This window comes from Microcebus murinus, chromosome 22 (genome assembly GCF_040939455.1).
Source record: "Microcebus murinus isolate Inina chromosome 22, M.murinus_Inina_mat1.0, whole genome shotgun sequence".
NCBI classification, from domain to species: domain Eukaryota; kingdom Metazoa; phylum Chordata; class Mammalia; order Primates; family Cheirogaleidae; genus Microcebus; species Microcebus murinus.
The window spans coordinates 7765994-8053509 of NC_134125.1; the positions used below are offsets into that span (position 1 = coordinate 7765994).

General features: G+C 44.4%; 6 protein-coding genes, 3 long non-coding RNA genes and 1 pseudogene across 17 annotated transcripts in view; 5 read left to right on the top strand and 5 right to left on the bottom strand.

The window, feature by feature from the left end:
• Window positions 1-1221: 1221 nt before the first annotated feature.
• Window positions 1222-30420, top strand: SH2B3 (SH2B adaptor protein 3). Its single transcript, XM_012778384.3, has 7 exons — window positions 1222-4802; window positions 25936-26037; window positions 26126-26217; window positions 26303-26397; window positions 26489-26703; window positions 26796-26967; window positions 27106-30420. The coding sequence occupies exons 1-7, from the start codon at window positions 3957-3959 to the stop codon at window positions 27399-27401; spliced, it is 1818 nt and encodes a 605-aa protein (XP_012633838.1). The 5' UTR covers window positions 1222-3956; the 3' UTR covers window positions 27402-30420.
• A 567-nt stretch (window positions 30421-30987) lies between these two features.
• ATXN2 (ataxin 2) lies at window positions 30988-127470 on the bottom strand. Of its 6 annotated transcripts, none has more exons than XM_075996559.1 (25): window positions 126969-127470; window positions 106852-106888; window positions 105408-105467; window positions 104137-104208; window positions 103206-103356; window positions 81834-81958; window positions 79253-79344; window positions 78224-78421; window positions 76629-76807; window positions 74268-74477; window positions 70780-70962; window positions 68152-68349; window positions 67654-67761; window positions 67313-67383; window positions 59041-59345; window positions 57932-57995; window positions 56147-56299; window positions 55710-55770; window positions 47014-47198; window positions 46574-46706; window positions 42502-42555; window positions 36323-36468; window positions 34789-35016; window positions 32455-32623; window positions 30988-31616 (listed from the first exon to the last, which is right to left on the bottom strand). In XM_075996559.1, the coding sequence occupies exons 1-25, from the start codon at window positions 127181-127183 to the stop codon at window positions 31588-31590; spliced, it is 3426 nt and encodes a 1141-aa protein (XP_075852674.1). In that variant the 5' UTR covers window positions 127184-127470; the 3' UTR covers window positions 30988-31587. The 6 variants fall into 6 exon arrangements, with proteins under 6 accessions (XP_075852674.1, XP_075852673.1, XP_012633834.2 ...); XM_075996558.1 differs by having other exon boundaries at window positions 55704-55770; XM_012778380.3 differs by lacking the exon at window positions 42502-42555 and having other exon boundaries at window positions 126969-127322.
• LOC142863463 (uncharacterized) lies at window positions 127061-129761 on the top strand. Its single transcript, XR_012914243.1, has 2 exons — window positions 127061-127184; window positions 127987-129761. It is a non-coding gene; the product is annotated as an uncharacterized LOC142863463 (long non-coding RNA).
• Window positions 129762-149172: 19411 nt separating this feature from the next.
• Window positions 149173-179431, bottom strand: BRAP (BRCA1 associated protein). Of its 2 annotated transcripts, XM_075996563.1 has the most exons (12): window positions 179154-179431; window positions 177223-177384; window positions 175537-175735; window positions 173583-173772; window positions 168629-168742; window positions 165732-165880; window positions 161821-161896; window positions 161083-161221; window positions 160578-160687; window positions 159071-159160; window positions 154358-154461; window positions 149173-151584 (listed from the first exon to the last, which is right to left on the bottom strand). In XM_075996563.1, exons 1-12 carry the CDS (start codon window positions 179233-179235, stop codon window positions 151221-151223), a joined length of 1779 nt encoding a protein of 592 aa, XP_075852678.1. In that variant the 5' UTR covers window positions 179236-179431; the 3' UTR covers window positions 149173-151220. The 2 variants fall into 2 exon arrangements, with proteins under 2 accessions (XP_075852678.1, XP_075852679.1); XM_075996564.1 differs by lacking the exon at window positions 159071-159160 and having other exon boundaries at window positions 151109-151584.
• Window positions 179432-179459: 28 nt separating this feature from the next.
• On the top strand, window positions 179460-227004 carry ACAD10 (acyl-CoA dehydrogenase family member 10). Of its 3 annotated transcripts, XM_012778372.3 has the most exons (21): window positions 179460-179588; window positions 183366-183564; window positions 185479-185627; window positions 188525-188719; window positions 191960-192118; window positions 193340-193499; window positions 195445-195586; window positions 199222-199290; window positions 201542-201723; window positions 204764-204914; window positions 208025-208170; window positions 209435-209608; window positions 214754-215154; window positions 217995-218135; window positions 218929-219066; window positions 219148-219238; window positions 220051-220209; window positions 220896-221068; window positions 223572-223715; window positions 225303-225380; window positions 226266-227004. In XM_012778372.3, the coding sequence occupies exons 2-21, from the start codon at window positions 183378-183380 to the stop codon at window positions 226404-226406; spliced, it is 3180 nt and encodes a 1059-aa protein (XP_012633826.2). In that variant the 5' UTR covers window positions 179460-179588; window positions 183366-183377; the 3' UTR covers window positions 226407-227004. The 3 variants fall into 3 exon arrangements, with proteins under 3 accessions (XP_012633826.2, XP_020138516.2, XP_020138517.2); XM_020282927.2 differs by lacking the exon at window positions 188525-188719; XM_020282928.2 differs by lacking the exon at window positions 183366-183564.
• LOC105878697 (large ribosomal subunit protein eL42-like) lies at window positions 202010-202526 on the top strand (the record flags this gene model as incomplete). The annotated part of the gene is made up of 1 exon (XM_012778388.2): window positions 202010-202526. A coding segment is annotated over one exon (366 nt), but the record flags the coding sequence as incomplete, so codon positions are not given.
• Window positions 227005-234554: 7550 nt separating the features above from the next.
• LOC105878687 (bax inhibitor 1 pseudogene) lies at window positions 234555-235676 on the bottom strand (annotated as a pseudogene).
• A 4579-nt stretch (window positions 235677-240255) lies between these two features.
• ALDH2 (aldehyde dehydrogenase 2 family member) lies at window positions 240256-270195 on the top strand. Its single transcript, XM_012778371.3, has 13 exons — window positions 240256-240448; window positions 252609-252713; window positions 254600-254740; window positions 255814-255893; window positions 258108-258219; window positions 258710-258838; window positions 259263-259376; window positions 261024-261126; window positions 261539-261723; window positions 263156-263320; window positions 265302-265459; window positions 267413-267527; window positions 269760-270195. Exons 1-13 carry the CDS (start codon window positions 240335-240337, stop codon window positions 269790-269792), a joined length of 1554 nt encoding a protein of 517 aa, XP_012633825.1. The 5' UTR covers window positions 240256-240334; the 3' UTR covers window positions 269793-270195.
• On the bottom strand, window positions 253499-261024 carry LOC142863465 (uncharacterized). Its single transcript, XR_012914245.1, has 2 exons — window positions 259902-261024; window positions 253499-255948 (listed from the first exon to the last, which is right to left on the bottom strand). It is a non-coding gene; the product is annotated as an uncharacterized LOC142863465 (long non-coding RNA).
• The window catches only part of LOC142863464 (uncharacterized), a 28242-nt gene continuing 4045 nt past the window's right edge, over window positions 263320-287516 (bottom strand). Inside the window, exons 2-3 of the long non-coding RNA XR_012914244.1 lie at window positions 277495-277666; window positions 263320-264831 (exon numbers count right to left, since the gene is read on the bottom strand). This is a non-coding gene — a long non-coding RNA (uncharacterized LOC142863464). The remainder of the gene's footprint in view (window positions 264832-277494; window positions 277667-287516) is intronic.

A 287516-nucleotide genomic window follows, 5' to 3' on the forward strand; every position in this document is an offset into this window, starting at 1 on the left:
AGCGGGCTCGGAGCGCGCGTGCTCCAGCGATCATGGTCATGAGATAGCGGCGCCACTCCTTTATGAAGCCCTGTGGCAAGCACCGACGGACAGCAGTCCTTAGCGTGTTCCCAGTGAACGCCAAGAAGAGGACTTCAGCCCATTTGACAGATGGTGACACTGAGGTGTCACACACGAGCAAGGGACGTGACCCCAGGTTTGCTCAGGAGCTCCAGGGGTCTCTGGATGGGGTCTCGGAGCCTTTTCTCCCACCTTTGCTGGCAGCCAGGGTGGTGGGAGCAGGACTCAATGCCACCCAGTGGTGCCTTGGTTCCCACAACTGACGATTTCTGGAGCCTGAGTCGGCAGGAATGAGAAGCCTCTCGGCCCTGGGGGGGCGCGCCCCGGGTGGGGGCGGTGGAAGGGGGTGAGCAGTGTTGCCCATGTTCAGCCAGCTCTGCCCCTCAGCCGCCGTGTGACTCTGGACAGCCTCCCGCAGGCCTCGGTTTTCCTCTCTGTGACATAGACACAGTGGTAGGTCCCCTCCCTGGGGGACTGAAAGAGTGACCTGTGCAGTGTCTAGCACGGAGCAGGGCACAGAGAGGCTGAAATGGTAACAGTGTCATTTACTGTTCTCATCGCTTTTTCGTATTTTCACCTTACGACTGTCTTGCTGACCACTGGTGGGTTAGTGACGTGGACAGAGATGCCGGTGACTCCCGCCTGGCGGGGGAGCTGGGTGTCTTTATGTCTCCTCTCACTCATTCAGTGAACGTCACTGGGCAGGGAGCCCTTTTGTGCAGCCTGTGGCCGGGCGCTGAGCAGGCATTCGGCAGTGCCCTCTGTCACCAGCCGTGGGACCTCTCTGTCTCAGTTTCTCCCCCTGTACAATGGGAGCAGTAATTGGCCCTCCTTTCTAGGGCTGTTGTGAAGCTTGGGAGAGCTCATGTTTGGCAGAAATGGCAAGAGAAAGGCCTGACATGTAGTGACTGCTCGGGAAATGTCATCGTTCCTACGGGGGGATCGGAGGATGCGGGGACAGAGAGGGAGCCTGGCGTGGGCACAGCTGTTCTGAGGAGACTCCTGCCAGCGTTTGGCCCTGCAGTTGGCCTTCAAGACTGTGCCATACGGGTTGGACAGGGACAGGTGTTCCGGGCAGAAGGACAGAGACCCAGGGCGCCCAGGAGGTAGACTAGCCCAGGCGGGGGGGGGGGGGGGGGGGGAGGGGCTGGTTGGTGCATCTGCCAGAAGAGCCACAGGTTGCAAATCCAATGGTACCTTGCATTCGTACCTTCATTCATTGAGCTCCTGCTGTATGCTAGGAACTGGACATGGAGCACAGACCAACCCCTGGCACCATGGAACTCACGGCCTGGCGGGGAGATAGTAGAGCCATAGAGTGTGGCCCATGTGCGGAAGGACAAGTTCGGCCTCCTCGCGGTTGGGAGCTGGGAAGGCTTCCCGCATGCGCAGCCGGGGGCAGACAGCGGGAAGGGCAGCGGGAGCGGCTCAGGCCAGCGCCCAGAGACAGCAGCGTGTCTGGGGGCGGATCCCGTGGGTCGTGCAGATGGAGCAGGAACCCGGGTCTGGAATCAGAGCTCTCTGGGCCCCCCCCATGCAGAGTCTGGGTGGGGGGACTTCGGGACTGACCCAGGACAGGGGTCCACGTGGGGGTAAGGCCTGCCCCCTTCAGCCACCGGCAGAGCATGGTGGCCAAGGGCAGATGTGGCCTTTCTCCTGTCCCTTCTGCCTGGCAGCTTATACTGACTACCTGCTATGTGCAAACTGCCTACTGTGTGCGGGTTCCACGCATGCCGTGACGTGCGAAGATGTCGACTGTGTGCCGAGCACCTGCCCAGCGGGGGCAGAGGCACCTGCTGTGTCTAGGTAGTCTGCCACCGTCAGCCGCAGGTCTCCACCGTGGCCCGGAGGTGGCAGGGGCAGCCTCTCGCTGCTGCGGTCCTGCAGCTGTGCCCAGCGTGCCGGGCTACATGAAGGGCAGGGGCCCGTGGAGTGGCGTGAGGCAGGAGAAACCCCGATCCTGGGTTCAGATCTCCACCCACCTTGAGCCCCCTTTCGAGGAATCCTTAACAGACAGCTTGCGGGGTGGACACGACACTGTCACCGCTTGACAGTTGAGGAAATGGAGGTTCAGAGGGCCCTAATCAGGTGACAGGCCGATATGTGGCGCGCTTTGTAATGTGAGCCCCAGGAGAGCAGGGTTCTGTCTCATTCACCCTCGTACCCCAGGCCTGGCGCACAGTAGGCCCTCGGTGGTGTTTGCGGCGAGGGGCACATGTGGGAGTAGATGGAGGTGGCATTCGTCCCCAGGCTCATGTGGCTCTGCAACCTGTGCTCCTGAGCCGCTGGCGTCTGCCCAGGGCGTGCTCAGGGGACTCTGGGTGCCCGGCTTCGCACGGAGGAGCCGGGAGAGCGCTGCTCCTTCTCGGTCACCCATACGTCATCCCCAGCAGGGGCCCCGGCCCAGCCAGGCTTAGGAGGACAGAAGGACAGTCCTGATGGTGACTGCAGAGGTCTGAGCTATTTAGCACTGCAGATGCAAAGAGGTGGCACTCGGTGCCATTTTGATTGTCCTGTGCCTGAGGAAGGGCCCTCCAGCCAGGGGAGGAGGAGGAGGCCCCCGTCGAGAGGGGTCTGCCTGTCCTGAGAGTACCCCATCCGAGCAGGAGACACCTCTGCACCCCATGAGCCTTGTAAATTTATTCCTCTTTGTCGTTTTATATTTATTTTTGCAGACGCCAGTGGTACGCTCGTACTGTAGCAGCGAGATAGCAGAGACAGCAGCCGCCCTGCTGATGCTCTTCCTGGCTTTTAAGGCCTTCATGTTTATTAGCTCAGTTCATCCGCATAACACTCCTAGAGAGTAGGCAGGATCATGTCACCGTTTTACAGATGGGGAAACTGAGGCAGATGGAAATCAAGTAACTCACTTAAGGTCACACAACTAGTAAGTGGTGGTGCCGGGATTTGAACCCAGGCTCCAAAATCTGTGTTCTTTTCTTTTTTGAGACAGACTCTCTGTTGCCCAGGCTAGAGTGCCGTGGCATCAGCATAGCTCACAGCAGCCTCAAACTCCTGGGCTCAAGTGATCCTCCTGCCTCAGCCTCCCGAGTAGCTGGGACGGACTACAGGCATGAGCCACCACACCTGGCTAATTTTTTCTAAATATTTTTAGGTGGTCAATTAATTTCTTTATATTTTTAGTAGAAATGGGATCTTGCTCAGGCCGGTTTTGAACTCCTGACCTTGAGCCATCCTCCCGCCTCAGCCTCCCAGAGTGCCAAAATCTATGTTCTTAACCCTGTTTTCTAGAGATAAGTAGTAACAGTCTTCCTCGGGTACTTGGCCCCTGCCTCCCCTCCCCCCACCCCCATCCGGTTCCTCTGCAGAGGTCACCCCTGCTTCAGGATGGGTTTGCCTCCGCATTTTAATTTTTATGCATAAAAATTAGTTCAGTTTTATGTGTGTTTATGTGGATAGGATTATACAGTTCGTGGTGTTCTGTAGTTTGTTTTTTTGCTTCATGGGGTGCCTTAGGGCTCTCCCGGAGGCGGTGGAACAGCTCTGCCTCATCCTTCCCAACTGCTGCAGCGCATTTCAGCCTGTGGATGTAGCAGTGTAGGTCACTAGTCTTCCGCTGCCAGGCATTTGGGTTGTGACTGATTTTTCCCTATTACAAACATTGAGGCAGGAAGCGTCTATCAGGGAAGTGTTCGGTACGCACCTTTCTGCATATGAGCAAGTGTTTCTCTTGAATATTTAGAAGAGCGATTACTGGGTCTAAATCTCATTCTGCCAAATTGTACTCCAAAAAGGCTGCACTCCTCCGGAGACCCAGTAACACTGTGGGGGTAGTGCCCATTTTACCACATCTTCACCAGCACTGGGTATTATGGTCATTTTTTATTTTCGCTGTTGTGCTGGCTCTTGGGGCTGGTTTGGAGTCGTCATATGCCATGTGCTGCCTGTCTGCTCACTCCTTTGTCACTCGCTCCCCACGTGTCTTTCAGCCTGGCCGCCCCACCTCGGTCTCCGCCATGAACGGGCCCACCCTGCAGCCGTCCTCGGCCTCCCCGGCCTCCCTTGCTGCGACAGCGGCGTCCCCGTCTCCGCGGGGCTGGAGCGAGTTCTGCGAGCTGCACGCGGTGGCTACGGCGCGGGAGCTGGCCCGCCAGTACTGGCTCTTCGCCCGCGAGCACCCGCACCACGCGCCCCTGCGCGCCGAGCTCGTGTCGCTGCAGTTCACCGACCTGTTCCAGCGCTACTTCTGCCGCGAGGTGCGCGAGGGCTGGGCGCCCGGGCCGCCGGGACCCCGCCACGCGCCGGCGCGCGACTACCGGGAGACCGGCCGCGGGCCCGCCGCCAAGGCCGAGGCGCCCCAGGCCGAGCCGGGCCCGGGCCCCGCCGCGCCCGCCCTGCCCAAGGCCCGCAGCTCCGAGGAGCTGGCCCTGCCGCGGCCCACCGGCCCCTGCTCCTTCCAGCACTTTCGCCGCAGCCTCCGCCACATCTTCCGCCGCCGCTCTGCCGGGGAGCTGCCCGCGGCCCCCGCCGCTGGTGCCCCCGGGGAGGCGGGCGAGGCCCCGGCCAGGCCTAGCCTGGCCAAGAAGCTCCTGCCCTGGAGTCTGGCCCGGGAGCCACCGCCCGAGGCCCTCAAGGAGGGGGTGCTGCGGTACAGCCTGGCCGACGAGGCCTCCATGGACAGCGGGGCGCGCTGGCAGCGCGGGAGGCTGGCGCTGCGCAGGGCCCCGGGCCCGGACGGCGGCGGCCCCGAACGCGTGCTGGAGCTCTTCGACCCGCCCAAGGTAAGCCCCCTGCGCAGGTTGCGCACCGCGCCAGCCGCCTGTCATCCTCCGTGTTGGGAGCACGGCCGTGGGGAGGGGTGACGGTTTTCCAGCTGGTGGCTGCAAAGTGCCCAGGGGGAAGTATGCCCTTTTACAAATGAACCTTCAACTTTAGAATCAGCGTAGATTTACAGTAAAGTTGCGAAGATAGAAGCGTTCGTTTTCACACTGCACCCAGCTTTACCCGATGTGATCGTCTTACTCTGCTGTGTGTGTTTGTCACGACTAAGGAACCAGCATTAGTGCCTTACTGTTAACTGCGCTCCACGGTTTCTCTGGGTTTTGCTGGTTTTTCCTTAATGTGGCTTTTCTGTTCCAGCATGCCACCTGGAATACTGCATGAGATTTAGTTGTCTGCTTTAGGCGCCTCTCGGCTGTGACAGTTGCTAAGTCCCTGGTTCTGATGGCCTGGACGGTTTTGAACAGTACAAGTCAAGGATTGTGTAGAATGTCTAGGGACGTCTCTTTTGATTCTTATTTGAGTGTCACTGGGCTGGTGGTGGCAGGTTGGTCCAAGGCCTTTGAAAACCCTGACTGTGACAAATAGATGTTTTATTTCTAGAAGGTTCAAAACTGTCCTAGAATTCCTTTGTACCTCCCGTATGTTGTTGATGTTTTGTTTTTGTTCAAGTTTAAAAAACTGCGCCCTTTTCCTTCACAACCGGCTAAATTCCCACCGTGCAGCTGGGCCTGGTGTCGCCACATTCTGCAGCTGCGACTTTGAGTCGGGTGTACAGAGTTGACAGGACCGTGCGGCTTTTTTTTGTTGTTTTTTTGGGTTTTCTTGAGATAGTCTCACTCTGTTGCCCGGGCTAGAATGCCGTGGCGTCAGCCTAGCTCACAGCAACCTCAAACTCCTGGGCTCAAGCGATCCTCCTGCCTCAGCCTCCCGAGTAGCTGGGACTACAGGCATGCGCCACCATGCCTGGCTAATTTTTCTATATATTTCTAGTTGGCCAATTAATTTCTTTCCATTTTTAGTAGAGATAGGGTCTCACTCTTGCTCAGGCTGGTGTCGAACTCCTGACCCTGAGCAATCCGCCCGCCTCGGCCTCCCAGAGTGCTAGGATTACAGGCGTGAGCCACCGAGCCCGGCCAACCGTGCGGCTTTAATTCCTTTCTCGCCGGGGTCCTGTGGTGTGCCAGGGCCTTGCTCGGCAGCGGGGCCTCGGCCTGGGGTTGGCAGCCAGCAGGGGTGGCCCAGGCCCGGGGTCGTGTGCATTTGTCGCTAGATGCCTGCCGAGCGTCTGCTCTGTGCCACACGTGCTTCGTCCTGGGAAGCTCAAGTTCCAGTTCTCGCTCTTGCTCAGGCTGGCCCGCAGGTGTGATTTCTGTCCCTGAATGTCACGGGAACGGGAGCACACAGTAGGTCGCCGTTATTTCTGGCTGCCTTCGCCCAGGTAGTGTTGCAGCGATTCGTCGTGCTCTTAAACACGTGTCAGTAACACGTTTCCTCTGATCGCTGGGTAGTCTGCTCCTATATTGACGTCCCAGAGTCACACACTTGATTTGTACCATCCTCCGTTGAATATTTGTGTCGTTTCTATCTGGGGACCTTTATGAATAGTGCCATGTTATGAAATTTGCATTTAGGTCTTTGTGTGGACATACGCTTTCATTTCTCTTGGGTAGATTCCTAGAAATGGCATTGCTAGGTCCCATAGTAAGTGCACATGTACCTTTATAAGAAATTGGCTGGGGCCGGGCGAGGTGGCTCACGCCTATAATCCTAGCACTCTGCCAGGCTGAGGCGGGCGGATAGTTCAAGGTCAGGAGTTCGAGACCAGCCTGAGCAAGAGTGAGACCCGGTCTCTACTAAAAATAGAAAGAAATTAATTGGCCAACTAAAAATATATAGAAAAAAAAAATTAGCCGGGCATAGTGGTACATGCCTATAGTCCTAGCTACTTGGGAGGCTGAGGCAGCAGGATCGCTGGAGCCCAGGGCTGTGAGGTTGCAGTGAGGTAGGCTGACGCCATGGCACTGTAGCTTGGGTGACAGAGTGAGCCCCTGTAGCTTAAAAAAGAAGAATTGCCAAACTTTTCCCAGAGAGGCTGCACCGTTGTGGGTCCCGCCAGCAGCGTGCGAGTTCTGGCTTCGCGTTCCGCGTCCTTCCCAGCACTTGGTGCTCAGTGTCATCGGTGGGTGTGTGCTGGTGTCTCAATGTGGCTTTAATTTGCATTTCCCTGATGACTCACCAAGGTCAAGCACCTTTTCATATGTGTACCGGCCATTGGAATGCGCTGGTTTGTGGAGTGCCTGGTGTTTGCATGAGTTTCTGTCCGCATGGATTAGTAGGAGCGTTTCCGTAATCTGGACGCTGTCTTTGCCGTGAACTGCATTTCCTGCCCCGTGGGCCGCCTGTTCGGGAACTGCAGTTGCTAATGCTAATGAAGTCCGGTTTATCAGTCGCTTTCTTTTATGTGTCCTGTCTTTGCTTTTTGTGTCCTGCTTAAGAAATCTTTGCCTACCCAGCATCATGAAGATATTTTCTTTGTTCTTAGAAGCTTTGTTGTCGGGGCTGCCTCGTTTTGGACTGTGAGCCCCTTTGCACTTAGTTTTTGTGTCTCATGGGAGGTGGTGGCCATGGCTCTTCTGCATATGAATGCCTGGTTCTCCCTGCACCATCTGCTGAGCGATCATCTGTCCCTGTCCTGCAGGGCCACCTGCATCCCGCAGCCAGTGTACCTCCACGTTGGGCTGTGCTTCTGCACTCCGTTCTGTCCCATTGGCCCATATGTCTGTCCTCACGCCAGCACCACACTGTCTTTATTACTCAAGTTTCATAGTCTCAAGGAGGTGACTTTTGGACAGAGTTTAATTGTGAGTCAGAGTTGCTGGGCAGTCCAGGCAGAGGGAACAGCATGTGCAAAGGCCCTGAGGTGGGGAAGTGATCAGCACGTTTAGAAGAAAGAACAACAGGCCAGCGTGGTGGGAACACAGAGGGAGATGGCAAGTGGGGAAGGACATGAGGCCTGAAGACCCACGTGAGGACTTAGCATTTTATTCCAAATACAACTGGAAGGCGTCAGAAAAATGCAAGCACAGATAAAAACTCTTTTCTTGTCATTTATAAAAAATCTCGAGGCTGTGACATCTTGAAAGCCCAAATTCATGGTGTTATCTGTGTGACATTGTGGGGTTTACTGTGAAACTTAACTTTAGGCCGGACACGGTGACTCACGCCTGTGATCCTAGCACACTGGGAAGCCGAGGCAGGCGGATCATTGGAGCTCAGGAGTTCGAGACCAGCCTGAGCAAAAGTGAGACCCCATTCTCTACTAAAAAATAGAAAAAATTAGCTGGGCATGGTGGCACACACCTGTAGTCCCAGCTGCTCTGGAGGCTGAGGCAGAAGGATCAAAGAGCCCAGGAGTTTGAGATTGCTGTGAGCTACAATGACACTACTGTACTCCAGCCTGGGTGACAGAGTGAGACCCTATCTCACTCAAAAATAAATAAATAAATAAATAAAGCAAGGAGCTTCCACTGCTTAAAATAACCCATCTTAGAAAACCATGCGTCAGGCTGGTTCTGAGGACTGAGTCAGCTGTTCTCCCTGCCCCGGGTCTCAGGCAAGTGACATCGCCTGCCTGAGACTCAGGCTGCCTCTGGACAGCGGGGCTGCGGGGAGCCCCACCGGAGGGCGCAGTCTGAGCCCCTGGCACTGAGAGGGTGAGTGTGTGTTATGTTGTCGCGTGCTGTCATGGTGTGCTGGGGTGATGACGTGGGGCCGGGCGCACAGGCTCATTTCCAGAGTCTCCAGGGCCCTGATAGTGGCAGTCGGATCCCTCAGGGCTCTGCCCTCGGGAGAAGCCGGGGCACCGGGGACTCGGCAGGAGTGGTGGGGGCCTGGGTTGTCGCCACCAGCTGGCAGCCCTGTGGGGCCCCTCCCGGCCCCTGGCAGCAGGTCCAGCCAGGCTCTGGCTTCACTTCCCTCGGCTTCCGGCTGTTCTTGGCTGTTTCCCACAGCGACACAGAGTGTCCGCTCAGCCCACAGTCTCCAGGGCGCCTGCCAGGTTGTCAGCCTTGACCTCTGACCTCTGACCCTGGCGCTGGCTGTGACAGCAGCCTCACACAATAGGAGCAGAAGATCTGCAGCCATCGGGTGGGGGTGACGGGCTCTGTCATGCAGAGGGCGCCCAGAGGGACCAGGGAACAGAGGCCATCTGCCCAGAGCAGAAAGAGACTTTGAGGACAAGACGGAGGACAGCTGCCCACGATGTCACTTGAGCCTCAGCCAGCAAATGCTTCCCAGAAGTCAGAGGACAGGTGGCCAGAGGCTCGTGCATCAGCCTCAACTGGAGTTGGGTCCCAGTTCCACCTGTGACCTGCTGTGTGACGCTCAGCCTGTCCCCTCCTCGCTCAGAGACTCAGTTGGCTCATCTGGAAAGGACGGGTGATGGCAGCCACCTCAAGGGTCACTTAGGGCTGCGGGGAGGGGGTGTGCAAGAGGAGCCACAGCCTGCCGTGGGGGGTTGGTTGCAGGAGACGTCTGTCTCCCCAGGTCAGGAGGTGGGTACAGAAGTTACAGCTTTCTCTGGTTTCCGTGTTGTCCCTGCAGGTGGCCACCGATTGCTGGTGCTTGAGAGGACGGGAGGGGGTTGCCTCTGCTGGGAGGCGGAGGTTGCCTCTGCCAAGGGGCAGGCGGTGCTGGCTCTAGAAGGCCTGGGTGAAGGAGTCCTAGGCTGAGGAAATGGCTGGTGCAAAGGCCCTGGGGTAGGCGTGAATCAGGCAGGTTTGAGGAATAACCGAGCAGCAGGGCTGGGTGTGGGGGAGCAAGGAGGGATGAGGCTGGAAAGGTGAGGGAGCGGCTTAGGTGAGGCCATGTCGGCTACATGGAGGACTTTAGGTTTTATGTTGAGAGTAATGGGAACAATGGCAGGATTTAGGCCCAGAGGGCCTGAGTCACTGGCCATCTACTTGGTGGTGGGAGTGGGGTGGAGGAACCCCTGGAGCTACCGGTGGTCTCCATGCAGGCTGGCCATGGGAGAGTTCTTCTAAAAAGACCTTGGGGTCTCCATGGCCACCAGTCCTGCAGCTCCTCCCTCCCCTGGGGCAGGGCCAGGGTGGGGAGCAGTGTATATATGCGGGAGAAAGGTGTGACCCTTGTCCCCACCCACATGAGGGGCAGGCCAAGCCTGTAGCAAAAGATTAACAAGAGAAAAGCAGGCCCTCCTGGTGGCTCACGCCTGTAATCCTAGCACTCTGGGAGGCCCAGGCTGGCGGATTGTTTGAGCTCAGGAGTTCGAGACCAGCCTGAGCAAGAGCCAGATCCCATCGCTACTAAAAATAGAAAGAAATTAACTGGACAACCAAAAATACATATAGGAAAAATTAGCTGGGCATGAGTGAGACCCCCGTCTCTACTAAAAATAGAAAGAAATTAACTGGACAACCAGAAATACATATAGGAAAAATTAGCCGGGCATGAGTGAGACCCCCATCTCTACTAAAAATAGAAAGAAATTAACTGGACAACCAAAAATATATATAGAAAAAATTAGCCGGGCATGGTGGCGCATGCCTGTAGTCCCAGCTACTTGGGAGGCTGAGGCAGGAGGATCATTTGAGCCCAGGAGCTTGAGGTTGCTGAGAGCTAGGCTGACGCCACGGCACTCTAGCCCAGGCAACAGAGTGAGACTCTGTCTTAAAAAAACAGAGCAAGCCCCAAGAGAAAAGCACAACAGAGTTACTGAGTTTGAGTTTTACATGATGAGGGAGTTCAGACTCCATGAAGAAGGACAGACGTGTCTGATCGAGGGGTGACAGGCCTGTCCTCAGATGCTTACTGGCCCCTGCACCGACCATCCCTCTTCCGGGTGCAGAGCAGCTGCCCGGCCAGATGGGGTGGGTGACAGAATTTCTTTGTGGCCAGAGCTGACACAGGAGGGGAGGTTGGAGAAATATTTCTAGGCTTTTATGGCTGGCTGTGGGGAAGAAGGTTCTAGTTTCTGTGACCCACCACGGAGAAGAATATTCTGGTTCTGTGTCTTGTTTCCAGGGAGAACGAGGGACCAGAGGCTGGGAGGGCAGTGGGAGCTTCGCTCCGGAGCAGACGGCGGCCTCCCAGCGCCCTCCGGGTCGGGGACGCGCGTGCCGGGCTCCGTGCTTGGCGTCCCGTGTTCTGAGCCCGGCGCTGAGCACGTGCAGTGGCAGCCTCCTGCTCCTGGCGCTGCCGTAAACCCTTGGACTCCGTGAGTGCAGGCCACTGGCCCGTTGGGCAGCTGAGGAACCGGACGCTGGGGGAGGCAGAGACGCACCCAGGCTCCTGACCCCCAAGCCCCAGGCCATCTGTGGAGCTGGCTCAAACCAGAGGGTGTGGAATGCCAGCCCAGGCCAGGCCTCAGGGGCACCGTCTCGCCTGGCAGTTACAGGACAAATGAGGACATTGGATTGGTTGCCAATATTTAAAAACATAAAATGGAGAGATCTCACATAAGAATCAGACTTCAAGGCAGGCGTGGTGGTGCGCGCCCAGAAGCCCAGCACTTTGGAAGGCTGTGGAGGTGGGTGGCTTGAGCCCAGGAGTTTGAGACCAACCTGGACAACATAGTGAGACCCTGTCTCATAAAAAGAAATAAAAATAAGACCCAGACTACTGGTTTCTCTTATAAAATCAGAGGATCGGGCGGTGCCAAGCTGGCACTCTGGGAGTGGGCCCCAGCCTGTGCCAGCTGCCGCAGTGGGCCAGCCTGACAGAGGCAGTGGGGGTCGGGCCCTGGGGGAGGGGGCAGATGCTAGAAACAGCCATGGGGCCAGGCGTGGCTGACCTTGGGCACAAGGCCTTCCCTGAGAGCCGGGTGTCCCATTTCAAATGGAGCATAACCAATCTTCTGGGCCTCAGTTTCCTTATATACCTTGGCCTAGGTTGGCCAAGATGGTCTTAAGCCCTGGCGGTTCTGGGGGCCGAGCTTCAGTTTCCCTTATCTGTATAGCAGGGCCGATGCGGGAGTTCTGACAACTGTTGGAAAATGCCAGCATGTACTGGCTGTCATTATGTGTCAGGCTGTACTGACCTGGCTTCATTCAAGCCTCAGAGCGGCCCCATGCACGTAGGTGCTGTAATTATGCCCATTTCACAGATGGGGAAACCAAGGCCAAGAGAGTTAAGGTGGCTTGCCCAAGGTCACACAGCTTGTGAAGGGACAAGAGGGGCTTAGAACCCAGGCAGTTGGACTGGACTGGGCCTGGTGAGCCCTCAGAAGGACTTCCTGTTGTTCCTGTGGGTGGAGCTGTTTAACCAGGGGCCCTGCCCGGTGGGGACACCTGTTTCTGGCTCTCCAACCCTTTTGTCCAGTGCCACAATTTTACAGATGGGGACACTGAGGTGCAGAGGCTGGCCTGTGCCCCCCTCAGCTGGCACTAGGACCTGGTGGGCCCAGCGCACCCAGTGATGCAAGCCTGGAGAGGGGGTGGGGGATGCCCTGGGGGGACTCAGCGCACAGCCCTTGAGCCCCCACCTGCACCCCGGCCTCAGGTCCTGGGGAGGAAGTGGTGTGGCCGGGCCTGGCCTTGTGGGGGTGGGGCGTTGGGGCAAGTGTGGTTCAGAGCTGTCCCCGTTCTGCTCCCCCTGAGCCAGGTGTCCTTGGGCGAGTGGCCTGGCCTTGCTGGCCTCGGGATTCTCACCTGTGCCGTGGGTGGGCACGGGCCTGCCTGGGGCCGCGGCTGCAGGAGGGCTCGGGTGCACGGGGCCTTCACCGCCCACTGGGTGCCCCTGGAGCTCTTCCCGGCAGGCGCCGTCGTCCCACCTGCTGTGCAGAGGAGGAAACTGAGGCTGGGAGCGGCCACAGGAGCCTGGCTGTGGGCCCAGGGCCTGGGCGGGGGACGCAGGGAGCCACCCCCAGCGCCCGCCTCGGTGTGTGGGAAAGAGGAAGCAGAGAGAAAGGGACGTCCGCCGGGGCCTGGCGGTTTCCTCTCAGGCAGGAGTGTGGGGGGAGGGGGTGGCAGGAGGGGCTGGGTTCTGCTTCTGCCCCTTGGGAGCCGTGTGACCTCGGGAAAGGCACTCTGCCCTCCTTGTGCCTCAGTTTCCTCAAGTGAAAAGAGCTAATAATGGCCCCCGCCGCAGGATCAGCTGACCTGCTGTCTGTGGAGCGCCATCGTTATTGTCCTGTCATCTGTCAGTTTCAGCGTGACAGGCACTGCATTTGATACATCCCGCGGAAGCCTCACCACAAACCCTGTGAGGTGGGGATAGTAATTCCTCAAAGGAGGCACAGAGAGGGAGAGAGACTTGCCCAGGGCCACACAGCTGAGAGACAGAAGAGCCAGGAATGGCGTCCCGAGTGGGCTCGCCAAGGCCGGGGCGTTTGTGTTTAGGTCCCCAAACAGGCGAGAAGGCGCCTGCCCTCCACCGAAGCCCAGTGGATCTTCGTGGCTCGGAGCCCAGATGTCCCCCTGGGCAGACAGGGGCTTAAGAGGCCGGTGGCTGCCCGGTCCCACCTCTCCCTGGTAGGCCCGGGGCAGGTGGCTGCCCGCTCGCTCTGCCGTGGGACCTGGGCAGGTCCCAGCGCTCCCTGAGCTGTGCGGTGGGCACCCAGAGGGCTGGGGCTGGGCCTTCCGCGCTGTGCGGGAGGGGCATGGGGTGGGCCGGGCCCCAGCCGTGCAGCCCCCATCTGTCCTCTTACTGGGGTTCCGTGTAAAGTCATTTTTGAAAAAGTGCTTTGCTGCTTAGCAGAAACCCCCGACTGCGCTGAGACCGCGGGCAGATGGTATCTGTGTGTTTCCTTTCGGCACAAATTCTGTGAATCCACAGGCTAGAAAGTGCCCCGAATCCAGCGAGGGGAGGGGGCTAACGACATGAGTTACTGTCACCTGTCCTGGCACCGCTGGGGCCACGTCCAGCCTCCCCCACCCCCACCCCCCTGTCCTGCTCCTGGGCCATGTGCTCGCTAGCGTCTTGGGCGCTGGTCTTGTATCCTGTCTGTCTGTGGGGCTGGGTTTTGGGAAGAGACCAGAGACCACCGTGGAGTCATTCGGGGCTGTGGGCTCGGCAGCTATGGGCTCAGGGTCTGGGGGCCAAAAGTTAGGTACTGGAGAAAGGCCGATGGACGGGTTTGGGTTCAGATCTTGCCACTTGTGCCCTTGCTCTGTGGCTCTGGGCCAAAAACTTGGCCTCCCGGAGCCTCTGTTGCTCACTTGGAAAATGGGATGCCCGTGCTCGCCTTGCTGGCTTGCTTTGAGCCCAGTACAGGCTCAGGGAGAACTTGGCACAACGTGTTCCCACCCTGAGGGGCAGAAGAAGGGGAGAGAAGCCACCGGATCCCAGGGTGGGCCCCCAGGCGCCCTCCCAGGGTGGGCAGCAGGCTGGGGCCCCTCCGCGCTGCTGGAAATCCCCCACCATCCTTTGTGAATGGAAAAGGAAACCGAATGCTCTAGAAAAGGTCTCTGCACTCTGAGTGCTGGCCCTGGGGGTGGGGGGGCTTCCTCCCCTAGCGCAGGGGGGGCCTCCTTAACTTCCTTTTTGGGGCACCACACCCCTTTTTCCTACCTACCCTCTGCATTGGGGAGGCGGCCACAGACCCCGCTGACTGTTCCGCCTCTGGGACCCGTGGGTGACGGCCACAGGGGAGGCTGGGGCCACCAGGCCTCTGCCCCTCGCGGTGGGGGCCGCCGGGATCCCCCGCCCCACCCGACCACAGCCCTGCGCGCCCCCTCCCAGCACGGGCGGGTAGAGAGAGAAGCCTCTGGGGAACCCTCTGGAACTGGGGGCCCTCCTTTGTCTCATCTAAAAACCTCACGTAATCTAGGAAACGGCTCTGGCTTGCCGAGGGCCTCCCTCTCTGAGTTCTTCATGATTTTCTTTTGATTTTGTTTTTTCAATTAGTAAAAGCTCACGGCAGAAATTATAAAAAAACAAAAAACCTTGAAAAACCATACACAATCCCAGAATCCAGAGAGCACTAGCATTTCTAGTTCAGTAGATGCCATTATAACAGTCTGTTTCTTGTCTTTTTGGTCTTTTTAAATCTAACTTTGCCTCCACCGGCACGCTGCGACTGTCTGCGCCGTCCTCCTTCCTCCCGCAGTCCCCGGAGCCCAGACCTGGCTGGACACCCAGGCAGGAGCTTCGGCACAAACACCCGGCCTCTGGGCCTGACAGTCTTCATGCTATTTTGCTACTGCTTTTTTCACTTTCACACGTCTTGGACATTTTTCTGTATTCTTAAATATTTTTCAAGAATGTTTTCTTTTTTTATGTAACTGGCTGCAGAGTAGTCCACTGGCACAGGCCGTGGCAGATGTGTCCAGTCCCCTTTCTTTTTTTTTTTTTGAGACAGAGTCTCACTTTGTTGCCCAGGCTAGAGTGAGTGCCGTGGCGTCAGCCTAGCTCACAGCAACCTCAATCTCCTGGGCTCAAGCGATCCTGCTGCCTCAGCCTCCCGAGTAGCTGGGACTACAGGCATGCGCCACCATGCCTGGCTAATATTTTATATATATATTTTTTAGTTGGTCAGTTAATTTCTTTCTATTTTTAGTAGAGATGGGGTCTTGCTCAGGCTGGTTTCGAACTCCTGACCTCGAGCAATCCGCCCGCCTCGGCCTCCCAGAGTGCTAGGATTACAGGCGTGAGCCACCGCGCCCGGCCCAGTCCCCTTTCTTACCTAGACCCGTTCCTATCATTTCTGACTTTCTTGCTAGTGTAGATAACGCGGCGATGACCATCTTGGTACCCGTCTCTGATTATCTCCTTTGGCGAAATTGCTAGAAGGGGAGAACTGGCTCTCGCTTTATCGGCACTTGTCATACACCCTGGCTTGCTTTCTCTCTCACAAAGCTTGAGATACAATTCATTGGTTTTTAATATATTTACAGAGTTGTGCAACCCTCGCCATAAGCTAATTTTAGACTATTTTCATCATCTCAAAAGGAAACTCTTGTACCCACGAACAGCCGCTCCCACCGCCCCCCCCCAGCCCCCGGGAAGCGCTCGCCCACTCCGCGTCCGGGGGTCGCCCACGCTGGACACCGCGTGTGAACGGAACGTACGGTCTTCGCGCCTGTCTTCTTGCACGCAGCCTCACGTTTTTAAGGTCATCCGGGTTGTGGCACATGTCAGTATTTTGTTTCTTCATAGCTGAATAACATTCCGTTGTGTGGATTCGCCACATTTTGTCCATTCCACTGCTGGGCGTCACGTTGTTCCCACTATCGGCTGTTATGAATGATGCTGCTGTAACACTCCCGTATAAGTTTGTGTGTGGATATATATTTTTCTTGGGTACATGTGAACATATCTAGGACTGGGATGGCTGGGTTATCTGGGAGTTCTGAGTTTACCATTTTGAGGAACTGCCAAACTGGTTTCCAGTGCAGCTCTACAACTTGTCATTCCCACCAGCAACCCACTGGGACTCGTTTCTCCACGTCCTCGCCATTCTAGTGAGTTAAGCAGTATCTTAACTGGGTTTGTATTTCTCTGGTGGCTCATGATATTGAACACCTTTTCATCTGCTTAGTAGCCATTAGCCATATTTTTAAGAGATGAGGTCTTGCTCTGTCACCCTGGCTGGAGTGTAGTGACATTAATGACATTATTATAGCTCACTGCAGCCTCAAACACTTGGACTCAAGCAACCCTCCCCCGTCAGCCTCTTGAGTAGCTGAGTCTATAGGTGTACACCACCACACCTGGCTAATTAAAAAAAAAAACAAAACTTATTTTTTTTAGAGATGGGGTCTTGCTATGTTGCCCAGAATGATCTCAAACTCCTGTCCTCAAGTGATCCTCCCACCTTGGCTTCCCAAAGAACTGGGATTACAGGTGTGAGGTACCGCACCCGGCCGTATTAGCCATTTCTAATACTTTTGATATATCCTTTTCAAATAGCCTTCCAGAAAGGTTATACCTATTTATCATCTCATCATCCTTGATGCCAGCACTGGGTATTACTTTAAAAGCCTTTGCCAACATCTGGGTGAAAAGTGGTTATCTAGTCTTTTCTGATTATGGGTGTGATTGGCCATTTCTCATTTTTTAAATTGGGATATAATTCACATACCATAAAATTTACTTAAAGTGTATCACTTCATTGGTTTCTAGTACATTTACACAATTGTGCGACCATCACCACTGTCTACTTCTAGAACATCACCCTAGAAAGAAACCCTGGACCTACTAGCAGTCAGTTCCAAATCCCCCCAGCCCCTGGCAACCACTAGTCTACTTTCCATCCCTATAGATTTTGATAGCTTCTCTTATGTTTCATGGTCATATACGTTTTTTGTGACTTGTCACGCATTTCCTTTGCATGCTCTTTTCCTGTACTGCCTGCCTTTTTCTTGATTTGCAAGTGTTCTTAACATAGCATGGATATTAGCTCTGTCACATGTTACAAGTATTTCCCTGGTTTCCCATTTGACTTCAGTTTTGCTCCTGAGTTTCTTGGCTTATGAAGGTTTGTAAATTCCAGGCAGTTAAATCCAGGACTCTCTTCCTTTATGGTTTTATTCTTTGCATTTCTGCTTAGAAAGGCCTTCCTCACCCGGGAATCAGATAAATAATTACTTAGGTTTTATTCCAGTTCTATCTAGGTTTCCTTTTCACTTTTAATTATTTAATCCAGCTGGCTTTTATTCTTTGTGGCTGGTGTCGTTTCCTGTTGTTTTGTGCTATCAGTGAGATGCTGTGTGTCAAGGTCTCACACATAGCAAGTGCTCAGTGAACACAAGCTAAAGATAACAGTATGACAACTCATGCCAGATGAGCGCATAAGGACTCAGGTTCCTGCACCTCCAAGTGGCTGGAGCGGGCGCCTGGCGAGGGGCCGCGGCACTGCGCGGCCGGGGGAGCCCCGCTGGCCCTGAGGGCCTCGCCCTCACCTCTTCTTCTGAATCATCATTCTTCGAAGGCAGGCAGTGGCCGCCGTCCATCCGGGGCTTTGGGGGATCCTCTTGGTGACCAGACCCCTCCCCTTGGGTGCACTCCCCCACCTGAGGCTGGTGACAGAGGTTATTTGCTGTTTCTTAACCACAGTGATTTCCACCCTCGCCCAGCAGATGCCAGTCCCGGGGCTTCCCCTAACTGGTCCTGGCTCTGCGGCTGGGCGGTGGGTGCCCGACCAAGCCCTGGGGGTTGGCCAGCTCTGGCCCCCCAGCCCGCTGTGACACACAGACTCACCCCTCAGGCCCTATGACACGCACTGTGATCACCCACAGACTCGGGGCCCTGGCTGCTGTCCTCGAGGGTGTTCTTCGAGGTGCACAGAGCATACCCTCTGGTGCTGGGCGGGCCGGCTGGCCCTCTCCCCGCCAGGTGGCCTGGACAAGGGGCGTGACCTCCAGGGGTTCTGCTTTCCCTTCTGTCTGGTGGGGCTGAGCACAGCCTGGCACTCAGGTCTGGGGTCCCTGGGGCTGCGTGGCTGGGGGCAGAAGACGCAGCCTGGGGAAGGTGTGGCTGACGGCAGGGCCCGGGCTTGGCCAGGCCGGTGACGGCGGGGAGCAGGATGTGGTTGCTTGGGGCGTGGGCTGATGGCAGCTGGTGTGCAGTGAGTGGCAGGTGGGAGCCAGGCCTGGACTGGGTCTGGTGGCCCCCTCAGGTGCCATGCCGAGTCCTGCCCAGAGATGCCACTTCTATGCTCCAGAGACGCTCAGGTGGGGACAGAGCCTGGAAGGAAGCTGGCGTGAGCGGTGCAGCGCATGCTGGCTTCTCACGGCAGTTCAGCTCCCGGGGCCTGACAGTTGTCTGTCCCTACTTGGCACCTGAGAGCCCAGCAGTTTGGCCAGGCGTGGCCCCTGCGCAGAGGGCCTGGGCAGTGGCAGCAGGAGCCCAGGCTGGTGGAGGTCCGGCTCCTCCCTCAGTCCCTGCCCCGTTGCAAGGCTCCATCCCAGGACATTCCTCCCCGGGGCCTGGGGTTGGCTCTGGACTTCTGTCCTCCTGTGGGAGGCCAGAGCAGCAGGGAAGGTGTCCCTTGATTTCCCTGTTTGTGCGACGAGAGTAGGGGGGTGGGGTTCCCAGGGATGGTCCCTTTTAAGCCACACACCCCAAGCCTTGGCCATGGCCCCCAGGCAGGCCTGAGAGCAGAAGCATGCATTTGTCCTCACAGCTGGCAGCGGGGGACAGCGTGCACCCCACCCCTCCACGCTGGGCCACCAGTGGGAGCCAGGGCGCCTGCGTCTCAGGAGGGGCCCACGTGGTTATTGGGGACCCCAGACTGGCTGTGTGTGCTGGGAGCTGTCTCTCCGGAGGGGGGTCTCTGGGTATGTGTGGGGGAGGCTATTCTAGCATCTGAAAGGGGCTTTGTGTCCCTGCCACTGTGACTGTGCAGTGGGGTGGTCACTGTCTGAGGGGCTCTGTGTCTGTGTCACTGATTCTGTCTCTGACACGTGCGGGATGCTGGCTGTGTGGGGCTGTAGACGAGCCCCGCCCGTCTGTCCTGCCCCGTGCCCTGGTCCTAACAGCTCGGCCGCGATGCCGGCCCCCACACGGTCTCCCTGGGGAAGGGAAAGCCAGGCCAGCATGTGCCCTATTGTCCCCACAGCCCCGTCCCTCAGGCCCGGACCTGGGGTGCCACCTGCCTGGAGCAAGGAGGGGTCTCGCAGGGACTGGGGTGCTGAGCACAGCTGCATCTGGGGGTGTCTCTGCCCGGCTGGCTGGGGAGGTCCCTGTTTCCGGCACGGGCGCCCTTGCCAGGAAGGAGGGCCGACCTGGCCAGCTCTTCCTGCGCCCGTGGGGAGGAGCGTGAGGCAACAGGGCGCAGAGCGAGGGGCAGACGTGCTGTGGCCCACGGGGACCTGGGTGACTCTGGGAGGCCCCTGTGGCCTCAGCTTCACCTGCAGAGCCCTAGAGCAGGTTCCGTCCTGGTCCGAATGTCGTAGATAAGGAAGCGACAGCGGGCGCGGAGATCTGCTCAGGGTCACGCAGAGGGAAAGAGCCGCAGCCACGTTTGAAGGGCCTGCGAGGGTGGCGCTGGGTCCTCGCGGGGACAGAGCAGGGAAGCAACGTGTGGCCGAAGTGCCGACATCTGTCCGGCGTCTGGGACCGGCTAGTTGCCGTCCTGTGCCCCAGAGCCAGGTGCCCGGAGGGCTGAGATCACCCGCCACGCGTCCACGCCTCTGTGCCCCGGACACCCTCGGGCTACAGGTCCCAGCACCCACCAGATACTCGTCTGCCGGCAACTCTCTGGATGCCTCCTCTGGGCCCCCCCCCCCCGCTGGGGGCGAGGGTGCCCCAACCCCAGCGGCCCTCTCCCAGTCAGATGGCGGAGGCGCCAGTTGCACCAGCGGGAAATGACGGCAGCCCGGTAATCACATGCACTGTGACTTGACTTAGTAGTCAGGGAAGGCTCCCTGGAGGAGGCGAGCTTTCCTCTGCTAGGACATGCAGTCTGGAACAGGCAGGGCACCCCACACGCAAGGCCAGGCGGTAGACTCAAGTGACGCTCCCGTGCCAGCCTCCTGCGTGCGTGGGACGATGGGTGTGCGCCGGGGGCAAGTGGGGGAACCTGGGCAGCGTCACGGGGTGGGAGCTAAGTCTACCAATCGTGACATGCCTGGGAGTAGCATGTCAGGACTGCAGCCATTCCATCTCCACGCTGCCCACCTGCAGGAAGTCCAGGCGTCACCCTGTTTTCTGGCCTGACTCCACGCACAGTGGGGGTCCCCTGCAAGCACCCCCTTTACCTCCAGCAGCCACCTGGGACTGGGATCCAGGCTGCTTGGCCCAGGCCCACAACCAGTTCTGTGCCTTCTCCTCCTCTATGTCTCCTGTGGCTCCCTGGTACCTGGGGGGGATGGAATAGAGGCCTCCGTGGCCCGGCCTCCCTGCCAGGCCCTCTCGGCCACCAGCCGCTCAGATGCCGGTGGCTCCGGCGCCAGCCAGGGCCCTGGGGAGTGCGAGCTGGGCTCACGGCCGGGGCCTCCGCGCCGGTGGTCGTGACGGGTTCCCTGTGCCTGGGCCAGTCCCCACGTGCAGATGTCTGAGCCTCAGTCTGCTCACGTACGAAGCGGGGACACGACACCAGCCTCTGCGCCGCCTGGGGGTCTCACGGGGCCAGGCTGGCACGCACCGCTCCTCGCACAGAGGTGGCACACGGCAGGGCGGTGAGGGAGTTCCTCCCCACACCCCTAACTGCTGGAGCAAGTACTGTCCTGTACTCTGGAAGGACGGCCTTCCCACGCGGTCCCGCCGCATCTTCCTTAGCGACGTGATGTGACTTCCTCTCGGAAAACGTGAAACGTGGCTGGCCTGTGGACTCTGGGATCCAGGAGCCACTGGCGGGAGCCCAGGCTCCAGTGCCTGGCACCAGGAGGTGCTCACTAAAGGGTGACAGGAGGGCATCTGTTGGTATCATTTCTAGCCACACCCACCTCCTGCTGTCTTCTTCTGTGCTTTGGGGCCTCTGGGTTTTGGCTCTTGCTGTTCCCTTAGGCTCCAATGCCTTTCCCTCCACCTTCTCCACTTCGGAGACTATTCAGCAACCACTTATAAGCCACTTGCTCTGTGCCTGGCCAAGACCCAAAGATGGAAGAGGAGGAGGGAGGCCTCCCTGAGGCTGGCCCCCCTCCCGATCCTTCCAGACTCCCGGAGCTCCTGTGCGCACTGCGTCGCCATATTCTCGTGGGGGGGGCACTGTTTCCCCTCTTCACCAAAGTGGAGACTGCAATCAGAAGAGGCGAGTTGGGACTCGAGCAGGACCAAGAGTCCCAAACTGCAGAGTGGGGAGGCTGCGGCATGGTGGTTATACGCCCTGAGTGGTTTTCCGGGCAGGATACTGGGTCGCTGTCACCTCCTGGCTCAATCTTGGTGCTGCCCGCCTCAGAGGAGGGCCGAGAGGAAGCACGTTTAGGAAGAGTTTGTAAGACGAGGGCCTTCCTTACCTCAACCCTGTGTGACCGTGGGACGTGGCGTTGTCTGAGAGGCCGCAGTCTGGGGAATACGGGGTCCCTGCGTGTCTCTGCTGTGGGGCTTTTCGGAGCCTTTAAAGGACTGCTGTTTGATATGATCCTCCAGGCACAAATGACTGTCCTGTCTTGGAGAATCCCCCTTTGCACTGCTGCCAGGAAGTTGCCAGGCAAATCTGTGACAAGTAGGACTCTGGTCTGTGTTTAAGCAGTTGTCTCCTTCCCAGGTCTTCCTGGGTATTTCTATAACCAGACTAAAATCTCTTTTTGAGACAAGGCAGGGCATTTTCTTTTTTAAGGTTGGCTTTTTTATACCAGTAAGATTTGATTATTTTCCATAACACGTTTATTCATTTATCCAGGCAACATCCGTTAATTCTGTGCTCTGGGCTGGATTGGGGACTCAGCCGTCCATGACAGGAATCTAGAATTTGCTATGAGCCTTTCAGACCACCGGCATCCTTCCCCTACTCCTAGCTGACTTGCTTTCTCTCTCCATTTTTTTTTCCTTCTTGAGGCAGAGTCTCGCTCTGTTGCCGGGGCTAAAGTGCCGTGGCGTCAGCCTAGCTCACAGCAACCTCAAACTCCTGCGCTCAAGCGATCCTCCTGCCTCAGCCTCCCAGAGTGCTGGGATGACAGGCGTGAGCTGCGGCGGGGCCTTTCTCCACATTAACGAAAGGCAGCTGAGGCTGCAGTGAGCGCCGTGGCCATTGGCGGGGGTGGGGGTGGGGGTCTCAAGGGCTGAGCCAGGGCTGCTGTCACCACCTGCGGGGAGGCTCCAGGCCACCTTCCTGAGGGCACGGTGCTGCAGGTGTGGCTGGAGGGCTGCCTGTGGGCCCAGGCCTCACTTCCAGTCCCACTGCCAAGAGGCTGGTGTGGTCTGGAGGATTCCAAGGGGTGGGCGGCCTCTCCCCAAGGCTGTTGTCACTCATGGCTGGCATCGAGTAAGGGCACTGGGAGGGCCAACGCTAGGCTGTGCCGGGATGCTGTCCTCCCCGCTGTGCCCGCCCTAAAGCATCGTCCCTTCCTGCTGGCTTCCCTGGAGGCGGCGCCAGGTGTGCGGGGTCCTCGCCCGCCTTACGTGAGTCCCAGGTGCTCCTGCAGCCCCGTGCGCCCTCTGGGGCAGACTGTGCCACCTCGCTGCGGGCCTCCCTCCCGGCGTCGTCTTGTGGGAGGCCATGCTGCCCCACCCTGTGCCCACAGATCAGCGGCAGGGCTCCTCGCGAGGGCCTGGCCAGCCCTCGCCTGGCGCACGAGGGTTTGGGTGGGAACACATCCGTGCCGAGGCAGGTGCCAGCCCTGAGCACACAGAAGTGGCAGCAGGTTGCACGATGGGGTTTCCCGGTGACAGCCTGAGGGAAGTGAGTCCTTCCCTCCAGGTGCAGGTGGGCTCATCTGCGGGAAGGGGGGGTTGTGTACCGGCGTCGCTGTGTCCCGCCTATCCAGAGGGACAAGAGATACAAAACCTGAGGCAGAATTCTGCTCTTACGCAGCAGCGCATGGAACTTTCTGCCTTTCCTTGCAGGGCTCACCCTGCCCTTGGCTTCCTCATATTCTCCATCCTTTCCCGGCAAGCCCAGAAGCACCTGCGCAGCCCATGTGCTGTCTGCAGTCGCACGGGGATACGTGTTATCGTAGTGTCGAGGACGTGTTTGCCCTCTATTGCGGTAGGGCAGGGTGAGTGCAGTGGTGACACCGTGCGTGATTTCATCGCAGGGTGGTCGAGAGCAGGGCATGCTACAGAAGGACAGCGGGTCTGTGAGGCTGAGAGTGGCGTCCGCCTGGCACCCAGGCTCTGAGGGGACTCTAGTGCTGTCGTGCGGTTAATGCTGTGGTCGACTCGGGCTCTACTCACTGGCCTGGGAATGCAACGACAGCTGTTTATCAGTCAAGCCTTTCTCTTGCGCTAGTGTACCCAGTCACCGTACCAACCCTGTGAAGAGCAAGTTCGGCCTTACAGATGACAAAACAAAGGCAACAGGGAGGAGTGCTGAGCCCCTGGTCCAGGCTTATACAGGAAGTAGCAGGGTCAGGGCTGAACCCTAAAACCAAGAGGGTAAGAATACTGTAAAGTCTAGGACAAAGTTAGCTGTACAAAGCAAACCCTACTGCTGAGACAGTGTCAAAGCTGGTGTGCATCTTTGAGCTTCCTGGCAGCCCAAGCAAAGAAAGAAATGAATTCTCACTGGAGTTACAGTGGCCATAACAAACAGCTGTTTGAACGCTGGGAGCTGAGATCTGTTCCCCAAAAAGCGGGTGCTGCAGGATGTGGTGGGTGGCATCATACTGCTTATGCCACGGATACTTGAAACAGTTTGGCCATTTGATCACCCAACCCCAGTGGACCTGGGGCGCAGGTGCTTGCCCTTAGAAGCAGGTGGAATAGGGGGCATGTGAGGGGGAACTCAAAGGCCCCAAGTGTTCTGTAGCTGGTGACGCAGCCCCAAGGCCTGGGCTTGCCTCCCCGTAACGTCTCCCAGCACACGGCTCAGCAGGCACCTGCGGCTCCTTCACACACCGGCCAGCACTCGTGAGTCTGCTCTGGGCCCTCCAGGCTGGGTTGCAGCCACAGCTGGCGTTGGCCTCCACCTCATACACACCACCCACCTGGGCAGAGAGGGCCAAGGAGACCCACGCTGTCAGGCAGCACAGTGGCTGGCTCTGAGTCGGCAGGCTGGGGTGGCTCACACAGAGGTGCTGCGGGCAGCCAGGAAGAACCCGACTCTTGCTCAGCCGGCGGGCAGGCCTGGCTGCGGGTGAGGAGGGGGAATCCTCTCGCCACTGCCTGCCTGCTCAGCAGTTCCTCAGCTGCGAGGGGTGGAGCTGGCACGGCGGGCGCCAGTCAGAGCGAAACCGGCGGCGTGGCTGGTTAATCTCAGCGCTCACACTGGGGACTGAGCGGAACCGAAAGGGAGACTAGGCCGGTTCCCCTCCTGGCCCTGGCCTACTTCCTCCCAGTGATCCTCGAGGCCTAGAGCCAGTGCTGGGGGACAGGCAGGCCCGCTGGAAAAGCAGGAGAAGGAAGTGGCTATTTGTGCCTTCCTGTTTTGCAGCCGGGCAACAGGATGGCTGTGGAAAGGGTCAGGAGCACAGAGGCCCCCCCTACTAGCCCCATCTCGGCTTCAGGACCTGTGGGAGCAGGGGCTGGTGCTGGTCACGCAGCCTAGAACCTCCTCCCGCCTGCCAGCAGCGAGGTGCTGCCGCGAGCCACGGTGGCCATCAGCAGTCCCAGAGCTGGTCTCTCCCGACCCGCTGTGTCCAGCTGACAGGGCAGGACTGGGAGCTCCCAAGGAGACCTGCTGGGCAGGGGCCAGGCCGCTGGGCTCTAGCCTTCTATCAGAGCATCGGTACCTGTGCGGTCACAGCAAAGTTAAGCTTATGCTTTGGGGTACCATCTTTTGAAAAGGTAACCCCTGCTCAAGATGTGTCTTTTTGGGCTAGAGGTGGCAGTCTGGATCGCTTGAAGCCGTCAGGAATGGCACATGCCTCAGGTTCCATCCTTGCCTCTCCCTGGCTGTTAGGGACGGTGGTATTTTCCAGGAGCCCCTGGAGGAAGGGCCCCTTTGGGCCATCTCTGTCCATTCCCCACCTATCTCTGGCTCCTTCCCCCTTTCTTATCTTGCCTCTGCTGGAAGGAGCCATCAGTGATCTTGTGACCTGGGAGAAACAATCTTATCAATCTTATCACAAGAGGAAGTAGAGGACAGGAGGGGGATAGCCCCCCTTCTGAGAAAATTCCTGCCCAGCAGCAGCTGGCTCCTGGCTCCCAGGGTGCCTGGAGCAGGAAGCATCTGCAGGCCCCACTCCGGCCAGGACCCAACGAGGCGCTTCTGCTGGCACGGGGTGGGAGGCAACTCTCCCCAGTCTGCAGCCCTGTGTTGCGTGTCTTGGGACATCTGGGCTGAGGTTGCGTGGCTGGCAGCAACTTGGGCCAGCCACACCAGGCTCTGCCCTGTGGGCGACGCGGCCGTCACCGGGCTGGGCGGGGAGCGCCTTCCACCGCCCGTGGGGAGAGAAATGCATGTGGGCAGGCAAGCGCATGTCCGGGGCGCAGGGGGCCGGGAGGGTTGTTGGGATTTCTGTGGGTGCTGCGGAAGAGGTGAAGGGCATTCTGGGGCCACACCACAGGCCCACTGCTCAGCAGCACCGTGAGCACTGAGTCTGCAGGGGGCTGGGGGAGACTGGAGACAAACTCAGAGGCCTGGCCGGGAGAGGGACCAGCCTCGAGTTGAGCGCCCTCTCTGTCTTGCAGAGCTCAAAGGCCAAGCTGCAGGCGGCGTGCTCCAGCATCCAGGAGGTCCGGCGGTGCACGCAGCTGGAGATGCCGGACAACCTCTACACCTTCGTGCTGAAGGTGAGTGGCGGGGCCTGCACAGCCTGGGCTGACACGCACGCACGCACGCCCGAAAACCCTCACGGCTGTGCCCTTCCTTCTCTGCCAGGTGAAGGACCGGACAGACATCATCTTTGAGGTGGGAGACGAGCAGCAGCTGAATTCGTGGATGGCCGAGCTCCGGGAGTGCACAGGCCGAGGGTGGGTGACACCCTCACCCCCGGCAGCGCCTTTCCGGCTACCCCTGACCTGCCCAGATCCCTAACCCCCGCCTCTCGTCCAGCAGGATGGAGAGCACAGACGCAGAGACGCATGTCCCCTCCGCCCTGGACCCTGGCACGTCCAGCTCCCCAAGGGGCAGCACAGATTCCCTGAACCAAGGTGAGCGGCCAGGTCATTGTCCTCTGGGTGGACTGGAACCCGACCTAGGACATAAGGCACCTGTCACCGTCACCTGTCCTCTCTCTACCAGGTGCTTCTCCTGGGGGGTTGCTGGACCCTGCCTGCCAGAAAACGGACCACTTCCTGTCCTGCTACCCCTGGTTCCACGGCCCCATCTCCAGAGTGAAGGCTGCCCAGCTGGTGCAGCTGCAGGGCCCGGACGCTCACGGAGTGTTCCTGGTGCGGCAGAGCGAGACGCGGCGCGGGGAGTACGTGCTCACGTTCAACTTCCAGGGCATAGCCAAGGTAGGGGCAGGGCACGGGGCGGTGCCACCCTCCCTACCCGAGTCCAGGGCCTGCGGGGCACAGTCTGAGCTGACCATCCTCTCCTCCCGCAGCACCTGCGCCTGTCGCTGACGGAGCGGGGCCAGTGCCGCGTGCAGCACCTGCACTTCCCCTCGGTCGTGGACATGCTCCACCACTTCCAGCGCTCGCCCATCCCGCTCGAGTGCGGCGCCGCCTGTGACGTCCGGCTTTCCAGCTACGTGGTAGTTGTCTCCCAGCCACCAGGTGTGACCCTCAGGCCCTTCCCTACAGGGGTGGCTGGCACAGAGGGAGCGGGTGGAGGGTAAAACCTTGCTGCAGACCCAGGGAGTGGGGAGCTTTGTCAAGACTGACAGCATGGTCTCTCTCGGTCACTTGTCCCAGGTTCCTGCAACACTGTCCTGTTCCCTCTCTCCCTCCCTCGCTGGGACTCAGAGCTGGGCCTTCCCCACCTTAGCTCTTCGGGCTGTCCCCGGGGGCTCAGCCCAGAGGGTGTCCCAGGCCGGTCCTCGCCGCCAGAGCAGATCTTCCACCTGGTGCCTTCGCCCGAGGAACTGGCCAACAGCCTGCGGCACCTGGAGCCGGAGCCTGAGCGACGAGCCCGGGACTCAGACTACGAAATGGACTCATCCTCCCGGAGCCACCTGCGGGCCATAGACAATCAGTACACACCTCTCTGACCAGGCGGGAGTCCCAGGCCTCCAGAGACGCCCCGACGAGCACAAGCAGAGACGCGAACTTGTGAATGTAACGATCTTTCCTTCCTTCCAGAGAGAGATTTAAGGGACACTGTAACTGCTCGCTCCAGTTTGGATGTGCCCCTTCTATTAGGCCTGTTAAAGGGCCTTCTGTAAGTTCATCCCGCACTTGGCTTTCTCCTCATTGTTTACAGATGTAGTTCTTGTTAGCCGCTCGCTCCTGCCCCGGGTCCCCGAGACCAGTCCCCCTCACTCTTAGAGGACGGGGTGGGGTGAGGGCCGGACCTGGCAGTGGAAACTTGTTCTCTTCTTCACTGACACTGTCACAGCTGATGATAGATTTTCTATGGGAAGGGGGGGGTCACCAGGAAGCCCGAAACACTAACAAGCCCTGGATTCTCACACAGTGTCCCCATCGTCGCTTCAGTCCACGTGGCAGGGCTGCTGCATCCTTGCCACAGATGACCACACCTAATCCTGCTTCTACTCTCAGCTTTAGGACAAAAGCTCTGTCAGAGGGACAAAAGCTAAAGGTCAAAAATGATTTTAAACATTTACCTCAGATTAATTTTTTTTTAAAGGATTCAGGTTTCAAAACTAAACCATTGCTTATCTCGTTGCACTGTTCCCACTGATACCCGTGCGATTTTTGTAGACAGACAGCTATGCAAACCCTACCGGACTAGTTCATGGTCTGAGCCAAGGAAGTCAGGATGCCTGGCTTCCTTGTCTGTTGTATCCTCGGGGACAGTCACCTGCTGCTGAGTAGCCACTGTCCTTCCTCAGTGTAGAGAAGTAAAGTGTGCCACCCCTTCAGGGACATTCAGGCTACTACTGAAATAGGAGGGTGGCAAGGAACAGTCCTACCCTGGTGCCTTATGAATAAAAACCTGGATTGTGGTTTATAGCAGCTTTACAGTGAGAGTTAACTGGGGGGCGGGGAGGGACAAGCAAAAAGGGAAGAAGGGCTCCTAGGCCCTTTCTAGTAAATCCTTCAGCAACAGTGCTGGCTCAGAGCCCTCCAAGCATCTAATGGCTTATTAAATTATCCCACAAGTGGGTTTTAGGCTCATTTTTGAGCCAAAATGGAAGCCAGGAATCTGGTGCCATAGCTAATGAGAAACTCCTTTAATAGCCCACAATCAGTGTTCTGTTCCAGCTGGTTACTGCTTCATCTGATGGGGAATGTGTGTCCATGCACACACGGCCACACACAATCTCCACCATCCAGGGAGGTCCTGAAGTCAAATCTCCATCTATACTTTCCTTTCACAAGCGATACAATTAATAGGGGGGCTGGCTCCTCCCAGAACCTTCATGAGGAGGCTCAGAAACAAGGGGGCAGTGACAGAGTGGAATCAGCTGCTCCTGGGTGCCAGAAGAGCCATTCAGTACAGCCACCAGGCTCACTGCACTGGCTTCTAGGAAACCTGGAGTTTAGCACAGCTTAATATTTTGGATACATCACAGGCCAAAATGAAACGTGAGCCTAAAGGTCACAGGACTGACTGCCTTATCTGGGGGAGGGTTATTCTCTGTACTTGAAGAGGTCAGACTTTTGCTTCTAGAATTTTCAGGGGGTTTTTCAGGGAGGTGGCAAAGTAGCCACCTCCATACCACTTTCATGAACCATGAAGCAGATGCAACACCGACCCAGATTTGTGGTCCATTTTTAAGGCCCCTCATCTTTATTTTTTTTTAAGGCTGATTTCTCTAGAAAAAGAATGCTAAGTGTGAACCAAAGAAGCAAGCAATATTCTGGACGTCTTTTTTTAATAAGAGAAAGCTCATCACAGAAAATACTGATGAGTCACCAATCCAGATTTTCCTACTGTCTGTACAGGAAAGGGCCTGGGTAGATAATGAACCAATTAAATTCCCTCCCTCCAGCCAGAAGTTCAAACATCTGAGCTATGACCTCTTCAAGCCAGGGGCACTCATTTCTCTCTCTCAGGTAGTGCTAAGACGCACACCAGGTACAGCAAATTTAACAGCTGTAACCCACTGGCTGCAAAGTACAAACTCAGATTCTGAGGCAGATAATTGGAGGCCGCTCACCTCCAGACTACTTCCTTTCTAAACGTGTCCAGGTTACCAGGACAGTATAAATACATTCTGACAAAAAGCTCCCTCATGGCCCTGGGAAGAAGTGACACTAAGCCAATGCCTTTTCTTTGTGCTAGAGCAGATCCAGCCAATGAAGGGGTGGCCACGGTGTGGGGCAGGACCCCTCTGGCTGCAGCTAGCCCACCACAGGCACATTCCACCACTCTTCCCAGTCCCGATGGGGCCATGCCAGCAACTTCCACTGAGAGCCACGCCTCAGTGCCAAACCGGGCAGCGTGCATCACGACCCCTCCAGTTAGTGCTAAGTACAGAGAAGTACAGCTTGACGGCTCCCAGCACCATCACTTCCTTCATCTGACTTTTTAAAACTTTTACAAACTAACAAGTCACCAGCACCAAAGAATTAAGTCAACTAACCTGCCTTGAATTTTAGACCAGCAATCCATATGGCTTTATCTGGTATAAATCTTCTGCCTTTGATCATTTCTGGACCGTGTAGGAAAAAGGAATAGTGATCATTAAAATCTTGGGCCAGAGAACACTATTTTTACATAACAGTTTCTTAACCTAAAATCAAGGCCTTGAACTCTTCCCTGAGGGTTGCCTGAGATTCCTTCATGCTTTTTATTCAGGGCTAAATCTCTTATTGCAAATGTCACGTTAGCTCTAACATCTCCCACAGGCTAGAGGAACTTGGTAGTATCTTATCCACTGCGTCTTAACAAGGACACATCTGACATGCAGTGTTTGGTTGGAATACGCAGCACATTGTGATAACAAAAAGTGGATTCATCTTGTATCATTATAGGCAGAAGGTATTTGGCAAATTTTTATGTATTGTTTATGTACTGTACAAGTAACTTATTCTTAAATAATGCAAATTTTGCTATAATGTACAAATTGCTATATGTGAATTAAAAGTTTTCAGAATCTTGATTTTTGCCACAATATTTAAAGGCTCTATTAAGACTATGGTCTCTACAAAATCTGTACCCTGTTGAAACACTTGCTTTCCCTCTGTCGCCCTCCCACCGTGCGGGAACGGGAGCGAGTGCCTGTGAGTGTGTGAGAGTAAGCTGCTTTGTAATCTCCCTGCAGCCTTTCTGCCCTTTGGATGTATTGCCATTTAAAAAAAAAAAAAAAAGTGTCTCCTGCCCCCTACTGGTAAGACAGATGCCTGAACTGGGATGACTAATGACAAGCATTTTGGTTCAGGAGATATTAAAAAGGAAGCTTACAGATTCGGTGTCAGCCTGAGGACGTGGGATTTCAGTGCTGCCCAACCTTGGCCAGCCTTCCTCCTCCTGAAGCAGACCTCTAATCCACCAAAGAATATCTCAGTCTTGTCTTTTTCTAGAGATACCTTGAACCAGAACTGAAGGCGAAGAAGAAAAATAATTTGACAAATACCTTAGAGGATATTAAAAAAGCACGCCTCCGCCCGCCTGCCGTGATAGTAAGTATCCTAAAATGGAAGTAGCTTATACAAACACACACTAACTTTATCAGTTTTTAAAACTTTTTTTATTTTTTAATTTTTTTTAAGTTTTTATTTTATATTATCTACAAAGTAAAAGTTTTTCCCTTAACTTAAAAGTTGACCACTGTAGACAGTGATCATCTCATCAAACTTGATTTATAAATAATAATCCGTCAGTTTGACGGTAAGAATTTACTGAACCTTTGTCAAGTTTAGTAAAAGGGCGTTCCGAGTCTTGATTTTTTTTTTTTTTTTTTTTTTGCAGTTATAGCAGCAAGAATCACTCTTGTTACTTCTGTTGCTAGCTGATGTGTTCATGACTTTCAAGGGTCATTAAAAAATAAATAACTTCCAGTTTCGGCAAGCAGAGCTGGGGTACTTGCGGGACTTTGAAACAGCGTATGGAATTATGGAATAGCCCACAAGTTCCTAAATGCCTCTACTCGGTCCAAATATCTTCCACTGCAAGTGAACTGTTAACATTCCTATTGGATGTTACAAGAAATCAACATATATTTTTTAAAAACAAAATAAATGAAATTCTAGTTTTCTGTGCTTCCAGTTGGTAGAAGCAGTAGAAGGGAGGAGGGAATTTGGCCTTTCGGTTCCTCCAGCGCAGCCTTACAACTGCTGTTGGTGGTGGGCTTGTACTGTAAAAAAGAAAAGTGAATATTTAAACAGAAAACTGGCAACACCGCCCATGAGCCTAGTGTCTCTGCAGCACACGACTGTAAACTATCCTTGTGCTACCTGAGCAAGACTCACAATTCAGCTCACTTCCCTGTTCCCATCTGCACCAAGAGGGGGCGGGGTGGGACGGTGGGAGGGAAGAAACAAACCAGTCAGACGTAAAACCACTTCAGATAAAACTCCCACAAGACTTGTTGCTCATGGGGTAGGAAAAAGGCCTTAACATACCCCCTCCCCAAATGCTAGCCAAGCACCAGCACTGCTTTCAGAGGAACAGGCCAGACTACTATGAAATACCGCCGTGGCAGCCATCAAGCAGAGCGTGAACCGGGCGCTCTCCCCTGGCGGGGCGTGGGCTGGAGCTGATACTACACTCGAAGCCAATCCGTACACAGCACTTGCTCAGCAGTCGTCTTCTCCACAGCTATACTCACTCTGCCGTGGTCATAACCCCCCACGTGTCAGACTGGTGGGACTCAGGAAGGAAACACTGCCCTGTCCAGCCTATCATAACAAGGAAGGCCAACTGAGTCCTAGGCATGCATCAGCTACACAAAATGCTGCTGCTTCTCATCAAGCCAAATCCTGTATACCATCAGAACACGCACAGACTCGGCTCCTGGAAGCCTCAGGCCCTGACTTGAACTGATCAGCACAGTCCCTCCTGTACAGCACTAGTGGATGGGGCTTGCTAAGTTCTCACATTCGGGGAGTGAAGCGCTGATACTGCCTGCCATTTGACCTGTGCCAGCAGAATGCTTTGGGTGCCCCGGCGGCCCCTGCACACACACGCCTCACCTGAAGGGTGCGTCATATAGGGGAAATGCGCTGTTGTCGAGACTGGAATGGGCTGTAGTGCACTTTGAGCGAGGGCGGCCTGGGGACCGCCGGGTGGCTGTGTCGTCATTAGCATCATTGGCGCATGGGCAGTTGGATGAGAAGGAACCATTCCTGACTGTACATGAGCCTGAAACAGAGAGCTCTTTTACGCATACAGGCAACATCTCCGGCTTAAACAACATGTCAACTGTGTTCCTTTCACTGGGCTGGCACTCTCAAGATGGGGCAAGGGCCTCAGGGCCCCGTTCTCTTCTCTGGGGACATTCTCTAGTAGATCATCAATTGACCTACAGACATGTTTCATCTTTTGGCACATCCTGCAAGGTTAGGGGAGCAGGCACCAAGCGAGCCTGGGTGAAAGTCAGGGCTGCAATGTCCTGGGCATCAACTTTCTGATCATTACATTCTATGTATGGAGCAAGGGCTTCACAAAGGTCAGACCCTGATCCAAGGATAGCTTTCTCAATGACACAAGATGTGATGATGCTTCGGAACCTGGCTTCCATGTGGGACCTGGGGTAGTTTTGCAGATAACATCCCTTTCAAATAGGAAAGCAGATTATTACAATATAAGCAGGGACTGTGAAATTCCATTGTATGGGTTACTTAGACCTCTCCTCATTTGCCCCTCTCCCTTTGCTTCCGGCCTGCTCACCAGGCAGGAAGAAGATACTCTTGACTCTCTAAAAGATACACTGATGGAGCAGGAGGTGGAGATTGCAGTTAATGGCTCCAGTGAGATGGGAAGGAGTAATCAGAAATCACCTGGGCCAGTCCAGTGTCCCTATACCAAGTGATAGGGAGTTCGACTTGGTCTGTCAAGTTGGGAAAGGTGATTTTATAGTCGGTCCAAATAGTTGGATCCCAGCTCTGCAGGGGTTTGGCAGGGACAGGAAGAGCTCTTGTTTCCTGTCTCCCATACTATGCACTCTTCTAGACCATGATAAGCCTTAAATTACATGCTGTTTTTACTCTTACATATTCAAGTGGGCCCATGGCACATCTCAGCTTCCCTGTGTTAACCTTTTTGCTCTTTTAGCACAAAAAAACACAGTGAGGTTTTAGGGACCCCAACTTATATGTAAGTTCACATACCTACTTAGCCACCAGCCTCTGCTAGACATCTACAGGACCCCAGCTCTTATGACTGATTCCACCAAACCACGCTGGCACACAGTGACCACACCAGCTCCCCTCCCCACTATCAGAAGCAAATCAACTGCAGTGCACTACACCACAGAACTTAATCTTTGCAGGGTGAGGACGCCCAGACTTCCCAGAGCTGTGGAACCCTAATTACAAGGTAGCCTTCAGAGAGAGATCCAACTGAGCTGCATCTCTAGCCCACACCTTGCCAGAGCCTCACTGGCGCACGATTTGACAGGAAGTGGAACTCAGTATGGCAGGTCTCATTTAGACCCACCTAAGAGAGTTCTGTTATGCAAGTAGCAGAAAAAGACATCTCCATACAGCCAATTCACCCTTAACAGCCCCAGGGGGGCCTCAAGGACAGCATTAGAGCCCAGCTTCAGTGCTGCTCCTTCTCCTCCTCATTAACACAATCCAACTTGACCCTGGATTGCATTGGACCTGTAGCAGCTGATGCAGACAGCAACCACACCTTTCAACCTTTAGAAGGGTACACTGGAGATGAGCTCCAAAGTGCTTCTAGGGCTGCTCTTTAAGGAAAATGGGAACACCTGGGTGCACCCAGCTTCTAGCTGCACTGCGCCAATGTACAAAAGGCCAAGCCCTCTCGATAAGTACAACATAAGGTCAAAGCAGATGTATGAATAATCAGGGAAAACAATTAGACAGATTTTCTCTGGAACCCATGTGACTAACATTCAAGCTGACAGGCCCAGGGTAGTCACCTCGGAGAGCTAAGAAACTGTGAGGGCCCATCATCCCTGCCAGGCTTCCATGTGTGCGTGTGAGGGGGTGTGTATATATGCACACATATATATAGTAATGAAGCTATATAGACATAGCAAAGCAGACACAGAAAGGAAAGAAGGGCTGGGCTGCATTCCAGAGTCAAAGATATTTTAAGGTCTTAGTTGGGAAACGTTGAAGGACTGACCAATCAGCGACTTCACTGGTCCCATTACAAAACCACACAAACATTCATTTAGGGCCAGATCACGTGTATTTGAGCAGGGAAAGGGAGACAGGCAAATGGCACCACACACAGGGTTTCCTAGCTGGGACGGCATCTGGCTCTTAGCTGCTTATCTGATAACCTTCACATTCTACTCGGTCTTCACAGAGTGTTGGCTAAAGCTGGTTTACCTGAGGTACGTGGGCCATGTGGGGTGGGTTGGTGTATGCCGGCTGGACGTGAGAAGGATGGATCGTGAAGACGGTCTGTTGTGCTGTGGGGAAACTATTCTGTGGCGACTGCGTATTCGAGGCAGGTGTCATGGAAGGCGGGGTTGGCGCGAGCCCTGCGTGGTAGATGGCAGACTGCTGCTGCGGACTGGCCAGATGGAGGGCCTGGGCTGCCTGGTGCTGATGGTGCTGCAAGGAACCGCAGAGACGGAGCAATGGGACAGAATCGAGAGAAAAACATCTTTAGTGAAAAGTGACTAAAGGTGGCACACAGAGCCGAGATTTGCGCACGTGGGCCTAAGATGGGGGGACTGGGGTACAGGAGAATTCGCAGGGAGGTAAGAGCAGGGGTGGATGGGGTACCTCCTATCCAGAGACATTCTCTTCTGGGGTGCAGAAACCCGATTCTCGGCCTGGGAGTTTGAAGCCTCCAACCAAGCAGAGGTCCAACAACACTCCCGCCCCAGGGAACTAACAGATGTCAAAGACATCCTTATCTGCCTCCATTAACAAGTATGACTAAAGAAGCTAATAGGAAAAAAAATTCTCCGCCGGGCACCATGGCTCACGCCTGTAATCCCAGCACTCTGGGAGGCCGAGGCGGGTGGATTGCTCGAGGAGTTCAAAACCAGCCTGAGCAAGAGTGAGACCCCGTCTCTACTATAAATAGAAACAAATTAATTGGCCAACTAATATATAGAGAAAAAAATCAGCCGGGCATGGTGGCGCATGCCTGTAGTCCCAGCTACTTGGGAGGCTGAGACAGAAGGATCTCTTGAGCCCAGGAGTTTGAGGTTGCTGTGAGCTAGGCTGACGCCACGGCACTCACTCTAGCCTGGGCAACAAAGCGAGACTCTGTCTCAAAAAAAAAAAAAAAAAAAATTCGCAAGTAAACAGGAACTTGCTTTATGCTAAACTATGAACTTTGTTAGATTTTTCTTTTTCTTTTTTTTGAGACAGAATCTTGCTTTGTTGTCCAGGCTAGAGTGAGTGCCGTGGCATCAGCCTAGCTCACAACCTCAAACTCCTGGGCTCACGTGATCCTTCTGTCTCAGCCTCCCGAGTAGCTGGGACTACAGGCATGCGTCACCATGCCCGGCTGATTTTTTTCTCTATATATTAGTAGGCCAATTAGTTTCTTTCTATTTTTAGTAGAGACGGGGTCTCGCTCTTGCTCAGGTTGATTTCGAACTCCGGACCTCGAGCAATCCGCCCGCCTCGGCCTCCCACAGTGCTAAGATTACAGGCGTGAGCCACCACACCCGGCCATAGATTTTTCATTAATAAACATTTCCAGAGCTTATCCAATCACATTATCAACATGTACCCTAATGTGATTAAAAAAGAAAAAGCCACCACCCCCCCCCCAGGGGCATAGCCGTATCTGACTACATGAGGTGGACGTGCTATGTGTACCTGGCACCTGAAAGAAGCACTCAGTGGCTAGAACCAGGAAGCGAGGCAACTGTATGTGGATCTGTGAGTTTCTCCTTACCTGAACAGGGCTGGGTGCAGGATGACTTCCACCATGTTGGCTTTGTTGCTGTCCAGTGGGGGTGGCTGAAGGCTGAGGATGTGGAGTATGTGGGTGCAGGGTGGCGTTAGGGTGCGCATACTGCTGAGCAAGGGAGCCCGTGGAAACTACAGTGAAAGAAAAAGGAGCATGTACAACTGCCATGTGTGACCCCTCCATCGCTCTTCTCTCCCTCCTCAAACTGAGCTTTCTTGATGGTTACAATGTCTAACTTATGCTGCTACCAATCTCTACAGTGGACTCCATTTAAGCCATCCATTGTTTTGGAAAAATAAGTGTAAAGTTATTACTTGACAATCAGACTAGCATTTGATTCATAATATAATATAGCTGTAAACACATTTTATTAAAAACTAGTTTGAACGTAGGCTTAAAATAGTCACTAAGTTTTCCTGAAACGGCAACTTAAAAGCATCGGCAGAAACAACTTAATCCCACGCACACTCTCTTTAGCTCAAGGCCAGCATCTGGCTAACCTCACCATGCTACTGCCCTGGAGCAATGTCCTGTGGGCACAGACTGTATTGGGACTGGGGGAGGGGCTGTGTAAGCTACTTGGTGAGGTCAGGGCTCTATCATCAGGGCCAAATGACCATCATTTCAGCCAATCATAAGAGACACTCCACTCAGTTTGTTCCCCAAGGCTGTGCTCAAGGATTTCCACCTTTGCATTATAAAATCCCGTAGATGAAATTACCTAAACTATGATAGAAAAATGAACTCCCTTCAAAGTACTCCAGCACTTTAGGAAGAATCTTACTAGCTAGAGTAATTTCAAAGGAAATCAAAAACAAGTTAAGAATCAGAAGCACAGTAGGATGTGTTCATTGCTTCTAGTGACCATGGATGTGGCAATGAGCTGAGAACAGAGTGTTTTCAAGGCAGCTCTGGCAAGGCATGACTTTCAGCCGTCTCTCAAGAAACAAATCCTGAAATCCCTTAGAAGCTAAGCTTGTACATAGAAACAATCCCAAAATAGCTCCTCAATCTTCATAGAACATGTTAGCAACACAGACACATGGGAGACTGACAGTGGAGAAGCAAGCCCAGCTTTGGGATCAGGAACCCTAACTCCAGCAGCCTGATAGGCACAGCTGCCAGGAGTCACCAGCATCGGTGACTTTGGGCATGTCCATGTACATGGTATGCAGAGGGTTAGGCACATGGAGCGGTTCTAATGCATGACATTTTAGGGCGAAGGGCCACCAGCACTCCAGCCCAAACAGTTATGTTTCAAACTACAAATGTAACTCTTAGAAGAGGAAAAGGTAGGGCAAAGAGCCAGTGCTAGGATCACCTGTGCATCCACTGCCAACACCACAGCTGGCATTAATATTCTTAATACCCACTTTAAACTGAACGAGTTTTATTTATACACTGGAAAAATTTTCTAGGCTGTAAGAATTAATATACACAAGAATATTTTAACCCAAAAAAAAAAATGTGGCAACATATTCACTGAATGTTTTTGAGGGTACTGGATGTTTTCTGGGACCTGCAACAGATGATGTGCTAACTGCCTTAGTGAGCTTCTCAGCCCCACGGGCCTCCGAAAGCTGCCTCTCCCGCACACCTCGCCGGCCCCTTAACAGGCTGCCCTGGCCCTCACATTGCGTTTCCCTCCACTGCCCCAGACTGTGTAGGCACCGACTTGTTTTTAAATTTTTGACAAAAATTTTGAACCTTTCTTGTTCGTGTAAAACTCTGACACTCATTTAAAATAGCCAGTGGCTACTGTATTAACCCAGTTCTGTAGCACATTTCCATCATCACAAAAAGTTCTACTGGACAGTGATGTCTACAGTACTTTTAAACCATTAGCATTAAAATCCCCCTCCCGAACCAGGGCCAGGTGTGGTGGCTTACACCTGTCATCCCAGAACTTTGAGAGGCTGAAGCCAGAGGATGGCTTGAGGCCAGGAGTTTGAGATCAGACTACGCAACGTACCAAGATGCTCATCTCTGTAAAAGTAAGAAAAATTAGCTGGGCGTGGCGACGTGCACCTTTGCCCAGCTTCTTGGGAGGCTGAAGCAGGATGATCTCTTGAGCCCAGGAATTCAAGGTTACAGTGAACTATGATGACTCCACTGCACTCCAGCCTGGATAACAGATCGAGACCCTGTCTCTCTAAACACCTCCTACACCCACCGCCAGCTTCTTAAATATGTCGTTTGTAGCAATGACAAATCTGGGGGAAAGCAATTCCCAAATTCCAAATGCTATCTGTAGAGTTTCATTAAGTACAGAATTTCAGAGTTTTAATTTTTTTAAACTTCATTCAAGAAATTTTGTCCTGAAAAGTTTAAAATTTTACTTTTAATTACCTTCTAAGTATTAATATAAAGATGTAACAATAAAGAATAATTACACATATGAAGTCTAATTGTTATTCATCAACTGGAAAAATGTAAAAAAATCTTTAAATTATTTGAAGAGAAAATTAAAGATGAATTATTTTTACTGTACTTTTTTTTTTAGAGAGGGTCTCACTCTGTTGCCCTCGCTAGAGTGCAGTGGCATCATCAAAGCGCACTTCAACCTCAAACTCCTGGCCTCAAGAGATCCTCCTGCATTAGCCTTCTGAGTAGCTGGGACTATAGGTGCACATCACCATACCTGGCTAATCTATTTATTTACTTATTTATTTTGCTAGTGGCCCTTTTCCTTATGATAATGGCTAATTAAAAAGAATCTCTGTAGGTCTTGCTATATTGCCCAGCCTGGTTTCCAATTCCTGGACTTAAGCGATCCTCCTGCCTCAGCCTTCCAGAGTGCTAGGATTACAGGTGTGAGCTACCACACCTGGCCAATTAAACATTTTTAAAAGGCAACTCTGTGACATAAGTTTACCAGTATTCAAAGGTTATATAATGGGAGTCTCTCCGAACCTGTTCTGGTTTAGGAGGCTGCCCAATCCTCGAAAAAAAAATACATATATATTTTAATTTTTATTTATTTATTTTTTTTAGACAGAGTCTCGCTTTGTTGCCTAGGCTAGAGTGATTGCCGTGGCGTCAGCCTAGCTCACAGCAACCTCACACTCCTGGGCTAAGCAATCCTCCTGCCTCAGCCTCCCCAGTAGCTGGGACTACAGGCATGCGCCACCATGCCCGGCTGATTTTTTCTGTATATATTAGTTGGCCAATTAATTTCTTTCTATTTATAGTAGAGATGGGGTCTCGCTTTTGCTCAGGCTGGTTTCGAACTCCTGATCTCAAGCAATCTGCCCGCCTCGGTCTCCCAGAGAGCTAGGATTACAGCCGTGAGCCACTGTGCCCGGCCACATACATATTTTTAAAAGGCTACAAAATAGTGTTCTCATCTATAGCTAACTTACATGCATTATACAAATACTTTAAGGAACCCATGCTGAGTGAACCTATATAGGCTTTGTTTAAAAAAAAAAACCCATCCTTGCCCTAACTAAACACTATAAGGCGTTATTAAAAAAAGAAAAAAGAAAGATAAAAATCAAGGAGATGTAATATATACATCATAAGCTGCAAATAAAATTTAAGAAGATTGAATTAGAAACATTTTTCCTTCATTCATCTCCTAGCTCAAAAGATCAGAAAGCAAGTACCTTATCCAGAAACACTTTTCCCCTTGAATACAAAAGGGAGTAACTAATTGGGAAAAATGTGCAATTTACCCTGTAATTCAATACTAATGGCAAAAATATAGTTTGTTTCCTTGAAAAGCCAATTAAGAGTGATAGAGGCTGGGTGCAGTGGCTCACGCCTGTAATCCTAGCACTCTGGGAGGCCGAGGTGGCCTCCTGTTTGAGCTCCGGAGTTCGAGACCAGCTTGAGCAAGAGCAAGACCCTGTCTCTACTAAAAATAGAAAGAAATTAGCTGGACAACTAAAAATACATAGAAAAAATTAGCCGGGCATGGTGGCGCATGCTTGTAGTCCCAACTACTGGGGAGGCTGAGGCAGAAGGATTGCTTGAGCCCAGGAGTGTGAGGTTGCTGTGAGCTAGGCTGATGCCACGGCACTCTAGCCTGGGCAACAGAGTAAGACCATCTGTCTCAAAAAAGAAAAAGAAAAAAAAAAGTGATACAAAGTGGAGTAGGAAGAAAATTAAAAAGCCAAGGGGGAAAAATAGGTTGGAAAGGAAGAGAGTGCCAAGAAAAAGGCACCAAGATTGGGTAAACAAGGAAAAATATAGCCGAATCCGGGAAAGGGAGAAGTGGTGTGCGAAGGGCAGGAAGTTCTTAGCTAAGTTTAACTGCTTTGTTACCAATACTCATTTTAAAGACTCTAGAGAGGTTAAAAATAAAGTGAACTTTCTTTAAAATTCTGATTTAGCTATTCATCAGTTTAAACTTCTATTTATAAAACTTTAGTAGTCGTCATGAAATCTTCTGGATTAGGTCAAGATAATCAGAGAAGTATTGCTTCTTTGGGCCAGATCTGGTTCAGAAGCTTCCCATTCAACATGTTCCTTGACATAAATATTTTTAAGATTCTAAATGGGTGACTGGTCAAATCCTTATAACACTAACCACATTCCAAAAATAGTTTCCTAAGCCATGATTGTACTAAAGCAAATTCAGTCCATAGGCTTGGTGTTTAATTTGTAACTAGGTCCTGTCATTTTGACCTTGGATGCACAGTCATGAGAGATCACCAGCACTGCAAAACTTTAAAAATAAAACAAAACAAAATCTTCCAACTTTTAAATCTGATATCAAATTCATAAAAGAGGAAGTGAAGAAATGTTGAAAAACGCTAAATAAGGAATAAAAGGCAACCTGCCAAACCATGACAAAATGGTTTAGAACAGGGAAAAATGAAGCAGCAAATTAAATTGCAAATAGCAGCCCAACTGTTAGTTTCTTTTAAAAAGGTACTGATACACCCTTTAGGGGAAGTTATGCTAAGGCGATTAATGCTTAGGTTTGATGATTAAAAACCTTTTAGCTACTTACCAGGAAAAGGACTCCAAAGCTACTAACAGAGACAGTAAGATGGTGAGGATAACTACATTTGAGACCTCAAACTGAGTAAGTAATAAAATTAATTACTGTTACTATCTTTTTACACACTATAACCACAGACATAGTTTCCCTTTAATAGTATACGCATACAGCAAGACTCCTTTTTAAAGAGCATCTATTAAAGGATTAAATTTGTTAACATTTCCTAGCACCAAATAAATAATATATACACACTTATTTTATTAACTTATTTTTGGATACCAAGTCATGGCACAATTAATGAAAATTTAGAGGCAAAATGCTTTCTAAGTGCTAAATCTGGCATTTAGTAGAGTAAGACTTTGAGTCATTCCAAAAGAACTCAAAATTTAGTTCCCAATGTAACATTTTAATCCTTATCCTCTAGAAAGAAGTATTTCACACAAGGTGACACATATGGCATAAATTTATAAAGTATTTCTACAAATTAGTACCCTTCTTATTCAATATGAAAGTCCACAAACTAGCCTTATATTAACAACTGGCCTACAAAATAGAAAAACACATCTTACAAGCTCATTTCTGAAAGACGGCCCTGCCCAGACTTTCTCCATGGAGTAGCAACTGTTTACCTTTCCACTGAGAGGAAGAGGGGGCCTGTCCTGGTAGGTCATGCTCTCCTGCTTAAGCTCAAGAAATCCTGAGGATCTGCTACCTGAATATTTTAAAACTTTAGTCATTCAAAGGACAGAAAGGTTTCTCCCTTAGTGTTTTACCAACCCTATTCAAGTAAAAATCCTGGTAAGGATATAGTTATTCTTACCAGGATATTAATAAACTAATGTTTTTAAGTTTTATATACCAAACTTGTGGCTTGGTATAAAAAAATTAGCTGTTTAGGAAAAGTTTCTCTGAACAAGAAAAATATTAGGCATTTCCCAAATGGTCACATGTTTGCTTGGTATACAAAAATTAATTTCTGAAACAACTCTATTTTTCATTAACTCCAGCTTTCTTAAGCTGGGTGACAGTTCCTTTTTGAAAGCAGAATTACAGTGACAGTTCCTTTTTGAAATCTGAATTACAGATATACATCCTTTTAATGATTTTGTTTGGCACAAGGAAAATGCTGTTCAACAAGTCTACTCCCTTAACATGTATTCTTTAAAAAGTGTTTTACTGTACAATTAAAATTAGTATAAAAAACCCAACTCACTGGCAAAGTAGAAAGAAGGGCTTGTCTCCTTGTTGTATGGTAATTTGGGACATGCTGAATTTGGGAAATAGAAAGGTAAATTAGCCTTTTGAGGTGTGCATTTTCCCAATTTTCTGGAAAGGTTGACATATTAGCAATTTCTTGTATTCATGCATAATTCATTTTTATTTTATAAGAGATGACAAGCACTTTAAATACTGTTACAGAATTTTAAAAAATAGGAGTAAACCAAAGACACTGTTCTTCTGCACTGAGATGTCAAGTTCTGCATGCTGACTTGCTTAAATGAAAGGAATAAAACCATTATCTAATTTAAAAAAACCCAACTTGGTATTCCATGGAACAAACCTTGATATAAATAATGCTACAAAATAAAACAGTATTTACCAACTTTACTTCAACAGACATACAATTTTGCAAAAGATTATTAACAGAAGAAATGTCATCCTGAAAGATGTTTATGTTTATTAGGCATCTGGGTAGTGGATCCAAAAGTTTAGAAACATAATAATATAACCGTATGTTATCATTTCTTATTAAAATGTGTCTACCTTATAAAGGGGTATATGGAAGTAGACACACCAAAATGTTAATGGGTGGTTGTCAGTGGAAGGATAATGGGTGCTTTTGATTTTTTTTACTTGCTATATTTTCCAATTTATCTGCACAAACTATCAAAAACAAATGAAAAAAAGGATTCTGGATCTAATTCTCTAGTTAGTAGAAAAAATTGTATTATCGCCGTTTCTAAAAGGTAAAAGCACCACCATAAAGCAAAATTAGATGAATTAGAATATTAGATGTGACAGAAATGAAAAATAAAGCAACTTCTTGGAAGGGGCAATGATGAAAGTTAGGTTGAAGTCAAAGATCTGAGGCTTGTGACAAAAATCATTTCTAAGATAACTAGAAAGAATACAAGGTCACCAATTATTTAGAATGTATACAGCTCCTATAACAACAATTTAACTGTTCAGTAATTTGTTAGCATATTTATACTAAACATACCAATTATTATTTTGCCCAGGCTAGAGTGCAGTGGCCCAATCATAGATCACTAGAGGCTCAAATTCCTGAGCTCAAACGATCCTCCTGCCTCGGCCTCCCATGTAGCTAGGAGGACAGGTGCACACCATTGGGCCCAGCCAATTTTTAAATTTGTTGTAGAGATGGGTGGGGTCTTGCTATGTTGCTCAGGCTGGTCTCAAACTCCTGGGCTCAAGCAATCCTCCCACCCTGACCTCCCGAAACACTGATATTACAGGTATGAGCCACTGGGCCTGGCCTAAATATACCAATTTTGTAGTCATTAGTGGTCCATTGAATGTTCAAAGCCTTTTGCTATGGCCATAACAATTAATGAATGACAAAAAAGTGGCACAAAATTATCAGCAACATCTGGGTGCATATTCTTCTATTTGCATACAACGTTTTAAAAATTGAGATGCGATATAGCTTAAAAATAAACAATTCATACTCAAAAGTATTAGGTTCCTTGGAGAATATAAAACAAATTGTTCAGGGGAGATAAGTATAAAATTAGCATTTCTATGAAACAGTTTTGCTGTATTTTAAAACAATGTACTTAAAATTTTGTTTATATTTGGCATAACAAGGCTTTCAAAGATCTAAAATAATTCAAATAAGTTGTTAATGATTGAATAAAGAAGTTGCTTTAGCAGATTAAATTATGGCTTGTGATGGCAAAGGAGAAAACAATTCATTTTCTAGAAACTGTCTTTGTTAGGGTCTGAAGTACCCAAAAGAGAACCTGATTAACCAGCAACAACCACATCAGGTCTACAGAATTGCCACTAGTCCATGCCCATCACCAGAGATCAATTAAATACAGCCTGTGCAAACTGCAGATTAGTTCAGATTTGGTTGACTAACTTTCTCCTGGCATAAAAGCACTGGCTTTGATGACTAACTAGTCAATTCCAGATTTCACTGGACATCAGATCTAGCGTTTTGTTTTGTTTGCAGTATTTACTGTCTACCCACACTTGAATGGGCCTGGGGTCCAAGGCCAACTGCTTTTCAAATAGAAATGTTCTGGGAAGGTAATTAGAAAACCCACTAGTTCTTCAAATACAGTTTTTACCATAAAACAGGCTGTTTCAAACCAATGAACATCCATCCAAAAGATGAAGCCAGACGTTAGCAGTGAGTGAACACATTGGGGAGAAAGATTCTGCTCAACATCACAGTACTACAATGTCTCAAACACATGGGTACACAAATAGCTGTTCTCTAAAACCAATGGAAATCTTAGCTCAAAAGTTTCAGATCTTATTCCAAAGAGAGTATGCCAGAAAATGGAATAAATGTATTGTGTTTTTTTCCATGTGTTAAAATCATGATGTATTCAACAGAAATATACAATCATAATGAACTTTTCACCTAGGCCTTTAACAAACTGGAAAATTGCTGAAATGTATACAAGTTGCATAAAAGCCAGCATGATGAATCAATGGTGCTTCTTCATACATAGCCCTAGTTAAGATAACTTGACAAGCCAAATAACAGGTCATAACCAAAATCATAAATCAGTCTATCAGTATCTTTTCCAATTAAATTACAGATGAACTTACTATGCCATTTTTTATTTGAAACACATAATCTGCAAAAAGCTTAAAGTGATAATATAGAAAATTAAGAGCAGACATATGTATTTTATAAAAATAAATGCCTTTAATTGTGTACATCCTCCTATCATTCGTGAAACTTTGTAACAGGAGCAAGCCTCCATGAAGAAAGCATAAATTACAGGTTACAGGTGATAGGAGGATGCCGGTTGCTGCTTAAGTCCTATTCTTATTAACATGACGTTAAAACTTACTTGTTTTTAAAAGGAGAATACAGAAGACTTGAAAAGCAGTAATATCTCAAACTAGGTTTGCCAGGAATCTGGAAATTATTAAACAACTCAATTTTGCCTAGATTTGTTCATGCAAGGTATCTAAATTAAACAAAAAATGAAAATCTTTACATTCTTAGTCATTCAAAAAGTTTAAATAGATTTAAAAAAATGATATGTCCATGTAGTTGTAATTTCATTTTCATAGTGGTACACTTTCTATTGGATGAATAAATCTAAATTTATCTCCTACTCAAAAAAAAACCTGAAATACCAATGGGAAAGCTAAATGACGATGCAGGAGTTCTGAGAAATATGTGGAACAAATCTAACATCTTAATGAAACTGGTATTTTATCTCTGGGTCATGACACTAAAAGAAAAGAAAAATAAAACTGGTATTCACTAAAGGTGTATTTTAAAAAAAAACATAATGAGGTAATCCATTAACTCTGTAAGATAAGCAAGTGAAAATTTTATTTAAAATTCTATTTTCAAGTTATTTTAAATTACGTGTTATTTTAGTATTTTAAACAGCTAAGTTGATCTACATAAAACTCTGTAATCACCAAGTTAAGATTTTTTTCCTTATTATTCTTATAGATACTGTTTAATTTTATACAAAGACTTTTCATTTTCATTTTACCATTCTGTTTACATTGATTTATAGAGTCTGAATCATGTCTAAAACAGATCCAATATTACACAATTTCAACCACTTAAAATACAGCATTATGTAGAAACACATTATCATTATAACAAATAGCAACAAAAATATGTAATGCCAGTAACCCTCCACGCTAGGAGTGAAGTAGAATATTTTCATGCTGGACAATGCTTTTATGCTTTTACTATGGTAAAATTTTCTTGCCATGTCTTAGGCAGGCTACCCCAAATGATAATACTAATGAGGAAGAGGAGAAAGGTACCTTTCTCCACAAAAGATGCTGTGCCATTATGTACTTCATCACAGTTTAGTTACAGCAGGACAGATGTGAAGACAGAGGAATTCCAGGAACAGAGGTAGAAATTATTTGTCAAGATTTATACAGCATAGCACAGGGAGAGAAATGGGTTCATCTTTTCCTTTAAATCCTTTACTCTCAATGTCATAAAAGGACAGATTATTCTTAGAAGGAATATCTTTTCAGAGCTTTAAAACAAATTAAGCATTGTCACACACACTGAAAAAGACAAATGAAGTGCTTCCTACCATACATTGCATGTGTCTGCTCATGAGCTCCGTACTGAGTTGCTGATGAAGATACTAAACCAGGCTGGGCATGTGCTGGTGGTGCCATCATTCTAGCATTACCCTGTATTACAGGACTATAGACGTGAGGATGCTGTTTTCAAACAAAAAGTAAAGAAAGAAACATTAAAATATCAAACAGAGCCAAGCACATTATAGCTAGATTTTTAACTTCATGGTTTCCAAAAAGAATAGAAAATTTAAAAACTCTTGGCCGCTTCCTTTGAAACTCTTTGTTGATCGGTAAACTTTGAATATATACCTAAAAGGGCCGCCAAGTCCTTAGCCATCTGCCCCATCAAAATACAATGCAAATAATATAAAGGAAAAATCCATTTACTTTACTAAAACTTAAGATTTTTTAAATGGAACAAAATATTAAGAGGCTGTATCAGTCTTACCTGAGACTGGTAATGTGGCACATGCTGAACAAGTGGCTGATTTGGAAACTGCTGAGGACTATAGGCAACGTATTGTGTGGAGTAAGCTGGCGGGGTGGCTACAATCGGTGGGCCTGCTGCTGAGGCCGGGTGCATCATGGTGCTCTGATGATGCTGGTCTTGCCGCTGCTGGGGCATATTTGGTACTATAGAGAAAAAATGATTCATTACTATAAAACAGCATCTCCTTAGCGTAACACACACGCTGACATGGTCTATGAGGCTCTGTGTGATTTGATCCTCCCACCTGCTTCTTCGATGCTATCCTCATACCAACCACTCCCATCACTCGGGGATGTTTTCCTATCACACATGCTAGTCCTCAGCCTCAAACACAGGCCGCAACTCCCAGCTGAGATAATTCTGACTCTTTCTTCAGGTGCCAGCTTGAAAGCAACTTCCTCAGAGAGACCCTCTATGATGACCCTCAAACTTTAAAAAACATATATTTTATCATTTTAATGCTTTAATAATTAGAGTTTACTTCTAAGTACAAATACAGCTCTCCCTACCCCAACACACACACACACACACACACACACACACACACACACGTTCTTTAGCTCAGAGAATGAAGACATCATTTAACCAGGCAAAAGCTAGTATTTATATAAATACCTGTAATTCTTCCCCTATGACCCTCAGACTTGATCAAGTCCTTGACATAAACTCTCATAGCATTACAAAATGACTTTTCCGTCACACCACTTCTGAGATAATCCCTGTTTACTTTTTATCTCCACCCTAAGAAAAGGGGGAAGGGGTTGTGCCTGTTTTATTTACCAAATTATCGCACTTGCTAGAGAAGGGCACTGGGCTCATTTTGAGAAAAACAAAAGCATGGTAAAAAACCAAAACAGATCTAACACTAACCTTACTACCATCTTCCTTAATTTCCAACCACTAAATCCTTATGCAACTTCTCACTGTTTCTCAAACCAGTATCACACAGCTCAATGCAGCATATAGGTTTCTCAATAACAGTTCTTTTAAAACTTACTGTCTTATATTATTCAACACATATTTCTACCTGCAAGATCCTTTCCCTGTTAAAACTCTAGTTAACAACTGAGCAACTGTCATTGCCTATGTGAGATCTCAACTAGTTCACTCAGCAAGAGCAAGCTGCATCCTTTGTGTGCCTTTTCCTTATGTCTATGACAGAATCTACCGTTGTTGCCTGATGTGATGTCAACCAAGCCACTTGAGGGAAGGAACCATGTAATGACTGCTTACAACAAGGTATGAGCCACAATGAATATATAACCTGCTGTGTTTATAAAATCATTGGGGAACTGATTATAAAAGTAATTGCAAACTTCATGGCAGAATTTGGTTTTAATTTTAAATATTTAAAATTCCTAGCTAAACATCTAATGACAGTTGCTTAAATTTAGGAAAGCTGGTAATCTACTATTTAATAATATTTTATTTATTTAGAAAAGAAAACTTGAAAACAAAGAAAGCAATAGTAAAATACTTCTCTGAATTTGATCAGGAAAGCACACACATTGAAAAAGCACCACATGTGACAGAAAAGGCCACCCCAAACTCAAATATCGCTTTCATTAAATGATAGTTACCTAATTAAGCTCACTAATTGAGCTTGACCTGTTTGTTCACTATTACTTTTTTTTTTTTTTTTTAATTGAGATAGTCTTATTCTGTTACCTGGGCTAGAGTGCAGTGGTGTCATCATAGCTCACTGCAACCTCAGATTCCTGGGCTCAAGTGATCCTCCTGCCTCAGCCCCTTGAGAAACTGAGACTACAGGTTGTGTGCCACTTAATCTGGCTAATTTATCTTATTTTTGGTACAGATGGGGTCTTGTGCTCTTGCTCAGGCTGGTCTCAAACTGCTAAGCTCATGCCATCCTCCTGTCTCCACCTCCCATGGTGCTAGGATTATAGGTGTGAGCCATCGTGCCTGGCCTATTACTACTTTTGTTACTTATTACCTTCATGTATATTAAAAACAATCCAAAAGCTAATCAAGTATACTCTTTTCTAAAAATCAAAAAATTCTAATTACTTGGTGCTTTGGTTTAGATACGGTTTATTTGTGCCCAGGAAATCTCACACTGAAATTTGATCCCCAGAGTTGCAGTGTTGGGAGGTGGGGTGGTGTAGGTCATGGGGGTGGATCCCTCAGAAATGGCTTGGTGCCCTTCTGTGATGGTACTGAGCTCTCATTCTTTCCAGACTAGCTTGGTTAGCAGTGGGGGTGGAGACAGCGAGTGGGAGTGGGTTGTTGTAAAGCCAGGCTGCCCCCCATGTTTGCTCCCCTTTGCATGTGCCTGCTTCCCCTCTGACCTTCTCTGCCATGTTTTGACACAACACAAAGCCCTCACCAGAAGGTGAGCAGATACCTGTGCCATGCTTCACATATATAATGCAGAACTATGAGCCAAATAAACCTCTTTTCTTTATAAATTACCCAGCCTCAGGTATTCCTTTGTAGTAACACAAAACAGTCTAAGACACTTGGTTAGGGAAGTGGTTTTTTCCTAAATTTAATATATATATTTTAGATACAGGGTATTGCTTTTTCACCCAAGCTGGAGTACAGTGGTACGATCATAGCTCACAGGCTTAAGTGATCCTCCTTAAGGAGGATCCAAAAACTTGACAAATGGGGTTTCATCAACACAGACTCTGGAACAAAACCAACCTGGTCAAAAAGACACCACAGATTGGGAGAAAACATTCATAATATCTATATCAGATAAAGGACTTATAATCAGAATATAGAAATGTTAAAATTCATTAAAAGAGAAGAAATTTTAAAATTATTTAATATAAAACTTCTTTAAAAACCCACAGGAGAGGCAGGGCGAGGTAGCTCACACCTGTAATCCTAGCACTCTAGGAGGCTGAGGCGGGTGGATCGCTCAGCCTGAGCAAGAGTGAGACCCCGTTTCTACTATAAATGGAAACAAATTAATCGGCCAACTAAAAATATATAGAAAAAAATTAGCCAGGCATGTTGGTGCATGCCTGTAGTCTCAGCTACTCGGGAGGCTGAGGCAGGAGGATCACTTGAGCCCAGGAGTTTGAGGTTGCTATGAGCTAGGCTGACGCCATGGAACTCTAGTCGGGCAACACAGTGAGATTCTGTTAAAAAAAAAAAAAAAAAAAACTTGTGTGTTGCAATATAACTATAAAATGCAAGAAAATCAAGCAAGATAGATTATAAAATGTAAGAAAATATTTATAAATCACATATCTGATAAAAGATTTATATCAGAATATATAAAGAGCCGGGCGTGGTGGCTCACGCCTGTAATCCTAGCACTCTGGGAGGCTGAGGCGGGCGGATTGCTCGAGATCGGGAGTTCGAAACCAGCCTGAGTGAGACCCCGTCTCTACTAAAAATAGAAAGAAATTAATTGACCAACTAAAAGTATATATACAAAACAATTAGCCAGGCATGGTGGTGCGTGCCTGTAGTCCCAGCTACTTGGGAGGCTGAGGCAGGAGGATCGCTTGAGCCCAGGAGACTGAGGTTGCTGTGAGCTAGGCTGACGCCACGGCACTCACTCTAGCCTGGGCAACAAAAGTGAGACTCTGTCTCAAAAAAAAAAAAAAAAAAAAGAATATATAAAGAATGTTTAGGGTTTTTTTTTCTTTTTAATCATCATTCCCAAGGATATAAAGAATTTTTACAACTAAGTAAAAGAAAAATAACTGGACTAAAAACCAGGCCAACCATTTGAATAGACATTTCTCCAAAGAAGATATATAAATGGCCAATAAACACATAAAAAGATGCTCAAGATTAGTCATTAAGGAAATGCAAATCAAAACCACAATGAGATACCACCTCATATCCAAAAGGCAAAGACAATATCAAGTGCTGGTAGGATGTGGAGAAACTGGAACACTTGTACATTACTGGATGGAATGCAAAATGGTGCAGCTGCTTTGGGAAAGTCTGGCAGTTCCAACATAGTAATTACATTTCAAGAGAAATAAAAACCTAAGTCCACAGAAAACTTGCCATGTGAATGTTCATAGCCATAAGATGGAAACAACCCAAATGTTCAACAACTGATGATTGATAAATGTGGTATACTCACACAATGGATTATTCAGCCATAAGAAAGAAGGAAGAACTGACACATGCTACAACACAGATGAACCCTGAGAACATACTAAGTGGAAGAAGCCTACAAAAGGTTAGACATAGTATGATACCAATTAATATGAAACCTCCAGAATAGGCAAATCTATAAAGATAGTAGGTTAGTATGTCTGAGGTATATGGGAGGGGGGAGGAGGAAGGAAGGGGGAGTAACTGCTAAAGGGTACAAAGGTCTTTTGGGGGGTGGTAAAAAATTTTAAAATTGATTGTGGTGATGTATACAACTCTAAGACTACACTAAATCCCATAGAACTGTATACTATATATGGGTGAATTTCATGATATGTGACTTGTGTCTAGATAAAAGTATTTAAAAAAATAAACATGTATATTTGCAAAAATAAACATTGTAAGGATAATTTTTTTTTTTTTTTTTTTGAGACAGAGTCTCATTTTGTTGCCCAGGCTAGAGTGAGTGCCGTGGCATCAGCAAGGCTCACAGCAACCTCAAACTCCTGGGCTCAAGCAATCCTTCTGCCTCAGCCTCCCGAGTAGCTGGGACTACAGGCATGCGCCACCATGCCCAGCTAATTTTTTCTATATATATTAGTTGACCAATTAATATCTTTATAGTAGAGACGGGGTCTTGCTCTTGCTTAGGTTGGTTTCGAACTCCTGAGCTCAAACGATCCGCCCACCTCGGCCTCCCAGAGAGCTAGGATTACAGGCGTGAGCCACCGCGCCCGGCCTGTAAGGATAAATTTTTAATGATCACCTACTGTTACACAAGTGATGATACACCTACTAGGAGGGAAGTGATGAAGTTAAAGATATAGGTAGAAAAGATACGGGGATAGAAGCAAGATTTCTCTGAATGCACTGTTTTATATAATTTTCACTATAAAAGCACAAATATTTTACACATGAAAAATAAAATTAAATAATAAAAATGCTATCCCTCAATATGCAAAACTCAACCAAATTAACTATTCATCAACTATTGACATAACCACTAATGACTACAGAAGATAGTATTTTGCAAGTAAACCAGGGTACCAATTCCTCACCCTGAAAGAAATCTTTTATTCTATAGTTTATCAATTAGACAATTTTGAAAATACTTTATATACTCTGTAGGAATTATGTAAATAACAGGCCTCTAAGCTGCCCCTCAGTGATATGATTCCTGGTTTTCAGTTAACTCCCACATTATACCAGGGTCACACTGTGTGACCAATGGCGTAACAGCAGGACTGATGATATGCAACTTCTAAGATTAGGTTCTAAACCACACTGTAGTTTCCTTTTAGGACTGTTTCTCTCTGAATACTCATTTTGGGAGAAGCCAGCTGCCACGTCATGACCAGGGCTGTGAAGAAGCCTATGTGGCAAGGAACCTAATGATGCTTCCTTGTCAACAGCATTAAATTAACCCTTAAGATAGCTGCAATCCTAGCCAATACTATGTCTGCAATTTCATAAGAGACTGGAGGCAGAATCATTCAGCCAAGCTGCTCCTGACCCTCAGAAACTATGTGAAATAATAAATGTTTGTTGTTTTAGGTAGCTAGGGTTTGTGATAATTTGTTATGCAACATTACTTATTATTTTTAATAACCAAAGTTTCAGTGTAAGAGAATAAGAGATGCAAGCACAAAGAAAGTCAGTAAAAATCCTGCAATGTTAACTTGAATTGGAAATATCAATATGAATTTCTGAATGAGAAAAGTGACACTTCCTAGTTTAGTCCACAGAAAAGGTCCAGAAGCAACAATTTAATAGCAACCGGCACATCCAATGACCAGATAGTGGTTTCCAAATACTATTACCCAGAAAAAGGAATCAGGGTTCTTTGGAGGAATAACTACTCTAGGCAAGAAAGATTTTACCTGAAACATCAGAAAGGAAGGAAGCTAAGATATACAAGTAGTATCAAAAGGACACAGGGCTGGGCATGCTGGCTCACGTCTGTAATCCTAGCACTCTGGGAGGCTAAGGCTGGTGGATCACTCGAGGTCAGGAGTTCGAGACCAGCCTGAGCAAGAGCGAGACCCCCGTCTCTACTATAAATAGAAAGAAATTCATTACCAAACTAATATATATAGAAAAAATTAGCTGGGCATGGTGGCGCATTCCTGTAGTCCCAGCTACTTGGGAGACTGAGGCAGCAGGATCACTTGAGCCCAGGAGTTTGAGGTTGCTGTGAGTTAGGCTGACACCACAGCACTCACTCTAGCCTGGGCAACAAAGCAAGACTCTGCCTCAAAACAAACAAACAAACAAAAACAAAACAAAACAAACAAACAAACAAAAAAAGGACACAGAAGCCAACTTAAAGAGATTCCCATGGATCTAAGATAGGACAATGGGAGCAACAAAAAGAATAAATGACACAATAAATATATAAAAATCCATGCGTTCATAGTATTCTTAAAACCAAGAATAAATAAATGATAGGAATGAGAGAGACAGAGATACACACTCTTTAAAAAAACTAAACTTCACTGGCACTACTAGGAAGGGACAAGGGCACCAACTTCTCACTCTGAAAATTGGAATGAATTGAGAATGTATCCTGCCTCCCAATACAAATGATTTCAGGATAACCAAATGCCCTAGCTGAAAAGAACAATCCTTTACAGAATGACTCTATCTAATAAATGTAGAAGAAAAAACAAATGTTAGGAACTCAGAAATCACCATTTTCAAACTGCTAATTACACAGGTTTTCAAAGTATGGCCTTGGACCAGTAGCATGACTTGGAAACTGGATTTATAAATTACACTAGAAATGCAAATTCTCAAGGTATGCCCCAAATCTACTGAATCAGAAACTCTGGAGATGATGCCAATCAATCTTGTGTTTTTAAGCTATTCGTAAGTAACTCTGATGCACACTAAAATCTGAGAACAGCACTTATTTAAAAAATGATGTTATGCATTAAATTAATAATGAATTAGATAAATGATTAATAGAAAACTTTATAATGGGGAGGTAGAATAAGGAATCGTGGTATCACCACTTGAGCTCTTAACCAATCTTACTGTAACTAGAAGCAGGACATACACTGTGTGCCTCCTGTGTGATACAACACAGAGCACAGAGAACCATTCAGTGTATGTTTACTGCCACCCCACAAAGTTGAACCTGAATATAATCAATGGCATCACAAGAAGAAAACACACAACTCTAGAATGGGGAACATACTTTCTAACAATTGATGTTTTTGTCATAAAGCAATAACATGGGGGGGGGGGGAAGCAGGGGAAATAGAAAGGTGTAATAAATATAATAGTTTATAGATTTGGGTTTTTTTCCCCCCTTCCCCTCCACTGTGCCTAGATTAATCTTTATAACTAGATTGCAAGGATTACTTTACAATATCTATGATAGAGTTCTTTCAACATGTTCAAGCATTCTAAGGCAAAGGAAAGTCGTATTTCTAAAAAAAAAAAAAAACACTAAGAGTTTTAGTTGGCATCCACAAAAATCGCAATTACTTCAAAAAATGAGGGTATCTTCTTAATGAGAAAGTAAAATTTTTATTTCAAATGGATAATTATTGGACACTGAGAAATGTCTTTCCTATATATTCTACTTCCTATTGTTTCTCAATAACATGATAGCAATTAATAGACCTAAATTAACTGGCAAAAAGGGAATACTTTGGCATTTTCTGACATTAAAAGTTTTCTTTTTTTTCTTTTTTTTGAGACATAGTCTCGCTTTGTTGCCCAGGCCAGAGTGAGTGCCATGGCGTCAGCCTCGCTCACAACAACCTCAAACTCCTGGGCTCAAGGAATCCTTCTGCCTCAGTCTCCCGAGTAGCTGGGACTACAGGCATGCGCCACCATGCCTGGCTAATTTTCTTCTATATATATTAGTTGGACAATTAATTTCTTTGTATTTATAGTAGAGACGGGGTCTCACTTTTGCTCAGGCTGGTTTCGAACTCCTGACCTAGAGCAATCCGCCCGCCTTGGCCTCTCAGAGTGCTAGGATTACAGGCGTGAGCCACGGGGTCAGCCAAAAGATGTCAGTTTAAGATAAATGTGTTTTTATCTATGAAATCTCTTTAACCACACAGGTATAATCTAGTTTATACCACTAGATTATACCACTCCCTCATTTTAAAGATGAGGAAATATCCCTCTATAATAGGATTTTGACATTGGTTTCTGAAGTGAGCTGCCCCTTTGTTTCAAAAGGAATTCTGGCACTGGGAAAATAACTGTAGGTTCAAGCAAAGCAAGGTCAACAATCTAGTGAAACTAATTTAGCAAATCTTTTTCTATTTTGTAAAGTTTAACTTCAACTTTAAATTTCAGGTTGAAATCTTCAGAATTCAATTCTTCCTATTTGTTTTTTTATTTTTTCGAGAGACAAGGGTCTCACTATATGTTGCTCAGGCTGGTCTTCAAAATCCTGGCCTTAAGCAATCTTCCCATTTCAGCCTCCCAAAGTGCTGGGATCACACTGCACCTGGCCTATTTATTCATTAAATGGAGCTACTTAATTCATGCAGCATGCTGGCTACTAGCAAACATACAGGCAGGATTATTCTCACCTTTACCTGCTCTATATGTCTTGGCTTGATTCACAGGCATGGGCGTCATGGGTATTGGGTATAAAGGCTGGAGGGAATTAAAAATATACATGTTAACATTAGGCTCTTATGGTAAGTATTCTATCACTGTCTCTTAGTTTGATATTGCTTATATTGCTAGATTGGACGTTTCCTGATTCTCTATGAATCATTAAAAAATAAAATTATACCAACAGCTAAAAGGAGAAACCCAAACTACACAGTAAATCTAAACCATCTTTCTCACCAGAAAATATTCTCAGATTTAGATCCTTATACCAACAATACACAAAAACACTGCATGCCTCCCTCTCTCAAACACTTTCACATACCATCGCACCCTCAAGTCACTGCAAGCAGAAAAGTGTTTGTATCAAGTATAAACGACTGGGGAAGCTAAGTAAACATCAAATTCTATGACTTACTTGCACGCCTGGGCTCACTGGGACTGGATACATCATATTTGGTGCAAAACAAACAGGCTGAGTATAAACTGGAGTTGGCTGTTGATGACCCACCATAGAGGGGCTAGGCTGTGCTTGAGGCCGAGGTGAAGTTGGGGTGGTAGAAGGCTTTGGCTACAAAAACAAAAATAAAACTCAACTATCTCAAGGTAACAACTTAACTATTACTGCAGTTTGAAGACTGATTTTCTTAGTGAGAATCTCATGAAAGTGATGGGAATAAAAGAAAAAGAATAATTAAAATGTATATAATTAAAAAAAAAATGAAGACTGATTTTCCCAGTCTAAGTTTTACTCATTTTTTTTTTTTTTTGAGCCAGAGTCTCACTCTGTTGCCTGCGCTAGAGTGCTGTGGCGTCAGCCTACCTCAAAGTAAGCAACCTCAAACTCCTGGGCTCAAGCAATCTCTTGCCTTAGCCTCCTGAGTAGCTGGGACTACAGGCATGCACCACCATGCCTGGCTAATTTTTTCTCTATAATATTTTAGTTGTCCAGATAATTGCTTTTTATCTTTAGTAGAGATGGGGTCTCGCTCTTGCTCAGGCTGGTTTTGAACTCCTGACCTTGAGTGATCCTCCACCTCTGCCTCCCAGAGTGCTAGGATTACAGGCGTGAGCCACTGCACCCGGCCAGTTTTACTCACTTTTAACTAGTCCCTTTTATTGAAAACAACATAGAAAATGACATTTCATGTTTTGAATAAAAGGAAAAATGCTTTTCTAGAAAGAAAGCAGAATTTACCAATTAAAACATAATATTATTTACAATAGTGGAAGTGATGTTTAAGGGACTGGAGAAAAGTGTTTTTAACCTACATATATTCTCCTGTATACTTTTTTTTAATCATATTATAGGGGTACAAATATTATTAGGGTTACATATATTGCACCTGCCATTCCTCCCCCTCACCCCTCCTCGCTCTCCTATATACTTTTTTAAATCATCTCTAGATTACACATAACACTAACATAATGTAAATGCTATGTAAATAGTTGTTATACTATTATTGTATTATTGTGAAATGATGAGAAGGGAAAAAAGTCAGTACATGTTCAGTACAGACACAATAGTCACAGGCTCATAGGCCTAACTACATTTTCTTTATTTTTTATTTACAGACAGAATCTCACTCTGTCAAGCAGGCTAGAGTGCAGTGGCATCATTATAGCTTACTGTAACCTCCAACTCCTAGGCTCAAGTGATCCTCCTACCTCAGCGTCCCGAGTGGCTGGGACTACAGGTGCACACCACCACGCTCAGCTAATTTCTCTCTTGTTTTTCTAGAGACGGGGTTTTGCTCTTGCTCAAACTGGTCTTGAACTCCTGGACTCCAGCGATCCTCCCACCTCATCTCCTGCCTTGGCCTCCCAAAGTGCTGCGATTACAAGTGTGGGCCACCTCGCCCGTCGCTAACTACATCTTCAGTGTATGGTTGGTTGGTTGAATCCAAGGATGTAAAACCCTCAGATGTGGAGGGCGTATCTATAAACCTCACAGCCTAGCTTGCCAAACGTCTTCACTTTCTGAGTTTAAAAAATTCAAAGATTTCCCCAAGATCAAATCTAATTGATAACAAAAGAAGGATCTTTTTTATGGCTAGAAAATATTCATTAATGACCATACAAGAAAAATAAAAGTTGTTTTTATCATACAACTGAATTTAGAATGACAGGTATGGAAGAGGGAATATTACCAATCATAATACATTTTTTTTTTCCAGGGACTCAAGGAAAGTAATAAACTTACCTGAGAAAAGGAACGTGGGTTGAACTCCTTTGCATTGGGATTCAATGTTGATTTCCTAACTTGCCTAAACCAGAAAAAAATACAATAGCCAGTGAAATCTGCATGGTACTTATATCTCTCTTAAATCTTCCATAGCTGACAATTTTTTTAAAACTGCTGAACATATACTGTATTTAAACTATTTTCACTAGATCATTAATAATCCTCTCTATTAAAACACACACATTTATATTGTCCATTCCTTAATCTCATAAAGAAACTGCCATAAAAGGACAACTTTTTAAAAAAAGTTTGAGTAATACACAATTGCTTCTCTCAAAGGCAATCAGTAAATACTTGAAAAGACAGCAGCACCTTACAAAAAGCCCTTAATAACAAACCTTAATATACCAATTCTCTAGCATGCAGTAATTTTTATGTGACAAGGTATTTTCCACATAACATATATGGGGGAAAAAATCATGGCTCTAATAAAAATGTCTGCCTCAAATTGAGCATACGCAGTCCCCAATTTACCAGTAGGCTGCATTTTAAAAGTCCAGCTATAACTGGGTTGTTTGGTACCCAGAACACATAAATCAATGGAGGTTCAAATCTGAGGTTAGCCCACAAAACCCCATTTAATTGATAACATATTGGATGTGCAGAATTAAGTCTATTTTAAAAATCTAAACATTAACTACAACATTATTTCTGAAGGAAAACACTCTGAATTCCAAGTAAGAGCACCGGATACTTTTCTCTCTTCTTGGCAGTAGCAGTTCTGTGTCCTAGCAGCTAGGATGACTACTGACTGGAGTCTAGGGGAACTAGGTCCCAAATATTGGTAATTTTTCAACTCCAATACATTTACAGAAAAACTTTTCTTAATTTATGCCTAGTTTTCTTGCCCTGGGGTACAAAAATGGAGTAAGGGGAAGAGCAGTGCAGGGTATAATAACCTAATTTACTTACTTAAGATGCCATTTGTTTAGACCAGTTATTTGTAAATTAATGGCTATGTGTAAAGCAATCTAAGAGTCCAGAAAGGTTGAGATTGAAGGACCTGACCACCTTTTATAAAAAAGTTAACTGAGTAATAGGATGTGCTAAGTTCCAGGTTTACTCACTCAGCTGCATCTTTCTTTTCTTCTTTATCATCTTTCTCTTGCTTACATGCTGGACTGGAAGTCTGAACCCCTTGGGATGTGACCTCAGGTCCCCTCTTGTGCTCCGTGTTACTAAGTATTGAAGGGGACACACTGGGGCTATTCGGCTTGCTGCTGCCACTGGTACAGTTGCTGCTGCTATTTTCAATGAAAGAATCCTTAGCACTTGGTTCAATTTTGTCTTTGATCAAATCTCTTGATTTTTCTCCCTCTCTATTTTTGTTTAGTAGTTGATCCATAGATTCAGAAGTAGAACTTGGCTGTAACTAAATAAAGGAAACAATTATACGTATAATTACACTTAAAATATTTTTAAATACTCTAGTAATTTTGCCATGAGCACAAGCAAAGTAATATTATCTGTAGGTTTGAAATGTTTTGAATAAGGCTTCTTTTATAATGTAAGAGCAAGGTTTTTATTATAAGGCAACAATAACAGAGTATCTATGCAACACAACCATAATTATCAAAGCACTCAAATGTCTTGGGCAGGAGTCCTCAAAACTTTTTAAACAGGGGGCCAGTTCACGGTCCCTCAGACCATTGGAGAGTGCGGCACACATTCCACACATGTGCACTGTGGGCCCGGGACGAGTCGGCTGCTAAGCAGGACAGGCAGCGACAGAAAAAACATCCAGCGGGCTGGATAAATGTCCTCGGCGGGCTGTAGTTTGAGGATGCCTGGTCTTGGGCCTCAAAAACTCAGTATTTACTGGGCACCTATCACATGTCAGAAATTGTACCTGCTGGTATAGAAAATATTAAATAGTTCCTATCCTCCCACATCTGATTGCCATCTGAATCAGATCAGATGATTAACAACAAAATGTAGTAAAGCTATGAAACTCTATAGAAAAAGCAACCGATACAAAGGAAGGCTTCTCAATGGGAGTGTCATCTGGTTTAAGCTGTGAAAAAAGTTTAGGAGAGGTGTTTGGAAAGGAAATGAGTCTAAGTAAAAGGAACAGCGTGTTGTAAATTCCAAAGGAAAGGGAGAAGATGGCTACATCACAAAAAAGAAAAACACTAGGGGCTGGAGCAAGGGTGGGGCACACGTGCACGAGTGATTCAAGAAATGACAAACTCACAGAAGAGGAACAAAATGATAAAGGAAGTTACCAGCCATGCTAAGGACTCTGGCTTTTAATTCTTAGGGTTATGGGAAGTCACTGAGGAATTTCAAGCAGGGTAGAGTAGTGAGCAGATTTACAGTTCACGAAGATAAGCACAGAAGCTTTGTGGGGAATGAACTGGAGGGAGGGCAAGTGAGATCGTGCCCTTCTCCATAACGGTCTCCATAATAGTCGTGCCATTATGGAGGCTGGACTAAGCCCTGGACCTCGTGGGTTTGGAAGTGGTGGGTTGGAAGATCAGAAGCAGATGGATTCAGAGGGAAACTGGACTAGACATGTGGGTCAGTTAGATCTATACCTGTAAGTAAAGAAGGAAACTGCAAAACAAGAACCATCAAGATGAGCAGAAGATAAACACATTGGTGGAATAAGTGAAAGGTTTTTATGATTGTAGACCAGAAGAAATCAATGCTACCACTGGCTGAAGGTGACTTAAGATGCCATCCTCCACAAAAGAAAGTTAACAGTAGAAGAAAAAGAGAAGGAAAAGGGCAGGAAGGAGGTCAACAAAAGTGGAAATGAGAACAGACACAAGCAACAGCCCCAGGTTGGGAGAATAAACTAAAGAAAAACCTGCACAGCAGAAGGGGCCACTTCAAGGTTGGAGAGAGACAAGACTGCCTCAGCACCAGCAAACCAATTTCAAAGGTTTCAATTCACTACCTAAGCTTCTGCTGTCATAGCAAACGGCATTGTGCAACTCAGGGGCACCTTGCGCTTCACTGCACCACAGCATAGCTATATGCCCTCAAGTTGCTGAGGGAAAATGTTGAGTGGGGCCCAGTGACAGTTTAAGTTCACACTACAGGAACTTATTGCTTCAACTTGCACTTGTTCACAAATATCTTCTTTTGTTTTTTTTCTGAGACAGGGCCTCATTCTATTGCCTGGGCTAGAGTGCAGTGGCGTGGTCACCACAGCTAACTGCAACCTCAAACTCTGGGCTCGAGCAATCATCCTGCCTTAGCCTCCCAAGTAGCTGGGACTACAGGCGAGCACCACTACATCTGGTTAATTTTTCTATTTTTTGTAGAGATGGGGTCTCACTGTTGCCCAGGCTGCTCTTTAACTCCTGGCCTCAAGCGATCCTCCTGCCTTAGTCTCCCTAAAGTGCTAGAATTACAGGTGTGAGCCACCACACCTGGCCACAAAAGTCTTTAGAGGACACACACATAATAGACCAACTGTATATTGCAGAAGACTTCAGTGTTTATCTATCTTAAAAGTCCTTTAGTAAAGGCAAAAATTAGACTTTTGTTGTTGCTGTTAATCTGATAATGGCAAATATCCATAGTACTTATTATGGGATGGACACTTCTAAACTATTTATAGACTCAGTCTTTACAAAAGCCCTGTTTCATGTAAATACTATTCTTCCCATCTTACAAATGGTAAATCTAAGTGGAAACTAAAATGCAATCCATGCTTTTAAGCCACTCTTGCTGTATTTTCTCTCTGCAGTATCCTACAACTAAAGGAAAACTAAGAGTCAGTCAGTCTTTCTTTTTATTTACAAACAGGGTCTCTTTCTGTCGTTGAGGCTGCAGTGCAGTGGTGCAATCACAGCTCACTGCAGCCTTGAACTCTTGGGCTAAAGCAATCCTCTCACCTCAGCCTCCCTAGAAGCTAGGGACTACAAGTTCGTGCCACCATGCCTGGCTAATTTTTAAGAAATTTTTTGGTAGAAACGGGGTGTTCGTGTTGCCCAGGCCCAGGCTCAGGCTGGTCTCAAACTCCTGGTCTCAAGTGATCCTTCCATGTCGGCTTTCAAAGTGCTAGGATTACAGGCATAAGCCATGGTGTGTTCAGTGGAATACTGAGATTCTTATATGATTCAAAGAACAAGAAAATGTCGATAGCCAGTACAATGTAGGATTATCTATATTTTGGTAATAACAATTAACATGTACTGAACACATACTATGTGCCAGGCACTACAGTAAACACTTTACAGACAGTATCTCATTTAGACCTCACAGAACACTATGAAGCAAGTTCTACAATTCTCCCATTTGGGCTTACGGGAAGTAGAGAACATGTGGCAATGTTATACATGTGGCGTATGGAGGTCAAAATTCAATCTTGGGTCTATTTACCTCTAAAACCCACATTAACCCACATTAACCCATAACAGATCAAATCACTAGCAATTCTTACACAAAGCAAGTTACCAGCACCGTGCACGTAGCATATTGGAGACTGTAGATGCCTTAAGGAAAAAGGTATATGTGTGGGGTGGAGGGGACAAAACCCACGGGGTATTGCTTTTTCAATCTCTTTCCTAAAAGATTAGGTCTTGGCCTCTTTTGCAGTTAAAAAAAAAAAAAAAGACAAGATTTTTCACAAATGCAGTTCAGGGCAATGTGCATGTCATGAGGGTGGCACTGACAATCCATTCACTGAATTACGTACTATCCATTAGTTATTATTCAAAGTATTGGGAGAAGCTTAAACACCACATGCCAGATCTGTCATTTACCAGTCATGTGACCATGGGCAAATTATAATATTCAACTTATTAAATATTTAAATTATAACATTTTACTCTTTTTTTGAAGACAGAGTCTCATTATGTCACACCAACTAGAGTAGAGTGGCGTCATCATAGCTCATGGCAACCTCAAACTCCTGGGCTCAAGTGGTCCTCCTGCCTCAGCCTCCCATGCAGCTGGGACTACAGGCATGCGCCACCACATGTGGCTAATGTTTCTATTTTTTGTAGAGATAGGGTCTTGCTCTTGCTCAGGCTGGTCTCAAACTCCTGAGCTCAAGTGATCCTCCCACCTTGGCCTTCCAGAGTGCGAGAAGTACAGACATGAACCACCTTGCCCGCCCCTAGTTAACTTCTTTTTGCCTCAGTTTCCTAATACATACTGCAGATAAAAACAAAACTTGCTTCAGAGGGATGTTAGGACAATAAAAGATTTAACACAAACATTTTGAACAGTGTCTGGTATGTAGGAAATATGTAATAAACCTAAGTGAATATCAACATTAGTTTATGTAAAGGGAACAATTATAAAGCTCACCCTCAAACATTTTTTAAAAACCATTTCTTTGCTTTCTAGTATTTGCTAATTAACGAGGGAATTATTCATAAGATACTTAATAATACATTTGATTATTTGGGCTCCCAAAAGTAGTAAGACTAAAAGTTCTAAAGACGTAGACTTTTAATGTTGCTCCTATCTGGAATTTAAAAATCAAGTATTGGCCGGGCGCGGTGGCTCACACCTGTATTCCTAGCACTCTGGGAGGCCTTGGTGGGCGGATTGCTCGAGATCGGGAGTTCGAAACCAGCCTGTGCAAGACCCCGTCTCTACTAAAAATAGAAATTAATTGACCAACTAAAAATATATATACAAAAAATTAGCCGGGCATGGTGGTGCATGCCTGTAGTCCCAGCTACTCGGGAGCCTGAGGCAGGAGGACTGCTTGAGCCCAGGAGTTTGAGGTTTCTGTGAGCTAGGCTGACGCCACGGCACTCACTCTAGCCTGGGCAACAAAAGTGAGACTCTGTCTCAAAAAATAAATAAATAAATAAATAAAAGTCAAGTATTAATGAAGGTTTACAAAAGCTATGAATTAATATTATAGCCAAAATGTCTTCTATTAAATCAAAAAGTACAGCCCTTTAAAATATAGTAACTCTAATCAAGACAGTATTATAGGCCAGGCGTGGTGGCGCACGCCTGTAATCCTAGCTCTCTGGGAGGCCGAGGCAGGTGGATTGCTCAAGGTCAGGAGTTGGAAACCAGCCTGAGCAAGAGCGAGACCCCATTTCTACTATAAATAGAAAGAAACTAATTGGCCAACTAATATACATAGAAAAAATTAGCCGGGCATGGTGGCTCATGCCTGTAGTCCCAGCTACTCAGGAGGCTGAGGCAGCAGGATTGCCTGAGCCCAGGAGTTTGAGGTTGCTGTGAGCTAGGCTGATGCCATGGCACTCACTCTAGCCTGGGCAACAAAGCGAGACTCTATCTCAAAAAACAAAAACAAAAACAAAAAACAGTATTATACTGGTGTAAGGATAAGACATATAGATGAATGGAGAAGAATTTAGAGTGCAGCAATAAACTTTCATACTTGCAGTCAACTGACTTTCGACAAACATGTAAAGAAAATTCAGTAGTGGAAAGAATAGTCTTTTTCAACAGATGGCCCTGGGACAACATTATCTACCTACATGCAAAACAATGCATTTGGACCCCATAAATATGTATAATTACATGTCAATTATAAATAAGCACAAGCAACAAAATCAGATAAATTTGCCTGTATCAAAATTAAAAATGTTTGTGCTTCAAGGGACAATACAGTGAAAAGATAAAACCCACAGAATCCTAGCACTTTGGGAGTCCAACACTAGAGGATCACTTGAGGCCAGGAGTTCAAGAACAGCCTAAGCAAGTACAAGACCCTGTTCCTAAAAAAAGAAAAAGAAAAATTAGCTGGGCAGGGTGGTGCATGCCTGTATTCCCAGCTACTTGGGAGGCTGAGCGAGGAAGATCACTTGAGCCCAGGAGTTTGAAGTTACAGTGAGCTATGATGACACCATTGCACTCTAGCCTGGGAGACAGTGCAAGACCCTGTCTCAAAAAACAAACACAAAAACCCCAAACCACAATGAGATTATCACTTCACACCCACAAGGATGACTACAATAAAAAACAACAACAACAACAAAAACAGATAATAACAAGTGTTGACAAGGATGTGGAGAAACAGGGACCCAATACACTGCTGGTAGAAATGTAAAATAGTGCAGCTGCTTTGGCAAACAGCTTGGCAGTTCCTCAGAAAGGTAAACACAAAGTTACCATACAATCCAGAAATTCTACTCCAAGGAAGGTGCACAAGACAAATGAAAACACAAGACCACAGAAATACTGTACATTACTATTCATAGTGGCATTACTCATAATAGTTAAAAGGTGAGAACAAGCCAAACAGCCACCAACTGATGGATAAACAAAATGTGTTATTATCCATATAAATGAATCTCATTCAGCCAAGAGATGAAGTACTGATGTATGCTCCAACATGGATGAACGTTGAAAACATGCTAAGTGAAAGAAGCCAGTCATAAAAGGCCACATATTGTATTAGTCTATCCATATGAAATGTCCAGAATAGGCAAATCCACAGAGACTAATCTGTGGATTAGTGGTTGCTTAGGGCTAGGGGCAGAGGGAAAGGGTTGGAGGCAAATGGAGAATGCATTCTTTTGGGGTGAGGAAAATGTTTTAAAATCGATTGTGGTGATGGCTGCACAATGCTGTGAATATACTAAACCACTGAACTGTACCCTTTAAATGGTAGAATCAGATATGTAAGTTATATCTCAATAAAGCTGTTACAAACTGTGCTAATGCTAACACATACATTTCAAAGTAAAAATATTTATTTCCTTCATTATGTAATAAATTCAAGTCAGTGTATTCTAAGAGGGACTGAATGTTTTAAAGAAAACGAGGAATGTTGAGGGAAAAAACCAAGTGTGCAAGAATACCTACAGCATGACATCATTTACAGCATACTTAAGATTATGCAAAATCTATCTATTGCTTAGGGATCTATTCATATACAGTGTAAGTATAAAGAATTGTACAGGAAAGAAACTCTTCCTTCTGAAAAAGAAGAGGAGGAAGCAGCTGAGGTGGGGTAAGCACACAAGAGGTGGTTAATCATGCTGGAATACTTGACTTACTCAGCAAGGGAATGGGCACATGATCATTCATCATTATGTGTATAATTTATATGCATTAACTACTGCTAAACAAATTAAAATTTAAAGTAACCGTTAACAGCATTGAAGCTGAACAGATATATATGTGCAAAAGTACTAAATGGTATGTAAAATTTTCAGTGTTGCCACAAAGTCATAAATGAAGCTATCAGCAAAGAAATTATTAAATTTTAGAAAGTTAAAACACTGGCTGGGGAAAAGATGCCTTCTGCCCTTTTATTTATTTTTAAAGACAAGGTCTCACTCTGTTACCAAGGCTGGAGGGCAGTAGCACAACCATATCTCACTGTAACCTTGATCCTGGGTTCAAGTGATCCTCCCACCTCACCCTCCTGGTAGTTGGCATTACAGACACATGCCACAACACCTGGCCTGCCTTTTGCCTTTTTTTTTTTTTTTTTGAGCGAAAGTCTCACTGTGTTGCCCGGGCTAGAGTGCCATGGCACCAGCCTAGCTCAGAGCAACCTCAAACTCCCGGGCTCAAGCAATCCTACGGCCTCAGCCTCCTAAATAGCTGGGACTACAGGCATGCGCCACTATGCCCGGCTGATTTTTTCTATATATTTTTAGTTGGCCAATTAATTTATTTCTTTCTATTTTTAGTAGAGACAGGCTCAGGCTGGTTTTGAACTCCTGAACTTGAGTGATCCTCCTGCCTCAGCCTCCCAGAGTGCTAGGATTATAGGTCTGCCTTTTGCCTTCTATTCACTCATCGTTTAATTCATCTACTTTGGAAAAAAAAGCTGATAATCAGATTTTTCACCTGGAAGAAACTAACTTTTAGGAAGATCTGAGTCAGTCTCAAAGTCAACCTTGATATCTATATTATATTGTAGTAAATATAAACAAAAGAATGAAATCGTCATCAAGAAGAGATGTTCAGCACAGCCTATCTTGAGAGACAAATGATGTATTACAGAAAGATATGCACGATATATTTGTGCACAAAGTCTAAATCTGCAACCACCTTAGACCACCAGAGTCTAGTACATCTTCCACTCACCACACCAGATAATTAATGACTTGGTCTTGCTCTACTAAAATCTAGCTTTATTGAACAAAGTAATCAAATGAACATCAAATAATAAACTATATTTTGGTAGCTCCAATTATGAGAATTATATTCTCTTTCATTTGATACCCAACACTGTTGTTATCAAAACTCCTGATTTCAGTTATCCCACTTGAAGGACAGGCAAAGACAACTTTAAGAAAGGTTAGCTTTCTACACACAATTCAATGTTTGAGTGTGTGTATATAGTGCACTTCTGTAAACTGATGATATGAAAATCCTTAGTAATGTTTATTATTTTTTGCATCTTAATTCATTAGTCCATATAATACTTACCCTAAAATCATTCTTAAATTTCTTTAAATCATCAATCTGTTTTCTATGTTCAGAAACAATTGGTGAAATACCTGTAAAATTAAGAACTGTCAGATACAGATGTATTTCTAAACTTAAGATTCTTTTAATAGGGGATATTAGAAATTATAAGATGTACTATCAAAAGAATAACAATTTCAAATACTAATTTTGGATTTTGGCATTTGTCAAACTATGCATTTATATATATACACTATACTAAGAAAAAGTATTGAACAAAAATATTCTGTATTGGACATGAAATTAGCCATATTCCTTCCTATTTCTACAGTTCACACCTAAAAACTCTTTAAAATGCTAACCTTTATTTTCAGCTTTTGAGAAGCTAGGTGATGTTTCACTGGGCTTAATATTTTCTTTATTTCCTGCAGGAGAGTTCTGCCTCTGATCTTGAAGCCTGGAATCTTTAGCTAGAAAAGTTTTTTTTAAAAATTCAGTTAAAGGTTAGAAAAGCAAAATGGACAAACACTGAATAATAATTCTGATTTCCTATGTTTCTAGAAAAGAATATTTTCATTTAAACAGTGGTGTTTTTAGTTGCAGATATCATATGAAACACAAATAATTTTATTTATATAGGTATTTGATACCCAGGAATGTTAATCTTCACAACAGCCGACATAATATATATTAAACTAGTGGTATTACTTAAATAATTAACTCATTTACATAGGATTTTAAATGTGCATTCAAAATACCCACCTATAAATAAAAGCATAAAAAAATTTTAATATAACGTCAACCTCTAATTCTCAACTTCACAAACGACATGATGGATCTAGAAGCCCTTTCTTACATACCCTCAATAGATGGGGTAACAGCTCTGTTAGATGCGGGACTAGCAGGTGTAGGAGATGCAGCTGGAACAGGCATGGCAACAGCTTCAGTTGGAATAATTCCAGCTTGGGGAGAAGCAAGAACTGGTCCACTGGGAGTATTTCCAATACTGTTTTGTCTGGGCGACCTGGGTCTGTGAGTTTTAGGGGATAATCTTGGAACTAGAAAAAAGGGAAAATTTATTTATTACATTCTCAGTTTAACTGTCACTTCCTCAAAGAGGCTTCTCTAAAGATCTAGATAAGGCCGGGCGTGGCGGCTCACACCTATAATCCTAGCACTCTGGGAGGACGAGGCGGGCGGATTGCTCAAAGTCAGGAGTTCGAAACCAGCCTGAGCAAGAGCGAGACCCGTCTCTACTATAAATAGAAAGAAATTAATTGGCCAACTAATATAGAGAGAAAAAATTAGCCAGGCATGGTGGCGCATGCCTGTAGTCCCAGCTACTCCGGAGGCTGAGGCAGAAGGATCGCTTGAGCCCAGGAGTTTGAGGTTGCTGTGAGCTAGGCTGATGCCCCAGCACTCACTTGACCAGGCATAGTGGTTCATGCCTGTAATCCCAGCATGTTGACAGGCTGAGGGGGGAAGATTGCTTGAGCCTAGGAGTTTAAGGTTGCAGTGAGCTGTGATTGTGTCACTGCTCTCCAGCCTTAGCAAAAGACATTCTGTTTCCCAAAAATATCCTCTCCAGCCTTCCTACCCCTTTTATCCATCATCCTGGTTTTTTTTTTTTTTTTTTTTAATTTCTTTCTTTTTTAAAACAAGGTCTCACTCTGTTACCCAGGCTAGAGTGCAATGGCATCATCATAGCCTCACTGCAACCTCCATCTCCTGGGCTCCAGTGGTCCTCCTGCCTCAGCCTCCCCAAAGTGCTGGGATTATAGGTGTGATCCACTGCACTTGGCCCCATCATCCTGTTTTCTTTTCCAAAGTCTTAGGATTAGTGGTAATCAGGAACACAAGTATCTGAAGAACAACAGCAATACATAAGTACAACTGTGGTTTTTTCCTCCTAACTATACATGTTCCTTCTAAAAGATAGAATTTTGAATGAAGCTGGAAAAAGGCTTCCCTAAGGCAGGATAAATGCCACTTTTTAAAATAAACACATTCTGTACTAAAGAGTTGAACTGATTAAAATGATTGTTTCTCTTAAAACACTGGCAGGAGGAGATCCCTAAAAAATAGGCTTACCCCTTCCTCATTCAATTTATACACTAAAACACCTTTTGGTTCCTTGTAGCCCACCCTGTGGGCTCTTTCTTACAACATCAAGATCCCCTGCACTAAGTAATGAAATAGGGATCCAATTTAAGCAAAAGGAGAAAATAACACAAACAGGGGTTGATATTGTAAAATAAGTATCTAAAGGTTTCATATACTATTATAAACCTAACTGCAGAGCTCAAATTTAAAAGTTTAGAGAAAATAGTTCAGTATATTTCATTTTAACATTTTGTGTTTTCATAAGCCACAATGGTCACAAAAGAAAGCTACTATGCAACAGCTGTCATTTTTCCAACTAGTATAAAAAGCAACCTGTGACACTCTTCTGGGTGTATCTCTAACAACTTTATTTTCACTCTTTTGCTTCTAATCATGCTGTTACTCTCAAAAGTCGTATCCAGAACATTTGAGTAATGTCAAAAGATTAATGAAACAGCTAAAGATTTTTTTTTAATTTCTAATTTTTTGTTAGACTTAAAATAATTGAAGACTAAGGAAGAAAATACAAAATGCAAAGGAATTTATAGTACAATTACATGAATGTACATTACATGAAGTTGAGCAGTGTATATCAACTAAAAACAGACATTTAACAGAACTAGGTAATTATTTTGCTTAAGCTTCAAGACCTTGTTTTTTGGTTTTTTTTTAAACAGGTTCTGTGGACCAATAAAAAAAATATTAATTAGATGCTCTAGCTCTCTATTATGGGAGCAAAGTATTAAGTATTGATTGACAAAGTAGCAAAAAAACAGTCTTAGCCTAATCATAAAAGCTTGCAAAAGTATAATTTTCATACTTTTATACCTGCTGACAGCATATTCCTCAGGCTAATCACAGATAAAACTTGGGCCCCTCATTTGTGTTTGATATTCCTTATAAGGGAAATATAGTCAGGAATTAGTACCATATACAGATGTTATAGAAACAAACTACACTGTAAGCCCAAAATAAATATTTATGAAATCAATAAACAAACTTTTAAAAAGAGATAGGAAATATAGTCCCTTTAAATAGTGTTACATACTGTATTTGCCTTAGAGTGGTACTTTAAAACTACAAAGTATATTCATATTTATGAACCTTATAGGAATCTCATCAAAAGCCCATAAGGTAGACTAGGCAAGAATTACTTCACTCATTGAGAAAACTGAAATTCAGAATGACTGCATTGTTTTCTTTAACATATGATGAATAAATGGGAGCCCAGAATAAAAATGTAGGTTTCCCAATTTCTGGTTATTCCGCTATTTTTACTATATGTACACTTACACTTCCTCAAACAGAACTTAAGCTCAGCTTTTTTTTACATCTAGTAATAATTACAAAAATGCACATTGTCATTATGTCCAAGTATCACCTACCCCCACTGACCACTGATGACCATGTTCCCCCCGAGGGACTGGTCCGCGCCACTGGAGGAGCAGCTGCTTCGCTTGGTGGGTTGTGGGATACAAATTCTAGGCCACTGGAAATGGAACCCCTCCCAGCAGAAACTCTGTGATTTCGAGGGTGTCGCTGGGCCTTTGGGGACATTCTTGGAGGTCCTAAGAAAGGAACAGTGCACATCATATAAATGCCACTCTGTCCATCAGTACTACTTTTCTGCTAAATTCACACACACACATTCTCTTTCTCCCACTCACTCTACAGTTTCTCCTTGGTTTTACAGAAGAAAAAGCCATATATACATATACATATTTGGGGGGCCATACTCTTTCAGAATTATACTGTGGAATGCCACAAAGTTTTATACATAAATTTTCTTTCCCTTTATTTTTAAAGAAAAGGAGGGATGAAGCTGGTGGTAAGAAATCAAACAAGATCTCACAGCTCTTGAAAGAATTGTAGCAATCTGTTTCATCTATGTATATTATTTGTAGGTATACAAAAATAAAGAAATATAATGAGTGTTAAGAGAAGTTATACCTACATGATGAAATAATTTTTACTTTACCATTTCTGCCCCAAACTGTCTAGAATATATTACTTATATAATTAGAAAAAATTTAAAAATTTTTTTTTTTTTTTTAGACAGAGGCTCACTCTGTTGCCGGGGCTAGAGTGCCATGGCACCAGCCTAGCTCACAGCAACCTCAAACTCCTGGGCTCAGGTGATCCTTCTGCCTCAGCCTCCCGAGTAGCTGGGACTACTCTATAGGCATGCGCCACCATGCCCAGGTAATTTTCTGTATATATATTGTTAGTTGGTCAATTAATTTCTTGCTATTTTTAGTAGAGAAGAGGTCTCGCTCAGGCTGGTTTCTCCTGACCTTGAGCGATCCTCCCGCCTCGGCTTCCCAGAGTGCTAGGATTACAGGCGTGACCACTGCGCCAGGCTGAAAAAATAAACTTTTACAAAGACTTAATCTCTACACTATACATCCCTGGTATTACTGAAATGTATGTACATATACCTTTCTTAAATGTCTCCAAAATCTTGGTTTATCTACCTCTTCAAAACAGTCCTCAATTGTAAGCAGTTTCTTATATTTAACAGGCTGTGAACTGATAATTGTATTAATGCATGACTTTTAAGATCAACATAACATCTAGGGAAGAAATTTGCACTATGTAAAGTGTCAAAATTCTACATCACTGATTCTGCTACCCTATTAGTGATTTCTCTTTCTAAAGCAGTGTACTGTGCATTAGACCAAACCATCAAGTGAAAACAATGTATAGAATGGTTCTCACCACAAAAGCCTGAGAGTGCTAACACTCAGTAAAAATATTCTCAACAGCAAAGCTAAGACTCATTACCCCTACTCTGCTGTCAAACTCTTTTAAGAACTTCAAATTAATGTGTGTTCACGATGAGAATTTAATCATGGACATAATATTTAAAAGAATGCAAGCATTATAGCTTATAGTTTTCAACTGGAGATAATCCAACATTCCCAAATAACGCAGAGAGCATATTACTATGTCAATAGTCCATGGGCAGTTCTTACATCTTAATATAGTAACGATGTTCAGTATTAATGATCACGGTTTATCTAATACCATTCTCATTATATAAATATCACTTATTCAAATGATAGACTGTAAGAAATATTTCAACAGAACTTAATTTTGCATTTAGTGGCCACTATTAGAGGCATTTTTTTTTTTTTTTGAGACAGAGTCTCGCTTTGTTGACCAGGCTAGAGTTGAGTGCCATAGCGTCAGCCTAGCTCACAGCAACCTCAAACTCCTGGGCTCAAGCAATCCTCCTGCCTCAGCCTCCCGAGTAGCTGGGACTACAGGCACGTGCCACCATGCTGGCTAATTTTTTCTATATATATTAGTAGGCCAATTAATTTATTTCTATTTTTTTATAGTAGAGACGGGGTCTCCCTCAGGCTGGTTTTGAACTCCTGACCTTGAGCAATCCGCCCGCCTCAGCCTCCCAGAATGCTAGGATTACAGGCGTGAACCACCGCGCCCTATTAGAGGCATTTTTGAGTAAAGAAGTCACCTTGAGAATCAGTGAGACTTGCTTGCTATTCAAAGTTAGACACTTTAGTCAAGGTCATGACCTGCCTGCCTAGATGGCAACAATTTATTTAAAAGTAGCCAGGGAAGCACTTTACCCAGAAAGCTTCATTGGTCCTAATTTAAGTTATATCAACTGTGATCTTAATGAACAAATCATGTAAAAATTTTAATGTAAATATTCTAAGCAAATATTAAAAGGATATTATTCAGAAAACATACCTTTAATTTATGCATGGCATTTAAATTAGGATGTTACATTTCTATAACATCTGTGTATTTGATATGTAGTAATGGCAGATTGAGCATCAAATATTAAGAATTACAGAATTTTATTCTTATTTTGGACAATGGAAAATAAATACCTAAATATTGAAATTCATACTGAGTTTTTATCAATAATTTTATCTTAGATCAAGGACTTCTCCCAGATTAAAGCAGTGTTTCACCATGTGATATTGCAAAGCTGACTTTTAAAAATTACTCAATTAAACTTAGAATCCTTTAGGCAAGCTAATAAACAAACTGTATTGAAATCTGAGGGCAGACATGCAAAGGCAGCTACATGGTGCTGTTCTCAAAAAGCCCTTAAAACACCATTCCTGGCCGGGCGCTGTGGCTCACGCCTGTAATCCTAGCTCTCTGGGAGGCCGAGGCGGGCGGATTGCTCGAGGTCAGGAGTTCGAAACCAGCCTGAGCAAGAGCGAGACCCCGTCTCTACTATAAATAGAAAGAAATTAATTGGCCAACTAATATATACAAAAAATTAGCCGGGCATGGTGGCACATGCCTGTAGTCCCAGCTACTTGGGAGGCTGAGGCAGGAGGATCCCTTGAGCCCAGTAGTTTGAGGTTGCTGTGAGCTAGGCTGACGCCACAGCACTCACTCTAGCCTGGGCAACAAAGCGAGACTCTGTCTCAAAAAAAAAAAAAAAACACCATTCCTGCCTGCAGCCAAGAGGATGGTTCACTAGACCTTGGCCAAGGAGTTGTAAAACAATAGGTTCTACAAAAATCCAAGACTGGGTGAGAAGGTCCATTCGTTTACCATTAACCACTGTATACAGTGTGAACCAGGAGGGAGAAGGCTGTGGGGAAGACCTTCCGAAGTTTTCCAGGGCTATAAAGGAGCATCATTACCAGGCAGACATAAACCCCCTTTACTACAATTCAAGATAGTTTATAGCTTCACACAGCATTTATCAATTTTTTCTCTAATGAACAAAAGGTTAATAGAAATAGTTTTAACAAACTAAAGTTAAAACACGGAAATTATAGGTTATTAAATAATGAAGAGGAAACTATTTTGTAATTATAAACTCACATAGGAGTTAAACAAAGACAAACAAAAACATGAACAAATTGTGGTATTGTACCTTCTGAAGACATGCGTTTAGGCATAGTAGAGACAGGAGCTGGAGAACCATGAGCAGAGGGGTGAGACGGGGGTCTGGATGGCCGCGAGGGGGGCCTGGAGGGCGGCCGTGTAGGGGTGGCTGCCCGAGGTGGAAGAGAGTTGGGACCTGACTGGTAGCGAGAAGGTGGGCGAGAGGAAGGAGATGGGCAAGGCGATGGCCAGGGAACACCTGACAGAACAAATGATATGAAGGAAAGTATAAAAACTAAAGAAAAAAATGAGGGAAAAAAGTAAACAGAAAAAAAAAGTAAAATGACAAAAATGATTTCTTGTACATTTTAACCCTTTGAGGACAGTCATTTGATTTGTGATAAGTTTTAGCATAACTTAACTGACATAAATTCACATTTTACTTTAACCTCCTTAAAATTAAGTCCGTTTAAATGAATACACGTTCCCAAAGGGTTAATTAGGATCTACACATACTACTGAAGAAGACAGTTAGGACTTTGCCTATCAATCCTGCTTCTATAAATGTTTCTCAGTAATCAATTGTTAAAAGGAACAACATACACTAAATAATTTCACACAATAAATCATAATAATTCCTACTAAGGAATAAGATTATTTACTATATTAATTTTAGCTTTGAAACATAATCAAAATAAAAGCAGCAGCTATTATATCCAATTAGAAATGCTGATTCCTTACAATCATCTATGATTTTCATCAGGTTTATATTTGAACCTAAGGTTCAGTTGGAAATCTCATTAAGCAAGTCCCATTTAAGTAGAAATAAACATTACTTCTATTATTTTCTAGAGTCACAGGAGTAACAAAGGTTAATATTCCTTGCACTTTCAAAAAACCCAATCTCATTAAATTAGAAAAGGGGGGACCTTCTAAATAATTTATGCAGTCAAATACTTATCTAAAAGACTGCTTAATAAATAATGCAACTACAAAGCAGTCATCACCAAATAAACTGATACTTGCGGATATGAACGGGGCAAAATATAGCTAACATTTAATATTATAAGTCACTTACCTGAATCTTAGCAAACAGTCCAGGTCTCCTCTCCACAGGGTTCCACACACTTGAGTATCATACATTTCCCAGCCCCCTTCAGGATTTTTACTTTGAAAATTCTGTTTATGAACAACTAAAAATCTTTACTCAGTGAGCAAAGAAATTTCACCCCCAATACTAAGTACAGAAAATACTCAAGAGTGTTCATTTGGAGAGGAATTCTGGAGAAGAGACTCAAAGAAAACAAATGAAATTGGAAACTTAAGTGTTCTCTATTTTTATCTAATTTTCCAAACTTAAATACCTAAAGTTGAATTGTCCACTCTTTCCCCTTAGTAACATACTACTGCTATTATTAATTAGCAAATTTTCATACCACCCATAGTACTTCTCTTCAGTATCCCCAACTTATATAAAAAACTCATAACCTATGATTGATAATCTAGATTTAGAAGTAGAGTGTTTTCCTACTAAGATTCATGTTTCTTTTACTTAAGTTGCTTAACTATAACAGCCACTTTTAGACCAAGAGTAGCAGTTGCTGTTTTTGAGACAGGGTATCACTCTGTTACCCAGGCTAGAATGCAGTGGTGTCATCATAGTTCACAGCAACTACAAACTCCTGGGCTCAAGTGATCCTGCCTCAGCCTCCCCAGTAGCTGGGACTACAGGCGTGTGTTAACCACACCTGGAGAATTTTAATTTTCTCTTTGTAGAAATAGGGGTCTCATGGCTGGTCTTGAACTCCAGGCTTCAAGCAATCTTCCCACGTTAGCCTCCCAAAGTGCTAGGACTATGGTCATAAGCCACAGCAACCAGCCATTTTTGTTGTTTCATAAGCACCTTTCTCTTGTCACTTTCTTCACATGACTCTTGGTCATGGCTTGTATTATAAGTTACCTCAAGTCATTTCTTGAAGTAAGCAGAATACATGAACAGTTAATGAAAACAAATCTATACTAACTACTGAGTGTTTCATACGGATTAGAGTTTTCCATATAAATTGTGTGTAATTTTTAAAAAATTACTGCTTTTAAAATTGAGAACCTATCCAAAGTTTCCAATTTCTTTATATGTGGAGTGTTTTTTGGCCAGGTGAATGTCTTAGGCTTAAATTTATCACTTTATCTTAGTACATGAATATTTTGTCATGCTAAATACCACATATGCCCATAACTTATACAATGTTTCCCTAATTTGATATCCACAAAAGCAAATTTTAAGTAATGCTGAAGTGAAAACTACTCCACAAATATCATACGTTCTTATCAATTACGTAAACTGTGTTAAGTATTTAGAAAACTATGTATTTCATCAATGACATTGACAGATTTGGTTTAAAATACTTGCCTCCATTAACTACTCTTTGGTCTGAACCAGAATTCAGGTTGAAATCTGAAGTGTGAGAAGCGGATCTTGATGGCATGGAGCCCGATCCAGGCTGGCCCATACGCGGTGAATTCTGTCTCCCACTTCCCCAGGATATGACTTCTCTATTTCTTTGTCCAGGAGGAATATATTTATTTTCCCTGAAAATGAGAGAGCCTCTAAATCATTTTATCCTTAAATGTACCAGGCCAATGAAACATATCTAAAGTAATTTAGGCAGAAGGGAATGCTTGTTATAAAAAGGATCAACACTAAACCAAACTGCCTCATGCCCGCATGCCCCGTTCCTCCGCCTTTCCCTGTGTTCTAGCCTCTGGCCTTTCCCTTCCCTACTTGACCTTTCTATGGCTGACTCTATCAATCATGGTCTATCTTCTTGAAACTTCTTTGACCTTGCTTTCTGAACCTTATTTTCTCTGCGATTTCTTCTCTTGCTGGCTGTTCTTTGGTTTTTTATGGCTGCAGTATCAGCACTGCTGATGAATCCCACAGTCTTAACGTCTCTCACTGGACATGTCAGTTCTAACCACTGGACTCTAAGCAATAAGTGCCTTCAAGTTAGGATGCATCTCTTATTCTACCAGACATGTAGCAGGTTTTTCTCAACACGTTTATGAATAAATGAAAGACCCTACAAGCCTCTCAAATGCAATAAACTGCACAAACAGAGGCATCAATCCTCCCTGCAAACTTGCTCCGTGTTTCCTATCTCCATTATCAGTACAATTATTAATTAGTTATCAAATAAATCTCATGGTCATTCCTGGTTTTTCTAACCTTTCTATTACCAGGTTTGGTCTAGATTGTTATCAAGCTCCCACAGGCAAACTATTTCAATACCCCAACTGGTCTCTGTGATTCAGCCAGTCTTCAATGTCCCAGCATTTATTCACCCCATCCCCTGCCCACAGGGTACTCTTAAGTGTGACACACACAGTTCTTCAACTACCTCAGCTCCTATCACCAACCACCACCACTGCACCCAACACAGATGCCATGTTTCACACACAGGAAACAACAGCCCTTTCCTGAGCTGGCCAAGTTCTCCCCCACAGCCTTGCTACTACACATGGCTTTTCACCAGGTGAGAAATTCTTCTCCTGGACTCCTCTCAGAGTACCATACAGACCCTACTATGCTATCACAAAATGTCACCTCCTCAGGGAGGCTTTCTCTGACTTCACAGGTTACAGGTTATGCTAGTTCCCTCTAGGTGTTTCCACACTTTGAACACAACTTTAACTGAGCAAATTACATTGTACTGTTATAGTACACATGTCCCCCCACCTGATCACGATTCTTTAATGAGCTCAGCGAGACCTTGGATTGCTCCTTGCTGTATATCCAACACTTGCCTCCAGAGCTGACTCTCAAAAAATATTTTCCAAGATTAGCATAATCTTTTCTCTAATAGAATCTTAAGCCAATTCCATTTGCATTCTCTACCTAAGCTACATTAAAGGAAGAGGAAATGATAATAATAATGACAATACACCTTCTCACACAGACCTTGAGTTGTGTATCCAAAATACTGCATCATGATTTCCTTTAAATACCTAGTGTTTATGCTGTGCCCCTCACGTTCACTGGAATTTCTCTGAACTGCTGTGTATTTTTCTTCCTCGCTCCTATCATCATTTTCCAGGGCCACCCGAGCTTTGTACTGGGCACTTGATTCGATTTCTTCTGCTAACTGGTTTGCCCTTGCTTCCCGTTTTAAAAATTCTTCTGAGTTATCCCTTTCTAAGGGCACCCTGAAACATGAGGAAAAGAAAAGCAAAGTGAGTATTTTAAAGTCATAGTTTATATATCTGTCACAATCAACTATTAAGAAAGTTTAGAATACTGACAAAATTGGAAGAGTTATGGTGATCTGCTAATTTATAAATCAGAATTTGAATTTTTTTTCTGTTACCTTTCCATAGAGGAATTTATCTCAAAAACTGGTTACACTGACTGTCCACTGTAATCTCTACCCTTTCACATTTAGGGGTTTTTTACAACTTAAAAAACAAAATAAAAATAGAATTTACTCAGAGCATAAAAATAGGATATAGGTGTTCCCCTCTGCACTCCCTTTTTGAGACAAGTTCTCACACTGTCACCCAGTCTGGAGAGCAGTGGCACAATCATATCTCACTACAGCCTCGAACACCTAGACTCAAGTGATCCTCTTAAGTAGCTCAGCCTGGCTCAGCCTCCTAAGTAGCTAGGACTAGAGGCACATACCACTATGCATGGCTAATTGTCCTGTTTTTTTGTAAAGACAGGTTCTCACTATGTTGCCCAGGTTGGTCTCAAACTCCTGGGCTCAAGTGATCCACTTGCCTCAGCCTGCCAAAGTGCTGGCATTACAGGCATGAGCCAACTGTGCCTGGCCTATTCCCTCTTTTAATGGGAATTTATCAGCCTCGGTAATAACAAAAAAATTCTTTTACATAATCATTTAACTTAAAATTTAACAGAAATAGCACAGTCATAGCATTGTTAAAGAAAAAAAAAATTAACAGAAAAATTTATTCAGCATCATAATTTAAGTTGATGAAAATCAATAACAAATGCACTAAAATAAATTTTAAACTTACGTATATGAAGATAAACTGCTATCATAGGTAGACACTACACCATAATTTTCTTCATTATATCGAAACATATCATTGGGATCCCATCCATTAGACTAGAAGAAAATGAAGGCCATTTTTAAAAATGACGAAGTATTTGTCTTCTTTAATTTATTTACAATTAATATCTATAATAACAAAACCTAACACAGCACTCTAGCAAAATCTAGCAAATTAGAAAATAGGCAAAAATTTCCTTTAAAAATGTTTTTTTAAGGAAAACCTTTTCTTCTATATCAGCCCCTCATTTTGGTAAATATCTACATAACACAATTATTTGAGAGGTTAAGAAAGTTTATAACATTTTAGAGCTTTATAAAATATAAGCCTTCAGATCAGGGTTCTCTCCTTCTGCTAACCCTTACCAGTCACCTTTCTGTAGGGTAGAGACACCAGTATTTACCTGAAAACTTCCTGAGATCACTGATCATCAGGTCTACGAAGGACAGGAGGTGCTTTTCTTTCTTTCTTTCTTTTCTTTTAGACAGAGGCTCACTCTGTTGCCGGGCTAGAGTGCCATGGCACCAGCCTAGCTCACTCCTGGGCTCAAGTGATCCTCCTGCCTCAGCCTCCCGAGTAGCTGGGACTACAGGCATGTGCCACCATGCCCGGCTAATTTTTTCTATGTATTTTTAGTTGGCCAATTAATTTGTTTCTATTTTTAGTAGAAATGGGGTCTCACTCTTGCTCAGGGTGGTTTTTTTTTTTAAAGCTTTTTTACTTTTCAAATTTTATTCTATTCTTTCTTTTTTACTTCTCCAAGTTAGTCTTTTTGCTGTATCGCTCAGGGTGGTTTTGAACTCCTGAGCTTGAGCGATCCACCCGCCTCGGCTTCCCAGAGTGCTAGAATTACAGGCGTGAACCACCGCGCCCGGCCAAGGCTGCTCTCTTTAACCTACAAGAACCAACCAGTATGGGCAAAAGCTAGAAGAATCCTCCCTGGTGAATATTAATGTCTAGTTAATAACTTATCTCTCTAATGCTTTCAACTCATCTTTTAACGTATTAACTGCCATGTGAATCGTATTTAACTCATACTAGCTTTGAGCCTGGAGCCTCATGAAGCATATGCAACTCACATCTCCTCACCTTGGGAGCCATGTGAACTACTTTTCCGAGTTGCATATATAACTCTCACACAGAAAAAATAACAAAAGAAACAATTTTTTAATTGAATTAGAAAGGATCATTTTGTTTTCCCAAGTTTTTATTCTATTTTCGTAATAAAACGCCGTGGCCCCAAAGAAAAAAGATTTTTTTTTCTAGAGTGGCAGTCAATGTGTTAAAGCCTCACTTGCGAAAAGGAGTGAAATCCAGTACAAAGCCCATCCCAGAAAAGTGGACACAGCATCATCCAAGCAATGATCGTGGAAATCTCAATACGAAGGCTTGCCTCAAAGTTCACTTGTCAATCTTGGGTGCTCCTGTGCTACTCCAGTAGGTTATAATAATGTAATTTTTCCACTAAAACAATTCCTTTGATCTAACACAGCAGCGGGAAATCACATCTGCCTATGGAGGTTTTAAAATTACTTAAGCAATGCTCTACGTAAAATGCTCTATGTAAAAATTTCACATGGTAATAAAAAAAGACATCTAGTAAAAAGTAAACATCTTCCAATCTCAGTGTGCATAAATAACTACTATTAACAGTTCCTTGGGCAGAATTCCAGACACCCTCTATGCATATAAGAATATGATCAGCTCTTAACAAAAAATTCAAACAGGATCTTCTTATTCTGAAACTAGCTTTTTAATAAATCTTAAATATCTTTCCATACTGGAATTTTCTTTTTTAAGAATCTCACTCTACCACCGAGGCTGGAATATAGTGACACAGTCATAGCTCACTGTAACCTCAAACTCCTGGGCTCAAGCAATCCTCCCACCTTCAGCCTGCCGAGTACCTGAGACTACAGGCATGTGCCACTGTGCCCAGTATTTGATGTATACATGGTGTGTCAAGAGAAAAGCTAAAATATATGACAAGAAGTATTTCAGAAATAGTGGGTTTTTTAGGAGAATGATCCCAATTAAGACCAAGAAATTTACATAGATTTGATTCTAATGTAACCTAATTATCTTAATAATGAATACCTTGTCTTCCCCAGACAAGAAGCCTAAAATGTCTGACTTCAACTTCATCTCTGGGTAAAGTCAACAGACAATTAGACACCCCTTTCCTTAAGCTGCCTTATCCCACAGGGCGTTAGAGCAAAACACGCTGGCATTTCCTATAGTTTAAATTTAAATGTATAAGTTGATTATTATAATTTATTTCAATCTCAAAAAAATAACTCATGAGCATCCACAAGAACAGACAGCACTCCTGGTTAACCCTTACGAGGAAAATAACAACAACAAAAAAACACCTTTTTTCTTTATTTATTGCCTCGAAGAAAGTATCCATCTACACAACAAAATTGCTGCTCTACACATATTCATTACAACAAAAACACACTTAAATTAAAACCAAGTGATAGGATGTCACATGCATACCACACTGACCACAGAGTATGAAATAAATCACAAAGATTTTACTTACCACGTCATTTTCCAAGGCCTCCAGTTCCTCACTGGTTGGGAGTTCCCCTGCATCCCAGGGCTCCAGGTCCTTCTCTTTGTGTTCACCATTCACTTTAGCACTGATAGCAGAGTCAGTAAAAGCATCTGCAAAGGATTGCTTTGGTTGAATGTTCATACAACTGGACAACTGGCTACACTAATACACACATGAATTATCAACAAAGATGTATGCTTTACAAAAGTTATGAGAAGTGAATTTACATAATTAACTTAAAATCTAATAAAAACATTTATTCACATCATAATTTAATGAAAATCTAAATTCACTAAAGTGGAAAAAAGAAACGAAAAGTTAAAAATTACATAAATAAAATATTTTAAAAAAAGAAAAGAAAAAGAAAATCAATGACAAATGCACTGAAATAAAAATAAACCTAAAACATACATACATGAAGATAAACTGCTATCTAAACTGATATAGAAAGAACAATATTCATCAGTATAATTTCAAATTTAATTTAGTAAATGGCATCACAGATGATTATGAGTAAAGGCATTTTCTTCTCTTATAATTTTTAAGCCACATGAAACATTTTAATGTACTCATACAATTAAATTGTATTATAGATAATTACTGTGTATTTCAGAAGTGACCCAGAAATTTTCTATCCATCCATCCAAAACAAGATCCTCTTTTGTTTAATGGATCCACTAATAAGATACAGCCATATATATGTATATTTATTTTTAACTTTCCAAACCCTGGTCTATAAGCAGGGGTCAGTATCCTAACATATTCTTGCCATTACTAAGTAAAGCCATGCTAGCTCACCCCTTCAAAGAACCCACTTTTTCCTATAACCACCCTGCTACAAAGTTCAGGCCCTAGAGTATATTACCTGTTCCCAGAAGGTTCAGGTGGCAGGCCCACCTGCAATTTCCATGAACGTATTCCCACCTATTTGTGTCCTCTTCTCTATCTATGTTACTGAACAGCACCAGCTTGTGAGAGCAAACATGGCATCCACACGTTCAGCTGACCACACTGCTGTCTGGCAAAGGAAATTTCCTCTAGTTGGCAGTTAGGACCCAGCTAAATAATAAAGGTCTACTTGGGCAATGACAGCATTAGGAAATGCTTTTTAGATATAGGCTTGCATTTAACACATTAACTGCCATATGAGTTGTATCTAACTCATGTTAGTTTTGAGCCTGGGGCCTTGTGAGGCACGTGTAACTCACACGTCTCTTTACCTTGAGAGCCAAGAGAACTATTTTTCAAGTTGCATATAACACACACACAGAAAACACTCAAAAATAAATTTTTCATTAAATTGGAAAGGATTGTTTTGTTTTTAAAGATTTTATTCTATTTTTGTAATAAAACACCATAGGCCCAAGGACAAATTTTTTTTCCAGTGTGGCAGTGAATGTTTTAAATGGCTGGACCCACAGGTTACCACCTACCACCAGCTACGGAGTAATACTTCTGTCAATCTGGCTCTGCTGTAGAGTAGAGGCTCCCAGCCACTGTGCCCTCACCCTTACTGCAAGTGGCCAACAAGAAGAGAAGGGGAAGAATCAATGGCTAAACATAATTGTCCTTCAAAAGAGATGATTCCACAGAGATTATTGATTTGGCATTACTTCTATAACTGTCACTGTCTTCCTAATGGACAAGGTGATTCCAAAATAAGAAATTTGAGCCAGCAAATTTACAGATAGAACTTCAAGCCTATCTAATTCTAACCTTTTCTTATCCCAAACTAGGGGGTGGGTGGGTACGCATGCACACTAGGAAATAAAAGCATCATTGCTTCTCTGGGCTTAGCTGCCAGAAGCACTGCTCCCGTTGCTAGAAATTCTAAGAGATAAGAGCCTGCCAAGGGAGGTTCCCAGAACAGCAGGCCTTAGTTGGGATGGGAGATGACTGCATTTTGGAAAAGCTCTGTAAGATGTTCTAAGAGACTAAATGCTGTCTTCCCAACACCATACCCCATCTTCAGCTAGAAGCCACTGATGGTCCCCAAAACCCTGGCTTTAACTGACTCTAACCTGAATCAAGTCCTACTCTACATGTTCAACTTAAAGTTATGTGAATTTTTGGTAAAAATTAATTCACTCATGTGTATTTCCAACAATGTAAAATGTTCCAAGAAAACATTAAATAACAACTTACATTAGGATCCTCAAATTCCTCTAATTCTCACAAAACTAGAAACAGAAAACAACACTATAGAAAAATTCCAAACCAGTCATCTTCTGCAAGCAATAGGATTGTTAATTTATATGTAAGATCCTATGAATGTTTTAATCACACCAGTTTTTGAAAAGCACACATTTAAAGTAAACAAAAGCATTTATTTAGACAGAAACCCAGCATTAGAGAAAACAGTCTTTTTATTCAAGAAATTAAAGCTCAAAGCAGCTACAGACTTTTATAGAACCACATAAATGGAATTTTTCTCATTGCAGGGTATGTGTGTGCATGTATATATGTGAAAGTATCTAGAAAAGACTAGAGACTGAGCCAAGCTGTCTTCAAATCAAAAGATCAAAATGCACACAAAAATATAGCCTTAAATATGTTTTTATGATATTATTCTAAACAAAATTTAAAAAGGACCCCCAAAGGGAAGTCAATCTGAAAAAGCATCTAAAACTTCACTGACAATAATTTAGGTTAAGAGGTCATTATTAAGTAATCTATTTTTTTCAATGCAATTTTTTCTTTTTCAGACAGTCTTGTTTTGTTGGCTAGAGTACTGTGGCATCAGCCTAGCTCCCAGCAACCTCAAACTCCTAGGCTCAAGCAATCTTCCTGCCTCAGCTTCCCAAGTAGCTGGGACTACAGGTGCTCGCCACCATGCCTGGTTAATTTTTTGTTTCTATTTTTAGTTGCCTGGCTAATTTTTTCCATTTTTAGCAGAGACAGGGTCTCGCTCTTGGTCGGGCTGGTCTCGAACTCCTACCTCACGCAATCCTCCCGCCCTGGCCTCCCAGAGGCCTGAGCCACCTCACCCAACCAATGCTACATTTTTATCATAAATCTTCTGTTAATAATACCAATCTTATAAAGGAATTAACTATACACGTTACTTAGGAGTATGCTTATCTTCCAAGGCAGAAATAAGGAAAGGGAAAACACAAAAATGTGATTCTATAAAGAATAATGATTTAAAAATTTCCTGAGAAGTGAATCTTTTTAAAGGTAAGTAAATGGTTTATGGAAAGATGTACAAAAGTGGAGACTCAGCACAAAATGAGGCTATAGTGACAGGATGATGGGAAAACTCTGACCATAAGTATTAATACAATATCTCAGACCAATATTACATCATTAGCTAGAAGGCAGATCTGGGTATCCATTCTGCACTGTTGCCAATATCCACTATTATAAATTCTGATTTGTTTTACCATTGTAAAATAAAGTGCTAGAATTTTTTTTTTTTGAAACAGAGTCTTGCTCTGTTGCCCAGGCTAGAGTGGCGTGGCATCAGCCTAGCTCACAGCAACCTGAAACTCCCAGGCTCAAGCAATCCTTTTTGTCTCAGCCTCCCAAGTAGCTGGGACTACAGGCATGTGTCACCATACCCAGCTAATTTTTTCTATATATTTTTAGTTGTCCAGCTAATTTCTTTCTATTTTTAGTAGAGACAGGTCTTGCTCTTGCTCAGGCTGGTCTTGAACTCCTGAACTTGGGCAATCCTTCTGCCTCGGCCTCCCAGAGTGTTAGGATTACTGGCGTGAGCCTGCGCCTGGCCCTAAACTTTTTTTTTAAGGGCCAAATTTGGATTTTTAAAAATCCACTGTTGGTATTAAATAGTACAATGTTGTAAACAGGATTTCTGCAAAGTTTAGAAAAATCAACTGGCTATAATCTACACACAACTGTGGGAATTTACATGCATTTTACCAACGCCAAAAGTCAAAATATATTAATTTTCCATTATCCTCTATGGTAAGAAACAAAAGCATTACAAGAGCAAGATGCAAGAATACAAAGTGACCATTAGAAAAATATTACCTGTTTCTGAAGGAACTATAGGCATAGAAAGAAAAAAGAAAAAAACAATAAAAATCAGATGAGATGATAAAGATTTAGTTCTTCATGTGCTTTAATTTACAAAAGTCTCTAGAATATTGAAAAAAAAAAGTATAAGGTTATCCCCTCCCCCACCCCAACTCTACACTTCTATGTTACCCTCTCAGCAGGCAGGTTTTCTTTTTTTTTTTTCCAAGGCAGGTTTTCAATACCTTCCCTTTTTAATTCCGGGCGGAAACCTATTAATAGTCCCAGTGGTGCCACCTGGTGGTGGTCAAAAAGAAACGTCTGAAGCAGTGTGTCACCTTTCCTAGGTGTCTATCCTAACCTCATTCATTACCAAAGAAATAGGGTATACATTCAGCTCAGCCTTTCCCTGTTTTACATCCTAGTCAATTGTGTCTCTAAAACATGAAACTTGTCTGAGAATTTTTTAAAGGGCCAAATAAGATGCCAGTGTTATAAACTTCAAATTTATAAAAACTATAAAATGAGCAAAAAACTGGGTGAAATAATCACTAACATAAGCCTCAACATCAGAAACCATCAAATGTGCTTACAGAAAAGTCTTCATCAAAATCCTCAGCTACGCATTTAATCTCAATTAAATCTGTTTTCTCACTGACATTCTAGATAAGTAAAAATCTTACTTCAATGTTGTTTTGATCAATTATCACTAATGCGGCCTTTTTTTCAATAACTTTTAAAAATAGTTTCTCATATATCATCAGTTACACGTGGACCAATCTATACACTATAGATTATTATTTATAGTGGCTGCCAACCTGGCAACTAGGACCATTTAATCATTTTTAGTACTTACTAAGTATCTACAATGTGCTGGTCAGGAATCTAGATAAGGTAGGGATTCACATTTGCCAGAGACAATCCCCGCCTTTTGCTGAAGGAGCTCTTGGCTGTGGAAGGGTAGTTACAAACATGAAGCAAATCTTTTAGGATCTAATGCAATGGCTGCTAAAATACAATTAAAAACAAAGTTCTTGTTCTGCTCAACGGCTCTGGCTTTAGAAGTGACAGCTGATGTAGGCCTTCATAAACACAAGCAAAAATTAAGGGGTAGTAAAAGAGTTCCAACATAAAGTAGCATGAAAACTATGTGTAGTTCTAGCGGCTTCCAAAGGACAAGCGCAGAAGAAAAAAAAAAATTTTTTTTTTTTTTTTTTTTGAGACAGAGACTCACTCTGTTACCCGGTGTACAGTGCCATGGCAACAGCCTAGCTCACAACAACCTCAAACTCCTGGGCTCAAGCGATCCTCCTGCCTCAGCCTCCCAAGTAGCTGGGACTACAGGCATGCCCCACCCTGCCCCACTAATTTTTTCTATATATATATATATTTTTTTTTTTTGAGACAGAGTCTCGCTTGTTGCCCAGGCTAGAGTGAGTGCCGTGGCGTCAGCCTAGCTCACAGCAACCTCAAACTCCTGGGCTCAAGCAATCCTACTGCCTCAGCCTCCCGAGTAGCTGGGACTACAGGCATGCGCCACCATGCCCGGCTAATTTTATATATATATATATTAGTTGGCCAATTAATTTCTTTCTATTTTTATAGTAGAGACAGGGTCTCGCTCAGGCTGGTTTTGAACTCCTGACCTTGAGCAATCCGCCTGCCTCGGCCTCCCAGAGTGCTAGGATTACAAGCGTGAGCCACCACGCCCGGCCGAATTTTTTCTATATATTTTTAGTTGTCCAGCTAATTTCTTTTTTCTTTTCCTTTTTTTTTTTTAGTAGAGATGGGGTCTCATTCTTGCTCAGGCTGGTCTAAAACTCCCGAGCTCAAACAATCCGCCTGCCTCAGCCTCCCAGACTACTGGGATTACAGGTGTGAGCCACCGCGTCTAGCTGAAAATTTTTTTTAAAGAAAATATGTGTAGGCCGGGCGCTGTGGCTCACGCCTGTAATCCTAGCTCTTGGGAGGCCGAGGCGGGCGGATTGCTCAAGGTCAGGAGTTCAAAACCAGCCTGAGCAAGAGCGAGACCCCGTCTCTACTATAAATAGAAAGAAATTAATTGGCCAACTGATATATATATAAAAAATTAGCCGGGCATGGTGGTGCATGCCTGTAGTCCCAGCTACTCGGGAGGCTGAGGCAGGAGGATCGCTTGAGCCCAGGAGTTTGAGGTTGCTGTGAGCTAGGCTGACGCCACGGCACTCACTCTAGCCTGGACAACAAAGTGAGACTCTGTCTCAAAAAAAAAAAAAAAAAAAAAAAAAAGAAAATATGTGTAAAATTTCCTTTATTGCATACAAGTCCACATACTTCCCAGGGAAGTAGGATTGAGGGTTGGGGGTGGGGGGTTCTCTTCATTGTATAATCATTTAGTTAAATTATTATATTATGAAGATATACTATAACATCTATTATACAGATAATATTAAAGAATAACAAAAAATCAAGATGGGGGCCTGGCACGGTGGCTTATTCCTATAATCCCAGCACTTTGGGAGGCCAAAGTGGGAGGATCAATTGGGGTCAGGAGTTCGAGGCCATCCTAGGCAACACAGTGAGACCATCTCTATAACAAAAAAAAATTACCTGGGCATGGTAGTGCATGCCTGTCAATCCTAGCTATTCAGAAGACTGAGCCAGGGGGATTACTTAAGCCCAGGAGTTTGAAGTTGTAGGGAGCTATGATGGTGCCACTGTGCTCCAGCCTGGGCGACAGTGAAACATTATCACGACAAAGAAAAAAAAATCAAGTTGGAGATAAGAAACACAGTTAAGAGCCGAGGATATATAGATAGGAACAACAAAACCAAGGGGACAAGTGGAGGCGCTATCCTCCAATGGGGGTGGGATAGGGATATGAAGACAAAAGAGGATTGCAGGAAGATGGGACACAGGGAACTCTAGATTGGGGATTCCTAATCCTTTTCTCTTTAAAAGAGTGATGAACATAAGTAATAATATGAGATATCCATAACACCAAGCGATATGAAATTAACTGAGTTCTATAGATGCTAAGTCATACATACTGCTATTACTAGTTTGTTGCCTACATTTATAATGGAAAGAAATGTTAAATTTCACTCAAAGGTTAGTGAAATTAAAGATGTAAAATTTTTTTCATCTTAATCCTCTCTGCAATCTCTTTTAAAAATCCATGGTTCCAGGTTACGGCCTCTACTTATGTCTTAACAAGGCAGGAGGAAAGCATTTTGCTATGAATAAAGGATATGAGTAAGGGACTGGGAGTGTGGTCATTAAGATTGTAGAAACAGATCTAAAGGGAGGATCAAAAGGTCTGCTGAGCTCTCCTGAAACTCCAGCAAGAGCTAGAACCCTTGCATTCCTAACTAACCAGTACCCCAGTGGGACCTTCTCCAGCCACACCCATGACATTGGCTACAGGAATAGGCAGATAAGAGTTTAAAAATGGAACGCAAAGGGAGGGTCACAGAAATGACCCCATTTTCGCTTTCAAATAAAGGAAGGATGGGGGAAGAACAGAGAGCCCTGTAAGGGGCTGGGAGAAAGAGAGTAGAAGAGTAAAGGTTAAAATGGCTATGATCAGAGCAGTTCTTGGAGAGTATTCTGGAAGAGAAGCAATTAAAAGTGATGACCAGGGCCGGGCGCTGTGGCTCACGCCTGTAATCCTAGCTCTTGGGAGGCCGAGGCGGGCGGATTGCTCAAGGTCAGGAGTTCAAAACCAGCCTGAGCAAGAGCAAGACCCCGTCTCTACTATAAATAGAAAGAAATTAATTGGCCAACTGATATATATATAAAAAATTAGCCGGGCATGGTGGCACATGCCTGTAGTCCCAGCTACTCGGGAGGCTGAGGCAGAAGGATCGCTTGAGCCCAGGAGTTTGAGGTTGCTGTGAGCTAGGCTGACGCCACGGCACTCACTCTAGCCTGGACAACAAAGTGAGACTCTGTCTTAAAAAAAAAAAAAAAAAAAAAAAGTGATGACCAGGTCAAGAAAGCAGACTGCTACAACAAAATTGAGATGAAAGGGACTCAAGTCATGGAACTTAGGAGGCTATGTTTCCACAGGAATAGTGTTCCATTCCAAATCACCAACTTGAAAATAAATTTCTGCAATATCTCCTATGGTCATCCCTCAGCATCCATGGTGTATTGGTCATAGGACCCCCTTGTGCATACCAAAATCTTTGGATGCTCAAGTTCCTTATATAAAATTTGCACATAACCTATGCATATCCTACTATATACTGTAAAGCATCTCTAGATTACTTATAATACTTAATACAAAGAAAATGTCGCATAAATACCTCTTATACTGTATTGTTTAGGGAATAATGACAAGGAAAAAACTGTACATGTTCAGTACAGATGCATTTTTCCCAAAAATATTTCTGATCTACAGTTGGTTGAATCCCGATGCAGAGCTCACAGACATGGAGGGCAAACTGTATTTGGAAACTAACATTTGAGCACATCAGGGTAATAGCCACAATACTATGGGAAACTTGAATACATTCCAAAGGTATACATCACTCTGTTTTAAATACTAAAAAGTTAAAAAGTTACATTACAAAATACACCAGCCAACAGTGTATGCCTATGAAGAAACGCAGCAGTGAATACTGTCCATTTTGAATGACCATGACTATCTTCTCACTAACTCCAGGGCTATCAAGTAGTCCTGGAGTTTTAATATCTAAATTGTCAGAAGTGGTTTATTTGACACACTACAGAGATGACAATTATATAATATAAGCACAAAACCCAAGTATTTGAGGTTAGATACACAAAAGTCAGTCGCAGAGTTTTTCCTTCAACTCAGAACTTTTCAGAAAAGAATGAATCAGGAAGAGCTAAATTATCAAAACAAAACAGGTCATCCTGATTTCACTCATAGTAGGGCTGGAAGAGGAAACCAGGATCTCTCTCTGTAGCCCATGTATCCCCAGAACACCCAAAGGATATTTCCCTCTACTTATTATAACTGTTTTCCCAGCAGCTAAATTTTTAACCAAACATGATTCTTGAAAGGTGATTTGTGTAAATAAAATAAAAGCCCTAATTGAAAGACTGTGACTTTCCAGTAGATGGGAGACATTACAATAAAGAATACACAGGTGAACAAAGTTACGTGACACCTTACACAACATTCTATAGAATAGGACAGATTCCACAACAATATTAAGAAAGAAAAGTGGCCAGGCACCGTGGATCGGGCTTATGATCACTCTGGGAGGCCAAGGCAGGAGGACTGCTTGAGGTCAGGAGTTCGAAACCAGCCTGAGCAAGAGTGAGACCCCCATCTCTACTAAAAAAATAGAAAAAATTAGCTGGGTGTGGTGACATGTGCCTGTAGTCTCAGGTACTTGGAAGGTTGAGCCAGGAGGGTGGCTTGAGCCCAAAAGACTTTGAGGTTGCTGTGAGCTAGGCCACTGCATTCTAGCCTCAGTGATGGAGTGAGACTCTCTCAAAAAAAGAAAGAAAACGCCAACTGCCTAAATGCCCAAACTTAAAACAAAACTTTAAGTAATTAAAAAAAAAAAATTCTTACCTTAATAAAATAGGATGTCATTTTCCCAGCAAACCACCACCTAATCATATCTTTGACTCTAGGGCACTTGAACATGGCAAATGAGTTTTGTGAGCCATGGGTAGAAAAGGGTTGTTTTTACCCTGATTAGCAGAAAAAATAAGTGAATCTCTAAGGTAAGGTATCTTTTAATCCTATGATTTTTAAACCAAAACCTCAGTGAAACTTGTTTGATATTAATACTAACTTCACAAATAGATACCTTAAATGTCTAGATATAAATTCAAATATGTGTGCATGTCTATTTTTAAAGGCCTTAAAATAGCTTCTATACATGTTTGAATAATATTTCATTCTTTTACCTGTACCTCTGACTTTTCTGACTTGCAGAAGAATCATGTGGGTCCTATTGATATTTTCAAAATTAATAACAGAGATTTTGCTTTTGATATTTCAAAAGGGTAAAATGCCTACTACAAGCAATCTTCTGTCAGAAGAATATGCTTTGGATACATCATGCTGTAGGAAAACCATTTTTACACTTGGAAAGGAATAACTGCTTCTTTAGCTTCCCAGAATTCAATGGTAATTATAATTCTAATCATCATCTATGATTATACATCTATGTAAGAAAAAAAACCCCAGTATTTCCCAGGTTTGGGTCTACTGAGTATGAAAATATATAAAATTTTTAAAAATCAATTAATAAATATATTTTGAGTATTTATTACCTATACATCACTCTACTAGACACCATGACTATATCCTTAATTCTATAAACATGTTTTCTTAACTCAAGAATATTGTAATACATTCAGAGATAAAACATACTGATGAAAAGATACCACATACTGATTTGTAAAGCTGACTGAGTGTTCACAATATGAGGTAGACCACTGGTTCTCCAACTGTGTTTCATGAAACTGTATGATTTCTTCAGGGTACCCCAGGAGACAAGGGAAAGCTGAGTAGGCAGGGGTTCTAGGACACCCCCTGCTCTTTCCCACCACCAATGCCTTGTTTTAACTGGGATTCAGCATTGTATTTCATTAGAAAGAAAAATACTGAACTATTCTATGCTAAAAATAAAATATAACAAGTTTAACAACCATTGTCATAGGCAATAAAAATAAACCAGAGTGAGAAGGGAAGGTCAGAGAAGTTTCTAGGAAGGAAATATGATTTGAGTTTGGACTTGAAAAAGCATCTAAAATTCTAGTGAGTAATGTAATTTGTTTTTTTGTTGTTTGTTTGTTTGTTCTTTAAATAGAGATGGAGTCTCACTATGTTACCTATGCTGCATTCCAACTGGGCTCTATGATCCTCCTGCCTCAGCGTAAGTAGCTGAGGTTATAGGCATGTGCCACTGTGCCCACCTAAGGTAGATGTTTTTTGTTTGTCTCAAAAAGACAAAACAAACAAACAGAGTCTTGCTCTGTTGCCCAGGCTAGAGTGCCGTGGCGTCAGCCTAGCTCACAGTAACCTCAAACTCCTAGGCTCAAGCGATCCTACTGCCTCAGCTTCCCAAGCAGCTGGGACTACAGGCATGCACTACCATGTCCGGCGAATTTTTTCTATATATTTTTAGTTGGCAAATTAATTTGTTTCTATTTTTAGTAGAGATGGGGTCTCGCTCTTGCTCTGGCTGGTTTCGAACTCCTGACCTTGAGCAATCCACCCGCCTCGGCCTTCCAGAGTACTAGGATTACAGGCATGAGCCACCGCGCCTGGCCGTAAGGTAAATGTTTTTAAGTAAAGAGTAATCCTGAAGAAGCAAGTTCAAGCCTGGCCATAGGAATACCCAACATGCAGAAAATGCCAGCTTCAGTCAAGAAATGTATTAATATTGAGTAATGATAGATAAGGTTGACAAAGACGTTCCACTAAGAAGGGCCCTGAATGCCAAGGTATGGCATCCCAACTTTATCCTGTAAGTAATAATGGCCACTGAACATTTTGAACAATTGGATGATATAATAAAAGCAATACCTGAGAATTTCTTTATGCCAATTCCAAGACTGACTGGAAGTGAGAAAAAGTTAACTAGGGAGAAAAAGTTAACTAGAGATCACAGCAATGTCTGATACAAACTATCAGAGAGGAAATAAAAAGAAAAAAAATATTATGTGACATTATGAAGTTTATAGGGCAAGGTAAAAAGGAAGAAAACAATAACTTTGTTCCCATACATGAGGCAAAACAAATCCTTCCATCTGTATTACTTCACTTCAAATAAATGAAGAAAAAGAATGGATGAAAAGATGTGACTCCTTTTTTAAAGTGAACTATTATAAGATAGAAAAATAAATCCAGCTATGTCTAGCTGCTATGACTCAACCTATAATAGAAATTTTAGGTATCCAATATTGTAGTAAAATCACCCACCATTCTATTTTATGATTTGCTTCCAAGAAAGGAAAGCGTGTTGCTTTTCTCTCTGAAAAAAGTTTCACAAAATAGTATCACTTTGAAACTGTAAGGAAATACAAAAATGTGCCTCCCAAATATAATAATTACAAAGTTTTTTGGATATTAAAGAAGAACTACAGGCCAGGCATGGTGGCTCAAACCTATAACTCTAGCACTTTGGGAGGCCAAGGCAGGAGGATCACTTAAGCCCAGGACCAGGCTGAACAATAGCAAAAAATTTAAAAATTAGCCACGTACAGTGATACATGCATATAGTCAGCTACTCAGAAGGCTGAGGCAGGAGGATCACTTGAGCCCAAAGGTTTGAGGTTGCAGTGAGCTATGCCAACACCACTGCATTCTAATCTGGGCAACAGAGCAAGATCCTGTCTCAAAAAAAAATCGGGGGGGGGGGGGGGAGGAGAAACACAATGAAAATCTGATCCCCAAACATAATAATTACAAAGTTCTTTTGGATATTAAAGGTGATAGATATGTTAATTAAATTGATTTAATCATTCTACGTTGTATGAATGTAGCAAAAGACCTCATTATATCCCATAAATGTATACTTATGATTTCTCAATTTCAAAAAATAATTTTTAGAAAGGCAAAAAGGAAGGTACAAAGGAACAAGTATAATATCATTTTGTATTTTTTGCTTAAATGCAAACAAATATTTTGTTGTACCCACACAGAATACCTCTGAAAAGAAACCTAATATTTGCTGTAGAAGGAAATAGGGACCAGCCTTTTTATATTCACTGCCATATCTTACTTTTTTAACTTTTTGCCATGTATGCATGTGAAATATTTTCAGTACATTTTTAAACATATATATATATATATTTTAAATATATGTATATATGTAATGAGACACTATTTCATACCCACCCCCTAGGATACCTAGAATCAAAGAGACAGACAATAACAAATGCTGGTGGGGATGTGAAAAAACTGGAACACTCATGCACTGCTGATGGGACTGTAAAATGATACAGCTACTCTGGAAAACAGCCCAGCAGTTCCTCAAAAGGTTAAACAAAGAGTTACCATATGACCCAACAATTCCCCTGTAGGTACATTATATATATACCCATGAGAACTGAAAACGTATGTCCACACAGAAAACCTGTAACATCAACAATCACAGCAGCAGTATTCTTAACAGCCAAAAAGTGGAAACTAAATGTCCATCAGCTGATGAATGCATAGACAAAATGTAGTGCACCCACAAAATGGAATGTTACTTGGCAACAGAAAGGAAAGAAGTGACACATGCTATAACACAGATGAAACATTATACTAAGCAAAACAAGCCTGTCATGAGGTCATATATCATGTGAATCCATTAATATACGATGTCCAGAACAGGCATATCTATAAAGAGAGAAAGAAGATCAGCTTAGAGCAAGTGAGGAATGACTGCTAATGGGTTTGGGTTTCGTTTCAGGGTGATAGAAAATGTTGTAAAATTGATAGTAGTGATGGCTGCACAACTCCATGAATATACTGTTAAAAAAACAGAATTATACTATCTATCATCTATCTATCTATTGATTAGAGACAAGATCTCACTCTGTTGCCCGGCTGGAGTGCAGTTGGGCATGATCAGAATTCACTACAAAGCCCTGAGTTTACAGGTGTCAGCCACCATGCCAGCGTACAATTTAAGTTGATAAATTATAAGGTATGTGAATATATCTCAACGAAGTTGTTTTTAAAATTTCCAGGCTAGGCCAAGCACAGTAGCTCAAGCCTGTAATCCTAGCACTCTGGGAGGACAAGGCAGGAGGATGGCTTGAGGTCAGGAATTCAAGACTAGCCTGAGCAAGAGTGAGATCCCACTTCTACAATAGGATGACCCCATTTCTACAATAGTGAGATCCTATCTCTACAATAAACAGAAAAATTAGCCCGGTGTGGTGGCGCATGCCTATAGTCCCACCTACTTGGAAGGCTGAGGCAGGAGGACTGCCTGTGTCCAGGAGTTAGAGGTTGCAGTGAGCTATGATGCACCCTACCCAGGACAACAGAGTGAAACTCTGTCTCAAAAAGGAGTAAAAAATTCCAGGCTGGGCACAGTGGCTGAGTCAGACCCTTCAGACAGGGTCTTACTCTGTCACTCGGGCTACAGTGCAGTAGTGTCATCATAGCTTAATGTAGCCTCAAACTCCTGGGCTCAAGCGATCCTCCTGCCTTCAGCCTCCCAAGTAGCTGGGACTAAAGGCGCATGCCAGCATGCCCAGCTAATTTTTCCATTTATTGTAGAGATGGAGTCTCATTTTTTTTTTTTTTTTTTTGAGACAGAGTCTCGCTTTCTTGCCTAGGCTAGAGTGAGTGCCGTGGTGTCAGCCTAGCTCACAGCAACCTCAAACTCCTGGGCTCAAGCGATCCTCCTGCCCCAGCCTCCCGAGTAGCTGGGACTACAGGCACGAGCCACCATGCCCGGCTGATTTTTATATTATATATATTAGTTGGTCAATTAATTTCTTTCTATTTTTATGGTAGAGACAGGGTCTCGCTCAGGCTGGTTTTGAACTCCTGACCTTGAGCAATCCGCCCGCCTCAGCCTCCCAGAGTGCTAGGATTACAAGCGTGAGCCACCGCGCCCGGTGAGTCTCACTTTTGCTCAGGCTGGTCCTGAACTTCTAGTCTCAAGTAATCCTCTTGCCTCAGTCCCAAAGCGTTAGGATTACAGGTGTGAGCCACTGCTCCCAGCCTATTCTGTTTTATTTTTAATAAATGAAGAGTATTGCTCTGATCTTGGCATACATACAACACAGCAGAGAATTCCTATATGCCCTAAAAATGTATAAAACATAATTTTAATAAATGGAAAAAAATATTTTAATAAACATGCAATATTTTTATTGTGTACCACAAGCTACTCTGTCACTAGAATGGCTACTCCCGAAGTGCATGGCCCAAGTTAACCCACTCTCCTGCCAAGTGACCTAGACAAGCCCCAGCCCCAAGACTACATGTGTATCCATCACTCCATCTGTCTACCTTCCACGAGGTACCTCAAAGGAGAGGATATCCATCCTGATCACTTGACCAGCTTTAAAGCTGCCTGCCTGTCCAACTTTAGCACTTCTTGCCTATCTATAAAGCATACTGCACTCCCAGCTATCAGAATGTGCCTACTCAGCTACAGGGCTGTGGCTGACCTGCCCGCCTTCGTAGAGCACCACCCATGAATAAATTTGGAACACATTCGGACTCCTCAGAATCCAAGGCTTCCCAGGCCATATCCTGATCTGGGATCTGTCTCCTCCTCAGAAGACTGACATAGCATTCCTAACTTATGCCTTTCAGAAGATACCCCTCTCTGTTACTCATAGGGCCTTGCCCTATCAGACCAAAAGGACAACCACATCACAACACCACAGCGCAATACCAGAATAAAACAATCTATAGGATTTTATTTCTCACTGCTCTCTGTTACACCTTCACACTCTAACTTCCTGCAACTACTACAATGTATACAATTCTCAACATCTCTGACTCCATTTGGAATTCAATGCCATCAAGTTCAACATTCCCTTTCTCTTGAATTCTTTCACATGCTTTGTTATCTTCAACTGTGAAAATGCCTAGAGCAGAGCATCCCTACATGGAACATATAAACTCCCTGAAGAAACTGTGAACATGAAATTAAATGTAAAAGTCTATGTGTTTTTTCTAGAGGGAAGGTACAGTTTCACCAGGCTGAAGTTGGCTGAAACATCCTCTCTACTAAAACCAGAGGAAAAAGAATAATGATAGCGAGAAGACCGTAATATGTAGGTGGGGGAGTGAGCAAATAGTTAATAATGGAGATCTAATTCCATTAACCATTTGTTTTCATTAAATGAATTTTCACTAAATGTGACAAAGGTTCAGGTAATCAAAAATGATTCTTTGAATTAAATCCAATTAGAACAGTCACAAATAAGGAATCCCATGAGATAATACAGAATTAGAATCAAAGCATGAGTTTAGTCACAAGTTTCAGAACAAAGCATGTTCTATGTTATTACTATTTCACTGAAGCATGTATTTTTGACCAGCCCCAATATCCCCAAATGCAACAGGAAAAATGATTTAGGACAAGGAGTTGGTAAACTTTTCTGTAAAGGGCCAGATAGTAAAATTTTTTGGCCTTGCAAGCCATACAGTCTGTTGCAACTACTCAACTCTATTGCTATAGTATGAAAGCAGCCACAGACAACGCATAAATGCACAGGCATAGCTGTTACAATAAAATTATTTACTGATGAGTGGATTTGCTGACCCCTGTTATCTAGGCTGAGACTACTACAAAGGAAGTGAAGCAGTAGGAAGAAGAATGAGAAACAATGGAAGATTGAGCTGTGGTAAATAAATCAATGAGCAAAATATGAATAAAGGAGCAACAGGAAGAGCAGAAAGAGAAAAAGAAAGGCAGGTTGGGACTGGTGGCTCACGCCTGTAAGCCTAGCACTTTGGGAGGCTGAGGCAGGAGGATTGCTCGAGGCAAGGAGCTCAAGACCATCTTGTACACACAGCAAGATCCCATCTCTACAAAAAAATTTAAAAATTAACCAGGTGTGGTGGCAAGAGCCAGTAGTGCCAGCTATTTGAGAGGCTGAGGCAAGAAGATCACTTAAGCCCAGGAGTTCAAAGTTGCAGTGATCATATCACTGTACTCCAGCCTGGGTAACAGAACAAGACCCTGTCTGTAAGAAAAAAAAAAAAATGCAGACAAGACAGGGACACAAGAAATCAAGTGAAAAACAAAAACAAAATAACAAGCAGAGGCTGGGCATGGTGGCTCAAGCTGGTAATCCCAGAGCTTTGGGAGGCTAAGACAGGAGGAAAATGGAAAAAAATAGGTGGGTGTGGTGGCACACACCAGTAGTCCCAACTGAGGTAAGAGGATGGATTCAGTCTAGGAGTTTGAGGCTGCAGTGAGCTATGATGACGCCACCGCACTATAGCCCAGGTGGCAGAGCAAGACTCTATCTCAAAACAACAAGAACAAGAAGCAGAGATTAACAGACCAATTCCAAGGTAAACAGATGCAGAGACAAAGGCAGGTGAATGCCCTAAAAAACAGACTAGCAGGCTGGATGCAGTGGCTCACGCCTGTAATCCTAGCACTCTGGGAGGCCAAGGCAGACGGATTGCTGGAGATCAGGAGTCCAGACCAGCCTGAGTAAGAGCGAGATCCTGTGTCTACTTAAAATAGAAAGAAATTACCTGGCCAACTAAAAATATATAGAAAAAATTAGCTGGGCATGGTGGTACATGCCTGTAGTCCCAGCTACCCAGGAGGCTGAGATAGAAGGATTGTTTAAGCCCAGAGTTTGAGGTTGCTGTGAGTTAGGCTTAGGCCACGGCACTCTAGCCCGGGCAACAGAGTGAGACTCTGTCTCAAAAAACAAACAAACAAAAAAAACTTGAATGCTATAATACTCTACATCTTATATTGCTTCAGAATTTTTTTTTAACTTTTAGCTGTATTTGTGGTGAAAACCTTTAATGTTAATGCAGATTAATTATGAGACAGTTCAGCTAAACAAGAAATCAAACCACCTAATTTATGTCACTATAGTATGATGTTAAGGACTTGAATTAGAGTTGAAGAGCTGAGTTTGTTGTCCTCACTTTATCAAGTTACTTAGATGTATCTCAGTTTCCAAATCTATAACATATGGATAATAATCATACCCACTTCACAAACAAGTTGTGAGGATTAAATGAAAAAAAAAAAAAAAAGCATGTAAAAAACTTAGCACAAGGTCTGACACACAGAGTATGCACTCAAATTTTAATTCCTATTATCAACCTTAATAATGACAGTAATATTACAGAAGGGAATCATAAGACAGAAGATCAGAAAGCAAATAAATTTCCCTCTTCTTTTAGGAAGCTGTAATAAATATTTTCATTCTTATCATTCATTCACTTATATTAATCCTTCAAAAACCCTCAATCCGGCCGGGCGCTGTGGCTCACGCCTGTAATCCTAGCTCTTGGGAGGCCGAGGCGGGCGGATTGCTCAAGGTCAGGAGTTCAAAACCAGCCTGAGCAAGAGCGAGACCCCGTCTCTACTATAAATAGAAAGAAATTAATTGGCCAACTGATATATATATAAAAAATTAGCCGGGCATGGTGGCGCATGCCTGTAGTCCCAGCTACTCGGGAGGCTGAGGCAGGAGGATCGCTTGAGCCCAGGAGTTTGAGGTTGCTGTGAGCTAGGCTGACGCCACGGCACTCACTCTAGCCTGGACAACAAAGTGAGACTCTGTCTCAAAAAAAAAAAAAAAAAACCCTCAATCCATTTATCTGCTTAAGATGTAGAAAGGTAGTATCAGACAAACCAGCATAGACTATTGCAGATAATTTCCAATTCTGAGTAAGAAAGGGCAATGTGAGGCAAGGAAAGCAAGCACAAATCCTCGAGGTTCACAGAACAGGGCCACTCCTAGGATCTCATCATAGGAAACCAACGGCTCACATCTCCTCACATCCCTGCCTGAACCTCAGTTACATTCGCAGACTCACCCAGGCTAATTATAGTTAAATCAGAATCTCTAGAAGTGAGAAATGGACATATAAAAAGACTTCCTGGGTGACTAGGTGGCTCATACCTGTAATCCTAGCACTCTGAGAAGCCGAGGTGGGTGGATCGCTCAAGGTCAGGAGTTTGAGACCAGCCTGAACAAGAGCGAGACCCTGTCTCCATTAAAAAATAGAAAGAAATTGCACTTGACTAGTCTTAAAAAAAAAAAAAAGAAATTAATCAGCCAACTAAAAATATATAGAAAAAATCAGCTGGGCATGACAGCATATGCCTGTAGTCCCAACTACCTGGGAGGCTGAGGCAGGACAATTGCTTGAGCCCAGGAGTTTGAGGTTGCTGTGAGCTAGGCTGACACCCGCCCTAGCCTGGGCAACAGAGCGAGACTGTCTCCAAAAAAAAAAAAAAACACAAAAGAATCACTGATTAAACCCTTTACTTCAGAAGACCAGCAATCTGATTAAATCTCTATCTCTAATACAAATGAATAAAAATATAAAAGCAGTACTAAATGCCCCAATTTCTGTCATTAATAAAAACCATGCCAATTAATAACTCTAAAATGAATTTCTCCATATTAATAGTACCGTGTTTCCTGGAAAATAAGACAGGGTCTTATATTCATTTTTCCTCAAGAAGACACCCTAAGGCTTATTTTCAGGGGATGTGTTATTTTCCCCTTAAAGCCTAAGCTTGCAGCATGCACAGGATGGCCAGGACCCGACAGACGGAGCCAACCTTGTTGGTAGGGCTGCCCGCACCTTTCTGGTCCTCTGGGATAGTAGCTGTCAGGATGGGACAGATGAGAAGGGCTGCTGGTCTTCTTTACTGCTCCACAACAAAATACATGGGTTGTGCAGATACACTGCATAGCCATGCCCATCACAAGGTCTTATTTTCGGGGTATGGCTTATATTGTGCAAGTGCTTAGAAATCCTGCTAGGGCTTATTTTATGGGTAGGTCTTATTTTTGGGGAAACAGGGTGTTTCCAAATTAATACTTCTCTTTTATAGAGGGCAATTTATGCCAGGATAGTGTTAAAAACCTGGCTTAAGAGACCTGAAGTCCTAAACACATGACTTAATGCTATTTTCAGGATAATACTATACTCTGGATATAATCCTATAATTCATTAGACCACTACAATAAACACCTGAAATTACTCCAATACTTTATGTCTTTACTAAGAAAATTAATTTTTTAAGTATATAGCAAAATATACCCATCCCCTTGAGGGCAATGAATATTTTCAAAGCTGTCACTGGACCTGTATTTTCTTGGCTTTCTACAATGAACTGAAATGACCTGAGAAATGGAGACATAATAAAACAAAATAAAAACTTAAAGATATTAATTTTGAAGAGTATCAAAACTGTGCTACCACAAATATCTCAAAGTAATATTTACTCTTCCAAATTTGGGAAAAGCCAATTCACTATGTAAACAAACAAACAAACAAAAAACCCTAAGCATACTATAAAAATGGCTATTAGCTAAATGACCTGGTATCAATAGAGTAGTGGATATTTTTGTTGTTACTGCAGCCAATACTCTTTCGAGAGTGCTATGTATTACATTCAACTAATTAATTTTATTTTCCCTTTTGGCTTATGACCAAAGTCAATTTTTAAATGGAAAACAGTGGAATATTTCAATAGTAACAGTGTGTGTGTGTGTGTGTGTGTGTGTGTGTGTATATATATATATATAAAAACTTTGGTGTTCCCAGACATAAACAAGATCAACTCCAAAGGCAGCTGAAAAAGACTTATTTCCTTGAATGAGCAGCTGAAGGCCTCGTAAGACAAAGAGTTGTGAATCAAAGACATGGACATTTGAGAAGATACAAAAACAGACACTGTGCTTTCATCAGCGTTTCAAAGCAGTTACAGAACATCTAGTACTGTTAACCTCTGAAAAAGCAAGCTAACTAATAGACGAGAACCTTGTTAAGGGAAATGCTTTAACTTCTTCATGTACTATAGTTTCTGAATAACAATGTAGAAGAATCAACCCAACAACAAAAAAGCAGCTTTGGGTATAGACTGAAACATGAAAAATCAAATGGCAATGAATTACAATTCGCACCAGAATTACATACTTGACTACAGAATTTGACATAAAAAATTTTAGAACCAAGTTCGAAATTGCCCAGAAGTGCCTTTCACCATGTTATTGAACACTAAGCACTGTAGAGTATTACAGTGCATTCTCCAAATGAATAACAGAAATTCCCATTTGTTCCTCAATGGATACTTGAAACAGACTAAATTTTATATTATCTTTTAAATTCTCAAAATGAGGTCTCACACTCTGAATGTTTAATATACATGTTCCACTTATTTACTTTTTTCATTTTAATTAGATAATTGTTTTCTATCAACAGCGCTCTTTCTTCTTTAGCGCTATGATTTGACTTCTTTCCAGATTTACAGGCCCCCTTATAAACTAAAGTACTATAAGCCAAAGAGGATAAAAAGTTTTCAGTTGAGTACAATAAGTAGCATTCTTGACCATGAAACTACAGAAAATACTTCACAAATGATATTTTTTAAAAAATAAATATTGTAGAGATGGAGTCTCACTATGTTGACCAGGTTGGTCTTGAACTCTTCGCCTCAAGCTATCTTCTCGCCTCAGTCTCTCAAAGTGCTGGGATTACAGGCATAAACCACTGCACAGCCCAAACCATCCTTTAATAGCACACAAAAACTCTCATTATTTACGCTATAAAAAGTACCAACAAAAATACATTAAAATTCTGATTTTTCTAAAAAACTCTTGTTAATCAGGTTTTCATAGAAAGCACCTATTTCTTTTAAAAAATGTCTGTACAATCACTATGGAGAATCACTGCTTGAATAAATCTAATAAACCATGAGGCATATTTAGGAAATCAAAACTCACCTCTTCTTGCATAACTCGAATCCATATCTTTGAACTGTACGACAACAAAGTCAGAACACTTAAACAAAATACTTTCCATTATTTCTTCACGTTTTGGGCCCGAACTGGATTCTGTACTTTTCTCGTGTGCAGCATCAAGTACCAAATCGCACTAAAATCATAAACAAAATATTTACAAAATAAAATCTGATAGAAATTCTTTAGCTCATCAAGGTGCTATTTCTTATATGCCTTAGGCAAAAACAACCTATCTAAAGAGAACCTGATAATGATATGTCTTTTTTTTCCAGAAATATGATCTACATTATCCACTCCATCATTCAAAAATCCTCACATCTAAAAGTTGGCTTGTGTTGCTATGGTCTGTCTTAAGTACATTAAGATGATAAAAGGCAGGAAAAAATAAACCACCGCATCCCTCTACTAAGTCTACAATGCTTGCAACAAATGGCATGTAAATCAAGAAGTCTTTTTTTGTTTTGAGACAAAGTCTCACTTTGTTGCCCAGGCTAGAGTGAGTGCCATGGCATCAGCCTAGCTCACAGCAACCTCAGACTCCTGGGCTCAAGCGATCCTACTGCCTCAGCCTCCCAAGAAGCTGGGACTCCAGGCATGCGCCACCATGCCCGGCTAATTTTTTCTATATATATTAGTTGGCCAATTAATTGCTTTCTATTTATAGTAGAGACGGGGTCTCGCTCTTGCTCAGGCTGGTTTCGAACTCCTGACCTCCCAGAGTGCTAGGATTACAGGCGTGAGCCACTGCGCCCGGCCAAGAAGTCTTTTTGATTACACAAATCAGTTTATAAAATATCAGCATTTGAAACTAAAGAGTAAAATCATTCAAAGTGCTTTTAAAAATCAGGTAAAACATTGACTATGAAATTGTTCTTTCATTTTATAAGAAAAAGTAAAAGAGTAAAAATTTTACCTTAGGACTGTATGTTTTAAAAACTCCTTCATATATACCTCCGTTTTTCACTTGTACTTCACATTTGGATCCCTAAAAACATACAATTAAATTATCAAAGAAACAGTATGCTACCCAATCATCAGTGTAATTGTTATCATTTTAGTTTATAGTTCACCAGGTCATTCAATATTAGGTATTCACTGACAGAACAAAAAATTTCAAAACATTAACAATACAATAAACTCTCAAAATTCTTCAGGAGGCTCTATTCGGTGTTTGTAGTTCAAATTTAAATACTGAACTTTTTTTTTTTTTGAGACAGACTCTCGCTATGTTTCCCAGGCTAGAGTGCCCAGGCATCAGACTAGCTCATAGCAACCTCAAACTCCTGGGCTCAAGTGATCCTCCTGCCTCAGCCTCCCAAACAGCTGGGACTATAGGTGCTCGCCACCATGCCCGGCTAATATTTTTTCTATTTTTAGTTGGCCAGCCAATTTTTTCTATTTTTAGTAGAGATGGGGTCTCACTCTTGGTCAGGCTGGTCTCAAACTCCTGCCTTCATACAATGCCCCGCCTTGGCCTCCCTGAGTGCTAGGATTATAGACATGAGACACCAAGCCTGGCCTGAAGTTAAACATTCCTAACTCCAGCTATATTAAATGGCAAAATAACACACAAGACAATCAACTACTAACATTGTTTTATACACAGCAGAGTTGACAAGAATAGTCTCCCTCAGTATCTGTAGGGGATTGGTTCCCCTTCTTTATACCAAAAACCACAATGCTCATCCCTTATATAAAATGGCATAGTATCTGCTTCTAACTTGAAAGGAAAATAAATGAAAGTACATAAATAAATAAAATGGCATAGTATTTGCATATAACCTTTTGCATACCCTCTGGAATACTTTAAATCTCTTATAATACCTAACAAAATGCAAATGCCATATAAATAGTTGTTACAGTGTATCATTTAGGGAATAATGACAAGAAAAAATTCTGTACACATCAGTACAGACGCAACCATCCATTTTTTTTCCTGAATATTCTTGACCCAAGGTTGACTGAATCCACAGATGTGGAAACCATGTTTACAGAGAGCTGACTGTTCTTTTACAGTGAGGTTGAATAATAGACTGGATAAAGAAAGCTACTTTTTCTAAATCATCCTGATTAAACATGCCCTAAGAAGTTTTACTTTGAGAATCATTCATTCACATTTTAACGTCATGAAATTACTTTATTCCACTCTTAAGGCACTTTATCTCTAATAATGTGATAACTTACAACAACTGATGTAAGTATATGAACCATCCTCATATTTGCATAGATTCCATCAAAAGAAATCTGTAATATTAAAAAAAAAAAAGAGGCAATGTTAGAAATTAATACAGATTGAATAACCCTTATCTGAAATGCTTGGGACAGAAAGTGTTTCAGATTTCAGATTTTTTCGGATTTTAGGATATTTGCATTGTACTTATCAGGTGAACATCCCTAATTCGAAAATCCAAAATGCTCCAATAGGCATTTCCTTTGAGAATAATGTTAGCACTCAAAAACTTTCAGATTTTGGAGCATTTTGGATTTCAGATTAGGGATGCTCAACCTATATGTACACTTGCATATATATTAACATTAACATTTATTTTGTTACAAAACATTTAGATAGGTTTATAATACCTTACATGTATTAAAGGAAGATTTGATTTACTAAAATCTTTTGCTTCCTTAGAGAATAGGTCAAGTTTTTAAAAATGAAATCGGTCATACCTGCTAACAATATTTTGACTATACGTTATACAAAAAAAGCAAAACTAAACTACCACATATGAAAACAAACAAAACCATACAGACAAAAGACAAATCAACAGTTGAGGAGTGAGAGGAAGAGGGTTCACTACAAAGTGGCATGATGAATTTTGGTGGGTGATGGAACTGTTCTGTTATCTTGACTGTGACAGTGGTTACATCATTGTACACATTTCTTAAAACTCACTCAAAGGGTGAAGTATGCTTTAATAAATAAATGGGGTGGAGGGTAAGGGTACACCACTGTATTACAGAAGAACCCTTGAGTAGGTGCTCCCAGCATATCTGAAACAGTGATAGCGCTTAAATCTGATCACCCATATCACTCTCCATTACATACTATGTAAGTATGCATCCTTATTCTTATAAAAGCAATCTGTCCAATAAAGACAAAGTCTTAAAAATTAGTGACTTCTCTTTTATGTCTTCCATCATATAGAACTTACACTTTTATGCCCTTCATGTCTAGTTTAATTTCACTAATAAAGTTCGAAAAATAAAACCAGAAGGGCCATTCCAAGGTAGAAGAATGAAAGGAGTGATAAAAAAAAAAAAATGCAAATTATTAAATTAATTAAAAATAAAAAATCCAAAGAATTCTATAAACCCCAGTCCTGGTGTTCTACTTATCTTCTGGGGATTAATCATTTAGATTTGCCTTTAGTCATTTATAAAAGAAAAAAATGACTTGTCATTATGCCTAACAAAAATACTATTTAGATAATTTTACATTTTATACACTGGAGTTATAAAAAAGTATAGCTAGTAACATTGTCCTACAGATTACAGTACTGATCTGTAATAGTTACCTGTGATAAAACTCAAGGGAATTTTTTTCTTGCCTTGGCATTTGGTCTGTTGTTAGAAATCATGTTTTAGCCATTAATTTTCCAAAACAAATAACATTGAAGTTACTTACCGTAGACTGAGGCAGTCCTTTGCTACTGTTTCGACCTCTGAAAAGATTAAATATTATTTTTGTTAAATTCAACAGGCTAAAATAAGCTAAAAATATTTTCTAACTTAAAATGTTTTATAATTCCTTTCAAATAAAAGGTTATCTATCTGTTGGGAGAACTCATCTAATAAGTCTAAAGTCTACCTAAGTATGGCTCTATCTGTGCTTTGCTGGCCCAGAGACCCAGAACAGGTAGGGGTCATGGAAGGGAGGAAAGAGGAAACAATGTAAACTCTATCAAAATCAAATAAATGAAGTAAAAATAAAAATAGCCTACTAGAAGAAAAAATTAACACTAAACACAAATTGATAATAATCTTTATTCCAAAAGTAACCAATCACTGTTATAAAGAGTTACTCAGAAGCAAAATATATTCTATTCTTAACCAACATATATGACACCAAATCAACCCCCATTTTTCCCCCAACCTGTAAAAAATCAGGTAATGTGTTAAATCATTCAAAGCACTTTTACTTCTAAATGATATGTGCCTCTGTGAATATCCTTATAACAAGCACCTTTCCCTGCCAACTTCCCCAATCAGAAAAGATACAATATACAAAAATCAGCTGTCAAGTAATTTCCAGTAAAGTGGACTCTATTTTCAAGTGAATATAATTAAAGAACATAATATAATCTAAGGCTCGTTCCTCTGGAAAAAATTAGGCCTCTTAGAATAAAAAAATTAATAAAGTGAAATGTTGTATTTCTCATAAATATTAGTCACTCTGGAACAAGAGTACTGGGATTTCATTTTAATAAAATAATCGCAACACTCAAATTAAGCCAAAATGTCAAACAGTCTAGGAGAAGCCCAATTCGGGTCCAAAAAGTCTAGTAGTATGACTGCTGCCATTCCTGGTAGAGCAGCACTGGTCTCAGCACTCTGAGGCCAGTCCTGGCTGGGTCTCCAACTCTACTACCACCTTCCTCACCTTCTATCCTTGACAAAATAATGACTTGAACCAAAAGACCTGTAAGATTCCTTTCATTTCTACCATTCTGATTCTGTAACTATTTGCCTCTCACACAGCACAGAGAGAAATTTCTAAAGTCTAAGTAATATGACTAATTTATAGAACTTACCATAAACCAGAGACCCCATGGTAAGCACTTCACCATGCATTACCTCTAATCTATCACCCTCTACAGGTGAGGAAACTAACCCCCCCCCCAATCCAACAGGGTCTCCCTCTGTTGCCCAGGCTAGAGTACAGTGGTGTCATCAAAGGTCACTGCAACCTCAAAGTGCTGGCCTCAAGCAATCCTTCCTGCCCAGGTTGCTAGGATCACAGGCATGAACCACCATGCCCAGCCAACAATGACCAAAATCACCTAGTTCATGAGCAGTAGAGCTGTTAATCAGGTGTATGTGATCTATTGTCCAGATTTTTCTTTTTTCTAGGTTATGCTGCCTTTCTGAAATTGCATCACAAGAAATAAAATGCCTTCGCCTAACCAAATTTCTATACTTTTTCAAACATTTGAATTCACTAGTTTTCTTTTCCCTGTTCACTTGTAGCCTATATGAAAAGGCTAAAATGTCTAAATTTTACTTGGAAGGTTATCTTATCCTGGTGGTTGCTGAGCTGCCACACTTACAAAAGTATCCTTGAAAGTATCCTTAAGCCATTAAGTATCCTTGAAAACTCGTATGGCCTCCCCATAAAGCTATTTACTTCTCCTTTATAGAAGTCACATTATACTTTTTAATTGATAATACAGTTACAACTTTGACTAATAAAGAGCAACTATTTTATAATCCAGCTTACTCGGAACAAATCACTTAGCAGGGAAAATTTTTTAAAAAGATTCACGGTGGTACAAAGTATTGAAACCCCTAACTTAAACTGATCTACACCTGGTAGTTGGACATTCAAGATGAATGTTAGCTTATCTAACCAGCATTCTCTGAAACTGATAAAAGCCCATATTCTTTTTCTTTGTTTTTTTTCTTTTTTGAATCTATTCATACTATGCTTCACTTGTAATATTTTTAAATTAGTATTTCTGACCAAATCATTCTACTATTTCATATAATAACAAATACTGAATCTCAAACCAAAGAAAGCCAAGATGATATTCTAGTCCTAAGTATACTTATGATTAGATAATGTGTAACAGAACAATAATATCCCGGACTCTATGCTTTTAATAGTTATTTAGTATGAAATTAAAGTGTGATTCAAAATGCCAAAGATAAAGAAATTCACCAGAGTAATAATACAGAGTTTATACTGGGCTGGGTGTGGTGGCTCACGCCTGTAATCCTAGCACTCTGGGAGGCCAAGGTAGGCGGATTGCTCGAGGTCAGGAGTTCGAAACTAGCCTGAGCAAGAGCGAGACCCCGTCTCTACTATAAGTAGAAAGAAATTAATTGGCCAACTAATATACATATAAAAAATTAGCCGGGCATGGTGGCGCATGCCTGTAGTCCCAGCTACTCGGGAGGCTGAGGCAGGAGGATCACTTGAGCCCAGGAGTCTGAGGTTGCTGTGAGCTAGGTTGATGCCACGGCACTCACTCTAGCCTGGGCAACAAAGTGAGACTCTGTCTCAAAAAAAAAAAAAAGAGTTAAAAGAGTTTATACTGGCTCAAAATAATACAGGAAGAAGGAAATGGACAAGCCTATAAATGAATCAAGACTGGCATGAGTGAATAACTATTAAAGCTGAGTATGCAGGAGTTCATTATACCATTCTGCTTACTTTTATGCAATTTGCCTAAATAAAAAAAAAAAAAAGGGCCGGGCGTGGTGGCTCACGCCTGTAATTCTAGCTCTCTGGGAGGCCGAGGCAGGCGGATTGCTCAAGGTCAGGAGTTCAAAACCAGCCTGAGCAAGAGCGAGACCCCGTCTCTACTATAAACAGAAAGAAATTAATTGGCCAACTAATATATATAGAAGAAATTAGCCGGGCATGGTGGTGCATGCCTGTAGTCCCAGCTACTTGGGAGGCTGAGGCAGCAGAATCGCTTGAGCCCAGGAGTTTGAGGTTGCTGTGAGCTAGGCTGACGCCATGGCACTCACTCTAGCCTGGGTAACAAAGTGAGACTCTGTCTCAAAAAAAAAAAAAAAAAAAAGGTCCTTCTGATTTGATGCCATAGGAGGCTGGATCTAATCAAGCTGATAAATCTACCAGATTATAGGAAACATGAACATAAGGATTAACAGATACATACCATCAGCTTTTTCACTAGTTAAATACAGAATGTGGTAAATTTAACACAAAAATGATAGTTTCCTTAACAAATAAATGGCATGGCATGGAAAAAAAAAAGCATAAAGGGAGAACCATTATAAATTCAGAAAGACACATAAACCAAAAGCAATGTGTAAATCAAAAACAATCAAAATAAGTCAAAAGCAATCAGACAAGACCACAGGAGACAAAATCTTTTAAAAACGCAGTCAAAAGCAGGGCTTTCCAATTTCACACCTTATCATAAAGATACAATATTCAAAACAGTGTGGTACTGGCTTAAACACAAATATAAAAGCCAACGGGACAGGGTGAGGTGGCTCATACCTGTAATCCTAGCATTCTGGGTGAGGCGGGAGGATCGCTCAAGGTCAGGAGTTCAAAATGAGCCTTAGCAAGAGCGAGGCCCTGTCTCTACTAAAAATGGAAAGAAATTAATATATATAGAAAAAATTAGCCGAGCATGGTGGTGCATGCCTGTAGTCCCAGCTACTCAGGAGGCTGAGGCAGGAAGATCGCTTGAGCCCAGGAGTTTTGGCTCAAAGTGGTGGCCTCAAGCAATCCTTCCTGCCCAGGTTGCTAGGATCACAGGCATGAGCCTGTGCATGAGGTTGCTGTGAGCTAGGCTGATGCCACGGCACTCTAGCCCGGACAAAATAGTGAGACTCTGTCTCAAAAAAAAAAAACCCCTCTATAGAACACACTACAGAGATTTCTCAAAGACCTAAACATAGGCCAGGCGCAGTGGCTCACGCCTGTAATCCTAGCACTTGGGAGGCTGAGGCGGGCGAATTGCTCGAGTTCAGGAGTTCAAAACCAGCCTGAGCAAGAGCAAGACCCTGTCTCTACTATAAATAGAAAGAAATTCATTGGCCAACTAATATATATAGGGAAAAAAAACTTAGCCAGCCATGGTTGGCGCATTCCTGTCATCCCAGCTACTCAGGAGGCTGAGGCACAAAGATTGCTTGAGCCCAAGAGTTTGAGGTTGCTGTGAGCTAGGCTGACGCCACGGCACTCACTCTAGACTGGGCAACAAAGTGAGACTGTCTCAAAAAAAAAAAAAAAAAAGACCTAAACATAGAACTACCATTCCACCTAATAATCCCAATACTGGGTATATACCCAAAGGAAAGGAAATGAATATATCAAAAAGATACCTGTGCTCATAAGTTTCTCCCAGATTTATTCAGACTAAAAAGATATGGAATTGACTTAATTATTCATCAACAGATTACTGCACAAAATGCAATATACATACACAATGATATTATTGAGCCATAAAGAATGAAATCATCTTTTATAGCAACATGGATGGAACTGGAGATCATTATCTTAAGTGAAACAAACCAGATGCAGAAAGACAAATATTGCATATCCTCATTCATAAGTGGTTCCTAAAAAATGTGGACGGAATGATAGATAATGGAGACAGAAGGGTGAGGATGACGAGAAGTTAGTTAATGAATACAATGCATGTTATTAGGGTGGTGAATACCCTGAAAGCTTTGACTTAACCACTGTGCAATCTATGCATGCAACAAAATAAATTTATAAATTAAAAAAAAGTCCTATATCATGTTGTGTAATATGGTATCCACTAGGCACACACAGTGGGTGACCACTTGAAAGGTGGCTAATGTGGCTAAGGAACTAAAATTTTAAAATTTTAATTAACTTAATTTTAAAGTTACATAGCCTTATGTGGACAGCAGCCACATTACTAGATAGTACCATTCCAGTACTATTTGAGCTTAACCAGACAGGAAACTATCCACCTTCCAAGGCATTCATCTCCTCTGACTATGCACCAAGAATGCTTCCTTATAGTAAACTCAAGTCTCTCCCAATGGTTTTACCCATTGCTTATAAGTTTATACCTTCCCCAGGGCCTCAAAACAATTTTAATCCCCTTCAAAAGACAACTGATAATGGAGGAGAGGGAAGTACAGATGAAACCGGGTTGGCCATTTATTGATAACTGCTAAATGTGAGTGACAGATACACAGGATTCATTAAACTGTTATATTTTTAAATATGCTGGAATTTCCCCACTTAGAAAAAAAATCTGGCTGGGCGCGGTGGCTCACGTCTGTAATCCTAGCACTCTGGGAGGCCGAGGCAGGTAGATCGCTCAAGGTAAGAAGTTCAAGACCAGCCTAAGCAAGAGCGAGACCCTATCTCTATTAAAAATAGAAAGAAATTATGTGGACAACTAAAAAATATATATAGAGAAAAGATTAGCCAAGCATGGTGGTGCATGCCTGTAGTCCCAGCTACTCGGGAGGCTGAGGCAGGAGGATCGCTTGAGCCCAGGAGTTTGAGGTTGCTGTGAACTAGGCTGATGCTGCAGCACTCTAGCCCGGGCAAGAGAGTGACTCTGTCTAAATAAATAAATATTATAGGGTAGAGTTGGAAAAAAAAAAATTATAAATAAACTTTAGATCTAAACTCATTTATAAATTGAGAACTGCCACGACTAAGGCATGGGTAACTGAAGCCATTTTATGGCTGGCAATAATAATTATTTTCTACACTGATATTTATCAGCTTTTGTTTTGTCACAGCTCTGTATTAGAGGCAATGGAGCACAGTTTTGTTTTGTTTTGTTTTTTTGAGACAGAGTCTCGCTTTGTTGCCCAGGCTACAGTAAGTGCCGTGGCGTCAGCCTAGCTCACAGCAACCTCAAACTCCTGGGCTCAAGCAATCCTACTGCCTCAGCCTCCTGAGTAGCTGGGATTACAGGCATGCACCACCACGCCCGGCTAATTTTTTCTCTATATATTAGTTAGCCAATTAATTTATTTCTATTTATAGTAAAGACGGGGTCTTACTCTTGCTCAGGCTGGTTTTGAACTCCTGACCTTAAGCAATCAGCCAGCCTCAGCCTCCCAGAGAGCTAGGATAACAGGCGTGAGCCACCACGCCTGGCCTGGAGCACAGTTTTTAAAAGCAAAAGCTCTGAAGTCTTACAGGGTTAGAATCTCAGCTCTATCACTTCCTAGCTCTTTGACCTTAGGCAAGGTCCTTAATTTCTCTGAACCACCACTTTCTCCTCTGTAAAATGGATACGGCACTATCAACTTGATGGGCCTGGCTGTTGTAAGAACTGAAGGATATGTAAGTAAAACACACTTGGCACAATTTCTAAAACATAACAGGCACACAATAAATGGTAACTATCATTACATAAATAGAAAGTTCTCGGCCAGGAGAGGTGGCTCACGCCTGTAATCCTAGCACTCTGGGAGGCCGAGGTGGGCGGATTGCTCGAGGTCAGGAGTTCAAAACCAGCCTGAGCAAAAGCGAGACCCCGTCTCTACTGTAAATAGAAAGAAATTAATTGGCCAACTAATATATATAGAAAAAATTAGCCGGGCATGGTGGCGCATGCCTGTAGTCCCAGCTACTAGGGAGGCTGAGGCAGTAGGATTGCTTGAGCCCAGGAGTTTGAGGTTGCTGTGAGCTAGGATGGCGCTACAGCACTCACTCTAGCCTGGGAAAGTGAGACTCTGTATCAAAAAAAAAAAGTTCTCCATAAACTGTTTCCACATCATGTACATTTAAACTTTTTTTCTCCAGAAAATGGCTGCTATTACTACTATTTGGCTCAGATATTTTTTTCTAAAATGTTTTGTATAGGAAAATAAGTTTGGCCAGGAGCTCACATCTATACTCCCAGCACTTTGGGAGGCCATGGTGGGAGGACTGTTTGAGGCCGGGAGTTCAAGACCAGCATGGACAATATATAGATACCCCATCCCTACAGAAATTTTAAAAAATTAGCCAGGTGTGGTGGTACACCTGTAGTCCCAGCTATTTAGGAGTCTGAAGTGGGAGATCACTCGACCCCAGGAGTTCAAAGTTACAGTGAGCTATGATCAGACCACTGCACTCCAGTCTGGGTAATACAATGAGACACTATTATCCTTAAGAAAAACAAAATTTTATAATAAATAGTTTTTTCTGTGTTGTTTTTTTTTGAGACAGTCTCGCTTTGTTGCCCAGGCTAGAGTGAGTGCCGTGGCATCAGCCTCGCTCATAGCAACCTCAAACTCCTGGGCTCAAGCAATCCTCCTGCCTCAGCCTCCTGAGTAGCTGGGACTACAGGCATGCACCATCATGCCTGGCTAATTTTTTATATATATATTTTAGTTGGCCAATTAATTTCTTTCTATTTTTTTTATGGTAAAGACGGGGTCTCGCTCTTGCTCAGGCTGGTTTCGAACTCCTGACCTTGAGCAATCCACCTGCCTCAGCCTCCCAGAGTGCTAGATTACAGGCGTGAGCCACCACGCCTGGCCTATAAATAGTTCTTATTTATTCCCTTTCCCTGACCTTTTAGATTGGGTTAAAAATATGCATACTTCCTATAACATTTACAGACTATGAATAACTAAATTCTCTATGGGTCTCAAATGCAAAGTCCTCATTTTTTTCACCACTTTTTTTATTCTGTTGAAGACGTACATTCCTTCACCCAGACAAAATAGTGACTGAAGTTCCTGGTCAATTAAAACAAGAATTGTTTTAATTCTTGTTTTACTTGAATCACAGCATTCTTTAAAGCCATCACTAGTTTTCTTCTGTTCTCACCTGCATATACCTCTCCAGAGATCCTAAATACAATGATAAGTCATTCACTCCATCTCTGCCACTTCCTGAGTGAATTTGAATAGGTCATTTAATCTCTCTGAGCCATAATTTCCTTATGGGTAAAATGGGGACAGGATAACATATTATCAAATGGGGTTATGTGGTTAACACATTCGATTATGTATGTATGCTGTAACAGAATAAGCTCTTGGTGGTGTCCACTCAATGCTGTTTCCCTCCTTTTCAATTAGGACCCTAATCAGCCTTCACAAGCCTGGACTAGGCGGCTTCTCAAACATACCTATTTCTGTGACTAACCAGTGGCTGTTCCTAAAGCGCTAAGATCCTCAGCAACATACAAGACTGCTCATTAAGAGGGCCTATCTTCCGTTGTAAACAATTTTTTTTCCTCCTCATCTGAAAGAACTCCTTCCAAGACTTTGTAAGATAAAAGTAGTAGCACCTCAAACACCTCACTATTATGAGGTGGCAAGGGCAGTTAGAACTTTCTGCCTGGTTTATATTAATACTAGCATGTAATAAACTCCAGGAAGATGAGACATCATCTGACTTATTCACTATTGTATCCCCAAGCCTGAAAAATAGGAGGTACTCAAACAAACAAACAAAAGGGGTGAGGGTTTAAACATGGTATGCCTATAAATAAATGCCATGTTCCTTTTTAGATGACAGCCTTTGCTTGGTAAGGTCAACTCATCTGCTTAATGATTAAACCAAAGTTTAAGCATACAAAGTTGAACAAAGCACTGGTTCCTGCCCTCAAGATGCTCTAAATCTAGAACGAAGACAGTGCATGACAATCCAAACAAATTATCTCAAATACTATCGTGCATCACATAAGGATGTTTTGGTCAACGGTAGATCACAAATATGATAGCGGTCAGGAGGTTAATTCATTATTAAACGGAAAAATTTTTTTATAAGTTTAGTGTAGCCAAAGTGTGCAGTGTTTATAAAGTCTGCAGTCATGTACAGCAATGTTCTCGGCATTCACATTCAAGCATCACTCACTCACTGACACACCCAGAGCAACTTACAACTTCCAGTCCTGAAAGGTCGATCATGCTAAGTTCCCTATTCAGGTGTATCTTTTTTAAAAAAATCTTTTATACTTTATCTTTACTGTGCCCTTTCTATGTTTAGATATGTTTAGATACACAAATACTACTGTGTTCTAACTGCTGACAGTACTTAGTACAGTAAGATGCTATACAGGTTTGTAGCCTAGAAGCAACAGGCTAGCATTTAGGCTTCTAGCATCTAGGCTTAAATATGCTCTATGATGTTTGCACAATGACAAAATTAACATTTCTCAGAATGCATTCCCATCTCTAGGCAATACATGGCTGTAGTTTCTCATCATCAAAGATGATACATAAATGGCAAATAAGCACATGAAAAGATGCTCAGGCCAGGCGTGGTGGCTCACACCTGAAATCCCAGCACTTTGGGAGGTCAGGATGGGAGGATGGCTTGAAGCCAGGAGTTTAAGACCAGGCTGGGAACATGGCCAGACCCTGTTTCTACAAAAAATTTAAATTAAAAAATTAGTCACATACAGTGGTATGCACCTGTAGTACTGGCTACTCAGGAGGACCCTCCTTGAGCCCAGGATTTCGATCTTACAGTGAAGTATGATCACAGCACTGTACTCCTCATGCCTGGGCAACAGAGTGAAATCCTGTCTCTTAAAGGGGGAAAAAAAATGATGCTCAAAATCATTGGGAATTAGGGAAATGTAAATTAAAACCACAAGGGAAGCAAGGAAGGCCGGGCATGGTGGCTCACGCCTTTAATCCTAGCACTCTGGGAAGCCAAGGCAGGAGGATCAATCGACCTCAGAAGTGAGCGAGACACCTCTCTGTTCCTCCCCAACCCCCATCTCTACTAAACATAGAAAAATTTGCCATGTGCCATCTGCCTGTGGTCCCAGCTTCTCGGGAGGCTGAGGCAAGAGAATCACTTGAGGCCAGGAGCTTGACACTGCAGTGAGCTGACAGAACAAGACCCTATCTCACACACACACACACACAATGAGATATTACTGCACATCCACTACTGTCTGAAATTAAAGACTAACATACCACTTCTAACAGGGAACTGAAAGCAATTAGAAATCTCATACAGGCTGGGCACAGTGGCTCACGCCTGTAACCCTAACACTCTGGGAGGCAGAGGCAGGCGGATTGCTCGAGGTCAGGAGTTTAAAACCAGCCTGAGCAAGAGCGAGACCTCGTCTCTACTATAATTTTTTTTTTTTTTTTTGAGACAGAGTCTCACCTTGTTGCCAGGCTAGAGTGAGTGCCGTGGTGTCAGCCTAGCTCCCAGCAACCTCAGACTCCTGGGCTCAAGCAATCCTCTTGCCTTAGCCTCTGAAGTACCTGGGACTATAGGAATGCGCCATCATGCCCAGCTAATATTTTCTATTTTTAGTTGTTTGGCTAATTTCTTTCTATTTACAGTAGAGACGGGGTCTCACTCTTGTTCAGGCTGGTCTCGAATTCCTGATCTTGAGCAATCCATCTGTCTCAGCCTCCCAGAGTGCTAGGATTACAGGCCTGAGCCACTGCACCTGGCCAATGAAAGATATTTTAAGGTGATTCTTATGGCTGTGTGTACAGTACTTTAGGGTAGGAAATGTCTGTACGTTAAGAGATCAAAAGGAGGCTTGCTAAAAAATATAGTAGAAATAAAAGTATCCCTTTGCATTGACAACTTGGAAAATAAAATAAAATAAATAATAGTAGACTAGATTCTAATGCCACTTATGAAGCCAATGATGGGAGAATTTGGCAAACAACTCCCTAGCCTTAGTTTCTTCACCTGTAAACACAATGAGGACTAAAAAACAAAAAACCAGAGGCCAGGCGCCATGGATGGCTCACACCTGTAATCCTAGCACTGTAGGGGACCGAGGGAGGAGGATCGCTTGAGCTTAGGAGTTTGAGACCAGCCTGAGCAAGAGCAAGACCCTGTCTCTACTAAAAACAGAAAAATTAGCTCATTGTGGTGGCACACACCTGTAGTCCCAGCTACTCAGGAGGCTGAGACAGGAGGATCGCTTGAACCCAGGAGTTTGAGGTTGCAGTCAGCTATGATGAGGCCACTGAACTCTACCACAAAGAGAGAATCTCGCTCTTAAAAAAAAAGCAATATATTCTAATACTTTCTATTGTTTCATTTTTCCAAAAATCCTTATCATGACCCACTAGAGTAATTTCCCAATCTAAGGGGTCATGACCTGCAGTTAGAAAATACTTCTTTGAGAGATATGAAAAACAATTTAACCTTATGAGTCACCATAATGAGCACATTATTTAACTACATTGTGCTATACAACAGTGATGCCCCTAGGGCCTACTAAGGCATACAACTATAAACTTACAGTCAAATTCCCAGGATGTCTTCATTTAGTACAGTGGTAAAGCAAAAAAAGAAAAAGAAGAAAACCCCCAGGATGATATACCTTTTGAGCTCTCGTGTCTGTTTTTTAATAGTTTTAATAGTCTGTTTTTTCTAGTCTCTTAACCTTCTATCACACAATTATTATTTCTCATTGCTGTCAATATATTTGCCTCTAAAAATATTACCTTTCTACTTGCTGGCCATCTGTAAATCATAAAAGAAAACTAAGTAGAATCATGTGTAAAGTAAAAGTAAATAAGCTCTGAAAGAAGCCCTGAAGAACTCCCTTCTATAATCTGCACAAGCTTCAGCACAAAAACCTTTACTCTTCAAATCCTTATTTTGAAGTATTTCAGGAATAAAAAGTTAACTTCACAAAGTTCACAATAGATGTTTATTAGTCCCCAAAGAAAAATGCACTATTTGGTTCAATAACGGTCTTTTTTTCAAACTCAACTATAATCAAGATTAATCTTAACTATTTACAAAAATTATTGCTCAGAATATTTTTAATGTATGATTTATAAAAGCAACATAAAACAAAGTGGCAATCAAAAATGTCTGAGGCAGGGTGCAGTGGCTCACGCCTGTAATATTAGCACTTTGGTAGGCTGAGGCGGGAAAACAGCTAAAGCCCAGGAGTTCAAGACCAGCCTGAGCAACACAGCAAGACCCCATCTCCACAACAAACAGAAAAATTAGCCAAGCACAGTGGTGTGCACCTATAGATTGAGCTACTTAGGAGGCTGAGGCAGGAGAATCACTTGAGCCTAGGAGATCCAGGCTGCAGTCAACTATGATCACAGCACTGTGCTCTAATCTGGGCAAAAGAGTGAGACCCTATCTCAAAAAACAAAAAAACCTGACCGTTGGCAGCACTGTTGGACCAACTCTCTCGTGGTAATACCTTCATGAGGACAACATTCTAAAGTTCTGATATACTTAATAAAAATAAGCCACATTCAATTATAATTATATCATGAACAAGCTACATACCACAACTACTGAGTTTTACAAAGGCTCCATTATAGAATGATATTTTATTCAATTCTCAAAATGTAGTTAGCTATTTATCATGGCATGAAATTGATATTTTATAGCCATCTGACTCAACTTCAAGGCCTAAGTTATAAGCAATCTACACAACAATCTTTAACAATTAAAGAGAATTTCAAATTTTCACATGAATACAACTGCAAATGATTATCAGCAATTAAAAAGTTCAGGTTGGCCGGGTGCGGTGGCTCACGCCTGCAATCCTAGCTCTCTGGGAGGCGGAGGAGGGTGGATCATTTGAGCTCAGGAGTTTGAAACCAACCTGAGCAAGAGCCAGACCCCGTCTCTACTATAAATACAAAGAAATTAATTGGCCAACTAATATATATAGAAAAAACTAGCCGGGCATGGTGGCGCATGCCTGGAGTCCCAGCTACTTGGGAGGCTGAGGCAGCAGGATTGCTTGAGCCCAGGAGATTGAGGTTGCTGTGAGCTAGGCTGACGTCAAGACACTCACTCTAGCCTGGGCAACAAAGCGAGACTCTGTCTCAAAAAAAAAAAAAAAAAAAAAGTTCAGGCTAACAGTTGTGGCAAGTTTTCATAAACAACTCAGATCAATAACAATACTAAACCATTAAAAATAATAAAACCAAGGATTTAACACTTAAGTGGATTTCATACCATAAATGTACAGAATTACATATATTAAAAACAAAGATAAGGAACCAGCCCTCCTATTTTAGCAAGCCAAACTCAAGGTTAAAAAAGAAATCCTGAAGGGCAAGGACTCTCTGTGGCTGTATTCCTTAAATACACAGCACGATCTTGTTTATGTGTATGTCTGGGCTTATATGAAGGGAGGGCTGTAATAAAGTTTTGCAAATGTTGCTTTGGGCAAGTCCCCTAATCTCTAAAGATTTAGGGGTTTTGTCTTCTATTTCATAAGATTTTCTGTTATTTCTTCATGCTCTAAAATTTCACAGTTTTAAGAAAAAATAAATATTTTTAAAGATACGCACTATTGAATTCAAAACCAAACCATCTCATTTTGTTCAACGCATCCGTATGTTTAGAAAGACTCTGAAAACACATGCAGCAAATTTCTAAAAGTTGATTTTCTCAGAAGGTAATTTTAATTTAAATTAAAATTATTGATTTTGGCTGGGCATGGTGGCTCACACCTATAATCCTAGCACTCTGGGAGGCCAAGGTGGGAGGGTTGCTCGCGGTCAGGAGTTTGAAACCAGCCTAAGCAAGAGCAAGACCTCGTCTCTACTAAAAATAGAGAGAAATTAATTGGGCAACTAAAAATATAAAGAAAAAATAAGCTGGGCATGGTGGTACATGCCTGTAATCCCAGCTACTCGGGAGGCTGAGGCAGTAGGATCGCTTGAGCCCAGGAGTTTGAGGTTGCTGTGAGCTAGGCTGACGCCACGGCACTCACTCCAGCCTGGGCAACAGAGTGAGACTCTGTCTCAAAAAAAAAAAAAAAAAAAGAATAAATCTGTTCTGGATACTAGTTCAAGTAGATTTCTCACCTCTGTTATATTACAAGCAGCTTAAGATCAGGGACTATATTCCGCAAGTCTGTATGCCCAAGGCACTAACTTTCATATACACACACCTCAGTATCCACGGGGGATTAGTTCCAGGACCCCCCCATACCAATATTCACCAATGCTCAAATTCCCTTATATAAATGGCATAGTGTGTACATATAACCTATGCATATCCTCTAGATTACTTACAAAACCTAATACAATGCCTACACATATTTTATAGAGATTTAACATAGTACTAGGCATGCAGCAAATTAAAGTTTTCCTTTCCGCTTTTTGAAACTTTGTGGAATTGTTTTCCTGAGTATTTTCAATCCTCAGTTGGTTGAATCCACAAATGCAGAACCCACAGATACAGAAGGCCAACCAAATATTTAGTAACAAATCTCTTCAATTAATTGGTGTTTTAAATAAGGAAAGTAGAAAGATGGGAGGGGGGAGGAGGGGATAGGTATATACATACATAATGAGTGTGATGTGCACCATCTGGGGGATGGACACGCTTGAAGCTCAGACCGGGGAGGAGGGGAGCAAGGCAACATACATAACTTAAACTTTTAAACCCCCATAATATGCCAAAATTTAATAAATAAGAACATCAAAAAACACATTAAGATATAGCTCAGGCCGGGCGTGGTGGCTCACGCCTGTAATCCTAGCTCTCTGGGAGGCCGAGGTGGGAGAATTGCCGAGGAGTTCGAAACCAGCCTGAGCAAGAGCGAGACCCCGTCTCTACTATAAATAGAAAGAAATTAATTGATCAACTAAAAATATACATACAAAAAAAAAAAAAATTAGCCGGGCATGGTGGCACATGCCTGGAGTCCCAGCTACTCGGGAGGCTGAAGCAGTAGGATCGCTTGAGCCCAGGAGATTGAGGTTGCTGTGAGCAAGACTGATGCCACGGCACGCACTCTAGCCTGGGCAACAAAGTGAGACTATGTCTCTAAAAAAATAAAAAATAAAAAGATATAGCTCAATCTATTTCCAATCATAAGTAATGCTAGTAAACCTTATGGATTAAAAAGTGCTAGATTTCAAATTCTAGATTTAAGTGCTGCAATCTATCAAAGGCTTGATACCAGCTTCATATTCACTGATGAATAAATTTTCTGAGAATAATATCTCTACTTTTGAAATCTAACATCTTCAAGGAGGCAAAAAGACCTCAAGAAAAAAATAGGATTCTATTTTTATTTTAGTTAACACTTTTGCTAAATAGACAACTGTAGCAACTTCTTAAAACCTCAGTGGGCACTTCAAGAGGCAGAGGATCACTTGAAGGCAGGAGTTTGAGACCAGCCTAAGTGACACAGTAAAACCTCAACTCTACAAAAAATTTAAAAATCAGCCGGGCATGGTGGCACATGCCTGAGTCCCAGCTACTCTGGAGGCTGAGGGAGAAGGATTGTTTGAGCCCAGGAGTTTGAGGCTGCAGTGAGCTGTGATCAGGCCACTGCACTCTAGCCTGGGCAACAGAGTGACACCGGGCCCCTTAAAAAACAACAACAACAAAACTTAGTAGGGCAACAGTCAGATGACCCAGATATGCTTTAAAACAAAAAGTAGTTTCACTTAAAAAGATACAGTAGTGGGTAAACTTGTCAATAAACTCCCCCTGTACATCTCCAGTGAAGTTGTCACCATCATTTGAAATAGCTACAAAAATAGGGTTTTGTTCACACTTGACTCTTTACACGATATTAAAATACTATATAGTCAAGATATAAAATTACAATTCTAGGAAAAACATCTTCTAAAACCTTCCTTTCAAGGTATTAAAAAAGCAAGCAAAAAAACACTTTGGTCAAAGAAATTTCTAACACAGCTGTAGCTATTTAAGACAAAAAAATCAGATCCTCCTTTAAGTTGAAACATATGGCTATTAAATAGCTATATGAGTGAATATCCCCTGTGCAAAATTATAACTGTCTCTAGTTAGAGAAACATAGAAAGTACAAGTTTACATTTAACAAAAAAGGAACACCATGACTGATCCCATAAATGTTTTCACTATGTTTCAAAATGCAAAATCTTTAAGCAACTACAAGGTTCACTTTTTTCTCCCACACCCAGATAAGCAATTTGATATAGGTTTTTGCCCAATCTTAAAAAGTATATTTTCTGCAGATACTTGGAATGAAAACTAAACTAATTAGGTGAAACAGGCCCAAAACAAAAACATGCCTCTCTTGTTATTAACAGCCATCTCCAGTTTACCTCTAATGACCTAAATGTCAATTAACTTTTTTAGTCTAACTTCAGTTTTGGTTAGTATCAATATCCCCACAGAAGAATGCGGTAACAAAGGGCGGTCCAGTTTAAACTTTATAAATTACAAATGAGCCCGTATGACTAATTCATCTAGAAAAAGCAAATGACTAAATACCTGACCTCTTTCAAATCTTTGCTCAAATGTTACCTCTTCAATGAAGCTTCCCTTAATCCATTTAAAATTGTAACCCAGTACCCTCCCCATGCTCCCTATACCCCTAATCTGCTTGCCTCTAATCCCATAGCTCTTATCTACTATTACGTATAGGTTGCTACTTTAATGTCTCATTAACTATATGCCTAGTCACAGTAGAATGTTAAATTTCAGGAGGACTACTATCTTTGTTTTATTCACTGATGTATCCCTAGGACCTACACCTCCCTTGTACACAGATGGTTCAACAAATTTGTGTCAAATGTAGATGTTTTAGGCCCTTCTAGAAGATATTAAAAGAGATGAATAGTCTCACTGATATTTAAATGGAAGCATGATGAACAATTCCACTAAACTGCAGCACAGTTTCTAAGCTGCAATGCCTCAAATGAAAGCAGCAGCAAAAGTACTAAGCTGAAAAATTATTACAAGAAAAAGTTTTTATTCACACTGAGTCCTCTATCCAAAGCAATTCTAATGTTATATTATTTAGGATTGGGAATAGGGTAATAGGACTGTAAATCCATTATTTTAAAAAATGAGGAAGGAAATGTAGACAGAGAAGAAATATGGGTTAACCAGTCATAATTCCCAACAGTGCCATGAAACTACATAAAAGTTACCAAAAATAACTTGATCATAGGCTAGCAGCTAATGAAAAAACACATATAGATGAAAAGAAAGGTTAACAAAAAAACACCAAAAAACTTTAGAACAGTTCCTCAGGAATTTCAGTCCTCCCTTACTCAGTACAACTGTCAACAAAACAATAAACCAAGTATCCTCACTAACAGTTACAGCTGTCAAACCATCTTCGCCTATATTACCTCATTAAATCCGCAGAAGAAATTCAAACTCCAGTATAAATAATCAGGCCAGTAACAAAAGCACTTAATGTATGCATCAGACAGTAAATACTTTTCCCTTGACACTTACCCACATTTGACAAACTGCAAGGAAACTATGCAACAGAAGCAGCACCTTCTTAGCATGGGAAGCGCGCACACACCTTCTTAAGAGTAACATGGCACAGCCAGGTAGAGCCATAAAAGTCTTGAAGCCCTTTGACCTTAAACCACTCCTGGAAACTTTCTCTAAGGAAATAATTACACTGAAACAAAAAGCTATTAAGTATAAAGATGTTCTCTATGCCACTATCTATAATAAAAAAGTGGAAACCCAAAACCCAACAAGACAATGGATTTTTTAAAAATGTGATAAGGGTGGAAAAGCTGACTGAAAAATAACATAAAAATAACCACTCTGTAAAAATGAAAAGGTAAAAAGCGAGAATTGGATTGAGGCAAAATTATGTTTGAATTTTAATATTGTGGTTACATTCTTTTTTCTTAAGAGAAAATAGCCACCTTCAAAGATGTATGATGATTAAAGACAGAATCAATCACTTCTGAAAGTCTAGAAAACCTATTCATACATTTACACATAAAAATCAAATTATGGAATGCTACTTAAAGCAGACATGTGAATTTCTAGACTTTCAATTGCTAGCTCAAAACACATCAAATCCAATGTTGCATTTTCTTTCAATCTTCACACTTGCTCCCAGAGACTTATTTGCTGATACACACAAACATAACTGAAGTGATTCTACAGATTGTCATTTATTTACAAAAATACAGTAAAGTGATTCAAAACTGGAATTCTATAAGTACATTAACTAAACTTCTATACAATAAAATTTCACACTGCATGAATCCAGTACACTAAAAAAACTTTGCATATTTATCAAAAAGAATAAGGGCTACAATTTATGCCTCAAGTAAAAGAACTTACGGAAAAACCTAAATTAAATTAACCTAAAATTTTTGTGAACCCTCAAGGAACAGTAAAAGATCTGTGGTACTAAAACATTACAAGTATCTTTGATAACTCAAGCTACTTGAGAGCAAATTCTTTGTTATAAACCTAGTTTTTAAGCCTAAGAGGCAATGCAACTTAAAAACCTTAGTTTTAATATTATTTGAACAAGTTGAATATATCTGCCAGATTTTTCTGATACCTAAGAAGGAAAACACAGAATACATCGTTTTCTATAAAAATTATATTTTAAGTTTTTTTATTTTTCACTAGATGCCACTGAAAGAGAGAAACTGAAGTTGCCCTAAGTGGACTGAACTGGATAAATGATCATTTGAACTAGTTTGACTAAGCAGTGTTTGGAGTGCCTCAGAGAAGGGGAAAGTGCAGAAGAAGTTTAAAAGTCAAAAACCGACTATTCTGCTATCCCCTACCCCACTTAAGGCAGAATTCCTTAAAAACCAGCTCGACTCATCTTGATGGGTAACCTCTGCTGTATATGAAAATTCTTTGGAAATAGATTGCTGAAAATGTGCTTCCAAAAAGAAAACTCAGTGCATGAAAAATTTCCTTATCCCACCTTCGAAAGCCCAAGATGTCTATTTAGGGAGGACGCTGGTCACTAGCCTCACCAAGCCGGCCTAGGCCTGAGGGAGGCATAGCAGTGCCTGCAACACACGGATGGGCTTGGGGCACAGGGGAAACGGACTTGCGTGCCCTTGGTAAGCTCTGGCTGCACTCCCGAAGTTAAGGACACCGGCCACAATGGAGTCGATTGACATCTGCGTCTCCGTTTGAACACTAAGCATTTCTTAGTTCGTGAAATCGGAACTGACAAGCACCCCCTACCCCCAACGGGCCTTCCTACACACACACACCCTCCAGAGTCAAACCCGGCTCGCCGGGGCGACACGGAGACCCCGGGCTCCACACAACCCTGGGTGTGTGGGTCACGAGGGGAAAAGGACGCAAGTGAACACACGCATTTCTGCCTTCAGGAACCCCACCACGTCCCTGCTGCAGTCTCTCCCCCTAGAAATTTCAGACACTGGGGCGGGGGCTGGGGGAAATGCGCTGCGAGCCCGCTCCCGGGCGCCGCCGGCCCCGCGCCCCATCCCCCGAGGCCCGCGGGGGTTCTGGCACACGCCGGGCCGGCCCTCGCCCACCGCCGCTCCAAGGCGCCTTCGCCGCCGCGGCCTCGGAACGGCAATGCGGCTCGGCCCGGCCGCCACCGCGCGCCGGAGAGGCCCTGCGGGGGCAGGCGGGAGGCCAGGCGGCCGGGCGCTCCCACCCCTTCCTCCGACGGGAGGGAGGGAGGAACGCCGCGGGAGACCGCACGGAGCCCCGCGACTCCGGAGTTCCGGAGCCCCCGCCCCTGTCGCGGACTGGGCTGCGGAGCGGTGCGGGGGGCCGCCGCACGCCCGCCTCGACCCCGTCCCCCGATCTTCCCAGGGCGCGGCGGGGGATGCCCGAGGATCCCGGAGAGACCCTAAGGATCCCAGATGCGCCCGGCGGCTGCTCCTTCCACGAGCACGGGGAACGGTGCCCCAACTTCTCCCCTCCCACGATACTCCCCCCGGGGGAGGAGGCACGTTTCGGAAGATGAAACCAAAACCTTAGGACCCCTCCAACGTTAACACCTTCGCTGGGGGGCGGGCGCTGCCCAAGCATGCCCCCACTGGGGGCGGGGAGCCCCGGAGACGGAGGAGCAGGGGCTGACAATTGCTGAGACCTGCGAACCCCTCCCAGACCCTGACTCGGGCAGGGGGACGCAGCCCGGTCCCTCCATCTTGACCGTTTGGGGGAGGGGGCGGGAGGTGGCAGGGGGCCCGACACGACCCGGCAGTCCCAGCGGCCTCCCGCGGCGCCCCCCGCACCCACCCCCAGGACTCGGGACCCGAGCGGGCCCCCACCCCCGCTGCAGGCCCCCGGCCCACCCCTTCAAGCCTGGCCGGTCACGGGGCGGGGACGGCGGTGCGGGCCGCGGGGGAGGGGACGCCAGGCCCGGGTTCGTCCAGGCCCGGAGCCGAGGGGGCCGGGGCGCCGACACCCACCTGCCCAGTCCGGGCCTCCCGCCGCCAGCGCTCGCCGCGGCCGCCGAGGAGGAAGCCGCGGCCGAGGACGAGGAGACTGAGGACGAGGACGCCGACGGCGCGGCTGCAGGAGACGTGAGAAGGCCGCCGCCGCCGCCGCCGGGCTTGCGGACACAGGCTGCCGCGGGCGGCGGCTGCTGCTGCTGCTGCTGCTGCTGCTGGGGCTTCAGCGACATGGTGAGAGGCCCATACACCGGCTCGCACGCCGGGCGGGGACAGCCGGGAGCTGGGCGCGCCGAGGAGACGCCGGAGCGCGGCGGGGACGCGCGGACGCCGAGCGGGGAGGCGCGGGGTGGCGCGGCCGGGGGGGCACCCGGGCTGGCGAAGGGGAGAAGGAGGACGACGAAGGGGCGGGGAGGCCCGCCGATGCCGAGGAGCTGCCGGGAGCCGGGCCGGGACACGCTGCCGCTGCCGTTGCTACCAAAACAGTCTGAGGCGCAGGGCGGCGAGCGCTGCCGGGAGGGAGGGGGGCCGGGGCCGGGCGGGGGAGGGGCGGCGGAGGGATACGGGCCCGGGGCCGCGCCGCCGCCGCCCCGCCGTGCGGGCCGCGGGAGCGAGCGCCGCCCGGGCCACCTGGCCGCAGCGAAGCGGCGAGGCTCGATGGCCGCGGCGGAACTCCTAGGAGCTGCGGCTGCCGAGCGCATCGGGGGCCACGCACGCCGAGGCACCGACTGGCGGTGCTGGGTGGGCGCGGAGGTGCGGCACGGGGACTCTTTACCGGAAGTCGGACGGGTCAGGCGGAAGTAGAACGTGAGGCGGCTCCGGGGCCGAGAGGGACACGTGAGGAGCGGGCGCCGGGCTGGGCCGCGTTCGCGGGGGTCGGGTGAGGGCCCGGCGGCTGGCCCTGCCTGGATCCGCCCTCCTCGAGGCGGGTCTGCCCTTCGGAGAGGGCGTGTCAGTCTTCGCCTTCGGGGCCTGCTTAGCGCAGAGGAGAGGAGGGAAGCATTTCTTCCCTCACCGTATTCTTCAACGTTCTCAGACTCCTACGAGGACCTTGTTTGCCCCCACCTGATGCAACCTAGAAAATGGACTGCAAGTGCCTTCAGGGAGGAGTCTCTGCCTTGCTACGTGTAAAGCACCTAGAAAACTGCCAGACTCAAGGAACGCAAGCATCCCATGGTTTTCTTGGTATCCCCAGCGCCTGGCATGCAGTATGCTCTCAATTGGCACTGGGTGTCTCAAAGGCAGTGCGGGCTTGCTTTCCCTGCCAAGATTGGAACGGAGCAACCTCCAGGGGCCACCCACATCTGGTTACCTTCCCTCCACTGTTTCATCCCAGCAACACAGTAACTAGAAGACTCCTCAGGGTATCTGACCTTCATTTGAACCTACTTTCCTTTCTTGAACTTCTTTTTCCCCATTCATGAGACTCAAAAAGAAATATACGTGATTGGTAGAGCTATGGATAATGGGATCAGTAGAGACTAAACAGACCGCACAAGAATGTGCGAACTTTAGACCTTGGCCCCTTTAGAAGTTTTACTTTAACTTAGGGAATCAGCCAGAACAGTAGTCCGTTTTTTAAAATGTGTTGCAGTTAAACTGGAAGCAAGTAGATAACTTTTTTTTGACTGCTGAATATAGTTTTTTTAAAAGTGAAATTACTTCAGAAAATAATAAAGGAAGAAACACCAAAATTCCCCTCAATCTCCTAGAATTGTCCAGATAAGGGTAAAGACCTAGAAAAACTTGGAGAATGATTAAACCAGCAGTCTGCATAGCCCAATTGAAATGAAATTAACATTCTAAGTAGTCTGGGCAAAAATGATTGTTGTATTACCATCAACACTTGAAAAGTAGGAAATCAGCTTTATTTCCACCTAAAAAGGAGATTGAGGGGGTATTCCTTTGTACTGGTAGTTACTAAACCCTTTAAAAATTTACCCAAAGGAAATTGGAACTAAAACCAGATGAAAAAACAAAACAACAACAAAAAATAGGCCATAATAGAAATACAATCACCTTTCTCTGCTGTAATGATTTAACAGCTATATCTGGAACCAATGTCCCAGAATTCAATCCTAGGGCCAGATTTCAGGCAGATAAAAAGAAAAACAGAAGTTGAGTAAGGGCTGGGTGTGGTGGCTCACGCCTGTAATCCTAGCACTTTGGGAGGCCGAGGCGGGTGGATTGTTCGAGGTCAGGAGTTTGAAACCTGCCTGAGCAAGAGTGAGACCCGTCTCTACTATAAATGCAAAGAAATTAATTGGCCAACTAATATATATAGAGAAAAAATTAGCTGGGCATGGTGGCGCATGCCTGTAGTCCCAGCTACTCGGGAGGCTGAGGCAGCAGGATGGCATGAGCCCAGGAGATTGAGGTTGCTGTGAGCTAGGCTGACACCATGGCACTCACTCTAGCCTGGGCAACAAAGCAAGACCATGTCTCAAAAAAAAAACAAAAAAAGAAGTTGAGTAAGCCCTAAAGCTAACATACCTGAACTAGATGTAATTTAGGCTGAGAAAGCTAGTTTTAATCAACTGTCACTGAATAAAAATTTTTCTTGAGTTATAATGTAGGTGCTATGAAACACCTATTTTGTATGACGATTTAGTGATTCTCAGTAAATTTACAGGGTTGTGCAATCATCATCACTAATTTCAGAACATTTCCAGCACCCCAAAAAGATCCTTCATGCCCATTTGTAGTTATTCCTCGTTCCCATCCTCAGCCCCAGGCTATCACTAATCTACTTTCTCTCTCCATGGATTTTCCTATTCTGGACATTTCATATAAATGGAATCTTACAATATACCACCTTTTGTGTCTGCCTTCTTTCACTTAGCATTATGTTTTTTTGAGGTTTATCTGTTGTAGAATGTATCAGTATTTCATTCCTTATTGCTGAGTATTTCACTGCATAGACGGACCATATTTTGTGCATCTATTTGACAGTTGGTGTATGTTTAGATTGTTTCCAGTTTTGGGCTATTGTAAATAATGTTGCTGTGAACATTTGTGAACATATGTCTTCATGTGAACATATGTTTTCATTTCTCAAGAGTAAGTCCCTACTAATGGAATTGTTGGGTAGAATGGTAAATTTATATAATATTTAAATTTTTAAAGATACTGTCAAACTCTTTTCCAAGGTGACTGTGCCATTTTACATTCACACCTGGAATATTTGAGTGTTTATCATAAAATATGATTTCTGCCTTTTATTAAAATGGAAACCACTAAAACCTTTATTTCACCTCTATTTTACACACCCCTCTTTTTTGTGTGTGGAGAAGGGATCACTAACCAAAGCCAAGAAATATCTTTTCTTGCAAACCCTTCACAGGAATTCTAAACCTCTGAAAACATGGTTATTTAGCAGCAACTATGATGTCAGAAGGCTTTAGTTTTATATGAAAATGGCAGGGTAATGCCCCTTAAAACAAATGGCATGGCAGGCAGCCTCTGTGATGAACTCAAATGATCCTTGCCTTGTGGTGTTCAGATCCTGTGAAATCCTCCTCTCTTGAATTGAAGCCGTACATAGTGACTCCTTTCTAACAAAAAGTTAGGGAAAATTATGAGTTTTCACTTCCAAGATTAGGGTACAAGAAAAAAAACTATAGCTTCTGTTTTGGATTGCCCTCTCTGGCTCACTTGCTTTGGAGAAAGCTGGCAGCCATGTTGTGAGCTGCCATAAGGAGAGGCCCACGTGGCAAAGACCTGTTGTCTCCTACCAAGTAGCAAGGACCCCATGGCTGCCAACAGCTATGTGAGTGAGCATGGAAGTAGATCATCCCCTATCAAGCCTTATATGATTACAGCCCTGGCCTACATCTTATTCAGCTTTGTTACAGGCCCTGAGTTAGAGACACGAAGCTCAACTGTGACCAATTCCTAACCTTTTTTTGTAGTTTTAAGGTGTTAAGTTTTGGTATAATTTGTTATGCAGCAATAGATAACTAATATGGATGACCAAAAAAAGTGCATTTCTGGCAGGTGCAGTGCCTATAATCCTACCACTTTGGGAGGCAGGAGGATCGCTTGAGGTCAGGAGTTTGAAACCAGCCTGTGCAAGAGCGAGACCCTGTCTCTACTGAAAATAGAAAACATTAGCCGGGCATGATCATGTGCACCTGTAGTCCCAGCCACTCGGGAGGCTGAGGCAGGAGGATCACTTGAACCCAGGAGTTTGAGGTTGCTGTGAGCTAGGCTGAAGCCACGGCACTCTAGCCCAGGCAACAGAGTGATACTCTGTCTCTAAAAAAAAAAAAAAAAAAGCATTTCCTGTGATTTCCATGTACCTTCAGACCTTCAGAATTCTTTAAAGACAAATCATGCAATCAGGGACTAATATTATATCCTATAGAAGTTAACATTTGAATGCTCTCACCTTTCCAAATGATTTTCAGGCAGCCATTTAAACAAAACCAACAAGTGTCTTTGGAGAGTTGTCTTTAAAGGCAATGAAGAATATTGTCCTAAAAGAGTCCTGATATTGAGAAGTATTGCTACAATTTAAATTACAGAAAAAACTATTGCCATTTCAGCCACTGTTTCAGAAATGTAAAAACATCTCAAGTGAGAAAGCATATCGAGAAAGACTTTCAGACTTACAAGTCTAGTCCTGTGGCTTCTACACTTGCTTTCTGATTTTCAATGACCCTTCAGTAAGCCACATGGCCCTTTTACTAGCCTGTTAATTTTCATCACATCAATGACTAATCAAGTCTCGAGATTTGGGAATGACAAACTGATGGAGTCTTCCAAGGCGGAACTAGGAAGCATGATTTGCTACCACTCACTACAGTGGCGCATATCACATGACCCAATATTCCTGGCAATTCATTTTTCTGCAATCATTTCTTTTCAGCTCTCTTCGTTTGATCATGTTTAATGTGTGATGATACATTATTCACTCAATACTCTTGATTTCACTTTCAAAAGCATGAAAATTAATTCAAATCAAAACTTAACATGCATCCCCCAAAATCCAGCCTCTTCAAGTTTTTCTATAGACCAATCCGCATTTAAAAAAAAAAAAGAGCAGATGTAATTTCAAAAATAGGACTATAGCTAATTAAACCTATGTTTTTTTTTCTAACTACGGTTACTCAGAATTCTTAGAGGCTAATCTATTTGTAGACACTCCAGGAATCCCAAAAGACTAAATGCAATAATAAAAATTTGTTAAAAAAGGAAAAGTGTATGGGGGCGGGGACTTCCAGGAAGGCATTATTTATATACCTTGCGTGCAAATTAACAACTTTCCCATAGCTTTGAAAAACTGAGGAAGGGGGTGTGGCAAAATAGTGGGGAACACAGCAACATTATTTGAAAAGCTTTTAAATGAGCCATTCCCTCCAAACAAGCACACTTCTTGTTAAAGTTGCTTGTTTTGTTTTACCTTGTGGGACAGAATAATGATGCAGTGACATTATTCACAAGGCAAAAGCTGGATGCCAGCTGAAATAGACACAGAAGAAAGAATTCTTTATTTTTCATTGGAAATGCTTGCTCTCTGCAGAGCCAGAAATTTAAAGAAACTCAGCCTTTTGTTTTTCCTCCTCCCCCCTTCTTTGTTTTTATTCACTCCCTTTTTTGGGGTGAATTTTGTAGGCAGCCTGTTGTTTCAGGGCCCCAGATTTATGGAGAGCTGAGGATTTGAAGTATGTGCCATTTGGAGAATGCAGGAGGGGGTTTAAAGAGGAGGTGTCCAGATCGGTGACAGCTGAACTGGCCATTGGCATGGGATCTTGTTAGTTTGCTGCAAGATACCGAGAGCCCTACTGTGGAACCCCAGAGGGGTAAGACTACAATTAATACGGACTCTTGCTGACCTGTGATCTTAGAATAAGAACTTGGGTTCTTGTTCTCTTGTGGAGTCACATATGGGCTTAGCAATACTCACTTATTTAAGCAACCGTATTATCAAAAATATTTATTTTCCATGAGGTAAGTCAGAGCTAGAGAATAACAATTGCAGACCCTTATATAGCATTCACTTTGTGCCGGGCATGTTCTAAGTGCTTTCTGCACAAAAACTTGCTCATTTAATACTCTGAACAACCTGTTGATTTTCAGTGGAATAAGGGAGGTTTGCCCTGCTCTTACCTGCAAGGAGACGTTTACCAACGTCTAGAAGCATTTTTGGTTTCCACAATAGGAGGGAATGCTACTTGGCATCTTGTGGGCAGAGACCAGGGGTGCTACTTGTGATATTGTGAAATATGTATCTAGTCTTTGTTCTGGTTTCCTGGCATACAACTGCTAAAATCCTTGGAATCTTCAGAGTGATGGTTTGGCCACAGGTTGAGGGCTGGTCACAGGATTAGAGAGTTGGGACTTTTCAGCCCCACCCCCAGCCTCCAGGAAGGGGAGAGGGACTGAAAAGTAAGCTGATCATCAATGGCCAATGATTTAATCAATTGTGCCTATAGAAAAGACTCCCATGAAAACCCAGAAGGACTGGGTTCTGAGAGCTTTCAGATAGCTGAAGAGGTGGAAGTTCCTAGAGTGTGGCTCATCCCTTCCCATATGCCTCGGCCTGTGCACCTCTTCCTCCGGCTGTGTCCTTTGTAATAACAGAAGTATTTCACTGAGTTCTGTGAACCCCTCTAACAAATTAATCGAACCGGAGAATATTGTGGGAACCTGCATTTGCAGCCAATAGGTCAGAAGGACAGGCCACAACTTGTGCTTACAGCTGGCATCTAAAGTGGGGGTCAGTCTTGTGGGACTAAGTCCTCAATCTGTAGGATCTGATACTATCTCCAGGGAGACAGTGTGTCAAAAATGAATTGAATTGGAGGTGTCCACTGGAAAATGGCTTGCTTGGTGTATGGGGGGGGAGAAACCCCACATATCTGGTGTCAGAGCATTCTATGTTCTTTGAGTATAGGAGAAACTGAATTTGTTTTTCCTGTATCCTTACTCTGCTACCCTGCAATGCACAAGACAACAGCCCACTACAAAGGATTATCCAGCCTAAGCCGGACATGGTGACTCACGCCTGTACTCCTAGCACTCTGGGAGGCCAAGGCGGGAGAATAGCTTGAGTTCAGGAGTTCCAGGCCAGCCTGAACAAGAGCAAGACCCCATCTCTACCAAAAATAGAAAAATTATCCAAGTTCCATGGTGAGCGCCTGTAGTCCCAACTACTCGAGAGGCTGAGGCAGGAGGATCGCTATAGCCCAGGAGTTTGAGGTTGCTGTGAGCTATGAGGACACCACTACACTCTAACCAGGGCAATAGAGAGAGACTCTGTCTCAAAAAAAAAAAATTCTTTTTTTGAGCCAAAAAGCAGAAAATACTAATAAAACAAATAAGTATGTAGAATACTTTGTATGGTATGTACCTACTTGTGTGATATATATTTTTTAAAACTATGATTTCTAGATAGGATACAAAAAACTGTTATTAGAGGGCACAGGAGGAAGAAAACTTACTTACCATGTATCATTTAGCTTGTTTGAAAATTTATTTACTTTTGCATATTACTTTTTCCAAAAAAAATAAGATGTTAGTGTATTACCATTTGTATAGGACTTGCTGGTTTACAAAGCATTTTTATTTGTATTTTTCCTTTGGCCTTGACCCATTTTAGAGATGGCAACACTGGAGCAGAGAAGCAACTGGAGCTCGTCACCCAAGGTCACACAGGCCTAAGCAGCAGGTGGGAGCCCGGCCCCAGTGTGACTCAGCTGCCCACACACTGCCCCTCCTCATTTCCCTGTGCCAGATCTCTTACCGTCTAAACCGCTTTAATTTTGTTTTATTCAAACAGAAACTGCTGTTTTCAAAGTCTAGGCAATAAATCCTAAGTCACACAGAAATAGAAAAGAAAGGCCAGTTACAGAAGTTTCCTCCTGCATACTTTTCTGTCACATTTGGTTTGTTTTCTGCTGAAATGCCATATTGGCCAGATATAGGAGTGGCAGAGGCAGATAGAGCCGCCCTCTCCTGCCACCACTGGTACAGAGTCTGTCTATGCATACCGGGCACTTCATAATCGGGTCTGACAGAGGCTCGTTCTCAGTGTTTACGTGTTTGCTTACTGGGGCCTGGAATGGTACATGCTTCAGTCATGCTGACGGCCACCAGCCATGGGCCTGAGTGATGGGGCCAACATCCAAGGCCACCCCCAGTGACCCAAGCAATTCTAGGCTATGGGACAACCAGCCACCTTTATGCACATGTTTCTGTCACATGTGGTTTGGGCAGAGCTTTCACTTACCCACCGGGTAAAGCTTATTTCTCCTGCAGTCAATAGCTTGTAACATGGCCTTGCAGGCATTCAGAAAAATGTCCCTCTAGTTCATAAGGCAGCACTAGAGCCAAGAAACCACAAGAGGCCTTCTAAGGAACTGCTCTTTGTCACCAGCCTTCTGCAGGCTTCAAAGAGGTTAGAGCTGTGGCCCTGTGAGAATTGGTTTCCCTCTCCTTTGATCAGGGTTCTTGTCTCTTCCACTGCACATGTGACCCATTTCTGTCCTCAGAGGGTCAACACAGGACACGTCTCCATGCGGCAATAAGCAATTGGTAGGCTTATGGTGTATTGAAAACGACTCAGGAAATCCTGTTACCGTGATTTCTAATGATCTTACTGTGATTTTTTTTCCAGTTATGTAAACGCTTTTCAGAACTTCCCGAATATTTGTGTATCAGTTAGCTTTAGCTGTGTAACAAACCCTGGCCCAACATAGTGGCTTAAAACAACAAGCTTTTATTATGTCTTAAAATTCTGAAAGTTGGCTGGACAATTCTGTTCTGGGCTAGCTCTACCGGGGTGATTGGATCTAGGATGGCCTCACTCACATGTCTGGCAGTTGGCTCTGTGTCCGCTGGGGATGACAGGAACAATTTGGTCAACATGTCTCTAGCCCTCTAGCAGGCTGGCCTGGGCATATTCACATAGTGGTGGGCACCAGGTTCCCAAGAGCAACAAGAGAAGGCAGGCTACCCTGCACAGGCACTTTTCAGGTTTTGTCTTGTGTTACATTTTCTAATGCCACATTAACCAAAGCAAAACATGTGGCAAAGCCCAGATTGGAGGGGTGGGGAAACAGTCTTCATCTCTTGGCAAGGTAATCTGCCAATCACTTCGCAAAAGGCACAGGTATACAGGAAGGAGAGAATTGGTGGCCCTTTCTGTAATCATCTCAATTAGTGATGAGGTATTTGAAAACCAATACAAAAACTTTTTTTTTGCGACAGAGTCTCAGTTTGTCACTGGGGCTAGAGTGCCATGGCATCAGCCTAGCTCACAGCAACCCCAAACTCCTGGCCTCAAGCAATCCTCCTGCCTCAGCCTCCCGAGTAGCTGGGACTACAGGCATGCACCACTCTTGCTGAGGCTGGTCTCGAACTCCGGAACTCAAGGCATCGTCCTGCCTCAGCCTCCCAGGGTGCTAGGATTACAGAAACTATTTTTAAAAAACAAGACGTTTGGCTGGGTGTGGTGGCTCATGCCTGTAATCCTAGCACTCTGGGAGGCTGAGGCAGGTGAATTGCTCGAGGTCAGGAGTTCGAAACCAGCCTCAGCAAGAGTGAGACCCCATCTCTACTAAAAATAGAAAGAAATTAATTGACCAATTAAAAATATATATACAAAAACTTAGTCGGGCATAGTGCCACATGCCTATAATCCCAGCTACTCGGGAGGCTGAGGCAGTAGGATCACTTGAGCCCAGGAGATTGAGGTTGCTGTGAGCTAGGCTGATGCCACAGCACTCACTCTAGCCTGGGCAACAAAGTGAGACTCTGTCTCAAAAAAAAACAAAACAAAAAAACAAGATGTTTTGGGAATGATGATGAAAGGCATTAGAAAAAGAAAAATAAATAAAGATAAAATAAATAAAAAAAGAAAATTAAATAATCCATTAAATTTAAAAAAATAAAAATAAATAAAAAACAAGATGTCTGCCAGATACAGAAAAAAAATCTGAGAAACCTACTTTCAACCACCTAACAGCCTCCAAACTTCTAGATTCTTTGTCATCTCATCTAGGACTGCTAGAACTATCCTGACAAAACTAACATCATGTGTAGTTTCTGCAAAATTGGTTGTCCAGAAATGCAAGTGTGTGACCTTGGAAAAGTCATCCTCATTGTACTACATCAAAGACAAGGGGCTACACTGGACATTCTTAAGTTGCAAGGGACCTCTCATAGGTCATGTTGCAGGAAAATGAAAGCAGGGGCCACATGCTGAATGGCTCCAGCCCTGCCTGGAGAGATGAGACAGCCAGGCGGGAGGCTGACATTGTCAGCTTTCATCCAGATTCCAGCATGGTCTGTGTGCCTGTGATTTTAAACTTTTCCTTCTCATAGGCTTGATTAAACCTTTGATCTCATTTTATTGAGCAATGTTATTACACCACTGTACAATGCACCGTTTATTCCAGGCTGACCTTAAACGTCTTTCCTTTCCCCGATGGCTTGAAGGGCGCTCACAGTTACACAGTTAGCAGGACCCTCAACAATTCTAGATTCAAAAAGGGACAGAGTCATATGGTATATGCTTGAAAGTGTTCAAATAAATGAAGGCCAGGAAGGGAGGAAGGAGACAGAATGAAAGAATTGAAGGAAGAAAACCCGTTTAGCTAGGATATTTCCTAAGCATGTTGAACTTGGCCTTTTTTTTTTTTTTTTTTTTAGAGACAGAGACTTGCTCTGTTGCCAGCCTCAAGTGCAGTGGTGTCATCATAGCTCCCGGAAACCCCAAACTCCTGGGCTTAAGTGATCTTCCTGCCTCAGTCTCCCTGGTAGCTAGGATTATAGTTATGTACCACCATGCCTAATTTTTGTTTTCATTTTTTTGTAGAGGGATCTTGTTATGTTGCCCAGGCTGGTCTTGAATTCTTGGCCTCAAGTGATCCTCCCACCTTGGCCTCCCAAACCACTGGAATTACAAGCATGAGCCACTGTACCCAGCCCCTTGAATTCTTAAAAAATTAAGCCTGGCTGAGAACAGTGACTCACGCCTGTAATCCTAGCACTCTGGAGGCTGAGCCACCTCAGCCATTGCTTGAACTCAGGAATTTGAGACCAGCCTGAGCAAGAGCGAGACCCCATCTCTACAAAAAGTAAAAAAAAATTAGTAGGGCATGGTCGTGCACGCCTGTAATCCCAGCTATTTGAGTGGGAGGCTGGGATGGGAGGATCACTTGATCTCAGGAGTTTGAAGCTATAGTGGTCGATGATGCTGCTGCTGCACTCCAGCCTGGGCAACAGAGAGAGACCTGTCTTAAAAGAAAAAAAAAAAATGAGGGAGGCAGGAACCAGTAGAAGGTGATGAGACAATGGAATTAGAGGGAGAAAAAGTCACGTGACATGGGATACCAGCCAAGGACTACAGGTGGCCTCTGGAGGCTGGGAAAGGTAAGGAACAGATTCCCCCTAAATCCTCCAGAAGAAACCTTGACTTTAGCCTTGTAAAACTCACTGTGGACTTCTAACCTCCGTCACTGTTCCGATACTACCTGACTGTCCCTGACCAAACTCTTGCATAGGGCACTGGAATTGTTGTGATTGGCTTCAACCAATCCTGACTCAGCTCTTTCCTAAGAAAGCAGCACAATTAGGGTGGGTGCAGTGGCTCAGTCTGTAATCCTAGCACTCTGGGAGGCTGAGGCGGGAGGATCGCTTGAGGTCAGGAGTTCAAGACCAGCTTGAGCAAGAACGAGACCCTGTCTCTACTAAAAATAGAAAGAAATTAATTGGGCAACTAAAAAATATATAGAAAAAATTAGCTGGGCATGGTGGCACATGCCTGTAGTTCCAGCTACTTGGGAGGCTGATTGAGCCCAAGCAATCCTTGGGGTTGCTTTGAGCTAGGCTGACACCACAGCACTCTAGCCTGAGCAACAGAGTGAGACTCAAAAAAAAAAAAAAAAAAAAATGAAAGAAAGCAGCACAATTGTCCAAATACTCGCCCTGTGTGAGCTTCATCTGCAGTCTTGGGAGAGGAATCCCGATTGTCCTCATGGGGTGAGGGGGAACCTGGGTGCTTGTGGGCCGGGTCTCCTGTGATACTGTTGAGCCATCTGGAAACTGACCTGCCTCGATTGTTGCCTTGTGAGACAACAAATCCCCTTATCAAGGGAGGCATTTTGAGTTGGGATTTCTGTCCTTGCAGCTGAAGACATCCTCACAGGCACATTCCTTACTGGGGGCAGAATGTGCCCGAGGCAGCACTCTCTAGACTTGCCTCAGGGGCCAAAGACGGAGCCACTGGCAGGCCAACCCATTCCATCCTTCCACACCCCGCGCATCTGCCTTCTGCCGGCCCCCAGCCCGACTTTTTGTGCATTTTGTGTGTTCTTCTCATACTGCACGTGTTTAGTAAAGCATGGCACAGTCCAGGTGACGTAGTAGGTGCTGGCCTTGCTCAGGTGGAAAGACCCAGTTCCTGCCTTTAGTTGTGCAATGTCTACTTGGTTGTACTCTGCCTGGCCTTTGTTCAATCATTCATTCCTTCACTTGTGCCAACAGTCCTGTGTTGAGGGGCTTCTCTGAGGAAGGCCTTATGCAGAGGAAGGAAAATGGTCCCCACTACAGAAATGCACAGGTCTAGTAGGGGGAAAGTGGTAGAGGAAAATGCAGGGACCACCAGAGAGCTGACATAGCCCAGGGATGGGAGGGCCCTAACACTGAGGCCACCAACAGTGATCACTGAGCAGAGCTACTAAAAATAGAAAGAAATTAATTGGGCAACTGGTTCATTTAATGCTCCCCGCAGTCTAGTGAGGGGCAGATACTATTATTATTCCCATTTATAGTGAATGAAATCACAGCTTAGAGATGTCAGGTAACTTTCCCTAGATCACACAGCCAGGCAGTTGCGGGGCTGGGATTTTTTTTTTTCTTTTCTTTTTTAAAAGCCAGGATCTTGCTTTGTCACCCAGGCTGAAGCACAGTGCTGCGATCATAGGTCACTGCAACCTCCAACTCCTAGGCTTTACCAATCTTCCCACCTCAGCCTCCCTAGTAGCTGGGACTATAGGTATATGACATCATTCCCGGCTAAATTTGTTGTACAGGCAGGGTCTTGCCATGTTGCCCAGGCTGACAGCTGGGGTTTAAACTCAAGCAGGCCAACTCCAGGCCCATGCAGATAACCTCTGCACCACACTGCCTGTCTGGCCTCAGTGGCACACTGGCTAGATCTCACCTTGGCAAGCTCCTTGAAGACAGGGACACCATGGTGCTCATCTGTGACCCCTAGGGCACCGTGCACTTAGTAGGCCCCAGCTGAATATTTAAGGAGATAGTATTATCTCCTTCATAATAATCAATATTGACTTGCGAGTTCCCCTCCTGCCTCTGGGGGCCTGGCATTGATTGAAGCCCACGCACTTCACAGCATTAACTCACTGGAGTGCCACGGCAGCCCTCTCCGGTGGGCATCATTCCCCGAGTCTTACCGAGAGCAAGCTGAAGCGCGGAGAGGAGAGGCATGGCGCTGAGTTCACACAGCTGGAAACGGGAGAAGCCAAAATGTGAAGCCAGGTAGCCCATGCGCTTCATTACTTCTCTGCAACGACTATGCAAGACAGCTGCGTAGAGGTTCATTTCATAGTGATGCTCACCTGGAAAGGTGCTTTCCTAGGGAGGGAATTTGGAAGGTCATGGAAATTAGGAGGCAGGAGATCTGGGGTCTGATCCTAGCTCTGTAGTGTGACCAGGTAAACTAAAATGTTTCTTTTGTCATTTGGTCCACAAACCCTGGCTTCAAGGAGTTTACAGTTAGAGGAAGGAAAAAATATATGTGGACAAATAAAACTACTGCAGTGAAGGAAAGTAAGTATTGAGGCAAAGAGTATTAGGGAATGTCTGGGCCAGGGTGGCTCAGGGAACACTCATTATTTAGTGGGGGGGAGGGGTTGAGGAAAGCCTGTCTTAGGAGGGGACATATAAACTAAGATCTAAAGGAAAAGAAGGCCCCAAAGAGGTCAGGAGGGCATTCCAGTGAGAATAGTATATGCAAAGGTCCTGAGGTAGGAAAGAGCTTATAAAGTCAAATCGATGTGTTATGGGTTGAATTTTGTTCCCCCAAAATTCATATGCTGAATTCCTAGCCCACAGTGCCTCCAATGTGACATTACCGAAGATAGGGTCTTCAACAGAAGTAATCAAGTTAAAATGAGGTCATTAGGATGGGTCCTAACCCAATATGACTGAGGTCCTTATAATAAGGGGAAGCAGACATATGCGCACGGGGACTGTGCCAGGGGAACATCAAGGCAGAGATCCGTTTGCTGCACCTGCAGGCCGAGGAACGTCAGAGATTGCCGGCAAACCAGCAGAAGAGAAGAACTGCGTGGGACAGATTCTCCCTCCCAGCCCTCAGAAGGAACCGACCCCAGAGGTTTGAAGTTCATCTCTGACTTCAAACCTCCAGAACTATAAGACAGTACGTTTCTGTTGGTTAAGCCATTCGGTGTGTGGTACTTGGTTACAGAGGCCTCAGCAAACTAATATACCATGTAAGTCGCAAGGCAGCTGGGAAGTACAAGTGGTCCTCGACTTACAATGATGTCAACTATGATCTTTCATTTTCTTTCTTTCTTTTCTTTTCTTTTCTTTTTTCTTTCTTTCTTTCTTTTTTTTTTTTTTTGAGATAGGGTCTTAACAAACAGATACAAAAAAGAAAAAGTTTGCCAACCCCTGTTTTAAAAGGCTAATTATGATTAGCCTAAATTATATGTCCATATGGTGAGAGTATTATGCAACCTACAGAAAAAATGCTTACAAGTAATTTTTAAGGTCGTGGGAAACTATTTGTGACATAATACAAAGTTAAAGAAAAAAAAAACAGGAAACAATTTGATCTACGCATTGATACTTAACTTCTCTGGGCCTTTTGTCCTTGCTTGTCTTCTGATCGAAACATTCCTCTCCCAGATCTTCATGTGACTCACTGCTTCACCTCACTTAGTGCCCTCTGTGCAAATGTCCCTGCCATACAGAAACTGTTTCAGTTAGCCTTTGCAGTGTAACAAATCAGCCCCAAACTTTGTGGCTTAAAACAGTAACCATTTGTTTAGCTCAGAATTCTGTGGGTTGGCAATCTGTGCTGAACTTAGCTGGGTCTGGGTCTGTCTTCTAGTCTTGGCTGGGTTTCCTCACACCGCTGTGGTCTGCTGGGGGTCAGGGGGGCAGCTTTGTTGGTCTTCGCTCCTTAGTGTCGGCACCTCAGCTGGGACAATCAGCCTGGCATCCACGTGGTCTCTCCTCCCCTAGCAGGCTCACCTGGGCTTGTTTTCACAGTGGCTGGGCAGGGTTTCGAGACCGAGTAGAATCTTGAAATGCCTCTTGAGAATCAAAACTATCACAACGTCACTTATGCCACATTCTATGGTCTAAAGCAAGTCACAAGACCAGCCCAGATTCAAGGGGGTGAAGAAACTGCAAAGCCACATTGCAAGGGGAATAATGGGCCATGTTTTGCACACGATCTACCATGGGGGCCTTGGTACCCTGACTACCCTACCTAAAATAGTCCTTCCCTCCCATCCCTTCACACTGTTTTATCTTTCTCTCTAGCTCTTACCATTATCTGAGATTTTATATCATTTTGTTTGTTTTTAGGATGGTAATGTCTGGACTATTGAGTTCATTTTCATATCCCTAGGAGCTAGACATTGTCTACCACTTAGTAGCCCTCTTGGAATTACTGAAAGAACAAAGAAACCATGTAAAAAGAATACACATAGAAAATACTAGAAGAAACACACTCTACAGTGTTTAATAACTTCCCGTTGAGATAAGCATTTAAAAATTTTTTTTTCTTGGCCAGCTGAGGTGGCTCACACCTATAATCCTAGCACTCTGGGAAGCTGAGGCGGGAGGATCACTCAAGGTCAGGAGTTCGAGACCACCCTGAGCAATAGCGAGACTCCGTCTCTACTAAAAATACAAACAAATTAATTGGCCAACTAAAAAAAAAAAATATATATATATATATAAATTAGCTGGCTGGACTGACTACTGGTAGGTGAGGAGGCTGCCTCGAGGAATCTGAAGGGACGGTGGGCTTTCTGGGCCCTCTCTTAGTTGAGCACAGAACTCTCCGCTCTGGTGTGGGCAGATCCCTGCCATTCAGGTGCCCAAGCAAAAGGACAGGCTGTCCAAGGTAGAAACTGTACATAGTGACCGAATAAAATCTTCATTGGCAAAAAAAAAAAAAAAAATTAGCTGGGCATGATGGCGTATGCCTGCAGTCCCAACTACTCGGGAGGCTGAGGCAGTAGGATCGCTTGAGCCCCATAGTTCGAGGTTGCTGTGAGCTAGGTTGATGCCACGGCACTCTAGCCTGGGCAACACAGTGATGCTCTGTCTCAAAAAAATGATAATAATAATAATAAATTTTTTCTTCTTTATATTTTTCTGTTATTAAAAATAATTGTATTTTGGGAGGGGAGATGGAAATGTTCTACATCTTGATTTGGGTGATGATTATACAGGTATATACAATTGTCAAAAATTATCAAACTGAACATTGAAGATCCGCATTCTATTGTATGTTAATTATATCTCAAAAAATAAAAAATATACCAACACTATACTTTTGTACTTGTTATTATCTTATAGCATTTAGAATATATCCTTTTAAATAGAAATGGAAATGTTAGTCATCACATAACACAAAAATAGCTATTAAATTATATCATAAATTTGACTTGTTATAATAGTAAAAAGAAAAAGCCACCGGGCATGGTGGCTCACACCTATAATCCTAGCAACTCTGGAGGCTGAAGCAGGAGGATCACTTGAGCTCAGGAGTTCAAGACCAGCCTGGGCAATACAGCAAGACCCTATCTCTAAAAAAAAATTTTTTTTAATTAGCCAGGTGTGGTGGTGCACACCTGTAGCCTTAGCTATTAATACTTGGGAGGCTGAGGTGAGTGGATTGCTTGAGCCCAGAAATTTGAGGTTACAAGTGAGCTATGAGGATGCCACTGCACTCCAGCCTGGGAGACAGAGCAAGACCCTGTCTTTAAAAAAAAAAACAAACAAGCTCTTGGAACACATTTGCACACAGACACACACAGCACCAGTGTACCTCTGCCAAATTCATGCTGCTTTATAATATCCCCCAGCAGTTTATAAGAATTTTGTCCCAGGCTTTCTCTCTCTCCTATTTAGTCTGTAATCAATTGAATCTGCAAATTAAGTTGATCCCTCCAGAATCTACATTTTCCAGCAAGCCCTTTTGACTGTGCCTCTGGGGGCAGTAACTGAGTCTACACTCCCAAAGGGAGAACTCCTTAGAGTCTGGATAGTTTTGTTCCAGAAGCAATTTTTCCAGCTGAGGAGAAGACTCGGCTTCCACGAAGCCCTGTATAAAAGAACTGAGATGTCAGCTTAAACGTGGCCTGGGCCCCACGCCTTCCAGGGTGAAGGGGCCAGGACAGGCCACTGAAATGAAGTTTATTCCTGAAGCCAGCCTGTGGTTTTGGTGGGAGAAGGCACTGTGGTGGTTTCCTTCTTCCTTCCTCTTTATCAGCCCTGGCTCAGGCCCTTGCGGAAGTGGGAGAAAGAGAGGAAGAAGCTAGAAAGCTCCATGGGAGGAAGGGATGGCTTGGAGGCAGGTGTGCAGGACCTCTGGACACACACAGGAGTGGCTTTCGCTCAGTCCTCTCCTCCTTTTCCAGAGCGACAAGAATTGGGGCTGGGCATGGTGGCTCATGTCTGTAATCCCAGCACTTTGGGAGGCTGAGCAGGAGGATTGCTTGAGCCCAGGAGTTCGAGACTGCAGTGAACTGCAGTCATGCCACTGCACATGCCTGGGTGACAGAGTGAGACCCCGTCCCCTAAACAAATTAGGAACCGGAGCTGTGTCCTTTACATTCCCAGGTCTCAAAGTTAGGAGAGGCAGTCCAGCAGAGTGGTACTAAGCCCAGAGATTGGGGTCAGATGATGCCCAGATTGAGAATTACCTTTGTCACTTATCACCTGTGTGATCTCAGTCCATGCTGGCCAAGTCCCATCCTGTCTCTACTGAGCCTCAGTTTCCTGATGTGTAAGATGTATTGAGGATGGAACGAAACGATACGAGGAAAGCACTCAGCACAGTAACTGTGGCTTTGTAGGTAGGAATTCAGCAAACGTGAGCTGGCTCGGGAATCAAACATGTTGGAACAGCAGGACAGGACTCGCTTCCACTCCTCATTCTCAGCAAGTGCGAGGGGCCTCTGTCCGCTCTCGGTCTGGATTGCCAAGTGGGGTGACCAGTTCTCTTCTAGGATTTTCTTAGTCCGCTTGGGTTCACACGAGCTAATCCAATCGGGGTTCTTCACCGTTGATTACCTCCCTCCCCACAAGAATATTAACTCAGAAGGTGAAAAGCAAACTGTCTTTTAATAGTTCACCGAAAAGGCAGCCCTCTCCCGTGGGCCATAAAAGAGCTAACCAAGAAGAGGGGTGGGGGTTGGTGTGGGTTATCTTTTTTGGGATTGTTCTGTTTCTGAAAACAGTGGAACATTCTGGTTGACACCTCTGAGGGGCAGAGGGGCCTTGGGGAGAGGAGGACCCAGCACACAGAGGAGGAAAGGGACAGGAGGAAGCCTTAGTGTTTCTCTGGCCAAACAGAGCCAGGAATCTCGCCAATGAGAAAGTGCAGGATTGGCAGCAACTGAAGGATCCTGTATGGACTTTTAGGAAGGGATTCTGGGCCACAGCACGGGGCCTCCTCTGTCCGGGGCCAGGAGAATCCTGGCAGCGCCCCCGGCCGGAGCGTGTTCCCACATAATTGAAGTCGAATGTGCTGGGGGGAGAGGCCCCGGCTGTCTTCCTGGCTGCAGGATCCTCCGAGTTCTGCACTTGGCCCTGTTTGGGATCAAAGCCAGTTAGCGCTGATTTTCCACAGCAGGGACACAAATGCAATGAAGCTGTTTTCCTGAGGCGTGCGTTTTGAAAAGAGGATTTTCATTTTTTTCCCCCAAGGACAGGTGGGGTGGGGCGGTGGGGGAGTGTGATGTGGCTCTTCTATGACTGTCCTTTCTGCAAACAGCTGGGCTCAGAGCTTCCGCGTGAGCATGAACTAATCAGTTAGAATATGAGTGGGTAAAGCTACAGCTAAGGCTGCGTCTTTCACACAAGATAATTCTTTTAAAAATGCTGCTGGAAGCCCCTCTGGCCATGCGTGATAAGTCACAATTGGGTTGTTCTCTCTTGGAGTGTTTCCAAGAAAGCAACTCTCCTCATTCCTTCTAAAATTTTCCATTTATTCTTCTTCACTTCTACATCTTTATGATCTATCCTTCTACCTCAGAAATTAGTTTGTGCTCCTACTTTTTAGTTAGCACTGAAGACTTTTGGTGCTAAGCGTTATGCTAATGATGTAAAGTGACACAGGCGAATTTCTTGAGTTATGGAAACACCTCATTCTTTCACAGGGACTTGACCTTTCCCAGTTCTCTAGGGAAAGTGTGAACTTTTGCCTATTGGGCTGTAACCAAGGGACTGAGAATTTTGAATCAGGAGCCGATGTAGCTGGTTTGGGGGGTGTCAGCGGGCTCATTTTTAAATGAGGAAACCAATGTACAAGACTTGGTCTAGGACCTGCTGCTGCTGCTGCTGCTGGGCAAAAGATGGCAGAAAACATCTCCATGGAGGTATTTCGTGTTTGGCATTTACGCTCAGTGCTGTAAGTTTCCTTTCATCTTTTGAAAAGAACTGCATTCGTTGCATGATACAGGGGTAGATTTATCTGGGGTATTGCAAACCTTCATGTTCCAGGACCTCTCGTGGCACTTGATTTTACTCTCTGCCTTCCCCTCCTGGACAAACCTCCCTGCATTTATTTCGAGGCAACCTCGAGCTGGATCTGAAAGGAGTCTCGGGTCAGGGGATTTAGAACAAGGTCTGAAAAGAAACAAAGCTGCTTTAGTTCACTTAGTGAGCTCGGTAATTAGCCTTGGAGTAACAAATGTTATCTGCACCAGCACAGCTCTGCGCCAAGTACAAAAACCACATTTTCCAGATGATTCCAGTGAGAAGTTTTTGACCCAAAGCAATTCAACATTAGGCCCCAAAGACTGCAATCATCTTGTATAAACAGATTGTTCATCTCTTCCTTTAATGCAGCAAGAATGCAAAATCCAGATTAAAGACCAACTGCAGAACCCCTTTCATGTCCTCCTAAGCTTCCAGAATTACAGTGAGAGAAGACTCAGTGTGTGTGAAAAGTATACTAGCTGCAATGATTCTGAAATAGTTTTGGTTTCTGGAAATACAGGTTTCAAAATTAATGTCTGGGGCCGCGTGCGGTGGCTAACACCTGTAATCCTGGCACTCTGGGAGGCTGAGGCAGGAGGATCGCTTGAGCCCAGGAGTTTGAGGTTGCTGTGAGCTAGGCTGATACCACAGCACTCTAACTCCTGTGACAGAGCAAGACTCTGTCTCAAAAAAAATTAATGTGTGATAGAACTTATGGTCCTAAGTGTCTGGGAGCATTCCAGGGAGACCACGTGGTTTCAGGGATGCAAGGTGAAGTAGGGTTGCTTACCATTAAAAAATGAAAAGAGGGTGTAAAGGAGTTGATTATGACATTAATCAGGATAGAGAGGCCACCACTACCCCCCAGTAAAAAAACAAAAGCAGCCTTATATAACTTCCTTGAAGTCCTTGCTTTTGTTTTTTTACTGGGAGGTGGTGCAAAGAATGCTTTTTATTTGCCCCAGGCAGACCACAGGACAGTGTTTAGGGGGTGAAAATCAACTTCACCTGGCACAGGGGAGGTGGACACTTGGCCTCTAGGGGTTCCTGAAGGTTCCTGAAGGGAAGCAAGAATGAAAACGACCAGCCAGCAGCAAGGCCTGCCACGGAGTACTCAGTAGCTTCCTAAACTTGACAGCCAGGTCTTTGGGTTGATTAGATGTCCCTTGACACCTTTAAGGAGCAGGAACTGGTTCTTAAGAGATTCTGTGATTTCCCTTCTGCTGCCCAGAGAGAAGTACTACACAGAATCACCATGCAGCAGTTCATTCAGCTTTATCCTGGAGAACACAACATAGTTAAGAGTGACTTTTTCCTTTTTTAGATAAGCCCATGGACTTCATTGCACAAGCCCAGGCAACGTGGCATTGTGTACTGCAGCCAAATCTTATGGATAGTATTTGTAGCTTGTGTATCCTGACTGCACTAGGAGAGGGGTTTCCAAATGATGACAGAAGGTTGTTCATTTGTGATTTGCCAAGTTCTCCATACTCTACTGGCTGGCTGCTGAAAACAGTTTCTCAGCTCTTTTTATGGGGACAACTTCGCCGTGCAAGTGGGGAGGATAGCTGCTTCATTGTTTTATATTACTCAGTGTATCCTAATAAGCCACATTTGTGACAGCTGCCTATCTCACCCTCTAAGAAAAAACCCAATCTCAGCTTGGTGTAGGGCCTGGAAAAAAGCCTCAGGTGTAAAAATTGACCACTTTTTTTTTTTTTTTTTTTTTTTTTGAGACAGAGTCTTGCTTTGTTGCCCAGGCTAGAGTGAGTGCCGTGGCGTCCTAGCTCACAGCAACCTCAAACTCCTGGGCTCAAGTGATCCTTCTGCCTCAGCCTCCCGGGTAGCTGGGACTACAGGCATGCGCCACCATGCCCGGCTAATTTTTTATATATATATCAGTTGGCCAATTAATTTCTTTCTATTTTTATAGTAGAGACGGGGTCTCGCTCAGGCTGGTTTTGAACTCCTGACCTTGAGCAATCCGCCCGCCTCGGCCTCCCAAGAGCTAGGATTACAGGCGTGAGCCACAGCGCCCGGCCTAATTGACCACTTTTGCTTTGCAAAACAGTCGTGTGTCTGAGTCTTCCCCTTCCACCCCCATTCAGATAGTTTTCTCCAGTCTATATCTGGTTCAGCTACTTTTCATTAGCTTGGGAGTTGGAGGAAAAGGGCTGAAAGATGAATAATCTAGCTGCAAATTATATTGTACAGGGTTGCTTTTTAAAATTTTTTTAGAGATGGGGCTCTCACTCTGTTGCCCAGGCTGTAGTGCAGTGATGTGATCGTAGCTCACTGCAGCTTCAAACTCCTGTGTTCAAGCGATCCTCCTGTCTCAGCCTCCTGGGTAGCTTGGATTATAGGCATGAGCCACCAGGTCCAGCTGAGGGGCTGATTTTTATGTGGTTTTCTAAATCCAGGCCACTGACATTTTCTTAGATTATTAGATGCATGCTCCCAGGCAAATGGCAATCAGAGACAAAGTTCACACAGGATAGAATAATTTGAAAGTTTGGCTATTTTAATTTCATTGTTCAAGGTAGTATGGTATAGTAAGTGGTTCATTTCTATCCTGAAGAAAACACTAACAGCTTCTAGCTAATGTAATTTTGTCGAATTCAAACATGACTCTTTGACCATTTTTTAAAAAAATTTTCTTTACATATTTTGATAAGATTTTTTTTTCCTGGAACATATTTCTTAAACCTTCAAGTAGTTTGGAAACATTTGACTCTTTGCTCATTCCCCTGGGCACAGCCTTTCAGAGCATTTATCCCACCTGTGCTGAAAAAATCTGTTCTCCTAGTGGGCGGGAGGGCTCCTTGGTGGAGGCGATCAGAGAGAAACAAGGAGCGAGCGAGCACTGTAAACTGCTTGTAATTCTCTTCATTAGTATGCTGCGATCCACCCCAGCTTCTGCAAGGTCAGACATGCAAGACAAATACTTGGCCGAAATAGCAGGATTCTAACTAGTGTAAAAATAGATTTTAAATAAAATAGAATCTCTATAGGAAAGAGAATTAGGTTATGCTTTACATTCCCACTCTTGCTTTAAGATATCTGTATATGTAAGTCCAAGGAGAACTTAGAGAGTTGGTCTGCCCTACGTAAAAATGAAGAATGTTTGAGTACATTCATTTTGCAAAGTTACAGGTAGGTGTTTTGGGAAGTGCTGTAGCACGTCCCACAAAAATGGATGGTGATACAGTTGGTATGTTAACATAGGTAACATATAAGACATGTAGGGCAAAGGGGATGAGGCCCAACCACAGGCTAAAAAACAATTCCAAAATTGAAATAATTTGAAACCTTTGGCTAATTATAAAGCAAAAAATAAAACCCCACAATTTAACAGTATATCTTATTATAATGCCTATCTACCTCTTCTGGAAGCTAAATTTCAACATGGGTCTCACATTAGGTTTGCTCAATTACCGCATGTTATGAATTATGTGACGTTTATGGTTCTAGAGAAAGTACACGGCCCCTCTGTTGGCCCACAACAAGCATTACAAGACTGTCTTAAAGGGGGCTCTGTTGAAATTCTAATTTTAGGATTTAGAAACAGCCTTTGGTTATATCTTGAAAGCATAATTGAAAATCTGCCCAAGCTCCCTCTAGCTGCAACCTGAACATGCAGCCCAATCTTTTGTAAACATTTAGAAAATACCGAACCCAGCAAAATACACAATTAGCTAGTCAGAGGCCTCAGTCTATATTTTCACATGGATGATAAATCTCCCTGCTTACTTTTGCTAGACTCTAGGAAATCCACTCTGAGATTTGAGTCTTGGAGCAGCTATTAAGCCTCCTTCTTATTTGAGGTTCACAATGACGTACAGAGTCACCAAAAATAAACAGTGGAACTGCCACCATTTTTCCTACACTGGGGCTACCCAATATGCCCCGGCTTGTTTTTCCTGGCTAGCCCCACAGCAAGAAGAGATGACTGCTGGTGACAAGCCAGCGCCTGGTTTACAACCCAGCCTCTTTTCATACAACGTTCAAACAATTCTTCAATTCCCCAGAGGAAGGGAGGGACCACAGTGATATGAGACTAATACTAGGGAATTTTCCTAACTCCTCAATAGCCAATGGGAACCTCTCTTTAAAGCAGCTGCTCCGACCTGAGGGAGGTTTGGTGCTTTAGTGCTAGGTAACTGTTACCTTTAAGGTAACAAAAAAAAAAATTTAACGTCTTAAACCTACCCCAGAACTGAATGTCAAATACACCAACTCCATAAATATAACGGAAAAATGCATAGCAGAGTTGGGGCATCTACCAAGCAGAAAGGCAAAATGGTCATTAGAATGTCTGCGCTCGGTGACCTGTTACCACCTTTGCAAACACTGCCCCTTCCCTCCGCTGTCCCGTCAGCACCCTCTCTCTACATTCACTACACCACACACCAGCAAATGAAAGAGCCAAAGACTGCGGCTTGATCCTCACTTGGAGTTATTAGGGCCACCCTCACATTAGCTGAAGGTCCCAGCACACCCGCGCTGTGCCAAGGGGAACAGTCTCGGGGATGTCTGTTTCTCTGAAGGTCACTTGCCCCTCTTGCTGCGGCCCTTCCTGGAGGGCAGCTTCCCACTGCCCCCTGAAGAAGGGGGGCTTGGAGCTGAGGCCATGGCGATGTTGATCTGTCCCTCCTGGATCTCCTGCCGAGTCTCAGCAGGCAGGTGGTTGATCTTTTGCTGCGTCTCCAGGTAGAACATGACGTCTCGCAGCTGTTCCTGGATCTCGGTGATCTGCAAATCTTTTTGGTCACAGGTCTCCTTCAACAGCCTCTCCTCCTCCTTCAGCTTGTTCTGCAGGAGGACTTGGTTGGCTCGCAAACACTTGTTCATTTCCTGCTCCTCTTTAAGCTCAGTGGTGAGTTTGGCCACTTTTGTGTTTAGCTGAGTGCACCTTTTACAAAACAAAGGAAGACAAAAGCACATTTTTCATTTGCTGACAGTCCCCTGTCTGCTCTGGGATTGAACGAGAAGCCATGACCTCAGAATCCATTTAGGACGGACCCCTTTCTCGAGTGGTGAGGGAGATTGATTGGTTTGCTGCCAATGTAATCAGCTACGCAAAGCAAGAATTTTGCTCTAGTTAACACAAATATACCTTCAAGACACTTTTTTTGGAGCATCATACATTTTTCAACAGCACAAACTATTCTGTGACTCATGGTAAACTTCAACTGCTTCTCTGTTTTGCAGTCACTGGTTAAATAGGTGTCTTAGAGATGACAGCTATGATAAGGAAGTTATGAGGAAAAGTGACATTCTTGGAGAGTCAAGTGCTCTGACCTCACTACATTTGCTGGAGAAGAAAAAAAGGTGCTTATTCTAACAAAAGGGTTTTAAGAATTGGGAGTGCCCTATTTTTGATCCTCAATCCTACTCATAAGTGAGGAATTACAAATTAAAACAACATTTGAGATACCATTTTTATGTATCAGAATGCCAAAGATCTCAGACATGGGAAAAGAGGCACTCCTATACACTGGCACTAGAGCATGAAGTGGTACAAACTCTTTGGATGTCGACTTGGCAATATCTATAAAAATAAAACATTTGTACGCCTTTGCCACAGCTATTTTAATTCTAGGAATTTATCTTATAGAATAGATATACTCGGGACTGTGCCAAAAGACACATGGACAAAGATGCTCATTACAACAATGCCTGCAGTAGTGTAAGACTCAAGACAAATGTCTGGTACATGCACACAGTGGAATACCATGCAGCTGCTCCAAAGATCAGCACAGATCTAGATGTGCCAGCAAGAAAAAAATCTCTAAAATGGAATATTTTACCAGGGGGAATACCTACTATTCTATTTTTGCAGAAAAAGATTTATGTATCTAGATATTTATGCAGGCAGAGCTAAAGATCTGGAAGAATAATTAATATTCACTGGTATGGTTTATAATGGTTACCTCCAGATAGCATGATTTAGGGGATGAAAGAACTTCTAGTTGTTTTTCTTTTATTGTGTCCAAGTCTCACTCTGTTGCTCAGGCTAGAGTGTTGTGGCATCAGCCTAGCTCACAGCAACCTCTAACTCCTGGACTCAAGCAATCCTGCCTCAGCCTCCCAAGTAGCTGGGAGTACAGGGATGTGTTACCATGCCTGGCTAATTTTTTCTATATATATGTTTTTAGTTTGCCAATTAATTTCTTTCTATTTTTAGTAGAGACGGGGTCTCGTTCTTGCTCAGGCTAGTTTCGAACTCCTGATCTTGAGCGATCCTCCTGCCTTGGCCCCTCCCAGAATGCTAGGATTACAGAAGGAGCTACCTCGCCTGGCCAATGATGCCATATTCTAAAGCTCAGCCAGCAATTCCACTCTTGGGTGTATACCTAGCAGAAACAAACACCATATCTAACAAAGAACAAGAATATTCATACTTGGCTGAACTTCTAGTTTTTACTTTGTAATTCTTTAACACAGTTCAATTTATAAAAGTGCTGAAACTATAGGATAATTTTTTATTTTTATTAATGTGGTAATGTTTTTACAATAAACTTTTGGTGATATGTTCTGTTTGGAGTGATGAAAAATTTTGAGGATAGTGGTGATTATTATACAACATTGTAAATGTACTTAATGCCACTAAACTGTACATTTAAAAATGGTTAAAACAGCAAATCTTATGTTCTTTCTACCTCTCTATATAAAAACTACAATTTAAAAAACTTTTAACAATGGGTGAAAATGGGTGAAGGGCATATGAAAATTCTTTGCACTATCTGTGCAACTTTTCTGTAAATCTAAACTTATTCCAAAATAAAAGATTTATTTAAAAAACACAAAACTTTCCAAGGACTAATTATCCTCCTTTAATTTATTTTCCATCCATTTCTTTGGCGGTAAAAAGCCAATTATTTTTGTGAGTATAACTTAAACCAGAAAAGTAATTTTAATCAACAAAAATTTTATCTTCCCAAATAATGTTCTTGCCATACTGTTTTATGAGGTTTTTTGCTTCATACTCAACACTTTTGGCCTTTAATTTCTGCATAAGGCCATAGCATATAAAACCTCCAGGTTAGACACAGTCTCCTAACTGCCAGTTCTCAGCCACCACATCTCAGAGAAGCTGAAGGTTCTGGATGCAAAGAAATTGCTTTCTACAGGCAAAAATGGAAGACATTTGCATACACCGAAAGCACACAGCTATCCAGACAGAGTGCTGTGTTCCACATGGCATCCATCTGGCATAAAGCGTGGCATTTTTTTTTTTTTTTTGAGACAGGATCTCACTCTGTTACACAGGCTTCACTGTAACCTCAGACTCCTGGGCTCAAGCAATCCTGCTGCCTCAGCCTCTCAAGTAGCTGGGACTTTAGGTGCGCACCACCACGCCCAAGTAATTTTTTAATTTTTTTGTAGAGACAAGGTCTATGTTGCCCAGGCTGCTCTTGAACTCCTGGCCAAAAGTGATCCTCCCACTTTGGCCTCCCAAAGGGCTGGGATTATGGGCATGAGCCACTGCACCCAACTGGCCCACATTTTTTAATAAACAAGAAGTCACAGTAAGTTTGCTCCACCTATAGAGGGACCCCTGAACACCTGGTGATACATACACTTTAAATGAGGGTGTTTCCATAGGAATGAAGGAAATTATCTGTTTATAGAGCCTGTTACAATAAAATGGCTAACTTAAAAAACAGACCAATTATACTTACTTTCTTTCCACAGACTGCTTTTCTTTTAGAAGATCATTTAATCTGTGCTCCAGATTATCACATTTCTCAATTGTTTCTTTAAATTTGGTCTTCATGTTGTTAATCTGAAAGAACAAGCAGAAATCAGATTCATTTCACAAAGGCAAAATTGTGTAGTCTTGGGGCTAACATCATAATTTTCCCCCCAATTATCTACACATAACTTGACAAACCACATTTAGAAAAGATGAGATAATCACTTGATAGAATTTCTGTAATAGGAATAAAAGTGTCAAGAAATCTGTTTTTTCTCACTATTTCTCTATACCAGGATGAACAAGGGATCTGGAGCTTCTGAATATCAAGCAGAATTGCTCACCCTGCTGCCAGCAGTATCTCATTCATTTCTTTCTTTTTTTTTTTTTTTTAAATCAGGGTCTTGCTCTGTTGCGCAGGCTGGAGTGCAGTGGCGTGATCATAGCTCACTGCAGTCTCAAATGCTTGGGCTCATTTCATCTTCCCACCTCAGCCTCCTGGGTATCTGGGGCTATAGGCTCATGCCACTATGCTAATTCTTAAAAAAATTTTTTGTAGACACAAGGTCTCACTATGTTGGCCAGGCTGCTCTTCAACTACTAGGCTCAAGAGATCCTCCCATCTTGGCCTCCCAAAGTGCTTGGATTATAGACATAAGCCACCATGCCTGACCTTGTTTATTCCTTTTAACAAACCTGTGCCTTAGGTAAATCAACTTTTTTTTCTTTTTTCTTTTTTTGAGACAGTCTCACTCTGTTGCCTGGGCTAGAGTGCCATGGTGTCAGCCTAGCTCACAGCAACCTCAAAGTCCTAGGCTCAAGCAATCCTACTGCCTCAGCCTCCTGAGTAGCTGGGACTACAGGCATGCGCCACCATGCCCGGCTAGTATTTTCTAGATATTTTTAGTTGGCCAATTAATTTCTTTCTATTTTTAGTAAGAGGGGGTCTCACTCTTTCTCAGGCTGGTTTCAAACTCCTGACCTTGAGCGATCCACCCGCCTCGGCCTCCCAGAGTGCCAGGCCAGTAAGTCAACTTTTGACACAAACTGAAGCTTAGAAAAAGGGGAGTCAGTATGTCCAACGTCATCCAGCTAGAGTATGGTGGATCCAGGACTGGACCCAAAGTCTGGGTCCAAAGCCAACTTCTAAAGTCTTCTCTGTGCTACACTGGAGGCCAAAGCTCTGTAGCAAAGGAAAAGTGACTTCCTGGCTAGATCTAAACTATTAGTAGAGATCGTGTATGTGATGCATGCAGAATCCATCATGGCAGAGAAAGGGTCATCACTTTTAACCCTTCTTTTTAAACATTTTCCATACAGCCTACCTAGCAGATCTCTAAATAGTGCTGGTTTTAAAAAAATAAGTAACTGTTTTGTAGAAATTAACTTTATAGCCAACCTCATTAAAAACAACCTCATTAAAAACCTCATTGGAAAAACATGTAAGAAAGATTTCTAAAAGTTCCTCTATGTCATGAAAATCAAAATAGCTTTATAATTGCTCTAATTCTAGTTTGTTATTAATTTTCTCTTCAATATTATTCTAAAATACGAGACCACTAGATCCTTTTGACATTTCCTACTAAACTGACTCCTGTCGTTTAAGGAAGTTGGGAAGGACAGAAATTACTATCAATAGGAACCAAGCTCTATATGTTTTGGTCAATAAAAATACTGAGAAGTATCATTAGGGGACTTCACCAGTACTGACTACCTACTATGTGTTTTTCGTACATGGCCCCAAGAAAACCAAAAGCATTCAAGTGGCTATGAGCTTCATTTTCTAGAACAGACTCCATTCACATGGTATAATAATTGTATATACTTAAACCACTGGTGGAAATAAATAGTATGTATACATGAAGTCCACCATGAATTTCAACCTTGATCTACTTCCCTCCCCACATTAGTTTTTTATGAGGCCATGAACAGGAATCTCTGCCAACAGGACCCTGGGTCTAGATTCCTGTTTCTCCCTGCACATGCTCTGGGCTCAGCGCGCTAATGGACAGGAGTGGGACAAAAGGCTTGCATCACCCATGGACTTATGGATAAACAACATTTGTTATTAGAAAACAAAAGCATCCTTTCAAGCCCTTCAGAGCTTTCTATTTAGAGCTGCTCTTGCCTACATCTTACCCCTACCTAAAAGCAAACATGAGTTTTGCAGTTTTTTGTTTCCCTGCCCCTTAACTTGTTTTTCACTTGGCATGTCTTAGGGAATGCAATAAATCCTAAAGAACCTTAAAGAGCAGGCCACGTGTTGTGGCTCTCACCTGTTATCCTAGCACTTTGGGAGGCTGAGATGGGAGGACTGCTTGAGCCCAGGAGTTGGGGACCAGTCTGGGTGACATAGTGAGACCTTGTCTCTAAAAAATAAATTAATTAAAAAATTATTCTTTCGCTGATTTCTTCCTAAAATAAAAAAAAAAAAAATTTAAAAAAAAAAGAATCTTAAAGGGCAGAGAGAATCCTGAGCTCAGCTCTCAAGGGTCTGCACAGGGGGAGGGGGGACATGGGCAATATACGTAACCTTAACATTTGTACCCCAATAATATGCTGGAAAAAAAATGGGTTTGCACCTCCCGGAGTCCGTTACTTGACACCAAGTGGCAACCACCAGTGCTTTGCCTCAACTGTGCACCCTCCTCGGAGGTTCATCCTTCCCTGCACGTACTCCAATCGAGCCCTGTTCAGAACTTGTTAGTAAGTCAGGTGACCTTGAGCACCTCTGGAAAGACACTTCCATTGCTTTGAAGGTTCTTGTAAGAATTTCATCAATAACTTTTTTTTTGAGACAAATTCTCACTCTATTGCACAGGCTAGAGTGCCGTGGCATCAGCCTAGCTCAGAGCAACCTCAAACTCCTGGGCTCAAGCGATCCTCCTGCCTCAGCCTGCGGAGTAGCTGGGACTACAGGCAGGCACCACCATGCCCGGCTAATTTTTTCCGTATATTTTTAGTTGGCCAATTAATTTCTTTCTATTTATAGTAGAGACGGGGTCTCGCTCTTGCTCAGGCTGGTTTTGAACTCCTGACCTTGAGTGATCCTCCCGCCTTGGCCTCCCAGAGTGCTAGGGTTACAGGCGGAAGCCACCAAGCCAGGCCCATCAATAACTTTTAACTAGAAATCATTTTAAAGCTGGTGTTAAGCATTAATATTTTAAAAAACTTGATGTCTTCCATTTATAGGCATACCCAGAAACAGGTTCATGGCCCTGACCACTAAGCTCCAGGATAACTCTAGCATCGCAGGGTGCACTCCAAACCGGCTCTGCAGCCTCCATCTGAGGCCCAGATATCAGTGGTAACTCACAAAGTTACTCAAGTCATCACTAAGAAATTTTAAAAGCCTTTATTTGATATTAAGGGAATCACTGAATTACACACACTGTCCCTAAGTCCAGAGAATGGTTCCTAGAGCCCTAATTATATACAAACCCTCAGGTGTTCACCTTCTTTCTCAGTGTTCCTTGTCCATGCTGGAGACAGGAAAATCAAGCAGGCAGAGTCATACAACTTTTCTCTTTTACTATGATGTAGAAGTAGGAAATGGCATCTTCTTTAAAGGACTAGTTAGTTAAAATTTGAAAGCTGCTGCCCAAGACCTTCAGGGTGAACACTGAAGCTCCAACATCTCTGCCCAATTTTATTTCCTTCAATTTAGAAGTGCTCAGACCATATCAGCACCTCAGAAGTCCACAGTCAGCTTCTAAAAGTAACTGTTTCCAAGTTGAAAGACTCCAATTACAAACTCATGTGTATGTACTTGTATTTTTATTTATTTTTTAATTTTTAATTTTTTTTTTTTTTTTGAGACAGTCTCACTGTTTTGCCCGGGCTACAGTCCCATGGGGTCAGGCTAGCTCACAGCAACCTCAAACTCCTGGGCTCAAGCAATCCTTCTGCCTCAGCCTCCTGAGTAGCTGGGACTACAGGCATGTCCACCATGCCCGGCTAATTTTTTTTCTATTTTTAATTGTTTGGCTCATTTCTTTCTTTCTTTCTTTCTTTTGAGACAGAGTCTCACTCTGTTGTCCAGGCTAGAGTGCCATGGCATCAGCCTATCTCACAGCAACCTCAAACTCCTGGGCTCAAGCAATCCTTCTGCCTCAGCCTCTCGAGTAGCTGGGACTACAGGCATGCTCCATCATGCCTGGCTAATTTTTTTTCTATATATTTTGTTTGTTTGTTTTATTTTGTTTTTATTTTATGGAGGTACAAGTGTTAAGGTTACATATATTGCCCATGCCCTCCCTCCCCCCTTTTTCTATATATTTTAGTTGGCCAATTGATTTCTTTCTATTTATAGTAGGGACGGGGTCTTGCTCTTGCTCAGGCTGGTCTCGAACCCCTGAGCTCAAGCAATCCTCTTGCCTCAGCCTCCCAGAGTGCTAGGATTACAGGTGTGAGCCACCAAGCCCAGCCCATACTTATATATTTTTTAAATGGAATTACATAAGGCATTAGAAAACCTGCTTGAGGTTAAAAAAACAAAACCCCTTTATGATCACAAAATACCAAACACACGAGCCTTTAAAGCCAAGGTTTCTTTTTAGAGACAAAACAGTTCTCCACCTGTTATTAGACTGAGAAGGGAAGATTCTACGATTTTTTTCCCTATACGCTGCCTCCCCCATCCCACCAGCAGACTGCCCTGCAATGTGGTATTTCGGCAGTCACCAAACCAGAGACTTACTTCCTCTGCTGTGTCCTTCTCTATCCGAACTATCTTGTTTTCCCAGTAGATTCGCTGAGATTCCAGCTGGCTTGTTAGTAAATATGAATACTAGAAACAGACAGAATAAACACCAAAATGTCACTGTTGTCAGTCTTTGAAATCCAATTAAAATCTGACCTTTAGGCCAGGCACGGTAGCTCATGCCTTTAATCCTAGCACTCTGGGAGGCCAAGACGGGAGGATCACTTAAGATCAGGAGTTCAAGACCAGCCTGAGTAAGAGCAAGACTGTCTCTACTAAAAATAGAAAAATAAATTAATTGGCTAACTAAAAATATATAGAAAAAATTATCCTGGCATGGTGGCTCATGCCTACTCAGGAAGCTGAGGCAGTAGGATCACTTGAGCCCAGGAGTTGGAGGTTGCTGTGAGCTAGGCTGACACCATAGCACTCTAGCCCGGGCAGCAGAGTGAGACTCTGTGTCAAAAAAAAAAAAAAAAATCTGACCCTTAATGGTCTATAGAAGCCTAAAAGTAACCATCAAAATGTATAAAACACCTTGATTCTACTCTATTCAACAAGCCCTGGAAAGGGGGGGGGGGAACGACATAGAAATGACAATTACACTTCTGTCCTCTTGGGGCTTACAATCTAATTGAGAGAAATGTACTTATAAAAAACTTTATTTTTATCAAACTGACTTTAAGAAGAACCAGAGGCTGGGTGCACTGGCTCACGCCTGTAATCCTAGGCACTTTGGGAGACTGAAGGACTGCTTGAGTCCAGGAGGCTGGACAACAGTGAGACTATGGGCAACAGTGAGACTATGTCTCTACAAAAAAATTAAATTTTTTTTTTTTTTTTTTGAGACAGAGTCTCACTCTGTTGCCCAGGCTAGAATGCCATGGTATCAGCCTAGCTCACAGCAACCTCAAACTCCCGGGCTCAAGTGATCCTCCTGCCTCAGCCTCCCAAGTAGCTGGGACTACAGGAGCATGCCACCATGCCTGGCTACTTTTTCTATCTTTAGTAGGGATGGGGTCTCACTCTTGCTCAGGCTGGTCTTGAACTCCTGACTTCAAGGGATCCTCCCACCTTGGCATCCCAGAATGCTAGGATGACAGCTGTGAGCCACCACGCCTGACCCTAATAGAACATTCTTAACTTTCAGTTTTACTGCCCCTATAGAAAACAACCTTAATACTGAACTTGAGACAACTAGGAATACCATATTGAAAATAATAAGGCACGGTGTGGTGAAACTTATACTTTCAAAGAAGAAAAACAGAATAAAAAAAATAATCCTTCACAGCAACTGTAGAACTTAAAAAAAAAAAAAGGTTTGAGCATAAATAAAGATGTAAATAGGAAAAAAAAAAAAGAAAAAAAGAGTTTAAAAATGTTTTAAAATAAATATTTATATGCAGGGTAAATGGCAAAATTAAAAGCCCAAACACCCTTTCAAGTTAGAACAGTAAACAGCAATAGAAATAGGTGGTGAGTGATAACTCATAAAACATCTTACCTCTAATTGTAAGGCATCTATTTTCTCTTCCTGGCAGGTGTCACCCTCACATTCATACTGTACTATTTTTCCATCTGTTTTACTTGCAACCAGTCGATGGACATAATTATCTGAAGAAAAGAATGAGTCAATGAAAGCATGCTTCTTCAGAAGGAAAAGGGTCTCCATATGCTTTTAATTCTGACAAAATTTTTGTTTTTACAGATCTAAATTTTTTTTAACAGATCTAAATTAAATGCCTTGCAATCTTGCTTTAAAAGTGGGTCAAATCATTCAACTTTTAAAGGGGAAGGAGAGGACAAGAGTGGAAGTATTAACCGTTTCTTTATAAAATGTGTGGTTCAGGCCAATTCTAGGAAATGGTGCCCTTGGGCACTTGTGAGAATCTGAGTTTGTCAAGACTATCAGGAAGATGACATTTCAAGCAGTGAGGGAAAGTGGTGAGGTTGCGAAGGAAGTTTCTACACAGAATGAATCCAAATTAGAAAACGAGAGCAGTGTTCACCTCCAGCATAGTCCCAGACCCGATGGTTGGTGAGCTGCATGGCGTAGGTGTGCTGCGTTTCCTCAAAGTGCTTATAAGCATGTCGACTTACGTATCGTCCACAGCCTATGTGGCCGCATATTAAACAAATCCAAAGGTTCTGTCAGAAGGAGGTAAGATCTTAATTAGTTAAATAAAAATACAGGACCTGGACCTCTCGGGGTGGAAAGGGGCTTGGTATAGAATGAGATTTATAGTTTTTTTACAAGAGTTTTGAATAAATATACATTTTAAACCCAAAAATCGTCTGGGTGGGGTGGCTCATGCCTGTAATCCTAGCACTTTGGGAGACCGAGGTAGGAGGATCACTTGAGCCCAGGAGTCTGAGGTTGAAATGAGCTATGATCGACCACTGGACTACAACCTGGGCAACAGAGCAAGACCAAGTCTCAAAGGATGCCTTTATGGGTCACTCGTTTTCTTGCTCTAATTTCTAAATAGCTCTATGTAAATAGCAAGAAAAAGACTCACAATTTATCAGTAAACATCTAAGCTTTTTAAAAGAACAAAGAATAAAAGCATAAGGTATTTATTTTGCTTAGGAGTAACAAAATTTGTGTATTCATATGTCTTAACTGACCTTAGACAAGGGGAAAAAAATCAGCCTCAAAAGAATTTAAAGGTAAAAAATTTAAGCAGAAGAAAACACCAGACAATTAAAGCTACGTTCATTATTCTTTTCCATCACCCATTACTTACTTCCTGAACACCACACTCAAAACACTTATTTTCTTCTACTGGCTCTGGTGTTTGACAGTACCGGCAAACGGGACACCTATATCCAGGACACCAAAAGACAATGGTGCAGGTTAAATATAAAAGACAGTTGTTACAGAACCCAAAAGTCAAAACTGGATTTTATATCCTCCCTAATTGCTATTTTTAAATTTATCATAACTAAAGATATCACTTAAAAGATATAAACATTTGGGGGGCTATTCTCAAAACAAAATGAAAATACACAAAATCTAGATAAAGCAAAACAATGGGAGAAATTGTGATCTGCCTCATATCCTTTTCCACTCTTCTGTCTAAAGCTCAGATGATCTTTGCCATCCTACACGTTTTGAAAAAAAAAAAGAAAAAAACTTAAATGATCAAAGAGCTGAATATTTGCAGGTTAGAATTAGGACTTGATTTCATGTCTGGTTATCTATAATGTATTTTACTCAAAACAATCTACCTTATCTCCATTTCCCAAAGATTTAGATCATTGAAAATGTACCCTGTCCTTTCTAGGTTTCTCCTCAGAGTTGGATCTAAAATATATAGTACATTTTACCAAATTAACAACAACAAAAAAGGTGTTAATGTGCTTCCTGCAAGGCACATGACATTTCACCATACGATGAACATAATGCAGAAGATACCAAAGCTCTACCAAGTATTCAAGTTTCGATTTACAAATAGCCAATAAAAATGACACTGAAAAAAATCCATTAACCCTTTTATTATACTCCAAAGTAAAGATAAGTCAGTCATGAATGTTTTTGTCAGATGGGCAAATATGACACAAAGTAGGTTATAGTTGAGGCTAACTGAATTGGCACCAAGATGAATAAATGCTCAAGATATAATTAGTATCAGTCTGCTACCCAACTGAGTAAATGAAACCAAGAAAAGGAAATAAGCAGGAAGAACACTAAGTTCTTGTCACAGGTGAGGAGGCTCTATTTGTGTTTCCTAAGAGAAAGCTAAAGGATCCAATCTGCCTTTTTCTTTAGTATCAAAGAAGACACGTTGCATGCAGTGGCTCACGCCTGTAATCCTAGCACTCTGGGAGGCCAAGGCAGGCGGACTGCTTTAAGTCAGGAGTTCGAAACCAGCTGAACAAGATCGAGACCCCGTCTCTACAATAAATAGAAAGAAATTAATTGGCCAGCTAAAAAAATTAGCTGGGCATGGTTGTGCATGCCTGTAGTCCCAGCTACTCAGGAGGCTGAGGCAGAAGGATTGCTTGAGCCCAGGAGTTTGAGGTTGCTGTGAGCTAGGCTGATGCCACGGGCACTCTAGCCCAGGCAACAGAGTGAGACTCTGAAAAAAAAAAAAAAAAAAAAAAAGAAAGACAGAAGATAATCTTGAAGAAATAACAGAAATGCTATCTAGTAAGTGGAAAGCAGTCTTGTCAGAGGCAGAAACGCTTTGTGTCATCCCTTCTGTTTGTGTGGTGGCTATGGCAGCAGGTGGGTAAGAAAACAACAAACTAATCCTGCAATCTAATTCTCTACATTGTGCCAGAATGATCTTTCTGAAATGTAAATCTGATCCTGAGAATAAAAAAGGGAAAAAGAATATAAAAATAAACTTATATGTACTATATTCAATTAGCACTCATCTTATCTGTCTACAAAAAATAATTAGTAGTTTATTAAATCCTTCCAAAAAATTTTTGAGTTTTGATGTTATTTTCCTGATGAGATCTTTGGAAAACCTTCCCAGAATGGCCTTCCCTGACATCTCCACATGTAAAAAAACCTGGTACCAACACTGCCTCCTGCAGCAGCCCTTCCTGAGCATCTCTGCTGGGGACCCCGTCTCTCTCACCTGCAGTCTCTACCACGAATCAAAGGGATTTAGACACTCCTGTAGACTGAACTTTGAACTTCCCTGGAGAGGACCTGGGTTTGTTTCCTCTCCTTCAGTGCCTTGCATTGTACCGTGAACATACGGAGGCTCTAAACCCACTGGCTAAGTGAACTGCATGCTTTTGAAGGCGAGTGCCATGCCTTACACCCCATGTGACAGGTTGAATTCTAGTCCTAGTCTCACATTCTCTGGCCATGACACTCTAAGCATGCTAATTCTCACCTCTGGGCCTCAGTTTCCTCGTCCATAAAATAAGGTTGGACAAGATGGTCTCTGAGGAAATTTCCAACTTAAAATGTTGTGGTTCTATGACAGTTAATGTATACTGCAAGTAAAATTGGAGTGGGGGGGGATAAACAAGTGCCCAGAACTCAAACAGTACAGCAGATGGACCTGAGCTACAGATGAACTTTATGGAGTACACCCATTTCAGTGTGGCTTTATTCAAGGTAACTGGACAATTCTTTGAAAAATTCCCAAATGATACCCCAGAATTGACTAAGGACTCTATGGAATTGCAGCAAGATTCTTGTCTTGCTAAATAAGCCACAGAAACTCAGTTTATCTGCTCACCAACATTTACTAAGCCCCTACTGTGCACCAGGTATCCCGCCAGGTGTAAGGGGCACAGCACTGAGCCACCCACGCAAGGTTCCTGCTCTGTGAAAGCTGGTGTTCTTCGTCTAGCCAAGAGGGCATGTGTAGGGGGAGAATAGAGATTCATGTGGACTTTCAGCCCTCCTAACCTCTGGGCTTTGGAATGTGATCTTCCCCTTCCTGTGCACACACCTCCCCCCACCCCATTCCCCACACTGCCTGGCTTGTGTTTTTTTTTTTTTTTTTTTTTTGAGGCAGAGTCTTGCTTTGTTGCCTAGGCTAGAGTGAGTGCCATGGTGTCAGCCTAGCTCACAGCAACCTCAAACTCCTGGGCTCAAGCAATCCTTCTGCCTCAGCCTCCCAAGTAGTTGGGATAACAGGCATGCGCCACCATGCCTGGCTAATTTTTTCTATATATATGAGCTGGCTAATTAATTTCTTTTTATTTATAGTAGAGATGGGGTCTCGCTCTTGCTCAGGCTGGTTATGAACTCCTGACCTTGAGCAATCCACCCGCCTCGGCCTCCCAGAGAGCTAGGATTACAGGCGTGAGCCACCGCGCCTGGCCCTGGCTTGGTTTTTGGTTCTTGGTTCTGCCCTTTATCCAGCTACTTCCTACTTATCCTCCCTGAGACGCCACTTCTCAGGTGGGCCTGGCTGCATCACAATACTGCACGCTGCTCCTTTGGAATACTAGTTATAACTGTGATTTATTTATTTGTGTGATTATCAGATTCTCCGTCTTCCTCTCCATATTGGGAAACCCATGAAGCCAGCGCATAATGTATCTTTCTAGTTAAGTGCCACAGTGCAGTTTGTAAAGAAAGCAACCACTCCTGATTTAGGGGAAAAAAAATAAAAGGTATAGGCTCCACCTCAGTTCTTTGTGGCAATGTCACCTACAACTAAGGCCTCTGATGCACTGGGAATCAGGAGACTGTAGGGTAGGCCTCATACTTAGTCACTGCTATTACTACTGGCCACCAAGCCATCCACAGCTTAACAAAGATAAAACATTAGGTTGCTGTAGCCCTATTGATAAGAAAGCCAAAGTGAATGGCAGATACCAAGTGCAGGTGACAACTGAGATTACAGACCTAGATTTCATTTTAGCATAAGAGCCTCAAAGCTAAGCTTTGCTTTTGCTTTTTCCTTTTCCAGTTCTTGGAAGGAAAAAACAACTCATGCTGCTTTGGGGAATTCTGTAAGGATTCAGAATCAGCATACTGAAAAGGACCTGGTGAACCGTGAACCAAGGAAAGGGAAAGAGAAAAATGGAAGGCCCTTCCGTGTGACCTCTTATTATCATGGTGCCAGGTTTATAAAGTCAAATACTTGGAGTGGTTCATTTTTGGTGGTGGCTATTTTTAATTCTGGAACGGGTCAGAATGGGCTCTGAGACAGCGGAGGACGGCCCCTGCACTCACGTCGTGTCGTCCCAGCGCTGTAGACACTGGCTGTGGAAGCTGTGGTTGCATAAGGTGGTGAGAATGCCATTCACGGACTCATCCATGCGCTCCAGACATACCGTGCACTTGGGGAGCTCAGTCAGGTCCATCACTGGGAGGCTGGCACCCTACAAAAACACTGTGTATAAGCCTCACTCTTCATCCACCAGCAATAATTTTTTTTTCTTTTAACAATAGTTTTCCTGTTGCTTTTTGACTCTTGGCCAAGATGTTCTCAACATTATCGCTCTATGCAAATAATTTAAATTGGTAAGATTTTCATTTATTTATTCATTCATTCAGCAAATACTGATTGAGCACCTCCCATATTGCCAACACTGTGGTAGGTATTGGGAATACAGTGGAGAACAAAACAAAGATCTCTGTCCTCATGGAGCTGACATTCTAGGAAGGGAGACTGCTGCCAAAATCCTAACATACATACATACATACATACATTCATTCATTCATTCATTTATTTATTAAGAGAGTCTCACTCTCTTGCCTGGGCTAGAGTGCCGTGGCGTTAGCCTAGCTCACAGCAACCTCAAACTCCGAGGCTCAAGCAAACCTTCTGCCTCAGCTTCCCAAGTAGCTAGGACTACAGGCACATGCCACTGTGCTCAGCTAATATTTTCTATTTTTAGTTGTTTGGCTAATTTCTTTCTATTTATAGTAGAGACGGGGTCTCGCTCTTGCTCAGGCTGGTTTCGAACTCCTGACCTCAAGCAATCCGCCCACCTTGGCCTCCCAGAGTGCTAGGATTACAGCTACCATGCCTGGCCCTAACATTTAAATCCTAAATGTTACCAGACTCCTAGCTCTAGCTCAAAATGTCTATGACTATAATAGAACACACAGGAATAAAAGAAGCTGAATAGCAATGAACCTGAAGGATTTTTCCATAGCATAAATGATAACTTAACACTTTCTACTTAGTGATAATGGTATCAACAACACTGATTTTTATTTATTCTTTCACTTAACAGATACTTACTAAGTCCTGCTATGTGCACCAGACATTGTTCTAGCTGTGTAACAACGATAAGCAAAAACTGATTCAGTAAGTCCAAAAACCGGAAGGATGACTTGAACCCAGGAGTTTGAGACCAGCCTAGGCACCATACTGAGACCCTGTCTCTACAAAAAATTAAAAAATTAGCTGGGCGTGGTGGCATACACCTGTAGTCCCAGCTACTCAGGAGGCTAAGGCAGGAGGATCACTTCAGCCTGGGAATTTAAGGCTACAGTGAGCTGTGATCAGGCCACTACACTCTAGCCCAGGCAAAAGAGCCAGAATCTGTCTCAAAAAAAAAGGGAAAAATCAGGAAAAAACAAAAAACCAAAAACCAGTACAGGAAGCTATAACAGAATGTGAACCAGAGAGCATGACAGGTGGTCAGAAAAGGCATCCTTAAAAGAGCAATGTCTGACTTGAGCCCTTCCAGACAGAAAATGAGCAGGAACTACTTAGGTTAAACTGGGGAGGCACACACATAAGGACAAATTGAGAAAAAGCACATTAATCTACAGTCATGAAAAGTAGATAATCACAGGAAATCTCTCAAGAAGCCATGTTCATTTAGAGTTTTCTCTAAATCTCTAAAACTGAGGCCTCACGCAGCACCTGGCACCAAGGGAAGCCAAATTTTATCACATATCAAGTTTGATTTCACCTAATGATATAAAAATCTATTCAGAACTCATTTCCATCAAGCTGATCTCAAGGTAAAAATATCTTTTTTTTTTTTTTTTTTTTTTTTTGAGACAGAGTCTCGCTTTCTTGCCTAGGCTAGAGTGAGTGCCATGGCGTCAGCCTAGCTCACAGCAACCTCAAACTCCTGGGCTCAAGCAATCCTCCTGCCTCAGCCTCCCGAGTAGCTGGGACTACAGGCACGAGCCACCATGCCCGGCTGATTTTTATATTATATATATTAGTTGGCCAATTAATTTCTTTCTATTTTTATGGTAGAGACGGGGTCTCGCTCAGGCTGGTTTTGAACTCCTGACCTTGAGCAATCCGCCCGCCTCGGCCTCCCAAGAGCTAGGATTACAGGCGTGAGCCACAGCGCCCGGCCTAAGGTAAAAATATCTTTAGGTTTACTTTTTAAAAAAGGAAATCTTAAAAATATCACAGAGCTGGGTGTGGTGGCTCAAGCCTGTAATCCTAACACTTTAGGAGGCTAAGCCAGGAGGATCGCTTGAGCCCAGAAGTTCAAGGCTGCAGTGTTGCTGTAGCCCCAGCAAAAGAGCGAGACTCTTTCTCAAAAAAAAAAAAAAAAAAAGAAAGAAAAGAAAAAGAAACAAATCACAGAGCTAAATCTGCTACTTTATGAAGTGATTCAAGTGAGCACATGTAGGAAAGGTTCCCATAGAGGGCAGCAGATTGGAGCAATTAGATGTTGCTATCGAAACAGAATCAAGAATTAAGAAGATGATTAAGGATAATAGTTAAAATAAAAACTTTTCTTTTTGGCTCTAGGCAATGCTTCATTGATCTTAAATAGATGAGCACTCAATGTCAACAATGTAGATAATATATATTTTTTTAAAAAACATTTTTTTGCAATTTAAAAATGATATAAAATTCACATAATATAAAATTCTCCATTTTAAAGTATATAATTCAGTGGCTTTTAGTATATCGACAAAATTGTACAATCATTACCCCTATCTAATTCTAGAACATTTCTATCACCTCCAAAAGAAACCCTGTACCTGTTAGCAGTCCTTCATCTCTTCCCCCAGCCCCTGACAACCACTAATCCACTTTCTGTCTCTATGGACTGGCCTATACTGGGCATTTCCACAGATATCTTCGCATGTATACCAATCTGATATATTAGCAATCAAATATAAGAATTATTCACACTTACATCTTCAGATTTCAGCACTTCAGCCCTTTCCACATAGACCAGCTGGCAAACATCATCTTCTATCGAGTTGAACTGGCGGCCATTGCATGCTATATAAAAACTATCTGCATCAGCCTATAGTACACCAATGGGGAAAAGGAAAAAATTAAGACAGATATCCTGACAATGTGGCTTTATATTCAAGATGCACGGTTTCATTTATTCTCCTCATCAGCTTTTAAATTTTATACTTAGGAGAGAAAGCAACTGCCAAAAAAGTAACATCTACCTAAGCAAGCTGGTCAGCTAATTGTACTCTGTGGGTCAATATCCTACATCTCTGCAGTGTTTCTTGGGCCACAAGAGAGATTTTGCTTGAATTGGCAGAAAGTACCAGAGTGCAATAAGCTGAAAGCTAGTAGAATTTTAATATTCAACCAGCAATGGTCAACATTTCCCTTAATAACAGTTTTTTCCCTCTAGTCATCACTTGAACAGCAGCTGAAAGTAAACACTCATTTCTGGAACCAAATCATAACAGATGAGTGTTATGAAAGAACTCCTTTGAAAAAATGTCAGCATCATTTATATTAGAAAAAAATAAAAGACCAGTAGAACTGGTATGGGATGAAATACTAACTCCTCTTCAATAAACCAAATAATAATAATACATGATAGATAAGGATCCCATCAGGAGGTGTGAAACCCCCATCTAGTGTCAAATACTTAGTCAAAGTCAAGAGGTCCCAGATGAACCAGCTGTTAAATGACTAACTAATAGTCTCATTCCCTTGCAGTGGAAAATGGATGGAGAAAGCCCTTGAGGTAAACAGCGCCCTTGAGGCAAAGCTGCAAAGGCACAAGTGTACGTGTGAATATGGACACAGGTAGATCAGAACTTCTAGTCTAGCCTTGATAGAAAGCAACAAAGAGATGATTCCAGTTTTTAAACTCAGCCAATTTTCTGAGACAGAGGGGAGGCCAAGGTTTGTCTGGCTTTCATTCTCCAGTGGGCATTAGCCCAAACATAGGCAGTTGTGCACTTTGGCCCTACCAACTTCGACAAGCTGCTTCCGGGGAGAATTCTGCAAAAGGAAATGCTGCACTGTCAACCTCCAGGAAGAGATGATTCGAAGCTGTACCAGGCAAAAATAGTCCTGCCTACCTACCCTCGTGGGGTTCTGCAGCTCACTGCCACCATAAGCTTCTCATCAGCTTTTCATTCCCCTCCAATGATGTAATTCAATTGTAGATTCTTGATTATTTATGCTTTCTTAATATGACCAAGTGAGCTAAGAAGCCGAGGAAGGACGATCAATTCTGAATGCAGTTTTATTTTAGTGGTGGGGGGAGAAGGCTGGCAGGGGAATGGCTTTCCTCAGGAGACAACAGTGCATTTTAACTTCAAAATGTTTAAAGCCAGTTGCTGGCTAGTAAGTCTGTCTCCTACTAAGAGACAACTTAAAATGGCTTTCCCCCTTCTTCAGGAGCAATGGCTTTTCCTTGAAATGCTTCTGGCTGAGTAAGCAGCACAGAGCGTAGGGATTCCGGCAACGAGGGAGCCGACTGCCTGCGAGTCAGGGCCTCGGCTCAGCTCCTCAGGGCCTCAAGCACCCCAGGAGCTGGATCCATAGCTCTGTCCATGCAAAGTGACCAGGCCTCCTCAGAAGAAGGGACGGATGTGTGACCAAACCCACGCAACACCAGAGAAATTATTCCTTTCTTGGGGGAGTAATTTATACCAAAGAAGTGTACTTTTCTGAAATGAGAACATCTATAAATAGTTGAGATTTCCCCATGTCAACACACTGGTCTCTTCATTAAAATCTCAGTACCAGAAAAGTAACTTCACTTGTGTGAGTATTTACTGAGCACCTAGTATATGCCAGGCACTACACCATGCACTAGAAAGAGTGTAGGGAACAAAATTCACATGGTTCCTATTCCAACTCACCATCAAAATACACAAAACAAAAGCCTAAAGCTAACTGCAAAGAACATACAAGAAACAACTCTTTAATATTTAAAATGTTTGCATTGTATGGAACCAAAACTTTAAATAAACCCAGCGTTTTCTTTTTCCTACTCCTTTGTTTTTATTGTTCTCTCCTGAGGATGAACTCAGAAAAGATAAATTATTATGACCAAGGTTACTTCACTGTCACAGTGATCACCTATAGTGCTGAGTATGCATTTTTACTTCTCAAAAGAGGGGTCTCCAGGGCTGTCCTAACTAAGCATTCAAGTGAAAATAAGTCAACACACTCCACTGAGAGGTTGTCTGTCCTTTTTTGTCCCCAAGATTAAAAACATAAAACCCCTTCCCATTTTCATGTGTCCTGAAGAACCATAAATCCTTTACCCAAAGACAAAGTTTCCTAAGCGTCACACTACATGTCTGTAACCACCTCTCTTTTTAAGACCTCCAATATAAAGCTAAGGCCAATAGAAATTCAAGAGATTATAAAAGACACAGAGAAGGCTTATGAATTCCTATTTAAAAACTTCTGGTGAGAAAAAGAAAGGAATAAGACTGTAGTTAGCGGCCTAGGCTATGGAGTCAGGCTGCCAAGGTTTGAATCCTAACTCTGACACTTATTAGCTGTCTTAACTTTGGGCAAGTGACATATCTGTGCCTGTTTCCTCGACTGTAAAATACAAAGCAACATCACCTACCTCATGGTATTGTTGAGAGGATTCAAGGAGATAATGCATGAAAAGCACCTGGCACGGGCTCTGGTCTCTAGTAAGTGCTCAACAGCTGGTAGCTACCAAGTCTATTGTTCTCCTTGGAGTCTATATTAATTTACCAACTTCAAGTCTTACACCAAGAGAGTATTATTAGGTCTTAGAAAATCCTTGATAGGAGGATTAGGATCGGACCCCAAGATCCAGAGTTAGCAACAATACAACTCATGATACCGAAGTCAAAGGCTCTATCCCCGTAGGGAAGAACATGGAGCAAGCGGTTTCATAGTCTCAGAAAACATCTGTCAACTTGAGCAACCTGCACTTGGTCAAAAGACAGAAGTGGAAAGGATAGTGCAGATGTACAATGAAAATCCACTAACAGAAAATATCCACAGTAGTATCTGCACATTATGAAGGGTGGCACTTGTGCTAGACTTTAGCTCAGTATGTTCTCAAATATTTTTTCCCAATCTAGTCCTACAACTTTTCCTTTGAGTTAGTTATCACTCTTAATTAAGTAGAAACTATAACTAAAATATTGTTGTTACAGAATGTCTTGCAAACAGTGACTGCTTGCCTTCCCCATGGTTTCATCCCATTCCTCCTAGAAGGGGAATACGTCCTAGGGATGATTACAAGTGAGGGCACAACCCTGCCTTGGTCATTTGTAACCCTGGGCAAATTATTCATCTCTCTGCAGTCAGTTTCCTCATCTGTGAAACAGGGGTAAGAGTAGTATGTGTCTACATCAAAAGGCCATAGATGGTGAGGTCTAAATGAGATAAAGCATGTTGAGCACTCAGCATAGTGAGGGGTATAGAAGAAGCCACCAATAAAGGTTCCACATTATTGTCATCATCCTTATTATTACATGTGCTACCAGATTTAAATGGTTTAAGGCATGACTTTCCCATGATTTGCAAAGCTCCTCATTGACCTTGGAATGCTTACTGACAGTCAGTGAAAGGAGTTAAGTGCTATTTTGTTCTTGATGTCAACTTGTAAAGTCTAAGTCTACAGGATAATCAAAACCCATGTTTTTATACATCTCCCTCAGTAGTGGAGTACTTTGTAAAGGTTAAAGAAGCCGTGTACCTTCTTGTACACAGAACTCCACACTAAAGGTTCTCTTTCTGGGGCCCATGGAGCAGGTACACATATAATTCAACTCTCATTTCTCTTAATTTCCTCCACATGGCCACTGAATGGCTGCCACTGCCATCACCTCTGGACTTCTGTACCAGGAAGGGAGAGATGGCAAGTGGACTTTGTGTTATGGGCTCCGTTTCATCCACAAACCTTGGTGACCAGTCAGAGACCAGGCACATAATCCATAATCCAGGCACGCACATTTCTTTCACAAACAGCGAATTAGAACTGTTTATCTAGGGCATGTTCAAGAAGGCTATCGATAAGGTAGAGAAGTGAACTTTTGACAAAGCTGCATTGCAAAACCTAACATGATTTCAATGTATAAACACAACAGGCTATTTTTTAAAAAAACCAAAAAACTTGAATGAAATATAAGGATAGGGTAGCTCTTTAATAATCTAGATAATACCTAAAGCTTACCTTATTTTTCTATTCATATAAAACATGCATACTCCTAAAAGTATAAATGGTGTTGCACACTCCTGAGTATGCAAAACCAAAGAAACTTTCCAGTACCTTTAGAACTGAGGTGCATGGAAAGTACTACTCAATGCAATTTAAGTGAAATGTGGTGGATAGCAAAACCTTCCTACATCGAAAAATAACTGTTATAATGCACAAGCTCTTTTAAAAACTAAAAATATCACCATTCTCTTAGTGTTTCTCTCTCTTTAATGCAGTAATTTCCGAAAAGAACTCTAAAGTATCTTTAATAATACTTCAAGGAATGTCACAAAATCCTTCACCAAAAATTTTTTTAAATATAATGGTTATCTTTCAAAATGTACCAGAGAGCACCTTTCAAGAAAAAAGAGAATGAAAGTAGGGATAATGGCAAATAATAAGATGGTGTCAACTCCAAACTGCTTTTCTGGAATAGTTACTACCGGATAAAGAAACAAATGAAACCCTAGATTTCATACCCAATCTTATCTAGAAAAAATCATGGGCATGAAGGAACAATTTTATTTCTGGTAATGAATTTAGAAATATATCTAGAATTACAATACCCTAGAAGAGATATATGTCAAGAACTGTAAGCGTAAAATGTTGTAAATCACACACAGCTAATATCATACAGTTTCAAAAACAATTTCTGTGGCAAAGAGATTTTTAATATCTTAACTTTTACCTGTGCACTAAACTTTATCAGCACCATATATTGATTTGGAGTAGAGTCTCTGATGATTTTCATTTGTTCAATTACTTCATTAAATGGGGCGACAAACTTCATAAGGTCATGACTGGTCATTGTAGCAGGGACTGTGAGAATACACAGCATGGCACTGCGCCTCACATCTTCTTTTAAGGAGGTCATCTTACTAATAAGACAATAATTAGACTGTCTTGAATAGATGAGGTATGGTTAGTTCAAACAACACTAATTAGACAACTTTTATGTCCAAGAAAATAGGAGAAAAAATTAAAACTTGTACTATTCCACAAATCAATTTAAACAATGCAGAATCTCTTAAATTATCTCTGCAGTGGAGTTTAAGACAAGCTTGAAAATATTCTACATTATACTCCCCACCAACATTTTTAATCTTCAGTTAAAAATAAACCCTTTTGGGGTTTTTTGTTGTTGTTGTTGTTTTTGAGACAGAGTCTCACTCTTAGCCTGGGGTAGAGTACCATGGTGTCAGCCTAGCTCACAGCAACCTCAAATCCTGGGCTCAAGCAATCCTGCTGCCTCAGCCTCCCAAGTAGCTGAGACTACAGGCATATGCCACCATGCCCGGCTCATTTTTTTCTCTATATATATTTTTTAGTTGGCCAATTAATTTCTTTCTATTTATAGTAGAGACGGGGTCTTGCTCTTGCTCAGGCTGGAAAAATAAACCCTTTTGTTAGGGTTATAAATCTGCATTAGGCAGATCTGCAGTTTGTGTTTTATTCTCATTAGTGTTTGAATAATAATCTGTCATTGGGTAACAACTTAGAAGCACAACTGTAGCTACAGACTTTTTTCAAAGGGTCTGGAGAAAAAAGAGTTATAAGTATAAGAGAGAATCCTAAATCATGAGGCTATGACTGAAGATTACAGAAATGTTTTCGTGAGTTGGAACAGCTGGAATAGAGTGGGAAGAAAAACCTCCCACGATGCAATTTGCTTTTGAAATGCTGCAAACTCGCTTGACAGCTATGATTCGAAAGGACTACCTACTTGTTGTTTTCCCAGTAGGGACCTGGCAGAGTTAGGACAAGGACAGCCTTTAAGATATCAACTACCAATCATCCAAGGAGCTAATGGTCGAGCTTGTGGATGATCAAATGCTTCCTTTTTTTTTTGGGCCTCTAGCAAGCTGTTTCAACCACAGAAAAGGGTGAAAATAAGTGATAAAATTGTAATTACTTAACTGATTTTTTACCAGCTTCTTTAGTAAAGATTTGATGGGCATGTGAGACTAAAATGATGGTGTGGATCATTTTCTTTCTATTTTTTTTTTTTACTGTACCTTCTTTCTTTCTTTCTTTCTTTCTTTTTTTTTGAGACAGAGTCTTGCTTTGTTGTCCAGGCTAGAGTGAGTGTCGTGGCATCAGCCTAGCTCACAGCAACCTCAAACTCCTGGGCTTAAGCAATCCTATTGCCTCAGCCTCCCGAGTAGCTGGGACTACAGGCATGTGCCACCATGCCTGGCTAAGTTTTTCTATATATATATCAGTTGGCTAATTAATTTCTTTCTATTTATAGTAGAGACAGGGTATCGCTCTTGCTCAGGCTGGTTTTGAACTCCTGACCTCGAGCAATCCGCCCACCTCGGCCTCCCAGAGTGCTAGGATTACAGGTGTGAGCCACTGCACCCGGCCTGTACCTTCTTTCAATTCCCCAGTCACCTTCCATATCTACCAACTAAGAGAATATCTTCCCAGGTATGTTCTTAAGTGTATCTATACAAGTTTCTTTTATAAGGAAAAGCTTTGACCCAAACCATAGGATTAACCAAATGTAAAACATCTAATTCTCTAATACACAATACATGAAAGTACTATCTTTTTGAAGTTGAAAACATCCACTTCCTTTCAGGGCAAGAGAGTTTAACGCAAAAAATAGACCAACCCAAAAGGAAAAAGGTTTTTCTTACTTTGTCTTGTATAGATGCATAATACCATGAACTATTTCAACTGACGGATTTCCACTGAAGAACGAGATCTGGTCTGGAAGCTGTTTGGATGGAGAATCGGGAGCAGCATTTATGCATTCTTTACTTTGATCTTTACTTCTCTGTGCAGTGGGGGATGCTTCTGCAGATTTCCTTTCTTCCACTGCAGCTTGTGGTTCATCTTTCACAAATCAAAAATTAGCAGATTATAAATGGATAGGGAGTATGCCAAAAGAGTCTAAACTAGATTAAAACTTCAAGTCAGAAGAATAAACTTTGACAGAGAAATTGTCATGTGCTGCATTAAGAACTGTATTTGTAGAACAACTTATTTATGGGAGCATCTCAACTTTAAAGCTCTCTTTAGATTTCAGTTTCTTAAGCAAAAAGAAAAGAAATAACAAAAATTTTAAAAAAGTAAAAAAAAATAATAATAATAAAAAAGAAAGCTCTCTTTGCCCCATAAAAATCTCATTAACACCCTCAGAAACTCAAGGATGGCTCTTACATAGGGCACTACTATAATACAAGCAGGTGTCTTCCATCATGCAATCCTAAGTGGGACAAACATTCAAGACTTTTTTTTTTTTTTTTTTTTTGGGAGACAGAGTCTTGCTCTGTTGCCTGGGCTAGAGTGCCATGGCATCAGCCTAGCTCAAAGCAACCTCAAACTTCTGGGCTCAACCAATCTTACTGCCTCAGCCTCCCAAGTAGCTGGGACTACAGGTGCATGTCACCACACCCAGTTAATTTTTTTCTATTTTTAGTTGCCCGGCTAATTATTTTTCTATTTTTTAGCAGAGATGGGGTCTTGCTCTTGCTCAGGCTGGTCTTGAACTCCTGACCTCAAGCGATCCTCCTGCCTCAGCCTTCTAGAGTGCTAGGATTACAGGGGTGAGTCACCTCACCCAGCTCATTTAGGACTATAAAGTTTGAAAACCAAACCTACCAGTTCTGACTACCTCCATGCTGGAGATACGGCACTTACCACTTCCTCAGGTAAAATGAGCTGAGAGAAGCAGGAGGAAGCACAACATGCTTATCTGAACACACTCAGATCTGCTACTGAATTAGGTGGTAAGAAGCCCTCCTTCACCAAATAGAGTTGTCAACCCAGCTTGTTAGGATTGATTTAGAAAAAATATTTGGAGCCACTGAAATGTGCCTTAACAACCTCATGTAGAACACACAGGCTGTGAAAGATAAAAGTACACTAGAGGTCAAAATCATGGGCTCCTCAAACAATATGTATAAAACAGACAGCCAAGAACTCACATTACAAAAGAGCCCATGATTTTATTTTTATTTTATTATTTTACTTTTTGAGACAGAGTCTCGCTTTGTTGCCCAGGCTAGAGTGAGTGCCGTGGCGTCAGCCTAACTCACAGCAACCTCAAACTCCTGGGCTCAAGGGATCCTACTGCCTCAGCCTCCTGAGTTGCTCGGACTACAAGCATGCACCGCCATGCCCGGCTAATTTTTTCTATATATATATTAGTTGGCCAATTAATTTCTTTCTATTTATAGTAGAGATGGGGTCTCACTATTGCTCAGGCTGGTTTCGAACTCCTGACCTCAAGCAATCTGCCCGCCTCGGCCTCCCAGAGTGCTAGGATTACAGGCGTGAGCCACTGCACCCGGCCAAGCCCATGATTTTAGAAAGCATACCTGGGTTGGACTTCATGGTCTCAATGATCATATCTGTCATTTCTCGACGGCCAAGATGCTGATGGATAATTGTTGCTTTCTCCCCTGGTGACTTCCCTTCTAAACAGGCAACTGCTGAAGCTAGTGTCTTCTTTTTGATCTCCTCATCAGACATTTCCCCGGCTAAGGAACATATGAATGATTAATACCTGATGATAAAACAAACTCTTCTCCATTTTCAATGTATCCATCGATACGTTTCCCTTTTTCTCTCTGCTGCCTTCCCGCAAGATAGTAAGAAGCCTTTGCAGTACCCATCTCACTCACCTCTGGGACTCCTACAGTACCCAGTAAACAGTCAATAAGCAGCCAGTACAATAAACTCAGAAATGCAGGGCTGTTCTGGTGGAATCATGCACTTTAAAGTGAATCAACAAGAGTATAGCCTTAGAGAAGGTTCAACTGTGATTATGTCCAGATGAACTAAAATTTTATTAACATCTGATAAAGTGAAACCACGTTGAGCCCAAAATGAAGGTATCAAGTCCATTAATAAATAAAATTTCAAAAAACCTTCAGGGGTAGTCTTAAACATTCAGAGTTACTCTCAAGCCATGAAAATTTGTGATAAGTATCCTAAATCAATGAAACACATAAAAAGGGAAAAAGAATTTGGAGACTTGACTGAAATTGGAGACTTGACTGAAATATTCTTAACATAAACTCTGTCAGGGAAGGAACCACACCTGTTTTGCCCATCACTTATTCTCAGTACTAATATCACAGTGCCTAGCACACAGAAGGATGCTCTCTATATATGTACTGAACTAATGAATAAATGGACTCAGTGATTGATCCATGTAAATCTGTATGTGGCTAATGTCAATCTGACTTTCAAAACTCAGAAGTCATTTTTAGCTTTTGAAAGGTGCTCATAACCCATTAAATCATATTCAGTCTTTAATGTGCAGCTGCAAAGTTCATGTACTCAGGGAAATTTCCAGTGACACTATCCCTACCTGCCTCAGTCCTGCTCTCCGAACCGACAGATCTTCTTGTAGTAGTTTTCCAAACTGCTTCTCCTTTCCTTCACAGCACTTATTGCAGTTGTAATTCTGTTTATTCTGCACTTAATTCATGTCTCCCCCACTGAACTGCTGGTGCTATTAAAGCAGACACCACATCTGATTCTACATATAACAAAAACTCCAGCAGATAGAGAACATTAAGTAAATACTTCTTGAATGAATGTTATTATTCGGTAATTATTTGAGGACCAAGGAACAGAGTTATAGCTGCATTCCCCACTAAGGAACTGCGTAAAGAGCTCAGACTCATGTCCAGCTCCCTGAGTTAGAATCCCAGTTTTACCAATTACAGATCCTTGGGTAAATCATTTAATCACTAACCCTGTGTCACAATTTGTAAAAGGTGCGTACCACCCATCTATCTCACAGGATAGTTACAAATATAGTTAAAGAACACACGAGGTGTTTAGTACAGTGCTGGGCTATAGCAAGTGTCCAAATTTTAATTATTACTATTGTTATGGGGCACCTAAAGGGATGCTCTTCCAAAGAGGAACAATTACATTAACCCAGGGACTGTCAGCGTCACTGGGGACCCAGTGCTTGCCTTCACGGAGTCTAGAGGAAATCGAGTGAGATACACACACAACTCGACTCAAGCAGGGCGGAGAGCGAGACGCGCCAGGTAGAAACAACGCCCGTGGGAAGGCACAGGGAGGGTGGGACGCGGAAGGGCTTCCCAGAGATGACATCTGGAAAGGCCTCTCAAGGATGGATGGGAAGAGAGGGATCCCAACCACCTCTTTGCTTCTTCGTAAGGCAAAAGCCCTCGCCGCGGACTTTCCTTGGACCCGTACTTTGGGAGGGCGAGCCCCCCGGGCCCAGACCCGACCGCAGGGAAGGCGGCGAGGCCGCGGGACTCACCGGCGGCGCTGAAGCCGAAGCCGGCGGGGATGGGCGAGTGTTCCGCGAGCTCCAGTCGGATGACAACCAGTGACACACTCATAGGGCAAGCGCTGGCCGGCGCGGGCCCCGGCGGGCTCAGGCGAGGCTGGGAGGCAAGCCGAGAGGCTGAGCGGCCCGGGGCTGGCAGCGCCGCCACCGCCTCAGCGCCGCCGCCGCCTCAGCAGCAGCAGCAGCAGCACTTCACGCAGCTCTCAGAGCCACAACAACCTCTACTTCCGCCTCCCGGCCGCCGTCGCTGACCCGTGGGGTCACGCATGCGCGCACGAGCGCGCTCCGATTGGGCGGCGCGGCACGGAGGAGATCCTAAGGCCTTCTGGGTGGGATCTCGAAGAGGTCAGGAAGCAAGGACATCTTTGAAGTTGCTGTTGCTGGCGTCCCCTCCTTAGGCCTTCGGTGGGTTTTCGCCCAGGCCCTAGTTAACATCTGCCTCCCGGAGAGGCCTCGTCCTTAGGCCATCTCGGCTGGTGGCGTGGGGTCCCTGTCTCCGCCAGGTCTCGGAATTGTCCGAGGAACCTGTCCTGTGTGGAGCTTTTGTCTCTTTTATAGCGTTTAACCCCTCGCTCTAACCTTAGGAAGGGTTGCTTTATTTCAGCCCCACTCTACCGATAGATACGCTGAGGCTCAGCTTGGTGAAGTTGCATCTCAGGGCCCATGGGGATTGCAGACTCCATTGCAGGGTTTCTGACTCTATTAAGGTAGCGATGGGCTGGGTAAGAACACAGTGCTGGAGATAGATCTGGGTCAAGCCCCCCACGCATCACTTCACAGATGTTTACTGAGGCACTGCTGGGATGCGTGAGATACATTGGCGAATAACGTAAACACTGTTCTTGCCCCGTATTGCGGCGTGGACCTTCATCACCAGTTGTGCGATCTTGAGCTAGTCATTGCATAAAATTGGGATAATGTAATATCTTCATAGGGTTGTGAGGATGAAGTAAAATGAGTATAGAGAGAACATTAGCTTTTCTGAGGTTTAGCATTCTTCCCAGTATATCAGACTGACTTTAGCATACAGGTATTCCAGCCACAATCAGTGCATATATCGCATGTACGTGACAGGTTGCTATTCTAGGTGTATGTTATAATGATACATATGTAAGTACACATACGTAAGTATGTAGTACGTCCTGGATATGTGTAGGTATATTTACTATATGTGTATAACATGACCACATGATATATGGGTATACAGCGCTTGTGACTACCCTATGACATACGTTTCAGTGTATCTTGCCCTATTGACATTTTGGGTCCTGTTAATTCTTGGAGGGGACAGCGTCCTGAGCATTGTAGAATGCTTGGAAGCATCCCTGGTCTGACCCACTAGACCTTAGTAGCCCCTGTTCCCCAGTGGTGACAGCCAAAAATGTCTCTGGACTTCCAAATGCCCCCTTGAGGTCAAAGTCGCTCCGTGTTGAGAATCACTGGTTTATGTGAAAGTACATAAGTCATACACACATATTTGTAAAGCATATGATACCTTGTGTGAACCGTTGTAGTATATTACAATAGTAGTAGCATTTCATGGTGTGCCAGATACTGACTTGAGTGTTTTACATACTTTATCTCATGCACTGGTAACTTTATGAGACAGGTACTATGATTGTCCCTGTTATATACAGGAGGAACCTGAGGCTATGAGGGAGTAACTTGCTCAGTATCTCACGGTTAAGTGACAGAGGTAGAATTTGAATCCAGGGAATTCGATCCCATAGCCAACATTCTTAATCTCTTTACTAAATAAATTGTCTCATTAGTGTATGACAACACACAGTGTGTGTGCATATTTATGAAAGCATAATTTAGGGAGAAAATCTATGTTATCATACTAATCTCGTTATTCTCAGGGAGAAGACATTCTTTAGGGTAAATGCTAATTCTAGAGAACTAGAATTGTTGGCCAGAGAAGGGAAAGTTGGGAATGTTACAGTTCTTTTTGGCTGCCAACCACTAACCCTGTCCCTAGCTTTTCTCTATTTTATGCTACTTCCAGGTCATTCATCCTTTCAACCCATATTTATGAGCACCTGATATGTGTCTAGAAACTGGGCCCTAAGGGAAAGTTGTATACAATGATAGATAAGATAGTCCTTTCCTTAAGGAGCTTATAATTGTAGGAGTAGAGAGACATGAAAATAGTTACTCTGTAGTGGGATAAGTACTTTACTGAAGGCATGGAGAAGGGGCAGTGGGAGTGAACAAAAAGTCCTACAGTCTGCCTGGAAAAATAAAAGCCTCTACAGAGGTGGTAAAGCTGAGGCTATGATGTCAAAATGAAGGGAAATTCACCAGGCAATTAAAGAAGAGAAAGGTGTTCCAGTCAACGAGCACAGCAGGTACCAAAGAGTGTAGGTATGAAAAGTGACAGCATTTTCCCACTTTGAAGAGAGTGTTGGGAAGTGGCTAGAACAGAACAGTCATCTATAGTTGAAGGAGTAAGCAGGCTGCCTGTGGGAGCATTGCCCACATATCCATTAACAGGAGTATGAGGAGGTTGGTGTCCTCAATAAGGATTAAAGTTCACCCTCCAGGCCCCAAAGGCACTTTTTATCTCTGTTAAGCCCTCACACTGTGTTGATGCTTTTATGAGCCTATAAATAAGTTTCTTTTCCTATCATAAACTTTCGCCTTGGCATAGAAACATAAGTAAAACAAAGTGCAAATCAGCTTTGAAATTTTTAGTTTCAAAATTTACTCCTAAATTTAGCACATTTCCTCCCTCAGCATCCTCAGGGGATTGGTTCCAGGACACCCTGGGCACTAAAATCTGAGGATGCTTAAGTCCCTTATGTAAAGTGGCACAGTAATTTGCATATAACCCACACACATCCTCCTGTATACTTTAAATCATCAGTTCACATATGTTTTGTGTATACCTTATACACATAGCCTCAAGGTAATTTTGTATAATATTTTTAAATAGTTTTGTGCATAAAACAAAGTTTGTATTAAGTACTCATGTGTGGAATTTTTTTACTTGTGGTGTCATATCAACACTCAAAAAGTTTCAGATTTTGAATTTCAGATTTTCAGATTAGGGATGCTCAAGCTGTATAGTTTTTTGAGCCCTTTTGGCAGTACTGAAGTGAATCCCATGAACTCATAGGTTGTCTTGCCAGCCTGTTTTAATCTCACCTGATTTTTATAATAGTTCGTTTTTTAACTATAGAATTGACATAAAAAGTAGGCCAGGTGCTCATGCCTGTAATCCTAACACTTTGGAAGGCCAAGGTAGGAGGATCTCTTGAGCCCAGGAGTTTGAGGTTGCGGTGAGTTATGATGATGTCACTACCCTCTAGCTTAGACAACAGAGCTGAAAGAAAGTACAGTGATCTCTCATATACCTTTCATCTAGATTGACTTTTAACATTTGGCCATATTTGGTTTATCTCTATACATGTGTATGTGTGTGTGTGTGTGTGTGTATATATATATATATAAGTATATATATACATATATATATTTGTGTGTTGTATGTGTATATTATTTTTAAAATCTGATCCTTTTGAAAATAAGTTTAGAAAAGAGACAGTGGGGAACAGTTATTAGGCTATCACAGTGATCAGTAAGACATAATGGTGTTTTGATGTTGTGATGGTAGTCTCTTAAGTGCTAGGAGGAGATGAGTACAGGACTTCTTGGGAGTATACAGACTCCTACTCTGTCACTTCTGGTAGCCAGAAGAGGTTTCATGAAGACAGTGACAGGTAAACTACAACCCAAAAGACCCTTTAAAATTAACTGGGTAACAGGTGCAAGACAGCATTCCAGGCCAAGGGAACAGAATATGCAAAGGCTTGGTAGCATGGGGAGAACCTCATGTGTTTGAGGAAATTGCATGTAGATTTGCATGTGCAGATCATTCAGGTTGAGGTGAAACAACGGGGACTTCCTGCAGAAAGAGGGAAGCAGATCTTAGAGGGCCTTTTAAGCTAGGTTAGGGAACTGAGAGTTTATCTTTAGGGCAGTGAGAACTGTTGAAGGATGATGGAGCCCTTTACTCAGTAGTCAGGGAGGGCACAGCCACAGTGAGGTCACTTGTGGATGTGGTTTGAGGTGTCTGTGGGTGATCAGTTGGAGATGTCTGGGTGGCACCCCTGAGCTGCAGGGCAGAGGCCTGAATTGGAGGCAGTGACGGTGAGCTGTTTCCTCTGCCTTCTCGCACAGCCCAGCCTCAACATGTGCATAAGGAGGCTTTTACAGTCCCTCTCTCTCCAGTGGGCTTGGAGGGCAGCCTTTCTGAAACACTTCCAGTCCAGGCACCAGGGAACCCACCGGTGGACACATTTTGGAGGCAGCACCTATAGAGCTGTGATTTTTGACATGGGTGGAGTTCTCATTCCTTCTCCAGGGAGAGTGGCTGCAGGTGAGCTCTTCATTCTGTTCTGTTGCACTTTGGGGGACTGGGGTGGGGAGGCAGAGTGTATCCCAGTGCAGTCCTCTGGCTCTTGAATCAAATTCCAAGCACCACTAAGTGGCTGAGTGTCTTGGGCAAATTATTCAACTTGTCGGAGTCTTATTTTCCTGCTCATTAAATTAGGACTAATAAAAGTACCTGCCTCCTTGGGATCTGGGGGAGAGTTGAATGAAGCAATCCACGAAGAGCACTTGCCTAGCATGGTGAGTGCTCAGCTCCTGCTATATTCTCAGTGATGAGCTGCCATGATTGTCGTTGTTGTGATTAGAATTTAACTGCCTTTCCCTGGGAACTGTGCTGCTTCTGAAATCTTGAATGCTGAATGCAATTACCCCTTTGATCACATTTCTCTCTTCTGCCTTGCTTCCCTCTAAACCTGCTTCTGGACCTGCAAGGTGAACCCTCCAGTCTCCTTGGCCCTCTCTTTATCAGCCTCTCCCTAGTTTTACTTCTTTTCCCTACTTGGTTCAACCTACATTAGTTAGATTCATTTTGGCTTCAAGTGGTAGCAAACTTTTTTTTTTTGAGACAGAGTCTTACTCTGTTGCCTGGGCTAGAGTGCTGTGGGGTCAGCCTAGCTCACAGCAACCTCAAACTCCTGGGCTCAAGGGATCCTCCTGCCTCAGCCTCCCGGGTAGCTGAGACTACAGGCATGCGCCACTGTGCCCAGCTAATATTTTCTATTTTTAGTTGTTTGGCTAATTTCTTTCTATTTATAGTAGAGATGGGGTCTCGCTCTTGCTCAGGCTGGTCTCGAACTCCTGAGCTCAAGCAATCCTCCCATCTCGGCCTCCCAAAGTGCTAGGATTATAGGCGTGAGCCACTGCACCTGGCCAAGTGGTAGCAAACTTAACAAATGACTTCTCATCATTTCCTCTTTCACCTCGTGGTCTGTCATGGCTGCCCTACCTCCTGCTATCATGTTCTCATTCCAGCCAGCAGGAAGGAGAAAGAGACAATCTGCTGTCCCTTTGCTTTTGACCTTCAGTGGTGGCTGGCTGGCCAGTTCTCCATCCTAAATCAACCCAAGTGCAGGTTTTCTGCACCCATGCGTCTGGGCTCTCTAACACTGCTGGGAACAATTACCCAGCTGTGTAAACCAGCTGCGTGGGCCAGTTTTTGAGCTCCAACCTCAGCTGGACCCTTGGTGCTATGCCAAAGCCTCCCTGTTCTTCTGCTCGTATTTCTCTCATGGTTACCTCAGGAGCTGTTCCAAACTGTCAGCTCCCCCAGGTTCCTCACCACCCCCTAATATTCATACTCAACAGACAGCTGAATCTCCTCTTTTACAGAGACCATAAAGAGCGCTGGACAGGAAGTTTCTCAACTTTCTCCAGAATCTCTTGAGAACCTCCATTTCCAGTGCCTCTCCCCTGTGTAGATCCCAGTCTTCTCTCACCTGAATGATGGCATCGGCCTCCTCACTCCTCTCCCTGCCTCTAGCTCCAGAATTACCTTTCTAGAACATAGATCTTGTTCCTTCCCTCCCCTGCTTCAAAGCCTTGAATGCCTGCATGTAGTCCCTTAAGCTTAAGTCTGGAAGCTTTCACCAGGTATTCAGGGCCTCTCGCAGGTCTAGCTTTCCTGTCCCTGTGTCATACCATTTTCACTGTGTGACCTCGCCCAGCCAGGACCTGATACTTAACGGCAGTGTGCACTCTGTCATGCAAATTAGTATCACTCTTCTTTTGGAGGTCTAAGGTTGAGATTTTGCATTTCATGAATTCCTGACTTCCTAATAGCATCCACCCTGGCACCATGATGATGCCGTAGGAACTGATATGGTAAATCCCCTGAGTCCCCCAAACCCCAGCCATTTGTCAATGTATTATATTTTACTTTTGCACATTTTACTTTCTATAGAATGGGAGGTACAGAATCATATCCCTTCTGGAACCATAGTGAAGGCCTTGGTGGAAGGTGGTGAAAATGGGCCTTGGATGAGATTTATGAGAGGAGAGATAAAAGTACAAGATTTCTTACAAGAGTTTGGGAGACTTTGCTCTAAAATGGTGAGTGATAAACATATCTGCATTTCCATATAATTCTTTTTGCGTTGAGTAGTGGTTGCAACATTCATCTATAAGTTGGTTAAACTGAAAATACAGCAAAATGTAGGCCTGACGCCATGGCTCATGCCTGTAATCCCAGCACTTTGGGAGGCTGAAATGGGAGGATTGCTTGAGGCCAGGAGTTCGAGACCAGCCTAAGCAAGAGTGAGACCCCATCTGTACAAAAAATAGAAAAATGAGTTTGGTGTGGTGGTACGCACCTGTAGTCCCAGCTACTTGGGAGGCTGAGGCAGGAAGATCACTTCAGCCCAGGAGTTCAGGCTTGCAGTGAGCTATGATCATGCCATTGTAATCCAGCCTGGGTGACAGAGCAATACTCTGTCTCAAAAAAAAAGGCGAAACCTAATGTTTCAGTTCATTTTGCACTGCTATAAAGAAATGCCTGAGGCTGGATAATTTATAAAGAAAAGTGGTTTGTTTGTCTCACAATTCTGCAGATTGTTTAAGAAGCATCGCACCAGCATCTACTACTTGTGCTAAAAGCTTTAGGGAGCTTCCCATCAAGGTGGAAGGTGAAGAAGAAGCAGGCGTGTCACGTGGCAATAGAAGGAGCAAGGAGGGTGGGAGTGGTGCCAGGCTCCTTCAGACAACCAGCTCATACAGACAGAACTTACCCATTGTGGAGGGGAGGGCACCACGCCATGTATGAGGGATCCACCCCACGACCCAGACACCTCCCACCAGGTCCCACGTTCAACACTGGGGATCACATTTCAACATGAAATTTGGAGGAGCCAACATCCAAACCATATCGTCTAATAACCCATTATATGTTTTTAAGCTATTTCTTCTACCCCAAGGTACTCAACTTTAAATTCACATAGGAATAAGTAGAAATGTTCTTTAGTAAGCCCCTCCAGCAGATTTTTTTAATGTTTACATGTTTATTATAAAGGATATTATGAAGGATATAGATGCACAGCTACCTGACAGATGCACAGGGGCAAGGGGTGCAGAGCTTCCATGCCCTTCCTGGGCCTGCCACCCTCCAGCACCTCCCTGTGTTCAGCAGCCCAGAAATTCCCCCCACACCACAGACAGTGAAATAGGACCTGTATGCATAAAGGCTTTGATCAAAAATATTATTTAAAGCAATAATATTAACATTTTCTCTGTATTGTGTATTGCTCTAAGCTCGTCATATTAACTCATGTAATCTTCACAATAGCTCTACTAAAATATAATTTAGAAATATAATAATAAAAAAAGTTCTGTAGGTGGATGGTGATGATAGTTGAATAACAGTGTGACTGTACTTAATACCACTGCATTGTACACTTCAAAATAGTTCAAATGAGTCAGGTGCAGTGGCCCACACCTATAATCCTGGCACTTGGAAGGCTGAGGTGGGAAGTTACTTGAGGCCAGAAGTTCGAGACCTGCCTGGGCAACATATCAAGACTCCATCTAAAATAAATTTTTTTTAATTACCTGAGAATGGTGGTGAGCCTCTGTAATCCTACTCAGGAGGCTGAGGCAGGAGGATCACGTGAGCCCAGGAGTTTGAGACTGCAGTGAGTTATGATCTGCAGTCCAACCTGGATGACAGCATTTTCTCTATATTGTTTCAAAAAATTTAAAAATAGTTAAAATGGTAAATTTTATGTTTCATATATTTTCTGTAATTAAAAAATATGTATAGGCCAGGTGCGGTGGCTCACACCTTAATCTTAGTACTCTGAGAGGCCAAGGCAGGCGGATTATTTGAGCTCAAGAGTTGGAGACCAACCTGAGCAAGAATGAAACCCCGTCTCTACTAAAAATAGAAAGAAATTAGCTGGACAACTAAAAGTACATAGAAAAAATTAGCCAGGCATGGTGGCGCATGCCTGTAGTCCCAGCTATTCAGGAAGCTGAGGCAGTAGGATTGCTTGAGTCCAGGAGTTTGAGGTTGCTGTGAGCCAGGCTGACGCCATGGCACTCTAGCCTGGGCAACAGAGTGAGACTCTGCCTCAAAAAAAAAAAAAAAAAAAAATATATATATATATATATATATGTATATATAAAAAATAATAAACCTTGAAAATGTTATGCTAAGTGAAAGAAGCAGCCAGTCAAAAAAGACCACATATCATATGGTTCCATTTATATGAAATGTCCAGAATAGGCAAATCTATAGAGGCAGAAAGTGGATTAGTGGTTTTCCAGGCCTGGGGCTGTAAGGGGAAATGAGGACTGACTGCTAATGGATATGGATTTCCCCTTAGGGTAATGAAAATGTTCTAAAATTGATTGTGGTGATGGTTGCACAACTTTATGAATATATTAAAAACCATTGAATTGTATATTTTAGGTGAATTGTACAGTATGTGAATTATATTTCAATAAGGCTGTTATAAAATATCCATGTATATATATGTATATGTAAAATAGCAGACTGCAGATTTTGAAACTTGATAATAATAAGAGTTTTAAAAAACTCACAGATTGAATTTAAAAACAAAAATTGATCAGAAACTAAAGTTCATAATGGTGGTGCTGAGGCAATACAAAATCATTAAGTGCCTTCTGGATCATTAAAAATTAAATTACATCTGCTTAATACACTTTTAGAGTTTAATGTATCCTTTTATGACGTTCTGATATTTTTTCAATTAGCAATCCATGAGTGGAATAAAGAAGTCATTTAATTGCATTATTGATATAAATAGCTCCATTCTCTCATCATTGTAACTCTAATTCTAAGTTACTTTTAAAAAACCTTAGATGAAGAGTTCAGCCCAGGAGTCTGGACACTTCAGAGAGCAGCAGGAAGCCAGGAATAAGTATTTTCTGTTGGTCAGGACTGGTTCCCACTCTTAATGATTCTGGTTCTCCTCTGCCCTCCCCATTCTTAGTCAAACACCTCTGTGCCTGTGGACTCATTTTTCTCTCTGCTGACCAGTGAGCAAGTGGCAAAGCAGTTCCCAGTGATGACTGAGGCCATTGCTCAAATTCGGGCAAAAGGCCTTCGGACTGCAGTCTTGAGCAATAATTTTTACTTTCCCGATGGGAGAAGCTTTTTGCCCCTGGACCGGAAACAGTTTGATGTGGTAAGCTCACAGTGATTCAAACAATCAAAACAGGATCTGTGCCTTTGCTTCAGGATGCAACATTAAATGATGCCTTTTAGCAGGTCTCGAGCGAATGATTTTTTATTCAGTTAGATTTAAATGCAGTGGGTTGAAAACAGGGTTTTTAGAATATCACTGTGCTCTTAGCAAGGTCAACATTTGTGGGATTTGATAATTGCTTGTAACCTCAGCTTTAGAGACTCCCTTACATTCTGAATTTGAGCCTTCATCTTCATATAACAAGAGCATCTCCATCAGCCTGCACATCTTAGTGGGCCTTTTGACCTTTGCTCTTCTCAAACCAACTATGTTGCCCTCGATGCTGTGACGTTAATTCTTAGACCTGTGCTCTCCAGTAAAACTTGACTGCCTCCCTGGCCTGATTTACTCCCCTGCTGAATTTATATGATATGCTGTATGTGTATATGCTAGCCTCTAATGCTTATGATACAGTTTTGATGTGCTTGGCTGTATCTGGGTACATTTTATTTTATTTATTTATTTGAGACAGAGTCTCACTCTGTTGCCTGGGCTATAGTGCCATGGCATCAGCCTAACTCACAGCAACCTCAAACTCCTGGGCTCAGGCAATCCTCCTACCTCAGCCTCCCAAGTAGCTGGGACTACAGGCATGCGCCACCATGCCCGGCAATTTTTTTCTATATATGTTAGTTGGCCAATTAATTTCTTTCTATTTTCAGTAGAGACGCGGTCTCACTCTTGCTCAGGCTGAGCTCGAACTCCTGAGCTCAGATGATCTGCCCACCTCAGCCTCCCAGAGTGCTAGGATTATAGGTGTGAGCCACCAGGCCCGGCCGGTACTTTTTAAATGTTTAGGCCAGGCGCGGTGGCTCACGCCTGTAATCCTAGCACTCTGGGAGTCCGAGGCTGGCAGATTGCTCAAGGTCAGGAGTTCAAAAGCAGCCTGAGCAAGAGCGAAACCCGTCTCTACTGAAAATAGAAAGAAATTAATTGGCCAACTAATATATATAGAAAAAATTAGCTGGGCATGGTGGTGCATGCCTGTAGTCCCAGCTATTCCAGAGGCTGAGGCAGGAGGATCGCTTGCGCCCAGGAGTTTGAGGTTGCTGTGAGCTAGGCTGATGCCATGGCGTTCACTCTAGCCTGGGCAACAAAGCAAGACTCTGTCTCAAAATAAATAAATAAATAATAAAATAAATGTTTATTTGTGTCTTATAGCCAACAGCAGTGATAATTCTCTTTAGAGACTCCAAAGCCCAGATTGACATAGGCTTCCAGGGCCTTCCAGAGTTGGGATAGATCAGGAAGACCCTTCCCTGTGGCCCACTCCTCCAGGGATAGTCCGGGTCAGTGCAAATGGGAAACATCTGGCTAAATACAGTGAGAGTCACGGTGGCCTCTGGAACACATTAGGGGAAACTTCTCTGATAACTTGAGCATTGCACATTTTATTAATAGAGCTGCTTTCTGTTTCTTTCCATCTTTGGAAGAGGTACTTTGGTTTGACTCCAGAAAGTAGCATGTTTCCTGCTCCTTAATCCTAAATCTACCTGTTGCTATGTGTGTTTGTGCCCTTAATTGGACCAGTGAGATTAATGTATAGGTTTTCAACTCTCCCTGCACATCAACATGACCTAGGAGTTTGTAAAGGTGCCAGGTCCCTTCCCCTGGAAGTTCTCATTGAGTGCGTCGGGGCAGGACTTGGACATGCATATTTATGGAAAACACCATGGGTGATTCTGCCATGCAGTTGGGGTGAGAACCCCTGAGATGCAGTGAGGGACTTTGGATTCCGTCCACAGTTCTCTCCTGTCACACAGCCTCCAGCATGCTCACCTTGAGAGGACGGCTTCCCTTCCATCTTCCCGTGAGAGATCCTTGATAAACTAAAACCATTTTTATTTCATCTGTATTTGGATGAACACTGGCCATATTCCCACAGTTCCTGGTTTGCTGAGAAGGTAATAGTTGAACAGGTTAATGCCATCTGTGCCAAATAGAATAGAAAGAGAAGGCCAGAGATCTATCAAACAAATCTTCAGGATTTTTCACCTCACCCAAATGCAGTTGACCTGGGAAAGGAGCTGTCTGCTTGTCAGAATGTGGCCCCATCACCCTGAATCCCCTCTGTTGTCTCACGCCTTGTCTCAGCTGGCACAACTATGAAGCACAGCAGCTGGAAGCTGCTTCCTTCTAGCATAATGTATCGATTGGTGTCTGGCACGTCCTGCTTCTGTGCTATCCACTATTGACATTTTCTTTAGGGGGAGCTTCTTAGTATTCTTTTAACTCATTCAGGCCCTTAAAAGACAAGGAAAAGTAAGTAGAAATGTCGAATTTATTTATAGGACATTTATTTACCTGAAAGAACATTTTCACCCAACCCAGAATACAAGTGGAGGGAGGGGCCCTCAGGTTTGTCCTTGGCCTTGGAGAACGTGGGTCATACCAAGCAGTGAGTCAGAGATTTAGTTCAATTCTTAGGGAGGCCCAGAGGGTATTGGTTATAGGCCTATATGGCCCCGTTGGGCCCACTTTATAGAAGATTAAGCCCTGGAGACAGTGTAAGAGGACTTTTGGGGGGGAGGGGGTGTCACTGGATCAGAGATAGCCTGACACTGAGATAACTTTTTCAGGATTCTCCTGAACTCTCACCAGACACCCTGGTTCCAGAGCACGTACATGGCTGAAGCAAGGGTGTCAGGGTAGAGGAGCCTCTTAGCATGAAAGGAACATGTCTTTGCCACTGTGGTCTCTTTGGTGTAACCCCTCCTGTGGGATTTCTATCTAAATTGAGTATGGATGGGTTATTTTTTTTAACCTCTGAAATAAACATTAAGGTCATATTTATTTTGTAGCAGTAAACAGTCCCTTCTTTCTGGAAAGATGGTAAAATAGTCTCCACGAAGCTGAAATGTACAGCTTATCTTCTGCTCTGTGTATCCCAATATCCACATTAGCAAAATGCCACCCATTGTGGCTTTGGTGTTTGTATAAGGTCATAGCGTCTGAACCAGTACTTTGGTTTCGTGAGTTTGCCCCCAGGTTGTAACCTAGTATTGTCAAATCACGCAATGTAAGAAGGCAACATCATTTTATATCATAATACTCTTAAGTTACTTATTAAATAAATCTCAACTGTCCTCCTTATGCTCTTCCTTTTAAAAAGTTTACCAGCATGTATGTGGGAGTGCCACCTTTAGGGATATTCATCTGTCATTCCTGTCCCTCCCTCAGGTCGTGGAGTCCTGCCTGGAAGGTATCTGTAAGCCAGACCCTAGGATCTACCAGCTGTGCTTAGAGCGCTTGGGCCTGCAGCCCTCTGAGTCCATCTTTCTTGATGATCTTGGACCAAATCTAAAAGCAGCTGCCAGCCTTGGTATTCACACCATTAAGGTAATAGTCACTATATTTTGAACCCCTACTATATACCAGGCACTGCATTTCTATGCAATCTTTTTACATTTGAGGTTGTAGCTTTCCTTAGTGGTTTTCCCTCATGTTTCCATATTTATCTTATTTCTTTTATTATTAATGTGGACATCTATTTGACTGGCTGCTTGTATTTTCAATGGGAAGCAAGACAAACACATACTAAGAAGGCATTTTGAGAAAAGTGAGGAGATGAATGACAGGCTTAAGACACACAAGGAGATGAATGACAGGCTTAATACACCTGGGGTGGCATTCAGACTGTCCTAGTGATCTAGCGATGCCATTCTAGGTGAGGAGCACCTGGGCCACCCTGGCCATGAAGGCTGTGAAGTACAAGAAGCCATGTGAGAGGTCTCTGCCAGCCTTCTTCAACATTTGAGTTTTCATTATTAAGCTAATTGGCCTGTAGGGACAGAGCAAATGCTGCAGCACAATCTTCCTTCTGCCTTCTTGACTCAAAAGAGTATGTTTCTTAAGACAGGATCGCGCTATGTTGCCCAGGCTGGCCTTAAACTTCTGAGCTCAAGTGATCCTCCTGCCCCGGCCTCCACTAGCTGGGACTGTAGGCAGGAGGTATCACACCCCGCTGTGTTGTGAACTCTTGACCCATGCTTTTCCCTGCAGATAGAAAGTTCAATGTGGGGCCAGCAAGGTGGCTCACGCCTATAATCCTAGCACTCTGGGAGGCCAAGGCAGGAGGATTGCTCAAGGTCAGGAGTTTGAAACCAGCCTGAGCAAGAGTGAGACCCTGTCTCTACTAAAAATAGAAACAAATTAATTGGACAACTAAAAATATATAGAAAAAATTAGCCAGGCATGGTAGTGCATGCCTGTAGTCCCAGCTACTTGGGAGGCTGAGGCAGGAGGATCGCTTGAGCCCAGGAGTTTGAGGTTGCTGTGAGCTAGGCTGACGCCACGGCACTCACTCTAGCCTGGGCAACAAAGTGAGACTCCATCTCAAAAAAAAAAAAAAAAAATGTTCAGTGGGGTTGGGAGTTATTAGTAAATGGGAAGAGGAAACTCATCCTGCTGCTTCCTTATTAGCTGAATATCTTGGCTCCAAATGCCTTCCTCAGAGAAGTGACTTCTTCAATAACTTCCTCTAAAGACCTACCCTTGCAGAGAGCAGACAGGAAGAGAGGTCAGGATCAGCTGATGGTTCAATATTATCTCCAAAACCAGGTTCATGACCCGGAGACTGCAGTAAAGGAATTAGAAGCTCTTTTGGGTTTTACATTGAGAGCGAGTATTCCAAACACATGTCCTGTGAGAAAGACAATGGAAATTCCAAAAAAGTCATTGGAGAAATACCTCAAAGACTTACTGGGGATCCAAACCACAGGTATGTGAAAATTTTGGTATTTTGGTAACTCTCCCCAAGGCTGGGCTTTCAGTCTGGTTCTCACTTTCAAACCTTGATGGAATGTGCTAGAGACAAAGAGGCAGTGCAATGGAGAAAACAGCCGTTGGGCCTGGTGAACCTGAGTGCTGTTTTCAGGGTTTTTTTTGTTTTTTTTTTTTTGAAACAGAGTCTCGCTCTGTTGCCCAGGTTATAGTGCCATGGTATCAGCCTAGCTCACAGCAACCTCAAACTCCTGGGCTTAAACAATCCTACTCCTTCAGCCTCCTGAGTAGCTGGGAGTACAGGCGTGCGCCACCGTGCCCGGCTAATTTTTTCTGTAAATTTTTAGTTGTCCAGCTAATTTCTTTCTGTTTTTAGTAGAGATGGGGTCTTGCTCTTGCTCTTGCTCAGGCTGGTCTGGAACTCCTGAGCTCAATTGATCCTCCCACCTCAGCCTCCCAGAGTGCTAGGATTATAGACTTGAGCCACCGTGCCCGGCCTGTTTTCAGTTTTGCTTGGGAAAAAGCATTAACTTCCTTTTTCATGGATCCCCCAGTGCACTTGCGCCCCTCCACCTGAGAGTGTGCTAGGGCAGCAGACGGCTTTTGAGGAGGAGAGGAACTTAGGGACTGCAGTGTGTGCTCAAGGGCATTTGAGAGTTTCTGGTTTTTAGAGAGGACAGCCTGTTTTGTGAAGGTGACTTGAAAGTTGTGTGATTTTAAATGTGACAAAATGTCACCATCTCTCAGAGAGAAGTTCCCTCTCTCATTCTCCGCATTCCACCTTTAGAAAAATAGGTGCCTTGTGAGCTCTTTTTTTTTTTTTCCCTGAGACAGAGTCTCCCATTGTTGCCCAGGCTAGAGTGAGTGCCATGGTGTCAGCCTAGCTCACAGCAACCTCAATCTCCTGGGCTCAAGCAATCCTGCTGCCTCAGCCTCCCTAGTAGCTGGGACTACAGGCATGCGCCACCATGCCCGGCTAATTTTTCTATATATGTTAGTTGGCCAATTAATTTCTTTCTATTTTTAGTAGAGATGGGGTCTTGCTCAGGCTGGTTTCGAACTCCTGACCTCGAGCAATCCGCCCGCCTGGGCCTCCCAGAGTGCCAGGATTACAGGCTTGAGCCACCGCGCCCGGCCTGAGCTTTTAAAGAGATTTATAGCAGATGATTAAGTTTTATCTTACCCACTTGGTCCTTGAAAAAGGCTTTTATTGATGGAGTTTCACCTTACAATGTTTTCTGGTCATTGGATTCTTTGGTAGTGTCTCTGCAAAGCTGAGGGGCCCCTTCTGACCAGGCTGACAGACTCAGGCAGTCCCTTTGCTCTCCTGCTCTTCCGACCGAGTGAAATGAATCTACATCCAGAGTTTAGTCTGATGAAGCTGAGGGTCAATGGAGTTCACCTCACCAAGGAGCCTGCAAGAGAGCCACAGAATCCGGCCTGGTGGAGTGGGAAATGGCTCCCACGGAAGCAGCTTTGGCTTGAGCCAGAGGCCTCTGCATAGCTCCTTTTGGCTGTCACGTCAGTGTCAGGCTGAGGGACATACAAGGGCACTTTTCATCTTCAGGCTTAAAGCATTCCATTTGGCAAGATGGGTTGCCATGACTGTGCTTGTGGTTGATAAACAGAATAAAAATGGTTTTGGTCATGGAGCAGGAGCTGGCAAGAAGGGTAAAATCGGACACCCGCACAAAGTGAGAAAATTACCATGGTGTAAAGCCAGTAGCCTTTGCCAAACTGTAATGGCATGTGATTCTGGACCCGAGCTGGCAGGTGCGGCTGGGACTCTATCACTCCTGGTACCCAGGGAGGAGGTACCTTCCTTGCTCTGCATACCAGATAAGGATATTTTTCATCCCTAGTGCAGGACTCATTAGAAAGAAAGAATGTCCAGATCTGTCCTCTGGATCAGGTTTGAGTTTTTGATGTTTGCAAATTTGCAGGCCCGTTGGAACTCCTACAGTTTGATCACGGGCAGTCAAATCCAACTTACTATGTCAGACTGGCCAATCACCAGCTGGTTCTGAGGAAGAAACCTCCAGGGACGCTCCTTCCATCTGCCCACGCAGTGGAGAGGGAGTTCAGGTAAGTTCTCACGGCGAAGGGCACTTGCCCACCTGGCCTCCATGTTGCACACACTCAGCCCTTAGCTGAAAAGTCAGCATTCCATAAAAGTGCCCTGACACGTTTAAAACTGCAATTGGAATCTCTCGGTTATTTCAAATGAAAACACACAACCTGATTTCTTTCTTTTATTTCTTTTTTTGAGACAGAGTCTTGCTTTGTCGCCCAGGCTAGAGTGAGTGCTGTGGCATCAGCCTAGCTCACAGCAACCTCAAACACCTGGGCTCAAGTGATCCTCTGCCTCAGCCTCCCGAGTAGCTGGGACTACAGGCATGCGCCACCATGCTCAGCTAATTTTTTCTATATATATTAGTTTGCCAATTAATTTCTTTCTATTTATGGTAGAGACAGGGTCTCACTCTTGCTCAGGCTGGTTTTGAACTCCTGACCTCGAACAATCCACCCACCCTGGCCTCCCAGAGTGCTAGGATTACAGGCGTGAGCCACCGCGCCTGGCCACAACCTAATTTCATTCAGAAGTTTGGCTTCTCTTTTCTATTCCTAAACCTACAGGAGACTAGATTTTTTTTGGCACTTCTAGATGAAAAAAGGCATTATTGAGATGCTCTTTTTTTTTTTTTTTTTAATTATTTTTTTTATTTTGGTATATTATGGGGGTACAGATTTTAAGGTTTCAATAAATGCCCATTTCCCCCCCTCCCCACAAAAGTCTGAGTCTCCATCATGACCATCCCCCAGATGGTGCACATCTCATGAGATGCTCTTTAGTCTTAAAAACTTTCTAGTAAAGATTAAAATCTTTAGGATCTTTAGTCTTAAAATCAATATATTAGTGGGGCTACATGTGGCCATGAGTGGATAATCATTGAAGCTGGATGATAGGTAATGAGGTTAACTATACACATCTCTCTACCTTTATATGTGTTTGAAATTTTCTATACTAAAATATTTAAAATAATAAATGTATTATAACCCATCCCAAGTAAGATAGTTTGTTTTGCAAATAGGAAAATTTAAACATAGAACATAGGAAAAAACTTCACTCCAAATCCCTTGGCAGGTGGGCCACAAAGCCACAAAAGAGCTCTGGAGTGGGGCTCACTATCCTGGGAGATTTGCCCTGCTTTCTTCTTATTTCAGCTTCTTACGCTCTGCAAAAGGAGAGTTGCAGAGAGTAATAAGGAAAATGGGATTTCACCTCCCAGCCCCTCCTCGTTCTTGTTGTTTACTGTCTCTCCTCTTGACCCTTTGGTTCTTACACTCTGCCTTATCCAGGTGTCCTAGGGACTTCTGACTGATAATTATGAAGCCTTAGGGATTGCTCACAGGAGAAAACCTACAGCTATTTCTGGGCACTTACTATGTGCCCATGTAAGAGCAGATGTGTATTTGTGGAAAGAGAGACCCTAAAACTGTAAAACCACCACTCTGTTTTCTATACATCATGCTTGGGATTTCTTTCTACCCATTCCCAGAAGTACCAAGGAATTCTGGAGTGCTAGAATGATATTCAAAAAATCCAGGAATGCACATCTCTACAAAAAATTAAAAAATTAGCCAGGTGTTGTGGCATACACCTGTTGTCCCAGCTACTCAGGAGGCTGAGGTCGGAGGATCACTTGATCGCAGGAGTTTGAGGCTGTCATGAGCTATGACCACTGTACTCCATTCTGGGTGACAGCAAGACCCTGTCTCTTAAAAAAAAAAAAAAAAGATTTCTTCCTTGAATGTTTCATAGAATTCACCACTAAAATCATCTGTGCCAGGAATTTTCTTTAGGAGAAGGTTTTTTATTATGAATTAAGTTTAATAAATACAGGGTTACTCAGATATTTTATTTCATCTTATTTTAGTTTTGATAAGTTGGAATTGCTAAGGAATTTTTCCATTTCACCTAAGCTGTCGAATTTATTATTCATCATTATTATTCATCATATTACCTTATTATCCTTTTTTTTTTTTTAAGATAGGTTCTCGTTCTGTTGTCCATGTTACAGAGCAGTGGGCTCAGGTGATCTTCCAGCTTCAGCCTAGCCTGCCTTTTAAAGTATATAGAGTGCCGGGCGCGGTGGCTCACGCCTGTAATCCTAGCTCTCTGGGAGGCCGAGGGGGGTGGATTGCTCGAGGTCAGGAGTTGAAAACCAACCTGAGCAAGAGCGAGACCCTGTGTCTACTATAAATAGAAAGAAATTAATTGGCCAACTAATATATATAGAGAAAAATCAGCCGGGCATGGTGGCACATGCCTGTAGTCCCAGCTACTCGGGAGGCTGAGGCAGGAGGATCGCTTGAGCCCAGGAGTTTGAGGTTGCTGTGAGCTAGGCTGACGCCACGGCACTCACTCTAGCCTGGGCATCAAAGCAAGACTCTGTCTCAAAAAAAATAAATAAATAAAGTATATAGGATCTGCATTAATATCCCCTCTTTATCATTCCTGGTATTGATTGTTAATTTGTTCTCTCTCTCTCTCTTTCTCTCTCTCATCATTCTAGCTAGGTATGTATCAATTGTGTTGATCTATTCAAAGAACCAATGTTTGGTTTTGTTAATTGTTTCTGTTTTTACTTTATTCCTACTGTTAATTTTATTCCCTTTCCTCTACTTACTCTGGGTTTATTTTTACCTTCTTAAGATGTAACCTTAAGTCAGTGAATATCTTTCTTCTTTTCTAATACATTTAAAGTTGTAAGTTTCTTTCTAAGCACTTCATAGCTGCATTCTGCAAATTTTATATTTTTGTTATTCTAATTTGAAATATAGAAGTATGTTGTCTAGTTTTCAAATATTTGGTTTTTTTCTAGATACCACACATTGGTTTAGTCATATTCTAGTTTAATTCCACTGAGATCTGAGAAATATTCTGCAAGATTTCAATATTTATTGAAATTTAATGAGACTTATTTTATGGATCAGCACATGATTCATCTTGGTAAACATATTACATATACTTGGAAATAATATGTATTTTGCAATTGCTGAGTGAGTGTTCTAGAAATATCCATGAAGTCAAGTTGGTTGGTAGTGTTGTTCAGATCTATGTCTTTAGATAAAGCTCTTGGTCTAGTTCTATCATTACTGAGAAAGGGGTGTGAAAATCCCAACTATGATTGTGGATTTGTCCACTTTTCTCTTTAATTGGGAATCATTTTTACTTCATGTATTTCTAAGCTATGTTTAAAGCACATATGTATTTATGATTGTAATATCTTCCTGATAATTAACTGTTGTATTGTTTTGAAATGTCTTTGTCTCTTGTAATACTCTGCCTGAAAGCCCACTTTATCTGGTACTGAAGTAGCCACACCGGCTTCTTTATACTTAGCAATTGCACAGTACTTTCCTTTCTAGCCTTTCATTTTCAACCTATCTATATTTTTATATTTAAAGCATAACTCTTATAGACATCATATAGTCAGCTCATATATTGATATGTTTGATTTAGATCTATGACTTCACCATTTGTTTTTTGTTTATCCCATCTGTTTTGTGTTCTTATCTACTTTTGGGTCAATTGAATATTTTTTAGAATTCCATTTCAATTTATGCCTGTACTAATTTTTAAATCAGAAAAGTAATTTCAAGAACATTTCATCAGTTCTGCCAGCAGTTATTCTTATGTTATTTTGTTCTGGCAGGATTATGAAAGCCCTTGCAAAGGCTGGAGTACCTGTCCCTAACGTCATTGACCTCTGTGAAGATTCAAGGTAAAGCTCAGATGTACTTTTGCCATTGCATATTCAACCTACAGGAGTGAAAAGCCTATTTGCTAATTCAAATTCCAGATTGTTCAAGACAAATAAAATTTGGGTAGGAGAGAAAAGAGACTTTATAGCAACCTCCCCCAGAAGTTCTCAGATTTTTAAGTTATCCTGAAAGATCAACATATGCCTGCTTTTATGAGATTGGTAGAAAACATCTTTTTGAACATTCCAAAAATATATATTCATCTAGTTTCATGTTGCTTGTTTTTGTTAATTTTTTATTGTGGTCTTTCTAAACTATTTGAAACAGCTTTGTAACAAGTCTTTTCTCTTTTTGCCCAACTTTTTATTTTTTTGAGATAGAGTCTCGCTTTGTTGCCCAGGCTAGAGTGAGTGCTGTGGCGTCAGCCTAGCTCACAGCAACCTCAAACTCCTGGGCTCAAGCAATCCTCCTGCCTCAGCCTCCCGAGTAGCTGGGACTACAGGCATGAGCCACCATGCCCGGCTGATTTTTTCTGTATATATTAGTTGGCCAATTAATTTCTTTCTATTTATAGTAGAGATGGGGTCTCACTCTTGCTCAGGCTGGTTTCGAACTCCTGACCTTGAGCAGGCTGCCCACCTAGGCCTCCCAGAGTGCTAGGATTACAGGTGTGAGCCATCGCACCCGGCCTTTGCCCAACTTTTTATAATTACGAAAATTTGGAAACATACAGAAAAGGTGAAAGAGGAAAAAATAGTGTAATAAATACCTATTTATGCTTTACCTAGATTAAAACATTATTAACATTTTGCCACATTTGCTTTCTGTGTATATATGTATATGTGTATAATATATATGTAATTATTTTTTTGACTGACCTTTTGTAGTAAGTTTCAGACGGCACACATCTCTTTAGATAAAGATGTTTTCTTCCATAACCACAGCCCCATTATTTTACCTAAGATAATTAATAATAATTTAATAATATTATTTAATATCTACACCATCTTTGAATTTCCGCAATTATCCCAGAGATGTCTTTTGTAAGTTTTTCAACTCAGGATAAATATTTATAATGGTAGAATTTTCAAAATAATTTTTTATTTTTTTATTTTATTATTTTTTTTTTGAGACAGAGTCTCACTCTGTTGCCCAGGGTAGAGTGTCATGGCATCAGCCTAGCTTACAGCAACCTCAAACTCCTGGGCTCAAGCAATTCTTCTGCCTCAGCCTCCCGAGTAGCTGGGGCTGCAGGCATGTGTCACCATGCCCGGCTAATTTCTTCTATATATATTAGTTGGCCAATTAATTTCTTTCTATTTATAGTAGAGACTGGGTCTTGCTCTTGCTCAGGCTGGTTTCGAACTCCTGACCTTGAGCAATCCACCCACCTAGGCCTCCCAGAGTGCTAGGATTACAGGCATGAGCTACTATGCCCAGCCCAAAATAATTTTTTAGAGTAGTAAACTGACTACTAGTAATGACTAAAAGGTAGATTAATTACATGTCAGCAGGTCACTTTAATACTACTGGGTAGTGTATGTTATACAGTTCCTACTACCAAAACATGATTAAAACAACTCAATAACAAGAAGGGATATTTATTGAAGCCTCATTGGAACCGGACACCAGGCCAGGCACTGTATATATTTGCTCACTTAATTTTTACAATTACCTTTGAAGTCAGTATGTTTTACAGATTTAAAAACAACAAAAAATCCCACCAAAGCATAAAGGGAGAAAATGGTCCTGGACAAATAAGAACAAAAAAGCAGAAAAAAAAAAAAAAAAAAAACAGAAAAGAAAAAACCCCAAACCCCAAAGCTCAGAGAGGTTTGGTAAGTTTCTCAGGGTCACACTGCTAGTAAAGAGCAGAGGTGGGATTTATACCTGGTTCTGTAGGACTCTAAAGTCTCCCTCATATCCTCGCCACTTTCTACATTGTCACACTTAAACCCATTCTGATGGCTTCTACAAATGGATCAAAGATAAGAGAGCAGCATGGTGGCAAAGAAGTATATGTGTGTGTGTGTGTGTGTGTGTGTGTGTGTGTGTGTGTGTGTGTGTGTGTGTGTCAGCTGGGAGAAGGGATATTTCTATGCCCTGTGCTTATGTGCAAAGGAAAAAGGAAGTGTTCAGTCTTCTGGGTCTGAACTCTGCACCAGCACTCAACCCGTACACCCAGGGACAGTTAGAGCAGGGCCATGACTCACAGCCCTCCACATTAGCAGTTGGGCCCCTGAAACACCCTGTCTGTTTCATCCCTTCCAGCATCATTGGTACCCCCTTCTATTTGATGGAGTACTGCCCAGGTGTCATCTATAAAGACCCTTCCCTGCCAGGCTTGGAGCCCAGCCAGAGGCGAGCCATATACACTGCCATGAACAGAGTCCTGTGCAAAATCCACAGTGTGGACCTCCAGGCTGCAGGCCTGGAAGACTACGGGAAGCATGGTGAGCTAGAGGCACATTGCCCATGCTGGTTATTTTATCACTAGCAGCTCTGCTTTTAAGATTCGAATGGTTTCAGCTATTCACACACCAGGTGTTTGCTAAATGTAAAGTGAACTTCAGCTTCTTCCTTGGAAATCCAGTGTAGTTTTAATGAGGTGTTGCTGACTTGGACATTTTAGCCTTGGATAAATCCCTTCACAGACTAACTATATGGACTACAGAATCTCTCTCCTCTACAACTTTTATCTCACTAGACCATTTAAATTTTTGTTTTTTCTGATACTGGCCAAGGGTATTTAAGATATTTTTCGTTTCCAATAGCGTGCATGCAAACGTGAACGTTCCTAAAACCCGCTGGACTTTCTGTAAGAAATGTGGCAAGCACCAACCCCACAAAGTGACACAGTACAAGAAGGGCAAGGATTCTCTGTATGCCCAGGGAAAGCGGCGTTATGATAGGAAGCAGAGTGGCTATGGTGGGCAGACTAAGCCGGTTTTCTGGGAAAAGACTAAAACTACAAAGAAGATTGTGCTGAGGCTTGAGTGTGTCAAGCCCAACTGCAGATCTAAGAGAATGCTGGCTATTAAGAGATGCAAGCATTTTGAACTGGGAGGAGATAAGAAGAGAAAGGGCCAAGTAATCCAGTTCTAAGCGTCTTTTATTTATTATGAAGACAATAAAATCTTGAAGTTAAAAAAAAAGGATATTTAAGATACATTTTGCTCCAATTTTCACCCCTTCCCATAAATATTCTTTTCAACAGTGATAGTTTTTTGGTCTTGTTTTTTAGAGACAGGGTCTCACTCTGTTACCCAGGCTAGAGTGCAGTGGTATTGTCATAGCTCACAGCAACCTCAAACTCCTGGGCTCAAGCAATCCTACTGCCTCAGCCTCCCGAGTAGCTGGGACTACAGGCATGTGCCACCATGCCCGGCTAACTTTTGCTATGTATTTTTAGTTGGCCAATTAATTTCTTTCTATTTTTAGTAGAGATGGGGTCTCGCTCTTGCTCAGGCTGGTCTCGAATTCCTGAGCTCAAAGGATCCTCTTGCCTTGGCCTCCCAGAGTGCTAGGATTACAGGCATGAGCCACCATGCCCAGCCCACATTTGACTTCTTATGGTAGTTTTCAAACTAACAGAAACGTTAAAATAGTACAATGAATAACAATATGCCTACCACTAATCTCAACAATGGTTAACTTTTGCCATATTTGCTGCTTATCTCTCTCTCTCATATTATATATAGATATGTATATATGTATATTTGTATGATTAACAAAGTTGTATCAAGACAAAGTTGTAGAGACTATGACACTTCATTCCTAAATACTTTAATATGAGTTTTCTAAAAATAAGGACATTTCGTACCATCATCATATCCAAGAACATTTGCCATTTTAAGTGGGTTTTTTTCCAAATCAGGATCCAATCAGGGAATCTAGAACAGTCTCCCACTTGTTTTTTTTAAATTATTATTTTTTTTTTTTTGAGACAAGAGTCTCACTCTGTTGCCTGATCTAGAGTGCCGTGGCGTCAGCCTAGCTCACAGCAACCTCAGACTCCTGGGCTCAAACGATCCTCTCGCCCCGGCCTCCTGAGTAGCTGGGACTACAGGCACATGCCACTGCACCTGGCTAATTTTTTCTGTTTTTAGTTGGTTGGCTAATTTTTTCTATTTATAGTAAAGATAGGGTCTCGCTCTTGCTCAGGCTGGTCTTGAACTCCTGAGCTAAAGCAGTCCTCCTGCCTTGACCTCCCAAAATGCTAGGATTACAGGCATAAGCCACTGTGCCCGGCCTTTAATGAACTTTTTAAGAGACCAAGTCAGTTGTTTTACAGATTTGTCTCTGTTATTTCCTTGTGGTTTCATTTATTGCTATCTTCTATTTCTTGTAATTCTTAAAAACTGGCAGATAGTCCTAAAGGCTTGATTCGTTTCCAATTAAATTCCTACGGATTTTGATCTCCACGTCTCACAGCCCAGGGCATCCTCCACAGGGCCAGCATTTCGATGCAGTGGACTCTGCAGAAGGAGGCTGACTTCTCTGTCCTTGTCTTCAAAGGCTTCATCGTCTGGGGAACATTTTTCTTTTAGATAAGGAGTGAAGGCTTGGCTTAGAGCCAGGGACCTAACACTTTTTTTTATTAATTATTATGTTATTAATAGTGGCAATTAGTAATTGTCAATTGACAGCTAATAATAGGGACATTAATAATGGCCACCACCTGTAGGGCAGCCTTCTCTGCTGGCACCGTGCTTGGTGCATCATGTATGGATTTCACGTAGTCTTCTCGACAACCCTGCGGAACACAGGCATCAGTATTCTTGCTGCACCAGTGAAGCAGTGGTGGCTCAGAGAGGTTAAACCAAGTGAGGAGCTAGACCATGGCCTGGGTTGACTCCAGAATTCATTCTGGTTTATGTTCCTAGACGTAACTTTCGAGTCCCTTAACTGTGGCATCTCTTGAGTTTCTTAGCAAGCAGCTGATTGGTAATGGTAAACACTCATGTTGTACTCACCACATGCCAAGAACAGTTCCAAGGGCTGTATTTTATCCTCCCAACAGCTCTGTGAGGACCATCTCAAGATGAGGAAACGAAGGCATAGAGAGGTTAAGTAACCTGCCTGAGATCATCACATAACTAGAGAATGGCAGAACTGGGGTTCAGATCCTAGCAGTTGGGCTCCAGAGTTCATGCTCTTAGCCAACCACTATTGTGTAGACTAAAAGGGATTATTAAAGGCTATTAGGAAGCTCACAAGATCTTTAAGAGGGCCAGGGATCATGCTTGGAGGCCAGGTGGCTGGGAACAGTGCCCAGACCACACTCATCCAGCCAAGACTAAACAGCCAGTGGCTTCCACCTTGAGGCAGCGGGAGCATTTGCATGGGGAATGTAGGAGTGTATTCAAAGCTGTAGTTCAAAGCTGTGGTGCCAGTGGAGAGTGTTACAAAGGGTTTTACCACGCCGGTTAATTTTTGAAACTTTTGTAGTTTGTTGAAATAGCACACCATGTTCTAATCCTCTTTCCCTAGGGGACTATATTCCTCGCCAGGTGCAAACCTGGATTAAGCAGTACCGAGCCTCGGAAACCAGCACCATCCCGGCGATGGAGAGGCTCATCGAGTGGCTGCCGCTCCATCTCCCCAGTCAGCAGAGGACCACGGTGGTGCACGGCGACTTCAGGTGGACGAGGCGCTAGGAGAGCTGAAGATGATGGCAAGGGCATTGGAAGGGCCCAGTGTACAGTGGGAATTACTCCCATTGCAGAGTCTCCTTGTGCCTGGCCTTTTAAGGCAGCGTTTCTCACCCTCGGCACTGTGACATTTTGGGTTAGATAATTCTTTGTTGTGGGGGCTACCTGTGCACCGTGGGATGTCAAGCATCATCCCTGGCCTCTACCCACTAGATGCCAGTAGCACGTCCTCCCCCCACAAGCTGTGACAACAAAAATGTTCATGGATACTGTCCAGTGTCCCCAAGGAGGGCAGCGTCACTCTCCATTGAGAACTACTATTTGCCGATAAGGCAGAGTGAGGTGTCTCTTACCTCCCAAGGGGTTGGGCAATGGACACTCCTGTTGGTTGTGGAGTGAAAGGAATGAGAGAGTGGATGTGGTCTTCTTGGGCTACATGACGAGTCTATAGTGTGGCTAAAACTGGAACTTCAATGTGCCTCATATCCAGCATGAGTGTCTAGCTTCATCTTGTCTCTTGCTGTGAAAACTGCCCCCTAGGTGTTTGGGTAGCTTTTGTAGTGTTTTCTGCTTCCTTGCAGCACCTGGAGATCTGCTTTTGATCTGAGCACGCCTTATTTGGGCCTCTGATGCATTTGGTTGTTTTTTTGCCCATCTGGGGAACTGTGCCTTTTATTAAACAAGGCTAGACAGTAAAGGCTTATTTTAAAGACACTTCTTTGTATTCCAAATGAGATTGGCTTTTCTTTACTAGCTTGACCTGTGTTACTTGTTCCTGGCTTCTTCCTTTAGCCACCTTTGGGGAATCCCCCTGCATCTGAGAGTGGCCAGCAAGACTTTCTCCATGTCGCGTGGTTGTCCACGAGCGTATGATGCATATGCTCTCGTGTCAGTCCTGGCTGACTGTACCAAGGGATTTCCCCACACTGCCTTGAACTCGGCATGCGGCTGGGCTGCAGCCGGTTCCCCCGTCCAACTTCTCCCTCCATTTGGGGACTCTGGAGCACCAACAGGACTCTCCTTGCCAGCCACTGCCACCCATTTCTTTTGGTGGCCTTGGTGTCACCAGCCTACAACAGCTGTTCCGTGGACCTTGTCTTTGCCTCTTTTTGCATCTTGAGTGTCTGTGAATGTGATTAAGCGCACAGGGGCAGGAGACATCCAGCAGTGGCTTGAGCACCTCTTCCCTTAGCTGTAATGAAGTATGATGACCTTTTAGGAAAGACGGCCTCTGATTTTAGACAGTATGCTGCCACTTATAGATCATCACTTACAGTCAAAGGTTTTTCCATCTGTTGATAGTGGAGGAACATTGCTTCCATCTCCTAGAGCTGATCAGTGGCAGTAGGAGCATGAACTGGTACAACTACATTGAAAAGTAATAGCCAATAACGTAGGAGATGGGACTAGGCGACAGCTCATAATTCCTCTTCTGGAGAAGCATTTGCACCTGGGTGCCAGGAAACTCAGACAAAGGTATTCCCATTGGTCATTCCTATGACTGTAATACAGGATAAATTGTGATTTGTTCATATGCAGGAATTCTAATTTTTAGTGGGTAAAATAAACTAATTTGCGGTACATAAGTCATCATAAAAAAGATAATGCTGAGTAGAAAAAAGTAAGTCCCAGGCTGGGCGAGGTGGCTTATACCTGTAATCCCAGCACTTTGGGAGATAGAGGCAGGAGGATTGCATGAGGCCAAGAGTTCAAGACCAGCCTGGGCAACATAGCAAGACCCTATCTCTAAAAAAAAAAAAAAGGAAATTCCAAAAGTATATATATGTGTGTGTGTGTATAAAATTTATGTAAATTTTAAAAGAATTGAAAGAGCACTATATGTGGTTTATAGATACATATACAGATAAGAAACATAAAAATATCTGAGATTGATATTAATATACACCAACTTCAGGATGCAGTTATTTTTGAGGAAGGAGGGAAAGGAATGGGATGAAGGCCATTAGCTACATCTATTATATATATTTATATATATATTTAAATCTGAAGCAAATATAACAGAAGCAGATATGACATCTGTTAAATCTGGAAGATGGCCACATGAGTTCTATCACTCTCCATATTTTTCTGCATGTTGATTATTTCTTTTTCTTTTAAATAAAGTATGCATTAGAGAGGACCCTGGCAGGAAACAGACTTAAAGAGGCCATTTGAGGAGAGTTCAATACAGGGGTATAGCATGGCTTAGAGGAGCCACTGAGGAGCAGTGTGAACCCTGGGGCTGGCAGCGGTGGGGGCTCCTTACCAGCCCTAGGTCTGAAAGAGCAGTTGTGTGCTCCGGGTCTTACTGCTGTATAACAAACTACTCCAGACCTGAGTGGCTGTAAAGGGGGACTCATTATTTTGCTCATGCATCTTTGCAGTCTGGGGACAGGACAGCTTTTTCAACTGGGTGGCTCTCAGGCTGGGGCTGAGCTAGCATGCTGGGCCTTGGGCAGAGAAGACACAAATAGCTGTGCTCCTTGGGTCTCTCTGTCTCTTTGTGGTTTCCCTCATGGTTTCTCCAGCATGGTGGCATGTGGGTAGCTAGATTTCTAATGTTGCAACTGTGGGCCCCAAAGGTGTGTGTTCTGAGAGAGGGAGGTCGGGCGGAAGTCCTATTACCTTTTCTGTCGTCATGTAGTCTTGGGAAGAGCCCTTAGCTTCACTTTCACCTGCATTATATTTGTTAGAAGTGAGGTGCTTCAATGGGGGAAGAATTAGACTCTACTTTTTGCGGGAGCAGTGTCAAAGAATTTGCATACCTATTTTAAACCCCTTACAGGGAGAGAGTAATTCCCACAACCCAGAGAGGGCAGCTCTGTGGGGAGCTCTGCCTGGCCAAAGTGGTGGCCCTTAGTAGAGAGAATTGCAGCCACCCGTCAGCTGTCTACAGAGCAGGAGCTGGGGGAGTAGATAACCAGGCCCCTTCCTATCCCCTGCGGCTGCCTCGATTGCTGAGTCCAGCTGCAAGCCAGAGAGCACAAGGGAGCCTTTGAAGCAGGCACAGAGAGGGCAGGGAGTGGGCCTGGAGGGGCAGAGTCTGCCCTGGTGGTCAGTTTCCTTAGAGTTGTCTCTCCTTCCTTTTGTGCCTTTGCAGGCTCGACAACCTGCTGTTTCATCCAGAAAAGCCAGAGGTCCTTGCTGTGCTTGACTGGGAACTTTCTACCTTAGGCGACCCCCTTGCCGATGTGGCCTACAACTGCCTGGCTCACTACCTGCCATCTAGTTGTCCCATGCTGAGAGGTAGGAGCCTCCGCTGGGGGCAGAGAGGGACAAGCCAGCTCCATTCTCCAAGCTTTTGGAACAAACTCAGCGGAAGTAGTTTGTGATTGGGCTGGGATGTGAATGTGGGGTCCTGGTGGTTTTGGTAAAACCTGTAAGTGGAACACATTCTTATCACATTTGGGAGGCAATGGGTGTGGGATGTATGTTAGGTGAAAAGTAAGCCTGCTGAGGCACCTCTCATGCTTTCACATAGCTGACTTCTACTTAGACTTTTAAATTAAAAATATGCTTATTGTAAAAATATTGGAGGTACCATGATAGCAACAACAACAAAAAACAGTTAAAGGCCAGGCGCGGTGACTCCTAGCACTCTGGGAGGCCGAGGTGGGTGGATTGCTCGAGGTCAGGAGTTCGAAACCAGCCTGAGCAAGAGCAAGACCCCGTCTCTACTAAAATTAGAAAGAAATTAATTGGCCAACTAAAAATATATATACAAAAAATTAGCCAGGCATGGTGGTGCATGCCTGTAGTCCCAGGCTGAGGCTGAGGCTGAGGCTGAGGCAGGAGGATCGCTTGAGCCCAGGAGATTGAGGTTGCTGTGAGCTAGGCTGATGCCACGGCACTTACTCTAGCCTGGGCAATAAAGTGAGACTGTCTCAAAAAAAAAAAAAAATTAAAAAAATAATAACAAAAATAAAGACATTTTGGTTTAATTCCTATTTGGATATATATTTGTTTCTAATTTTTTAAAATATTACCTCATCCTTACCCCCGCAAAAAAAGGCAATGAGCATCTTTGTAGTAATATTTTTGCTTCTGTGTAAAAATATCTAGGATTAATTCTTAGGAATGGAATATATTACATGATTCTAAATCATGAAAATATCACAAATGAAGCAAATCAGTGAAATTTTTAAATTTTTTGTAATTACCTTTTTCACAGTTTGGTGAGATCCCTCTTTCAATGCCATTTTTATCAAATGACTGGTTGAAGATTATGAGCACCCCCCTGAACTGTGGTCTGGATGGAACTGGAAGACCCCATTCCTTCCTTTACTGCCAATTTAGGCTGAAACTTTAAGAGCCAATTTGTGAACAATAAATGCCTGGATTCCCAGTCATCTGAGGGAGGAAGAGCTACTGAAATCTCAAGCTAACCCTTAGAACTAGTTGTGAAACTAGTTTCCAAGGGACATAGTGATTTTCAGAATTTAAAGACCTATCAGCCACAGAGAAGTGTAGTGTCATTGACTGCCCAGGAATGACTTTGTCTTTCTCCCAGGTTTTAATGACCGTGATGTGACTCAGCTGGGAATCCCTACTGCAGAGGAGTATTTCAGGATGTACTGTCTTCACATGAGGATCCCTCCCATTGAGAACTGGAACTTCTATATGGCTTTCTCCTTTTTCCGCGTGGGTGCCATCCTGCAGGGTGTCTACAAGCGATCTCTCACAGGTAACAGGATGGCTACCCCGCAGAGCCAGCCTGAGGGTGTGAGTCACAGCCAAGATGGGCTTCCACCTTTCTCACGTGTGTGTGACTATATCTGAAGGTTACATTTCCAGAATTATAAAAGGCTTTGGAGGGACTGGTTTGGCCAGGATTCTGTAAGATTCAGTTAATCCAACCATTTGTCATATATATTTCCTGTAAAACATTTAAACTTGTTTTCTAATGATTAAAATAATGCATTATAAATATAACATATATTATAATAATATATAAATATAAATATAATATAATAAAACAAAATAGAATATAATAAATATAATAAAATATAAATATAAATAATAAATATAAATATAAAATAATGAAAATTTTTTTCAGTTAAAGTATACATGCATATGATAAAAATTCAGTCATACAGAAGAATATAAAATTATTTTCCGGCTAGACACCATGACTCACACCTGTAATCCTAGCACTTTGGGAGACTGAATTGGGAGGATTACTTGAGGCCAGGAATTTGAGACCAAATTGAACAACATAATGAGATCTCATCTCTATATAAAAATGAAAAAAAATTAGCTGGGCATGGTGGTGCTCACCTATAGTCCCAGTTACTTGGGCGACTGAGGCAGGAAGATTACTTGAGCCCAGAAGTTCAAGGTCGTAGTTAGCTATGATGATGCCACTGCACTGTAGTCCAGAAAACAGAGCAAGACCCTGTCTCAAAAAAAAAAAAAAAACAAGAAAAGAAAAAAATTATTTTCTGTCTTCCCAATATTGTTCCTCAAAGATAAGTGTAACTGTTGAGAGTTCCTTAAACCTGCCAATTTTTTTCTATATATCTGTCTTCTCTTTCCTCCTCTTTTTACACAAATGTGATCTGCTTACATGTATTTTTCAGAACTTTGTTTTTTTAAATCTTTTATGCTTAAGAATTTCTATGTGCCGGGTGTGGTAGCTCACGCCTATAATCCTAGCACTCTGGGAGGCCGAGGCGGGAGGATCACTCAAGATCAGGAGTTCGAAACCAGCCTGAGCAAGAGCGAGACTCCCATCTCTACTATAAATAGAAAGAAATTAATTGGCCAACTAAAAATATATAGAAAAAATTAGCCAGGCATAATGGCACATGGCTGTAGTCCCAGCTACTAGGGAGGCTGAGGCAGAAGGATTGCTTAAGCCCAGGAGTTTGAAGTTACTGTGAGCTAAGCTGACGTCATGGCACTCTAGCCTGGGCAACAGAGTGAGACTCTGTCTCAAGAAAAAAGAAAAGACTTTCTGTGGAATATTTGCATGTGTGTAAATATATTTGGGTATTTAACAACTATACAGGGCAAATTCCTTGCTTTGTTTTTCACTTAACAGTATTTCACACAGAGACGTTTTCACATGAGTATGTACAAGTCTATATCATTCTTTGATTTCTATAGAGCATTACAACGTATGGATATACTATAAGTTATTTAATCAGTTACCTGACTGATGTCCATATGAATTATTTGCAGATTTTTGCAATTACAAACAGGTTGGTGGACATCCTTTCTCATATATATGTAAATATATCTGAAGGTTAAATCCCCAGAATTAAAATTGCTGGCCCAAGGCCTCTTGGCAGTGGCTCCGGGTCATGGTCCTCAAATTTGGCTCAGAATAAATCTCTTTAAAATTAAAAAAAAAAAAAAAAAAAAAAGAATTAAAATTGCTGTGTGGCAATATACATAACCTTAACACTTGTACTCCCATAATATGCTAAAATAATAATAAAAAAGTATGTGCATTTAAAATTTTTATAGGTGCTGACAAATTGCCCAGTAAGAGGATTGCTATCAGCATACCCCAAGCTTGCTGGCAGCACGCACTCTCAGCCAGGTTGCTAGATTCTTCTGAGACAGTCAGTTGTGGTAGGGAATTGATCACTCATTCACAAGCATCTGAGTCCTACTAAGCACCAGCACTGTGTCAAGTGGTCCTAGAGTACAGAGTTGTGAGCAAGTGTCTAGAGGAAAGTCAGTGTCTGGAGAATCTCTAGTTTGAACTCTCACATCATCTGATAAGCAGGGTTCCCAGTCAGCAGGAATTCCTAGAGATGATATTTTTCTCTCCTTTGGATAGCATTAGTTCTAAGCCACCATTTCTCTTTTTTGTTATGGCTTTGCAGTAAAAACTAACCGAAAACATTTAATTAAACAGGATGGCTGCTAAACCCTAAACCCTATGGGGATGAACAGGCCTGATTGCCTCTGACATTTCCCAGTGCTGTGAGTTCTCTGTGTTCCCTGCTCCAGTGCCCTGGGGATAGCCAAATAGGTTTGCCCACTAAGAATTACCCATTTTACAATCTCCCGCTGGATTGTTCTCCACTTGCCTATCAGGAAGGAAGCCCTTCGGCTCACGTGGACCATTTTGACTTGGCTTCAGGCTTCTCTTGGCTGGGAAGTGAAACACCCATGTTTGCCACCACACAGAAAAATAGGTGTGCTGTCCTTTCAGGCCTTTATTCCTCTGATCCCAATGGTGCACTCCCTTCCCCCCACCACAAGCCAGCCAGACATACAGGAAGTGGCTTAGTTTTCTCACATAAAAATAATGAAATCCATTTTTTGAAAAAATAATATAAAAACATCCGATGGGCCAGGCGCAGTGGCTCACGCCTGTAATCCTAGCACTCTGGGAGGCCGAGGTGGGTGGATTACTCAAGGTCAGGAGTTCAAAACCAGCCTGAGCAGGTTCATAGTCGGTACCAGTCACGGTTCTCTCTCCTCCAGTGATTGGTGGCTACAGACATTCAGCATTCTCATCGATGGCCACCGAAATTCTAGAAAGGATAAAGTGCTTATGACAGCAATTCAGGTGGACGCCAGTGAGGTGTCTCTTACGCTGGGACTACATTTGGGAGAATATACCAGAAGCAATAGCTTTAAATCAACCCAAGCTCATACGAGTGGCTTTCTCAGAGACAACGCAGCAGTCTGAGAGCGAGATCCAACTAAATAGAAAAAAATTAAGACTGCAACTCATACTCTGTTAGAAGAAGAAAATCATTGTGAATAACAATGAATTTGAGGAGAATATCTCTCCCTTCAATGTGCCGTGTACAGTCTGAGCGACGAGGGGAAAATGCAGCCCTCTTGCAGTCACCGGCCTCCCTGTGCCACTGCAGCACGGGGGGTGGGTGTCTGGTTCCCAACTGACCCACCAGGGCTTAGGTCCATACCCAGCACCCAGAAAGTGCTCAGTAAAGACCTGTTGAGGTCCAGTGGGCTGATTCTCTGCTGGATACCAAAGAATTTGGTTCTTAACTCAGTAAGGAATAGTGTAAGCTATCTTTAATACCAAAGCTGCACAAAAATGCCTTTCTTTTGAGACCTACCAGTTGACTGTGGCAGGAGCTGGAAGAAAAATGGACCTCTGTGAAGATCTGTTTATGAATATAAAGACAATGAGGGAAATAGTCTTTTGGAGACATGGAAATGCTAAAACTAATACTGGAGAGCTGGCTGTCAAAAAGCCCATTCTAATGAGACAGTATATGTGTAAGAACATGGATGGTCTCAGATGCAGTGCTCTGAGTGAAAGAGGCCATACTGAAAGGGCCACATCCCATATGATGTGTGCATTTATGTATTATCTTGGAAGAGACAAACTGTAGGAACAGAGATCAGTGTGCCAGGGATGGAGGGGCAGGGATGTTAAGTACAAAGGGACACAAGAGAAGTTTGAGCGTGATGGAAATATTCTTTATCTTGATGGCAGTGGTGTTTACTTGACTATGGGTTCGTTAAAACTTACTGAGTTGTACACTGAGAGGTGTATGTACATTATATCTTTTTTTTTTTTTTTTTTTTTGAGGCAGAGTCTCGCTTTGTTGCCCAGGCTAGAGTGAGTGCCGTGGTGTCAGCCTAGCTCACAGCAACCTCAAACTCCTGGGCTCAAGCAATCCTTCTGCCTCAGCCTCCCGAGTAGCTGGGACTACAGGCATGTGCCACCATGTCCAGCTAATTTTTTCTATATATATTAGTTGGCCAATTAATTTCTTTCTATTTATAGTAGACACAGGGTCTCGCTCTTGCTCAGGCTGGTTTCGAGCTCCTGGCCTCGAGCAATCCACCCGCCTCGGCCTCCCAGAGTGCTAGGATTACAGGCGGGAGTCACCGCTCCTGGCCTACATTATATCTTAATTTATTTTTTTGCTCTGTTGCCCGTGCTAGAGTGCAGTGGCATCAGCCTAGCTCACAGCAACCTCAAACTACTGGGCTCAAACAATCCTCCTGACTCAGCCTCCTGAGTAGCTGGGACTACAGTCGCACACTACCATGCCTGGCTAATTTTTCCCAGTTTTTTAGTTGCCTAGCTAATTTTTCTATTTTTAGTAGACACTGGATCTCACTCTTGCCCGTGCTGGTCTAGAACTCCTGACCTCAAGTGATCCTCCCGCCTTAGCTTCTCAGAGTGCTAGGATTATAGGGATGAGCCACCATGCCCGGCCTCTTAATGTTTTTTTAATGTGGAAAAAAGTTTAAAAAAAACAGTCTTGATGCACATATTAAAAAAAGAGAAAGAGACAGTGAGAGCAAAATAGAGTTCTGTGTTGGTTGTTGATCCAGAAAACGTGGTGCCTATAAACTGGCCATTCCTCTAATCAATCATGGCACTGCTGTTATCAGTTTCATAGCAGGCGTGGTCTAGGATAACACAGGATTTCTTTTTTTTTTTAATTTTTTTATACTTTTATTTTTTTGTTTTTGATGCATACTGGAATGGAATAACACAGGATTTCTTATAGCCCATCGGTGACAGCAGAAGTGGTTTGGGATATTACTGATTAAATTCAGTTTCTTTAGGAAAGAAGAAATTAAGAGCAGGGAACAGGCAGACCTGAGTTGGACTTTGACCCTGAGCTCACTAACTTTCCAGCTGGGGTGGGTCACCTTCCTCTCTAAGCCTCAGTTTCCTTGTCTTCAAAATGCAGAGTCAAGCAGTTGTATTGCTTTGGGAATTCGATGAGTCGTAATAATAGCTCTCAGCACACTGTCTGGTACATGGCCAGTGCTCAGCAAACAATAGTAGCTGCTGAAATAACAATATTATACGTTAACATTATTACGAAGGGTCGTTTGGGAGTAATCACTGTTTTTCTTTGATTCTACTTAGGGCAGGCAAGCTCAGCAGCTGCTGAACAAACTGGAAAGCTGACTGAATTTATGTTTAACCTGGCATGGGATTTTGCAGTCAAAGAAGGGTTCCGGGTTTTCAAAGAGATGCCAGTCACAAAACCATTAACGAGGTCCTACCACATGTGGGTGGGTCCACGGTCCCCGCTGAGCCCCACAGGCACGAGGAGTTACAGCTCTGTTCCAGAAGCTTCCCCAGCTCATGCTTCCAAGGGAGCTCTGGTGATCTCCCCGGAGGGCCTTTCCCCGCCGGTCAGAGAGCTGTATGACCGGCTGAAGCACTTTATGGAGCAGCATGTGTACCCTGCGGAGCCAGAGCTGCAGGGTCACCAGGCCGCAGCGGACAGATGGAGCCCCTCCCCACTGATTGAAGATCTCAAGGTAAAGCAGCCTGTCGTGAGGCAGGAAGACCTTGTTGACATGGCAGACCCTCAGCTCGCCCTACCAGGCTCATCTGTGCCCTTCCAGGCAGTTAGGATATAGGAGCACTGAGTCGAATTGTCTTTGCTTCCGTAGTCATTGGAAAGAGCCAGCTCTTCATGACTCAGTTTCCATGTCTCTCTTGCTGCGTGACCAGGTCACAGCCAGATAGCTCAGGTGTGACTGTGCAGCCCAGGCAGAGAACTGTTGTGTCTGCGGCTTAGGAAGCCGGGACAGGTGGGTTTATCTTACACATATGTGAATTATGTAAATGTGAAGCAGTGTGCTACATCAGTTAATAAAGTCTCTCTGCAGAATCCATAATGTCAGGGGGCCAAATTGCTTGTAAACTGCGTTTGCATGTCATATGTTATCTCACGGTGATGTTTCTTCAGCTGATGAACAGAAATATCTGCTTTCCTTTGTTGGGGTTACCCTTGGATTCTGTTAATTTTTAAATTATTTGAGATCTTCAGGAGCATAATGCAACCATCATATATTTTTCTAAAAAATAGCATTATCAGGCCAGACTTGGTGGCTCATGCCTATAATCCCAGCTCTTTGGGAGGCTGAAGTGGGAGGATCACTTGAGGCCAGGAGTTTGAGCCTGCAGTGAGCCATGATCAGGTCACTGCACTCCAGTCTGGGGGACAAAGCAAGACCCTATCTCTAAAAAAAAAAAAAGCATTATCAGTTCTTTTCTAGTTATAAACCTATCACAAAATCAGAGCTCAAACATGATAAAAGGATATAACATAGAAGTAAGAGTTCTCTAACCTTCTCTGCCCTCCTAGATAATCACTGTCAACAATTTGGTATATTGTGCTCCCAGCTTTTTTCTATAATATACTAACATATATTATTATTCCTATGTTATGATGGAAACATTCTATATATTCAAATCTCCTGCTTGCTTTTTTTAATCAAGTGAAGTGTCAGCTTTCCACATCAGCACACGGAGGGAGCACATCCGAGGGTCCCACAGTGGGTGCACATTAATGCCATCATTAATTTGCGAAATGCCCTTTCCCTTCATGCTGACCAGCACGCGTGGTCCTTGGCCATCTGACACGAGGCCAGCTGCACAGAAACATTAGAAAAGTAAATACTCATGCAGCAAACACTTTCATTCTCGAAAATGGATGCTTACTATCTTGGAGAACATTCTACTTCTAGTCGTACCTGAATGAAATCATAATGTTAAATAAGATTATTGGGTAGAGTGATGAAATAATAGCCTATGATTTCTATCAAAATTGTGATTGCTACGCATAAATAAGGAAGAGTATTTGGCGATTTACCACACCTATCTCAGATCCTGGGAGGTGAGAATTTAAAGATAAGGAAATAGATTTGTGCACAGTATACAGTGGGATATCATAGCACCTGGATTCAAATCCAGGCCTACAGGCTCGAATTCTGTGGTTTCATTTGTCCCTCCTCCTGCAAGCAGGTGATTAGATTCATTTCCTCATCTTTCGCTTCTCAGAACTTTTCTCACTTCTTCCTCCCTTGCAGTGAATCTGCCCTTTTTCTCCTTGGTCATTGTACTCCGAGCTCATTAGCTCAGACATGAGGTCTGAGGGAGACATGTGCATGTACTGATTCTGGAAGCACATGGCATTGAGACCAGGCCAGCTGGTGACCTCCCCACTGAGAAGAAGCAATGACAATGATTATATCCATAATCACTGATATTCATTGCAACCCGCCAGCTTCTGTGTTGGGCTCTTTATGTTCTATGTGTTATCTCATTTCATCTTCACAACCCAGTGAGGTGGGTGCTGTGGACCCTGGTCCACAGGTATCCATTCCCCCTTCTGTTGGTGGCAGCACCCTGGTTTTACCCAGGGGCACTCCCTCTCTCTGCCTTTGGATGTAGTCTGCCCAGTCTGACAGAGCCGGCACTCACCAGCCCAGCCGTCCCTGGCTAAGAAGTTGTCACGGAAGCCATGAAACCTGGCCAGACTCTCTCTTCCTGGAAATGGGAGAGTGAGCTGTGTTTGTAAGATAGAAGACAGCTGGTGCTCACTTATTCCACAGCGGGATGGCCCCAGCAGGGTGGCCAAGTGTCCTATCCTAGTGCAACCCTCTGGGCTGCCCTGGTCCATTTCTCAGCCTCCTTCCCTTATCTCCCTGTGCAGTTTGAGAGCCCCTGAGAATCTTCCCATTCAATACCTTTTCCCCTTCAGTTAGTCACTGAAGTTAGTTAGTTTTTGTGACTGCAGCTCCATGGTCCTCACTGATAGGGTAGTGCTCACATCCTCATTTCATAGATGAGGAAACCAAAACACAGAGATCAAGTATCTGGCCCAGAGTCCTACAGCAAGGCACAGCGGGGCTGCATATGACCCGGGCAGCCTGAGCCCCTCGCCCTAGGACAGACTTCCTAGCTGCCCATCCCAGAGCTACATTCTGGGCTCCTTGTCCCAAGAGCAAAATTTTCCTCATAAAGGAAGTTTGTTCTGGGTATCTCTTTACTCACCATATAGAATACAGCCAGAGGTACTGGGCCCGGTTCCTATCACATGTGCTGAAGGACCTGTCAGTCTGCTGTGGTCATTGTGTGTGTTCTAGTAAGATTTATAGTTACAACAAGACTCATGCTAGTAGTGGTGAAATCTGGATGTGTGGGGATGTCCGGGACATGGAGATGCGTCAGACTCGTGCCACTGATTTTAGCACACACTGTAGCTTTGGCTGTCTGCCTTATTCCCACCAATCCCTTTCATTATTTTCCATGGCTCAAAATAAAATTAAGTCATCCACTGTGGTTCCATGACTTATTTTTCCCATGGTAGGAGAAAGCCAAGGCCGAAGGACTTTGGAACCTTTTCCTACCCTTGGAGATTGATCCCGAGAAGAAATATGGGGCAGGACTGACCAACGTGGAGTATGCACATCTGTGTGAGCTCATGGGCACGTCTCTGTATGCTCCTGAGGTACCTTCTTTAAAGTTTTTCTCAGCATGCAAGAATATCCTGGTCTTCCATGAGAACGTCTCCCCTCACCATCCAGTCCCTCTCCTGCACAAATACAAAGAGTGGATTCAGGAGCATCAACTTGAACTTAAATTTCTTATAAGGGCTGGCACAGTGGCTCACACTTATAATCCCAGCACTTTGGGAGGCTGAGGCAGGACAATGACTTGATGCCAGGAGTTCGAAACCAGCCTGGGCAACATAGCCAGACCCCATCTCTACAAAAAATAGAAAAATTAGCCAAGCATACTGGTGCATGTTTGTAGTCCCAGCTACTCAGGAGGCTGAGGCAGGAGGATCACTTGAGTCCAGGAATTTGAGGCTGCAGTGAGCTATGATCACACCACTGCACTCCAGCCTGGGTGACAGAGTGAGCCCCTATCTCAAAACCAACAAAAATAAAATAAAAACATAAACTTCTTACAAGGAAGGACAACTGCAGGCAGGTGGTTAGAGTGGTAGTGAGAAAGCAGCTCAGGGCGGGGAGTTGCTCAGGGAAGACGGAGCCATATGAGCCTGCAGCGCCCCCTCCAGGCCTTTTTCTCCCAGACAAAGAGGGGTCTGTGGCTGGGCTTCAGGGGCTCTGAGATACCATATTCAAAATGCTGTGTGTCTGGGCATTTCTCAGGGAGAAGAACTCGTGAGGACATCAGAGGGTCTGTGACTTGGAAGGGGTCCCGTTCCACTACTTCCACGGCATTTGAAGTTACAAATATGGATGTGAGAGTCACTGTTTGCTCTTTTTCCTTTTCAGATATTTAACTGCTCTGCCCCCGACACGGGGAACATGGAGCTTCTGGTGCGGTATGGCACCGAGGAGCAGAAGGCCCGCTGGCTGACCCCCTTGCTGGAGGGCAGGGCCCGCTCCTGCTTTGCTATGACCGAGCCCCAGGTACCTCACGTGGGCCACTCCCCACTTGCCAGGCCCCTTGGGCGACATTGGCAGCTCTAACTAGAACGTGCTCTCACCCAGGTTGCCTCTTCAGATGCCACCAACATTGAGGCTTCCATCAGAGAGGAGGATTGCTTCTATGTCATAAACGGTCATAAGTGGTGGATCACAGGTATTTGGCGTGAAATTCGCTTTTCAAGTGCACCTCGAGTCTGTACTGATGGGCATGTCTCTTGGTGCCTGGTCGTGGCCAGCTTCTTTTTCAGTTGACACAAAGGAGATTGTCTCTTTGTGCCCCCAGCAGAGGCAGCAAACCCTTGGAGAACAAGAGGGCACTGCATGTAGTGTGCTGTTTCCCAGGGGTGAAGATGTCCCCAGATGACCACACATAACTCCAGAAATCTCTTCACTCACCCTGCTCTCTTCATTCTGCCTTGGGCAGACTACATCCTTTCCCTTTGGAAAGGCGGGATGTCACTTCCTTGTTGGCTTCCCTAGATCAGGCGTGTTGCATCCTCAGGACTAATGACAGTCCTGCCATTTATGGAGCCTTAGGGAGTCACTTCCCTAATGTGCTAGCCCCCAGCTTCCAAGTAGGGAACCTGGAGTTGAAGGTTTGCTTGATTCCAAAGCCTGGGCCCAAAGCCACGATGTTTACACCGCCTGTGGGAATAGAGCAGAACAGGCTGGCAGTGACAGTGTAGCAGTTTGCAGACTCTTATCTCTAAATTATATTTCCAACTCTACATGATGCTTTTTTAAAAAACTTGCTCTTATGATGTTGGATTCATTCCTCACTGGGACAAAACCCAATTTGCTCTTATTTCTGGTTGAGAGCCTGCAAATGCACATCTGACTATGTGACGTCTCAAAGAGCTCTGCCTGCTTGCTGCATTCCCTTTCCTGGGCCAGGACTTCGTGGTAAAGAGATTTGGTGGCCCTGGCATCAGATGATCGGGATCTGTCTCTCCCCTTTCCTGGCAGGCGTCCTGGATCCTCGCTGCCAACTCTGTGTGTTTATGGGAAAAACAGACCCGCACGCCCCAAGACACCGGCAGCAGTCCGTGCTTCTGGTTCCCATGGATACCCCAGGGATAAAAATCATCCGGCCTCTGACAGTGTATGGGCTGGAGGACGCTCCAGGTTCGATCCTCTGGGGCGGGTCACCCTGGGTGGATCTGGTCCCTGGGAAACGGCTTTGGCAGCCTTTGCTCTCATTCAGGACTTGCCATGTCCCATGTGAAAGGGTATGATGACATTTGGAGGGCCGCGTGCTCCTGTCTTTCATTTCCATACAGGAATACCAACCATGTAGACAGATTTCAGATAGGCATTTATGCATTTTTTTCCTCTTCTAAACTTAGAATGTAAGCAGGACTCTGTGACACAGGAAGCCACACACGGCAGAGGCAGGAAGTGGACTCCAGGCCTCTTCTAGGCCCCAGTGGGGACAGCTGACCTCTAGGCCACAGCCTCAGTTTGGTCTTCTCACTGGGGTTCTCTGCTAACAATGTACATGGTTTTACCTTCAGTGTTTCCATAGGATCAGTATATCAGTAGAGGCACAAAGTACTGGGGCATTTCAGCTTAGGGTGGCATCATTGTTTTCATAAAACGAATGACAGAATATCCAGTTGCCATTATAAACCAGTGATTCGTTTTCTATCTATAATAGGCTCCTTCCTGCCGTCCCTTTCCCTTTAACTGTGTCTCAGTTAGAAGGTTAACTAGCTGGGTTAGTTACAAGAGTAGTTAACCCAAACAGATGCAAAGAGTAAACACATCCAAGGGAAACGGGAGGGCTAAACGTGATCATTTGGGTATTTCAGGTGGCCATGGTGAAATCCGATTTGAGCACGTGCGTGTGCCTAAGGAGAACATGGTCCTGGGGCGAGGCCGAGGCTTTGAGATCGCCCAGGGCAGACTGGGCCCCGGCAGGATCCATCACTGCATGAGGTTGATCGGGTTCTCAGAGAGGGCCCTGGCGCTCATGAAGGCCCGAGTGAGTGCTTCTCTCTGCCCCCAGCACTGACCCCGAACCTCAGCTGTCTCCTTTGCTGTCAGACGTCAAATCCTACCAGTTTTCTGGGAGCAGACCTAGCGGGCAAAGCAAGGTGATGTCTTTGCCACAAAGTTGCGTTCCGGTCTTGGCTTTGCATCTGCCGTGTTGCTGCAGTGTGAATTCAGAGCAGGATGGGCCCCACCCCGTTGAGGTGACCAGAAGCAAAAGGCCAGCTTCCAAAGCCCAAAGGGTTATGGGCTGCTGAGAGCCACTTGCACTCCTAGCACATGGTTAAAAATCAGACACCAGGGGCTGGGCGTGGTGTAATCCTAGCACTCTGGGAGGCCGAGGTGGCTGGATCGCTCAAGGTAGGAGTTTGAAACCAGCCTAAGCAAGAGCGAGACCCCATCTCTACTAAAAATAGAAACAAATTAATCAGCCAACTCAAAATATATAGAAAAAATTAGCTGGGCATGGTGGCGCATGCCTGTAGTCCCAGCTACTCAGGAGGCTGAGACAGGTAGATCGCTTGAGCCCAGGAGTTTGAGGTTGCTCTGAGCTAGGTTGATGCCATGGCACTTTAGCCCGGGGCAACAGAGTAAGACTCTGTCTCAAAAAAAGAAAAAAAATCAGACACCAGGGAGAACCCATGGTGCTTGTTTTCATCCCTGGGGTTCCAGCATCTGGCCCTATACTACCCTCTTCCCCTGGTATGTCCAGAAATCTTTATTCAGCTGTGACCCCACAGAGGTTGGAAGCCTGTGTAAAAGAACCACTGCTGGGGCAGGAATTCAAATTGGTGGTAACAGTTTCACAGAGGTGAAGCTAACCCTGAGACCAAACCAAATGTCTTGCAAGACACGCCATACAAAGAACAGAGGCAGTCGATGCGATAGGTTTTGACTACAGAGCAAACCGGTGATTTACACCCTTTTGTGTTGAGACTGACCAGTTCTTTTTTCTTTGAAAATAAAATGCTTCTCCCTAAGGATTCAAATATAGTGCTTCAGCCCTATACAGCATTAACACTCGCACCAGCCTCTCCGCAGAGCAATTACACTGGAGGTATGAAAAGTCTTCAGAAAGTGCTTAGTGTTGGCCCGGCGTGATGGCTCAAGCCTGTAGCCCAGGCAACAAAGTGAGACTCTGTCTCAAAAAAAAAAAAAGAAAGTGCTTAGAAGGTGCTTGGTGTTAACATGACAGCTCCACTCAGGTTTGATTGTAATGGAGTAATTAGGAATCTACAAAGGATTTACTGCTAGGAGGTTCACTGCAGCATTGATTCTAACAGCAAAATGTTGGGAACAACCTATCAGGCTAATGGCCGACTGGCCAAATAAACCATGGGATGGATGACAGCAGTGAATCCAGAATGACACTGTGAAAATCTGCCCCTTAACACTGAGAGATGTTCCCTCGATACTCTTAAATTTGAAAGTGAGCTACAGAGAAATAGACAGAGTATGACTCCTATTTTTTGGAAAAAAATGTGTGCACACACACAAGTCTAGAAAGATATCCTGCAAATATTAACTATAAGTGACTAGATGGTGGGATACTAGGTGTTTTTCTTCCCTTTTCTGTTCTTAGAATTGATTGCTTTTCTGCCATGACATATTATTTGTGTAAAAATCTTTTTTTTTTTTTTTAGACAGAGTCTCGCTTTGTTGCCCAGGCTAGAGTGAGTGCCGTGGCATCAGCCTAGCTCACAGCAACCTCAGACTCCTGGGCTCAAGCAATCCTGCTGCCTCAGCCTCCCAAGTAGCTGGGACTACAGGCATGCACCACCATGCCCAGTTAATTTTTTCTATGTATATTAGTTGGCCAATTAATTTCTTTCTATTTATAGTAGAGACAGGGTCTTGCTCTTGCTCAGGCTGGTTTCGAACTCCTGACCTCAAGCAATCCGCCCGCCTCGGCTTCCCAGAGTGCTAGGATTACAGGCGTGAGCCACCGTGCCCGGCCCTGTAAAAATCATTTTTAGAAAAATAAATAATACAAGAAAACAAAGAATACTTACTTTTCCCATGCCTTGTGGCATTCAGAGCTTGAAATCCCCATAAGGTCACCCACAAGGGGGCTCCATGTTCCTGACAGCGCGTGGGACGCTGCACCACAGTCAGCAGAGGGCGCCATCGCCCTGCTCCGGGGGAGGTGCCCATGTCACCTCAAGTCCCAGGAATAGCCCTGGGCTAGATGCTGGCTCTGATCTGAAAGAAAGGCTCCTGCTTGGCAGCTGGGCCTGCCTGTAGGTGGCTGGAATTGCTGGAGTAAAGGGTTGTTAGAGGCACCACGTGGAGCGTGGCTGGGCTCGCTCTGCTGCAGTGAATGTCTCGTGTCCAGACCCCGCTGGCAACTTGGCAGATAAGCTGCACGTTCCTGCTTTCGCTCTCCTCTCCTGCCTTATCCTGTCTGTGCTTCCTCCCACCCACTTCTGCAGGCCACCAGGCCCTGTGCCTCTTGAGGCCAGCGTGTCCCCAGCCCTGTGTCTCCTGTGTGACAGGTGAAGTCCCGCGTGGCCTTCGGGAAGCCCCTGGTGGAGCAGGGCACGGTGCTGGCAGACATCGCGCAGTCGCGGGTGGAAATCGAGCAGGCCCGGCTGCTGGTGCTGAAAGCTGCCCACCTCATGGACGCGGCAGGAAACAAGGTAGGAGGCAGAGGCCCCCGGGAGGGCCCCAGGGAATGGAGGCCAGAGGTCGCTGTGAGGAAACCCATTCTTTCTCATTCAGCAAAGCATGGGGAAAAAGCTTGGCTTCTTGATGTTGAAATCTTTATTTCAACTCTACTTAAAACTGTTTGGGCAGCTTTTTAAAAATAGAAAAGGCACAATAAAAAAGGACCAACCTTTCTGTTTTACTGACCTGGTGAACTTCTTAGTCTGAGACGGTGGGCCATGCCGGGCCATGTGGCCCCCAGTCAGCCCTGGCATCCCAGGGTATGTTGGTGCAGGTGTCAGGCAAAAAAGAGTAGGAAGGGAGAAGGGACCCTCTCCTGGCCTTAATCCAAATATAGAATTAGCCAAAATAGAAGCTTATTTCCCAGTGTGATGTTTTCCTTAATTAAAGCTCTCTCTGGTTAGCCGCGGTAGCTCACACCTGTAATCCCAGCACTTTGGGAGGCCAAGGTGGGAAGATTGCTTGAGGCCAGGAGTTTGAGATCAGCCTGAGCAACATAGCAAGACCCCATTTCAACAAAAAAATTTTAAAAATTAGCTGGGCGTGGTGGTGAGCCTCTGTAATCCTAGCTGCTTAGGAGGCTGAGGTAGGAGGATTGCTTGAACCCAGGAATTCAAGGCTGCAGTGAGCTATGATTGTGCCACTGAACTTCAGCCTAGGTGACAGAGCAAGACCCTGTTTCTTAACAACAACAAAAAAGGCTCTCTCTAAGTGCCTGTGGTGGCCAGGCACAATGTCGACACTGACCTGCTTTGTCCAGCTTTCTGTGGGGCAGCCTCTACTCCCAAGAGCCTGAGCGTTGAGGGGATGACCCAGGCTCACAGTTCTTGGTTCTTTGATGCCCTAGGGCTGGATGTGGTAGAGCCTCTCAGTTGCTTCCTGAACAGATCCTAGTAGCTCGGTTTTCTGGACCCCTGGCTGGCCTTGGTTTGCTGTGGCTTGGAGATGGAGCTGAGCAAGGGACAGCCCCTCTCCCCTCCCCTCCTCTGTGTGCTGGCCACATTCCCCACCATCTTGGAAGGTGTCTACACTTTCAAATCTGTCCTTTACCAGGCATTTGCCTCACATCTTAGCACATCTTTTTTTTTTTTTTTTAATTTGTATTTTTTTAGAGAGTGGGTCTCAATGTTGTCACCCAGGCTAGGTTTCAGTGTCACAGTCGTAGCTCATTGTAGCCTCCAACTCCTGGGCTCAAGTGATCCTCCTGCTTCAGCCTTCCAAGTAGCTGGGACTGTGGGCATGTGCCACCATACCTGGATAATTTTTTCCTATGTTTTTTAGAGATGGGGTCTCCCTATGTAGCACAGGCTGGTCTAGAACTCCTGGCCTCAAGAAATCCTCCCACCTCAGCCTCCCAAAGTACTGGGATTACAGGTGTAAGCCACCATGCCTGGCCTCCTAGGAGGTCTTGAGTCACCCTTGGGCTGACATCCCATGAGACCTCATAGCCTCTGTTTTGAGCCTCTGTTTTGTTACATTCCTTTCTTTGACTCTGATCGGTCTTCCAAACTTTCTGCCCTCAGGTCTTTTGTAACCACCTCCTTTCCTTTTCCTCTCAGGCTGCAGCTTTGGAAATAGCCATGATTAAAATGGTAGCTCCCTCCATGGCCTGCCGCGTGATTGATCGCTCTATCCAGGTGAGCACAGACTGGACAGCTGGCTTCTCTGAACTGTTGACACCAGATGTGAAACTCTCACCTTCGGTGGCCCAGCCTCCTGGAAACCCTGACAGGGCTTTTATTGCCCCCTCACTTCACATGTAGTTTTCCTCAGGGTGGAGGCCATCCCACCCCCATTTTGAATATGAGGAAACAGAGGCACAGGAAAGGGAAGTGACTTGTCCAGGTCATTCAGCTTGCAAGGACCTGGGTCTTCATGACTCCAGAGAGCATAGCCTCGGCCGCGCGCGGTGGCTCACGCCTGTAATCCTAGCACTCTGGGAGGCCGAGGCAGGAGGATTGCTCAAGGTCAAGAGTTGGAGACCAGCCTGAGCAAGAGCAAAACCCCGTCTCTACTATAAAAGAAAGAAATTAATTGGCCAACTAGAAATATATAGAAAAAATTAGCTGGGCATGGTGGCACATGCCTGTAGTCCCAGCTACTCAGGAGGCTGAGGCAGGAGGATCCTTGAGCCCAGGAGTTTGAGGTTGCTGTGAGCTAGGCTGATACCACGGCACTCTAGCCTGAGCAACAGACTGAGACTATGTCTCAAAAAAAAAAAAAAAAACAAACAGCACAGCCTCTTACCTGTGTGGGAGGCCTCCCTCAGATCCTGACACCTGGCCCCAACACAGAACAGAAGCCACTTGCAGAGCGGGCTTGGAAAGTCCATGGGTCGGCCAGTGTGGGCCCCCTGAAGTCTCTGGCTTATTAGTTATCATAGCACGTAAATGTCATAAGGGCCCCCCAGGGGAGATGATTGCCATGAGCTGTTATAAGCAGTCCACAGGCCTTCGTTCTGGGACCCTCAGAGATAAGGGCTCACCCAGGGCTTTCCCCCCTTCCTGCCCTGTGTCCACCAGGCCTTTGGAGCAGCAGGGCTGAGCAGCGACTACCCCCTGGCCCAGTTCTTCGCCTGGGCCCGAGCACTGCGCTTTGCCGATGGCCCTGATGAGGTGCACCAGGCGACAGTGGCCAAAATGGAGCTGAAGAACCGCACTTAGACCTTGGGGACTGTGGAGGCCGGATGTCCCTGCTGGGCCAGCCATGCCCAGAACCACAACTGCCTTTGAGAGGTCTGCTGTGCGAGGTCCTTCACCCTGCCCAGCTGCTCTGTCCCAGGACAGTCGAGGTGCACTCGGCCTGTTCAGGTCTCCACAGAAGATGTTTCTACGAGAAGCCTGGTGTTTGCGATTCGGGCAAGGAGGAGGGCATTGGCTGTGAGCCGCGAGGGTTTTGGGACAGAGCCTGAAAAGCTGGTCTTTGGGCTCTTGGTGGCGGCTGGGCAGCCTGAGCCGCCCTCTCTCTGGCTGTGAGAATCTGGACACGTCAGGAGCCCTGCCGAGGCAGTGCGCCATGCTTGCTGCAGAAGCTGTGGCCTCCCGTCCCTGGCAGGCAGGAGAGCAGCCACCAGTGCCATGGCCTAAAGCCCCAGGGCTACAGCGCTCCTGGGAAAATGGAATGAAACCAAAATTGTGAAGCCGCTGGCACCTAATTTTCTTCATTTGATTGTCCATGGCAGAGTACACTAGTTTAAATGGTATTTTGGAAACGGGCTGTGGGGACACAAAACTGTAAGAAAATATATCTCAGAGACTCTGAGGACTTTCTGGATCGTATCAAAGGCATTGAGCTTAGAGGTTCTGCCTCAGCTCCTCAGTCTCAGCACATCTGTCACCTCCTCCTCCTCACACTTGTGTGTCCAGGATGCTGGCCACTGCCTGGGCCCCTAACTTGGGGAGGGGGTGGTTGTGGATGCCATGAGTCCTGCCAGGTCCTGAATCAGCCACCTTCTGTCCCTGCTTAGTTCCACACTCTCATATAAATGCTCATATAAATGTCCCCAGAGGAGCTGTGGCGATGTGTGTGAGGCCCCTGCAGCCTCCACACTCCTCTTTCCGCTCTATGCTGACAGGGCGTTTGGGGGCAGGGGGCGGAGGGCAGTACACTGGCGCCATTGGGAGAGCAGTGTTCTCTGAGGAAAGCGGAAATGCTCACTTACTCCCCTAGTAGTGGGTACCCATGAGCCCAGGTGTCCTGGGCAGATAAACTGGTGGCAGTTAGGACCCAGCCTGCTAATCTCCTAACTTGTGGAGACGTGGCCAAAGGCCATTTCAGGTCAGACCAGCCAAGCAGGGACCACCCTCCCCGGGGACTGCGTTCCCTGAGAGTGCCTTTGGGCTGCAGCAGGGCCCACCCCGCAGGATACAGAGTCACAGAGGCTTGCCCCAAGCTTGCCTTCCTCCACCACACTGAGAAACTGCTTTTTGCTCAAGGAAGGTAAAGTTAAAATCCAGTCCCAAACTATTAGCTATCACAATGCCAGCCACACTGGCGAAGAACCTTTGGCCAACTCTGGCAGGATTCTAGCAGCCTGAGTCCTTGCTTCTGCCTCGGGCCTCAGGAGAGAGGAGGTTATTTTTTAAAAGAGGAAGTGGTTGTGGCCTGGCATATTACGAGGCTGTAAGAATGTCTGTCGTGGCCTCTGAGGTAAACCTTGCTTGTTCAGTAGTGCAGCTGCAGAGATGAATGAAGGTGCTGTGCTGTGGGCGACCCGGGTCTTTCTCAGCTCCTCTGCCTCAAGGGGCCTGAGCCACTCAGAGCACCAGGAATGCTGCCTGCAGAAGGGTGAGTCCCCACCCCCCACCCCGTCAGCCCCTCCAGCTCTGCTGGATGATTCCACTCACCACTGTGGATTGAGCCCAGCTCTGGGCCAGGCACTGGTCTAGGCCTTGAGGAATGTGCAGCTGCCCGGTTGGCACCCAGGAGGACTCTTTCTAGAAGATTTACTAAAGCCAGGACCTGATCAACAAAAAGAAAGGGTGAGGTGCTTCCAGAAGGAGGAGCTGCAGACGCAGAGGCCCGGTGGAGTGGCCCAGGGGCAAGGGAGCAGGAGAAGGGGCGGCAGGTGAGGCTGAGGAGGGTGCCCTGGCGCCAGGCTGTGTGGGGTCTGCCTGCTGTTGATTCTCGCTGTGGCAGAGTGGTGCGCTTAGGTGGTGGTGTGCCAGGATGTGATTTGGATTATAAAAAGATCCTGCAACTCTCCAAAGTGCAGCAGGAAAAAGAGGGAATAAAGGAGGATTAGAGCTGATTTAAAGTTCATGGCAGAGGGCTCCAAAGGAACCGCCTGCTAAGTAAAAAATAAAATAAAGAAGGGAGGCAGGAAATTAAGAAGATATGAGCAAAAGATACAAAGAACATGTTCCAATAAGGTTTGAATAAAAAAAGAAAAAAAAGATACAAAGAATAAAAGGAAATCTAACCTAATTTCACTTTTTTCCCACCTCCAACAAACACTTGGCATTTCTGGTTGGCCAAGTAGGGTGACAAACGTGGTGATCCCTCAGCACTGTACGTCCAGCGTGGACGTACACGTGTGGCTATAGGTACACGCTTGGGCGTGAACAAGCTTGGTTTGGTAATGATCGTGCCTGACCAGTTTTATTTGTGGGATATTGTCCTTACGTGGCTGGACCTGTTTCAGAAAAGGAAACAAAATATAATCATAGCATACTAACATTTTTTTCCTCACAGCAGTATTCTGTCCCAAAGTGACTGAGCACATGTCCATCTGCTCCCCTCTTTGCAAGCATCTGACAGGATTTCTGCAAACTTGAGCCCTCCCAGTTATCCTGTGACTGTTCCAGCTCCGCAGGGGCCCGCCAAGCATGCCAGCGCCGGAGGAGGCTTGTGCCCCTTCCAATCTCCCTCCTCCCCATTCTCCCTGCAGCCTCCTGTGGTCTTGGCATCTGTAGGCTGCCTATGCTCTCCAAGCCCTGACTTGAGATACTGTCATATCATTCCAGAACAATTCTACAGAGGCTGAAAGATGATGCCAGCCAACTTGCCTGGGTGGGGCCCCTTCAAAGCAGCAGCTGGGAGTGACATCGAAAGAACAGGATACAGTGTTCTCTGCCACATGTCCCCATCTTAGAGTCTGTAGTGGCTGTCACCACCCAGGGCTTCAGAGTTCCCCGGGGATGCCCTTGGGGTGCCAGGGCTGTCACTCCGAGATGCCTCTGGTTGGTATTTTCACTGCCTTCTGTGCTGTGACATGGATACAGACTGTCTCCGCTCCACCAACTCCACAAAGATGTGTGAATGTCAGAGCAGACCAGTGGTGTCCCAGACTCTAGTGACCTGGGGCCAAACTCACAAGCTTCTGGGACAATTTCTTTTAATCAAGTTGACTGAGTAGAGAAACAGTGTTGGACACTAGCTAAAGTGGTAGGATGGGATTTAATTGGTAATATACTGTTGTACCAGGGAGGAGGGGCCAGCAGGAACCAAACCCCATTGTGATTTGTGCAGAAGTGGAGGAGGGGAGGAGGAGGAGGAACGGCAGGGTGGGGGCTTGAGCAAAGTCCGGGAAGTGGAAATTTATAATAAGCAGGAAGGGGGTTGGTCCATGGGACCCCAGCTAGGTTTGCTAACTGGGCTTATCGAAGCTAGGCTCCTGCCCTCCCACAGAGGCTGGGGGCAGGGGCTGTTCTTCAGGTGTTGCTGGAACAAACAGTAACTTCTTTTGGCAGCACTGAGCATTCTCAGGCAGGCACTTTAAGGGGCCTAGGCTCCTCAGCCTTGAGCTGTTAGAAACCATGCCAGTGTTTGTTAAAGCTGGGGGTTTGGGTGTGGATGAAATCCTTTGTGCTGAGAGTCTGCGGTTTTTATAGGCCAAGGTTGAGAGGAGGCAGCCTTTGGTCAAGGAGAACCTTTGTCAGGGCTGTGGCTCTGGATTCCAGTGGCCCAAATTCAAATGGGCCGTTCCAGACTAGCTGGGTGACCTTGGGATGCGATTGTTCATCTTATAGACTTGGTTTCTCATGTGAAAAATGGAGAGACCAGTATATCTGTCCGGGAGAGTTGGGTGAGTATTAACGGGATCACACCTGGCTTACAGTAAGCTGCAGCCCACGCCAGCTGTCCTGTGGCTGGAGTCAGGAGCAGGCAGGCTAAGGAGGAGGCCGTGCTCAGGTTGGGGTACAGGCCTGTGAGGGCCGCATGAGGGCTGAGGACCAGCTAAGACAGCCATGCTTCTCAAATTTTAACAGGAAAGGAACACCCCTGGAGATCTCATTAAAATGCAGCGTGGTTCGGTAGGTCTGTCTTTCTAATATGCTTGCAGGCGATGCTGCTGGTTCTGGACCCAAGTTGCAAAGCCATGGTGAGAAGAATGGCTAGACTTCCCTCACCCTGTCACTGGGTGGAGGTGGGGGCCACACCTGGATGGAACAATAAGAGCTACTAGGTGTTTAGTTCATACCAGGTGCTAGGAACTGTCCATATGTTATTTTGAACCCTTACAGCAATTGGCAGTTGCTTATTTGTTGCTCATTTTAGAGATGAGGAGACTGAGGTCCAAAGAGGTTGCTGACTTGCCTGAGATCACACAGTGTCTGAGCCAGCTGTGTGTTAAAGTGTGTGTGTTAAAGTGTGTGTGTGTGTGTGTGTGTGTGTGTGTGTGTGTGTGTGTGTGTGTGCAAGCAAGGAGGGCAAATGGGCACAGGGTGATCACATTTTCCCTCCTACTTGAGAGGGCAAATATCTTCCTGTTTAAATGTTGCTTTTAATTCCCCATCTAACATCATTGTTTGCAAAAAAAATTACCAGAGACAATCAGTGTCCCAGAATGAGGACTAAGTAACCAAACATCTAAAATCTTACCAGTCAGTGACCTTGAAAGAAACCACAGTTACCACCGTTTTTAGAGAGCAGGTGGACCTCTTTTAGAGAGCAGATTTTTTCAACCTGAAAACACATAATTAATTGGGGCCTAACAATGAAATGTTTTGAGACTATTTCAAAGCTAAGAACTTGCACATCTTAGAGAAAATGAAGTGTCTTGGGATGTTTGTCCCAAAGATCTCAGCACTATGAGGGTGTTTGAGCTTTTGCCAGCTCCATTCCTGGCAATGAACTCATAGAGGAAGGACAATGAGAAAAAGAGAGAAAGCGTATTTAGAGAAAAGGAGGTTTTTATTAGAACAAAGCCTGACTTGACTGAGAAAACAGGTTAGAAGAAACATGGAAGACAGAAAAGTGTCCATACAGACCGTCAGGGCAATATCTAGGTTGAGAGTTAGATTTCAGTTAATGCTCTGGAAAGACTGAGCCACATGGGGCCATAATTATATTAGGGTTTCAGCACATCTATGAGATCTTGGTCTGAAGTATTGGTTGACCTTGAACTGAAGACTGTGTGAAAGGCCAGGCAGAGTGCCTCACACCTGTAATCCCAGCACTTTGGAGGCCAAGGCAGGAGGATTGTTTGAGGCCAGGAGTTCAAGACCAGCCTGGGCAACACAGTGACACCTTGTCTCTACAAAAAATTTTTTTAAAAATTAGCTAGGCATGGTGGTGTGTGCCTGTAGTCCCACCTACTTCAGAGGCTAAGGCAGGAGTATCCCTTGAGCCCAGGAGTTCAAGGCTGCAGCAAGTTATGATTGGACCATTACACTCCAACTTGGATGACAGAGCAAGACCCTGTCTCTGGAAAAAAAAAAAAAAGACTTTGAAAGCAGCTAAGGAAGGCTTGGTGTAGTTTTAGAAGACTTCCCCAACAGAAGTCTGAGGAAGTCTTCTTGGATGGAATCTGGGCTGAATTTTCTTTTCTTTTTTTTTTTTTTTTTGAGATGGAGTCTCACTCTGCAGTGGCATCATCATAACTCACTGCAACCTCAAACTCCTGGGCTCAGGTGATCCTCCTGCCTCCGCCTCTTGAGTACCTGGGACTACAGGCGTGCGCCACCACGCCTAGCTAATATTTTCTATTTTTAGTAGAGACAGGGTCTTGTTCTTGCTCAGGCTGGTCTTGAACTCCTGAGCTCAAGCAATACCTCCTGCCTCAGCCTCCCTGAGTGCTAAGGATTACGAGCGTCAGCCACAGAGCCCGGCTGGATTGAATCTTGATAGGGAAGATTTCCTTAAGGAGAGATGCTGGGATGCACGTGGGGAAGATGTGAGCCCAAACCAGGGGGCCAAGGATGAGGAAGCTGCTGGTGGGGGATGGTGAGCACCACAGACGAATGAACTAGAATAAGTCAACCTGTGAACCAACAGGTGTGTTGCACTTATTCTTTTTTTTTGCAATAACTCTCTTAAGTGTGCTGCACTTAGACACCCATCACACTCCAAAGACTAAGCACACTGCTGCACGCTGTGTCGACACATATGAATGTTGGCAAGCCGACTCAGCTTCTCCTTCCCCTTCCCACAACCGAGTTTGCTGCTTCTCCTGCCTTCCCCATCTTGGTGAACAGCACATGGTAGAAACCCCAGCACTGCCCTCCACCCTGCCCCTGCCGCACCCTCACCTCCACGCTCTCTTCAAACCAGGCCCTTATCATCTGTCTCAATGCAGCTCTCTGCCTCCAGCCTGCCTCCCCTCTACAATCCATTTTCCATGCTGTCCCCAGAGGAATCCCTCAAAGACACATATGCAACCTCATCACTTCCAGGCTTAAGAATCTTGGTTAGGAGAAATAATAGTATGTTATGAGAAATCTACAGTGCTCAAAACAGTGTCATACTGGCACACGAATAGATCAATGAAACAATATACCGAAGTTTAGAAAAACTCAGCTACTTATGGGCATTTAGTAATAAAAAGATAAATGAATGATGCCAGGAGTTTGAGACCAGCTTGGGCAACACAGCAAGACTCCTGTCTCTATAAAAAAATTAAAAATTACCGAGGTGTGGTGACACATGCCTGTAGTCCCAGCTACTCAGGAGGCTGAGGCAGGAGAATTCCTTGAGCCCAGGAGTTTGAGGTTACAGTCTGCTATGATTGTGCCACTGCATTCCAGCCTGAGTGACAGAGCAATACACTGTTTCTAAAAACAAGAAAAGAAAAAGAAGTGGCAGAAAATATTCGTATCATATATGATGGACAAAATGTTAACTGCATATATACACATATATGTAGCACCTACAAATCAATTTTAAAGAGATCAATAATCCGGTATAAAAACAAGCAAGGGACATGAACAGTTCACAGCAGAGAAAGAACACATGACTAGGCAAAGTTGCTCAAACTCAGTCTTAAAAAGAAAAATGCAAATTAACCTGGTAGTTTTCACTTATCAGATCAGCAAAGCTAAAAAAAATTCTATTGGTGAGGGTGTAAGGAAACTCAGATATAACAGAGAGTGGAGTGTAAATGAATCAAACTTTGGAGGGCAATATAGCAATATCTATATTTAAATTGTAAATATGCTTTGACCTAGTGGTTCCATTTCTATTCATTTCTCAAGTCAAGGATCTATCTTGCAGCATTGTTTGTAATGGCAAAGATTGGGAACATCCTAATATCCATCCACAGGAAGTTCATAAAATAAAAATGGTTCATGTATCCAACGGTATACCATGAAGCTGGTAAAGAGAATGGGGACACTTTCCCTGTGTGCTGTGACAAAATGATCTCCCACACACATTATTAAGTGAAAATGGCAAGGTGCCTTTGGGATGGGGAAGTGGGGACTGAGTGGCTGCATTTGAAAAGGGAGGAAGCCTCCCTTTTCAGATTCTCTCTGCAGCTCTCTCCAGACATATTTTTCTCTTGTTCCCGGAAGTTCCCTTCTGGAGGAGAATTCCAGGAGTCCCTGCTTGTGAGAAACAATGTGAGCAGGGACTTTATTGTGTTTAGTCACTGGAATTTTGGAGCATAACTCTTGCAGAAGCACTGTTACAATATCCTTTTGATACCATACTAGCTCTTCAACACAAAACCAGACAAAACTCATATGCTGGCTGGTCGTGGTGGGTCACGCCTGTAATCCTGGGAGGCCAAGGTGGGAGGAAAGCTTGAGCTCAGGAGTCTGAGACCAGCCTGAGCAAAAGTGAGACCCTGTCTCTAATAAAAATAGAAAAAATTAGCCAAGTGTGGTGGTACTGCCTGTAGTCTGAGCTACTCAGGAGGCTGAAGCAAGAGGATCCATTGAGCCCAGGAGTTGGAGGTTGCTGTGGGCTAGATGATGTCACTGCACTCTATCCCAGGCAACAGAGTGACTCTGCCTCAAACAAAACAAAACAAAACATAAAAGAACCCAACCTCATATGTTGTTGATCTCTTTTGGTCTTTGGATTAACGCTTTTGCCTGGGTTTTTTTTTTTTTTTTTTTTTTCAGACAGAGTCTCACTGTGTTGCCCGGGTTAGAGTGAGTGCTGTGGTGTCAGCCTAGCTCACAGCAACCTCAAACTCCTGGGCTCAAGCAATCCTCCTGCCTCAGCCTCCCGAGTAGCTGGGACTACAGGCATGTGGCACCATGCCTGGTTAATTTTTTTCTTTTTTATTTTCTGATGCTTTTCATTATCACAGAACATGCCACCTGTAATGTGTGCAAAGAAGAAATGAGGGGTAGAAGGAGAGGAAGTCAACTGGGAAAGGCTGGGTGGTCATTTCATTTCTTATCCTTCTTGTTCATAGCCAGGATCATCATGAGTTTTCTGAAGAGAGTAACAAAATCTAAGAAGAGATCAATGCAGTGCCAGAAATAATCCTTATCTCCATTTTCAGCCTTTTCAATAATGAATTGAGTATCAAAAAGGACAAAGCCACACATGATCACCAGCCCCACATACAGGTTTGCCTGGAAAAGCCAAATGGATCCAAAGAAAAGGTTTCCCAGGGAAGACAAGAGCGTTAGGCGCATGGCTGACATCAAGATACCTCCCAGAAAGAGGTGGCCATGGCGCCTGGCCTAGAGTGCACTCAGGGCGAAGCAGGTGAAGATCATCGCCGTGCCCATGAAGGCAGTAGGAAGGGTGCTGGGGTCGATGGCAATGCACAGCTCCAGGGCAGGGCCCAGGCCAACTCCTGTAAGGACAGCAAATCCAGCAAGAAGTCCTAGTCTTTCTGCTCAGTTTCATGGCTGTGAGGTGTTGCCATCAGCCAAACCATCAACCCCAAGGAGCCCAAGGCAGAGAGCAGGCCAGCCTGAATGAAATGAGTGAACACATGGACATAGGCTCCCGAGGCCGCCACAAACATACATAGGGCAAAACTCGCATAGACTTTCTTCAGGTGCTGCTGTGTGGAGGGGGTTATATGGGAAAATTTTAAGAGTACATCAAAGTTGATCTTCCGATCAAATATGTTCATGGCTCCGGAGTCTGTGTGACAAAGCCTCCCCTCTTCTTGGTCGACCTCTCTGGAGACTACAAGCTCTTCTAACACCAGATATACTATGGCTTTCCCAGGGTCCACTCCAGGCTCTCTTTTTTCTATATATTTTTAGTTGGCCGATTAATTTGTTTCTATTTTTAGTAGAGATGGGGGTCTCGCTTTTGCTCAGGCTGGTTTCGAACTCCTGACCTTGAGCAATCCACCCGCCCTGGCCTCCCAGAGTGGTAGGATTACAGGTGTGAGCCACCGCACCCAGCCTTTGCCTGCATTTCTTAACTGGGCCTTGGCCAACTTTGGCTTCAGGGGCTCCAGTCACAAACAGCTCCTTGGACACTTGTTGCCTAGATATGCCCCTTTCTTCCACTTCTCGGCTGTAAAAGCATACTTCCCCAGGCACAGCTCAGCTCTTCTGGCTTCTGCTGACATTTATCTGGTCAAAATCCACACATTTAACTGAGTATCCACCCCCTTCCCACCCAGTGCCCTCTCATTCTTTCCTGCATCCTTAGTGCCCAGTTCAGGATGTCCCTGGAATAAATGACTTTGCAAAATCCTCACTTCCACTCCTGCTCTCCAATAATCCATTGTCATTCTGAGATGAGTTTAAGAAGCAAGTCAAGGGTGACTTCTGGGGGCCCCCCTCTTGGGACCCCAGAACCTCGTCCACAAAAAAAAAAAAAAGAAGAAGAAGCAAGTCAAGGCCGGGCGTGGTGGCTCACGCCTGTAATTCTAACACTCTGGGAGGCTGAGGTGGGCGGATTGCTCGAGGTCAGGAGTTCGAAACCAGCCTGAGCGAGACCCCGTCTCTACTAAAAATAGAAAGAAATTAATTGACCAACTAAAAATATATATACAAAAAATTATCCGGGCATGGTGGTGCATGCCTGTAGTCCCAGCTACTTGGGAGGCTGAGGCAGGAGGATCGCTTGAGCCCAGGAGTTTGAGGTTGCTGTGAGCTAGGCTGACGCCACGGCACTCACTCTAGCCAGGGCAACAAAGTGAGACCCTGTCTCAAAAAAAAAAAAAAAAAAAAAAAAAAAAAGAAGCAAGTCAAGCAAACGGAACTCCACTGAAAACCCTACCTGCCCACCTGTCCCCTCACCTCCCATTGCCACCCACTGATTCACGGGACTCCATTCTTTCCATTTCTCTAGCATGAGCCAGGGTGGTCCCATCTCCCAGCCTTTGCACTTGCTGTCCCCTCCCCCTGGGATGCTCTTTCTGAGACCTTTACAAGACTAGCTCCATCCCTCTCTTCACCCCGTTCACCTCCTTCATGGCCTTATCACTCTCTGAGATGACCTCACGTTTGGGGTTATGGCAGGTCTCTCCGCCTAGAGCAGGGGTGGGAATCCTTTTCATGTTGGAAGGACACATTAATTTAACGTTATCAAATAAGGCCACATTCAAGAAACTTCAATTAGATATACTTAAAAATGTACATTATTTTGTAAAAACCTACCATGTGCTTAATAATTTCAAAAATGAACATTATTTGTTAATTTTAAAGTTAACTAACCTTTTAATAACATGGTTGTGTCTGCTTTTTCTTGGAAAGCATTTGAATATTTGGTTGCAGCATAGAGGTCTGCAGTTTCAGTTGATCCTCTAGATGAGTATTAGTCATTTGTGACCTTAAGGGCGTCTTGATTTGGGTTAGGTAGGAGAACAATGTAGATTCACAGCAATAAGTGGTTGAAAAGCAAGAAAGCATTTTTTGGGCATGTTGCTGAAGGTGTGGGCATACTACTGCATTTTTCCATATTTCAATTGGCTGTTTCTTAGCATCAAACAATGACTTTATTTTTTTTATTGTTTTTTATTTTTTTATTTTTTGAGACAGAGTCTTGCTTTTGTTGCCCAGGCTAGAGTGAGTGTCATGGCATCAGCCTAGCTCACAGCAACCTCAAACTCCTGGGCTCAAGCAATCCTATTGCCTCAGCCTCCCAAGTGGCTGGGACTACAGGCATGTGCCACCATGCCTGGCTAATTTTTTCTATATATATATTAGTTGGCCAATTAATTTATTTCTATTTATAGTAGAGATGGGGTCTCGCTCTTGCTCAGGCTGGTTTCGAACTCCTGACCTCGAGCAATCCACCTGCTTCGGCCTCCCAGAGTGCTAGGATTATAGGCATGAACCACCTTGCCCAGCCCAAACAATGACTTTAAAATGTCATCTACTGAGAGCTCAATCAATTCCATCAATAGTTCTTTAGGTGGCTTGGTTATATCAACTATGTGAGGCTGAAATGCTAATTTGAGTGTGATGTGATTCTCAAAGTCAGTGAAACTTTCATTGTCTTCTCCAATTAATAGATCTAAACACTGGGAGGCCAAGGCGGGCGGATTGCTCAAGGTCAGGAGTTCAAAACCAGCCTGAGCGAGACACCGTCTCTACTATAAAAAATAGAAAGAAATTAATTGGCCAACTAACATATACACACACACACACACACACACACACAAATATACATAAATTAGCCGGGCATGGTGGCGCATGCCTGTAGTCCCAGCTACTCGGGAGGCTGAGGCAGCAGGATCGCTTGAGCCCAGGAGTTTGAGGTTGTTGTGAGCTAGGCTGACGCCACGGCACTCACTCTAGCCTGAACAACAAAGCGAGACTCTGTCTCAAAAAAAAAAAAAAAAAAAAAAGATCTAAACAGCTTTGTATTCTTCAAATGATTCCAGTACGTCATCTTGCTCATCAATGACTTTTGCTACCTGGTGAAAATGTTCATCTGAAATTTCTTTCTTTGTTTTCTTTTCTTTTTATTTTTTTTACTTCTTTTTTATTTGTGATCTTATTTGGAGATATGAAATTTCTTTTTGAAGAAGTGTTTTTAAAAAAGATAGCTTTTTTAGAAATTCTTGGATGTTTTTGCCACATATCATATATAGACTTAATTTTACCTTGCAAAGAAATATTCAAGTTGTTTCGATTTGACATGATATCACACAGATGTGCTGCATGCCTATAGAAAGCTTCTTTCAATAATTCAAATTGCTAATTCTGTCCTTCATGAAACTAAACTATCTGTTCTTGCAGAGATAAAATTTTGGCTAACACCCATCCCTGTGATAGCCAACACACTTTAGAATAACACTACAAACCACACTGAACTCGGTTTAGCATGTTACAAAACTGATGAGGCTGTGTTGCATTTGCAATACAGTTAACAATACTTATAACTTGTTGCAAAGTGTCACTTAAAATTGTAGCTTTAGCAAAGAGATTTTGCTCATGCAAGATACAATGATAAGACGAGAGCATCTGGATCTGTTAATGGTTTTTTAAAAATCTGTGCAATAAAGCCTTCATGTTTTCCTGTCATGGACTGTCTGTACATACACTCACTAAGTTTACCAAATTCAATCCAACTTCATGACATTTATTTTGAAAATTGTTGAAGATATCCATTTCCCCTGTTCTGTTTGTAAGAGTACCCAAAGACAGTAACTCTTTATAGCAAAGAAAATCTTCTGTTATGACCTGAATGAAGTATAAAACCTGGGCCAAGTCAGTAGTATCAGCTGATTCATCAGAAGCCATTGAAAAATATATATTTTCCTTTTGAAGTATTGCATGAGGTTGTTCTGCTAAATTGAAGGCTAACTCATGTTACCAATCTGTTATGGTTCTCCTTGAAAGAGGCAGTTGTTTGTACTTTGAGATGTTATCAGGGTCTAAGCATTCTACAACTTCGATAACACATTCTTTCACAATTTCTACATCACTGAATGGCTTTCCTTTTTTTCCCAAGTATATAAACTACTTTATAAGTTGCTTCAGTGTTATTATTTCCAGGTCTTATTGCTGTTTGAAAGAATTGTCTTTGCTTTTGCTTTTCATCTTTTAATTTCTGCAATACAACCTTTTCATGCCTCCCACTCTAATTTCAATATTTGTGGTCCTTATGAGTGTTATAATGCTGATGAGCATTAAAGTTCTTTAATGTTGATATTGCAGTATCACAAAGCAAGCAAATCACATTATCTTTAGCAGAAACAAGAGAATATTACAATTTCTAATACTCATTAAAACATCTGCTTTCTTCCTATAGTGTTCTCTTGGTCTTCTTTGACATGATGGGCTGACAGAATTAAGAAATACTATTGAGCTGTGCAACTATTCACAAATTCCACTTCAAACAGAAACACAGTGCACCATTGTCAAAAGCTGGTAAGGGACTGGCTTTCTGGACCCCCATAAACTCTGGACAACCAGCTCATGAGGTAGTGGCACCAGGGGGTTGGGGAAGTTAGAACTAAATCATGAAGCATAGCAGCCTTCAGTTAGCCCTTATGGCTTACTAATGTTCTAATTGTGCCGGTCAATTTGGGAGGATTATTTCGAAACTTATTTTATTCTTTGGTATTTTAAATACGTTAATTTAAAAAATAAAATAAAAATATAAAAGACGAACAAAAATGTATAAATAAAAATAAAAGGATTTGTTCTGTAAAATTTGAATTCAGTCAAAAGGCTGCGCTCAAGGATCCTGAAGGCCCCACGCGGCCCCGCGTTCCCCACCCTGGATGCGAGCTGACTCCCGGGGTCCTTCCCAGGCCCGGTGACGGCCCGTGGAGGGGCTCCGGCCCTCTCCCCCACCCACCACTGGCGGGCTGCGCGCCCAGCCCGGGGACGGCAGGCGGTGGGACGGCCCGCGCCCCGCCCCGCCTGCCCATTGGCGGCCGCGGGAGGTGAGAGGTGGGGGGCGGGGAGGGACCGCGGCGCCCGAGCCCCAGCCCGGCCGCACACACGTCCCCCCGCACTCGGGTCTGCGCCGCCCGCCTTGCCGCAGCATGCTACGCGCCGCAGCCACCCTCGGGCCCCGCCTGGGCCGCCGCCTTCTGTCGGCCGCCGCCACCCAGGCCGTGCCGGCCCCCAACCAGCAGCCCGAGATCTTCTACAACAAGGTGAGACCCCCTCCCTGCCGCCCCGGCCCGCGCTTTGTTCTCTGGCCCGAGACTCCGCAGGCCCCGCGCCGCTGTCGGCCTCAGTTTACCCACTTGGGCCTCGAGAGGTTTGCTGCGGTTGGTCTTTACGCACACCTTCCCTTTCCCGTCCCGCGGGCATTTTGGCCCCTTCGCCGCCTCTGACAGCCCCTGTCCCTTATCCCCCTGTGACTCTCATTCGTCTTAGTCCAGCCTCGCTGGGTTTTCCAGCGCCGACAACCCGGGCTGCGTCCTCCCCCAGCGGTCCTTGCCTTCCCGGCCTCTTGGTCGCCTCCGGGTCTGCGCAGGGTCTCCACCATCACCCACCCGGAGACGTGTCCGTCTAAGTCTCTCTGCAGGAACTTTCGTGTTTTCCTTGGTCATCTCTTTCCCCCGACTCATGCCCTCGGCCAAGGAGTTCAAAAGGAAAAAGCAGGAAAGGAGAGGTAATTTCCAGCCGAGAGGCACCAGTTCACTAAGGCAGAGGCCAAGGCTGCTTCCTCGGCTGGGAACCGGAAAGGGGCCGAGGAGCTTGGCCTCCAGGGCGTGGGTCCCAAATGGTTCCCGCTTCCGAAGCTGGCTCTCTTTCACCAAACCAGGAAGGAGCTTTCCAGAATAAAATCCATTCCCGTGGCCACTTTCTTGCTCAATCAAAACTTTGGAATACATTTTTTGCTCTTTGAGTTTGGTAAAGTGCTGGCATTCACAGAAAGGGGAATTGGTTATGAAAGAGTTCGTTTTGTTTGTGCAACAAGTGCAATTCGCTGCCATTCTCTGAGCTTTTTTCTTCTGTACAAATGGGAAGGGGAGGTCGGAGGTCATGTGTCTAGCTAGCGCAGGCCCTTGCCAATCAGACACTTAATAGTTAATAACAGCTTCTTTCCTCTGTGCACAGCCTTTGCGCTTGGCAGTGGTCTAAGCATCTACCTGTTTCATTGTTTAATCCTTAACAACAGCCTCCTGAGGTAAGGACTGTATTATCTCCATTTTACAGATGAAAGAGGTTTAGTGACCTTCCCAAAGACTAAAGTCAGTGGCAAAGTTAGGGTTCATGTCTAAACTCCCAAGAGTAAGCCCATAACTAGAACATTCCATGGTATGCTTCAACTTTGGGGGGAATAAAGGGCCCACCGATGCTCTGTGGTTACAGCGGATTCAGGATGCTTAGGAGCCGCCTCCTAGCTCGCTGCTTTCAACAGTACACCTGCTTCTCTGGCCCTGAGTGTTGCTGCAGATTTGCACGCAGGTAACGGGTAAAGGCACATCTGTGTGATTTTAAGGAACGTTACAAAGGTAATTTTCAAGAGGATAAAGAAAGATAAATTAAAATGCCCTTTGTGTAACACAAACCAAAAATGCAGCAGCTATTTCTCCTTTGGTAGGCTGTTTAACCCAGGAGTTCATGCTTGGGAGACTGAACATCAAAAAGATCTAGCAGAAATGTCCCCAAGGGAGAGGCCACAGGATCTGATTAAGATCTTTCCTTTGTGCTCACATGGAGATGAGGTATCTGGGTCCAAGTGTGCACCCAGGCCTGGTGGATAACACATCTTGTTCTCCAGATTTATTCTGGGGGTGTAGGCTGGAGGGGCAGAGTGAATTCTTCCTGCAGCTGCTTTTCTTTATCAGATTGAGATCTTAAAAGTAGTAACACATGCTCACGGTATAAACATGCAAAGTACTGACATCAAACTCTGAAGACCCCACTGGGGTCCCTCCAAGAGCAGTCTTAACAGGTGGGAGTGTAATCTTGCAGACACTTTGTTTGCACTTATTAGAGTGTGAGAGCACAGGAGGATTTTTTTTTTTTTACATAAATGAGATGCTACCACTTTTATTCTGAAGCTTTCTCTCGTTGAATGAGGTGTCTGGATGATCACTCTGGGTACATTCTTCTTTAATTCTTTCCAAGGACTGCAAAGCATTCCACTCTGTGGCAGCACCACGCTGGAACTGGGCCCTCATAAAGCTCCCTGGGCTGTTTCCAGTGTTGCCTTGTTGCAGACTCTACCGGCAGGAGCGCCAAGGCCTCTTACCACGGGCTCTGGGGGTACAAACTAGATCATATACTTGGACAACTCCCTGGGAGCTTATTGGTTCCTTGAAGTCCAGTGAACTGGAGTCAATTTCTCAAAAAGGAGCTACTAGGTTGGCTTTGAAGTTGCTTCTACAGGAGCATTTGGAGGGTTGTGGATCCCTGGGAGGAAGTTGCTTTTCAAGTGGTCAGTCTCACCTAGATGGGGGTAGGGGGTGGGGAGCCAGACATTTTCTCAGATTTCTCAACCCAAAAGAGGTTTTGTGGAGTGGCTTGGCCCACCTTCTGGGTGTCCTCTTGCTTCTACTTGTCTTGGGTGGGACCACAGGGTAGGTAAACTTGGTTGTCTTAGAAAGATTCTGGGATGACTTCTTCCTCCAGCAGGGACCCATAGGGGGAGCCAATGCTGGTCAAGCTTCTTTTTTTTTTTAATTTCTTTTTTTTTTTTTTTTTCCATTTTCAGTTGGCCAATTAACTTTTTTTTTTTTTTTTTTTCTGAGACAGAGTCTCGCTTTGTTGCCCAGACTAGAGTGAGTGCCGTGGCGTCAGCCTAGCTCACAGCAACCTCAAACTCCTGGGCTCGAGTGATCCTTCTGCCTCAGCCTCCCGGGTAGCTGGGACTACAGGCATGCGCCACCATGCCCGGCTAATTTTTTATATATATATCAGTTGGCCAATTAATTTCTTTCTATTTATAGTAGAGACGGGGTCTCGCTCTTGCTCAGGCTGGTTTTGAACTCCTGACCTTGAGCAATCCGCCCGCCTCGGCCTCCCAAGAGCTAGGATTACAGGCGTGAGCCACAGCGCCCGGCCTAACTTTTTTTTTATTATTATTATTTTTAGTAGAGACGGGGTCTCGCTCTTGCTCAGACTGGTCTTGAACTCCTGAGCTCAAACAATCCACCCTCCTTGGCCTCCCAGAGAGCTAGGATTACAGGTGTGAGCCACTGCGCCCGGCCTGGTCAAGCTTCTTGAAGAGCGACATTTCTCGTCCTTGGCAAGTTTCAGGGACACACCTGTGTCAATGAAACTGATTTTCAATTTTCATTCTTTTTTTCCTCTGTGACTTGGAGAGTAATTAAGATCAGGAAAGACAACTCAAAGGAAAACCCAAGGGACTTACAGTTTCAGCAAAGTAATCCCTCTGGCTGGGGTGTGGCTAATAATTTCATCTTCAACATCACCAACTTATATTTGTCAATAATAAAGAAGAAGAGAATATTATGTGACACCATTTCAGAGTGTGTGCCACTCAGTAGTTAATGAGACCTTGGGAGGGTTCATTAACTCAACAAACATCCCCTGTTCATTCCCAGTGCCAATGAGCAAAACAGACCAGAATCCCCACTGCACCCTAGAAGTGGAGAAAGGTAAATAAGTGACATGCATAGTATGGCACAAGGTGATTAGTGCTATGGAGAAAAGTGAATCAGGGAAGAGGAGAAGTGTGTGTAGGGGTGGACTCTGCCTCAGCTGCCTCATCTGTAAAATGGGGTAAAATCCCATCTACATCACAGGGTTGCTGTGAGGACCACGGGCACCTCTATATTCATTGCAGCCTTAAATGAGATGTTTAGAGTTTATAGGATAATGGTGTTAAAACTGCATTTGATGTGGGTGCTGTTATATTTATAGTTTGTTTCCTGAAAGAGTGAATTAGGTTGTGGTAAAGTTGAATGAGAGTTTGGGGTGAATTAAACCTGTATCTTTATTCTTAGTCTCTTGACCACAGCACTCAGAAACGAAAGAGAGAACTGCCAAACAGGCAATGAAGAAAGGGTCTCCCTATATTGAATTTTCTGATGACAAGAGTAATACATCCTCAGTACAAAAAGTCAAGCATCATAGAAGTGTCCAAGGTAGAAACTCACTTGTAAGTACACACAGGCAGGTGTTATACACATATTCATTTCAACATGTAATAGTTTATACCAGCAAAAATTTAGGAAATAAGCCAGGCTGGGCTCTCAGGAAATAGATAACCAACCTGCATTACAATGATAGGAAGGAATAGCTCTATGCATGCAACAAAGAATTAGCTGGATCTGTAGGACTAATAATATAGCTCAAGAACATCGTTTCATGGGGAAAAATGTCCAGCAGTCTGAACACTATGAAGCCAACTAAAACTGCACTAACCAAACTTTATTTATTTATTTTTTGAGACAGGGTCTCGCTATGTTGCCCAGGCTGAAGTGCAGTGGCTATTCACAGGCGAGATCCCACTACTGATCAGCACAGGAATTTTGACCTGCTCCGTCTCCAACCTGGGCCAGTTCACCCCTCCTCAGGCAACCTGGTGGTGCCCCATTCCCAGGTGGTCCCCCACTCCCTAACATATTGATGCCAAACTTAGTGCGGACACCTGATTGGCATTACAACTCAGAACTCCTGTGCTCAAGTGATCCTCCCACATCAGCCTCCTGAGTAATTGGGACTGCAGGTGTGCCACCATGTCTGGCACCAAACTTTATACTGAATGTAAATAGACATATCTCCATATAAAATGTATAAGTACTGGAGGGAAAATACTACTTGGTGTGAGGGTGGCAACTGCCTGAGTGTGCAGGGCAGGATAGGGAACAGTGCTTGTGGGTATTGATGAATGGGGACTCTGACTTTATTGAAATGTTTTCTTTCTTTAAACCCTGTGAGCAATTTTTTTTTCTTTTTTTAGACACAGGGTCTCACTCTGTCTCACTCTGTCTCCCAGGCCAGAGTGCAGTGGCAAGGATCATAGCTCACTGCAGCCTCCAACTCATGGGCTCCAGCGATCCTCCTGCCTCAGCCTCCCAAGTAGCTTGTACTATAGGTGTGCACCACCACACCTGGCTAATTTTTTCTAATTTTAGTAGAGACGAGTCTTGCTCTGACTCAGGCTGGTTGTGAACTTTTTTTTTTTTTTTAATTTTCCCAGCATCAGAAGATAAGCCATGATGGTCTTGAACTCCTTTTTTTTTTTTTTTTTTTTTTTTTGAGACAGAGTCTTACTTTGTTGTCCAGGCTAGAGTGAGTGCCATGGCGTCAGCCTAGCTCACAGCAACCTCAAACTCCTGGGCTCGAGTGATCCTTCTGCCTCAGCCTCCCGAGTAGCTGGGACTACAGGCATGTGCCACTATGCCCGGCTAATTTTTTTATATATATATATCAGTTGGCCAATTAATTTCTTTCTGTTTATAGTAGAGACGGGGGTCTCGCTCTTGCTCAGGCTGGTTTTGAACTCCTGACCTTGAGCAATCCGCCCGCCTCGGCCTCCCAAGAGCTAGGATTACAGGCGTGAGCCACAGCGCCCGGCCTTCCTTTTTTTTTTTTTTGAGACAGAGTCTCACTTTGTTGCTCAGGCTAGAGTGAGTGCCATGGCATCAGCCTAGCTCACAGCAACCTCAAACTCCTGGGCTCAAACGATCCTCCTGCCTCAGGCTCCCAAGTAGATGGGACTACAGGCATGTGCCACCATGCCCAGCTAATTTTTTCTATGTATATTAGTTGGCCAATTAATTTCTTTCTATTTATAGTAGAAACGGGGTCTAGCTCTTGCTCAGGCTGGTTTCAAACTCCTGACCTCGAGCAACCTGCCCTCCTCGGCCTCCCAGAGTGCTAGGATTACAGGCAGAGCCACCGCGCCTGGCCAGTCTTAAACTCCTGACCTCAAGTGATTCTCTCTCCTCGGCCTCCCAGAGTGCTAGGATTACAGGTGAGAGCCACCTCGCCCTGCCTGTTTAGGAGGATTTTTAAGAGCCTTTGTAGAAAGATTTGTGCAACCCAGATTCTCACTGGGCCCCACCTTAGTTACTTTTGCTTCTAATAACAATTTTTTTAAAAAAATCAGACAACATATATTGCGTTCAATACCTCTTGCCCACACAGGAGCTGTGGGGCAGAGTCTGAGTTATAGGTGAGTGGGCTATAATAGTGCTGTGGTACTGAGGTCAAGTTGAGTTTGGAATGTGTGTGTTGTATGTATTCTTTGATCCAATAGTCATGATTATTGATTACTTATCCTCTATTAGGCCCTGTACTGAGGACTTTTTTTTTTTTTTTTTTTTTGAGACAGGGTCTCACTTTGTTGCCCAGGCTAGAGTGAGTGCCATGGCATCAGCCTAGCTCACAGCAACCTCAAACTCCTGGGCTCAAGCGATCCTCCTGCCTCAGCCTCCCGAGTAGCTGGGACTATAGGCATGCACCACCCTACCCGGCTAATTTTTTGTATATATAGTTTAGTTGGCCAATTAATTTCTTTCTATTTATAGTAGAGACGGGGGTCTCGCTGTTGCTCAGGCTGGTTTCAAACTCCTGACCTTGAGTAATCTGTGCGCCTCAGCCTCCCAGAGTGCTAGGATTACAGGTGTGAGCCACCGCGCCCGGCCTGTACTGAGGACTTTTACCTATGTTTTCACCTTTCATCCTAGCAGCTACTCTGTAAGCCAGGTCTTGTTCTTGTCTCATATTTCAGGTGAGGAAACTGAGGCTCAGGGAGGTCAAGTCCACATTAAGTTAGAAGTTGGATACCATGCTTCAAACTCAGCTCTGCCTACCTCTGCCACTCGAGCCCTTAGGCACAGACTGTGCTGCCTCATTGACCAGACTCTGTCGGGCAGACAAGGATGTAAATATTTAAGGGAAAATTGAGTAAGATTTTGAAATCAGAAAGGAGGAGCCATGTTTGTATTGTTCCCATTTGTGTTCCTGGCACCTAGCACTGGGCTTGGCATAGGATTGCTGTTCAGCACAGTAAATATTTATTGAATGTACGAATGGTTGCCATTTATGAAACTGTGTTTACAATTTTGTGCTCCAGGCCTGAGGAAAGGGTTGTAATGGCAGCCCAATATTTCTACTCAACAGGGCCTAACTGCAAAGTATTTGGGAGTTTATGTGAGTGGGAACATGGGGACACATGGGGTGGTGAAATTGGCCAGGGGAAGGCAATCACGGCAAGGTAGAGGTTGCTGCCGAATCGAAGCTGTGCCTGCCTGGCCGACAGTCTGCAGTAGAATCAACCCTCCTGACTTGGAAGTGGTGAAAGTCCAAGAATGCAGAGCCAAAGGTCCTGGGCGTGGAGGAGGGGAGGGCTAGGGTCTGGTGCCAGGATGTCTCCAGCAAGCCTGGGTTTAACTTAGCAATTCTCATTTTTACACAGTCATCTGCCCTAGGTTTGCAAAAATGCATGTAAAATGATGTTTGCTGCTACTCAGGAGGAGTTGAAGTGGGAGGACTGCTTGAGCCAGGAGTACAAGGCCAGCCTGGGAAACACATATTTGCTGCAGCAGTGTTGCTGGAATAGCCATTATTTGTCCTAAAAGTGCATTTGTAGGAAATGGTTAAATAAACTGTAGTCTGTCCACATTGAGGAATGGCATGTTGCTTAAAATAATGAGGCAGATCTGCCTGCGGAATAATGTCCAAGATAAACTGTTGCTGAGAAGAGCAAGCTGGGAAATGGAAAGTCTGTTATCCCCTCTCAGAGCGGCACTGCTGTGTCTGTCCTGCTCTCCCCTGTTTCCTGGGGCCGAGTGCAGTTCCCAGCACACAGGAGATGGACTGGAGAGGCCCCTGCTCTCCCTTCACCCGCTCTCTGCAGCCACGTGGGTCCTTTCAGCTCCTCCTGCCCCGAGCTTGTCCTTGCTGTTGCCCTGCAAGTACCCCCTTAATGGCGTCATCTGACCCCTAGTTACTGACTTGGATCTCTGCTCCAAGGTGCCATGACTCAGCTGTTTGATTTGGTGCCGGGCATGGTGCTGGCTAGCAGTTAAAGCTTACTGAATGCGTGAATGAATGAATCCAACTTTTACAAAACGAAGTGAGATGTATTAAAATGTGTAGAAATTAGAGTATTTTCATGGAAAAGCTTTGTGCGTTTTGCCAACAGTCCAGTTTCAAAGTGGCAACTCCTGATATCTTTCTACTTGTAGAAACTATAAAGAGGAAGTGTGAGCTCCCCACCCCCCCAAGCCCAAGCATGATGCAAATAAGCATGTTATGCAAGTCAAGCTTTGGGTTTCACACCAGGAGGTTATAAAGCATTTGGCCTGGCGTCTGCCCTGTGTTGATTCAAGAGAAGTTGCTGTGAAACTCTGCTCACTTAAGGCAGAGTTTTGGCAGAGGCTCAGCGTGGGAATAGTTCCTGCCCTGGCCTCTCCTGTTGGGGAGGGGAGACCACTGAGTCTGGCTCTAAGAGAAGAGAAATGGGAAATCTAGACCAGAGGAAGTTTCCAGGGCCCTGCTAGGCAAACTCAGGCTTATCTTATCAGTTGAGAAGGGGGAATAGATTGTTGAAAATCTGGCCTGATTTAACAGTGAAGAGTGACTGAGAACGGTCAGGGCTTTAGAAGCAAACATGATCTAAATCAGAGGAATGACTGGTGCCCTGCCCAGGGAGGAAGGGGTGGGGTGGTGGGGTTAGCCAGATTAGCCCACTTCTCTCAGTCACACTCCCCGATCTTTGCAAAATAAAGTTAAACTTTGAGCACAAATCAGTATGCTGCCGTGCAGGGAAGAGGTGTACAGACCTGGAGAGCTGTAGGATCTAGAGCAACATCGCTGTCACCTACTGTGGGCGGGGTCCTAGCTGAGGAGCTGTACATCAGCCCTCAGAGGTATTCAGTGAAGAATCCAGAAAGGGACAGGATTTGCCCAGAGTCACAGTCTGTGAGAGGTAGAGTCAGGATTCAAGCCCACATCTGTCTGGCTTCGAGGTTGGTGTCTTTTACAACATCCAGAATAAAAATGTGAAATCAACCTTAATGGTGGGTGCAGTAAGTAAACCATAAAGATGGAGATTCAGGAATAAGAGTTCTGACCTCCTTGAAGGCAGGCTTGGGCGATGATGAGAGGCTGGAGTTGTAAGAAGTGGGCCAAGAGCACAGGCCCAGGAGTCCCCAAGACCTGGGTTCCAATCCTGGCTCTGCACTCACTGATCTGTGACCTTGAACAAGTGGCTTGATCTCTGGGGTGCCCAGCATCCTCCCTGTGAAGTGCAGAGGATGAAGTTCACCTTCTAGGTTTGCTATGAGGTTTAAATGGGAACAGTCCAGGGTCATTAACTGGTACAGGGGCTGCCCATAATGAGTATCTAGTTGTGCTAGCTGTTTCTGTGATGCGCAGGTGGCTGAGTGGATGTTCTCCTTGGGGAGCCATATGAGACCAACCAAACCCACCCTGCCTCCTCCAGCCTAGCATTCCTCTGCACTCTTGCTCACTCTCAAGTAAGCCAGCAGGGGGAGGAGGGGAGGGATGCCCACAGGGGTGCAGGTGAGGGCCATGCACACCTGACAGGGTGTAGGCTTTGATCTCCTGGTGGCCCTGGGAGCTTCCCTCTCATTCACATTTACCAGGAGGAGGAGGAGGAGGCCGCTTCTCAAAGGGGAGCACATGTGCCCAGGGCCCTCTGCCTAGGCATGACAGAGTCAAACTTGAACTTTGGTGCAAGGTCTGCCTGACTATTTTGCCATGCTCACGCCACCGCACCCCCCGCCAACCTCCACCCCTGGAAACAACCCAGCCCTCCTCCAGTGGGAAGAAACAAAAATGTTATTTGCCTAGAAAACGAATGATCAATAGACTAATATGATACCACACAAACATGTTTCCAAATATCTGGTTAATGTTTACCCACGTTCTGCCAAAGCCAAGAGCCTTTTATCATGATTCCAGCTTTATTTATCACGTGCACAGCTGCAGATTCCACCATAGGGCAGAACAAAGTTCAGCCTGGGAACCTGGCCCCTCCTAGGCCCTTACCCTGGCTGGCTCCCACCTGGCTCCTTACCTACCCACTTGGTTACCGCCCCACCATCGTCCCGGCATTGGGCACTTACTCTGTGCTAGGTTCAGCACAGACACTTTGAAGCCTTACACACCACTTTATGAAGGTGGTACTACTGTGATTCCCATTCTACAGATGAGGAAACAAAGACCCAGAGAAGTGAATGCCTTGCATTGTGTGTCAAAACTAGGAGCGGCCAGGTGTGGTGGCTCATGCCTGTAATCCTAGCACTCTCGGAGGCCAAGGTGGGAGGATCCCTTGAGCTCAGGAGTTTGAGACCAGCTTGAGCAAGAGCAAGACCCCATCTCTTCTAAAAACAGAAAAAAATTAGCCGGGTGTGGGTATGTGCCGATAATCCTACCTACTCAGGAGGCTGAGGCAGGAAGATCACTCGAGCTCAGGAGTTTGAGGTTGCAGTGAGCTATGATGATGCCACTGCACTCTAGCTGGGGTGACAGAGTGAGACCCTGTCTCAAAATAAAAACAAACACAAAAAAACAAAACTAGGAGCCAAAGAACCTGGATTCATTCAGATTCTTGTCTGAACCTCTGCTCTTGACTGCTGAGCCTGGTACGCCTTCCTGGGGCCTGGTATGAGCCAGGCTTCACGCTTCACTTGGTGGCTTGGTCTTACTGTTCATGGTCCTAGACTCTGGCCTGGAGTGACTACAGATGACTCCCCGAGGTTCCAGGGGATGATGGGATGCAGGGGCAAAGACCCCTTGAGGAAGGCAGGCAGAGAGCCAAACGTCCTTCCCTTCACCTCACTGCGGCCTTTGCCCTGGTGCTGGTGAAGTGACTGTGGACCCCCTTAGCCACCAAGAGACAAGCTTCCCAAGCCTAAGAGAATACCTTGCTGAGTGGTCTCTTCTCTGTACTCCTCTGAGACCATTGCGTGGTTCCCGGGAGCAGAGGGCAAACTTTGGTACTTTATTAAGAAGCTTTGGTAAAGACTCTTCTCTGAGCTAATAAAGAGGCTTCCACCTCCCTGACATTGGCCTCTTGAGGAATGAGATCTTTCCCCAGACTTGGCTTGGTCTTTGTCAGTACCACAGCAACGACAGTGGTGGCCTGGTCTTAATTGGGAGAATGAGGAGCCAGATGCTGACCTGAGGGCTTCACGGACTGCCCTCCTCCTTGACCCCATCTGTCCCTTCTTGGTTCACCAGTAACTCTGGCCGCCATTGTTTTTCCTCAACCACCCAGACGTATTCACGTCCCAGAACCTTTGCATTCCCTCCTGCTGCTCTTCCTTCCCTTCCTTATTGTGGGAGGCTCATTTCTTCATTCCCGACTCAAGTCAAAGGTCTGCTCCTCAGGAAGGTCCTAACCTGACCCAACCCCTTAGTCACTTTCTCTGGGTCCTGTTTTCCTCCTTTGCATTTAACATTACAATCCGAGGTTGTCTTGTATATTTGATTGCTTTTTTGTTTTCTGTGCCCACCAGAAAAGACAGCACTCTGAGAGCAGGGGCTTGGTGGTTTTTGTTTCCACTATGTCCTCAGCCCTTGAGCACACCTGACCCATCTCAGGTATTCACTAAACATTTGCTGAGTGGATGAAAAAATAATCTAATTCATTTCTTGGGACAGCCTTGTACAGTAGTGTAGCAGAATAAAGGTGACTGCAAATTCTTTGTTACTATTCCCGGGTGGAGAGGGAGGCTCTCTCTTCTACCTGGGAATCTGGACTAGGCCTGTCACTCACTTTGACCAACAGAATTTGGTGGCAGAAATGAGGCCATGTGACTTCTGAAGCTAGGTCTTAGGAAGCCTTTCATCTTCCACCTGGGTCTTTTGGAACACTTTCTCTGGGGAAGCCTGTGAGAAGTCAGACTAACCTGAGTTGGCCATGCAGTCAGGAAGCCCAAGCAGTCATGTGGTGCCAGACTAGAGAGTGAAGACACCATCTTGCACATCCAGCCCCACTGAGTTCAGACGAGTCTGGCCCTGGCTGCCTCAGAATTGTGGCCACACAAGCAAGCCCTGCCCAGCTGAACCCAATTAGGGGACATAACTGTGAGAGATTATAAATCATTTTAAGCACTGAGTTTTGGAGTCATTTGTTATACCATGGTAGATAACTAGAATAGGTAGAAACATTCTCTTCACTTTTCAAAGAAACTAAGGTACTGAAAGGTCAAATGACTTACCTAAGGTCACTTGGCGGAGTTTGGGAATTCCAGCATAGATTGTCTGCAAGGATGGTGCTTTTCATCCCTTGGCCACACTGCTCTGATGCTAATTCCTATTTGTTCTGATTTTTTTTTTTTAATAATAAAAATTGGTGGTCAGTATTAGGTTGGGAGTGGGTTCTGAGAACTTCTTTCCTTCTCATTGCAGATCTTCATAAACAACGAATGGCATGATGCTGTCAGCAAGAAAACATTCCCCACGGTCAATCCGGCCACTGGAGAGGTCATCTGTCAGGTAGCTGAAGGGGACAAGGTGAGAACTGATGATTTACCTTAGGGCAGGGATGGGTTTGTTTTTACTTTCTATTTTTTGTATGGTTGAAACTTTACCAGGTTGCATGTATTACTTTCACAACTAAGATATAACAACAAAAATTTTGGTAAATAAGCTGGATGTGGCGGCTCACACCTGTAGTCCCAGCTGCTTGGGAGGTTGAGGCAGGAGGATCACTTGAGCCTAGGAGTTTGAGACTAGCCTGGCTACATAGTGAGACCCTTGTCCCAAAACAAAAACAAAAAATTTTGAGTAAGTGAATCAGCAGAGGGTTGATAATTCATATAGTGTGGAATTGTCAACTTGGAAGTGAATTTGGGAAACATCTCCTTTCCAGACCTGAAAGTTAAAGGTCAGAGAAGGGAGATGCACAGCTAGGTGGAAATCTTATTGGGTAGAATTTGGGTCTCCGGAGATCTAGCTCTGGTGTTGGTTTGAATTACATATACTGGTAGGAATTAAAAAAAAGTAATATGTTAATATGTTAAAAGTTTAAAATTAGACTCTTAGTAAAAATATATTTTTTAATAGGAAAAACATGAAAAATAATTCAAGAATGCTTCCTGCCCTCTGCTTTATTTATTTATTTATTTTTTGAGACAGAGTCTCGCTTTGTTGCCCAGGCTAGAGTGAGTGCCATGGCGTCAGCCTAGCTCACAGCAACCTCCAACTCCTGGGCTCAAGCAATCCTACTGCCTCAGCCTCCTGAGTAGTGGGAACTACAGGCATGCGCCACCATGCCCAGCTAATTTTTTCTATATATATTAGTTGGCCAATTAATTTCTTTCTATTTATAATAGAGACGGGGTCTTGCTCAGGCTCTGTAGTAGAGACGGGCTCTTGCTCAGGCTGGTTTCGAACTCCTGACCTCGAGCAATCCACCTGCCTCAGCCTCCCAGAGTGCTAGGATTACAGGCGTGAGCCACCATGCCCGGCCCTGCCCTCTGCTTTAGATAGTCTTTTGCATTTATATGTTAGGCCTTGCCTCCTTTGCCCAAAGCAAATATGAATATTTGTTGGTTCAGAAGGTAGCCTATGGTAAATGTGTTTAATGTGAATGAAAACCCTGTTCCCTGCCTCCTGATTCACATCTCTTGATATAGAAAATGCTGGGTGTGTTGATTACTGCTTCCCCAGTAATTGGGGTGCTGGTGAAACCTGCATTTGTTGGAGAATGCTAGTCATCTTAGAAAGTTCATTTTTTTTGAGACAGAGTCTCGCTTTGTTGCCCAGGCTAGAGTGAGTGCCATGGCGTCAGCCTAGCTCACAGCAACCTCAAACTCCTGGGCTCGAGTGATCCTTCTGCCTCAGCCTCCTGGGTAGCTGGGACTACAGGCATGCGCCACCATGCCGGGCTAATTTTTTATATATATATCAGTTGGCCAATTAATTTCTTTCTATTTGTAGTAGAGACGGGGTCTCGCTCTTGCTCAGGCTGGTTTTGAACTCCTGACCTTGAGCAATCCGCCCGCCTCGGCCTCCCAAGAGCTAGGATTACAGGCGTGAGCCACAGCGCCCGGCCAGAAAGTTCATTTTTGCTGGCCTTCCTTAGGAGTCAAATTCTAAATATTTTTTAGGTACTAACCCCTGGGTGCCCTTCCCTCCAAAACTCTTAGAACCTGTCAGGATTCTTGTTCCCACCCCAGCTTCTGGAGAGGAAAGGTTGTGTTATTCAGCCCTGTCGCTGAAATCTGCAGTTTGGCAGGTGGAGCCCTGCCTACGGGGCTAGGAGGATTGTTTGGGGGCAGATTTCCTGCGCAGCTGGATGCTAGCGGCCCTCTGGATATGTTTCACAGTGAAGAGTGAGGTATTCCGAGGTGGTTATTGCTGAGAAGGCCTGAGCTGCCTCTTTGGGTGTTTTCTAGGAAGATGTGGACAGGGCAGTGAAGGCTGCCCGGGCTGCCTTCCAGCTGGGCTCACCCTGGCGCCGCATGGACGCGTCCTCCAGGGGCCGGCTGCTGAACCGCCTGGCCGATCTGATCGAGCGAGACCGAACCTACCTGGCGGTGAGTCCTCAGCCCTCTTTCTCCCTCCAGTCCCACGTGGTCAGTGGGCTTGTAGTATCCTGTGAACACATCCTGGGCCACATTGCTGACAGGTGACTATTCAGAATGGCATAGGAATGGACACCTTTGGGGTATGCCCTGCACCAACCAGAGGGGCCTCTCAGCATCTCCTCTGATGCATGGGTTTGGCTAAGAAAGGTGGCATCTGGGGCGAGGGAGAAGAGCTCTGCTGGGGAGGCCCTCCCAGGAGAGAGACCCCAGGGACGGACACCTCTCCCTGAGCCCCTCCATGGTGGGCCTTCTCCCTGGCTGCATGAGGCAATGCTTTCCCCTCCGCAATCTGTCACGCACATAGCAGTCAGAGTGAACCTTCCAAAAGGCAAATTATACCATGGCACTCCACTCTTAAGCCTTGCCTGGCATTCTGTATATTTAGGTTAAAGTCCTCAGCGTGGTCTACAAGACCCTGCCTAGTGTGGCTCCATCACCTGGGTCATGCTGGACTGTGGGGTCACACCCGACCCAGCTCCTCACCAGCCTTCCCTCTGCACCTGCTGCTCCCTCTGCCTGGGTGCTCTTCGCACTGTTGCCGTTTGTGCCATCCCCTTTGCCTCGGTGCCTCATACGTGTCCTCCAGGCTTCAGCCTAAAGGGCTCATCTCTGGTTGGTGTTTCTAGACGGGGCTGGGCAGTCTGGCCTTCTCTTTTTGAGCTTGTGCTCTTTACATGTGTGATTGATGACTTGTGTCATCATTCATGGTCTCTTTGCTCTGTAAGCTCTGGGCTCTGTATTCCCAGCACCTGGATCTGGCAGGGAGCAGAAGCTAAAAGAATGTGTTTGTGAAAGGACTGAGTGAGAAGTTGGTGCCTCCTGCCTCCCTTCCTCTTCCTCCCTGCCTTTGTAGATGCCAGGGCAATAGCCCAGAAATGCCTGCGACGTTCAGTGGCACAAAGGGGACTCTCACCCTTGGCTTCCACCAGCCCTTGTCAGTCCCCTCAGTGTTATTTGTCAGCCTGTTCACTCTGTCTCATTCCCGTACCAACATGTCTCTGCTGATCTTGTTCTCTTCTCAGGCCCTGGAGACCCTGGACAACGGCAAGCCTTATGTTATCTCCTACCTGGTCGACTTGGACATGGTTCTCAAATGTCTCCGGTACTGGTTCAAGTTTCCTGTTCTTTGGTCCAGCAGTGCCAAAGGGGAGGGAATGCTGTTGGAAGGTAGAAATTGAATTACAGAAATGTAAGAGGATCACAGGAGTTGGAGAAGCCTTACTCCATTTACACTCCATCTCGTGGGAAAATCCCTCAATATCAAAACGTGACTTAGTCATAAACATTTTTTCTTTCTTCTTAAGTCACTTTTGGTAATTTATGTGTTACTTGGAACTTGTCTGTTTTATCTTGGTTATCTAATTTGTGGGTATACAGTTTATAATGTTTTCAATATTCTCTTATAATTCTTTTGATCTCTGTAAGGTCTGTAGTAATGTCTCCATTTTCATTTCTGCTTTTGGTTGAGTCTTCTCTGTTTCTTAGTCTGGCTAAAGGTTTGTCAAAGATCCAAACTTTGGATTTTGTTGATTCTCTCTGTTGTTTTTCTGTTCTGTTTTGCTTATGTCTGCTATAGTCCTTTTTTTTTTTTTTTTTGAGACAGAGTCTCACCCTGTTGCCAGGGCTAGAGTGCCGTGGCGTCAGCCTAGCTCACAGGAACCTCAAACTCCTGGGCTCAAGCGATCCTTCTGCCTCAGCCTCCCAAGTAGCTGGGACTATAGGTGTGCACCACCATGCCCGGCTAATTTTTTTTTAATATACATATTTTTTTAGTTGGCCAATTAATTTATTTCTATTTATAATAGAGATGGGGTCTCGCTCTTGCTCAGGCTGGTTTCAACTCCTGACCTTAAACGATCTTCCCACTTCGGCCTCCCAGAGTGCTAGGATTATAGGCATGAGCCACCACACCCAGCCAGTTCTGGTAGTCTTGACTGCAGGAAAGGGGTGCTACTGGCATCTAGTGGGTGGAGGCCCAGGATTCTGCTACACATCCTATAGCACACAGAATAGCCCCCACAATGAAAAATTTTCCAGCCCCAAATGTCAGTAGTACAGAGACCAAGAAACCCGCTCAACACGGATGCCCTAAAGAGAACAGCCTGGTGAATCTTGGGCAAAGCCTTCCTGAGTTTTTAGCAATTATATCTTTGTGCTGATAAAATAACTGTTCTGAGGCATGCAAGACATATGTGATGTAGACCGTGTTTATATAGATGTGAGGGGAAGGAAGCAGCAATGTCCGGACTTGCATAGATTGGCAATTTCCTGGCTACCTTCTCTCCAGGGTCGCAAACCCACGTCACCTTGATCCCAGGCTAACCTTGCCAGACACCACTCATTTTAGAAATCTTCTTTTACCCACACACTTCATTGTTCTCTTATCTTTCATTTTTCCTGCTTTCCTGAACATGTTACTGTTAATACAATAAATGCACAGCTGGTTTTCTCCCCCAGCTCTGGTTTGCTGTGCTTTTCTGTCATTGTGTCCCTGTGTGTCTAGATAATGAGCTTCACAAGGGGTGGGGCCCAGTGGGTGGTTTCTGTTTGTCTGGAATTATCCAGGCTTGGGACAGGGCCCTGCATACAGGAGGTGCCAACTGTCAGACGGAGCTACACTTCCCCACCAGATTTGATCCATGGTGCTCAGATGCTTGTGTGTGGTGCTGGGCTGCTATAACAGTCCCATTTTAATAAATCTAGATGTTTATTAAAAATATTGATTCATGGGCCAGGCCCAATGGCTCACACCTCCCAGCACTTTGGGAGGCTGAGGTGGGAGGATCACTTGAGGCCAGGAGTTTGAGATGAGCCTGGGCAACATAGCAAGACCCCAACTCTTAAAAAAAATTATCTGGGTGTGGTGGTGCCTGTCTGAGTCCCAGCTATGTGGGAGATGAAGGCAGGAGGATCCCTTTAGCCCAGGACTTAGAGGTTACAGTGAGCTATGATTGGGCTACCACACTCCAGCCTGGGTGACAGAGCAAGACTCTATGTATAAAGAAAAAAAAATACTTATTTCTGGGCATCAGCCCCAGAGAGCTGGATTGAGTAGGTTGGAAATGGACCCCTGGAATTTGGTGGTGTTTTAACAAGCACCCTATGTGATTCTGAGGCCTAGAGGTGTTAGCTACCTAAAGTGGATAATTGTGACCTTAGCAGTCATTTAAGTCTTTCTCAGAATAAGCCAAAAGCAAAGGGAGTTATCAGAAAGACCCACTTGGACCGATCTGAGTTTTCTCTTTCTGCCAGGATTTGCAGGGGTCCCTGACAATCACTGATTAAAGCTTAACTTTGCTCTCTCTCTTTTTTAAAGGTATTATGCCGGCTGGGCGGATAAGTACCATGGGAAAACCATTCCCATTGATGGTGACTTCTTCAGTTATACTCGCCATGAACCTGTGGGGGTGTGCGGGCAGATCATTCCAGTGAGTGCTGCCCTCTCTGGAGCTTCTCTGGGAGGGCCGTGAGATTCAGCAGTCTTGCCCAGGCTCCTTGCAAAGGTGGAGGTTCAGGGGTGGCCCATGTAGTGGTTGGAAGATGGGCTCTGACGCCAGCTTGGGTTCTTATCTGAGCCTTGCCACTTGCGAACTCTGTGACCTTGGGCAAGTCCCTTATCCTCCTAAGCCTCAGTTTCCCCATATGAAGAGTGGAAATGAACATAGTACCTGTCTTAGGGACGTAATGATTAGGGCTTAGCACGGTGTCTTGTACAGAAAAGCAGTAATAAACATGAGTCACTGTCATCATCACCCACCACCTGCCTTGTCCATCCGTATTAAACCTACAATCAAGTTGTGGGGGATGCACGTGGTTCAGAGAACTGGCTGCTGCTTCTGCTCTCTGGCACTTTCTGCTACCCGGTGTATGTAGCTCTCTGAGGGAAGGCTTGGATCTCAGGGCTGGCTGTTATTGCAGTGGAACTTTCCGCTCCTGATGCAAGCATGGAAACTGGGCCCAGCCTTGGCGACTGGAAACGTGGTTGTGATGAAGGTAGCCGAGCAGACGCCCCTCACCGCCCTTTATGTGGCCAACTTGATCAAGGAGGTATGTGGCTTGTTCCAGCCCTGACCTCTAAACGCCCTTGTTTGGGTACTCTAAAGGGGTTCTGAGGAGGGACCTCAGAGGCCCCACACAGGGGTGTTGGTAGAGTCCCACGTCACCATACATGAACCAAGGTGGCTCCCCTCGCCTGTTTTCTACACTGGGCTTCATTGCAAGATCCCCTGTGAAGAGTGAAAGCCGTCGTTCGAAGGGAAAGCCGTGGCGGAGGGGCAAGCCACAGGAACCCCAGGAAACAGGCTCCTTGTCCGTTCGTCGAGAATTCCCGTGTGGTACCCCATAAAACCGGCTTCTGCTCACGCATGTCCTCGGCACACTGTCTTAGCCTCTCTGGGAAGGGGTCTGTTCCCCTGTTCAGGCCCTTGGAACACGAGGGTGATTTCAGTGTTCCCTGGCTGTTTGCTCACAGGCTGGCTTTCCACCTGGCGTGGTCAACATTGTTCCTGGATTTGGCCCCACTGCTGGGGCTGCCATCGCCTCCCACGAGGATGTGGACAAAGTGGCATTCACAGGTTCCACCGAGGTAAGGCGTCCCTAGGACCTCAAGCTTTCGGTGTGCTTGGCTCAAGCTCCCACTGTCCTCAAAGGATGATACATTCAAGAGAGTCCTGGGTGTGGCGTGGAGGGTCCCTGCTCTGAGGACGTGCCTCTGAATTAGCTCTGCTGTGGGCCCTGGAGGTCCCAGGAGGGATGGGGCCGGCTCGGGCCCTTTGAGGTCTGGTTGCCACTCTTGCTGCTGAGGGGAGGACCTGGCATCCCATGTGGAACCAGGAAGCTGGACTGGTTAGACAAAAGCCCAGAGCCGACCGCTGCCCCATGTCAAAGCACCGTGCTAGGCTCCTTGACGGCACTGCCATTGTGTTTAAAGACTGTGTGCTTCAGAAAGACATGAGTTCACATCCTGGCCTTGCCGTTGTGACATGGGTTGATTGACTGGATGTCTTTGAGGCTCTGTGAGGGTGGCAATAGCTGTGTGGTAGGGACACTATGGACAGGGCAGATGGGAAGATAATGGGCTTTGGAATCAAATGAACTGAGCATCGCTCACCAGCAGTGCAACTTCAGGCAAGTCACGCAGCCTCCTGAAGCCTCCATTTCCCCATCTGTGAAATGGGGATAGCAACTGTACCCATCTTGCAGGATTGGCGAGAAGGTGAGATAAAACTTGCGAAGCGCTCAGTGAGTGGCTGGATGAGGGCTGTTGTTACGCTGCTCTCTGCCAGACAGTGGGAGACAAAAACAAATTAAGATATGATTCCTTAAACATACTCTCCTTGAAAACAGGGACAGAATTCCTTTTAAAGACATAAACTTTTTCCTCTCCTCGAAATCTTGGAAGGTGTCACTGCGTCACTTCTGAGGAGTGCCCAATAGTGTAATGAGTATGAGCTTCAGACAGTTCCACCTGCCATAAAGATACCTTCAGACGTTCAGTCTGCACGTAGTGATGGTGGCGCTGGGGAGGGCAGAGCGGTGGCCAGGATAATGTCAGGTTCTGTGCTTAGTCACCGCCTAACTTGATGCTGAGAGGCGATGATGAGAATCTCACAGAGGGGGTGCTTTCCTGGTGGGGATACGCATGTTCGTTCAGCAGATAAGCACAGGGAGGCTCTGTGCCGGGCTGTGGGAAGCCCAGAGTGAGACAGTGAGAAGCGCCCTGCCACGCTGCACGGAGCCTGCTGTGCTCAGGGACGACTGTCCGGACATCGTGAGGAGAAGGCAGGGTAGCAGGTCTGAACTGGTGCTGGAATCAGCTGTCCAAGTATGGATTCTGATCGCACGGTTACCAGCTGTGTGACTTTGGGCAAGTGACTTGACCACTCTGGGCCTCAGCTCCCACATTTGTAAATCAAGGAGAAGAGTCACCTCTGCTTCCCAGGTCATTAGGAGGTTCAAATTTAACACAAAGCCTTTAGCACAGTGCCTGGCACATAGGCAGTGCTTAGTGTGCAGAAGCCACACGACGATGACTCTCTTTGTATTGCTGTGGTCATTGTCATTCCAAAAGCTCAAGGGATAGGGCAGCTCTTTGAATGGCTAGATTTGGTGGACTCCCCAGGTCTCCTGTAATTGGGTACTTGCCCAAGTTGAGGGGTGCTCTGCTCTGGGTCTATATAGAGTGTTTGGCTCTGTCTCGCTGAAAGCTGGTCTCAGTTTCTGTTCCCCGTAGATCGGCCGCCTAATCCAGGTTGCTGCAGGGAGCAGCAACCTCAAGAGAGTGACCCTGGAGCTGGGGGGCAAGAGCCCCAACATCATCATGTCCGATGCCGACAGTAAGTGCTGGGCTGGGGGGCAGTCCCGCTCGCTCCTGCCGTCCTTGGCACCCAGTGGCATCGGTTTCTGCTGGGCATCGAGCCAGCCTCAGGGGATGGCCAGACTCCAGCACAGTCTGGCCTTGGCCTGTCCCCCAGCTTCTCCCTTGGGGCTCCCTTGGGTCCAGCCTGCATCCAGCTGTGCTGCGCCCCTGCCTTCTGACTAGACCACCCTGCTGCCATCAGGTCCTTTGTCCTGGTCTACAAGGGGTTCCCAGATTGGCCCTCCTCCCCCCACCCCCCGTCTGTCTGTGTCGCCAGCAGGCACCAACCCTGATGGTGGTGGGAACAGGCTATATGGGGAGGCGACCACTGGGGCCATGGTCCTCCTTTTCTTACTGTCACCTTTCTGTCCCCTGTCTGCTCCCCACAGTGGACTGGGCTGTGGAGCAGGCCCACTTTGCCCTGTTCTTCAACCAGGGTCAGTGCTGTTGTGCTGGCTCCCGGACCTTTGTGCAGGAGGACGTTTACAACGAGTTCGTGGAGCGGAGTGTCGCCCGGGCCAAGTCTCGAGTGGTCGGGAACCCCTTTGACAGCAAGACGGAGCAGGGGCCGCAGGTGAGGCAGGCAGCTGCAGAGTGGTCTTGGTGTCCAGTTCTAGCATGAGAAGCACAAAGGGCCTTGGGCTTGGAGCCAGGTGGGACTGGGTTCAAGTCTCAGCTCTGCGACATCATGGCTATGTGCCCCTGGGAAGCCGCATTCCCTCTCTGAGCCTCCATCTCTCGGTCCCTGAGGCCTGCCCTGCCTCATTCACAGGGTGGCTGCAAGTGGCAAAGAATCCTGGAAGTACACGTAAGTTGCACATGTATAACAAATACCAGGAGCATCTGCAAAAGGAAAGGTGTGCTTCCTGGACCTTGGCCATCTGTGAAAACACATCTACCAGAAGGATACACAGATGTGTGAACCGTGGTTGTCTCTGGGTAGGAGAGGGACTTTATTTCACTTTATATTCTTCTGACCTGCTTCTTTTATTTTCATACCATGAGCATGTGTTCATTTTAATCAGGAAAACTAGTGTGAATCATAATTATAATAAAAGTAAACCCTGTGCCCATTGCCACCACCCCCTCTCCCACTTAGGTCCGTGTTCCAGCAATGTCCTGGGCTCACTCCTTACAGGGCCTGTGCTGGCCCCTCCAGCCATACCCTCCATGAGCCCAGGGTTCACAGGGCCAGGGATAACCCTGCCCTGGGCCTGGCCACCCTTTCTGGATCTCACTCTGGGTGCTTCTCCCAGAACTGTATCCTTGGGTGGCCTCAAGCCCATCTCAGGGCCCCACCTTCCTAAGGGTGCTCTGTACTGCTGGCGTCCACTCCCCAGGCTCTAGGGTTGGCCAGGGACAGCCTGCCCCCTTTTCCTCAGTTAGTTGGCTTTATTTTTTAAGACCGTTTTAGGTTGAGCTGAGGACATAGAGAGTTGCCCATGTGCTTCCTTGCACCTCCCTCCTCTCCCAGTTTCCCTTTTATTAACATTTTGCATTTGTGAGCATTTAGGAGCCAATATTGATACGTCGTTAATTAGAGTCTGGAGTTTACATTACAGGTCACTCTTCATGTTGTGCATTCGGTGGGTTTTACAAATGTGTAATGATGTGTATCCACCATTCCGGTATTGCAGAGAACAGATTCACTGTCCCAAACCCCTGGCCTCCACCCATCCTTCCCTCCCTCCCTCCCATTCCTTCTACCAGGGTAGGTAACATCACTACCCCTCAGCATTAGTGTCTTTTCTTACTGTTTTAATTTTTTGCTTATCTCGTAGTTGAAAAGTAAAAGTGGATCTGATATGCATTTCTTTGCTGGATGAGGAGTTGAGTCTTTTTTGTGTTTTATGTTTGTTGGCCTTGTGTCTTTCTTCTTCCCACCCTGCTTATTCATGGCCTTGGCCCATCTCCCAGCTGTCTCATTGCCCACGTGAGTCTAAGCCTGACGCCTCGGAATGGTCTGAACCCAGCCTTCCCATAACTCTGGGCTCCTTCTCCTGCAGGTAGATGAGACTCAGTTTAAGAAGATCCTTGGCTATATCAACTCCGGGAAGCAAGAAGGGGCAAAGCTGCTGTGTGGTGGGGGGCCTGCCGCTGACCGTGGCTACTACATCCAGCCCACTGTGTTCGGAGATGTGCAAGATGGCATGACCATCGCCAAGGAAGAGGTCAGCATCGGGGCTAGCGCCCCAGGGAATGGTCCTGGGGGTGAGGAGAGGTGGATAGTTCAGTCTGGCATCTTGACTCTGTGACCCATCTGCTAGCTTTGGGCCAGATCTTGGCTCTGTGCCTAGAACAAGTTATTTACAGTTTACATTTGATCTTGTCACCCTCCTCTTCAGCCTGTATGGCCACCTACTGTCTGGGAGAATGGCTAAATGCCCTAGCAGAACCTTTTGGTTCTGGCCCTGAGAACCATGAGTTTATGAAGGAGTTGTGTGGCCTTCGTATACACAGTACTCATGTTAGACCAAAGGGCTGACCCCCATGTAACGAGATGGCTTTGATGTTCCCCCTCAGCGCTCACTGTGAATGCAGGGCAGCAGCTCTAATTCATTTCACAAATACGAATGCCAGGGCGAATGCCTGCTGTGTGCCGGGCTCCCTGCAGACCCTGAGCCACGGGTGCATCCAAGATGTGTCCTCTGCCCTCACGGAGCTCAGACCTGCTGCTCGTCCCTCAGCTGGGTTAAGCCCTTAGCGGCCCCACGCAGGGAAAACGTGGTTATGCTGCTTCCTTTTGTGTATAAGTCAAACTAAAGTAATGTTAAAATGCAAAGCCAGGGTAAGAAAGTCTGGCAGAATTCTTCCCTTTTCCCCTCCTGACTACTTGGATGCTTTTCTTTACAATCTCAAATATCAGTTTCCAAGAAGGGCAGGGGCTGCCCTTTGCTCATGCCTGAAGTGCGTAATGCCCAGCTTCCCTTCCTCACTCCAACCACGATGAGTTCCTGGCTGTCCTCTCCCACCTCTGTCAGTACACTCTCCAGTCCTGGAATCAGCCAGTTCTTTAAGGAGTTCCTTCTAGTGGAGAGTGCAATTTGGTGAGAATAGGCACTGGGTCTGTTTGTGCTGGGGTCTCCGTTTCCCTCTCTGTTCCTTGCCCCACTCCAGTTTGACCAGTTTCTGCTCCTATTGTATCATAGCTTGGCTGTCACTTCTGCTAGTCCTTCCCTGACACCGTCCTCCTTTCCTGACACCGTCCACCCACTCAGGCCCCTCTGGGCACCCCTGTCATCCCCTGCTTAGAATGACTGCATTATGATCACTGGATGGGGCACCCCTACAACCATGACACCCATGGTTGCCCCTGAGAGCAGCGACACCACAACAGCAGCAAGCACACCTGCCACACCTTGGTTTCTAAATACCCTTCTCCATGAAAAGAAACCAGAGTTCCTTAAGAAATGGCTCATTCCAGGGGCTGGGTATGGTGGCTTCTGCCTATAATCCTAGCACTGTGGGAGGCCAAGGTTGGAGGATCGCTTGAGATTAGGAGTTTGAGACCAGCCCAAGCAAGAATGAGACTCCATCTCTACAAAAAACAGAAAACTTAGTTGGGTGTGGTGGTACTTGCCTATAGTCCCAGCTACTCAGGAGGTTCACTTGAGTCTTGGAGTCTGAGGTTGCAGTGAGCTATGATGACACCACTGTGCTCTAGCCCAGGTGACAGAAAACTCTGTGTCAAAAGAAAAAAAAGAAAAGAAATAGAAAAAAAATAATGGCTCATTCCAGGAATAGTGTGGGGAAAGCATAAGATAACCTGGAACATCTTGAGAGCATAGACAACATTTTGTTCATAGTTGTTTCTTCAGCACCTAGCCCATGCCTTGCACCCAGATTATATTTGCCAGATGACTGACTCAAATTCTTTGACATTAAATCTATATATCACATGCAAATAACCCATACCTTCTAGGACTGTTTAGAAATAAGATACTATATGTAAGGTATAGGACACATGGAAGGTAATCACTCTCCGTTTGCTTCCTCCCCTTTGCCCTCTGGTGAGTTTGGTGGCTGTCATCTCCTTCTGGAACCATCAGGGTATGTCTGGGGGCTCGCCCCACATCCGCTATCCGAGGTCCCCACCTCAACAGCAGGTGTTTCCATGTTGCCATACCCTCCTCCTTTGTTCTCTCACCCCAGATCTTCGGGCCAGTGATGCAGATCCTGAAGTTCAAGACCATAGAGGAAGTTGTTGGGAGAGCCAACAATTCCAGTTACGGGCTGGCTGCAGCTGTCTTCACAAAGGACTTAGACAAGGCCAATTATCTGTCCCAAGCCCTCCAGGCTGGCACCGTGTGGTAAGAGCCTCCCACTGACCACTCACAACCTAGCAGAGATTCCCCAAAGCCAGGGCCTTCTAGAATCCAGTGCTCACCATCCCAGACCTTGGGGAGCTGGGCTTAGTTTCTCCTGGGGTCAGGTGTGGTCCGGCCAATAGATTAGAGCGCTCCTGCCTCCAGGAGGTCAGACTCTCCAGTGCAGATGCCCCTGCAGCTCTCCTTGGGCAGGCAGTGGGGAGATTGGGGCAGGAGACCAGAGCTGAGGGTGCTTGTGGTTGTAATGCTGATTCTAAAAGTGCAGCACCTATTTTGTACCCACTAAAATGGCTGTAATTTTAAAAAACAGAAAATAAGAAGTGTTGGTGAGGAGGTAGAGAAATCAGAACGCTCATTTATCGCTGGTATGAATGGAAAATGGTGCCGTCAGTATGGAAAACAGTGGAGGTTCCTTAGAAAGTTAAACATGGAGCTACCATATTGCCCAGCAGTTCCACTGCCAGGTGTATACTCGAGAGACGTAAAAACACGCATCCACATAAAACGTGCACACGAATGTTCACAGCAGCGCTATTCATGACAGCCATAAGGTGGAAATAGCCCAGATGTCCATCAACAGATGCATGGATAAACACAATGTGGACTATCCACATGCTAGAACATGATTTAGCCATAAAAAGGAAAGAAGTACTGATGCTATAGCCTGGATGAACCTTGCAAACATGACACTAAGTGAAAGAAGACAGACTCAAAAGGCCACATACTGTACGATCCCATTTATATTAAAATATCTAGAATAGGCAAATCCATAGGGGCAGAAAGAAGATCTGTGGCTATCGGGCTGGAGGAGAGACTTTTACAGCAATAACCTTGGCCACTCCTTTTGGCCTGGGGCAATAAGAGCAGGGTCAGGTATCTCATCCTCAGCAATGCAACATAAGGAGTTCAATAGCTTAAGGGCCGCAATAGATAAAGATATAGCCAGAATAAAGGAGTCCATCTCCCATTTAGAAAAATCCCTAACTTCACTGTCTGAGGTGGTGCTGCAGAACCGGAGGGGGCTAGACTTAGTATTCCTCCAGTGGGGCGGGCAGCTATGTGCAGTCCTAGGAGAAGAGTGCTGCTTCTATGCAGACCACACTGGGGTAGTTAGAGAGACTATGGCTAAGGTCAGGGAGAGACTTGCACGACAGAAACAAGAGCGTGAACAACAACAAAGATGGTTTAAATCACGATTTAATAGCTCCCCTTGGTTAACTACATTGTCCACACTATTAGGTCCACTCATTGTGCTCCTCCTAATTCTCACTTTGGGACCATGTGTACTAAATAGGTTAATAGCTTTCATTAAAGAGCAGATAAATACTGTTCAATTAATGGTATTGCAGCAGCAATATCAAAGCCTTGGTCGTGACTGTGTAAAGATGGAAAAGGTCAGAGACCCCAAGGACAAGCAAGAATGCTCTTAAGGAGCAAAAGAAGGGGGGAATATGAAGCCTTAGGCTAAGTGCTTTCTTTGAGCTTCTGTATATTGCTTGTTTTTAGGAAGTTGGGTTGAGCAGGGCTGATCAATAAATTTTGGGATGAAACAAAAGGGCAAGCACGTGGGCACAAGGGGCCAACCAATCAATGTAAAGGGCAAGCCTGTGGACAGGTTCTGCACCTAGGGTATAAAGGGCTCCATCCTACAGTGCACGGGGTCTTGGTCCCAAAAGAGGCTGCCGTATGGGTGCTCTGGGACTTAGACCCTAGCTTGAGCTAGTCAATAAAACTCCTTTTGATGAAAAAAAAAAAGAAAAGATGACTTCTGGCTTTATCTCATGGAGCTTGCTTTGCATTCCTCTGTAGCTGGTTGTTACCACGGTGCTACCCATCCTTTTTTCCTCAGTAAGATTTGAGAGCAATGTAAAGAATCCCAGGGGTATAACACATAACCCCCGACAGTGATTTCTGCAATCTCATTTCAAATTACAGGGTCAACTGCTATGATGTGTTTGGGGCACAGTCCCCGTTTGGCGGCTACAAGATGTCGGGGAGCGGCCGGGAGCTGGGCGAGTACGGTCTGCAGGCGTACACTGAAGTGAAGACTGTGAGTACAGGGCCTGCCCTGGGTGCCACTCCTAGGCCTCTCCCTCCGACTTGAGGCTATCAGTATTGCTTACTGTTATTATAATAATTTCTCTTTTTAAGCCCAAGAAGCTGCAAGAGTGGGTAAAGACCCAGTCTCTGCTCTGTGCCGTAAGAGATAACTAGGGACTTGTCCCCCACAGGCCTACATGGTCATTTGCTACATGGTCATTTTGCCAAGGCCTAAAAAGCAGGAGAGGAAGGAAAGACCCCAGTGGGCAGAAGCAGCAAGGAAAAGCTTCTAGTAAGAATCAGCGATTAGGCTTTGGTTATCAAGGGCCATAACCGTCTCATATCCTTTGGTTTTGCAATTTCAGTGCTAGGAACACAGCCTGAAGGACAAATCAGAAATGCAAAGAAAGTAAAAGTTCCATAAATGTTCATCACAGCATTATCTCTAAGAGAGAAAAATAAGATACAACCTAAATGCCCAGTAAATTATGGAATACCCCAATCATGGAGCACTGAGTAGCCATTAAAAATGTTTTTATAGGCAGGGTGCAGTGGCTCACGCCTGTAATCCTAGCTCTCTGGGAGGCCGAGGTGGGCGGATTGCTCGAGGTCAGGAGTTCGAAACCAGCCTGAGCAAGAGCGAGACCCCGTCTCTACTATAAATGGAAAGAAATTAATTGGCCAACTAAAAATATATACAAAAAATTAGCCGGGCATGGTGGCGCATGCCTGTAGTCCCAGCTACTCGGGAGGCTGAGGCAGGAGGATCACTTGAGCCCAGGAGTTTGAGGTTGCTGTGAGCTAGGCTGACGCCATGGCACTCACTCTAGCCTGGACAACAAAGCGAGACTCTGTCTCAAAAAAAAAAAAAAAATGTTTTTATAGAATATTTGATAAGGAAAATGCTCATCCTTTGAAGTAAAAGGCAGGACACAAAGTAATATCAATATTAGCCCAATTTTAGAACTATATACACACATCTGTAGATACTTAGATACATTTTTTCATAAATGTAAAAATGACAAGAAGGAAATACACTAAAGTGAAAATGATTTTCTCTCTGCAGCGAACACTAATTATAGTTTAACCAGGAAATATAGACACAAGTGATATTTAAAGAAAGAGATAGGGCTGGGCTATCTCAGGATTGCAAAAGAGGAGACTCAGGGCAGGCCAGCCAGCCATGCAGGAGAGAAAAGGCAGACGCCATTCATTCAGCACTATAGCGATAAGCCTGAGCCTAGAGAGACATGGATGAGACAGCCTGTGCTCTTGAAAAGCTCACTGGAATAAACTAAACGTGTTTTCTTGTTTATTGTGGAAACTTTCCAATATATGCAGGAAGAGGTATAATGGCATCACGAGCCCCACATGTCCCCACCATGTGGTGGTTACAAAGACAGGCTCACAGGTAGCCTTGTTCCCTGCATACGCCGCCAGCTGCCAGTACACATACTTCATGTGGTGCAGGAGCAGGGCCCGCTGTGGCAGCAGGTGGCCCATGGCGGTGGAGAGCTTGCACTGGGTTTTGGGGGATGACATTGGGTAGAAAGAGCCAACTGGAAGTGGTGGAGAGTCTTAAATCTTGGAATGTGATTAGTGTTAAGGAAGAGACATCTGGGATGCCTGTATGGCAAGGTAATAATATTTGAGCTGATACCTGAAGGATAAGAAGAAGTTGAGTTGGTGATGGGAGGAAGAGAAGAACACAGAGCATGGTTTATGGAAAGGCCATGGTGGTGAGAAACATGGCTATTCCAGGAATGAAAGGGAGGTTGCTGGTGTCTCACACTGAGACACCTGTGAGTGCATAAGTATGTTATTTTTTCCTTGCTTTGAATCCTGTGGAGAAAAGTATGAATCCTAGGTCAGGTTTCTCCCACCTCGGCACTATTGTTTGGAGCCGGGTGATTCTTTGTTGTGGGGACTGCCCTGAGTAATGTAGGATGTTCAGCAGCATCCCTGACCTCAACTCACTGCGTGCCAGTATTGCCATCCTCCCCTGACATTGCCGGCTGTCCACTGGGGGTACGAGCACCCTGGTTGAGAAGCACTGGGCTGGGGGGGCAGGGTGGCCACAGCCCTTGGGGGTTCCTGGGATTGGCCAGTTGGCCAGCAAGAAGTAAGAAGTTAGAAATAAGAAAACCCCCTTCTGCTTATACTAGGGCATCACCCACTGAGGGTGCCTACAGATCACAGGGAGGCATGGATATCTCACAATTTCTCTGTGCCCCTCTTATAGGTCACAGTCAAAATTCCTCAGAAGAACTCATAAAGAACCTGGCTGGCTTCCTTCCTCATCCAGTGACAGAAAGTTCACCAAGATCAACAACGAAACCAAGAAAAATGAACCACGCATGCTGAAAGTCTCAAAAGAAAGTCTTCCTACAAAATCTCTTATGTCAACAAAGTCCCAGAATTTGAATTGATAAGCAGGGTAGGGTGAAGGGGGTGTGGAGAGCCTTTTAAACTGCAACATTATTGCTGGCTTTCAGGGTCATTTTAAAAAATAGACTCAAATATCTTATTCTGTCTCTCTGGTATACTTCCTGTAACTTGCCTTTATGGGAGAAGAAAAAGCCATTGTTTACAATTGTATTAATATTAGCATTGAGACAACTGCTAGCACCTTGCTTTGTATTCTGGACTAAAACTCATTAAACACAGGCTGCTGTTAACTTCTTTTTTTTTTTTTTTTTTTTTGAGACAGAGTCTCACTTTATTGCCCAGGCTAGAGTGAGTGCCGTAGCGTCAGTCTAGCTCACAGCAACCTCAAACTCCTGGGCTCAAGCAATCCTCCTGCCTCAGCCTCCCAAGTAGCTGGGACTACAGGCATGCGCCACCATGCCCGGCTAATTTTTTTTTTTTTTTGTATATATATATTAGTTGGCCAATTAATTTCTTTCTATTTATAGTAGAGACGGGGTCTCACTCTTGCTCAGGCTGGTTTCGAACTCCTGACCTCGAGCAATCCGCCCGCCTCGGCCTCCCAGAGAGCTAGGATTACAGGCGTGAGCCACCACGCCCGGCCTGCTGTTAACTTCTTGGGTAACTCTTTGTCCATCTCAATAACCAAGGAGGCCGGGCATGGTGGCTGATACCTGTAATCCTAGCACTCTGGGAGGTGGAGGCAGGAGGATCGCTAAAGGTCAGGAGTTCAAAACCAGCCTGAGTAGGAGGGAGGCCCTGTCTCTACTAAAAATAGAAAGAAATTAATTGGCCAACTCAAAATATATAGAAAAAGTTAGCCGGGCATGGTGGCAGATGCCTATAGCCCCAGCTACTCGGGAGGCTGAGGCAGAAGGATTGCTTGAGCCCAGGAGTTTGAGGTTGCTATGAGCGAGGCTAACGCCACGGCACTCTAGCCCGGGCAACAAAGTCAGACTCCGTCACACACACACAAATAACCCAAGGAAATGGGGCCAGGCAGGAATATTGTCCCCGCTGTTGGTGTGTGGCACTATATAATTCCTGCCCCTCTCCTGCTGTGGGTAAAGAGCTTTTGTTTCATGCATTTGATTAACAGATACCTCTGGCCTGTCTACCTATGGGAGGCCTTGAGGTAGACTCTAGGGACAAAACCCAAACAGGACACCCTCAAAGAAAGGGGAGGTAAACCAGGAAAGAGACATTGAATGTCCATGGTTGATTCTATTTTTTAAGTTCAGAAACTTGGTCAGACCAATTGAGACAGAGTCATGTTGGACCAATTTCATAAGAGATTGATTTTGAAACCAGATGTTAGTTTATTCACTTAAGTGAGATCTGTATCTTCACTAACCAGTCTCCTCTCCAGAATGCTGCTTTCCTTTAGTCAAGGTACCTGGCAAATTAATAGTTTTCTTAGTCCTTGGTCACTGGAAGATTCCTTGGTGAGGACTGGAGTTGGAACAAAAAGAGGTGAATTATAGAAGTATTTTTTTAAGTTTGCGATCACAGATTCCTCTGAGAATTTGAGGAAAAGTTTGACCCCTCCTAAGAAAAATGTGCCTTCTGTTTAATTTTTGTACCCAGTGTCTGGGGTTGCTAAAGCTCATTCGCTGACCCTGGCTATATTTCGCCCAGGCTGAGCCACATCTTGATAACCAATCCTTATTCCACTAAAGATCTATTTTATTTTTTTTAAAGATAGGGTCTTGCTCTATCACCCAGGCTGGAGTGCAGTGGCCCAATCATAGCTCACAGCAACCTCAAACTCCTGGGTTCAAGCACTACTCCTGCCTCAGCCTCCCCAGTAGCTGGGATTACGGGCATAAGCCACTATACCTGGCTAATTTTTCTTATTCTTTTAGACATGGGGTCTCACTATTTTGCCCAGGCTGGTCTCAAGCAATCCTCCCACCTCAGCCTCTGTGCTAGGATTACAGACATAAGCCACCACACCCAGCTTGGTGATTAACTTATACCTGAGGTTTAAGGTTCACCTCTGTAACCAGGAGCGGAGCCCCCAGTCTACCTGGGCTGAGAATAAGGGAGGCAGGGATCCCCGTAAGAAAATCAGGGCTATTGTCTGAAGAAGAGACCATGGAGGCTGGAGAGTCCCCTACTGAGAGACATTGATGCCACTGCCAATCTTTCAGTACTACAGACACTGCTGCAAAGGACCCCATTAGGAGAGAATTGGAAGATAGAGAATGTAATGCTCCTGCCTCCTAGGCATGCGCATCAGACTCACTATAGCTGTAAGACAATCAGCTCTTTTAACCAGTGAATAGGAAATATTAGCTATGAAGAAAAGTCCATAGTGTTGATTTTGACATCCTAGACAATTATTAATCTTACTTTTAGTGACAGGAACCAATTAGAACCTTAAGTAGCCGTCAGAAGTAAAAAAGTTCTCAGGTTATGCACCACCTAATCTCTCTGGGTACTTGGAAGTGGGTCAGTCACAGGAGTATTGGGTGTAAAGCTGCTGTTTCTGGGTAGAGCCTTGACAGGCCCACAAGATGAAATGCGGCACTTCTAGTTGAACAAAGGGCACAGGAAGCTTTTCGTGCAGCCTGGAGCCCCCAGCTGAGGAGGCGCCACCTGTTGGGCCATAAGTAGAACTACAGCGCTATCCTCTTGAGAGCTGACAGGACTGACTACCGTGGGTGTCCTTAAAACCATGTTGCATACAACTCAACTCTACACCTGGCAGGCAATGCAATGAGGGAATCAAGAGGCCGGGGTGATGTCCCCGAAAGAAGTGAAAACAGGGACTCCAAGAAAAACTTGTACACAAATGTTCACAGCAGCATTATTCACAACAGCCAAGAGGTGGAAACCCAAATGTACACCAACAGATGAATGGATAAACAAAATGTGACATAGCCACACAATAGAGTATTATTCAGCCATAAAAAGGAAATATTGATACTTACAGAGATGAATCTTGAAAACCATTATGCTAGTGAAGAAAGGACACAAAAGGACAAATACTGTATGATTTCACTTATATGAAATGTCTAAAATAGGCAAAGCCATACACACAGAAAGCAGATTGGTGGTTGCCAGGGGCCCTGGAAGCAAATAGGAGTATGACTGCTAATGGGTGGTTGGTGTCCTTTTGGGGTGATGAAAATGTTTTGGAACTAGATAGAGGTAGTGGTTGTACAAGACTGTGAATATACTAAATGCCACCAAATTGTTTACTTTAAAATGGCAAATTTTATGTTATGTGAATTTCATCTCAATTTAAAAAGCCAGGTCTGGCGTAGTGGCTCACGCCTGTAATCCTAGCACTCTGGGAGAGCGAGGTGGGCAGACCATTTGAGCTCAGGAGTTTGAGCCCAGCCTGAGCAAGAGCAAGATCCCATCTATACTAAAATATATATATATATATTAGCTGGACAACTAAAAATATATATATGAAAAATTAGCTGGGCATGGTGGTGCACGCCTGTAGTCCCAGCTACTTGGGAGGCTGAGGCAGTAGGATTGCTTGAGACCAGGAGTTTGAGGTTGCTGTGAGCTAGGCTGACACCACTGCACTCTAGCCCAGGCAACAGAGTGAGACTCTGTCTCAAAAAACAAAAACAAACAAACAAAAACCAGGGTCACAAAGTGGGTCAGGCGAATTTGTGCAAGCCGCATAAGCTCTGGGACTCCATTTCCTCCCAATCTCTGTAGTGGCAGAGGCTGCTTTGCAAAAGTAACAGGAAAGTATTTCATCCCACAATTTCCCCAGAAATGGCTAAAGATCAATCCTATGAGCTCTCTCTGCTTTTTCTCTCCATAGCTGACAGGCACCCCTGCAGGGGTCCGTTTCACAACTGAAAAGACCTGAATGGACAGAAAGGAAATGTAAATCTTTCTCTTTACCTGTGCCAGCTCACTGCCTTTTAGAATTTGTTTTATAGCTTCAAGGAGTGCCTGAGAAGCTCCCGCACTCACAGTAGGGGTGCAAACTCCAAGCCTCAGTTTCCTCCCCAAAACCAAATCTCGGGTGAGATCACATGCCCAGCAATAAGCCTGACTACATTTCAGAGATAACCAAGTCTCCAGGAGAAGAAAAACAGGAAAGATGTACAACCTTGCAGCTGCCTCCTGCTAATCACTCCACAGCAGCTTCTGTTATCAACTGACAACAATCACTATTTTTTTTCCTTTCTCTTTGTTCCCACAAAAGCAGCAAGTCACTTGGCCTCAGTGTGCCCACCCACTTCTCTTTTCTGGGTGCAATGCTGTCCCTCTTTCTCCGTCTGGCTACTCAACTCCCCTCTTTTCCCCTTTATTTCCCTTTTCTCTCACTCTTTCTCCTTCTCAAAGATAAAATAAAATTCATACTTTTACATCCTAATCTCTATGGGAGAAATTTTTCTCCACCTTGGCTATGAGCACCTGCTAAGTTTTTTTTTTTTTTTTTTTTTTTGAGACAGAGTCTCGCTTTGTTGCCCAGGCTAGAGTGAGTACCGTGGCATCAGCCTCGCTCACAGCAACCTCAAACTCCTGGGCTCAAGCAATCCTGCTGCCTCAGGCTCCCGAGTAGCTGGGACTACAGGCATGCACCACCATGCCCGGATAAGTTTTTCTGTATATATTAGTTGGCCAATTAATTTCTTTCTATTTATAGTAGAGACTGGGTTTTGCTCTTGCTCAGGCTGGTTTTGAACTCCTGATCTTGAGCAATCCGCCCGCCTCGGCCTCCCAGAGTGCTAGGATTACAGGCGTGAGCCACCGAGCCCGGCCTCAGATTCATCCATTTTTAACATTTTGCCCCAATTGGACTATTCCTCCTTGCACCCACCCTGTTGTCACCTCATATGTATTTTTTTCTTTTTTTTCCTGGACCATCTATGGGTAGGTTGCAGGCATCATGCCCATTTACTTATTAGGTATTTGTGGAAATTCCTTTGTTGTGACATAACCAATCACAAAAGGCTTGGCATAATGACGAAGACTCCACAGAGAATAGGTATCTGTTATCAGCCTGGGTTCAACTGGACAAGCAGGAATTTGTGTGTGTGTGTGTGTATAATATAAAGGAATTTGGTTTATTCCTTTATATTGTGGGGGCTGGGTGGGCAAGTCTGAACTCTATAGAGTGGGCCATCAGGAAGGGTAGGCTGGCTGTCCAGGATGAAGCTACTGTCCATAGGACGTATTTCTTCTTCAGGGGAAGTTGTAGAAGCTTCACTGGATTGGATCCACCCACCCAGGTTATCTAGAATAACTTCCCTTGTTTGAAGTCAGCTGATTATGGACCTTAATCACATCCACACACCACCTTCACAGCAGCCCCTAGACTAGTGTCTGACGCGTAATGGGGACTATCATCCGGCCAGCTCACCATCCAACAGACCGCCACAGTGCACATCCTCTGACTTGCAAATGGAAAACAAAGGCAGTTTTATTCTTAGAGGCAGAGCACTGCACGGGTGCAGGAGGACTCTGGAGCCACGCTGGCTGGGCTCTGACGCACCACACAAAATGGAGAGAGAATAGTACTCCAGAAAGGCCTCAAGATGTAACACAGGCCGGGCTCGGTGGCTCACGCCTGTAATCCTAGCTCTCTGGGAGGCCGAGGTGAGCGGATCGTTTGAGCTCAGGAGTTCGAAACCAACCTGAGCAAGAGCGAGACCCCTTCTCTACTATAAATAGAGAGAAATCAATTGGCCAACTAATATATATATTAAAAAAAGTAGCCTCCCACCTACTTGGGAGGCTGAGGCAGCAGGATTGCTTGAGCCCAGGAGTTTGAGGTTGCTGTGAGCCAGGCTGATGCCACGGCACTTACTCTAGCCTGGGCAGGGCAACAAAGTGAGACTCTGTCTCAAAAAAACAAAAACAAAGATGTAACACGGCCCTCCAGTCTCTACATCTTTAACCTGCTCTATTTTTCTTCAGAGCATGTCTCATTTCTTGACACTGTATGTCTGTTTATAGCACATAAGCATCATGCATTTGTTTATTTATATATCTCTTCTAATTAGAAAGTAAGCTCCATGAGGGGAGGAACTTTTTATTATTACTGTATCCCCAGTGCCGAGAGCAGGGCCCGGCACACCGAAGGGGGCACATAAATGCGCCAAAGGCAGGCACAAATGTGACGTCTGGTGATATGAGGTTTGCTTGACATATGGCACCTGGCCTGCAGGTGTCTCCAACTTCTACTGTATCTTCCATGCCAGGGCTGGGGGTGAGGAGACCTGGCGATAACAGTAAGCTGAGAGCCTGGTGGCTTATTTTTAAAGCTGTATCAAAATACCACGCACCTGGACATTTGCAGTAACTTCTGTCTCTTCTCTCAGCTGTAAAGCGAGAGCAGCAGCTGTGAAATAAGGTATCGGGATTCTCTGGGAGTTGGGCTTTCCGTTTGGGTTCCGCAAGGCTACCAAAGGGAGCTCTTGTCCAATGGTAACAGAGTTTCAGTTGTGCAACACGAAGTTCTGGAGATGGGCTGCACAATAATGTGGATATACTTAACATCACTGAAATGTGTACCTAGCAATGGTGAGGATGGCAAAATTTTTGTTATGTATTTTAAAACACTGTTTTTTAGAGACGAGAGTCTCAGAGTCTCAGTTTGTTGCCCAAGCATGAGGGCAGTGGCGTCATCATAGCTCACAGCAACCTCAAACTCCTGGGCTCAAGTGATCCTGCTGCCTCAGCCTCCTGAGCAGCTAGGACAATAGTGTGCACCACCATGCCCAGCTAATTTTTCTATTTTTTGTAGAGATGGGGTCTCGGTATGTTGCCCAGGCTGGTCTCAAACTCCTGGCCCCAAGCAATCCTCCCGCCTCGGCCTCCCTGAGTGCTGGGATATAGGCATAAGCCACAGTGCCCAGCCTGTTATGTATTTTTTAGCACAATAAAAACATGTTTTAAAAAAAGGCTACCACATGAGACATGTGAGAAGCCGGCACAGGAGAGGGATAGTGTTTACTGTCAGAGCTGACTGGCAAACAGTGAGAGGTACAGGCAGGAGGCTTTTCCACAGCAGGGAAGGCTGTGCATAGGGTGGATCCTACTCAGCAGAGGAAAGCTGGGGACTGCTGGGGCCCCTTCCAACTTGGAGCATCTGAAGGATTTGAGCTGTGTCAAGATCAGAAGATGCTAGAACCTTCCATTCACAGGCTTTTGCTATGATTTATTTGAGGAACAGAAACTTAGGTCCTAAATCAGGGTTTGCTCTTATGCTGTAGGAGATGACTAACTATGACCTGGCGCAGCCTTTCTGGTGACTGTCCACGACTAAGAACTTATCCAAGAAAACAATCATGCAAGTGTGTGAAGCATGTCGGCACGAGCACTTTTGTAACACCAGAGAACTTTAACAACTTCAATGTCCATGAGAAAAACCAGGAATGCCAACTATCAAGCAAATGGGGGACATTTGGGAAGGAGTGGGACAGGAAGCACAGGCAGGGACAGGGCACAGGACTGAGAAGGCTGCTCCCCCTAGCCTCTCTCCACAGCCTAACTGCCCGTATTCCCAAAGCAGACAAGGACTGCCTCAGCCTGGGACAATGGGGATGGGGCCACACGACACTCACCTGACGTGAGGCCCTTTCCATAAGCAGGGGCTGCTGGCTGGTGGGCACCCTTGGAGGCGTTGACACCCGTTCCTTAAAATATGGCGCTGGACTGACCAGCAGCATCCGCCGTGACTGGGCAGCATGACAGTGCAGGATCCCAGGTATCACCCCAGATTTGATGAATCAGAACCTGCATTTAAAAAGGTCCTCTGTGGTCAGGATGTGCATTATGTTTGGTAAACAATTATTACTAGGAAGGTTAAAAGGCTCTCACTTCCCTCCCTCCTTTCTTCTTTGCTCCACGCTCCCTTTCTTCTTTCCTTCTTTTTAAAACAGCTTTATTGAGATATAGATACCACACAATTCACCCATTTAACACATGAACTGCTATGTGAGTTGTATTTAACTCACGCTAGTTTTGAGCCCAGGGCCTCATGAACCATATGTAACTCACATGTCTCTTTACCTTGGGACAGTGTTGAACTATTTTTCAAGTTGCATATAACTTATGCACAGAAAACAATAAAAAATAACAAATTTTTCATTAAATTAGAAAGGGTCATTTTGCTTTTGAAGTTTTTATTCTGTTTTCATAATAAAATACTGTGGCCCCAAGGAAAAAAATTTTTCTCCAGTGAGGCAGTCAATGTGTAAAGTGTACAATTCAATGTTTTTAGTATATTCAAAGTTGTACATCTCATGCCACAATCGATTTTAGAACATTCCATTATCTGAGAAAGAAACCTAGTACCCTTTAGCTGTCATGCCTGATCCCACCCATCCCCCATCAGGTCCTGGGACCCACTAGTCTACTTTCTGTCTCTATGGATTTGCTTATTCTGGACATTTCACATAAATGCAGTCATAATTTGTGGTCTTCTGTTTCTGGCTTCTTTGACTCAGCATAATGGTTTCAAGGTGCATCCATGTTGTAGCTTGTGTTAGTAACTCATTTCTTTTTAAGGCCAAATAATATTCCATTGTATGAATAGACTACATTGTGTTTATCCAGTCATCTGTTGCTTCCACTTCTGGACTATTATGAATAATGCTGCTATTAATGTTCATGTATGAGTTTTTATGTGGATGCATTTTTCATTTCTCTTGGGTTAGGCTTCCATTTCTGTCAAAAAATAAATATATTATCACAGCAACTCAAATGTGAATGGGCCCTACGAGGCAGCTTCTGATATTGCCCAGTGCTAACCTTGAAACGGGACTCAGAATTTTTTAGATCCTCCCCAAAGCAAATCCAGGCCTTAAAAGCAAATCCTACTGAATAGTAGGGCAGATAGAGGGGGAATGACACATCATATTGGGGTTTGGCCTTTCCTTCCTGTCTTCCCTACTCTGAGACATGATCTTCTCAAAATCATCTCCTCCCAGCCCAGGGTTTGCCTTTTCCCTTCCTTCCCCTCCACAGTGCCTCTTCTATCTCTGTCCTCTCTCCCTCAACTCTCTGGCCCCCTTTCATTCCTAATGCACAGCAAACCAGTTCTGTATAGCTCACACTCTCTCACCCAGTCCCCACTTCAGTCAACAGATGGAGAACCCTTCTTGGGCAACGGTGCTGGGTGTAAATAATAAATAATTTTCCTGCCACAAATAACTGTAGTTCTCATTAGTCTGCCCATCCTTGACTCTCTCCCCTACAACAAACACACACAAGTGCATATAAACACATCTGGAAGAACATAATGTTGCATTGTGTGTGTACATAATACACTCCTTATACAACCCTTCATTATTTTTACAGTGAAGAAGCATTGCCTTTATCCAGAATATCTTTAACTTTTTTTCACTTATTTTACTGAGCATCTTTTCTTTCAGTACATATAATAGGCCTCTCTCATTTTCTTTGATGACTACACTGTTATTTAATGTATGAATATATAATAATCTAATGAACTAACCTATTAATGGATGTTCACCTTATATTACTTTTATAACCAGCAAACACAAGAAGGAGATTTTCAGTTAAAAAAATCATTAAAAAAAAAAAAAGAAAAGAAAGAAAAACATAGCCTGAACAAGATAATCTTTCAACAAAAATAGAAAAATTAGCTGGGTGTGGTGGCGCATGCCTATAGTTCCAGCCACATGAGAGGCTGAGGCAGGAGGATTGCTTGAGCCCAGGAATTTGGGATTGTGGTGAGCCAGGGCAACAGAGCAAGACCCTGTCTCAGAGACCAAAAAAGAAAGAAAACACACTACACAAAAGAAAACCAGTGTCCCAACAGTTTCTCATGTTGAATTCCAGTTTGTTATTGGAACTTCTAAGTAACCTGGAGGAGGCATGTAACCTGAGGATCAGTGGGCCTCTGGGTGCTATAGTTTGGTTTGTTTGTCCCCTCCAAATTTCATGTTGAAATCTAATCTTTAATGTTGGAGGTAGGGCCTAATGGGAAGTGTTTGGGTAATGGGGTAGATCCCTCATGAATAGATTAATACCCACCCTAGAGTAGGAAGAAGTGAGTTCGCATTCTTTTTGTTTTGTCTTGTTTTGTTTTGAGACAGAGTCTCACTGTGTTGCCTGGGCTAGAGTGCCATGGCGTCAGCCTTGCTCACAGCAACCTCAAACTCCTGGGCTCAAGCGATCCTTCTGCCTCAGCCTCCTGAGTAGCTGGGACTACAGGCATGTGCTACCATGCCCGGCTAACTTTTTCTATATATTTTTAGTTGTCCAATTAATTTCTATTTTTAGTAGAGACGGGGTCTCACTCTTGCTCAGGCTGGTTTCGAACTCCTGACCTTGAGAGCGATCCTCCCGCCTCAGCCTCCCAGAGTGCTAGGATTACAGGCATGAGCCACCACACCCAGCCGTGAGTTCACATTCTATTAGTTACCATGAGAGCTGGTTGTTATAAAGAGCCTAGCACCTCCTTTACTTGCTTCCTCTTTCACCAAGTGATCTCTGCTGGCTCCACTTTGCCTTCTGGCATAAATGGCAGCAATCTGCGGTTTTCACTGGATGCCCAATTTTCCAGCCAGCAGAATCGTTGAGCCAAATAAAGCTCTCTATATTTTTTTAAGAGATGGGGTCTCACTTTATCCCCTAGGCTGGAATGCTGTGGACCAATCGTAGCTCACTGCAGCCTTGAACTCCTGGGCTCAAGTGATCCTTCTGCCTCAGCCTCCTGAGAAGCTAAGACATAGTAGCTAAGGAACACGTCTGGCTAATTTATTTATTTATTTTTTTGTAGAGACAGGGTCTTGCTATGTTGCTTAGGTTGGTCTCAAAATCTTGGCTTCAAGCAATCCTCCTGCCTCAGCCTCCCAAAGTGCTTTGATATTACAGGTGTGAACCACCATGCCCAGCCCCTGAATCTGCATTTTCAGAAGATCCCCAGGTGATATGCCAGAACATTGAGGTTTTGGCAGGCCTTCAGGCTAACTGAATTTATTCTTAGCCTGAGTAGGTGATGGGCCTGAGGAAGGGACAGTAATACATGGAAGCAACCTTAGCCTTAACTGTGTCAATAGGTGCCAGGGAGGAAATAGGGTAGTGGCAAGAGAATGGGGGTTTGTCCCCAGTTCTAGGAGTAGCTGCCACTTAACTGGCTGAATGATTGAGCCCATTGCTGGGCACACAGTAAATCAACCAATATTTTTAGAGAAATTACTAAAAATTGATTAAGTCTAGTTAACCTTTCTTAAGTTTCCTCATCTGTAAAATGGGGATGATAATTACAGCACCCAACTGGGAGGGCTGTTATGAGGTTAAATGAAATAGGGCAAGTGAAAGTTACTGTAGAGGTGTTAATTCTTATTATAGAATGAAGCTTGGATTTCTGCAGTTTTTGGAAAGGGGATATTCTACGTCTCCCAAAAGCTGGCTGCAGTTATGGGGTGCTATGTAGTAGGCAGATGAATACAAACTTCGTTTCAGAGAAGAGTGGTAGAAAAGACTTGACAAAGCCTACTCTGCTAGTGAGCTTGCAGGAGATTTTCACTTTCTGCATTATTAACTATATTGCTCAACTTGAAAAAAATAATGACATACACAATACTTCTGAAATTGGAAAAGAAACCCCATTAGAGGAAAAAATTAGGGGAGAGAAGGAAAGACTATATGGTCTTCAACTGCTTTTTTGTATTACGTGTTCAGAGGCTCAACTCTGGATGACCAGGGGAGAAGGAAGCAGGCAGGCTCCCTGGCAACGACTCATGCAGATTACCCAGCATGTCACATGATGAAACATCTTAAGACTCAGAAGTTCACTATCCTTTTGCTAAGCAGTTAGAGAATGCATCTATCAGCCTAAACAGACTTTGAGGAGCGTTACTAAAGAATTTTAAAAGATCCTTTTGAGAATAATGAGGTTAATTATCATACTGCTTTTTTTTTTTCTTGAGGTAAAAGTCACATAATATAAAACTGGTCATTAACCATTTTAAAGTGTACAGTCTTCCTAGATTCGCCTAATCTGGATATTTAATATTGTGGAGACAAAAGTGACTTCATCTTGGATGCTAATCCGCCATGCTGACTTCTGATTACCCCCAGTCCCAGGAGTGCCTTAAAATTTCTTATTTATTATCCTTAGTGTAAAAAAATGCACTCATCATATATGAGTGCATATGCATCAAATATGCACTCTAAATCCTGCCTTTAGATCAAAGCAATCTTGATGTTATTGCACATTATAGGCTATGATTGCCTGTTCTGAAGAGTTGCCTTTAATTGTTTTTATAGAGCACTTTCACTATGGTATAGGGAGCAATGGTGCAGAGATCTACTTGTCTTGCCCAAGACCACATTTCCATCTGTAAGTTCCCCCAATAAAACATCCTCTACTGACAAACTGGATTTGTCTGCCTCATTCTTTGGTTTCTCTGCTCCTTTGGCATTTGGAGTCCACTTTCACAGCACACATATCAATGGAATCCATTCAATATGTGACCTTTTGTTTTGGCTTCCTTCACTCAGCATATTATATTTAAGATTCATCCATGTTGTAGCATGAATCAGAATTTTATTCCTTTTTCTCTGTAACATTCCATTTGGATATATTACCTTTTGCTTATCTATTCATCAATTGATGGACATATGGGTTGTTTCCACCTTTAAGCTACTATGAGTAGTGCTGCTATGAATGTTTGTGTACAAGTATTTGTTTGAATATCTGTTTTCCATGGGGTATATATATATATCTAGGAGTGAAATTGCTGGATCATACAGTAATTTGATGTTAAACTTTTTACATTCCCACCCAATATATGAGGGCTCCAATTTTCCCACATCCTCACCAACATTTGTTATTCTCCATTTTTTGATTTTTGGTTTTGTTTCTTAAAATTATGGAAGCATCACATGGTAACCTTTTGTTAACCAGGGTTACTCTTTTGAAACTTCTGATTAAGAGCAGTTGCGCACAGAAACTGACATTCAGAGAAAATGACATTCAGTGATAGGTTGACTGCATGTTCTTATCCATCCACTCCTGCATTTCAGTCATTGAGCCCCTACTGACTTTTAACCCTTTTTCCTTCCAGTGTGCCCGATCTTAGTAAATGAACCACTGTTTGTTGGGCTGCTTGTGCCCTGGGATAACCTAGGAGTTATTCTTGCCACTTCCTTCCCCACTTATCCCCCACATCCAATGCATCACCAATTCCTGCTGATTCTACTTGCATCTCAGACCTGCTCATTTCTCCCAATTTCTGCTGCAGTCATCCTATTTTAGGCCACCATGACCTCTCAGCTGCCTCTTCTCCTTTTTCTTAACCACCTGTATTAACTACTTATTGCTACATAACAAATGACCACAGACAGCAGCTTGAAATAACCATTAATATTATAGCACAATTTCTGTGGGTCAGAAATCAGCTGTGGCTTTGCTAGGTGCTCACAGTTCCTAACAAAGTCAAAATCAAGGTTGGGCAGGGCTTCAGTCATCTCAAGGATCCACTGGGGGAGGCTCCACTTCTAAGCTCGTTCCCGTGGCCATTGGCAGGCCTCAGGTCCTTGCTGGCTGTTGGCCAGACATCAGTTCTTTGCCATGTAGTTTTCTCTACAGGGCAGTTTACAAGATGGCAGTTGCATATTCTCAGAGCAAGTAAGTGAGAACGTGAGAGAAGGGGCCCAAAGAGAAGTCACAGTTTCTATGTAACCTAACTTTGGAAGTGATGTTCTATTACATTGCTATCTTCTACTCATTAGAATCGAATTACTGGTTCCAGTTCATGCTCAAGGGGTGGAGGTTATGAATAACAGGAGGCAAGAATCACCAGGAGCCATCTTAGGGACTACCTACTACCATCTGCCCTCCAGCAGCCAATGGTTCATGTCCTTCCCACATGTAAAACACACTCTCTCCCCTTGAAGGGCCTCAAAAGCCTCACCCCATTATAGTATCAGTTCAAAGTCCAGAATCTTAAAACTAAATCAAGTCCTGGTGTAGATTAATCTCCTTGAGTGTAATACCTTAAGTACATTTCCACAAGTACAGATCCTTTCAATCTGTGGACCTGTGAAAATAAGGAGGTAAATTAGTTGTTCCCTACACGTTCAATATACAACAGTTGGACAGGCATAGGGCAATGAGATGGTTAATTTTTGTGTGTCAACTTGACTGGGCAAAGGGATACAGAAATAACTGGTAAAACATTATTTCTCTGTGTGTCTGTGAGGGTGTTTCCAAAAGAGATTAGCATTTGAATCAGCAGACTGAGTAACGAAGATCACACTCACTGAGTGGGCATCATCCAATCCATTGAAGGCCCAAACAGACCAAAGAGGCAGAGGAAAGGCAAATTTGCTCCCTCTTTTTTTTTTAAGACAGGGTCTTGCTCTGTCACCCAGGCTGGAGTGCAGTGGTGTGATCACAGCTCACTGTAACCTATGATCATAGCTCACTGTCATCTTAAACTCCTGAGGTCAAGTGCTCCTTCCAGCTAATTTAAATTTTTTTTTGTAGATATGGGGTCTCACTATGTTGCCCAGGCTGGTCTTGAACTTTCAAGAATGTGAAGTCTGTTCATATAGCCCTTCTGTCCCCATAATGCTACAGAAAACACTTGAAAAACAAGAATAATACCTCGGGGTTGATGAGGCATGTGGGGAACAGGTGACTGAGAGCAGGATTATTTTCTTCTGGGTGTTGATTTAGAAATCAATCACTGGACTGGTTACTTCAGTCAAAATGGCAGAGCCAATCCTTCATCTTCACAAAGTCTTGATCTATCTGAAGGTCTAGTCTAGCAATTCCTTTATAAAGCTTGATGATTCTGCCCTATTTATTTATTTATTTAAAGATACAGTGTCTGGCTCTCTCACCCAGGCTGGAATGTGGCAATCACAGCTCAATGCAGCCTCAAAGTCCTGGGCTTGAGTGATCCTTCTGCCTCAGCCTCTCAAGTAGCTGGACCTACAGGTGCATGCCACCATGCATAGCTAATTTTTATTTTTTGGTCTTGCTATGTTGCCCAGCCTGGTCTCGAATTCCTGGCTTCAGGCAATCCTCCTGCCTCAGCCTTCCAAAGTGCTGGGATTATAGGCATGACCACTGTGCCTGGTCTGCTCCCTCTTCTTGAGCTAGGACAGTCATCTTCTCCTGCCCCTGGACATCAGCACTACTGGTTCTTGGGCCTTCAGACTGAGGTACCTACACTAGCAGCTTTCCTGGTTTGCCAGCTTACAGATGGCATATCATGGTATTTCTTAGCCTCCATAATCACATGAGCTGATTCTCAAAAGAAATCCTCTCTTATATATCTCTATATCCTATTGGTTCTGTTTCTCTGGGGGACCTAACACAGGTAACTCCCGTTCAAAAAGGAGCAAAGTGGGAGGCACAAAGGTATCACTGATCCTTAACAATTCTGAAGTTCAGCTGGGCAAATGACGGAAGTTCCATGATTAGTTCTCAGGACCTGAGAATAATTATTCATGGTTCTTGGCTCTACTCTGTGAGTCCTCCTTTTTCATAAAAAATAGCATATTTACAGATGAGAAGCTTTCTCAGTCTGCTCCTGCAAGAATTCTGGAGGTCTGAATTTCTCTCTTCGTTCTGTATTGCCTCTTTCTCCCTCAGTCGAAGAGTCCAAACACAACTTTCAAGAACTCTGTAGTTTCCTAGGAATCGTCTTGGGCACTCCATTAGACAAAAGCAACATCCATAAATCTCTCTGAAATAAATTCTACTCTACTTGGGCTTCTGCTGAGAAGGATGAGGAACAATGAGCTTAAACTTCCTAGAAGCCTTACTGTTTGATTGAGAAGACCAGAGAGGTTTATCCTGAATCTCTTCAAAAATGTTTTCTGTGACAAAATAGTTTTCTAAGGCACCATTTTTGATCTTTCTGAGGTCTTAACAAATGTTATACAGTGATGCGTTCTACTTTAGCTTTAGACCATATTATGGATTGAATGTGGTTCCCCAAAATTTCTATGTTGAAGCTCTCATTCTCAATGTGAGGATTGAGGCCTTTAGGAAACAATTAGGTTTAGATGAAATCATGAGGGTGAGGCCCCATGATGGGATTAGTGTCCTCATAAAAAGAGAAGACCAGAGCATGCTATCTCTTTCCCATGTGAAAACACAGGTAGCCATCTGTGAGCCAGGAAACAGGCCCTCACCAGGAACCAGAACTGCTGGGTCCTTGATCCTGGGCTTCTCAGCCTTCAGAACCATGAGGTAAATGTCAGTTTTTTTTTTTTTGAGACAAGAGTCTCACTTTGTTGCCCAGGCTACAGTGAGTGCCATGGCGTTAGCCTAGCTCACAGTAACCTCAAACTCCTGGGCTCAAGCAATAATCCCGCCTTAGCCTCCCGAGTAGCTGGGACTACAGACATGCGCCACCATGCCTGGCTAATTTTTTCTATATATATTAGTTGGCCAATTAATTTCTTTTTTTATTTATAGTAGAGACGGGGGTCTCACTTTTGTTCAGGCTGGTTTCGAATGCCTGACCTCGAGCAATCCGCCCACCTCGGCCTCCCAGAATGCTAGGATTACAGGCGTGAGCCACCGCACCCGGCCTTAAATGTCAGTTGTTTAAGCCACCCAGTCTATGGTATTTTGTTATAGCAGCCAGAGCTACCACAGACTCCATTTTATTAGCCATGCCGATTTTGATCTTTGCTTGAAAGCCATTGCTTTTAATTTTAGCATTGATTGCCACTTAAAACTGCAAACCATCAAATGCTGGTTCAATATCATTTAATAATCCTCACATTGTTTTCTCACTTTTACTATAAGCAGCAAGAAACAAGGCAGCTTAAGAATTTGCTGAAAATTTTTCTTACCTAGATCATCCAGGTCATTATGAATATTTTCTACTTTCCCCATAACTATAGATGACAGTGTTGCTAAACTTTCTGCCACTTCACAGCAAGGACCCCTTACCTCCAGTTTCCAATAACATGTTCTCCTTTGGAGCCCTTACTGGCAGCGTCCTCAAAGTCCAGATTTCTACTAAGTTTGTTCAAGATAATTTAGGCTCTAACAGTCTTCAAATTCTTCCTATTCTCTGTCCATTGCCTGGTTCCAAAACCACTCCTATATTTTAGGTAGTTATGATAGCACCTCAATTCCAGGTATCAAAATCTGTATTTGTTATCTATGGTGCAAGACAAAGTATCCCAAAATTTAGTGCTTTAAAACAACATTTATTTTAATCTCAGATTCTGTGGGTCACGAATTTGAGCATGGCTTAGATGGCTGCCTCTGGCACAGGATCTCTCACAAGGCTGCAGTCACCTAAAGGCTCAACTGGGAGAGGCTCCCTTCTAAGCTCCTTTATGTGGCTGTTGGCAGTCCTCAGGTTCTCACTGGTAGTTGGTGAAAGACATTAGTTCCTTGGTACATGAGCCCCTTTACAGGGGAACTGTAGCAGATTGAATAGTATTAATATATCACCCCAAAATTTGTGTTCACATAGAAGCTCAGAATGTGACCTTAGTTGGAAATAGGATCTTTGCAGGTATAATTAAGATGAGATCATATTAGATTATGGTGGGTCCTAAATCCAATGACTGGTGTCCTTAGAAGAGGACACAAAGAGACATAGAGAAGGCCATGTGAAGACAGGTAGAG

Excerpts from the sequence above, each read along its gene's own strand:
- ACAD10 (XM_012778372.3), top strand. The coding sequence starts at position 183,378 with ATGTGCATAAGGAGGCTTTTACAGTCCCTCTCTCTCCAGTGGGCTTGG. Across the intron at positions 209,609-214,753 it reads CTACAAGCGATCTCTCACAG|GGCAGGCAAGCTCAGCAGCT; the intron begins GTAACAGGATGG and ends GATTCTACTTAG. Across the intron at positions 215,155-217,994 it reads CACTGATTGAAGATCTCAAG|GAGAAAGCCAAGGCCGAAGG; the intron begins GTAAAGCAGCCT and ends TTCCCATGGTAG.
- ALDH2 (XM_012778371.3), top strand. The coding sequence starts at position 240,335 with ATGCTACGCGCCGCAGCCACCCTCGGGCCCCGCCTGGGCCGCCGCCTT. Across the intron at positions 254,741-255,813 it reads GAGACCGAACCTACCTGGCG|GCCCTGGAGACCCTGGACAA; the intron begins GTGAGTCCTCAG and ends TTCTCTTCTCAG. Across the intron at positions 258,839-259,262 it reads TGGCCAACTTGATCAAGGAG|GCTGGCTTTCCACCTGGCGT; the intron begins GTATGTGGCTTG and ends GTTTGCTCACAG.
- BRAP (XM_075996563.1), bottom strand. The coding sequence starts at position 179,235 with ATGAGTGTGTCACTGGTTGTCATCCGACTGGAGCTCGCGGAACACTCG. Across the intron at positions 161,222-161,820 it reads TTGAGTGTGGTGTTCAGGAA|AACCTTTGGATTTGTTTAAT; the intron begins GTAAGTAATGGG and ends TCCTTCTGACAG. Across the intron at positions 154,462-159,070 it reads AGAAGGACACAGCAGAGGAA|ATTAACAACATGAAGACCAA; the intron begins GTAAGTCTCTGG and ends TTGTTCTTTCAG.
- ATXN2 (XM_075996558.1), bottom strand. The coding sequence starts at position 127,183 with ATGTCGCTGAAGCCCCAGCAGCAGCAGCAGCAGCAGCAGCAGCCGCCG. Across the intron at positions 76,808-78,223 it reads GGGCACAGCATAAACACTAG|GGAAAATAAATATATTCCTC; the intron begins GTATTTAAAGGA and ends TCTCATTTTCAG. Across the intron at positions 46,707-47,013 it reads TGCCACATTACCAGTCTCAG|CATCCTCACGTCTATAGTCC; the intron begins GTAAGACTGATA and ends GTTTGAAAACAG.
- SH2B3 (XM_012778384.3), top strand. The coding sequence starts at position 3,957 with ATGTGCTGCCTGTCTGCTCACTCCTTTGTCACTCGCTCCCCACGTGTC. Across the intron at positions 26,218-26,302 it reads CGGGAGTGCACAGGCCGAGG|GATGGAGAGCACAGACGCAG; the intron begins GTGGGTGACACC and ends CTCGTCCAGCAG. Across the intron at positions 26,704-26,795 it reads ACTTCCAGGGCATAGCCAAG|CACCTGCGCCTGTCGCTGAC; the intron begins GTAGGGGCAGGG and ends CTCCTCCCGCAG.